General features: G+C 42.0%; 8 protein-coding genes and 2 long non-coding RNA genes across 29 annotated transcripts; 5 read left to right on the forward strand and 5 right to left on the reverse strand.

Moving 5' to 3' along the window:
- Nucleotides 1-2,060: 2,060 nt before the first annotated feature.
- Nucleotides 2,061-3,451, reverse strand: mzt1 (mitotic spindle organizing protein 1). The gene is made up of 3 exons (XM_023797519.1): nucleotides 3,285-3,451; nucleotides 2,787-2,932; nucleotides 2,061-2,254 (listed from the first exon to the last, which is right to left on the reverse strand). The coding sequence occupies exons 1-3, from the start codon at nucleotides 3,328-3,330 to the stop codon at nucleotides 2,231-2,233; spliced, it is 216 nt and encodes a 71-aa protein (XP_023653287.1). The 5' UTR covers nucleotides 3,331-3,451; the 3' UTR covers nucleotides 2,061-2,230.
- An 80-nt stretch (nucleotides 3,452-3,531) lies between these two features.
- Nucleotides 3,532-8,352, forward strand: bora (bora aurora kinase A activator). 3 transcript variants are annotated; one of them, XM_023821756.2, is made up of 12 exons: nucleotides 3,532-3,624; nucleotides 3,835-4,009; nucleotides 4,372-4,478; nucleotides 4,767-4,812; nucleotides 5,189-5,270; nucleotides 5,515-5,568; nucleotides 5,730-5,786; nucleotides 5,953-6,182; nucleotides 6,319-6,472; nucleotides 6,607-7,166; nucleotides 7,432-7,566; nucleotides 7,714-8,352. In XM_023821756.2, the coding sequence occupies exons 2-12, from the start codon at nucleotides 3,857-3,859 to the stop codon at nucleotides 7,732-7,734; spliced, it is 1,599 nt and encodes a 532-aa protein (XP_023677524.1). In that variant the 5' UTR covers nucleotides 3,532-3,624; nucleotides 3,835-3,856; the 3' UTR covers nucleotides 7,735-8,352. The 3 variants fall into 3 exon arrangements, with proteins under 3 accessions (XP_023677524.1, XP_023677354.1, XP_023677438.1); XM_023821586.2 differs by having other exon boundaries at nucleotides 7,432-8,352; XM_023821670.2 differs by having other exon boundaries at nucleotides 3,539-3,624; nucleotides 3,838-4,009; nucleotides 7,432-8,352.
- A 322-nt stretch (nucleotides 8,353-8,674) lies between these two features.
- Nucleotides 8,675-24,066, forward strand: pibf1 (progesterone immunomodulatory binding factor 1). Of its 2 annotated transcripts, XM_023811598.2 has the most exons (17): nucleotides 8,675-9,610; nucleotides 10,024-10,124; nucleotides 10,279-10,477; nucleotides 11,445-11,564; nucleotides 11,866-11,999; nucleotides 12,132-12,240; nucleotides 13,028-13,209; nucleotides 13,711-13,836; nucleotides 14,053-14,151; nucleotides 15,289-15,454; nucleotides 15,787-15,937; nucleotides 17,264-17,354; nucleotides 17,488-17,590; nucleotides 19,157-19,287; nucleotides 19,722-19,806; nucleotides 22,863-23,036; nucleotides 23,622-24,066. In XM_023811598.2, the coding sequence occupies exons 1-17, from the start codon at nucleotides 9,362-9,364 to the stop codon at nucleotides 23,673-23,675; spliced, it is 2,274 nt and encodes a 757-aa protein (XP_023667366.2). In that variant the 5' UTR covers nucleotides 8,675-9,361; the 3' UTR covers nucleotides 23,676-24,066. The 2 variants fall into 2 exon arrangements, with proteins under 2 accessions (XP_023667366.2, XP_023668188.2); XM_023812420.2 differs by lacking the exons at nucleotides 22,863-23,036; nucleotides 23,622-24,066 and having other exon boundaries at nucleotides 19,689-19,789.
- A 430-nt stretch (nucleotides 24,067-24,496) lies between these two features.
- Nucleotides 24,497-33,261, forward strand: klf5a (Kruppel like factor 5a). Its single transcript, XM_023801346.2, has 4 exons — nucleotides 24,497-25,018; nucleotides 26,643-27,474; nucleotides 27,898-27,957; nucleotides 31,015-33,261. The coding sequence occupies exons 1-4, from the start codon at nucleotides 24,842-24,844 to the stop codon at nucleotides 31,191-31,193; spliced, it is 1,248 nt and encodes a 415-aa protein (XP_023657114.1). The 5' UTR covers nucleotides 24,497-24,841; the 3' UTR covers nucleotides 31,194-33,261.
- A 12,333-nt stretch (nucleotides 33,262-45,594) lies between these two features.
- Nucleotides 45,595-95,405, reverse strand: klf12b (Kruppel like factor 12b). Of its 2 annotated transcripts, none has more exons than XM_023845097.2 (6): nucleotides 95,067-95,405; nucleotides 67,445-67,527; nucleotides 57,762-58,305; nucleotides 53,389-53,524; nucleotides 47,773-47,930; nucleotides 45,595-46,252 (listed from the first exon to the last, which is right to left on the reverse strand). In XM_023845097.2, the coding sequence occupies exons 2-6, from the start codon at nucleotides 67,508-67,510 to the stop codon at nucleotides 46,071-46,073; spliced, it is 1,086 nt and encodes a 361-aa protein (XP_023700865.1). In that variant the 5' UTR covers nucleotides 67,511-67,527; nucleotides 95,067-95,405; the 3' UTR covers nucleotides 45,595-46,070. The 2 variants fall into 2 exon arrangements, with proteins under 2 accessions (XP_023700865.1, XP_023700782.1); XM_023845014.2 differs by lacking the exon at nucleotides 95,067-95,405 and adding an exon at nucleotides 84,873-85,078.
- Nucleotides 95,406-96,138: 733 nt separating this feature from the next.
- On the forward strand, nucleotides 96,139-98,449 carry LOC111848577 (uncharacterized). The gene is made up of 3 exons (XR_002839347.2): nucleotides 96,139-96,343; nucleotides 96,985-97,110; nucleotides 98,198-98,449. It is a non-coding gene; the product is annotated as an uncharacterized lncRNA (long non-coding RNA).
- A 15,191-nt stretch (nucleotides 98,450-113,640) lies between these two features.
- On the reverse strand, nucleotides 113,641-151,899 carry tbc1d4 (TBC1 domain family, member 4). Of its 4 annotated transcripts, none has more exons than XM_023813355.2 (20): nucleotides 150,860-151,899; nucleotides 137,572-138,156; nucleotides 134,607-134,696; nucleotides 134,008-134,112; nucleotides 132,068-132,200; nucleotides 131,889-131,980; nucleotides 131,690-131,800; nucleotides 131,157-131,276; nucleotides 130,730-130,780; nucleotides 129,033-129,250; nucleotides 128,275-128,415; nucleotides 123,595-123,755; nucleotides 122,808-123,017; nucleotides 121,958-122,119; nucleotides 121,698-121,856; nucleotides 119,927-120,171; nucleotides 118,552-118,711; nucleotides 118,057-118,226; nucleotides 117,171-117,347; nucleotides 113,641-116,660 (listed from the first exon to the last, which is right to left on the reverse strand). In XM_023813355.2, the coding sequence occupies exons 1-20, from the start codon at nucleotides 151,256-151,258 to the stop codon at nucleotides 116,442-116,444; spliced, it is 3,708 nt and encodes a 1,235-aa protein (XP_023669123.1). In that variant the 5' UTR covers nucleotides 151,259-151,899; the 3' UTR covers nucleotides 113,641-116,441. The 4 variants fall into 4 exon arrangements, with proteins under 4 accessions (XP_023669123.1, XP_023669040.1, XP_023669294.1 ...); XM_023813272.2 differs by having other exon boundaries at nucleotides 129,033-129,253; XM_023813526.2 differs by lacking the exon at nucleotides 150,860-151,899 and adding an exon at nucleotides 138,335-138,461 and having other exon boundaries at nucleotides 129,033-129,253.
- Nucleotides 151,900-152,739: 840 nt separating this feature from the next.
- Nucleotides 152,740-155,028, reverse strand: commd6 (COMM domain containing 6). Its single transcript, XM_023813648.2, has 7 exons — nucleotides 154,913-155,028; nucleotides 154,569-154,627; nucleotides 153,950-154,015; nucleotides 153,788-153,864; nucleotides 153,480-153,648; nucleotides 153,233-153,385; nucleotides 152,740-153,074 (listed from the first exon to the last, which is right to left on the reverse strand). Exons 1-7 carry the CDS (start codon nucleotides 154,932-154,934, stop codon nucleotides 153,024-153,026), a joined length of 597 nt encoding a protein of 198 aa, XP_023669416.1. The 5' UTR covers nucleotides 154,935-155,028; the 3' UTR covers nucleotides 152,740-153,023.
- An 8,504-nt stretch (nucleotides 155,029-163,532) lies between these two features.
- Nucleotides 163,533-209,558, forward strand: lmo7a (LIM domain 7a). Of its 13 annotated transcripts, none has more exons than XM_072697716.1 (35): nucleotides 163,533-163,811; nucleotides 164,082-164,207; nucleotides 171,413-171,483; nucleotides 172,883-172,952; nucleotides 177,963-178,069; nucleotides 184,917-184,947; nucleotides 185,645-185,758; nucleotides 186,761-186,956; nucleotides 187,801-188,050; nucleotides 188,325-188,597; nucleotides 188,950-189,246; nucleotides 189,551-189,712; nucleotides 190,088-190,807; nucleotides 192,202-192,231; nucleotides 193,208-193,322; nucleotides 194,078-194,220; nucleotides 194,698-195,211; nucleotides 195,564-195,821; nucleotides 196,291-196,405; nucleotides 197,504-197,665; nucleotides 198,573-198,751; nucleotides 199,428-199,491; nucleotides 199,827-199,886; nucleotides 200,029-200,070; nucleotides 201,255-201,280; nucleotides 201,493-201,600; nucleotides 202,261-202,350; nucleotides 203,454-203,809; nucleotides 204,039-204,095; nucleotides 204,833-204,888; nucleotides 206,248-206,455; nucleotides 207,000-207,263; nucleotides 207,774-207,882; nucleotides 208,630-208,732; nucleotides 208,941-209,558. In XM_072697716.1, exons 2-35 carry the CDS (start codon nucleotides 164,139-164,141, stop codon nucleotides 208,961-208,963), a joined length of 5,442 nt encoding a protein of 1,813 aa, XP_072553817.1. In that variant the 5' UTR covers nucleotides 163,533-163,811; nucleotides 164,082-164,138; the 3' UTR covers nucleotides 208,964-209,558. The 13 variants fall into 13 exon arrangements, with proteins under 13 accessions (XP_072553817.1, XP_072553820.1, XP_072553818.1 ...); XM_072697719.1 differs by having other exon boundaries at nucleotides 188,953-189,246; XM_072697717.1 differs by having other exon boundaries at nucleotides 164,085-164,207.
- LOC111860500 (uncharacterized) lies at nucleotides 169,626-173,442 on the reverse strand. The gene is made up of 3 exons (XR_002842045.2): nucleotides 172,704-173,442; nucleotides 172,135-172,230; nucleotides 169,626-172,000 (listed from the first exon to the last, which is right to left on the reverse strand). It is a non-coding gene; the product is annotated as an uncharacterized lncRNA (long non-coding RNA).
- Nucleotides 209,559-244,251: the final 34,693 nt, after the last annotated feature.

A 244,251-nucleotide genomic window follows, 5' to 3' on the forward strand; every position in this document is an offset into this window, starting at 1 on the left:
GGAGTACCCGGAGCAAATCCGGGAAGAGAACAAACTCTGTTCTGGTCAATCGTTACTGTAAATTAAAACTATAAAAACCTTATAATTATAATTTAATGGCACAGCAGACGTAGCAAGGCTAGAACTACTCCAAAAGTACCCGATTTTATTATTCAGGAATTGAAGACTACGGTTCGTGTGCCACCTAGAGTCTATGTCAGGCAACTACTTCAAAAACAATTTTTACCTGCTCCTCCGTTATCATCTGGCATATATTCAGACATAGGCGATCGCCTAGGGCGCCATTTCCTTCTGGGGCGCAAAAGAGCGAACGAAAGAAAGTCAGAAGAAATAGCTCTGGCTGCATTTCGTGACATTACAGTTATTTACATTAGTTTTGACTTTTCTTCTGAAACAGAGACAGATACCCTGTGCTACTGAAAAGTCTTTAATATAAATGAATTGGACAATTATTTTTTTTCTGCTGCTCTGGCGGGTGAGAGCACTGAGCAAAATCTTACCTGGGGGCGCCAGGACACCTAGGGCCAGCCCTGCCTCTGTTCACTATTCAAAGACGTGATTATTTCACATTATTGTTACTCTGAAGTGTTATATGTCAGTAAGTGACACTGTTGTTTGATGGTTTGCTAAGTGCTTTTGGGCAGTTGGAAAAGGCAGCCCAGACCAGATTGGCAGACCTGGCCAAAATCCCACCCCTGGGGACCTGTTTTTACTGGCCCCCACGATAATTAGAATGAACAAAAGTGTATAGTTTTATGTTCAAGTCCAATGAACAATCACAAATACACCTGCTACATCCATACTGGCACACAAGGATGAGTATCTGAAGAAAAAAAAAACGTCTTCAATTTTAGTTTCCATGGGATATGAAAATAATCATTAAAAACGGTCCCCTGTTGATATGGCGAAGCTGAGATTTGGCCATCCATGGAAAACAAAGGCTGTTCTCTATTGAAGTAACCAAGCCTGAATTGCATTTCTTTGTCAGGGGGTGAAAAGATGGTTTCACATAGAAAATATTAATGGTAGTTTGAGGGCAAATACCCAGAATAAAACCAAGGTACATAGCAGAAATGTACACCTAAATAGCAGGAATCTAATCTACACCTTACTGAGCCTCCCGATTTCAGGAGAGGTGGGATGTCTGACAGTAGTTAAGGGAGCAATGCAAGAATCTATAGAATATTAAATTAATTAAAGGTGTATAAAGCCATATCATTTTAAAATGAAAAAAAATATATTTTTTTTAAAATAGTTTTCCTTTGTGGAAATTGTTATTCCATTTTTTAATAATCTGACAGCTCAATTAATGCATAACTGGCAACCCAATCTGAAGGAGTCTGTGTCAGACATCCCATCCTGACAGTATCAGGTCACTGCGTTTTCGAAAAACTGAATCATTACGTATGTTCATCCAACCTGTCAATTCTGCGACTTGACCCTACGATCAATTCTGATTTTGTTTGCAAATCATAAGTAATAAAGTTGAAATAACATTAACTTAGCATTAAGCAGATATATATCACACTAAATATCTTATACCCCGCGTATACCAAGGTACCATACTTATTTAGTAATTCACTAGATTTGAATTGTCAAATGCATGTAAATCATTGAAATTTTAATTGCTATTAAAATCTAGTCAAGTAGTTCTGCATAGCCCAATAACATTCCATACCACAGTCAACATTACTAGGCTTCAATATACAGTAGTTTTCAAAAATGTATAAGCAGTTAATGTCTTTTTCAGTCTCAACAAGTTAAGTCTGAGATTTCACATTAACTTGTGTACAGGGTACAAGAATAGCTATATAGTAGACATGCAGGCCAGCAACCACAAACTGATCATTATAAAGATAATTAAGAGAATCTACTAGACCTCCATGTAATTAACCTGCGGTCAGAAACCACACAGCTATAGAAGAAAAACATTCAGCGTGTCAAACCCACCAACAGTGCTGAATCACCACGCCACTCTGGAATGATATATATCGGTGCACAGCACAACAGCCACACCAATACAATAACAGAAACACAAGTGAACACTGCAGTACACCAGCTGGTTATTAACTAGTCCTTGCGGTTTTATTTATCATGTTTGCATAAAAATGCATCTATACATACAAGAATCTTCTTGGCATGTAAAATACATCACAACATTGCACATCATTATTTAGAAGGTATAACCAGGGTCAGTTTAACAAAAACAAAAAAAGACATTTCCGCCTCTTCAGGTTGTACTGTTTTCAGAAACCTAAATGGAATACAAAAAAAAACTAAAATCATTTCCTTGTGTACATATGCAGGCAAAAGTAGGCTCACACCAGCTTGTCCAGCATTTCATTTCAAAATTAAGGGCATTAATAAGAAGCTGCTCTTCCCTTTATTGTAGTGAAACCTATATTATTCTGGGAAGATTTTCCAATACATGTTGCAACGTCGACATTGACTTTATTTAGCAACGTACTTTTAGACATATAATGTATAGCATTTATTAAAAAATATTTTTAAAAGAATAATGCTCAGGGCACGAGGCAGGGAACAGCCTAGATGGGATGCCAGCTCTTCACAGGACACGCACTCGTTACGCCACACCCACCAACACACCCATCCATCCTCTGTTGGGGGGGGGGACCTATCCCAAAGTCTACGGGCGCAAGGCAGGGAATAACCTACAACGTGGTGGCAAACCATCGCAGGGCACACTCACACACCAGTGCATAAAATGTAGGCCATCATCACGGTGTCTGATCACGGTGCAAACTAAAACATCTAATTTCCTTTACCTTTAAAGAATCGGATGCTTTGCGCAGCTCCTTAATCACTGAAGAGAGGGCTTCAGGGTTGATGCCTTGCTCACAGAGACGAACGCATATTGAAAGAGATTCCATATCCAGGCCTGTATTCAGAAGCTTTGATATCTCTAGCAGAACTAGAAAAACAATGAAGTAAATACAATCATCGTCTTTTTCAGGGTGTTTAGCATGTGCTAACATTGTTGTAAACATAAGTCAACACAAGCCATTTCTAATGTCAAATTTAAAAAGACTGGTGCAATGGAATTTTTTTTAAAAAGACTTGTGTTATAGATTTTTTTAGATGCTTTGTAATGTAAGCTAACGTTATAGAAAAAGCTTTTGCCTTCCACCTGGTAAAGAGATGCGCCATACAAAGGATTTACAAGTAACGGATGCACTTCAGTACTTAGCAACATTAATGGGAGTCGTTCGTATTTGTTCAAGCAGTCTAACCATCGTGTATCACATAAAAAATGTCAACCTTACCGTCCATTGTTTCCCGAACTGCATTAAGATTTGCAGCGCTTGCCATGTTAACTTTATTGTATGTATACAAAAGTCTATATTCTATTTACACACATCGCACAGCAAACACAACAACGTATCCTACAGGCAGAGAGCCACACCGCCTGTCATTTCACTGGAAAAATAAAGTTACCGCATTTCAAAAAGGAAATGACGTCAAAACGCATAGTTTCGAAAGATGAATGTGATTGGCCATTGCGCATTTCCGCGTGATTACTATTGGTCAGCTGACACTGAGGGAAAATTAAAACGGACGTTAAGACACTCTCAGGGCAACATTTGTTTTTTCATTGCTGCTATTGTAAGTACTTAAAAACGATTAACAATTTATACGTAAAATTGTGTTTACTTTTGGTGTTATTTCTAAAATTAAATTTGTCGAATTTGAAGAGTGTAGTTTTTTCCCCTTAGTATACAGATCTTTAAATGCCGTTGTATTCAGTAAAAGTTGACCTGCGCGATATACGTCTCATTAAAAGTGTTGTTTTCCTCCCTCTCTTGTTCTTCAAAGTAGGTTCCACGGTTGAGGGGAGATGGGAGATGTACCTGAGGTTCAAGTCACACCCGAAACACCCGGACGACCAGTAATTCACAACCCTTTTGAAAGCCCTAATGATTACCATCGTCTGCTTGAGCCCGTTGTTGCCAGTCCCTCAATGTTTAAGTCTTCGAAATGTCCATCAGCCGTAAGTGTGTGTGTCTGTTTGTGTTTTGGGAGTGGGGAATTTACTGTATTTTGACGTTAAATTCGCCCGATTGCTACTGTTTGGTCATCATAACTGAAACAGATTGTTGACACAAATTTAGATGCTACCATCATAAAGGTTAAACTCCTTGCAGGGCGATATAATCTTGTGTGAGTGGTTAGAATTTTGCACATAAACCATTCATCCATATTTGTTCTTGTTGCATAATGTAATTACTTCTCTTATTTGACACATGTTAAATTCCATTCCACAATCTATTCTATTAATGAAATATTTGAATCAAAACTGACCAAATGGGAGAATGGACCTTTAGAAATCTGTTAAATACTGTTTTATTTCAGACACCTGCCAAGTTTAAATGGTCCATAGATGAAATGGCAAGTTTGCTGCCTGTTGAAATTGATCCTGAAGACATTCAACGTCAATCCCTGTTCTTAAGTCGAACCAGGTAAATTCTCAGATTAAAATGACAAAGGAGTATCTATTTAGCCTTTTTGATACTTTGTATTTTTCTATAAGTTTCCTGTACTGACATATTGAAACAAACTGCTTTATTAAAAGTGAATAGTCATGTGCTGCAGTCCAACAATTCAGCAACACAACTCCTGGTCGTTCTGTTACAGCATGTATTCTGAAACATGCAGATGTTTTAGTTAAAGCAGCAAGACCTGCTGCAGAAAGGTCCATGTTATGCACATTATTGGTAACGTTTTCCCTTCTTTTTGCTTATGTATAGGACTGATAAAGTGATTGAGGAAAAAAGACAATATGCGATCGAGCAGGTAAAGTTCATTCTGCTTACGTCACAAGTGTGCTTTCAAGATATACTTTAATGATCCCAGGGGGAAATTTGCTTGGATACAGCACTGAGGTACTTAAAGTGCACAGGTGAAAATACATATTGCATAAACTCGCGACAAACTGCAAAGACAGTTCACATAGTGCAGGAAATATTCATGATGAATGAATAACAAGTTTATTGTGTTGTTTTACATATATTTTACATAGTAAAAGCCCAGTGCCATCTGTTTTGTAAAAATGGGCTGTTGTCCTCGTGTGTGATGGCTGGCACATTGGGAATTGAAGTAGTTTTTCTTGTTAATGCATTACTGGTTTCCTTTAAGCTGTGATTTGATGCATTAGTTTATTTCAATCCAGTTTTTCACAAAGAAAACAATCGTTCCCTCACCTTGGAGTGAAGTAGAAGATAAGGGGCCATCACAGATGCAGTATGAAATCAGTAGGTCTAAATTTCATTCTCAATTACAGGCTCTACCAGAATTGTCTACATCTGACTTTTTATGAGTTTTTCTTAAAGTAATGCAGCATTAATGAAAGTCAGATTCCAGCTTTTCATGCTTTAAGTGGTTCAGTAGAGAATCATTGGAGTAAAAGGGTATTTGAAGGGTAACACAAAAGGAATTAAATGGCTGAAATTGTATAATAATTCTATAATTCTAACATGCATTAATTCCACTTTCTAGATTCAATTTCCCCAAGGATTTCTGAAGAAAATTGTCCTGAGGGGAAATGCAATGGTTTGTACTATAACGTTTTTTGTAAAATGATTACTGATTTGTTATATTGGCATCTGACTGGGCTATGTAAATAATTTTGTGATTCTGAGTGATCTCATAAAATTGCCCACAAATGTATAATTATTGTCCTTTTTTGTTTGTTTTTTTTCCCCCATTCGCAGCTACCTGCCAAACTGTACTATCTTTACCTGTTGATTTCAATCTTCAAAGAATATTAGGTAAATATAAACATGCACTTTAAAAAGCAGAGAAGCAAATGTTCATAACCTCTTAATGTTTCAGCATCGTGGTATGTGTGATGTGTAAATATTCTAGAATCTTGTCTTCACCTGTTTCCGGTTGTGATTTTAATAACATGAATGTCTCCCTCCCTTATGTCAATAGGAGATCACTACAAAATGGAAGAGGTTTCAGAGCAAGCTCAGGAGAGCTTAAGTTCTTCTTCCCTGCGACGAAAGCTCTTTCTTGATGGGAATGGGAGTGGATCAGAGTCATCTGCACCCTCCAGTCCAGAGCAAAGCCCCCAAAACAGATTTCATGGAAAAAGTGGCCCATTGGGTTCTGTTAATGTCTCGCCGCTGCACTGTGGAGTCGCAGCCTTAACACCATCATCTGTGAGTGTATTTTACATGGTTGTGTTAAGAGCATATTTTAAAATTTTCCAAACTAAGTACTTTCGAAAAAGTATATGTACGCTTAATTGTTTGCTTTCATAGAAATTTGATCTGGTGCCATTTTTTTTTTTTAAAGGGGCAGTTCTCATCAAGTCCAATCAAAGGCAGGTGCAGAAATTACAGCTTGGGCAGTGTGACCAGTCCTACGCTTCCTGAAAATTCATCCCCTAGTTTTAAGTCTCCCATGTTGTCCCCCATTGTTCTCCAGTATGTGAAAACTCCATTGTCGGGTAAGTTGTGGGAAGGAATATCTGATTCTAGCCATGCATTTCTAAGATTTTCAGTCTGCGGGTTTATGACGATGCATGTTTAGAGAAACTGTCAGACTGGTGATTTCATTGTAGATTGAACTCATGTTTTGCAGGTGAGAGGAAGAAGTTAAGCTTCACAACCCCAGACAGAATTGCTCTGGGAAGCCCCAACACTAATAATTGTACCGTGAGTCCTTTTGTTGAGGGATGCTCTCCCATTAAAAGCTGTTCTCCAGTTCAACGCCGAGGCGGTGCCTGGGTGCGGCCTCAATACAGGACCTCCCCATTACAGATGTCACCTACTGTTGATAAGGAATGCATTCACCCTGACTGCACTTTGCCCACAACTGAGCTAGATCTGAGCTCAGCCCCTATGCCCTCCCACTCAGGAAGATATAAAGCAGCCTTGCATGACATAATTGAACTTGATGACAGTAATGTGGCAGTCCCAAAACTAATGCAAGTGGAAAAAGGGGATAATAACTCAGTGAATATGGAGGGACCTGCTGAAAATCAGGAAGATTATAGCGCCTGGTCAAGGGACGAGGTGGACAGCAGCCCTATGCGGTTAACCAGCTCTAGGACGGGAAGCATGACTAACATGGAGAACTCTAATATGTTTGTCTCCATGTTGGCTGAAGGGAGCACCATGCCCTATGACAGCAGTATTCAGGTTTGTATACAGCTTTAGTGCTGGGGTTTGCTTGGCTGACACTGCCTAATTCAGCAGAGGTGCTTGATATTACAGTTGAATGATGAAAATTTCAGCATTGCTGGTGAATAGAATAGTAATACATTTTAATCCCTTTGGGAAGATAGTGTGTGTGTGTGTATGTATGCATGTGTATATATATTACTCATTGCAGTGCTGCTGTCTTCATTGTCAAGCCTGCTGCCTGTTGATTTTGATGTTTAGTATTTCTCTCCACTCTCTCTAGGTGGACAGCGGTTACAATACATATTCAGTTGCTCCAAACAGCATAACGGATGGGGGTAGTTCTGACAGTCAGACAAAGGAATCACCCGATGCACATGTATCAGAAGAAGCTGTTTTATTCACTAAAAAGTCAAAGGTAATGAGCTGCCATTTCATGCAGTTTGATCTTTCTCATAATGCATCATCACACTGAGGTGCCATTCGATGTATGTGCCACAGCCATTAAACTTAAATCTTCCATTGAAACCACAAATTCACAATTGTGGTATCTTTATTTTGACAGATGTTTAATGTGCACCACTGATAATGAAGTCGAAGCTGCCCACATCACGTCCGGGTTGTTGCTCGACATGAAATCACAGACTGACTTTAATGACACTCATGCAAATGTGAATTACTATGACTTGTATAGTGTTCCTTATTTGCACAAGCTTGTTCTCCCTCCAAACTTACTGGTAGTGGTGGGAAAATGAGATTTGGTCCCTTGAATAGTCACTAGCCCACCTCCCAGTACCTGCTTGATTGTGATTGCCAAGAATCTCACCCAATGTTTGTTTCAATTATTCCATCTGTATGGATGTGATTTAAAGATTTTTTTTATTTTTAATTATGAACCTGTTGTTCAATGAAATTACGATTCAGTTAAAAACTTGAATTCTTTACTAAGAATCTAATTTGTACATTTTTAAATGCTCCTGTTCTTGGACCACTAATTACAACATATATATTTTAATCAGTGTCATTTTATTAAATCGAATGAAATAAAGCATTCTGACACTGGAGAAACACTGTGAAACGTCACTTTTGTCCTCCCCTTTTGGTAAAAATCTTTTCAACAGTTTGGTATCACATTCGAAATGTATTCAGTATGTACATTTGTTACTGCTACACTTACCGCTATCGAATAAATGTTTTACGGTTATATGCTTCCGTCATTGGCAATCGAGATTAATTTTCTCAGGTTATTTCTTTAGACGAATTTGCACATCTAATATTTTACTGATTCAACAATTATAGCCGTGTATAGTTGCAGATATTCAGGTATTTCGGATCTTTAGTATATCAAAAGCGTTTGGACAACTAAAATTTAATCAGTGTGCATATCAAACTAAACACCCAACACCGAACAAATTTCTATATGAATGCGACAAAATGACTATTTTGGAATATTTGAAAGTTATCACTTCCGGGCAAAGGTGGTGAAAAATTTTACTCTCATAGCGCCCCTTGTGGTTCGGCGTACATTTCGTCGCATGCAAAACACTTAAATTCGTTAGTATTTTTTTTTTCGTTTTTCTCATGAATATCTAAATCAGCACAGAGAATCTTCGTATATTTTGCGTCCATGAAGGTATTGGTGCTATCGAATAAGTGTTATGTTTTTAGTAGGTCTGGGTGTTGATTGAAAGGTCAGCTCGCTGTTTCCAGTCCCCTGAAGCGGGATTATTGAAAAGCGAACTGCTGTTCCGGCGCTAGCTGGGCTGCTAAGGTAGCCGGACTGCTTAGCAACGTGGCCGTTAAAAGGACGCTAAGCTAAAAAGACGCCGACTAATCTAACTACGCGTGGTTTCCAAAGTAACGATGAGATAGTGTGGTAGCTTTACGAAAAGTGCGCCCTGTCGTCTTTTCGGGGTTGTTTTCCCTAGGACTATAAATGGACATTGTCCTTAATTTAATGCAGTTTTAATGTAATTGAAATTTAGCAGTTTTTTTTTTTTTTTAGAATTTTACTCTCTAAGGCACCGGTCTTGTTGGTTATATATTTCATTGTGTAATAACGTTTGAAACTAACAAATCTACAGACTATCACCATCTACAGATAACCACTTTGAAAATACGGATACCCGAAAATAACAAGCTGGCCATTAAGTGTTTTCCTTAGTTTATTATTTACCAGTTTGTGCTGCCGCCAGAGCAGCCCATTGCTAAAAATGCCACCCAAAAAACATAAAGATGCAAAGGTAAACGTGTCGAGCTCGCTGGAGTCCGAAGACTTTAGTTTGGAAACGACGGTTCCGACCGAAGACATTTCATCCTCGGAGGAGAGAGAAGGAGCGCAGAAGGTCACCAGGCAGCTGATCGAGAGGAAGGAGCTGCTCCACAACCTGCAGCTGCTGAAAATCGAGCTGTCACAGAAAAACCTTGTGATTGATAACCTCAAGGTAGATCACCTCACCAAGGTAAGACAAAGGGCCGGCGTTTGAGGCACCAGCCTTGGCGGCTGATCATGTCATTCAAACAGTCCCCAGTACTAAATGCACGAAAAGGGCACCGGTTAAATCTGAAAGCCAGGTTTTGTTTTGGTCTATCTATTTGTTTTTGTTTGTTTATTTATTTCATTGAAGGTACTAATTCGGTGTCTGCATTTTTTTTTACTTGTGTCCATATCTAGATTTTACTGTTTTATGTCAATCTTTTTAATATCCAAGACACTTATATTCTGTTTGCAGTAAGGAACGGAATTTCATCTCCGTATATCACCCATGCATCACAGAGCTGAGATGACAATAAACCAATGTTGAGGACTGCATTGCGGTGTATTATGTAAACTTGTATGTATTGTATGTGATTGACATTGAGATGATTTGCACAGATTGAAGAGTTAGAAGAGCAGCTGAATGATACCCTTCATCAGAAACAGCTTCTCACACTGCAACTTGACAGCCAACTTAAACTTCAACAAGAAGAAACCAGGTTAGAAAGACTCTTAATTTTCAATTGTGTGGGTGTTTTACCGATTTGGAGTTGGTGCTCCAATAAATCAGAGAGAGATGCGTTGATTATCCAAATAACCAAGGTCTTTTCCAATATCTTCTCCTGTTTGGCTGTGATGCTTATTTCTAAACAGAAAACAGCAAGCTTTAAGGAAACAGGAGATGGACACTATTCTGTTGCGACAAAAGCAGCTGGAGGAGACCAACAGACAGCTTAGTGAAAAAGCGGGAGATATTCGGCGAAGTTTGAGAGAATTGGAACTCACCGAGGAAAAGTACAATGAACTCAAGGAGCTTCCGGAGGAGAAGCTGTCCATTTCGGAATATGTATCTGTGAGAATTTTGTTTGTTTTGTTATTTGTTCATTCATGCATATACACAGACGTATCCAGCCACAGTACTTTGTAAAATTCATAGGCTGATATCTTCACCACTAGTCGACTTAATTGTTTAATTAGTTGGGGGGGGGGGGGGGGGGTTTATATATTAAAAAAAAAAAAAAATCATTGAAGTATTGTTCAGCCAATGGTTGAGTCAAAAAAATTCATGGGTGTTTTGAATGGTTGCTGCTAACACTGGTGTGATTTTAGGAGAAATTATGCTGACACACCATGACAGACATAATATGATTTTACACCAACACAAAGATCATTTAAACATAATTTTCTTTTACTGCCTAAGACTTTTGCAAAGTACCTTGGCAGATAAAAAAAATTGGGAAAGACTGCACTAAAGCAGGGGTGACCAGCTTGGTGCCTGCGGGCACCAGGATGCCCCCAATGAGCACATGAGTCGCCCGCGGGCACCAGGATGCCCCCAATGAGCACATGAGTCGCCCGCGGGCACCAGGATGCCCCCAATGAGCACATGAGTCGCCCGCGGACCTGTTCTAAAAATTGGGACATCAGCAATGCTGTGCAGTGAGCAGCGTCTAAAATTGAATTTTATCCTGCTGCTGTTCTACTTTAATCACGTTTGAAATGATATGGATTTGAAAATGACAATATCTAAAAAAAAAAAACAAAAACAAAAAACGTTTATTATACATGAAGTTCAGATAAGTTTAGGAGGGCGTTTCGAACTGGTAGCCCTTCGTATGGCTCAGTACCCGTGAAGTAGCTCTCAGTTTCAAAAAGGTTGGTGACCCCTGGTCTAAAGTACAAGCAAGGGAAGTAGAAGTTGGTCCTGCAGTATAATATTGGTATACAGGCTGGTAGGTTGAGAATCTCTTCACAACTATCATGTGAAAGCATGTTGTGAGGAGAAAGGAGACTCTGAATTCTTCCCATGTGGAATACAGGTACGGTTCTATGAAGTTGTGACCCCATTGAGGGCTCAAATAAAGGAGCTTCATCTCAGAAAGAATGGCCTGTCGGAAGACCTGGATGTCCATAGAGCTCAGCTGAAGTCCCTAATGGAGGTATGAATTGAGACTGTAAACAGTTCTGATACCTTAGCCCTTGCGTATTACTGTATAGTGCTTATTGAAGTATTGCTTAAATTAAATGTTCAATTTAACACTTACAGAATGTACTTTAAAAAGAATATATACACTAAAAATGTGTAATACCATTTTTCTGTTTTGCATGATTTTATTTTTAGGAGAAATTAAAAAAATAAGATGTTAGATTTCGAATAAGGCCAGCTTAATTCATTTTTATTGGATGAATAGTTTACTCTTATAGATGTGAAATTTAAATGTCATTATGTGTTTTTTTAAGAGCTATGAAGAAGAAAGGAGAATTCGTTCGGACCTGGAGATCAGGTGTCAGCGACTCACCTTGGAGCTGGCAGATACCAGGCAGCTGATTCACGAAGGGGACTTCAAGCGCGAGAACTACAGCAAAGTCAAACGGTGATACACCACAGCATGTCCTGGTGCCCAGTAAATGTTTGGGATTGCATGGGTGGGTTATGAAACACAACAGTAGAATAATACCAGGACTAAACGTGAACAGAGTACATGTTTGTGTTTTTACACCTGTAGTGAAAGGGATGCCTTTGAGACTGAAATTACTGAACTCAGAAGGCGACTGGAAACGCTTGAAGTGGTACATAGTGCTCAGACTAAGGAAAGGGATCACCTACACAAAGAGGTAAAATGGTATGCTTTCATAATAATTTTGGTTTCCCTGTTTGTACTTTTATATATTTACTGTGTTGTCTGTAGCTGCAAAGGTACATTTAGTTCGGCCCTGGTATAGACAAGCTCTGCACCTGCTCTGAGTTGTACTTGGTGAGAACCGTTCCAAAAAAAATGTACGAAAGTAGGCGATTAAGCTTAAGTGCACTTTGTTTCGAAGTGGGATAGGATGCTGTGCTAGTGATCGGAAGGTCGCTGGTTCAAATCTCATTCTCAGCAAAGTCCAGGGACGGCTGACTCTGCTTTCTGAGTTGTATGTGCTTTGGATGAAACAGCTGCTACATAAATGTAAAAAATATATATATATATATATATATATATATATATATATATATATATATATATATATATTTTCCCCACAAAAATGTCTTCCCGATCTCAGCACTGTTACAATTGTCTGTGTCAATTGAGCACTTAAATTTTTTAATGTTACACTCCCCTGGAAGCTGGTAATTGTGCATTTATTTGTGGATATGTTTGTTTTATTTTATGTTGTTTAGCCTGTATTGTGTAATTAAATTTATGGTAACCGACAAACAATGGTCAAATTTGTTCCGTGATTCTTGTGTAATATTTTATTTTGTTATATATGAACTATGTAACCGAAACAAGAAAAAAACATTTACTATTGCCATGATCACAATTACTAAATAGTAGTATATTGGGTACTGTTGCTTTAACTGTTTATTATGAATGATATTGCTGTCTGGCTCACTGAGTGCACTTCCAAACTCTATCAGGTGGCTAATCTGCAGCAGTCAGTCACCCTTCTACAGAAAGACAAGGAATACCTGAACCGTCAGAACACGGAGCTGAGCGTCCGCTGTGCGCACGAGGAGGACCGTCTGGAAAGGCTTCAGACCCAGCTGGAGGAGAGCAAGAAGGGCCGGGAGGAGACCTATGAGAAATATGTGGCATCGAGGTGGGCAGCAGGGTGCAGCAGAGCTTTAAGAAGCTGCGTATTACCGGGGGGGGGGGGGGCGGGGTGTGGGGAGGGGGTGTGCTGTCGCATCGCAACAGGGCCATTTCATTCATTGTATTTGTTCCCAGTGCTTTTCTTGTACATGTAGAAGTGTTTAAAGCAATAAGACATTTTTGGAAGAAAGCTCCTTCATCTTCCCCCTTTTTTTTTTTTTTTAAGACCCGTGCTTTACATGGGTGTGTCGTGGTACATTACTACATCATTTATACAGACTAATACAAAAATGGAATAGGAAAGACAAAGAGAGAATGAAAGACAGACCCCCAAATCACAACGAAAGAGAGGAAGCAAAAACTCCAAAAGAATAACCTTTGGGGGTCTAAGGTCAACTGGCTGCCTGTAATGTGTGATTGAATAGTTGATGTCACATAATCACATAAACTGCATTAGGAATTATGTTTGTGTTTTTTTTTTTTTGTTTTTTTTCTTCCTTCCACGTAGAGATCATTACAAAACCGAGTATGAGAACAAGCTCCGCGCTGAGCTAGAACAGATTCGACTAAGAACCAATCAGGAAATCGACAGTCTCCAAATAACATCAAGAGAGATATACGAGCGTGAAAACAGGTGAAGAGAAACAAATTACTGAATATTTTAAATTATCAATCCAGTGAGCTTTTTTTTGGCCAGTAACATGTTTCTCCTTGCTACCTGTTGATTTTAAGTGAATGGAAACTTGTATCAAGTAAATAAGCAGATCTTCAAAAATAATTTATTTCAGCTAAGAACACAGTTTACAGGATAATACTTACTACTTGTTTTTAATGTACTTTTACTAATCAGAAACCTGCGTGAGGCAAGAGACAATGCAACAGTGGAAAAAGGCAGAGCTGTTGCAGCTGAAAGAGAAGCCTTAGATAAATATGACAAGATCTTGGAACAGTAAGTGTTATCCTTCTGTTTAGTGACATGTATTTAAAGGCTGTCTTATGTACATGTTATAAATTATTTTATTGTACATGTGGGAGGGAGAGAGAGAGAAATTCTCAATATTGTGACACTAACGTTAAACCCCTCGGCCTGAATGTTCGATAACGGTACCTCGTTTTATTTTGCATTACATTTTTCTGTCGTTTGAACACTATCAGCTATAAGGTTAGTTTTAAAGAAGTTACTTTTGAAGTTATTACTTTATGTAGGAAAGACACTTTTTCAGGTTCACGGCTTTATTTTCTCGACTGAGTAATGTTTGTGTGTGGTTAAAATTGTGTGTACCTGCAGAAAGTTAATGAAGAGTGCAGATTTCAGTTTGCTTCTCATGTCTTATTTCCTGATGTCAGAGAAGAGCGTCTCTGCTGCTGCTCTGCATGCTTGAGATTCTTGCTGCTCCTCAGAGCAGTTGTTGAGCATTCTCTGAGTTTTTATGCGGGTGGTGGTGTCAGTGGATTGGGGGCAGGACGTCCGGAGTCACATGGTTTGCACTCTGAGCCAGGAATGGCAGATGCACCACTGCAGCTGAGATGTTTGAAGAGTTAAGCTTGTACGTTTCTATTTTAAGAAAACCACGGAAAATAAGAATTTGATGGTGTCACATCTAAAACAGACCTGCTTTAAAGATGTAATTAGAAGGAATTTTGGAACTTCTGCAGCTGACACTGGCTGCTTGTGAGATAGTGTGCCAGTTTTCCTACAATGAGATTTCTCCTTGAAGCAACAAAAAAAAAAATCTTGAAATATGTGCATGCAAAATTTGTTTAGTAAATAGAACTATACAGTTGGTGCTTCAACAATTTCTACAGTTTCACAGTTATAAGCTGTTATAAGCTGTCTGATTTTGTATAATTCAAATGTGATTATGTGTTCATAGTAATACATATTTTTGGGGGGGAAAAAAATTTATTTTTTTTTGTCTTGAATAAGGTAATGGGGGTAGGATGAAAACGCCTTTTGTTGTGCCGTTTACTGTAATGAAGAGCGAGTAAAAAATGAAAGCGCACTGTATTTGGCGGGGTTTATGCATTCACTTGCCCCATGACCCATCAGTCTCTAGCCTGGCTGCCAGCTGTCCTGCCTTTCCAGGTTCAGACAGCTTCAGCTCGGCACAGACAGCAGGGTGGCTGAGTTGCTCAGTCAAGTGAAACTGAAGTCCTTTGAAGTGGAGCGCACTCAGATGGTGCAGGAGGAAACGGCCAAGAATCTCAGTCAGTGCCAAATGGAATGTGAGAAGCAGCAGAAGAAGCTGGAGGCAAGTCGCCTAATGTGGACATGGATCGTCACATACATCGTATTTAATCATTTCGGCCAAAGTGTAGTTTGCTCTGTGTCTGGCTATATATCAGGTTATAATGTATAAGTACACTCAAAACTGTATATTACCGCTGCCACATTTATACACGGACTGCCGTTTCATTGCCTACTAATTGTTGGTGGTACTCCATTGTCTTCCACACTGATGCGTATTACACTTGTTAAATAGGCTTAATTAATAGACTTACAATAGATTGTTTGTTTGTTTTTTTTTTTTTTGTGGTTTTTTTTTTTGTATTTTTGGTCTAAAATCAGTATGTTCTTCACCAGGTCTTGACTAAAGAATTTTACCACGTTCAGATGTCCTCAGAGAAACGGATTACAGAGCTACAGGCTCAAATCTCGGAACATCAGGCACGCCTAGAAACGTACGAAAAGCTAGAGAAGGAGCTTGATGATGTCACCATGCAGGCGGCTGAAAGTGGGTTAGCTGATATGTTTGTTTTTTTGTGTGTGTGTTTGTGCGTACACATGTGACGTGTGTGTGTTTGTGCGTGCGCATGTGACGTGTGTGTGTGTGTGTGTGTGTGTGTGTGCGTTAAACTTGGTTATTTGAGTTTCTCATGTAGTCCTTTTAAATCTCTAATTTTGTTATATTGATTTCTATTTATACTATTTGGAAATAAATCCCCATGTTTCCAGTATTCCTGCTCAGCTTAACACCTGAAATTCCCATTCCCTATTTGGTACTTATTTCAATCATTATTTTAGTCATTTTAACACTGTAGACAATGATGAGATTTTGCATCTTACGTATTAACTAGAGAAAAAAGTGATCTGGTGTGATGCCCACATGTTCGATTTATTTGGTAAATAAGGGTATTTCTGTATAGCCTTCGCTATGCTATATTTGGTGATTTTTTTTTTTTCGTCTCAACAAAGTTGCCATGAATTTTGTAGCCATACGCCATGCCTTCTCCATGGATAAAAGTCCTTCTGTTCTTTTAATAATGGTTGCTGTAGAATGTGGTTAACACCAGGAAGTATTTACTTAAACTGTCTATGACTTCTCAATGGAAGGACTGTAGTAGAGGAAATGTTCTACGGCACCTGTGAAAAACCAAAGATAAGCTTCTGTTTTTACTCTTCATCTGATGGAATGAAAGAATGAACGAAAATACTTATTCTGATGCATTTAATAGGAGTTTTTAAGTGCCTTTGTGACACTGGGAGTGTGAAAGATTGAATGCCCCACTCTTGCGATGACATTAGTGTGGTGAAGGCCTTCTATGTCCGAGGTTGCTCAACTGTTGTAGATTTATAGAAACGGAGGGAATAAAGAGGCTGTGGAAGAACATACATTTTCAATAGGCCCATCTAAATGAGGAGGAAATCAAAGCGTATAGTTTAAGTCCACTTCACAGCTGCTGGTGTTTTGGCTCAGTCTGATGTATAGCGAGAGTCTATACAGACACCAGGCTGCTATTGATGTTTTCTGTGTAGACCGCAATTTTGTGGGCGGCATTACCCGTACGTGCCAACATATATCAAGACATCTCCTTTCCCATTTCAGCAAGGTAAACAAATGAAGCGGGGGGGGGAAGCCACATTTACTTCTCCTGCCTAGTCAAAAAATGCTTGGGGGAGTTATCCATTTAATAGTATATTAACTGTATATGTACAAACCCATTTCGTCAAAATTTAGCCCCATAGTTGCTGACATTTTCACGCCAGCCTTTCGCAGCCGAGCATTTTTTGTTGTTTATTTGTGCATGTTTTCTGACATATTTGTTTGTTTTGTAAACAGTGGAAAATGAAGATGAAGCAGAACGAGTTCTTTTTTCGTATGGTTATGGTGCAAATGTGCCAACAACAGCCAAAAGGCGATTAAAGCAGTGGTAAGCACTCCATTTTTATAGAGGGGGGAGGAAACTGACTTGTTTCCAAGTTTCAACCACCTCCCAGGCCCAATCTATACACGCTACATCAACTACTACAGTGTGTGTGGCTGACATTTTGTTGTGTTCCCAGTGTTCACCTGGCAAGGAGGTTGCTGCAACTAGAGAAACAGAACACCTTGCTGAGAAGGGATCTGGAGAGACAGTCTGCTCATGTTGGCCAGATGGCTGAAGAGGTATTTTACCTAATAGTGTGACTCTAAGCACTGCTATTGGATTTAGCAGTTCAGTTTTATTAAGCATCTTTTGCTTGCAGTTTATATAAACTCTCCCTTATCACCTGAATGAATGCTTCCGTAATTCTCTGCTGCTGCATTTAATCACCATCACCGTGCTTCAAAATTTTCACGTCTTACAACAACAAAAATTGCTATTATTTGTAGATCAGTCCACGTTTCCTTTTTTTGTTCGTTTTTGCTGTAGTTTGGATATTCACAAATTTGCCAAAGTTACTATGTCACCATCATCATTTTAAGAGTAACATAGCTATAACATGTTGGTGCTATTTTGTAGAACAAGACCTTTTGAGAGGAGATGACTTTGAAATCCAAGGAAAAAGAGCCATGATCTCTGGCATCAGAGATGTAATTGTAAGGGTTGGGAAAATTTAATCTCCATAGTAAAGGATTTTCTATTAACCAGGTGGATCTTTTGAAAAATCAGGTGTCACCTGATGATAAAAACATGGTCAGGTCATTCGTCTTCGATTATATTTTCTTGAACATTTAAGTGGATACTGTGTTTGACAGCCATGCCTGCTGGTACTGAAACGACGGCCATAACGTTTTCTTGTGTGCAACAGAGAGTCTCTCCCTTTATGCTTGATGTTCTCGTGCTGCCACATGTATATGAAAGAGAAACCTTCACAGCACATGGGAACTCCACACGCTGCCAGTGATCCCAGGAGTGGTTCACACCAAGAGTAAACAGTTCATTCAGCTCTGCCGTGTGATTGATTGTGCGTCTCTCTGCCATGCATCAGAAAGGCGTTGTTTTCTTTTTGCGATTCCAGCTGACCTCTAACCATGGCCATGGAGTTTGAGTTAACACAAGGAACTGAAGTTGACATCTCCTGTGTTTTATTTTTTTCTTTTGGTTTTGTATGCAAAGGTGAATGTGTATTTAGGCTGAATGCCTTTAGATTACATGTCTAAAAGCCACACATATCTCATGGCTAAGACAAATGATTTGTAGGTTCATAGGTCATGTTTAGATTTTGCTGTTCACCTAACAAGATATGGATTTTATGATGAAGATCCATCCAACACAGGGCACAATGAGCACTTTGAAGATGTCATTCATAATTGCATGTCTTTGGACTGCAAGAGAAACCTGGAGTCCCAGGATGAAACCTGGACACCAGAACATTGCAACACATGGCCAGCAAACTGCCCCGGTTACTATTATTTTCAGTTACGCAAAACTTGCTGTTTTCAACCAATTAAAAGTCTCCTGTAATAAATCATGATATATTGATCAGCAGGTAGCAGCTTGGTAGTCGGCACCGTTTGGCTCACACCTCCAGTACTGCGGGTTCGAATCCCACTTCTGCTATTTTCTGTGATGTTTTTATCTCCTAACTGACTTCCCCACACTGGCTGTGGTGTGTGCATGTGTGAACCTGTAATAGACTGGATGTTCCCCACCACTGTATCCTGTGCTGCTTGGCATAGGCCCCAGACCCCCCTGCAACAAAAGTTAAGTGCATATAAGGTTGGTTAATCACTGTTTCTGTGTTTCAGGTTGAAGCAGCCAATCAGCTCCTCCAGAAAGCTCAGCAGCCTCAAAGCTACCTAATTGATGCAATTCGTCAGAGAGATGCCCAGATCATCGCACAGAAAGAGTGTATATCCGAGTTGGAGGACACTGTCAGGTATGGGCTGGGCGTATCCCCCTTTGTTAGCTCAGTGCATCTTTTTCTGGCAACAATTTCATTTGGATTACCGGCATTGATTACCAAATAAAGAATCTGCAACACAAAATAAAAAATAAAAAAAACACAGTTTGAATCTGTTTTATCTGGTAAAAGCTCTCTTCCGTAATTAACCTGTAAGAAAGTCACTAATTAGCTAACAATCAGTCTCAGTTAACGAACCAATTAACAGTCAATAAACACATTTGCACTGTCTGTGTTAATGAAAAGAGGAAGTTACATTATGCCTGGCTTTAAATGAGTTTAAAATGATGACTAATCTAGCTTAGTTATATTTTGAAAGTGATGGCTGTTGGGTTGTATTCCCTATGTATGACAAAGCATCTCTCTTCTGTAATCAGAATGTGATGCCGTTGTCATTGTATTCTTCCCAGAACACTGAGAAAAGAGAAATCAGCCCTGCTGCAGGTAAAGAACAACATGGCTGCAGATCTCGAAAGGCTTCTGAGTCACAGAGAGGTAACTCGCGATCGTAGTGCTTTTCCTGCTGGAAATGTTTCATGACATTAGAGTTTAGTAATAATAGATATTTTTGTTCTTTTGAATAAACATGGAAAGGGTAATCTTTTGCCGATTTAGACTTTTGAAGTGCCAGTCACTTGCCATCAGGGAATTCTTAAGATGCCACACTGACATGTTTCTTAGCTTTTCACAGGCAAAAAAAATCCTGTTGTGTCAGTTTTGAAGTATATAAGGTATTACTTCAGGAGGAAGTGAAAGAAGGCAATCGTATCATTTTATGATTCCCAGACTCAGTCAGTATGGCGTATAATCTATGGACAATTGACTGAGAAAATCATATTGCAGTGTGCCTGTAGAGCAATAGATGGCAGCATGTGTATGATTTGTACAGGTTCTGTTAAATTGCAGCGCTAATTCCTCTATTGATGTAATCCTTTTGGCCTTTTTGATTTGTTATACATTGTATTCATCTGTAGTAACCAGTGTATTTCCATTCAATGAATTTAACCAACATTTATTTTTAAGGTGTGTGTAGTACACAGGACAATAGCTATTGTAGAGGACATCAACACGTAAAACCAAAGCAGGAAAAATCAGATTTACTAGTGTAACTGTAAACACGTTTTGAATTTTTCTGCAACTTTCCAGTGAAACAATATGTCATAAGTATGATCAATGTAATGGTTGGTGAGCGTCACAGTAATGGTGAATTACCCTGTAGGATTTCTCTGGAATCTTTGTCATATCTACATATTCAACCGATCCCTATGATTAGTAACACGTTTGTAACAATTAGAAAATATGATAATCTGTGTACTTGAAAATGATGAATAATAATAATAATAATAATAATAAGACAAATAAAAGGACTAATTCTAATTAAGAAAAATCATTAAAAACCATAACCTGTGTTTTATGCTCAATTACTTTAGTTTCTGTAGTTATATTTATACCAAAATATTGAAAGATTCAGAGACTGAAAATGCACATGTTTATAGTCCACGGTGTAATTACTCCTTGTATTCACATGTCCGTAGTCTTATTTTGCCTGCAAGATACGGTATGGTTTGTTTAAAGGGTGTTTCTCCCAGATAGCAAGTGTAGAGACGGCTGGTTTTCGCCTGTTAGCTTTGTCGCATCATCACATCTCACCTGCTGTATAAACACACAAGCCCATAGCAGCAGTTTCTTGTTTGAACAAGTTACATTTTACAGAATACTAGTTCACAGGATGTTATCAATGTGTGTTTCTAGCATAAAATGTGAACGTTCTTAGTTCAGGTAGCTTTAAACATCCAAATACACTGGAGTTTGCATGCCTTGTACTTATACAGGCAGGAATTAAATGGGAATATTGTGCGACTAGAGTTGTCAACTGACATCCCACACTATTGATATATGAGAGTTGATACATTTTGTTCAGCCTGTGCAGTAATGTGGAATTGCGTGCATTCTCAATTTTTAATGATTTTTAAAGACATAAAATATATTCACTTTTATTCATTTAATTTCAAGATTTTATTTTTTTTGACACATCTTTCCACCAATAAACTATAACAATAGAATATCTGTGGAAAAACTTCTTCATATGAAAGGAAGTGCAGCTGATAATGCATTTATACTATATCTGTTTTCCCCTGGCATAATTTTTGCCGAGTTTACAACTTCCAGTGGCATGTTGGCATAAAGTATGCAATCCACACAGACAGCTGCAGTGAGCTTTTTTACATGCCAGCGCATATGGTCCGGCAGCGATAAATAGAAATATTAAATGACTCGGAGACTGGTCTCAACCTAGAAGAGGCACAGAATTGATAGAGAAAATGATTACGCATTCAAGGCAATTATTCTAATGGACATTAAGTACAGAATGCATTTGATTATCTGTCAGTTCACAGATGGCCTTTTCTTGAAACTCTTACATGGCATGTTATTTATTGTAGCCATTTGTATATTATTACATATGTCAACAGTATTTTATGGATATTTTTAACAGTCTGTTTTTATCAAAGTAGGTCTAATGGTTAAATATGTTAACGTTAATATTAAAATTATATGTGTATAATCAATCCTACTTGATGCCTTTGCTGCATTGTGAAGTGATCAGTCCAGTTCTGCCACTCGCTTTGCAAAGCATTTGTGTTTATCCTGCATCACTACGAACTCTGTGGTGACAATACATGTATTTTTAGTCCCCACCCAAGCAGCTTTGTCTCCTCTTCTTTTGAAAATCTCTCTCCATCAGTGTCTGTAGATCAAATGGATTCATCAGAAAGCTTGAAAATGAGGATTGGTAGTATCGTACAGAAAGACTGAACACATCTTTATGCATTATTTTTTTTAATTATGTAATGTTTTTATCACTTGAATGATTCAACTAGCATTCAATGATTATATATAATATATTTGTTTAACTCAAGAAAAGGAAAAAAATAATACTGGGTAAATACTAGGTCCCTGAAACCTACTATAATCACATAGGGGGTTATTATATTTTACATAATATGCATTATTTTATAATTTGGGAACACCTATAAGATGGGCTGTAATACCCATGTAAGGCACTAGTACCAGGTTTTTAAGTGGCTTTTGAGGGCCAACGTGCAGCAGCATGATATGGACAACTGCTGGTCGGTATAACTCAAAAGAATGAAGTTTGTGGCCAAACCACTGACATGATTGTGGGATTCAGTAATAGCATGGATTGAACATAGGGCCACACTTTGCTAAGGGGAATGAATTAAGGAGAGCCACATATGCCTTATGTGAGATGTCTGTATTGGCAAGTGCCAGTTCAATAATTCATTGAACGTAATCCACATTGCATTAAATTTAATGTCTCTACTGCCACATGTAGATGTTGTCTCACGGCCCATCTGCAAAAGCAATTATTCTTTTAACAAAAGTCAACTTTGGGAACAGCAACCGTAATAGTGTTTGCAGCGGATTAGTCTGTGGTCTTTGTGTGGATACAGTGATATGTTTTCAGAGGTAATCTTTTCCAGGCTGTACCTCTCCAACTGATTTCATCTTATGTCATCTCCACTTTCCAGGAATTGTCTGTCATGAAGCAGGTTCTTATCCGGATGCATTCGAGGCAGACTGGTAATATCTTGCCACCTCAGCTTAACGTCACACCTGGATCTTCAGCTTATAAGTCTAAAGGGCCGATGAAAAGTGCGGAGGATGAGGTTTCTGATGAACCCAAACCAAAACCAACAGTGTTTGTGAGTAAACGTTTTACCCTTATATATTGTTTGTTTTCTGTAATGTTGTGGACTTGCATTTCAATGTTTAGGCTGACATCACATCAACAGTAGTGAGCATAACAACCTACTATCCAGATACCCTAAACAAACAAGCCCAGAGCAAAACATTTTAACACGCTTTTGCTGTGTGTGTCGTTGACTTGTATAGAACAAACCACTATATAGACACAGGTTTGTCAAAACATATTCCAGAGTAGTTGGGTTATTTAAAGTAAAAATTAAAAACAATTTATGCAGGTTTTAAAATGGCATTTATGATCATACATTTTCTCTTCTTTTGCATGTCAAAGCTATAGGATTAACTCTTTCCTGAGTAGGCACCTAGATAATTATTTTAACTGTTTTTAAACTCGAATTGTTATTTTGTAATATGTAATTTAGTTGGTTTAATAAACATTCGTTGGGTTATACTGAAAATCTTAAATACCGTTCTGTTATTTGAATGTAACTTAAGGAATGCATAGAAGACATTTTGTGCAATTTAGTGCTTCAATTGATTTGTTGTAATAATTAAATGTGTCACTTTCACATTTTTTTCCCCAGACAAAGAAAGAACCCCCCGAATGGTACAGAAAACTGAAGCACCAGTCTAAATGACAGACTAACTTCATTCTACAGGATTAGATAATTTTCCTAATTCGTATGAATCAAAGTACATTTGGGGATGATTTTTCTTTTTTAATTAACTTGCTCTAATTTCATTTCTTGCTGTATTTTGCACATTATCTTAAGTTATGTTGTAAGGCTAATATACTCCCCCAGTTATATGATGTGAGCATTATTTTGGTTTATGGACTAGCGATTTCTTGATCAACTCAACCTGTTTAACCTGTTATTTCTATTAAAGCCATTCACATGGCTATGGGAAATGATACTTTTTCAGAACCCCAGAGCTGTCTTACTGCTATGTCACACTGTACATTGCCCTTTATTAAAATAGTTTATACATGACATTGTCTTTGAATAAAATAGCTTTTAAATGGCATAATGGTTCGGGTACTGTGTTCTAACGTCAAACACTGCTCTTAAGATTACATGTTTAAATATGGAAATTGTCCTTTAGGGGTTAGCATTTGCGTTTTTACTTGACCGAAGTTATCTAAATACCTGTAATGTTACTAACTTGAGTTGAAGATTAAGAAACAAGTGAGACGTTTTACGTTGGAATACATTTCAACGAGGATTTATTTGCCCCGATTTCTTGTTTGTTCCACTAATTTCTTCACAATGCGCAAAGCAAAGAAGCATCGCAGGAGTAATTGTCAATATTTGGGGACATACGCATGAAAACCATATTCAACATCCGGGCGTGTTCTGAAATTACTAGTAAATCGCCGTTTAATTTCTAATGGTCGAGTTCGCGTGACAAACAGTGATGCGGCCCGGAAAACTTGTTTTTCGTGTCCGCTCGTTCTGAGGCTCGCGGGTCACGGCAGCGCGCGATCGTGACGCCTCGAAAAACATTGTTTTGAAGTCAGTGGGGAATGCGCGCGGTTCAAAGGCTCGCGGTGAAAGGCGTATCGCTACAATTGAAAGAATGCGCGGCCCCGCCCCTTCTGGAAGCATAGAAAACTAACTGATACGTAATTTGACAAGTAAAGCTCCGCGTTGGTCAAGGGAAAGCGTACGGTCTCTCATTAACTGTCTGCAAGCTGTTTGAATATTTGCTCCTCTGTAGACACGGCGTATTTCGAAACACGTTTCTGAAATTTAAGTCTTTTATGTTAGGGGCAATTCTTATATAAGCCCGTTTATTTTTTTGTATGGCCACTTCTGTTCTACCGATGACTGCTGCCTTGTCTCCGGGGCAAGAAGAGGCGTTTTACACACAAGTGAAACCTGCGCCGTCTGACGGTTTCCAGGGGGAAGACTCGACGTTGTTTGCTGTGGATACAAATAGCCGAATGAGCGGGATTGCTTTATCTAACGACTACGTGCAGGTAAACTGTATTCTGATATTTACAAAAAAAAGGTGGGGGGACGGGAAACGTACGGGAGAAATGCAAGTTTTAAAAATAGAAATGTGAAGCACAATTGTCTGGGTAAGCATCTGCGCCTCATTCGGAGGTGTGATTCATGAGTATAGTGTATTTACAGAAATGAAATACGTGCGAGTCCACGCAGCGTGGGTTGTGCTCGTCTTCATGTTTTGGTTAGAGAAATCCTCAATAATGACACGCTTAAGCCTACGGTTAGCCCTCGGAGTATTGCTGGGGATAGGCGGCTCGCTGAAATTCCCCGCCTGCCAGGCACTGACTGCCCGCTGGTCACTTGACTGCCATTCCGTCAACAACCGACTCCGCTGGCCCGCACATTAGGACCCGCAGGCTGAGGTGAAACCTCCCAGCAGCGCCGACCTTAATCAGAAAACTTGTGAAAGAGATACGTGTCCAACGAACAGCTGGAAGATCTAAATTCAGAATGGATTTCCATAGCTCGCAGAGATAACTTCCAATAGCGCAGTTGCTTCGGTAGAAATGTTTTATGTTTTTTTTCTTTTCTGTTTCGTTTTATGTCCCGCACGTTGTTCAGTTTCCTCGTTAAACGTCTGATCGCGGCTGGCCTTAATCATATTTTTAATATCTCTGTGTGCTACAGTTGCGTGTGTACATGAGCGTGGAGGGGAGTGACATTATTAATAAACCTTTGAAATAAATGCTTCTGTATATATGTTTCATTGGTCACAAGAATCTGATGTCAGATTTGCTATGTAGAGCGCTGTTTTTTTTTGCAACAGACGGGGGAATGTAACGCCAATTGAAGAGTACTTCATAAATGTTTTACGGATGACTAGTAACGTATCAGGGCGTCTTCCACCTACATGCGTTTCTGCAGGATGATATGTCTGTTTGGAGATCAGCATGTCAAGTCTAGTGTTACACTCGCATAGTTTGTCAAGCTGCCCGCATTTATTTCGCGGCAAATGACATTTATCCGCAATAGAAAAATCGTCTAAATTACAATTAACTGCTAGTTGATCTTTCTGCTTTTATCTCCCCCCCACCTTGGCGGTGAAATACGCCCGTGCTTGTTTAGAAGTGCGCGGTGTGCCGTTCGTGTTATCGCTGCTTACTGAGAAGTGGCTAGGAAAAACAGAAGTGTGAGTGATGGATAGTTTGCAGAGCAATTTTTAGACCGACTTTATGAATAGGAGTCATAACAAATGAGTAGGCCTGTGTGTTGTTACAGTTAAACTCCCCTGGGTAATAACAGGCTTTGTAAATATTGCAGTACGCCAGTGTGTTGTTTTTACATATTTTTAATGATGCAATATTCATTAGTCCTGATGCGATTATCACTAACGTTTTAAGACGCCACATTTTACGTTTAATACGAAATGGCTTACATCAGCTCATGCAGGAATCTTTCTGTGTTTTATTAGAGATGCAATTTTTAAAACATCTCATCCTGCAAACAATGATTATATGCATTTTTTTGGTTTGTTTGCTTAAATATTTCTTTTGTAGTATTACCCTTTATGAAAATCACAGCATTGCATAATTCCACGTAAAACACTATATATCTAATACCTGGTTTTATATTATGATTCTGTTTTCTTTTCAGGCAAATCTGGAGATGGACAGATATCTGGCAGCTCAATCCCATGTTATGCCAGAAGACAAGAAGTTGCTCAGAGAAAGTACGTCAATGATGGACCAATTCTTCACTGAAGAGTCAGGCTCCCCCTACAGCATCAACATGAACGTTTTCCTCCCTGACATCACTTACCTGCGGACTGGTTTATGCAGGCCCCTGCGGACCACCGTGAAGGCCGAGCCCATGCCATCCTTCATGCGGCCCAGTTGCTCCCACGGCAACGCCACATCCGCACTTCCCGAGTTCACCAGTATCTTCAGTCCGCCCCCCGCGGGGGACTTCGATAGCGTCTTCGTCAAGCAGGAGATGCCGTCTCTTGACATCAACCAAGATGGCCCCTTGTTCCAGCTCCTGAATTCTGAGATGGACGTCCCTGTTCCTGGGAGCCACGCGTGTCCGGACATTCACCGCAGCAATCCCATGGACTCTCCCGTTTCCACCATGAGCGACCTGCACTTGCCTGGTGAGCAGAGCACCATGAAACGCTTCTGCGGCGTCCGTGGCGGCACCTTCCCGCTGCCTGCTCCGTTCGTCCAGCAACAGCAGCACCAGAAACCTGCCTACTTTCCACCCTCTCCTCCCAACTCTGAGCCTGGCAGCCCAGACAGGCAAAAAGAGCTCATGCAGAATCTCTCACCACCCCCCTCATACGCTGCCAGCATTGCCTCCAAACTGGTGGTCAACACTCCGGGCGTTTCACCATCCCTGTCCGCACCCCCACCATCCCTGCCCGGCAAGTACAATCGTCGGACGAACCCAGACCTGGAGAAAAGGAGGATACACCACTGTGACTTTCCAGGTAAAGAACAGATGCATTTCATTTCATTTTCTTTTCTACTTCTGCGCTGCTTGTGGTCACAAAAGTATTTTCATCAGTTTGTACTGTGAAGGAAATGCTGTTAACCCATCTGCCAAGACAACCTGATGCTGAATTATTAATATGTAGCTAAGGCTTTTTACCAACCAAAAAAATGACAGGAAATGGCCTTCAAACAGCTACTGAATCCCACTGCATCATTATGATCAGACAGAACACTTATTTTAAATATCTGTCTATAAACAAGGCACTGCAGTGATGCATTTTATACATAAAAGTGCAATAATGGCATGTAGCGTGATGTAATTTATTAACATGAAATTGCTTTGGTCTCTTATTTGTGACTGTGATTTACATTGCTTTAACGAAAGAGGAATAATGGCATTTTACTGTCTTTTACACCAGGATGCAAGAAGGTTTACACCAAGTCCTCTCATCTGAAAGCCCATTTAAGGACTCACACAGGTAAGGTTCTTTTCTCCCTTCCGTAATTTAATTACACACACCAGACACTTGTGATTTATGTTCATCTGTGTCTCGATTCTAGGCAGAAGTTGACTTTTGGCATCGGCACACTACTTAAACCTTAATATAGTTAATCAATATAAGAGTGCTAATAAATTGCGTATTAGTGATACTGCCCCCTTCTGAAGCCATTAATCAAATTTATTTCCTCTTTCTATAGTTCATTCTTAGAGATTTTTATTCTTTTTAACTCAAATATATCTTTTGCTTGCTTTACACACTATAAAAAAACATTTTTTTCCCCCCACAATGGTTTGCCTTTTCATAAAAAAACAAATTCTTTAATGCATGATGCTATTACAATTTATAATAAGCTGTGTATTTCCCAGTTATTGCTCTCCTAGCACTTAACATTGTCAATTTAGCAAATGGAATTGCCCCGTGTTTTATCTGAAGGGAAGAGTGGTTAGTTTAGGGTAATCTGCTTCACCTCAGAGCGCTGAAGGCATTATTGTTGTTGGGATTAGAATTGGGCGTGATACTTGATATGCAGACTTTGAGTTTGCGTGCACATTGCAGTGGTGTAATTGCAAATACGCACAAAGGAAGCCGAAGCACACGGCTTAATGGGTGACATTTTGATCCTCAGATGAGATCTTTGTCAGTTCCCGGGGTATGAGGTTTTATAACCCAGTATTCAGTTTCTTTCAATAAGAAATCATTTTTGCCGAATGCAAGCAACCAGCATAGTGTAACTCATACCTATACAATACCTGCAAGTCTTGTTGTTTTTCAAAACAAAAAAACCCATGAAGAGTTGTTTAAGCATGAAGGACAGGAATCCGCAAATATTTTCAAAATATTCTAAATTTGGGCACATCTCAAGTTTAAATAAGCACCTTCTTTGAAAGTTTTAGCATTAACCTTGTAGCTTATTGTATAGTTAGTTTTAATAGTTTTTAAAATTATATATATGTGTGTGCGTGCATGCGTGTGTGTGTATGTATGTATGGAATCTGAAATATGTTTATATAAAAACCTAAATTTTTCATTCTGTATTTTATATGGTTAGTGATTTTCTAAAAGGAATTATGCAGCTGCTTGAAATACCAGTGGCGTGCATGTAAAGGGTAGCATTTATTTATTGAGTCATCTAAGGATTAGGTGTATTGTTAGCCATTAATTATAACTTTTAAAATGGCAATGGGGATTGTTAGTGACATAGTCCTTATAAATTCCATTGATATTAGCAAGTAGAAAGTTACTGTGGGATGTGCCATAGAGAAGTTTAGAAATGTTACACGCTGTTTTAAAATAGATAAAAACTCCTGCTACATTAAACAAACCATGAGAATGTAGTCAAGACGTATGGCAGCTGAGAGACTTTCTTGAGTTCTTCATCCCCACAGTTTCTCCCCAAGCAGCATGCTGGGAGATTCTGTAGCTGCTCTATCAACAGTCATTATCTGAAATATTTTGAGAGGTGGCTTATGCCAATTTGAAAAGGTCTTCACAATGGCTTGATAATCACCTCTGATAAAGAGAGCTGTGTCTGTCTTCTGCAGTGGAAAGTGCTTCAGGCAGTTTGTCTTCCATTTATAGTCCAAACAAGTTAATGCATGTCGCCTTTAATAGTCTCTATTTAGAATACCTGTATTTCTGTCCTTCTGATGTCAAACAATTAGTTTGTCATTACCTAACTGAATTTACTTTGCGGAAGCTAAGTATCTGCATCATATTGACACCTTTCGTTGTACTGCATAAGGTTGAAAGACCTTTTGAAAGATGCACTAGGATAACGTTGCTCAGTATTATTAACTTAAAAATAAAAGCCCCATTCAAGAACAGCAGTGGTTTCGTGTCAACTAGCAGTCGCATGATTTAAATTGGCCGTGTGAGCTGTTTTCGTCAAGCCTCTTCGTCATGTCCTTTAGCGACGCTTCGAAGCGATTTATACCCTTGGCAAATTTGCTTTAATATTTTCTGGTAGTTACAGTATGTTGCGTATTTCCAGTTTGACAATCAGTTCTGTTTGGTTTGGATTCTATTTTAAGATGGGATTACTCTTGACCTGACTCAGTGGAAGGAAAACAGCAGCAGGTTTTGTGTGGTTGTGACTTATGTCGGCACGCTTCCATAAAAGCATTCATAGTTTTGTCTCTTCATGTTCAACAGGCTTTAAGGTGTTTTGGTTTTGCCTTGGGAAAGCCAAATACTGTTTGGTTCCACCAGAGCACTCCCTGCGTACCTTCTCATTAAACTCCATTATGACTCGCGAAAGCATGTGCTATGTTGCTGGAATATTGGCACGAGTAGAGTAAATATTATTGAAAATGTGAAAGCAGCGTTAAATTACAGTATTTAATCTCCAGTTTCAAATGTTTATTGTGAAACCATAGATACGTTATTTATTATTAGTATTATTATTTTGAAAATGACTAGGTCAGTGGAGGAAAAGGGGTCACCTGCGCACGGTTCATATTTAAAATAAATAACTTAGGTAAAATAATTTTTGTGTGTGCGCTTTAGCATTAAGCAACTATTATCAAGCAAAGGCATTTTTCTGAAAAGTAAAAAGACAAAAACCGTGAACGTATGTTAACATTCGTTATGGGAAAAATGGGGACTTTTTAAAATCTCACTTTCCTTGAGGCCTTTGAGCCAACATCGATGTGACGTCGGTATCTAAGATGGGAAAACCTGAAGTACCATTGCCCTTACGTTATATTTTTGCTTTGCTCTTTGGTCCAAAGAACCTCGCGTCTGTCTATTTTATTTATCTGTTTATTATATTATTTCAGTTTTAGCACTTTAATACAGTGACTCAGTGGTTTAGAATTAATTCTGTCCTAATTTGGACTTGCAACATAGTGGTAAGAATTCCCTGTCCATAAACACTCCATTAAACACTGCCTGCCGGCTTTTCATTTATTTTATTTGTTTAGTTTGACCCCGCAACCCTGGCCAGGATATGCGGTCGGAAGATAGATAGATGGATGGGTTCGCTTCGATGGATTGTGGTGATGATCTCACGTTTTGGATCCGTTGCCGTTTCAGGAGAAAAGCCCTACAAGTGCACGTGGGCAGGTTGCGACTGGCGCTTCGCCCGCTCCGACGAGCTAACTCGCCACTTCCGGAAACACACTGGAGCCAAGCCCTTCCAGTGCGCCGTATGCAGCCGCAGCTTCTCACGTTCCGACCACCTGGCCCTCCACATGAAGAGGCACCAGAACTAGGACGCCACCACCCAGCCGCCTTCCCTCAAGCCTTGCCTGTTGTTATCACTGTTTTGGGGGGAGGCTCGACTTTGTTGATGTTGGTCTCTTATAACGTGCTTTTGTTTCTGTTTTGGAAATGGGAAATTGATCTCTTTCGGAGTTGCAGATGAGTAGCCTTCAAGCAGCTGTGTCAACCGACTTTCACCACATCTCGTTCTGCGATATGGGCGGTAACGGTGGCTCAGTGGGTCGCGCTGTTGCTTCGCACCTCCAGGGTTGAGGGTTCAAATCCTGCCTCTGCTCTGTTCTGTGGAGTTTGCATGTTCTCTACATGTTCTGCAGCGTTCCCCTGCCCTCTTTGTTTCCCATCTGCAATCCAAAGACATAGGTTTAGGGGAACTAGCGTTTCTGTACTGCACTTATTATGTGATTGTGAGTTTCTGTCCTGCCATGGACTGGTCTGTCTGGTCCGGCCTGTCCAAGGTACCTTGTGCTTCCTGGAATAGGCCCAGGCACAACCAGCCTTTGTGCTTTCCTGGGTACGTGGTTAGCAGACGTTTTTATGGATATTTCACAAAACTGTTAAACCTATTACTGTTTTCAGTGAGAGAATTCAATGGCAGACCCTGTCCTGTATAATTGTATACTGTACTTGTGTTTCTTTTTAGTTACATACCTCACGGCCTCGCTACTCCCTTTCTCAAATTAAAATGAATTTCACGTGAAAAATAAGTTCATATAAGAATAAACGATGCACCACTTTTTTTGTCATGCTAATTATGTTGCCCTGTTTTTTCTCTACTTACTTTTAGGATAGAGAACTCTTAAATATTTGTGAGAAAGTGGTAGATTGAGCTTTTATGTGTAAAGACAACAAACAATCAAGGGAGTTAACTATTTATTTCACATGGACACCTGCAATTAGACCTTGACCTGATTATAGAAATAGTAGTGAAATGTTTGACCAGTGCTACTTCAGATCAAGGTTAGAAGTTTTGACTGAAATGGCATTTTGTGAGTTATGCTATTCTTTTTTTTTTTATTTTAAATAAGAGTTTAGAGATTCTTGCAGTATACCGACATCGTGAAGCCCACAAACTGTACCCCACTGAAAACCAAAGAGCATTGCTGGCCTTGTAACACTAAATTTGCTTTTAAAATGTAGCGAAGTGTAAGACTGCGGATTTGATCTGATATTTAAATTTTAGAAGTGGCAAACATGAGCAGTGTTCTTAGGTCATTACGCTTTAAACAACCTAACTAGTCTTCTGTAAATACTGTATGCTTGACTGCCTCTTCTTCACTCTAGTAAACTGGAAAACAATCTTTTATCACACTGGAGAAATGTTTTTCTTACGGCACGTGAAATGTTGTCTTTTCTGGTTTTCAGCAGCATAGTACAGCAGTGTATTTGAAAGTCATATTCAGAAGGGATTGTGACAAACTGATAACCAGTGTGTAATTTGTACAGATCTCTGTAAATGCATGCTATTTAAGCATTACTTTAGACGTTATGAAGCCAAATGATTGTAGAATGCCACATTAACAGTTAATTGTGATATGCATTCTGAAAATACATTTCTTCCTAAGTGCCTTCTTGCATAACAAGAGTTTCATACAGGCTACTTTGGAAATTTGCTTTAAAATGCTTTCTGTTGGGGTGGTCATAATAAGCTGTCATTGGTTCGGGATTTCATCTGTTTTTAGCTTTGACATATGAAACAATGTATCCTTCACTGTAAAGCTGCCATTGTCCTTATTTATTACATAGCTTAGGTAATTGGACAAGTAAGAATAAATCATGTTATTTGAATACAATGCCTTAATGTAAATACTTGATATGCAGTGTAAATACTGTTTTTCAGAAGTGTTGGTTGCTCTCCATTAACTGAAACAAATGGGCAAATATTTCCACTGCCCTGCTCCCATTTTGTTTTTTAATTGATTTCTTTTATTTTTTTTTTCCATTTTATTCTTTTAGAAATATTGGTGTAAACGTGCGAGGAAATGGCTGTCTCGTGCATCCATTACTGTTTGAAACTGAACAAAAAAAAAAAGCCCAATAAAATCAATTTTTTAGTTTTCAGTCGTGTTCAGTTATTGTTTCCTTTTCATTATGAATATTGAGCCATGGTATTGACTTCTTTTAATTTTTAGTTATAGTATTAATAAACTTTAATATGATTCAGGAGCCAAATTAACTGAGAGCTTGTACACTTAACGATTAAAGTATGACGTGCTGTAAATGCAGAAAAGGGGGCATTTTTATTTAAAATGAAGTTACTATCTTGTGAAGTCTTGTGTAGGTTCCATACATTCTTAAAGCATACATTTCAAAGTAAATAAGTATTGCACTACTATTCTGGAAATGACCTAATCTTGTATTGTCATTTCTGAATGTGTTCTTGTGCCAATTGTTTGAGACAATGAGAACAAGAAAAGTGTTCTTATCTTCCTAACTAGCAATTGCACCAAAAAGGCATTTAGAATTGCTGCTCTTCAAGGGTGGATTCAAAACTGATACAACCCCGCTGTGAAGTGATTTTAGTGAATGATGGATATTTGAGTGCAAATCCATGTTTGTGCTTTGCTGCTAGCCAGTGTAGAACAAGCTATCAGTCTTATCAGACGTTGCTGATTAATGAGTACACACAATAGTAGGTGGTTAAGGGTCTCAAAGTCTTGAAGTAATACATTACTCAAGTTTTATTGGTATACATCAAACAATAAAAAAAAATCTTGAAGATAAACCTGTCCAAGGTAATGCATATGTGTCTGAAACTGCTTAAACTGAAAGAAAAATACCGATTCTTAAACAGTACTAGTTCTGTTGGAGTTCAATGCCTTGCTAAGGGCTTAGTCGTTTTAATTATGATGATATGTTTATTTGGGACAACTTCCATTAAATAAATCATTCACACCTGGGATTTTAATATAACAAAATGACGGTGCTTGGCTTGTTTTTACTGGATGCATTCAGCGTTTGTGAACCCGGCCCGCAGTCCCGTGGTGCCTCAAACAATATGCGAAACAAATGTTGAATCATCTGCTTAATAGTACGTTAATATGAGTCAAGTGCTGCACGATGATGCCGTTTGTTTTTAAATGAAATGTTCAGAAGGTATACTCACCACCAGAAAACTGTATTCCAATTATTTTAGTAGAAAAATTTAATTAAATGAATAGGCAAAAACTACAGTGTTAGAATATGTTGGGACAACCACACAAATCACGCACTAGGCGCTTCTGTCGTCTGGCCTGCTCTAGGTGAGAAGCCGCTTCCGCAAGTTTAAAAATAAAACTTACAGATTGTTATATTCTTGGTATTTTGAGCACTCTGCCTTTTTTTGCACACGGAAAATGTACAGCTTTATGGTTAAAGCGGGGACTTTTCAGCTACACATATGTTCTTGGCTGATTCACAGAAATAACCCCAGAACATAACATAATGTGCATCAGATGTCAAAGACAAACAAACTAGTGTTTATAGATTCAGTCTAACAGCGCAGATCTTTCCTCCGGAGGTTTCCTCCTACAGCCCTTTTCCTTCTCTTTCCTTCCACTTTCCCCTACATCAGAGCTTCTCAGCGTGAACGTTATTCTTCCCAAACTCCATACCTCCTCCTCCTTCTGGGCAAGGGTGGAGGGATTCTCGTAACCTGTTCAGGAGCTTAATGGCCCCTGAGCTCAAGTAAAACAAAAGAAGGCATCTGTAAGCTAACACTAGGAAGGAAGTCTGTTTTTTTTCAAATATAATCATCTTATAATTATCAGTATTAACGCAGCCCAACAAAGTGACAATGTGCAAAATATGCTGTTTTTTATATTGCTCTCAAGGATAAAATACTTACTCCTCCTACAAAATAGCCTTGAAGCATGAGTAAACTTACGGAGATCACTTACAGCTGTTTAAGCACTGCAGGTTGACAATACACTTTTGCAACTGATTTGCAAAGGACATGGTTTATTTTGACTTTGGGGCTTTATGTATTTTGTTTAAATAAATAAATATAACATAGTGCTTAGTTACGGATCGTCTGACAATCATACGCCTTTATAGTAATGCCAATGATAACCAAAAATGAAATTCTATAAATAAATAGTGGGAATATGGTTGCCCACTGCTCTGTTATTGATCCCATAATACCATCTGATTCCCTGAGGTTTCTCATCAAGTCACTGAGTACAAGTTGTGTAGAGAAAACACGCCGGACCAGGCATGGAACATGACAAAAAAGGGAAAGCCTGGTGTCATGGAACAAGATCGTCTGACCACTGGTCCTAGATAGGGGTGGGGTGGGGGGGTTCTGGGGCCTACCCCAGGCATGGGACACAAGGCAGGTGTCTGCCACAGAGCACATATATACACTAGGGCCAATCTGCAGGCACCAATTAGCCTAACTGCATGTCTTGGGGTTGCTGAAGGTAAGACTAAAGCGGTGGGTAGGGGTTAAGGTTGTCATATTGAGGTTAGAGTTTTCCCCATAGAAATGAACGGAGAGTCCCCACAAAGATATATTTACAAACCTGTCTGTGTGTGTGTGTGTGTGTGTGTGCGCACACCCTGTGATGGATTGGTGCCCAATTCTAGGTTATTCCCTGTTTTCTGCCCATAGCTTCCGGAATCCCCACAACACTGTATAGGACAAGCAGGTATGGAAAATTTATATGATGTGATGTGATGTGATACATGATACAGTTTACACACAGCCACATCTCTTCTGGAAGTTCCGTGTGATAACGATGCCTTATTTTCCTCCCAGCCCTTTCTGTTTCCTCCAGTGAAGGATCTGCTATGTACCTATATCTTCACAAACCCCAGCTTCCATTCACGGATCCCCATTGATTAATCATACTGTCGAACCTGTCACTGCTAAATGTGAAAACTGAACAGTAAGGGTGGAATGATTTATGCTGAAGAAACTAGTATCATTTCAGCATCTTAATACTCATGATAGTTACACTTTTAGAGAATAGCTGTTCCCTTTGGGTTTTATGGAGACTATTCTCAAAATGTAATACAACGTATAAAAAGGTAAGAGTATACTAGTATCAGAGTTTCAGATCGTATGGTACATTGACATATGTGTGCTATACTGCATGATTATATTTAGTTTGAACTTGAATTATGGGTTGATATATTAAGTGGATTATAATTAGATAATAGAAATGGTGCTTGGTTAATATTACATTATCTAAATACAGTCTCTTGCAATCCACTTAAGTATCACACTTGCAGTATCCCACCCTACAAAGCCAACACCACTTATGCAAGACTTATTGTTTGTGAATCATTATTATTGTGTTGCACACCCAATAATACCTCTTTCACCCCTGTACTGTTTAGACTGGTTAACTAATCCTTGCAGAACTGAGTTTCACACTGTCCAGAAGGTTTTCTTTATAGGAAACTATATACTGCAGCTTTTGCAAGTAAATGCACACGTTATTGTGTACTATTTGCACATTGATTTCAGTGAAAATTAAGCAAAAAGTAGATTCATACTTTTCTCTAGTGTCAGACGTATCTATAAACATCTACTATCTGTCTGTTTGTGTTTGCATATGTGAAATATTTAGATTTAGAACATTTATTACTTTTTGCCAATAAATCAGATTTCCACAAACATTTTATCACAGCATGTCACCCTATTTGCCCAGTCTCTTGTGCTGATTCTGGAGTAATCAAACAGCCCCTTTGGTAAACAGTGATTAAATATTTTAGCCCACTCAAGGGCTAGATTTATGGCTGTGATTTAGATATTTAATGTCAAAGTCAGTCAGCACAGAGGTTAAATGTTTTTTTCCCACTCTATGCGATATTAGTTGTTAACAAGATAATCTATTTTAAATGTATTTAAATGTATTTTCGTAAAATTTGCGTTCTTAGTATGTGTGTATATCTGGATAAAAATCTGCACAGTATAGCACTGTAATCAACTTTTTGAGTTTTTGAAGTTCTCATACAGACAAATCTGAATTTGTAATCCAAAGCAAAAGAGAATGGAAAACTATTATGCTAAAATTGCTTCAGTTTGGTGTCAGAATTATTTTATTTCAGCACTGTTAATCAATCTGAGTTATATGATAAAGAGGATATCATTCACATGATATTGAGTAGAAATAACTAATTAATTAAAATAAAATAGAGATAATTTAGAGATGTGAAAATTGTCTTTTCACATATGCTACCTTGCTCTCCACGAGACAGGTGAGAGCAGGCTTGCGGGGTCACAGTGCTGGGTCAGCATGCAGCGGCCCTGGATAACCAGAGGCTAAGGGCCTTGCTTAGAAGCCTAGTAACAGCATCAGTCTGCCAGCCCTGGGATTCAAACCGGTGACCTTCCAATCACAGAGTCCTAACCCACTCGCACATGGCCCCGGAAAACAAACAAAAAATAAACAATCCCATCCAGCGTGTACCCCAGTGTACCCAGTATACCCAGTGTGCTCCACACTGTCTTGCTCAGAGATTCTTGATGCAATTTAAAGGTAGAAAAAAATAACATATTTTTTACTTTTTTAGCAGATACTTGTATTCACAGCGATGTGCGTTTTTGTGAAAGCAGGTTCAGACCGTCCCTGGAGCGACTGGGGATTAAGGGTCTTGCTCAAGAGTCCATCAGTGAGATCACTTTACTGACCCAGGGATTTGACCCAGTGACCTTCTGATCACAGACACAGCATTCTCACCTACTGAGCCGCACACCATCCCCGTGGTTTAAATGTTACATTTATTGTTTAAAAAATGTTAACACTTTACACAAAGGAATTGTGTGCATTCTTATCACGGTAAAAATCTTTAAAAACTGGCCATTGCCAGTTTGTAGGAAGGTTGTAGGAAGACTGGAGCCCATCCCAGGAAGTTACAGTGCGTGAGGCAAGAAACACTGCGAATTGCAGGACACCCACTCACTATGGGAAATTTTAAGACACCAATCTAGCTACCCATATGTCTTTGGGAAGAAACCATAGTACTCAGAGGAAACATATGTGAAGCTGGAGAAAACATGCAAACTCCATGGAGACAGAGAGCCAGAAATCAAACCCACAACTCTGGAGGTGTGAGGCTGCAGTGCCACTCCCTAAGCCAGAAACATTATGCATGAAACTGCTGTTTCAATAGAATTCCTACTTATAAAGTTTGGAATTAAACGTCATTGGAAACTTAATAACTACTAACTTATAAAACAAACAAACAAAAACACAAACAAATACATAAATAAATATGACAAAAATACCGTTAATCTCATTTTGTTCCTTAGTTTAAAACCATTATTTCTCAATTCTAGCTTCTTGACTATATGTGCATGACACTGTAACTTCAACAAGATACTTTATCTTTTCGCATGTTAGTTTCATGCGAGATGATAAAAGTCTTGTAACATGGCCAATGGATCAATTCTTTATAAAAATAAAAGAAAAAACCATGCATGGAAATTTAACATGCCTAAAAGAGTCAGGTTAAAAGCGGAGCTCGTTTATTTAGTTAAACTGGTGAAGCAGTGGAAACAAGCCTGTTTTTAAAAGAGGCATGCATTTAGTGTCTCTAGCTCCCACTTCAACAAACAAGCAGAATGTTCAGGATCAGGGTCTCGGTGATCATGTGCTAAGCTTTGGATGGACAACAACACCAGATTTTTATAAAGCTGTGTCTTCCCCCTCATTCCCTGTGGTTCTCAATATGATTTCTCTGCCCCGGATTTCCCAGGAAAAAGCCATGACTTTTTCTATTGTTTTTTTTTTCCACTGAGGTGGTCTTCTGGTCAAATTGATGGATCTAAAAATTCAACAATGGCTCTGTTCTGCAGCTGTTGGCTCCTTCCAGGCACCCTTTATGAAAAAGTCATTCAGAAATACATCCTGATTATTCATCAGAGATATAGCCCATAATAATACGAAACATAGTTGGTATTATTTAGTTCTCCCTCTGTATTGCACTCAGTGGATTGTGTGGGTTGAAGATCCCCTCCTGGTTATTAAAGAAATATTACAGATGTTCCTAAATGTTTGTGAAAAATTTAGATTGGGGCCTGTCCGGTACTTTCTAAACCCACTTTTCTTATGCTTTGTGTTCCCAGTTATAAGACAGGTAGAGTTAAACACTGATTGTGCCTACTTATGTTTGGCAAATAAACCTGATTCTGAATCTGTTTCTGATTAATTTCTTTTGCTGCCCTGGGTGAGGACTGTTGTGTCCTCCTGGAAGACAGAGGGCTGAAATTCTTACTACTTTAAGCACAGTCGAAAAAGCGACAATGAATTGAATTCGGTGAGTCACGGAAGCCATATAGGAAATAGCCAGCAGGAAGATGTGTTCACTCTGGGCAGGTGTTAGAACATGTTCAACAGAGAGACACGTGATTTTGTTCAACCGCCTTACATTCACAAATAAGCCCTCTGTGACTAAGCTGTCGAACCTGAATAACATCATTATAGAGCTTATGTTAGAGGCTTGCTATCCTTTCAGAATGCCCTTTAAGATATTTTTAATTAAAGAAAACGCCCTGCAAAGGCATTCACGTGTCATTTCACATCCCATTTGTTGTTTCACAAGCATTTTCTCAATATTAGATGCAACAGTTGTTCCTTGCCTTCAGAGCTGGTATTCTGCAACACATTTCAGGGAAGACGGAACAGCAGTCAGTGTTTTTGAAGTGTTTTCAAAGAGAATTGCACAAGGAACATCACACATAGCAGGAACATATTGGGGTCAATTCGCTTTAAATCCGTCTGCAGGTTTATGTTAAATTTATGCACTTAAAAAAACATGCACTTAAAAAAACATATTTGCTGAAATAAGTAGAATGGGATGAAATTAGGTTTTTTTCCATATATTTTCTTCTTATAAACACACTAAGTAACAAATTTAGGAACCAATGTAATAGAGGTCATATTCACAGCTATCCACAGCAAGAACAACATCCACAAAACCAAGCAGAAATTAATGCAGTTTTAGAAATGTCGTCTGTTTGGTCAAATTGATAGTTTATAATAAGGAAGGCTAGAGGTAGGGTATTATACCAAATGCAATGACTCACATGTGGTGATAAAAAGTACACTTAGGAAATAATCAATGGACTTTAAAGTAACAAATATAATTAGTGGTATAAGTCCGTACTATAATTGTGCATTTATTGTACCCACAATGGCTCACTTAGGTCAGACATTCCGGAGTCTGTCATTAAAATATGTATAATGCTAAATCCATTTCTGGTACAACCTAAAAGCCCTCAGTGAATTCTCTCTCTCTCTCTCTCTCTCTCTCTCTCACTTCAGTGCAGAACACTATATTAAACTGTGATGTACATAACTTGGTCTGCTGAGTTACTATGCTGTGATAACTTTTATATATGACATGCAACGGGTTCTATCGTAACCATTCAATGCACTAAAAGAAAGTATTTAAATAGATTTTTTTATGACAAACATATGTCTTGACTAAGATATGGCAGTATTATTGACAGCTGTCTTTGGACCCGAAATGATAATCTTTTCTTTAATTGTTCTAATAGAGTGGAAGAGAATTATTTTAATATGACTCGGGTATACAGGGAGGAGGGAAGAAACGACTGAGGTTTAGCAAATGGCGCCCTCTGCAGGAAGAAAGAATTAGTTCCATTCATAGTGAGGGTACCAAACCACTTTGCTGTACAACCTTTTAATGTAAATATAACTAGTTTTAACCACTAGCTAAAATATTTGGCAATGTTTTTGAAATTATTGTTTAAAAAGCTCTTGACGATAAATATAAAATTTGTAACATTTCAGAACATGGGTTATACAATTTTAGGCCAAATTAGGATGCATTATAAATATGATGTATTTTCATGTATTTAATCACATGTATAAAATTTAAAAACGTACTTGCCCTTCCAACTTATTTGCATATGATTGTGTGGAAAGATAAGAATATGTCGCTAGGAACCTTGATTAACCGTCTTTTGATACGACGAACAAAATACTCTCCTTCGGCTGCACGATTTGTCTTGTTACATACAAAATGCAATTTTATTAACCTTCATGCCTCAATTCTGATTATTATACATATATTTGTTTAAACTCAGTTCACAGCTCAAAGTATCTGCAAAACGGAATACAGAGAAAAAGCAAAGTACTGACAGAAATGTTTAGACACCATTTTTTTAAAAAAGAAAATACTCGTTATTGTCGTCCTTTCTGAGGAGCCTGGGACTGCCTCTAATAGTCTTTGATGAACAGGGACTCCCTTTAATCATTGTAGGTTGATAACAAAATGTTACAGTAAGATGAAAAGTTCTGAATATATTTACAATACATTCACTAGACGTACATACAAGAACAACACTTATATAATATCAGTAAAATTGTAACATAAGCATCAGCTAAACTACTATCAAATGCAAAGAAAATAATGAGAATTGGTCTGAAATGAAAAAAAAAAAAATAGATTATATATATATATATATATAATACAAACACATTACTGACCCCAGGTCGCTTTCACGGAAACAGAATTCTAAAGACTGGTATCTTGGGTTTCACACATACAGTAGAGGTTTCGCCCTGGGAACTGTACTACAACACTGCATGACTTAACTGACAGTTGTGATTCCTGGAAATTAAATCGGACACACACAAAAAAAGTGAAAGTATATATGTATGTGCAATCTGGAGAGGTAAAAAAACTTGAATGGCCCTTTAGATCAAAACTGAGGTTATACGGTAAATGCATCCATACAAATCAAATGTCACTTCCACACACGCATACACGTCATATATTCAAAACTGGTGTTAGGGACTATTCACAACTGTCTCCGTAGCTGTCCGTAAGGCTCAGTGCATTGATAGTAAAAGTAAATTGTAAAAGTCGGGATGTTTGTTCAATATGATCTTTGCATATTGATCGAAGAGCGATTGTGCTTTTATTTTTACTCTGTATAATTGTCTGCAAGTTCACCATCATATTACTGGTAACTATCAATGTTCAAATGTTTCAATGTAACATCTGACCACATGCGCACTGTAATATGAGACTTGGGAGGCACTGTTTGTTATTGCATAACTTTAACCCTGCTCACCGTTACAAATTATGCCATAAAATATAAGACTTCTCCTACAAGTAAGCCTATCATGGCAGTAACATGCTGATGCATGCCAATGTATAAAAGTAACTGCACAAGTTTTTAGTAATTCCTTAAATTAAAACAATAGCATTGGTTTGTTGACGGTGCCACAAAATAGATAAATGAAAAGTTTTTTTTTGTTCAAACTGGAACAATGGTTGCCTTTTCATTTAACAATTTATGTATATTGAGACCATTTGTAAGAAACCTAATTACACATGCAAAATACTAGCAACAGTGTGCAGGTTCTGGCAGAAAGTTCAACTTGCCTGAAAAATGGTGTTTCAAAAAAAAAATGTGATGACGTGCAACTAACATCAATAGTGATTTAGAATAAAACACTGCATGCTTAAATAAAGAATGCATTTTAGACATTTTTTTACACAGGTGTTCTATAATTGTTCTTTTAAATGTACATTTACATAAACAGTTTTTACTACCTGCATTGCTGTAATTTTCACATTTGTTTTAGTGACAACCAAACAATTTAATTCAAAAGTGATTGATACATAATCTCTGGTCATATTTCTGTATTTGTTTATGAGGACAATCATTTTAAGCAAGGCCCTTCCACAAGTACTCTGTAAAAATGTATTAAACGTAATTTGTATTAAAAATTGAAAGCCTCTCCACTAAATAGTATGTACAGCCTAAGTAAAACAGTTTCAAAATATTTTTGCACTATCACATATATTACATTATCTTAAAACACCTTTTATACAGAAAATATTTATATGCAATGATGAAGTGCCCTTCATTTCAGAAAAGTATAAAAAGTACACATTATGAAAATATGTTGATGACTATTACTGTGTAATTAAACTTTAAACAGAACTTTGCTTTAATTACTCTTTGTAACATACAAGGTGCTGATGATATGTCTGATCCCATAAAAGGCCATCAAACTTTGATTATTAGACAAATAAAATGATATTTTTATGTCTACACAAATAGGATGCATAACAACATAAGAGAAACGTATTCATAATAGAACGGAGAAACACATTGGTCTGAAGTTGTTCTGAATATATTCCACAAAGAGCAAAAAAGTAGGCAAATGTATTCTTCTGACATATTACCATATTCCTTCACAAAAGTATTCATCATCAGACAATTAGCCCACTTTCGATATTATAATAGGTTATTTCTATATCCAACCATAAACTGCACAATTTCTGTCTTGGCACTCTATGAAGCAGATTGGGCATCTATTAATGCCAATTTAACACTAGATGTCAGTGGTCACACCGGGCTTCACACCTTCAGGAAGAAGGTGCTGATGACAGCAACTGACATGCATGCATGAGAGCATAGCTACAGCTCATTCTGGAGGTGCTGGAATTGATATTGCGACTGGTATTTTTGCTGCAATGTTGCTGTCCCTGCAGATAGAAACAGCTCACCACTAACACAGCCAGTCTCTCACCTGTTCGCCAAACATATCAGGGGGAGATTTAAAAAGTGAATTATTTATGTACTGTCATGCTAATCAGCCCACAGGACGCATAAAGAGAATTGTAAGACAGGGCTAGAACTCCACCAATGCATTAGGCTAAGAACAAATTTATGAATTAATCATACATAAGGGTGCTTGTGCAATCAGATACCAAAATATATCATATTGCTTATTTTAGCAAGAAAGCTATCGGGTAGTTGAGTGAAAAGGCGTGACAGTGGTGTGTTCTCTTCTCAAGTTAAGCAGATTGTCCGACACATCGTTAATAAGCACGAGCTGCGCAATTTTCCAAAATTAAAACGTAGCTAATGCTACCATCTTATTGTCACTTCAATTATTAAGGAGGGCTGTTGCACTGAATCAGGTCCAGTTCTTTGCTAAATATGATTGAATGCATTGCGTCTATTAAAGACATAAATGCATGCGATGGATTATGCCAAACAGCAGGATTCAGGAAACACAGTCATGAGTGTCCGTATGGAGGGGACACAGAGCATGTTCAAACACTCCGTTTAAATTCATGGTTACTACAGGCGAAAATCTGATTTCTTTTTATTCGTTATTTATGCAGAAATCCTAATTCTACTGCCTCAGAGCATCTGTAGTGGTATCAGTGGATTAGATAGCTGAACCATAAATGGAAAATCAAACAGCTGCAAAACAGGGATATAAGTTTGTTTGCGTTATGAACATCCCTTTATTGCTATTGTAATAGTTTTCTTTTAATATATAGCTTTTTTTTTGTTTTACAAACAGAGACAATTTCTAAGTGTATTAAACAAAAACACTGAACAAATATGTTCAATATTTTTTTTTAAATACCCATGGACATTAAACATGCTAACAGTTACCCTTAATCAGATGATCAAAATTATTACCTTGCATTATTATGTCTATAAAGAACATACCAATGTCAAACTGAGTGTTCTAGAAGGTCACAGATACAAATCTAATATAAATATAGAGGAATCTGCTGTATAGAAAAAACATGGTACACTGGTAGAAAACCAAGTCTGATCAGCTTCAGTCACAGCTGTTGAGTACAGGGAGGCTGATGTGTGGGGGCTCCACAGTCTGCAGAGGGTGCACTGAATTCCTGCTAGACATCCACGGAAATTTCGACAGCACTTGTTTTCTCTTTAAAATAAACGAAAATGAATCTTATTCTGGAAAAAAATAGGCAATGGTCACAAGGTCACATTTACTTTAAATGTAAGGTGCTCAAGAAAGTCTTAAATGATACATAATGAATATTATGAAAATGTTATGTTTAGTAAGGGACTTTTTATATGGTATCAAAGCAGGCAGCTTAAGATATAAAAAAAACAAAGGAAAACAACAAAAAGGTTTTATATAACTATATTTACTTAATGAGATTGCACTTTACCGATCGCTAATCACAGCACAGAATGCACCCATAACATTTTTCTAGACAAAAACTGTATAATAAGAACTCTCAGGAATAAAGCATCACCATCATGAAAAGCCATAAACATACAGAAGTAAAGGATGTACATTTCGTAAGATCATGTGCTTGTGTTCAAAAAATCCACTGTATGGAAACCAACACTGAATAAAACATATTCGTAATATGTGCGGATGGGTGTGAAAATATGCTCCTTGATACCTTGCCATTTGGGAGTATAATCTCATTCACCGGATTTGTTTTGAGTGGGTGAAGATCTGTGTCGATCTGCTCTAAACCTCCTGGGCCCTGCGATTCTTCATTTTCTCGGAGTACTGTCTCTCAAAGATGGGTCCCGATGGAACCATCCAGAAAGAGGACGATTTCCTGCGAGGTGGAGGCCGGAGGGCGTGTGGAGCTGGGGGGAGGGGGGGGGGTGTTTGGTGTTTGGGGGGGGGGGGGGCTGCAAGATCTTGTGCAACGATCCTCTCCAAAAGAGGAAGCTGCTTGTGTTTCACTCTGCTCCGCCCTCGGGGCCCCCCTGCGGGACCCCCGCACAGACACAATTGCTGTGTTTGCAGTGTTCTTTCACATTATAGATGCAGAAAAGCAGCCATCTGACCAACAACCAGCCGAAATAAAAATTCCGTTTAAAAACTGAATACTTTGTTGCTTTAGGGGCGTGACACAGGAACGTTTTTATCTGTCACTCCACATCGTTTTCTTGTCCCGATGAAATACTTTCAATGTTCGAAGAAATAGGTAATACAGTGCTCCGTGACACGATTCCAAAACGGAAAGGACCTTATCTTCAGACCCCCCCAACCTGGGTGGAGGGGGAAGGGGGGTGCGTTCAGGCCAGCTGAACACGTGCAGTGGATGGGGTCCTGCCCCTCCATGCAGCCCCCCCCCCGCCCCCCTGCAGCACCTCACACCAGCATGTGTCTTCTGCGATGCAGCGCCAGGTGGTCTGATCGTGAGAAGCTGCGATCACAGTCGGCACACTTGAAGGGCTTCACCCCCGTGTGCTTGCGATAGTGCCTCGTCAGCTCGTCCGACCTGGCGAACTTCCACGTGCATCCATCCCAGGTGCATTTGTATGGCTTCTCACCTGCGGAGCATGCAGGACAAAAGACGCAATGAGACAGTGGCACTGGAGCTGAGGCAGCCGTGACGAGGTGAAACTGCAAGCTGCTACGACTTAAGATCCAAAGCGATGGAGTCAACTATTGACTCCCTGCGGTGATAAAAGATCCCTGGGTGGTACCCTAACGTCCTGGCTAAAACTGACCTGCTAATCATCTCCTACATCTAAACTGCTGAATTCTCTCCTGCCCCTTCACCACCTTAGCTACTGTGTGGTGAGCGTACTGGTGCAGAATGGCTGTCATTACATCATCCAGGTGGGAGCTACACGGTGCTGGTGGTTGAAGTGGCTCCCGATTGGTTCTGTACAGCATTTTGGGCGTCTTGAAAAGCGTTAAATAAACGTGACTTTCATCCATTCATTCATATTCACAAACATCAAGAGGAGCACGAAAGTTACACTATTAGTATCGCATATTTATTTTTTCCATTGTAAAGCCGTTTTAAAGACTCAGACAAATGTTTAATTGCACGCTTGCATAATTTGAAATGACAATAAAGTTTGGCTTGACTTGAATTTTCTTCTTCGGCTGCCACTGATTCATTCAGGCTGCCAGTGACCTCCAGTGGCTCAGGGAGGGCGTCGCGATGCTGTGTTCGAATACAGCAGGAAACTGACATGTACACAGGGAGAGCCCCAAACTCACAGCGCTGGGGGTGTGTGCTGACAACGCTCCCTGCTGAGGTGCTGTGCTGCCAATATTTTGTCAGAGGAATATATATTTTGTCAGCTGGTAGCAGGCCCAGCAATGACAAGGGGCTCGTCATAGAGCCTTTATGTTCCCATGGCAACCAACCACTGGACCTCACCTACGGACGCTTCTGCCAATTAAATTTATATATTATAATCTAAGGAGCTATTTAGCATGGATTGGTGAGATCGTGGTGTGACTGTACAGTTCACTTCTGAAGTACATTTTTAAATAGCAGGGAATCTCAAGGAAATTGAGTAACGGGGACAGTTCAGAGTTAGTAAGTCACAAGTTAACCAGGCTAGACAGAAAACGACAAGAGTCAAAAAAGATTCAGGAATGAGAAGTTTTAAAAAACACGCTTCACATTCAGATTTGTGACAGGACCAGAGGGAGAAATCGTAAATTGAGTGCTTTACAGGTACATGAGGCTGCATGAAATCATTCAGGAACTGAGACAGATTCATTTAGGAAAACCAGAGATAAGCCGTGCTCAACATGACAGGACTGAATGGCTGACAAGCAGTCATGACTGCTCTCCTCTTATTCTCAGCTGTACATATAGTCATTTTTTTTGTTTTGTTCTGTAATATTTTTGCCTTTTTCTTTGCATTATTTTGTTCATAAAACAGCATTACTAAAATCAACGTCATCCAACTTACGATTCTTATTTGGTTCTCATATCGTTCTAGGATGTCTTGTACATACTGCCTCACAACTTCAGTATAACGATAAATAATCGGAAGTTGTCTATGAGGAAATGCAACGCTGGCGGTGACGTAGGTAAGCTCACCCGTGTGCGTCCTCCGGTGGGCTTTGAGGTGCGAGCTCTTGGTGTACACCTTATTGCAGCCCTCGAAATCACATCTGTGGATGCGCCTCTTCTTGGAGTCAGGCGATTCGGACCTCCGCGTGCGTCTCACGGCCTCAATACTGAACGGCGACATGGAACTGAGAAAAAAGCACCATTCATCAGAAAAGTCTGCCAGAACTATATAAACTGGGGTGATTTTTTTAGCTTGGGGCACATAAGAGAGGTCATAATTCATACAGATGGGTCAGCCTTATCTTTATCCAATAGTATGTTCGGAATCGGTGAGTGATAGGGGTGGGGACATGGTGGGAGCCAATCAGCTTCCAGCTATGGCCAGTGCCCCTAGGGCCCCGCCCCTGTACACAGCAAAAAAATTCAACTATATCAATATGGAGTGGATGGGCCCAATAAATCAGGATCACTATAGGCCCTTTTTGGTTATGACTGACTAATGAGCCCACATGGGGATTTGAATTAAGCCAGCCGGGTTTTTCAGTCACCAATTTCGCATTTAACTCTCCAATAATCTATCCTATGTCTTTGCGATGCTTATTCTTGAACTATATGCCATTTAATGTACCCTTATAAGTACTGCTGCTATTTCCCTGTCCTTGACTGGCACTAAATTAGAGGCAGTTTCATCGCCATCTACAGGAGAGTAACAGAAAGTGCATGCTCCAGTGTCACACCACCACCTCTGCTGACGCCATCTGTGTGGTTTGTAATAACTTCCCACATACGATGTCCAGAACATAACATGAACTATATTAAGTAATCATGTGACCACAGTGTAACAGTGACATCAGGAAAGTAACATCACACACACAGACACACACACACACACCAAACCGTCCATTCATTTTAATCCCAAGACTGACAACCCTAACCTCTACACAGCCCTAATCTTAACCACGAGTTAACAAAATAAAAGACTTTTGGCTATTTTAGTTTTTTGATTGCATTCACAGATTTGGATACAACTGAATTTCTCTTACTGGTTTTATGGGCTTTGCCCACAGCCAGCCCCATGGTAGAAGCAGATGACAGACATTGTAACTATTACTTGAAGGCTATAATGCACATCCAAAACTTACCGTGTTTATTATACCGTGATTTGGGCTCGTATATGGTTAGGTATGCAGTCTACAGCGCTTTCCAGCAAAGCTTATGAAATGAAAGACATCAGCACTTCGACTAAAACAGTAAATGAGAATATTCGAATGTCAAAACATCTGTATTTTGAATGAAATGAAGACAAAACCATGCAAAATAATGACTCATAAGTGCAATCCTCTTCTTTATGCACGGACACCGTGGTTGCCCACTTATTTTTACCAGTTGTTATTTTTTTATGCTTTTGTGGCCTGCTAATCTGACAGGAATATTCATTAAGCATAAATTTCTGCTGAGGTCAATGACAGATCGCTTATAGTGGATTATTCCCCAAATGATTAATGTTCACAGATATGTTCTCTAATTTAAATACCATCATCTCCTAAAGGAACAAATTGTACAAGTGTGCGTGCCTGTTCCTACATTACACAATAGCTCTATAATGAACTCTACCTGGCTTCAATACAAAACTGAGCGAAGAAGAGGATCTTACGTTTTTAATTATTAGGAAGGTTCAGAGCCAGTACAGTGCTATTGGTATTCTTAGTAACGACCACTAGATGGCAGCAAACTACCTTATAAAAAGACTCAACATTTTTTAGAATGCACAATTGTCTTTACCTTTTTGTATGCCAACACGTAAGACCCATGAAAATATCTTTCTTAAACATAACGTCTGTTATAATGCATGCATTTTTATAAATAATCTTCCATAAATTAGCGAGGCTGTCTATTAATCCATTCAATATTCAAGTCAACAAGTCTCAGTAAAAATAGTGAGAGCCTTAGTCATGAAACGTTTAAGTGTCAGGGCAATATTAACGGCAGTGTGCGCTGTGTCTCAACGCCAGTGGCAGGCGTCCGGGCTCTGAGCAGAGACAAGGGCAGTTTGGTAAACCGAATCTCAAAGCACACTGGCTGACAGGGATCACATGGCAACTGGGGGGGGGGGGGGTGACCACGTCAGCTCATACCCCCTCTTGGGATCACGCTGTCAGCATCCAAGTACGTGAAGCCGAAGGATCAACAACCACAAGTGCAGTGTGCCAGCTTGACCCCCTCCCCTCACCGGACCCCCCCCCTGGTGTTCATATCACTCCCACACGTCTGACAGACCAAGCCCCAATTTTTCCACTCCAGGAGAAGCCCCCCCCCCCCCCCCCCAGACTGGCATGTTGTAAGAAGAGCAGCAGGCAAGAGAGAGTGTGGGGGGTGGAGTGGATGCAGGACTGGGGGGGGGGGAGTCTTCTGAGCAGTAACTGGGGTGGGGCTTGCAGGGGGTTGGGTGGCCAGACAGCCCCTCTGGTCAACAGTCTCCAGCACACACAGCCCGCTTCCTGTATCCACCCCCCATCTAGCCCGGCACAGGGATCACCTGTTGCTCTTGGCGAGCGGCCATGCTGGGGCCCAGCGGAAATGACCAAATCTGTCAGAAATGAGCCTGAACTCTCGCTCCCCTCTCCCACAGCGCAGAGGAAACGCTGGAACAAAGTCGAGGCGAAAAACAGCCCAGAGAGGGACGCCTCGGCCCTGCACAGACATCTGGAGACAGGCCGTCTCTACTGGGACCCAGTGCAACCTCCATGTTTCTGTCACTCGGACCGGGAGATTTCCATTTGCGGAACCGTCGCATTTCTTTTGATTATTTAAAAGCCAATAATAATAACATACAGTGCAAGATTATATCCCAAAGCCATTTGAGCAGTTGTTGAACTAATCACAACAACTTAATCACAATAATTAATAATATTACAGTGAGAAACTTAATCATAAAGTAAGTTTAATGTAAATAAATTGAGAGCTTCATTTCTAAGGATCACTATAATGTGAGTGACGGTTGTGGTTGCCCTTCTTAGAAAGGGCAACCACGGGTTTATAACTGTGACAAGCAAAGGTATTCTACTGAATGCCATTAAAATAACCATCATGTTAAAGTCACTCCTTGTATATCATTTTTTATTAATTGTTATTAATAATAACAATACTTGCAATAATAACCAGTGCCTGTCGTTTAATGAACCTACGTTTTAGCGTAATCAAATAGCTGCTGTGAACCTTGAATAACCCTGCCATTTAGGCTAGGTGAATTTCCTTGTTTGTTGCTATCAAATATGAGGAAAGAGGAAGTACAGTCTAAGCTGGATTCTAAAAGGATTCTTTTTTGTTTCTTTATTGTTCCTTGTTTGTTCTTTTCCCATAGCTTCACCTACCAAGGGAGTTGTGTTAGTTTCATACAGTGAGTATGTTACATCACAGTGAGCCTTCAGAAGCGTTCCCCTGTACCTCAATCCACAATTCTGACAAAGTCTTTTGTCATTTAACACTCGGGGGACGATATTGCAATTTCAGAGTGTGTGACAAGAAAAAGATTTTGAGTTTTTTATTTTCCATATAGGAAAAAAAAATAGAGACCTCCAATATAGGATTGTCCTCAGAGGAACACACAAGCAAACAGACAAAGACACGAAATATACACGTGCACCAATGCACAAGTACAAACCACACCTATGACCGGAGGAACAGACTGCGGCAATCTAGCACACGAAGGCTGCAGTGTGGTTATAAATAAATGGATGAACTTACAGAGGTAAAGTGACTGACAGCACTAGCTACCTTGAAAACTTAAAGCCATACTGCAGGAATACGGGAACAGAACCCCGCCTGTTCCGGTTAGTAGCCCCGGGCCCCAGGGCGCCCGCCCAGGCACAGCCTGCACCTCCCTAACAATAGGCTGACCTGTCTCCAGGGCTTCATGAATATGGAGAGTGGCAGGACAGGAGCTGGTGTCACACACATACCCAGAAGAAGCCCTTTACTTATTAATGTGCTTACCTTGGACAGCAACATGGACACTGGCTTCTCTGAGCCCCAGCGTGACTGAGGCACTCTGTGATGCACAACTTTGCCGAGCGGCTCATTCTGGCTTAGCACTGCTTTACAGTGCGTACAGTGCGATGGAAACATGATGACAGATTATCCCAACAAATGTTGTTAAACATCCTCAGGAAAAAAAGTGTTTAATTTGCCAAAAATTCCTTAAAACAGAAATAGCTCAAGTAATAGCTCAAATAATTTATTTAAAACAAGAAATGCATCATTGCATTTACTGAATAAAAGAGTCCTTTCTCTGTTTTTTTTTACTTACAATTACCAGTTAGCATGTTTACCTTTAAATTTGAAATAATTCATTGTCAATGGGTTAAGCAACTACCTAATCAGAATGTTATAAAAATTAAATTGTTTATCCACAAAATAACTGTGTAAAATTAATTCAATATCTGTCACACAAAAATGCTTTTCCTTTAAGTGCCAAAAGCATAACCTAATGTGATCAGCAAACATAACAAGGCTCCATTCAAATTATACATTTTGCCTCATCTCACCAGCAATACAGGCCAGTTTTAGTGAAAATGTAGTGATCAAAACTGATAAGCAAAAGTAATATGTTGCTAATTACATCATGCCATTGCCTATAAGCAGCTTATTAATGAGGGAGCCGTTTAATTCAGCCCACACTGTCATACTTCCTCAATCCAATTAGTGTATCTTTCACGGATGTAAACAAGTCCGGAAAAGGTGAGGATTCCCCAGCCCTTCCGCCTCCCGTGTTCGCCTTCATGCACTGACTGACGTGTGCTGAGGGGCAGTTTTCTACCCAGGTGGCTCCAGACCAAATGGGTCTCTCAGAGATCCACCCCCCCCCCCAGTCCCTTTCAGAACACTGGACAGGATTCGGATTCCACGCCATCTGCATGCCTCATCTTTCACCCATGAACTCCGCACTAACACAGCGATCAGAGGTGGAATTTCACACACACACACATGCACACACACACACACACATGCACACACACACAGAGGGAGAGAGAGATTTGTAATTGTAAATTTGTGGGGACTCTCCATTCATTTCTCTGGGCAAAACCCTAATCCCAGCAATGACAACCTTAACCCCCACCCAGCCCTAACCTTTACCATAAGCAACCAAAGTAACCCCATCCTAGGTTATTGGTGCCTTGCACCTATAGCTTCCAGGAATGGCTCAGGACCCTGAATAGGATAAGCAGATACAGAAGATGGATTGATGCTATTGAAGGGCCCCTGTAAAGTGCTGGGGCCCCTGAATCTGCTGGGGTATCCATGCCTCTACTGGCCCCAAGCACAGAGGACAAAAACACCAAAGTACAAACACAGATCTTGCCATCAGATAAAACTGATAATAAGTCTCAAGTTCAAAATGTTAGCTGCAGTCTTTTCTAAACATCTCATCAGAGTTGGATAATTCAGGTCCAGAGAGTACAAGTCCAGACCAAGATTTTGATTCAAGCAACCAGTTGAGCATAGAGAGTCACAGTCAAAGAGCACTCAACTGGTTGGTTGAAACAAAATCCCGGTCTGGATTTTTACTCTCTGGACTGAAATTACCCAACTCTGCATCTCACATACTACAAGGATTGGAGGAGAAAAGTAAACATTGCTACTCACTCCTGTACAGCTCTCGCTATAGAAAGGGCTGTAGATCCCGTTTCATTAACACTGTCTAAGGTCACATTTGGCAGGTCATCATCGCTGTCGCTTTTTATTTGCCTCGGCGACAAGCTGTTCGTGTCGGTTTGCACTCCTGAAAAACAAAAAACAACGAAAAGGGAAGTCAGTCAGTTAATTGTAACGCTTAACTTGCAAAAAAGCTGATAAGGCTTTTCACACTTGAAATACTTCTTAGTGAGGAAAGTTTCTCCAAACATCAAGGTCCTTTCATTTACAGGCAAAATGGGAGGAAGACATTAAAACACTGAGAGGTAGTTTTGTCTAATCGAGAAAAACAGGAGGGACTTGAGTTTAATTCTGATACATTAGTACTATTAAAACAGGAAAAAAAATTTAAACGGCAAACACAGTACTGTAAGTCATATAAACATTCAAAATGGTTTTTTGAACAGCAATAAAACAAAGCTGTCATCACTTAACCAACCGACAGGCTCTGTTGCCGTAGATTACACATGTAGCACAAATGCAAGCCTTCCACAGATTGCTACCTAATGTTTCTCCTGAGGTCAGTGTAAGCTTGCGCGCTCCCAGATTGGACTTCTGGCGGGCAGTATTTCACGTCGCACCCCCCAGGCCCTCCTTCTGTCAGGACTCGTCACCCCCCCCCCCCATCCCATTATCAGCTTTGGGGCAGACAGGCCCGCCAGTCTGCCATGATAGAGAACCATTTCCTGCCGTGAGGGACTTCGGCACCATCGAGAACTGTCCCCACCCACTACCTAAAAAAACAGCACGCGAGCCACACACCATGCACGGCCGTATCCCTGGGCTAGGAACCATGGCAGCTGAAAAATTTTGGTTCGCGTGCTGTAAAAATATTAAGGCTGTGAAAAGGATGGCCAGTAGACTTAGGTGCCTCATTCTCAAAGGTGTTTTCCCATATTTCCTTATCATACTACATGTAATTGACTTTCTGATGTTTGTTACAACGTTTCAGAAACATAAAAACATCACCAAAAACCCCAGTATTCCCAGTCTGCTCCGCAGTCGTAATATTCACACTACACAATGAATGGGATGTTCTATTTGACTGTTACATAACGAATGAACCTCGAAAATTAAGTCCTACGATTCCCAGAGAACCCCAAGGATCCCACCAACTTGTGTGTCGTGACTGGCGTCAGAACAGAAACCACGTACAGAAATCGCTATTCCATCGGGCAGTGATATTGTACCTAATAATATTCCTTAACAAATAAGCCACAAATAAGAAAAATATGGGATAGACTGTTGAAAAATACTGAGAATAGGTCTATTTAAATCCAGGCTGGATTAAGTCAACAGCCCAATACTAAGTAGTAATGCATTGTATTGACCTAGAAATTAATGCGACAAATTGACCAGTGTCCAGACAATGACCTATTGGACGGACAGATCCATTATAAATTACCTATATACATTTTTTTCTACAGCAAGTTATTAATCAGGTACAATAACATCCAGCCATAAGGATTTTGGAAAAACGTATAGAAAGATGAAAACCTTCAAATATTCAGTATGCGATATAAAAATCACAATTAGATTACGCTATTTTTGTTGTAGGTATAATTCTTAAATGAAATAGTTTTTCATATTACAATTTATTTTTTTTTATCTCCAGAGCTGCACCTGCATTGATAGGCATATAAAGGGTCACAGATACTTTGGAGTAGAAGATACCGTATGGAAAACTTCCCGGAATCTGTGGAGGAAGTGGATTCAATCTCCGAACCTTGATGTCCGTTGGTACTTGTCATAACACATAGGGTGCAGAATGTGGGCACTGTCTGCATTTGGCAGCACCATGTTTCAGCTTCCCGAGTCACTCAGCTAAAAATCCTCACTATTCACTTCATTTTCCATGGCATTTTTACGCTAAACTCGCATGCAATTTCCTTGCTATCTACATGCTAACGACTGTTGTTCACTCTGTTACTGCAGTATATATAAAAAAACATTTTGAGTAACAGTATTACTACAGAACAAAAATAATTTGCATAAATAATCAATGCATCAAATTTTAACACTATTATGCTTAGGTCAAGGTTTGTTAAATAATTTGCCTAAAGTACAATTTTGATGATCAAATAAGCAATTTATTCTCTACTAGATAAATGATACAGAAAATTGATAGACCGGCTGAGTTGCAAGTTATTAGGTCACAAAAGTCACTATTCAAATTTCTAACATCAGATTATATACATCAGCTGTAGTAAGAAGACCTGATAGACTCATTATTTGACTAGAGTATTTCTGTAATATTGTGCCACTGGAGTCCTCTTGCAGACATGGTTGATAACACTTTTATGTCAAATAAACTGGTGATATCATGTGAAAACTGTCTTGTTAACTAAAGGCATAGTGAACTATGGAACCGGAACACTGAATAGCATCGAACCAGGAATGCCAATAGGTCATTAATGCCAAAATGCTCTTTGTATGATGCAGTCAAAATTTATATAGTTGCATTTTTTTTGCATACAAGTTAATGTTTAGAGAAGGGATAAAAGGCATGCTTAAAAATTAAAAGGGATATGTGAGTCTCATTGTATCTTGTTCCTGTTGTTTCAAATCTAGGTTTGTTTCCATGGTAACCATCCAGACATTGAGCTGATGAGAGGGGTGCAAGGCTTCTGGAGGAAGATGGCCAGTCTGTACCTTTGGAGCACAGACAGAGTGCAGAGGAGGCCCTGGGACACCCCCGGGGGGGACTGAAATATGGCTATCCCCACAATTAAGAACTCTTGCTTCATAATAACAATTATTCTATGAAATTCAGCCCTTAAAATACACAGCAACTTTTCAAATACATATCCAAGGATTTGTCTATATGCATCAGATCCACAAAAATTCTTTCTTCAAACAAAAAACATGTAATGTAAGCCTTACACCATGCATCAGCGTACTTCAAAATTTTGGTCAGCAGTACACATAAGCAAAATATATTCTGTTTTTGCACAAATATGCTTCCAAATACACTATTTGACTGCAAGTACAATACCATTAATTTTATGGGAAAATGTAATCTTTAAAAACTAACAAGCATAAACAAAGCAACAAAACGTAGTGAATTAAGAATTTTACTAGGGGGCGATTTCTGAGAGAAAATTCTCTGCGGTAAACGTGCGGTATACATAAAATATTCTGTTCCAATATCAACTTCTGGCCAGACCAAAACACCCTTTTTCCACGATGTTGTTACAAAGTCAGGGTGGGATGGTTGTTTCTGTGTACCTAAGTACTTAGGGCACCACCCATATTTAATATCATCTCCACCCTATTACATAAGCTGAATCTCAGTTCTGCCTTATTCTGTGGTGGATGAACAGCGTTTAAAAGCCTCTCTCAAAGGATTCTGGCCTACCAGAGTGGGGAGGGGACGGAAATCCCAGATAAACAACAATTACACAACAGACAGCTCCCTTGTGTTCTGCTTCAGCCTCAGCAAGATTTGAGAGAAACACCCATGGTTTCTACGGAGCTTTCGAGAAACGGCTGCAGAAGCCGCACCTCCAGGAAAGCAGCTCCAGAAGAACACATCACGAGAGGAGCAAGCTAGGTCTGAAGCCTCAAGCCTTAGCAGTGAGTCAGGAGTAACACAAGATGTGTGGTTCTGATTAAAGTAATAGAACAGCCCAACTGGCCTGCATTACCTGGATTTTGGGGCAAAAGAAGAGAAAAGCTTTACTTCACAAGGTCCCTTTATCTTTTAAGTATCTTCTCTTTGAACCAGTACGGCACTTATGCCTTTGGATGTTCTCTCTATTATCTCTACAGTGTACACAAAAACATATATATATATATATTTTTTTGTCTTTTCTCTATTCTTGCTTTACCTCAAGAAGAAGTGAGGAGACAAAAGACGCGGCATGAACACACAGCGAAAAGACCAAAACCTTCTTGTAATAGAAGGGGGGGGGGGGTTTGTATTAAACTAACGTCTTGGAGTGGTACCTTTAAAAGCCTGGGAATAGCAGCTGTACTGTTGGATTCTGTGACATCATCCCTCTCCCCTCAGCAGCCCCCGGGACACGCTGCTCTTAGTCAGCCACTGTAATTGCGACCAGCTACCAAGTTTCTCCTTTGTGCCTCCAACATGCCAGCCAGTGGATCGCGAGCCCGGGCATTGCGGGAGGATGCACGCTCAGGTGCCGCGTGGAAATTCCGTCATTCACAATGGAAATGACTCGTGCGTTTGGGTAACAATTCATAGCTAGTAATTCACATTCTGGAAAAAATAGATTTTTCCACTAGTGAAGTGAAAAAAAATAAAAGAACATTGCATAACTCTGAGAAGAGCGAATTATATGGGAATGGAGAGTGATTCTTACCTTTGCCCTGATTCCTTGCCTCGTCCAGCAGAGGTAGCATGATGGTGGAGTTCAGGTTCCCCGGCGAACGCACGGCGGTGTACATCAGGGGCAGTGACTGCACCACCACGGGGATCCGGTGCACGTGGCTGGGCAGCTTGTTGGACTGAAGGTTAATGGGACTGGAAGGCGGGACTGGGTGGATGATGTGCAAAAACGGCTGGCCCCTGACTCCGGAGGGAGGGGGGGCCGCCAGGGGCCCCTGCCCCAGCATGGTGGGCACACCCGTCGAGGAGGCCGAGGACACGGAGGTGATGACCGTGGGGGACGAGGACGCGGACGACGACGAGCGGCACGGCGAGAGAGCGGACGTCACGGGCGACGACTGGGCCGACAACGGGCCCGAGTGGGGAGAGGTCCTGGCTTTGTTTATGGACAAGTCCACGGGCTCGGTCTGCGTCTGGAACGGATCAGAGGAGAGGAAGTCCTCCGGCGGCTCGGCTTTGACTTTGCTCAGAAGGAGGGGCACCGCTTCCATACCAGGGTAGCTGTGCACTTTGGGCGACTGCGGATGGGAGAAAAAGACATGAAAGGTAGATTTTTCAAAAGACCTTCCAGCACAGCCGGTGACAGTGACGCTGGGAGAGCGCTACACCGGCATCCATACACAGGATGGTATAAATATGTGCTACACGCCGGCTGACACGCTCACAAACTATGAGCTTCTGAAGACACCACGTACACGCGTGTTTTTGGACCGTGGCTCCAAGCAGGAGTACCAGGAGCGAACTCACACAAATACAAGGAGAACGTGCAAAGTCTACACGCACCAAAAAGGGGTGGAAATCAAGCCTATGGCTTTGGAGGTGTGAAACGACCACTGAACCACTCTGTCACCTATTACGCAACAACTTTTATTTAGACATGAATGGAATATTGAGGGAATTGTCAAAAATAAAAGAAAACATCTATTTTCTATTTTTGTCATTTTAACGGAAACTAAATCAACCAGTGTTGCTGCCAATAACATTACTGCACTGCCTATGTTCCTTTCCTAGAATGTCTTTTGTGTTGTATAGATTACCCTATTAAGCATACTACTTATCATGAAGAATTTGGCAGTCGGCAGAAGAAGGACAAGCCCACTCAGACAAAATCACTGGACCACATAGTTTCTCAAAACACATATTTCCTCCGTGTGCCACAGGCCAACGCAGGACATGGTCGAGATTTTCCACTTACCTCACCAGTTTGCTATAGGAATGTTAACACCAAGTTCTACACCACATCATTCATGGTGAGCTGAGGTCCAAATGTGTCCAAAGAGAATAATGATTTTCAATGGACCAACGACGCATCTCATAATCTCTAAGCAGTGCAAGTATTAAACAGTATCGTTACACAGTGGCTAATTGTGGAACGCTATTTGTTCTTGTACTAGGATACTGGGAGGAGAGGAACTTAACACAGATGTCAATGGTGTCTACGCTCTGGTTTTCATCACACACACGTGGACACATCACTATCGGCTCCAGTAATATCTCTAGTCAATCACCTCTATGATTCTGGAAATATATCATATGGCCCTAATTTCTTGTTCATGTGAAGCTCTTCTACAAATGTTTTCTTTTGCAACATCATCGCATCTAAATAGTATCACTTTAATTATAGACTCGGGAAGATAGTCAACGCCACAGTATTCCCATCGTAAAAAAAAAATATCTGTGATTTGCCTGGATAGCTCAAGTGGTAGTAATGTTGATTAAACATAAACTTTAAAACATTCTCTTTTTTAAAACAAAAATAGTGAATTATAGCCCTAATTTCATTGAGTTCTATGTTCCAGCATCAACAAAAAGTTACAATGTTACAATGTAGGTCAGCTTTAATGTAATACAGTGTATGTCACCAAGATAAAACTAACATGCAAGTATTTGTTGACTAAGAGATAGAAATTACAGTTTTGAGTCATCAAGGAATGGTCCTTGTCTTTGGACAAGACATCATTAAGTTGATGAAAAAGTTCTTGTATTTCAGCAACAGATGTTCTTGTGGTAAAGTGACGTTATTTTGTTTTAAAACCAGCATTTCTTTCTGTGCCTGTAATTCTGGCTGTGGAGAGGTTTGTAAGAAAATGGCCTTGATTTTAAATCCAGATTTTTCCTGGCAGTTCAAATGTTTCAGTCCAATGGTAATTCTATTTGGTAATGTGTTAAATATAAATGATAATATTTTTGAGTGTCTGGTATAAGGATTGGGGCTTGGCAGAGATAAAAATTTCAGCTTGGCTGATGAACTCAATTAGTCAAATAAATACATAACACTAGCAAATGGATACGTTTTGCCGGCATTGTCAAGAGGCTGACCTTTTCTGGACTGGAGATGTGGTTTTTTATCTTATCTGATATATCTCCTCAAGTTTGCCTTCAAATGTCATCAAGCAGAGAAAGTGATTCTCAAGCTTTATATGACAATGAAGCGGCAGAGAATATTTTTTTTCTATGAACACAAGTATTTCCTCTTCATGACCCTGAATAACGTATCTCCACCTCATCACTTTACACAATGCTCCTTAATTCTACGCAAGTCAATTGACTGTAGCTATTTCACAAACACAATAACGAATTTTTTAAGGGGTGGTGGGAGGGGGTGATGGATTTGTGACTGAACCCTGTATTGGACCTCTAGGATTTTCCATTAAGCATTCTAAAGAATGACCAAATCAAGCCATTTAAATGTTTCTGCATAACTAAGGGAGGAAATACAGGATGTTGCTAAAGAAAATAACCTTTATCTGGTTTAGCTTATCTTACTTTCCCTAGGAGTGACATAATGTAACCCTTATGTGGTTCCACGCATGGTTACTCCCCAACAGCATCTTAAGTGCTATGACACCTCTTTTGTGCCGTTCTCGTGCTCTTGAACATTTGCCTTATTCACACTGGCTGCCATTCTGCTGCATGAGTTGGAAAATTGCAATTGTATTCAGTTACCTCCCTTTGCCTCCCTTTCCAGATAACTGAGTATATTTTTCAATCAACCAGCATATCTGTATAACATATAAAGGGCATAAATTAATGATAAGAAGATTTTATTTAAAAAAACAAGAACTGGCACTACACCAGTCATAAATGCCGCTACTTCGTAATGACTGATGTAAAGCACATCGGTAAAAATGTAAATATTGTAAATGGCCACAAAAAATCTATAAATCATGCAGATTAATTTAAAAACAAAATTCAAGTAAACAGCACACAGATAAATATTAGGCAATCGGTTTTGTATGTATTCTTTGTTTGTTTGCAATATGATTACCATTAGTTACCTTTGATCCTGGTTTTCACTTCTAATTAACTACAGCATCATAGTAGCATCATGCTCTAATGGATAAACTAGACTGAAATTAAATAAATTAAAATAAATTGTTTTGCTTGTAAAAGGAAGTCAGAGAAGGCTTTCAAAATGTATGACTGTAACACCACAATTCAAAAGTTTGGAAAAACAAGAGAAATACACAGAAACACAAGTTGTACAAAATGTCAACCTACTTCCAAGTGCCTGGATGCTAATTTGACATTTTTTAGTTCTCAGTTATTTTGCACTCTTAATTGTTTGGTGAAATCTCAGTTCTGCCTCTCCACCAGATATACTGATATATTTTATGAATAACTTGAATGAATTGCTTGTTATAAACGACAATGGCTTTTTAAAAGAAGGTTCTGCTCTTAGGTAAAATTACTCCATCATTTAGACCAGCTTGAGCACTGCCCACCTCCTTGATATTCATCTGTGATACTCCTCCACCAAACCCACACGTAGGGATGTAGACGGGAGGGACACGTTGGGGGGTTTCCAATACCCCACTCTGTGTGTGTGCAGTGGCCTGTCTTTTATGGGACTCCTCAACCAAAAGCAGCTTCTCCAAATTGCCAGCGGTTCGTGAATTTGCATACATCCCACCTGAGATCTCCAGGCCCAGCATGGCCGTGTACTGGGCAGGTAGCTGGAAGCTGGTCAGATAATCTACCAGTAAGTCACAAAATAGTTGTGAAGGAACCACTGCAATTGATTATATATATAAAATACCAATAATCTCACAATATTCTATTGGCACACACACACACACACACACACACACACACATATATATTTCTTTATGCAATAAGTTGGGTCTGAATGTTAAAAATTCAGGTTCTGACTTAATGGCCAAGGAAATATGCAGGTTCTGAGGCTCCAGCAAACCCAGCGCTACAGACACACCGGCAGATATTTAGCTGTATCCCAAAGCAGCCTAAAGAAACACTTGAATCTTCAGTTACATTTGCTCATGATCACTGAACAGCAAGCCCAGCATAGATGTTTATGACTGCAGAAAGCTGTGTTTCATTAATAACATAGTTAATAACAAATCTCAAGAATAACATTTCAACATGGAACACACCCAGTCACCCACTGTCCATAGTCACTTATCCATTAAAAACTCATGGCTTTGCTGGGGTCATCGTAAACAGCCTGTCAGTCCATTGCACTCCAAACCACCATTGTCAATGTTTGGGCGCAAACCCAGGCAGACACTGGGAGAACACGCAAGTGCCACAGACACACAGAAGGGGATGGGATCTGAACCCCAACTTGTGCAATCCTTTATAAGACATCGATCTGCTTCCCAGTTGTAAACGGGCTTCCATTCTAGCCCAGGGTAGACATCTCTCTTTGTTTGCAATGCCGTCCATCCTTCTAAACAGACTTCCCAAGCCAAAATAAGCTATGACAATTGTTTTTATCCAGCATAAAAATCACTTTCCATTAAACTTAAAAAAAAAAAAGTCAAGCCGTCCACACCCACGTTTATCATGGAAACACATGTTGATCTATCCTACACCTTCGCTTTCAGGCTTCCCCATTAAACCCCTTAAAGTGTCTCACTACTCGTGATTCACCTCGCATAGATTTCTGTAGAAAGATGACAAAAAAAAAAAATTCTTCCAGGTACACTCCTCATTGTTTTTGCTCCTGGCTATCAGCCAAATGAAAACCACCACCACGAATATTCCCACAGATCTAACTGGAGCCCACGACACCCGACGAGCCTCTCAACACAACACACTATGCAATTTATAAATTATACAGATGTTTCATTTCAACAGCTACACAACCGTTATCATCAGCAGGCCGGAAGACCCTGGCTTTTCATACCAGAAGACCAACAGAATTCTTGTATAGATGTTTCTGTGTACCACTGTATTATTAATGATCCTCGGTCCCAACCAAAGAGACCAAGGCATGAGCTGGTTCTCTTCCTTATGCTCTTCTTGCCACATTTGGAGAAACGTTGTGGTTTGGGGTCTTTTCTGTGCCCCGGAACCAAAAATAAATGCAAATATAAAGCGAAGACTCATTCGCTTAGCATATCAAGAACACATAAATGTTATGTAGGCCTCTTGCTATGTGTGCATGCTATTTGAGGATAGAACATGAAGAGAGTGTACATTCTTCAGTTACCATTTTGCTTCACCCTGGGGGTCTATTCCTCATAATGGCACTCGTTAACAAAAGCCGGCGTGAAGCATTTCATTTTACAAGAATCATTCTTAATTATAGCACTCTGCAAACTTGGCCCAAATGGTGTCACTGTGCCAAACTGTGGTAGAAGTTCAGGGGTTTCTATTGAGATTTTGCTCAGGAGCACCTGAGTTTTCTTTGATTTAACTCACCATTTTTTATTATTATAAAAATTTTTTACAGTACATGAACACGTTAACAAATTTATACTTGATTTTTTTAAAGAATTGTTGAATCCAAGGGGCCAGTGCTGGCATTCGATTTGCACTCTCGGAGATTACATTCTTGTTTGTCTTCTCACTCTGCCAACCGCTGTATATATAGAATAAATGCACTCTACGCAGCCATTCCCCAAGACAAAAGCGGTAGCCTTAGGTTGTGGGATCCGGTCCAAGTCGCATGTCTTGTTGCATCACTGCAATCTTGCCGTCACCGCTTTTGTTCTTCAACCTTCGCTATCTGTTCATTACGCCGCTGTCATTGTGCTGTAAGGAGCAGCTGCGGCACTTGAGCGGTCGCCATGGGCGAGGCTGACGGATGCTCGCGGCACTGAATGGACGTGCGGCGGCTCTGTCATGATTTGGAAGCCCGAAGAGAGGGGGGTGAGAAGGGAAGATCGGCATCACCACTGAAAGCCACCATACAGAATCAGCCCTATTTCCATTAGACGACACTGAATTTGGCTATTGATTCTGGAACTCTCTGACACTTCTGACAATCCACAGTTGTACCACTGAATATGATGCAAGCTATACTACTGACATGCAGAGAGGAAGGTAAAGTAATTGCAATCGGCTATTTTTGAGATTTTTATATATCGCTCTTACTGGGAAATATTGAAAACTGTGTTGCTTGGAAGAGGGACATAGATAAAGTGAAAAGCTGACAGGCAATCATTCTAACATGAATAGTTGTGCCATTTTTACCTTTCACCATAGAGCCCTGAGCATCACAATCATGGCAGGACCAGCCAGAATAGAAAACACATAACACCAACACTGTGTCAACATGTCACCAGCGCAAAAGATCCACTAATGTGAAGGACCGCATACGTGACTGCATCAACCTGTTTTGTGTGTCTTCGCCTTTTCGCGTACTGAGGACTCCGCTTCCACACTCAGATCTCATTTGCATAAGCTGTAGCACTAATCAGCTCTAAAGAGCGAGCGAGAGAGGGTGAAAGCAGAAGAGAGAGAACGAGGGAGAGAGGCAGGGAGAAAGAGAGAGTTTTTTTTTTTTTTACATTGTATCTTGGCGCCTGTCGCGATTCTGAGACATTAGCGAAAAAAGGCTACAATCTCCATATTTTTCAAGCAAAATGTTTACAAAAGCATACCTTTAACAGGAGCAACAATATTCAGAAGAACCTTGCTGCCGTGTCACATAACATGCTCCCTACAAACGTTTTTAGATAATGTAAGTTAGGGTAGCGTGAGAAGTGCTCATTCACAGCTAGAGGAGTAACAAGAAGCATCATCGCTCAATCCAGGCAAAAAAACTAAAGTGGCGAGTTTGCTAAACACGGCGATAAGTCCGAAGGAGATTCTGCTAATTTGACACTGTTAAACTGTACATATCTGTGGGCCCTAAATTGTAATCAATCAATAGGAGGACAAATGGCAGAACGAATGGAAAATGCTACTGATGCTGACGGCTGACAAAATAGGGCAATAGTAGGTTTAACATTATTTGGTTTTTCAAAACAGACTTTAAGTGCGAAACTTTGCCCTCTTTTGGTGTTTCTTTGTAACCGTTTCATAGATCATCCACAGAGCTTGCAATGTCTAGGATTCTTTTAGAACAGCGTGTGGTCATTTGCTGAAAAGAAATCCATGTGCGACTCATATGTGACAGCGATGTACTGTGGTATATTTGGGGAGGGGGGGGGGAGGGAGGGCAAAGTTTTTGATTGTCCTGTTTCTTGTTTTTAATGTGTGACATCTTATCCTCTGTTACAGTGGCATAAGTATGACAAACATACCCTCCACACAACTGAAATATACCAACTGATGAACCGTGAGGTGATCTTCATGATTTTTTAAGAGATGGTGACCTTCATGATTTCTTCGCACGTTCTCCTATCACTGACAATTTTAAAAAAAAATAATATTCCGTGGCCTAAATGTCATTTTTGCATACCGGTTGAAGTTTCACTTGACTCATATCAAGACAAATGGAAAAAACAACAACAAAAAAAAAAACTTTCAAGCCTCACCCACTGTAACTCTCACTCCTTCACCTTCACTTTCTCTCTTAAACTAGCTACTTCTGTCTCAACAAATGGCCTCGTTGTATGGAACCGTGGGTATAACGTGAATCATCTTCCAGTCCAATGTTTTAGGGGGTTGACCATATGCAGATCTGACCCCCCCCCCCCCCAAAGGACCATGTGACTGCACCCGTGCTGTCAGGCCGGCCGAAACATGCTTTAATGAGCCTGATGCACTTCAAACAGGCCTTCTGTAGTTTGCACACATCCTGCTGCCTAACAACACGACTGGCCTACATCTCTTTAATGAAAGCCATTATGAAGATAAAACCTTGTCAATGTACATTCAGTACGTTAATTTTGTCTAATTTTTGTTAGGTATCTATCCCATGATTAATAGCAGGCTTCCTCCATTTAACTTTCAGTTACTTGTAATAATAACAACAATAATAATAATAATAACTACTCCGTCTTGCTCTCCCAGACACAGAGATGTGAGATCAAGCTTGGCAGTGATGGGCAGCCGGCTGCAGCAGCGATGGAGCCGGGGGTTAAGGGCCCTGCTTAAGGGCTCACGGACACGGTGCTATTCTGCCAGGGTGGGGCTCAAACCAGCGACCTTCAGATCACAGGCACAGAGGCTCAGGCCAATCAGCCACACATCTTTTAAGTTTATTTACCTACTACCAGCACTCATTAGTACATTCATTGACACTGGTCATAGCTGGGAGTACAAGGGCGGCGGGAGCTTGCAAGACCTCAACAGTGCAAACACTTACACACAGAACAACGAAACACTGAGGTCCACGAGTAGCAGGGCAACTGGCCGCTCAAATGCTTGTTAAGTTTCATCACCTTTGGCTGACACTTACACAATTACAGCAGCAACAAATGTACAAATAACCTATAAGGTCTAGTCATTTCCATCAACAGACGAGCATCAATGTCCGAATGGTATGAATAGAGATTCTGGATTGAATTATCACTAAGTATCAGACTGTTTGTCACAAATGCACCATTACCAGAAATTATAATGCACAAAAGAAGAGGAAGTGTATTCCACAGCTGTATCATCAAGGCAAAGCTTGTGTTGCCTGGTAACGGTTTCAGAGCGCTTGATTTTAATAATGGTCCAAAATGTACAGCTGGTTAATTTTCTCAAAATACCAGGTTAGGGGCCAGGGAAAAAAAAAAAAACGATCTGCTCTGATTTAAAAAATTTTGCACTTTAAATACTAAGATTTTGTTTGAATAGTGTCACTTTTTCCAATGGTTATAAAGACTCGAGAGGTTCAGCCACAACATTTGAAGAAAAAACACAAATTCTCCGCCTTAGCCCGTCTGTTCCCTTGAAGAAAAAAAAAAATGAGACCAGATTCATAGAAGATGCGTTTCCTTTGCCTCGATGTTCACGCCAAAATATTACACAGTACGCTGTGAAATGCAGGGAAGACGAGTGGACAGCCAGCAAGGAGCTTAATAAAACCACACACCTACATTTTATATATACTGGGATCCTAAATAATCCCCAAACCACAAAACGAGCCGATATTGGTATGTGTGGACGCTTTGTCGTTTTGACATGTTTCTTTGCTCCCTTCGCAGACCTACGCCGAAACGGGTCACGTTTAACGGCTGCATGGCAGCCGGAGAGTGAAAGGCATTTCAGGATGAAGGTGGCCCAGTGTGTCACTCCACTTCCGCGGTGTCGCCGCTCTAATGGCGGAGAGATGGCCGCGTTGGCCTCCAGAGCCTCGCTCGCTCGGGCTAATGGGGGTGGGAGTTTGTGGGAGATCCATGCACGCATTCCTGGTCCAGCTGCGGCACTGAGCCCCGTCACGACTGGTATGCACGCCGGCCAGGCCTGGGAGTAATTACGACTGTGCGCTGCTATGACGGGAGGGAAGAGTCAGAAAAACAACGGCTCGCTTACCCCTTGTTCAGACTCCAGGGGTTCTGCTTTGACTCTGACAGTAGGCATTCCGTCAAGCATTAGCATCCTGTTCTTAATGGAGCCTGCAATGGAAGGACAGAGCAGTGTGAAAAGCCCACCTCACACAGTGAGAATTACACAGCATGACCTAGAGCGGGAGCAAAGAGGGGCAACCGGGGTGCGTCTTCAGAGTATGACATGTCCTCCGGCCTCAAAGCGAGAACCGAAAATCACTAGTGACGTTGACTGCGAGGTGCTGTCACTGCTCTGCATTGTCGCCGTGTAAAATCTGGGATCTGGTGATTCACCTGTCAGATTTTAGAGACAATGTACAGAAGAGATCAACACATACAACAGGTAACGTTAAGTCTAACAACTGCTACAAATGTGCATTGTTCGCTTAGCAAGTGCCTAGAAAGATTTTATTTGTAAAGCAGGCCTTTTCTGGGACTAATGACTAGTCAAGCAAACTATGATGCATTTTACTCAATGAAATCAAGTAAAAATACACAGATATTACAAATACCACATTAATATTTTGGCCTAATAATACGATAAATTCAGCTGTCGATTTTTGTTTGGGATAAGAAACATTCACAGGAAAATAATGAACATTAATTTCTTAGAAATGAGTTATATTCAGTACGTACAATCCTGTGACAGATATACTTAGATAAAGGAATATTTACGCCCTACATTTCCCTACATGTCTTTGCCTATGCAAGCTAATTTCATAGCAATTCTATAGGAGATGTTGGCTTTGTTTTTGGACTTGGCTGCATGCGTGTTGGGGTGGGACGGGGGGGGACCAACACGAAGCTTGGCGTTCGTTCTCAATTCAGCCCCCCCTGACATCTAGGAATGACGAAGCGTGTGTTCACTCTGTCACACTCGCTCATAGTATGTATAAGAGATGTTTTTTCGTTTCTGATTTATTTCTGTGTTAAAAACCACCCTTTTGCGCTGCTTTGACTATGGACAATGGGGAATGACCCACGATGGCCTTGCAGCTGATGTGAGAGGGAGACTAGGAGAGAGAAGGAGAGAGAGGGAGGGACAGTGCTTTTAGTGCAGCACAAAGAAGGACTCACAGCAGATGGGTTTAACAAACTGTCAGAATCTGATTGCTGGCCGTTACAGGTTTGGGAGCATGGCAGGTATCTCATGCAGGGGATATGTCTCTCTGAGACTGGTCAGCAAGTCAGCTTCTTCGCCTCTTCAGTTTCCCACTTCCTAAATACCTCCAGCCTTAACAGTAGTCGGGATTTAAATTTGATGAAAGATATTTTGACATGTATTTCTCACTGGGACATACTCTATTTTAGGTCTCATAACTCAAGATGGAAAAAGTTAAAAAAAATGTTACATTTCCTATCCTCAGAATTTACAAATTAGCGATGCCCATTCTGCAGTCCCATTTGGATCGATCTGAGGTACACGATTACAATAATCAATGCTATATGAAATGGCTGCATTCAGGTTGCTTTTCTGGTACATAAAATATAAGGATGAGATGCTTATTTTGATTTAAAACTATATGCCAAGGGGTTCTGCATCATACAGATCCCCTGCGTAGTACTGGAAGACAATAACTTTCATGCCTGATGGTAGTCAGCCTCACTTTTTAGAAAATCCATTTGAGAAGAAACAAAGCATCCTTCAGCTGGAGTTGTCCTAAAGTAAACCAAGCATCCGCTATTTCAGCATCAGCTCATGGAGCAATGCAACCCAGTCAGATATATTCTAAGATGCTTTCTTACACTACACATTGGTCAGCTAGTCCAGGAGACAGTCTCCAGGGTATCGTGCAGTTGAGAAAATCCCAGCACAATAAATAAAGACTTTTTGCAAAACACATCTGAAATTAGGTCGTATAAAGTGTATAAAGTGGATATCTAAGAACGTTGTGTTTTTAAAGACTTCCTTGCACACATAACATGCCAAGGCTTCCACACGGTAACTCAGCTAATGTGTTCTCTGCTGGAATTGTTATGTGGGGGTGTCGCATTAATTTCCGGTCTGTAGTAGGTCAGTGGGGTGTCCTGGTTTTCCTCAAAACTACAGCGGGACTCATTCCGGGCAGCAGAGGGAAGCGGCAAACAGGAAGCAGGCTGCACTCGGTCCCCCAATACTGTCACAGATGTCAAGTAACTCTGAGCAGTTATGATGATGATATGAAGTGTTGAGAGCATATCCAATTCGGTAGCAGTGATTTGCAGAAACATCACCTCTTGATTCACCCGACACTTGGCTGACTCACAGACTCAATATACAAATGAGTTGCAACAGAGGCTAATAATATATGTGCCATGAATTATAAACCATTTACAGTTTATGCAGCAAATCATAAATGAGATACGAGGCCTTTGAATCTGTTGGTTCTTGCAACACCCCCTATTTCATGCAATTTATCTGACTTTATGATTTTTTAATTTTTTTTTTTACATTTTAATTTATTGTGTCCATATGGCCACACCTTTTATGATGAGGCACAAGTAACTGATTAATGGAACAACTGTCCATTGGTTTTATGGGATAAAATATAATTTTATGCACAAGAAAATCCACTAATTAAAATTCGAATAGCAGAATAAAGACTAACCTGCAGGACCCTGTTAAGCAATGTAACGACAATTAATTTACAACTCAAAATTAATACAAAAACAAAGTGCATTAGGTATAATGCAGGCAAAGTCACAGGTTAATGTTTCCTTCTTGAGAAGTAAGAAAAATAAAATCCTTGCTATTGAAGAAACTGTAAAACGCAGACAGAGTCTGGTGCATAGTGACAGCATGTAAAATAAGGGACAGCGCTGTAGAGTCTACACAGAACAGGGGACAAAAAAATCCAGATCAGATTGCTATCTGAGATGTTTGCACCGGCCCACCCTTAAAAGGTCTCTAGAGATCACAGAATGCTCAGGAAATTGATTGATGAGGAAAATAAATCTGACATTTGCCAGAATCATTTCCTTATTTGTAAGATCAAGTCTTCTCTGACAGCATTGTGAAGGATGGCTTAGGGCCTGTCAAGCGAATTATGCCACATTTTGCTTAATAAAATCTTCGAACAGTGTTTCCTGAATAATTAATTTATAAATTATTTATAAACTTTACACAGGGAGAGATGTTAACCTCTCTGCTCTCCATATTCTGTCATAACCTACTTTCTTAGATGGCATTGTTAACTTAGAAATAAATTTATTGCGGGTCATTATAGTAGCTCTTCACAAAGCTAATGCTAACCCTAGCAACCATCCAACCATCTATCCATCCATCCATCCATCCATCATCCAACCATTCGTCCAGTACAGGGTCATGGAGATTTGCTGATGTAATGTCACCACAGGGTAGACACACACACACACACACACAAACACACACTTACACATATAATCACAAGCTAAGGCCAATATAGTGATGCTAATTCCCCAACTTTACGTCTTTGAACTGTAGTGGCTCTTTGTTTTTGCCCGAAAAAAACACATGGCATATTAATTAGTCCAGACCTATTATGAGTAATCATTTAAACATTATTTTTCAGTCAAGGGTTTAATATTGATTTAGCATTTCATTACCCATTAAAATATAGCACAGCAGAATCAGTCAAGAAACAGAAAAAAGGGTGAGTTAAATAAAGCACAATTAAGCGTATGGATGAATATCTATGGCATGTTAAACTGTCGCTAACACTCCTGCGATTTCACTGATGGCCAGTGACCACTGCCTCACAACTTTGTTGGCCAAGATCTTAGTAACCATGGCAACGGAGAGTGGCGCTTTTGACCAGCTCAGGAGAGAAAGAAGTAGCTTTCTCCGCTAACACAAACACATAACCACCCAAAGATCAGACACAGGGCCACGTCTGTAGCCTAGGCCACAGACCAAGAACGCTGGATGTGACTGTTTCCAAGAACGTAGAAACACTGCAGTGTCAGGACAGCGAAACTCATATTACTATGATGGGCAGAACAAAAGAGAACAACAGGATTGGTAACAGGACTGAAGAAAAGGCAGGACGGATAGAACGAAACAGCTGCACTGACAACAGAACAGAGCAGAGCAGAACAGCAGGACTGACAGAGCGGTACAACTGACATTAAGACTGACAGCAGGACTGACAGAACAGAACAGCAGGACTGAGAGGACGTAAGAGAACAGCAATACTGAGAAAGGACAACAGAGGAGCTGCAGAACTGACAGGAAGACTGACAAAACAGCAGGACTGACTGCAAGACTGAAAGAACAGAATCCTTTGTTTATTGCGGTTTATCATTGGTGTGGGAACTCAAGAAGGTGTAAAAATTCTACTGCTAGAACTTATTTCCTGGATAATAATTCTCCATAACAGCATTGCTTGAAAACTTAGCCCTTATCTATTACACGTAGATTGCAAATTACTAAGCGAAATCAAATAAATTGATTTTGCAGTACTGATGTGTTAATGAAAATGCAAAGTTTGCCTTAAGGTCCCTCGTATTTTTTTTAACCTATAAATATTTTGGGACGAACCTACAGATTTTGATGAATCTACAGATAAACTGCAGGTCAATTTTTCTTTAGGGGAAGCAACATAGCTATGATAATGATGGAAACGTTAAATGGCGTCGACCCCGAGCAGAGCATGTGGGTGGAGGGGAAATGTTAACGCAAATAAGGGACCCAAAATATCCAGATACCATCCATCAGCATCCCAGGCCTCAGCAGCCACCTGCCCGTTTAAGGTCTGATGTGAAACTGACTGATTCAGAATACAAATCTGTAGCAGAATCAGCTTCGAAATGAAATGCGTGTCCATCAAAGTAACAGATTAGGATCGCTTTTTCATTTGCTGGCATCTGAAACGAGGCGGAGGACTCAGGTGTGCGAAAGGGTAACTAAGTATACAGGCATCTCGCCTCCCTGCTCTATCGGGGCTCTTCCTCCAAGAGGAGGGTCCCACAGGGGAATGAGGGCAACACAGCAGGGCTGGGGGGAGGGGGACTGAGGTGTTTATGATAGGGGAGGGGGGAAATCTGGGTCCGGTCACAGATTTAATTCTGATCAAGGAGTCACTTGGCACTGGTGGCCCCCTGTATAGCTGGAGAATCCTCGATGGCTATCAGCACAGATGGAGGAAATGAGGGCCGCGGCGGTACCAGGCCGGCGGATCGATACGAGGTGACAGGTCTGTGAAGCAGAACCTGACCTGCTGCGACCCCGAGCAGACCTGGCGGTACGCTGATTTAAAGGTTATTCACTAGGCTGTCAATATCGCGTCCCGAGGTCTATTGTGCAACTTTTTCGTTCGCATCCCTGCTGACCTTGCTTTTTACGGTACTGTCATGAAAACTTTTCATTTTCATTTTCAATTCATTTTTCATGAAAAAATCTGTGCTACAAATCAAGTTTATTTAGAGATTAATATATATATATATATATTAATCGATATATATACAAAAAAAAAAATGAATTAATATAGTAAACGCCAGGCCAATAAAAAGACTTCAATCCAGAATAATATTTCATTATAACTACAGCTTTAATAAGTGAGAGTGTATTTATCAGGGAGATTTGGGCATCTTTGTGGACCTTCCCACATGCTACCCATAATGCTTTGCTTCCGTGTTGAAAGCCTGGAGCACTATGTGCATCTGTGAATGGAGGACAGCCCTGCTGCTGCCGTCTAGGGGGAAAACAGATAGGAGCAGTTGGATGGAACCGATGTGGGACGAGGTCCAAGGCAGTGCAGGTCATGGAGAAATGGCTGCAGTCTCACCATGTACACATAACAAGAATAAGATTAAAGAGATGAAATATTTGCATTGATTAATAGCATAGTTAAATTCATCTTTAATTCTGAGATAAGAGTGTGACAAACATATATATGTAAATGTACAAAAATATACATTATATATACATTTACATATATGGTGCATTATTCATTCAGTACATATATTTATATATACACACACACACACACACACACACATACGCAAACAATACTGTGCAAGTCTTAGGCATTTAAGGAAAATGTAAAAAAATAACATTATAACATACGCTACAGCAGTAAAACAATAACAAATAAACAAGAATTTTGTCTGTTTTCCAGAAAGAACTGATATCTTGTTGGAGAGCTACTTAAACTGCACTTTGGTTCCCAAACCTCTCTTTAGGGGCATCTCAGCCATTAAATTCATTTGATACATTTATCCACCTGCTCAATAAATTAACTTGATCTGTTAATAACTCAATGTGGTATAGATTAGCCAAACAAGGTGGGGAAGTGGTCACGGTGTGCTGGACGGATGCTGCGAATACTGTTGTGGTTTTAGAGGTTCTGAAATGGCTAAGCTGACACACTTTCACAGGCAACAAGAAGATCATTTAAACATGACTTTCTGCGACTGCCTAAGACAGTTGCACGGTGTTTATCTATAGTGAATCACCAATGCATTCGATTTTGATTGTAAAGAAAATTTTATTGCACTTTGCAATCAGTGAAAACCCGTTACTGTAGAACGATGCAAAATGATGTTTTATCTCGTCTTTAAATTCAGAGTGCAGCCCTAAAGGGAAGAAAGCACTTCCTTCGTCCCTGTTGTCCCTTTTCTCTGGCTGCTATGCTTTTTTTCACTTCCCCTTTCCTCTGCCCCTGGACACCAGAATATGTCAAGTCAGCCAAAAGCGAAGCTCCGCACGGCGCACCGAGGGCCCTGCTTGTGTTGCTTTCCCACATGCGGTGTAGGAGGCCCTGTGTTTCTTTATTCACAGTGCAACAAACATGGGTGACATGCTATTCTGTCCACAAAAGCCTGTGTAAGTATTACTAAAAACTGAAGGATGATTTGAATATGAAACGTGTTTTCTCTGATCAACAAGAAACCTAAGGGAAGACTTTGATTGTCAATAAACGGATCTTATTCACCTGACAAACCCTGAGAGTCTGACTAATTTTGTTGTGCCGTGTCCCCAGAGCAGCCCTACCCACACACCCACCCTGCCACTTCCTCTACAGACAGCCCTTCAGCTGTGTCCGTTTCACAGCTACCTCTGAACACACCGCAGGGGTTCACTACGAGCGTCTGTCTGTGTGGATGAGATCTTCCGAGGCCTCTGAAACGGCAACGAAAGCGACACCCATTCACTCTTCGAACTCTCCGTGGACTTTTACTCCAGTGCTAGACGTACCTTGGATAAAGCCTTTGTTGAACCTCTTTGGCTCTCACTGAATGACTTCAGACTTTCCATTTCATAAAGCGCATTTTCCTTGGCAGGCGAGGCAGCTGAACACTTTGGATGCGATCGAGACATATTTTGAACTAGACACAGAAGCAATGTGCTGTAGCAGTACCACCACGGGCTGCACCCCCCTCCCCCCTCCCCCCCCGGCATCAATCAGGCATCAAAAGCAGCAAAGCTAGCAACAAAAAAATTACTGATGTCATAAATACAGTCCCAAGATTCCCATTTCTCGTAGTGTATATGATTTCCTACAGCTTGACATGGATGGAATCTTTATATATACACTCATAAGAAGGATCTCCAAAGGTAATTCAGATTTTGTATTTCTATTATCACCTTGTATTAATCCTACAAATTAAGGTGAAATTCTACCTTTTCTGGTTGTTACTGTTATACACTGACTTGACTGACAGAAGCAAAAACTAATTATCTCAGCCTAAAACAAAAAAAATGAAAACATCATAATCTGCTTCAATATTGTTAGACCGTTTAAGAAAGAAGCGCCTTTCATTTCAGAGCCTCCTCATCTATTCATATTCTGCAGAGAATTTCCTAGGGCTCCTCTCACTGACACAGATGCACATCTGCAACCCATTTGACCCCCCCCCCCAAAGGCAATAAAGACTGGAACAACTTGGGCAGAAGCACCATTCATCAGATCGCAGCCGTACTTGCATTTCTGCAAGAACTCTGTACTTGTGGAAACAGCCGTTGTTTGACATGTTGCTGATTGGCATTAATTCCAAGGGTGTTAAAACTGAAGAAGCAGGTATGTGGTATCTGTTATGGACGGGTCGCGACATCGGTCACCCAGAAAACACTTATGGATTTATGTACAAACTTGTGGCCATTCCTCCATAAACATGAAATACAGCTCAGATCTGTCTGTAGAATTTGCTACAGTTGGATGCAGTTGCTATGCTATGCAGTTGACTGTGCAATTCCCAACTTTCCATGCGACCAAAATAAAATTCAGTGGAAAATTACTGCGTCATTGTTAGGCACACATAGGTTTATGGGTCTGATGAGACTATATGATTATTTGTTTTCACTTTGATCATTCTAATTAAAGAGTGCATTATTCATCCCAAAAGGGGTCATGCTCATTGGGAGATTCTTTTCAATTTTAATTTGATGCTCAGAGCATAAATAATTCAATGGTCATGAGCACTGATATCCTCTTACATCACAGTGTCAGCCTCTACGGTCATAAGCTGACGTTTCTCTCCCCCTGCCAAAAGTAGTGTAAGTAGTACATGAGTAGAGTACATATCCTTTCAGAATGCACCCAACACCTGATCTGCATCCTGCCTTTCAGTCTGATTGTCTTAGCATTTTCATTACAAGACTTTTGTTTATTTTCAGTGACAAAAATCTTTCGCGCTGCACTCTCTTGTGTGCTTCTTAGCAACGGCGACGCCTCTCCGGTTACCCGTAACGACAAAGATGATTACTTCTTAATTATGAAAATGGAAATAATTACAAATTGCCATAACTTTCCCCTGGAATATGAGACACACAAAAAAACCACTTAACACTCCTGAGGCCTGTATTATGAAGTGAGATTTGTTGGTTAGCTAGATAACTTGTTGGATTTAAGGTACCCCAGTTTAAATGGACTTTATCGATATTCACTTACATTTACCCCAGACTACTGCAAATTATCTCGCTAACTCAAAAATGCAGCTTTGTGATACAAGCCTCTTATTAAGCCTCAACACGTGAACAGGGAAGCGAGAATGTTGACATCGACACAAATAGCAGTCTAGTCCTTGTAAAAAACCAGGAGATCTGAAGTAGTTTTGTGCACTAGGAATCTGTTGTGGTCACGTGCTCAGAAAGATGCTTTTCCATTTGGCACAGGTAGGAAGTTCTCAGACTTAGCCACAACATGCTATGCTCACATGCTAAAAGGCAGCCTCTGAGAGGTAGGTCTGCCTTAATCCATGCACGCCTCTGAGAGGTAGGTCTGCCTTAATCCATGCACGCCTCTGAGAGGTAGGCCTGCCTTAATCCACGCACGCCTCTGAGAGGTAGGTCTGCCTTAATCCATGCACGCCTCTGAGAGGTAGGTCTTCCTTAATCCACGCACGCCTCTGAGAGGTAGGCCTGCCTTAATCCACGCACGCCTCTGAGAGGTAGGCCTGCCTTAATTCAAGATCTCCACTCTTCGTTTCTGGAGGCGAGCTGGACAACGAACTAAGATGTTTGCCACACTGGAACAGCAAAGACTACATAATCACACAAAAATGTGTGAGCCCTTAATCCCAATATGTACTAAATCATTCTAGGTCCTTTTTGAAATAATTCTTGGAGTTATTCAAACGACAATAAACAGGCACTTTGTTTTAATATTCCACTAGCTGTTTAAAAACTAAAGCAAAATATATTATGTAAGATACAGTGTAAGACCAGCGCTACGCCCTCAGTGAACGTACTACAGGAAACAAACTGTTAGTTAAAATCTTCCAGCCATTTTTAGTCACTATAATACTATAATGCAACAATATCGATCTTTGTTTTGGATTCTCCAAAAGCCACCTTCTTGTTATCTCATCCAAGTATTACTCAAGTTAAGACAAAATGCCCAGGCCAGCAAGTTGCATGCCCTGCACTGAACTCCTCTCTTTAAAAACCAGGCATATTCAAAGTGAAACTGCTGGTGGAACCTTCCTGCTCAGCAGAGCCTTAGACAAACCCACTTCTCATAAACAAGTTCTACTTCCTGTGCCTCAGTCACATTGCTAAATCTGTCTGTGTTACAACAGCGTGACCTCTGACTGCACTCGCGATTCCACCGCCACTAAATCCCTTCTGCAGAATCCCTCCTTTGTTTGTTTGTTGACTGTGCACACAAATTGTTGTCCTGAATACGGGGAGCACTGGAGTCGCGCATCAGGTTACCCATGTTTGCTTGGAAATGAAGCAGAATAAGGTACGGGTGCTGTGAGAGGATTCTGCATTACCTCTGGCATTCACCGTGCTGCTCTGTGCAAACATCTATAAATAGCATATCCAAACGGAGCATTTACACTGAATTCTTTTGTTTGTTTACATGAGAAAACCTATGCACTCGTTAAACGGCCCTCTGTTAAACCCCACCAAATACAGTCTCCCCCCACTACAGAACCTGCAGTCAAATTGGCAACGCTTTAAAATAGCCCTGACACAAAAACCTCAATCACACCATGTAAAAGCAGAGCCGTGTGAAAAATTGATCATGGAGGCCCAATCTCTTCACAGAAGTCTTCCATATGAGCAAGTGCTCACGGATCAGGATAGCATGTGTCCTTATGTCACTTTGCGGATGGTAATCATCAGCTTCGTCAAGTGACCTGTAACCTTTCATGGACCCATCACATACACAATATACCAAATTGAGTGGAAGCACTATTGGAAATAGTTCGATTTTTAAAGACACTGGTGCAATAACGAGTGCACGTCTAACACGAAGCAGTGCCCATTTTATTTAAATTCCTTCTAACATTCACTGTCTACAAACGCGAGTGTAAGAAAAAAAATGATAAAAAATGATAGCAGAACATGCTGTCATATTTCCAGGTTTTAACATAAGGCCACCTTCTCTCAGATGATCTGTCTCGTGGCTGTTTCTCCTTTTCTGAGCCTTCAGCTTCAGTGGGCTACAGTTCTCCATCAGTACTATAAAACTGGACACCAGCCATGTGTTTTACGTACAACATTAAACATCCGAGGAGAACAGCAATGTTGCAACACTGGATAGTATGAACACACAAACAAAACCCTAGAATGCTTCCTATAAATAAAAAACAGCAGTAACACTATTATTATTCTTATTATTATTATTAATAGTAGTAGTAGTAGTAATGAACTATTACTGTTAATTATAAATTAAAGCAACAAATCAAGTGAAAAAATGTTGTAAATAACAACAATATAAATGCACCACAGGCTGATGTTATTGGTCTATTTTAGAAATCATTATCCAGTCTCTAAACCCAAGTGTGTTGCACAACATTTGACTATTGTGCAATATTGCTGAAATTCCAATCTACTAAAAAATAAGTACAAATCTGTAAACTCCATCAAAGAACAGCACACCTCCCAATTAGGACTATTCTGTAACCATGTAAAATATAGTGATATGATGGATACTTCATCTAATAACTAGACGCCATGTTCACTAATAATAATAATACAAATAATAATAATTAAAGGCATGTTGTGTATTTACAGTATCAAGTTTTACAAAAGGTCATTGCCAACACAATGTTCTTTCATTTTTCTAGATATAATACACTAAGGCAATCTTCAAAGGTGAACATCTTAGTATTAAGGACATGAATTCATATAAAACACCAACAGATTTGCTTTCATACTTTTGCCCACAATTCTTCCTGCCAATACAAATATACTCTTTCCCTTCCATTCTCCAGTAAACATGACCAATAATTTGTGTATTCAGTGCTTTTTATTTTGCCTTTTGACCGATATATGAACAATGTTGCATATTTTAACTGAGCTGTTAAAGCAAAAGTTAGCTTTCCCGCTAACAATATTACATATTTTTGCCAAAATGGTTGGTGACCAGCATTGTCTCCATGGGTGAATCACGAGCAAACTGATACACGTTTGCTATTTTGGATACAAAACCCCTTCTCTTTACGTGTATTGCAGATTCACTACTTTCTGTAGCACGATCTTAGAAAGAAATGAAGCAGAAGTCTAGCAAAAAAAAAAATGTTGGCGTTAATTTAGCATTACTATTTACACGTGTGATACATATCACAATGCAGGTATTTAGTCTAAATGAGTGTAATTCACATCCGAAATAAAGCTTCGTTTATAAGAGAATCTCCACATCCATAAGACCAGCAAATGAATCCGTTATATTTTGCCAGCTGTATTTGGCTTTGCAGGGAAGCCAGATTTGTTTAGAGGGAGGCCGATCGTGAACTATTGAACGAAATGTTGTGTGGTCATAACCATCAACACTAGCATACGTAACCACAAATACAGGAAAACTCAAGTAAATTGTAAAAAAAAACAAAAAAACAATTCTGGGAAAAACTAAAGTGCATGCAGTGTATAAAGTGACTAAAGTTACAAAAGTAACGCCAGACTAAGACCTACGCTGGGGCACAGAAGAAACATTCTGCTCCATCCTGCATTTGTTTAGTGTCCAAATTCCCTTAGTGTTGTTTTGTCTTACTGTAAACACAAGTAGATTAAATACATTTACCCTTTAAATAAGTACACAACATGCATAATGACAGCATTAAGCCAGCAATATGCAACACTTTAATTAGGACTCTAAAGTATAACAAATGGAAATAGGGATCCCATTTAGGACACTGCAGTTGTACCCTTCAACCAGTCTCATGTGTTCTCAGCTAGACTATGACAACATCACACACGGGCCCAACAACTTAAATATTTTAACAAGTAATTTAATATTTGGTACAGGGGCGCTACTCAAGATTTTGGGCTCCTTGAGAGCATATCATTTTGTGCCCCCAAACTCAGATCAATTCAATTATGTTCCAAATTTTTTTAGGACCCCTGTCACTCAGGGGCCCTTGGAATTGTCTTTCTTTCTCTCTTTCTCCCCCTTTTTTTTCCTCCCCTGACTTGGTGCGCTGCTTTTAAAAGCTGATATTTTTATGTAAATTCGGAATGATATCCTACACGTGTTTATTGGAGATTCTGAGGTTGCATTAAGGCATAATGTGAAGTTCTTTCCGCTGTGATAATAGCTGACAGCACCAGTGTGGAGCGATGCTGAGGGTCAGGACTTGTGGAGGAGTGCAGATTGGTCAGTACATTAACCTACTCCTCTGTCCCTGGAGGCCAGCTGCACCCCCTCAGCTCTAATGACCATATTCTTAGAGCAGGCTGTCTTCATCTCCTCCAGGTCTCTTACTTCCCAGTACATAGGTGGTGGAAGGTGGAACAAAGACACCCCCACACAGCCCAAATCATTTCCAGCTCACAAACGTTCAAGCATCAATGTATAGGGACGCCAATGAACACACCTACAGTCAACTGAAAATACACACAGACATGCTTCATTTACCTCGACCGGCTCTACCTATCTGATAATTAAACATCGCCACACTGACTGACAAAAAATACCCTATCGGACTTATTCTTAGGAGAGAGAGTGATTTATCTGTTGTCCTTTACAGTAACCCCATGATTAAACCTGACAAGCATGCGATTTTCCTTCATAGGTTAAGCAACTGTACTGATTTGCAAGCCCTCTAGGAGAGCCACAATATAGGCAGTATATTTGGAGGAGCTATCAAGCTGGAGAAGTTACAAGCCGTAAGTTGAACATATATTAACACACGGCCACCACTGATAGTTTTTTTCCCTTCAGTTTAACGTTTGGTTCAAATTGATTCCACATGCTGTTTGCATAATATCCCCCAACATTTGACCTACAAGGAGAGACAAAGTTCATGCTGGTCCAGCAGCAGCATGACACAGGCACGCTACTAAAACGGGCCGATGTGTTGGACTTGGGGTGAAAAAGGGAAGGGCATAAACTTAAAGTATGAATGCACCTGGGCAACGCTGGGTTTTTTTGCCGCTGGTCCCTCAGTGACGCCTCTGAGAATGCTTCAAGTCAAGCAGTTCGTACAGTTAACTTTAGCTGATTTGGTTTTAACGACCTGCAACTGAATCTGTGCTACTTGGCACAAATTATTTATCGGTATTGTTTACTCTGGCAAAAGCATGTAAGTTTTGATATGTGGAAACACTAAATGGAGAGTAAATACCGAACGACAATGAATATGAATTGTCATCGTGCACGTCATACTGTTTTATTTTCTTGACATTTTGTGACATCACTGTTTTCCCAGCTCTCTTATTAGTCCTGTTGGTAATAAATGCATCATTTGCACCCAGGGTGGACGATTATTAAATTACCAAAGTTACCAAATGAAAAACAAGCAAAAATAATAAATAAATCAGCCACAACAGATGTTTCGGCTTTTTTGCTCTTAATCTGCCTCTTTGTCTATAAATTGGGGCAGCTGCTAGTACAGTAATTATGGACTTGGACTTATTACTAAAAGATCTGAAGTAAAAGCCCCAGGAGATGCACCTCCTGCTGCAACCTTCATGAGATACTTCTATCAATTGTTTACATCGGGAAAGTGAGGGATTAAGTGAGGACAGGTGATGAAATCCAGTGATCACCAACCAGTAATAATCATCTAAAACGTGTCCAAAAATGACGTAACAAATAATTTCTGTCTTCAGGATTATCATCACTGGCTTTAAATCCAATGAAATGACACCCATATCATGGTGAACGAAAGGTAAATAATTACAAATTTCATCTATATGGCTTTAGTCACTTTATACACTGCATGCACAAACATTTCATGGTGCAAAATCGCATCAGAATGCTTTGTCACCTGAACATCAAGCACTGCACTTGGTATGTGTTGCCTATTTAGTAGATATTTTTACATGTTTACTACATTCACAGAAGCTGTGCAACTTGAGTTAAGAAGAATAGGGTTTAACCATTTAATATAATATGCCTCTGAACCTTTAGGACTTAAAATTAAGTGTTTTTTAAGACCAAGCTGGGTTATAATTTATACTTATTAAAAAGTGCAAAATAAACATAATTCCCTATCGTCTCACTCTTTGATCCCTGGAGAGAGACACGTGTTTGCTTGTCCCCAGCGGATCCTATCGCATAGCTGGAGTTGACGGCGTTAGAGACGCAGCTCTGTCCTTGCGTCCAATGACTATGGGCAGCTCAGATGGACAGACTCCAAATCCATCCCATAATGCTCCTCTGGCTAGCTGCAGCTCTGCCCTATGGCCGTACTGCACAGTGGGGTGACGGGGTATCTCGTTCACTGCCTGCAAAAGGCTGCTTCTTGGTCTCCAGCATCTGATTCAGTCGATAATGTATAAATTCAAGGACGATTACAATTTGAAGTGCTGATATAGGATTCTCCAAATCGGCACATATTACATCAGAGGTATATCTTAAAAACTGACCCTCTAGTTGAATCTGTCTTCTGTGATACATTGAAAATTGGATTGAATGAAAAAATACAGCAACTGATGCAACTGAATGATTGTAATTCGACTGAACAGAATCTGACTGTATGATTGAAACATAGTCTCATTAGAAATGGGCTTCTTATGGACTCAGAGGAGTAGTGACTAACAAATAGGCATACCATATAGATTTCTAGTTCCAGTATGGAACAGATCACTTACACAATTATCAAGTGATCAATCATGTGGAAAAAAGTATGAGAAAGAATGAGATTTTTAAGGGAAAGAGAAGAGAGCAAGACAGATCTGCTTGTGGCCTGGTCCTTACAGACTTGCTGAAGCTTGTGACTTTTTTTAATTATTAATTCAATGCATTTACAAGAAAAAGAAAATAAATTAATTCCCTGTGCAGTCCCCTGTTTTCTACTTCCCCTCCCTTCATAGATGCTGTTAGTTCACACCCTGTCAAGATAGGCAACCCCACACCACTTCAAACAATTCAGTCTTGAGAATTTCTCAGGTGTTATAATTGAGCTCTAGACGGTACTTGGTTTCACAGCAGCAATGTACCAATTGCTATCGTGGGAGTGAAGAACTATATTTCTCAACTAATAGCTGTCAGCTGAAAGAGATAACATCACTAACAACAGCTAAGACAAAAACAAAAGCAACCATGAACAAACAATCCCAAAATATCCAGAAAATGAATAACTTCCCATGTTTAAAATTGCAGTGCTTTAATGAAATGATGTGTGAAGCATTTCTTTGAATATTTATGTAAACATAGACTACAGACCCCCACGAGAGAAGCGGGAAGATGAATTGATGGACTTATTTTATAACTGGTTTTGTAATAAATAAGATCGTTTGAGCTCAACAGTGACTAAATAAGGTTTGTAAGCCTTTCATAATAGAGTTCACATGTGTTTAAATGTTACTTATTATTTTTGTTCTGAAATGACACATTTTCATAATCATTACAACATTAGATATAAAGTAAAATAAGCAGGACTGTTTGAAATATTTCCATGTAAAAGTTGTGAAGGTCATTCGAAGACTTTGAGAAAACTAAACAGACTCTTGGTTATTCTAGAGTTAAATGCCAAGTTCCTGCTTTAGCAGAGAGTAAGGTCACAAAGGTCAGGTCTCCACAGCTCATGGGGTGAGAGTCTCACTGGCCCAGAAACTGCTGCCCTCCAATACAGCTCCAGCCCCCCCCCCCACCACCACTCTGCGCTTATAAATGTCTTAGCTGTCAGCTCAGCCCAAATGCACTCTAATTGAAAATAGCAGCCATGGGCCAGTCCTCACAGAGTCTGCACTGTTAAGGGCGACAACTAGCCATCAATACCGGTGGCTCTTACACTGGAAGTGAGAGCAGGGCAGATGACACGTAAGACACCTCCCCTGCAACCGCCCCCCCCCCCCCCCCAAATCCCCCGCCTCCCCCCCCCCCCCCCCCAATACGTCCCACCCCCCAGTGTCCTTCTATCAGTTCCCAAGCCTCAACATATTTAACCCATTACTAACAGCCGACTCCAGGCAGTCCCATGCATCCGGCAGCAGTGAGAGGAACACGGGCTTTTCCCACAAGCCACCCCCGTGGAAACGGTGAAAGTTTTGCGAAGAGCAAGGGGCGTGCAATTTCGCCGAAAACCCACCCTCTTCGATCCAAAACACACCTTTCATACGGTATGCCGATCTTTCTACCAGAAAAAAAAATATATCCTACAAAAGAAGTCCTAAAATGTACAGAAGTACTGTCCTTTTTTCTGAGTAAAGGCTATGACTGGAGCTTTGCGTATTGTCTTTACTACGAATATTAAAAGTCTGCAACTCCAAGCATTAAAATCAACAGAAGTCAGAACTGTCACGATGCGAGTAATGACTGCCGCTGCGATAAATGTGCAGTGACAGTTAAAGTGTCACACTGTCCCCCGCAACACGCATGCAAGTCCGGCAGAAAAGGGGATGCTGCGTTATCGCTGACTACTTGCCCAATGATGATGTTTTCTCACTGCAACACAATGAATGGACAACAATGTGGGTTTTTTTAAAAAAAATAAGGACTTGTCCACTGGTATGACACCGCAATGACAGCAGACAGGGCGCGCGGCACTGTGGCACGATCAAACAGACAGGTAAAAGCAGACAGACACAGGAGGGAAACGAGGAGCGAAAAGGCACAGACCTTGTCAGAAGCTGCAGAACGGTGAAAACTGTTTTCCTTATAGAGTCCTCTCCCCCTCTCTGTGACTCTCTCTCTCTCTCTCTCTCTCTCTCTCTCTATCTCTCTCTCTCTCTCTCTGTGACTCCCTCCCTTTCAGCCTCTCAGCTGCTCTGCGCACTTCTCAGGAAATGAATGGGGGCTCACAGAGAACTGTTGTACTTGCAAATGACTTACCACGGTCACATGATCCGCTAAATGTAGGGTGGGCCGGTGGGTGGAGGCTACACAAGCAAGGGAAGACAATATACTCTAAGCTTTAACAGCATGCATTGAATTACACGGGGCCCCTCGCGGGAGGTTTCCGACCGGGCCGGTCACTCCGCGCCGCTGAGCGCCGTGCTGTTGATGGTAGAGTGCCTCCCCAGCAAAATGGAGAGAGAAACAAACCGATGGGGGGACACAGGAAAACAGCAGTCTTGCTTCTTTCTTCAGAAAAAGTCTCTTCACCTACGTGAGGTAGCACGCATTGCGACGCTTGTCGTTAGATGTACGGTGAAAGAACCACTGAGTACGAGAAACACCCACAGCCTTCTCTGTTTCTCGTATGTTGTCATATATTTCTATATTTTTGTTTCCTAAAACGCCGACTCGGTGTTGTATCACTACTGAGAAGCCTAAATGATGATTATTTTCTCAAGGCAGAGCTGGGAAAACAGAGGTGATGGTATTCATGATTCAGAGGAGCTCCTCTGGGATCCTAATTAATGTAAAGGAAGCCGAGCTAATTTGCATCCCTGATAGACCCAGCTACGCCAAGACAGAAAAGTTACCTTCAGGCTGCGTATCAGAAGAATACTTTGCAGTGAATGATGATAACATGCAGTATTCAAGTTTGTTTTATCCACCCAATATTTTTCCCCATTTTAAAAAGTTAATGTCTCTATTTGATTTCTCAATATTTTTTACACTGCAAACCCCTTAAAAATGATATATATAGAAAACATGCCTAGGGATCTGTGAACATTTTTACAACATACTGCCCAGCAGAACAATGATGTGTGCAGGTAAGGCTACCACACTGACTTGTTTTACAGTCAGCGCTGTGTATATTTCTCAGTTTGTAAGGTATTAATACCCGCTAATAGGGGGTCCAAAACGACAGGCTTCATTCTCAAGGAGATTGTTGACCATATAAATGCAAATACGAATGAAATCACAGTTTGGGAATTAATTTAATTCTGAATAACTAATATCATTGACTGCTTTAAACTAGTATTTTATTGCAATAAAAAAAAGTGAGAATGAGGAAATTTATTTTAAATTAAAACTAAATTTTGTTTGCAGAAGTCTGTTAATTAAAAATATAATGACTAATAAAGATACCATTAGGGGAATGGAATGGAATGTGTTATTTGCTCAGGTGGCAAAGGTTCTTGTCTTTTCTTTTAAAATGAAAAGCTGCTTGGAGCCTCAGAGATGGGTAGTGAGAGCTTCAAGGCTCTCGGCTGGCACTGGCTTCTCTGCCGGGTGCCCGTGGGTAGGGTGGGTAGGGTGGGTAGGCTCAGGTGGCTTTAACACGTTCCCCGGATGGCTCCCTGAGCTCATGGCCAGGCAAGATGGAAAAGATGCAGGGGCGGCTGACTTTCCCCACCCCTCATAGCCCCCCCCCCGCCCCCCCGGCCTCCTTTGGGAGACACCTGATAGGGCAGCGGCTGAAGAAGCTCCCTACTAGTGGAGGTGGCCCTGGCCAGATCCAGCCTACAGCTCGGAATACATCATGTGTTGGCTGTAGGAAGCATCGTGGTGCTTTGAAACTGCCTTCGACATGCTGAGCCGTGATTGTCACAGTTTAATAGCTTCACCGACTGTCATACATACACAAGTGTTTCAGTTTTCTTACGTATAAATATTTTTTTGGTGCAGTATTAGGCAATTATAGTTATTCATTTGAAAGTGGCATCAAAATATATGACATACACATAGTATTAGATAAAAGTTATGGCACGCAGGTACTTATGCAAATGAGTGTGTCAGGAAAAAATATTTATTGAAATGTATTGTTTATTTGTCCAAGATAAATGATGCAACTTATAAATGATATTAGGTACTGATATTTCAGCAGTATTGTTTCCTCTGGTTAAATGCTTTATTATGTATGTCCATTATGAGTAAAAGAAATGCAAAATAAAACATACATTTTTACTCACAGCCTCAACCAATTTTGTAGCATATCTGTTTTTTATTGCAACCTTGAATATTTCCACATTCTCTCTCTACTTGATCTTCATATTTCCATGTCTACCGGCTTTCATATGTCTGGTAATTCAGGAACAGTGCTCTCAGCTCTCTATGAAAAGCCATAAAATCATTTAATAAAAAAATATTTTGTTTTTTTTCCTTGTAGGTGCTGAAATAAGTCACTTGCATTGAGATGCAAGCCATGATTTTAAAATAATTCTGACTGCCTCAAAAATTCCTGTATCCTCTTTGTTGCTGAATCTGAGCCTGCATCCTGTTCTTCCAAGCAAGACCTTGCTCCCAACGGAGGAATGCAGACCTCAGGCATGGGTGAAGGAGGAGATGCATGGGGGAGATGCAGCCTTTCAGCAAAGATGCAGCCAAGGAGAAGCTGCCTTCCAAGACCTGACTGCAGCAGGTTCGAGTTTAGAGTATAAGACTCTTGAAGGAACACTGGTGTTGCATCATCTCTGGTTCAGCTCAAGCCCTGCAGTTCAGCAATTGACAGGAACTTTGAAAGACATGGACTAATGAGTGTGTTGAGAAAAGAGGGTAGGAAGAAGACAACCTGTAACCTAATCCCTGCAGTGAGAGAGAGAGAACGAGAGAGACAGGCATGATGGAATTACCTTAACAGAGGATTAGCAAAGAAACACTTCCTCACTGTACAAAAGACCCAGTGCTGATGCAATGAATATCTCCCCTGCTGAGACAGTTACCAGTTTACAATGGCGGTATTTGTTCTGCCTGTCAATCAAGCAATTTAAAGTTATAAGATGGGACAGGAGACAGCGGTAAGGTCTAACATATTTTATATTATGATCATTTCAAGAGCTGATAATTTACCAGAAAGCAAAGTTTCAATGCAGTCTGCTTACACTCTCTATGAAGTGAGTGAATTAAAGTATATGCAAATATAAAAATTAATATAAACTTCCAGGTATAAATTAAAGTCTTTTGTTAAAAGACGGAAATAGACAGGTCGATGGCTTCACAAACATTCAGTTTATTGCCTAAAGCATAAACAAACTAACAAGCTGTCTGTCAGCAATCCACGGGAAAAATAAACTTGAATAATTTGTTCACTGAAAGACAAAAGCTCAGAGAAAATTCCATTCCAAAAAAATGTTCAGTAGAAATTTAAGCTAAATTTTTAAACTGTTAGCTGAACTAGTCGATTGTTGTGGGTTGAAAACAACTGTACCTGCAGCTGTTTTAGCAGATCTGATTATACAGACTTAAGAATGCAGTACACTTCATATAACTTGAGACCAGTTGATAAGGTAAAATGGTTATAAACTGGCTTAAACTGGAATGTTCACAGGGAAAAGAATTAACCTGGAGGGACAAAAGTTTTATATCAATTATTCCTGAATTGGGTGTCAGAAGGGTCACACATCTCAATAAGCTATTTAAAAATCTTTTGACATACCAATTACAAAAAAAAATATTACAATCCGTACTTTTGTGCATATTTTACGTGACACTGATACTTGGAACTGATTCCAAGCAAAATGGAAAAGAAGTAACTCAACTCAACCATTGCTGAGATGTTTAGCAAAAGAAATTAGATTTTATTCATAAGAGAAAATAATAAATCAATTTAATCTACGAAAAACAGGAGTTCGGTTACGATGAGATGGCTGTACAGAGTTAAACGTTGTAATAAATCGTTTCTGATGGAAAGCTTGTGCCAAATTATTTTGATAATTAAACTACAGTAATATTATGGGTTAGAATATACAGTACTTAAGGTATCCAGCACATCTGTATCATCAAAGTTTTTACTTTCTGGCATGAATTGATTGTGTCTAAGTGTCTACCTTTAAAACACATGACAAGGTCAAGAGGATCTTTATGAAGCTTCTGTTGGTTGAGTGTCTTCATTACTGAAACACCCATGCATGTTGCACGTGTGATTTTCAGCGTTACGTGAAACGTTGCCGAGCTACTTGTCCGGGAGAGAGCGGCAAACCTGTCTGATGCACGTATCTCCAGACGGCCGCCAACCCCAGTCGCGTGTTAGGTCAGCCGTTCCTGAATAACTGTTCCCAATGTCCAGTGGTGCATCCATTGTGTGGAGGAATGGAGAAGGACACATCATCGGCCAGCCCAAGAGTCACCCCCCCCCCCCCACCCCCCTCTCCTGGGGGCCCGTGTTTGCACTGGCTCTGCTGCACCTGCTCAAGCACAAAACTCGCAGGGCACACTGACAGTACAAACTCCAGGCTAGCAGTCTTGCTGGCCGAGCCAAGGTCAGCTAGTCTCCGTGGGGGGAGGGTGGCCTGGGGGGGTGGGGCAGAGCTTGCAACATGACCGGTGTGCGTCTGTGCTCACTAGCAACTGTCTTCCCCTGCATAGCCCTGCAACCGTGCTTCCTGCTGCCTGCCTCGTCTCCCCAACACAAAGAGGATCACTGAGAAAATAAAATTTAATTATCAGGCATACACACCTGCTATTTCTCTATCTGCATCCACACTGCACCTACATTGCGGTTTAGAATAATATCGATTGCAACAAGAAGACTTATGTGTTGCAGAAATGTCGGCCCCGTATCGCGTACTGCTCCGAAGTACCCATTACCTGCATCGCCTTTCCTTTCCGATGGAATCCAAAAAAAGTAACTAGCGCATTTCTTCATGCACCTTTTGTGATCGGGAAATGCGAAATGCTCTTAACGATATCAATTTTGCAGACATGATCTCCATGCGATCTCAGCACATTTCGCGTAAAATGTTACATGGAAAAACTGCAGAATGATTTACTGTTGTAGTCTTATATAACCTATAAAATGGTAAATAATACAGAAAATCTAGTTGCACCCGCAGGACGCGAAGTACAACTGATTACATATTAACACTTTCTGTGCAGACATGAGAGGGGGCCCTAATCAATCAATGAGCGCACCAAAACGCTCCTGTGTAAAGTCCATGTGTGCAGATAACATTGAGTTTCTGTTTTGTTTTCTGTTTGTCTTTTACCAGCCAGCAGCCTTGGCTTCATCTCTTGGGTGGTAGAGAGACCTTTCCTTGTTTCCTAGCAGCCCCGCCCCCTCCCACCCAGGCTTGGGTAGGGAACAGCCAGTGCCGTTCATTGTGGGGGCTTTCAATACACCGAGGAGGCTGCCAGCAGGTAGCCATGGCAACAGCATTGCTTTCTCTAGCTACTTTTCTGATTTTAAAGGGACTATGGAGAAGTGAAGGGGCCCTCATCATAGTCCAGATTAAAGGGGTCACAGTAATTTGCTGGTACCGGTTGAAATTATTGTAGCAACGGATGTGTGGTGGAATTTAACAATGGGAAAGGTGGCAGTAAATTATCTACTCAAGAACATTCCATATTTGTCGGTGAGTTGTTTTAATAGCAATTAGATCAGGGCTACTAAATCCATATTTCCCAGAACAATATTTGTGAAAATATTTGTCATATCAACAAAAAGCGACAAAATTTTGCAACCTATGGGATGCAAATTTGTGTGAAGTGAAGAAATGGAACATGTCCTCTTTGCATGTATCCTGCGATTAAAGATTAAAAATCGAAGTCTCAGACTATTCAAGGTTGGTTGAAATCTTTAAATTCATGCAAGCATTTCTGATGTATGTGACTCAAAAGAAGGTAGGATGAAGAACATCATGAGAACTAGTTTAGTACCATTGTAATGACAATAGTGAAAATGTTACAGTCCCTTGTTATAAAAAGATTAATAATAAATTCAGCAATATAGGTTTATATTTGCCAGATTCAAATAAAATTCAGGAATATGTTGTTAGCCTGGGGGTAGCCTTCAACCTGTTAAGATACTAGTGTGAAAGCTAATGTGAATTGCCTAAAGCAACGCTTCACTCACAAGAGACAGACATCTGCATCATCATGTCCGCACCTATCTTCACTTCGTCAAGTTTCCACCGCATTCCGTGTTGAGTCACTTTAAAAGCCTTTGGCCAGTTTCACCAGAATTGGGATCACACGTGCCAGAAAACCAGACAGAATTATGGATCAACGATGGGCCAAAAATGTATTAAAACATAATAAACACACACTTTGCATTGTCAATTTTCACCTGTTTCTACTCTGTAAAACCGTGCGAGTCTCCAGCAATGACTGCAGCCATCTCTGGAGATGCCGCAGCCTCCGGACTCGCATATAAAAACCATCGTGATCCTTGCACCTCTCCATGACAAACATCTAACCGCCCATCTGTTGCCATATTGCACGGCCGCGGTGTTCTTCAAGCGCTAGTCACACGACGTAGACTTCTGACCGCTGAACAATACCGCTCACCATGGCCCAGCATACCGCGGTGGAGGAGCCTGAAGGAGCACAAGTGACAGGTCTATGAGGGGGGCATGGGCTGGGGGGGTTCAGGTGTGGCTCTGAGCCTGTGGGGTACTCTAAAGACTGAGCTGCCAGCCCTGTGCTCGACTTCCCAGCATTTACACCAGATGGCCCTTAACATCAAGCCTGACTGAGGAATTCATCTGGCAGGGCTTCACAACCAGGGTGTCCCTCCTATACAACGCTGACCTATTTGTATTCTCTGCACAACAGATGAGGCACCAAGCCTTCTTCCTGCTGGGCAGCCATCGTTTGCATTCGGAAGATTAATTTAGCGTTCGTGGCTGGAGAGGAGACCAATGCAATGCGGCTCGAACAGAAACCCGCGCGTTTTCCTCTGTGCGCTTGTGCTTTTGTTATGACACATTCACTGACCAAATGAACATTATCATATGAATAACATTTCATAAATCACACTTCCTGTCATTCAGATCCTTTAATGTTTAATTAGTCCATAAATCAGGGTTAAGCCAGTTGAGTGTTTGTGCTTCAAAAGAACTGGATTCCAGCTCTTTATTTGGTTAAAATCCACAGCGTTATAAGTTATACATCCCTTACTTTAATGAAACAAAGGACAATGCATTTGTTTGATACAGTCAGTCTGTTATAACTTGCAAATATATGACAACCAAATTAATGATTAGTATTTAGACTCCCTCAGGTTTTTTCTTCTCATTTAGTTTACTTTCTCATTCTCTCATTTTTCCAGTCTCAGTCTCAGTCACAGTGTGTGACTCTACTACTAGGGAAGTTCGATTGAAATCAGTCGGGCATCTCCAACGGACTGCCATCTATCCCCCACCCCCCCCTCCCGACCCCCACCTCCCCACAGCTCAGCCTTTACCTCCCATCTAAAGAGGGCTTCTCTCCCAGGCGACAAGAGCTCGGGGAGAAGAGGCCAGGTTACCGTGGACATGACGGAATGCAGGGTGGGATAATCACAGCATCATCAACTCGGTTGCCTGCACTAGCAAGCCAATAATGCCCCTCTAATTGAATAACTTATCCACAGCTATTTCCCCCGGGGTAGCCCGAGGCGGAGTTACAGGGAGGAGGCAGATGGTGGAGCTGCATCTTCAACACCACAGAACAAAAGTGTCCCTGTACACGGTTACCGCCTAGTATGGCGGGGCTGCCTGATTTTTTTTTTTTTTTTTTTAACAAGACACGTACAGCAGTTCCGCAGATTTGGCCGGAGACATCGGTCGCTTTTTCCCATTTCCTTTCTTCATTTTTTTCCACAACAACGCCTCCTGTTTCCGGAAGTCTGGCAAGCCAGCTCAAATCAGTGGCCTTGGCAGGGGATAATTCCAGTTAAGACCCGTCCTCTAGGTCTGTGCTCATCCACCCATGGGCTTGTCACGTAGGAGGTGATAAACCCAGACTGCCTCTTCTCCTCCAGCTAGCTCCGACAGGGGTCTACCGAGAGACCCTCAAGCAGCAACAGAACAACCGTAACCCAGGACTCATACTCTTAACACAACCTAAGTGTACAAACAGGTCATGTTTTTTTTAATCTCGAGTGAATGATTCCCAGTGAATGATTTTTTGGCATTACAACATCCGTATTATTAAGCCGCCTTTCCTGTACGTTTATACAGATATGGGACTGTCAATCCAGTGTTGATTCAGCACTTAAACCTATTTTAAATCTCATTTTATTATTGCTATCAAATCACCAAATACAAGGGAAAGTTAAAACATATATACTGCAAGGCAAATGGGGTATGCCACTTGCAAAATAATTGCATCAATGTCAGTATTAATGCACCTTTAAAAGAGAAAATCTCCACCCTAAAAAAAAGAAACAAGCAGGTGTTAATGATGCCAATTCTCATTTAATAAAGAAATTGATACCGGTAGTCACTGGCATTTATCTTAGGCCGAACAGACTGACTTGTTAGAGGAGAAGAAAGAGTGGAGATGTAATGAATTGATTCACCCTTCATACTTGGTTGCACTACATTTACTCGGTACGGTGCTTAAATTAGTGCCCTCTAGGTTTTTCCCAATTAGCTCTAAAAGGAGTGCGGTGCGCGGCAAGTCAAAGGCTTCATTACCTCATTTTTCCATTGTTCCATATGTGCACTCAGGACCTAATACAGCTAGCCTGGGTTCAGCGAGGTTTTGCATAGCACCAAACAATATGAACCTGATTAATGACGGCTCCGCTTTCGGTGACAATTATCTAAGTGCTAGAAAGGGCCGAATAATCGTGCTCACTCGCGAGGTTAGGAGATGGGGGGTTTATCTGCGCGCATCTTTGCACCTGAGTTAGCAGGACGTTACCACGCGCACAGGACAAGCAGCTGCTGTTTCCATGCAGGGCATCACATCTGCCGCTGACCTGCTACCCTTACAGCCACTATTAACATAATATTAAACAGAGTATTCAGACGTGAAATGCTCACTTCCCTGTCCCTATTATTAAACACCAACTACCAACCATACCACTTCAAATATCATTAACATTTAATTTTTCTTAAGCGTAAACACTGTCAGGGTGAATAATTATGTGTGTGTTTGCCCTGCAGTGGACAGGCATCACATCTCCATAGTGCGTCCAAGTTTTGGTGACCTCAAGTATATGCTTAGCCATCTTCTATGCCAGCAAACATGTAATGTTGATGTGGAAATTGCTCAATTAGACAGATTCATAGAAGAGACTGCTTATGACACTGACAGTTTTAAAGCAACGAATCCACGCCTGAGATCTCAAAACCAAAAAGGGGAGTTTTAAAGGCTTCCTGTGATGCGGAGTTGGCAGAGGTGATCACCGACGGGTAATGGCGCGGGGGTTGCTTCGCTCCGAGCTGGAGTAACATCCACTGAAGGTCCTCGCAGAGAGCGATACCTGCTGGGAGCTCTGTCAGCGCCCAAGGCTGCCCACACCCTGCGGAGTGGCACAGCGCTGAGTGGCTGCGAGCAGCCAGGTGGAGCCGGGAGAGCCGGGAACCTGCAGGGGACGAAGCGAAAGCTTCCCAGCTGCATCGCCCTTAAAGAGACAGTCCCCGTTTCTCCAAATCAATGACCTCAACTGCTAGCTGAGCCTGTCCAACGTCTACTGTGATACAATATATTGTTTTCTTCAATACTTATACAGTTCTTGGGTTTCTGGTATAATCTATCCAAAACACCAGGTAGGCACATTTATATATATTCGAAAATCTAACATATTAAAGTATCTACAGAAGACAGGGAAATATATGAGTGTTTTATATAGACTGGCAGGAGCGTAGGAGCCCCCCAATATTTAATGTGGCTTAATTCACCCCCTCAGTAAAAATACCTTCGTATTTAAATTATTGTGCTGTACCCCCCCAATATCCAACTCGCCCCTGCACCCTATATCGAAAAGCAGACTTGAATAATGAAGTGGAATAGGTGGATAATATACAAAACAAACAGACTAATATTTTCCGAGAAACTAATTACAAACGCGGCTAAAGCGTGTGAAATGCACTTACGCACACGTGTATGCACATACACACCGATTCCGTCCAGGATCCAGATTCCAGGCCAGCCTGAAACAGCACAGATGTAATGGCTGCCTGCCCTGAACTTCTGCGCGCACACACACACACACACACACACACACGAGCGCGCGTGCACGCACACACACACACACACACACACACGCACCTGCCCTGTGGGGGCCATGCTCCGCTGATCCACCCCCACCTTCTCCAGTTGCCCTTCGGTGGGATGCAGCTTTGGCTGGCTCTCAAGCCCCACGGTCTCGCTCGTTTCTGGGATGCCAGCACAGCGCTCCGCTCTCCTGTCCACCAGGCTGCCTCATGTGCCTCATTCCTACTTTTAGAAGCAGCTTCTACCGCCCATCTCGCTATTGTCTGATCGTTGCGTTCACATCTCGCCCTCTGCAGTCGCCGGGCCGGGCCTTAAACTTTGGCAAAGCTCCTCAGCCGCAGGAATTAATCTTTAAAATTATTGTGATTTACGATCACTCATTTGCATGTCCATTTACAGAAATTATGGGTCAATTATGATGTCGAGAGAAAAAAAACGTGTGGCATCTTACGGAAGGGGGAGGGACAGGCTGATGTATTTATTATTCAGATTGCGATGTTAATTTTCTCCCCTCGCCGACTGCACGGGGATTTAAAATATACCGTTCGACTGGTTGCCCGCAGTCAGTTTTACACTCCGCCGCATGTGGTCCTCGCCTTGAGCGAGGCGAACGTTTTCTCTTGCTCCCTAGCAACGCAGACCATGCCTGTCTCAGTTTGTCAGGGCGAATTTCAACAAAAATCACTCACTGCAAATATAAAAAAAAAAACAAAATCTACCCCATTTGACTCCAGATGTTTCATATTGATTATCTCTGTGCTCGGCCAGACAGTTTGCGTGTATAAATTTTTATATATATATAAAACCTTGTGTGTATATATATACAGACACAGGAGTCGGAAGAGCAATTGAGCTTTTGTTTCTGCCAGTGCCCAAAGCCTGGATTTGGGTGTAGGGTTTCATCCAGCAGTTTGGCTGCTGCATTCACTTGGTTCTTCCTCCTTAATAATGCAGAGCATCACTGTCTAAAGTCTGCCTTTGGTGCCAGGGCCGCGGTCACCGTTCAAAGCTATTGGAGGGGAAGCGGCGCGCGGGCCCACAAGGACCAGGTAGCCTGGCCGCTGCAGCTACTTCCCGGAATAACTCGGCGCGTGTTTGTCAGAAGGCGCGCGCCGACCGTAGTAACGCGGACGCGAGACCGTCAGCAAGCTGGAAAAAGTTAGCCACAGTGAATGGAATGTTTTGCCCGCTAGAGAACGTTTAATTGATATTGTTTAGGAACAGTAAGGTCGTTTACCTATTAGAGTGCAGTTTTGGACACTGCGGCAACGAAAGGCTGAGAAAAGGCTGCGAGAAAGAACGCGCTACAAATCTCGAAAGGAACAGAAAAGGTCTGAGAAACCACAATGTGCTATTATTGGATTCTCACATAAGTACGATAATGGACCATTTCGCTTTCGCAAAAATTCTTTGTGCAATATGCAAATATATGCAATAACATGATAAACTCACTTGTCACTAAAGCACTATGTAATGCTAGTTCACAGGGTCTCTGTTTCTTTAATAAGTTGCATATTGTTTACTTTTATATATGCAAGTTACTTCTTTTGTACATCGCTTACCTCTTGTACATATTGTTTGGTTCACATTTTGATTGGGCTTTGGAAGTCACTAGTGTAATCTGTAATATGTGTGTAACCCTATGACAATAAAACGTTAGAATAGTCAATACTGAATCTTGGAAGCTTATGCATGGTGCAGTGGTTAAGTCAGATGCTCTGAACAGTCAATGAGTAATTGAATACGATCAGCACTAAGTATATGCGGAGTAAACCGTATATGCATAGTGTTTAGCAGACCTAAGCTGGGACTCTATGATTATTATAATGCGGCTCATTGCTATGCACCGTCAGGCAGTACGAGATGATTAATTAACCAATGGCAGTGAAGTGTGTGCCGAGCAAAACGGCGAGGCCGTCCTCGAAAGCCACTCCCGCATACTCCCACACCAAATGTGATTTTCTTTATCTAGCCGAGCGCAGCACAGCACATAATCTGGGTGCTCCCATGTGGGGTGGGGGCGTGGGCGAAGGTGTGCAGCATCTGGTTCGCTTCTCAGCCTTGCAAGAACCGCCGGGCCGTTTTCCTTACACTTCAGGTAAATACCGTTATCACAAGCAGGCCTAATGGACAGACACGTATCAGCTGCATGTCTCTCATTGATGCCTAAACCTTATTAATCGAAATCAAACAGACGACGTTCCTGTGGCGTATTTCAAAATGTTAACTCCCGAAGATGCCAACAGATGAGGTTCATTTTCTTAAGAAATGGAATGTATTATATAATTAGTGAATTAAGATTCTTTGCTTTTTTGGAAATTTAAATTATGTTTTATTATTGGTATTTTTTATGATAATTAAAATGATCAAAGCTTAGATTCGGTTCTTTTCGCAAAATATATATGGACGACAGCTGTCTTGACCTGCTTATATGAATTGGGGGTATCTGTGTAACCAAATATGTATATACTACCATCCACTTCATCCACTATATATATATACGAGAGAGAGAGAGAGTATTTTTAAACCAGTTCAATCGCAAAGGAAGTTTTCCATACTTACTCTTTCATATCTTATTTATCTACATAATCCCCTGAAAAAGTAGGTTTTCCTTAAAGCATAAAACATTTTACATTGTCATTAAAAATTACCATCTAAAAAGAAAGCAAAAGATAATTGAAAAATGGGATTCCAGCGAGGAATTACATATTGGATATCAATCGTCATACTCATCTTTTTCATATAAGACCATTATAAAAGTTCACTTGCATTGTAAGTAAAATTAAATGTACTGAGTTAGGCCTAAGTTGTTTTGTAGTATATACAATTTATGGTAAGTTACATCATTAATATTTATCCTGTTTACATTTCTAAAAATATACCTGAAAACTAAATATTACGTAAAGATTATTCTGTTCAATGAAATTGAGTAAAATGTGAAATCAATTAACTTAACATTATAGAAAAATTTGCCTGTTTCTGTCTTAAGCTGAGATGTTCACATGGGCAGCGCTGTTACAGGAGAAGGCATATGATCTTATCTCTGGCGTCATACTGTGTGTGTTGGGTGAACTGTGCATCTCAGGGTTAAGAAAACCCCAAAACACAGTTGTGGTGTGTTTTTGTAAGACATGGAGGTTCTTCCCTGGGGAACAACATTCCACATTTTTATTTTTTTTTCACAGACTCCGGTCATGTGCTGCCAGAACAATCCCATAAACCTTCAGGATGCTGGCATGTAGGTTTCTGAGGGAGGTCCTCTATAACCGTCAGCATGGACAGACATGGCTTCACTTTTACCGTGCACCACGTCCAAATAAAACAGCACATAAAACAACACATTTCTGGCTAACTGTTTATATGTTTATTATTTTATCTTATCATACATACATATTTTCATACGGGGTGCCCTAAAGGAGGGCGGGGGGGTAGGATGATTCCAAGGGCCCCTGATTGACAGGGGCCCTAAAACATTTAGAATGTGTTGTAATTGGACCGAGCTACATTGGGGGCCCAATATGTTCTGCTCTTATGGGGCCCAAAATCTGTAGCGGTGCACCTACATACATACGTACATACATGCATACGTACATACATGCATACGTACATACATGCATTCGTATGTACATTCATACATACAACACCTAATTCAATCAGCTATACTTAACAGAACTCTTGTGCTTTTACTGAAATATCCTGACATATTAATGCATTGTGTCTTAAAACATAATTTGATGAAAACTGATGACATAATGAAAATTTCTCACTTTTTAGATTAGGCAGGGGGCTTGTCATGCAACTTCCAATGGAGAGATGAAGTTTCATATAGACAATTCATGCCTTTTTAGTGGATGCGATAAGATTAATATTCCAATACAAACTAATACAAGAATAATAGATGCTGGGGACTTCATTCTACAGGCCATAATACTCTATATATCGATGGATAAACACAAGTAATATGAATTTCTGATACAGATTATTGATTTGTAATGACAACTCTGAAAGCACTGATTAACAGTGTATTCTCTATTGTGTCCTCGCCAGAAGTCTAGAGAAAGGCTTTCAAGGTCACTGTCCAGGTCTCTGATACTCTTAGACAATTGTTACAATAATTTATTTTTTAGCATCTTATTTTGTCACAAACACAAATGTAAACATATCATGTGTTCAACATAACAAAATTATGTGTTTTAAAATTGTCAAATGAGATACATTGCATTATTCTCAGGCAGACTTAGACAGATATCCATCCAGACAACTGAAATTCAAAGCAAAAAATGAATACTTGGTTAAAGCTCCTGGGGGCCGGAGGGAGAGCAGCTCCTGGGGGCCGGAGATAGAGCAGCTCCTGGGGGCCGGAGATAGAGCAGCTCCTGGGGGCCGGAGCCAGAACAGCTCCTGGGGGCCGGAGGCAAAACAGCTCCTGGGGGCCGGAGGCAGAGCAGCTCCTGGGGGCCGGAGCCAGAACAGCTCCTGGGGGCCGGAGGCAAAACAGCTCCTGGGGACCCGAGGCAGAACAGCTCCTGGGGGCCGGAGGCAGAGCAGCTCCTGGGGGCCGGAGACAGAGCAGCTCCTGGGGGCCGGAGATAGAGCAGCTCCTGGGGGCCGGAGATAGAGCAGCTCCTGGGGGCCGGAGCCAGAACAGCTCCTGGGGGCCGGAGGCAAAACAGCTCCTGGGGGCCGGAGGCAGAGCAGCTCCTGGGGGCCCGAGGCAGAACAGCTCCTGGGGGCCGGAGGCAGAGCAGCTCCTGGAGGCCGGAGGCAGGGCAGCTCCTGGGGGCCGGAGGCAAAACAGCTCCTGGGGACCCGAGGCAGAACAGCTCCTGGGGGCGGGAGGCAGAGCAGCTCCTGGTGGCCGGAGGCAAAACAGCTCCTGGGGGCCGGAGGCAAAACAGCTCGTGGGGGCCGGAGACAGCAGCTCCTGGGGGCCGGAGGCAGAACAGCTCCTGGGGGCCGGAGGCAGCGCAGCTCCTGGGGGCTCGAGGCAGAACAGCTCCTGGGGGCCGGAGGCAGAGCAGCTCCTGGGGGCCAGAGGCAGAGCAGCTCCTGGGGGCCGGAAGCAGAGCAGCTCCTGGGGGCCGGAAGCAGAGCAGATATAATATCAACAAACAGAATTATAAACAAAAGCCCTTCATTTTCACTTTTACAAAAATGTACAATACAATTTAACAATGTAAACAATGTAATTCCCTCCCCCCGGGGTCCCTCCCAGCTCAGGTCCCCAGGCAGTTGCTCGCCTTGCCTCTTCTGCACCCATGAGTACATGGAGAGCATGCAAACTCCACAGCATAGGTAGTATTCGAACCACCGACCCTTAGATGCACTGTACAACATAGCATCAGTGATTACCGGCATGATAAACCAACACTGACTGCTGAAGACCTTTCACTGTACGCTGAAGACCTTTCAGAAGTATGATGAAGGAGTATGCACAAAACCTGCAGTAGTAATTAAACTGTATGTACACAGCCTCTTTAAATGTATATTAATAAACCATATAGAGGCAGATGTTTTAGGGAAATGTAAGAGTGTTTGACTGTGGTAATCACTGAAAATGTATTTTAAAAATGCTAATTTGATCTTGAATGCTTAGGTACGCTCTTATGTACGAATTAACTGGAAAAGCAGCCCTGAACACAGTATAACTAACCAAAATGATACTCAAGGGAAGCATACATTGATTAATGGGTACTTCCCTGGGGGGCACTGGTTTGACTGCAAGACTTGTTTATAAAATATGTGCAGTCTGGGTGTAGACCCTGAGTACTCCACAGACCATAGAGCAGACTAGTAAATGGCGATGAAATTAAAGCCATTTCATTGTGGTTTTTTAAATGCTTGGACAATGAGAGCATGCAGTGGCAAAGAGTCAAGGAAGCCCGGCCAGCTGGTGAAAACCTGAAGCCAGTAATGTGAGGGAGTTGCTGGGGTTATGGAAGCTTGCATAGTACCTTACAAACCAGTGCCATGTTTCCACTGGCTTCGGTCTGCGCTGGACTGCGTCGGGTTACTTTGACGCTCTGTGCCTGAAGATGGCTTTAAGCATTTCAGCCGTCCTTTTTCAAATCTATCGCCGAGCTCCAGTCCAACTCCACAGAAGGTTTGTATTTCCGGTGACAGTCAATGTCCTTTTTTACAGATGCTAAAAGCATCATATCACTGGGAAAAAATATATACTTTTAAATACACAAATAATAAAATACAATTAAAAAAACATAAACACTGATTAAATAATTATTACTAAATAATAATCTAAAATAAATAAGGTAATTAACACTTTATTCTGTGAATATTTTTAAATAAATTTTATTTAAAAGTTTACATTTTACTTTTTTTCCCTGATGATTCATCTTGTTTGAAACTGAAATCAGGCTAAAAAACAAACTGAAAAAGATTTGGAGCATGAATTAATGCGTGTTTGTATGTGCAATATTGCAATCCTTGTGTCATGCATGCTGTCCTACAAAGTTAACGTTGACTCAAGCTTGATTTATGCTTATTCATCCTTTTTTGACAAAAACTGCAGGTCTGTGACAATTTATAAAGGCTTTTTAAGCTGAAATATTGCAGCAACCTATGAAGTCTGACGAATTACATAACACTTTGGCTGCGCACTTGGTTAAGGAGCAATGGGAGATGCCTTGTAAATGCCCCTCGCTCTCTGATTGGCCGGCTCTGACCTCAAGCACAAGCAAGAATCTTGAAACAGCCAATTCTGTTTGAGCAGTTTGTGTTCTCTGTGTCTTCTTCCTCGCAAAACCCATTCCAATGTTAATATTCCAGCATGCATAGCGGCTATTGGGGCAAACCCAATTCTCTGTTTTGTCCATTACTAGGTCTTTGGCAAGCTTAGGCACATCTTGCGGTCATGTTTTTCTCTCTGTCGTCTTCGCTATTGCTTCTGTCTGGTCAGTAAAAATCTACAGTTTTGCCTTTTGGTGAGACAAGACTCACTTAGAAGCAAGTCAGCAGTTATGTGAAAAAAAGACGGTCTCCCATATTTCAAGGGCACGTTGGCCAAGTGCAAACAGTGGTAGATTTTGTCATTGCTGTAGCCAAGTTCCTTACTGCCAATGGGGGGGTTAGCTTTACTGAAAGGTAGGATTTCAGTCGGAGCATAAGCCAAGATATGTGCTCTGCTAGGACAACAGAAAAAAACAGGATAACTGTTGGCGCAGAATCAAGAGGATGTGTTCTGGAACAAAAACGCAAGCCACTTAGCACTGCTCTAAAATTAAGGCAATGCTAAGGTAGACATCTAGAACATCATCATTAATGCTGCGTGTTTGTGGAGATGCACTTGCAAGTGATACCATTCAGTAATGCAAGCTCTGTTTTCTAGCATACACAGAAGGTCAGGAGTGACACTTTGTTTAAGCAGATTCTATTCCTTTTTGACTGCCAATAATTCCTCTGGACATTAAGAACTTCTGGTGTTTAGTCCTTAGTATTATCTTTATTTAATCTAGCACCACAATACACAGCACTGATGCAAGATATATAATAAAGACAACAGCTATTAAATTCATCGTTTGCATCTTGAATTTCAGGTTATTTATGAAATTTCCCAGCTGCACTGTCATTGCAATCTATGCTGGATTCATTTACAAGCATAACCTACTGCAAGCACCGTCCAACTCAAATAAATCTCAACCAGAGTCGTGGGGACCCACTGTGTACCATATGTTGGGTATCGTTCCAAGCAGTCATTTTGTCTGCTTCAAAATAATGCTGTAGGTGACTGAGCATAACAGGTTCCAGGCAAAGGTCCCAGAGAGGTCCATGCTCTTGTATCTTTGTGCAAAGTAGTTAAAATAGCTTTGAAGTAATGCATTTCCACATACAAAGCTGAAACTGCATGACGTGTAAGTCACTTTGGGTAAAAGTTCTCAATAAGCAAATTAAACAGCATCTACCTAATTAATATGTATTGTTTGCACATAATTATAAGTGCTTTATGGCTATTGAAACAATAAATGAGAAATCTGATTTCTTTAACTTTTGCTACTGGAAAAGTACAGTCTTCTGCATCACCTTTTCTGAATTAAGTAACTGTTTAGCGGCCAGGAACGGCTAAGAAAGCATTAATTAATGAAGTAGTTTAGAAGTGCTAGATAAGGGTAAATAAATATACATCAGAAATTATGAGTAGCCTATACTTGAAAAAGGTATTATTTTTAAGAAGTAGAAATATGTCTTCCCTACATTTCAAAAATGTTCTTTATAAATGTCAGCTGTCATAGTTAGCTTTCAGTAAGCATTCAGTTCATCCATCCAGCTTCCAAGCACTAATCCTAGAAATGGGTGGGGTACTGGAGACTGTCCCAGTCAGCACTGGGCACAAGGTAGGATCCACCATGGGTGGCATGCCAGTCCATCGCAGGGTACATACACACACTCTGGGCCATTTAGGGCTATTAATTAGCCTAACTGCATGCCCTTGGACAGTAAGAGCTTGCCTACCTGGGGAGAAAATGCAAACTCCACCTAGAGCAGAGGTGGGATTCAAACCGCAGCATAGGAGAGCCGCCGCCACAGAGACGCCCTGCCACCCACATCCAATTCAGCTCCAATGAATCAGAAGCCAAGAACCAATGCAGCGTTGGATTCGTAATTCTTATATTACGTCTCCATTTGCATATGAGCAAAATAGTGTCTTCCGATCATGCAATTTTCAAGCACATTACGACCGTATATTAATGAATGTAGAAAAGGGTACATTGAACTTCTTAATATCTTATCTTCAGCTGACTATGCATGTGCCAACTGAACTTCCATCATACCAGAACCAGAAATCTACAGTCTCCTATGGCGAAGCCAAACTAACTGCATGTTCACAAAATTTATCATAATATAAAGAGCAATTTCCAGCTCAATTGAGAGTGACTAGACATGCTTCACCATTTTAAGGGCTTTCTGGTGATGCAATTCAGTATTTAAATTTCTGTTTAGAACAAACAGGAAACTGGCAAAAATGAAATGCTGTTATTTTCATTGCATTTCTCCTGCAAGTACTTCCTTGGAGCGAAAATGACTCAGATCTCATTCCCGCAGTCCTCTTGTCATGTACATTTAAGTGGACCAATTGTTGACATTCTCAAGTCTGGTATTATGGCCGAGCATTTTTTGAAAGGGGAGAATTCAGTGGCTTTTATCTGGGGGCAATTGTTGGTGCTGCCAAGTGTCTCAGTGACAAAGGCTGCAGAAACTGCTTTCATGTCACATTCAAGGGCATTGTAATCTTGGGAAAAAGAAGGAGAAATGTCCCTATAGAACAGCAACAGTGGGTGGAGGTGTCAAACTGAAAAGCATGATGGTTTGGACCGCAAGGAAATGGCAGAGCCATGGGTGACTGATTACAGACATCAGCGTGGGTCTGAAGGTCCTTTGTCAGCAGAAACCGTCAGAGGGGAACCTCACGCAGTGGCCTGCCATGGCTAGGTTGCTATAAACAAGCTGCTTGTAACACATGCCAACATCATGTGTGTGGTGGGTACAAGCAGTGGGCAGAAGTTTTTCTTCTAGACAGTGGAAGACAGGATGAACGGTGAGCATAGAACCACGACTTTCTTAAGCATGATACCGGTAGTGTGACCTTTTGGTGTCTCCCAAAGCCTTAAGAAGTCTTCACAGGGAATGTGTTTTAATTTAGCTCAGGGAGTTTTACTTGCGCAAAATGTTCTAAGGGCAGAAGGTAAAATTGTTAACCAATCAGATTGTAGAGGAGGTGGGTCCAAGCAATTAGAGGAGGCAGGACCAAGATATCTGATTGGTTGGTCCCTTCTCCTCTAGTTGCTTGGACTCACCTCATCTACAGTCTGATTGGCTATCTCTCTAAACCAATCATTTTTCATCAGAACATTTTTGTGTAAGTAAAACTCCCATGAGCTTTAATTTATTGTGCAGGTATCTATGGTATCCATCCATCATCCAACTGCTTATCCTGAAGGGGGGGGGGTCTATCCCAGGAAAAATAGGGCACAAAGCTGGGATATACCCTGGATGGGATCAATCTCAGAGTACACACATTCACACAATCACACACAGTGGGTAATTTACAGATGCCAAATAGATTAACTCCACATTTTCAGACTGTGGGAGATAACACACATGACACAGGGAGAACATGCAAACTCCACACAAAATGCTAATGCTACCCACTGCATCATCTTGTCACCCCCCTCATATGGTATGCTTTGGTATCTCCCAAAGCTGTAATATGCCATAATATTAATGATGCACCAGTTTGAATTGGTGAATTTGTTTGTTGATAAGTAGTTTGAGGACCAAGAAGTTTAATATACTTGCTTTCCTCACCTCTCATAAACAACAGAGCTGAAGTATGTAAAGCATTTGTGGAATGTGTGGAATTGTCTGAAGAGATCTCTTTGCCGGTGGTTTCCATAGAGGTTAGACAATGAGGTACTGGACAACATCCTCTCAGAAGAATGGGATATTCTTGTTGAGTTTTTCTTGACCCTTGCTGCTTCCCTGTAATGTGGCCTTTGTCTGAATTTGATATTTAAAAACCCTACTTCTGCATTATTTTGTTTGCCTGTTCCTTTTCCCTCTCACAGACATGGCAGTAGGAAGCAGAGAGCATTCATAACCTGTAGCCAGCATATCAGACTCTTGACAGAATTGGGTCTACGTTTCAGAGAATTTCTGGAGAAGCTGATTTTATAATATTACAATTTGGTCTAAAAAGAACAAATAAAAAATATTTGAAATCGGATGAACTCGAAACCAAATCCTCACTCTGCCAATATTAAAGTTTAAAATTGTGAAAACAATGTTTTTTTTCTCCCACATGTGTTCCCAGCTTTGCAAAAAAATACAGTCTGAAGAGCAAGGTGTTTCTGTGGGCGTTCAGATAAATGAAAGGCTGGTAACACAGATGCAATTAGCCTGTTTCCCCTGTGATAAGTGCTCCTATCTTCCATGCAACCGCTGATGTAAAGAAGCGGGGAGGAGGAGGCCCCCTTTATCGTTTCACCACGGCAACGTCTGTGACCTCTAGTGTCCGCGAACGTTGCCGCCACACCTCCGGCACTGTGATCATATATCGCCTTGAACAGGCCAGGTTGCCAGAGCTACACAACTCCCACCCATTAGCTGCAGGAGTCCGGGATAACCATGGCAACCGGTCTCTCACCCCCAGGGAGACGAGCGGCAGAACTGAAAGGCCCCATTCAATTTCCACATCCACAGCCCACTGAGCCGACAGTCTCGCAGTTTCTCTTGTTCCAGTGGGCTGGGATACGCACTCATTAAAAAAAGCCAACACACACACTACCTCATCTCCGGAGCTGATCTTTCCTCTCTCTTTTTGATGCACATAAATTACATCTACCCACTTAGAGATCCATGCCAGACATTTACTCATTTAAACTACAGTGTTTATAATTTCTAGATCAGGGTTTTTATACAGGCAAAGCAGTCATCGGTTTTCCATTAATTAGTGGTGCTTGTTGATTCTTGCAGGCAATTTCTTTTTCTGAATTGCGAGAAAAGCATTATATGGTTTGAACTCTTGTTTCCTCTGGACTGATAGTTGTACCTGACCTTTAATCATGATTATGAGATTTCCACGCGGACTCTTATTGTGTTCTGCTAGAACTCGGGACCCACCCAAGAGCTAAAAATGTACGCAAATCATAAGTTTTATCAAAGAGTGATGGGGTATAGTATTTTTGGTGATGTACATACTTCATGTAAGCAGTTTGTATAAACATGTGCAATAAGAATAACACTAGAACTCCACATGAAAGGTAGTCACATTTATGAGGAACGTTCATGAAACGCAAAATAATTTTGTCAGTAAAATGTAAATTACACTGCATTGTATTTAATGTGTTTTCTACGGTCTATGGAAACTAAAAGTATCAATGAAGAGTGAATGAACTGAAAAGTCAAGCATAGTCCAAAGTCTTTTTTTTCATCCGCACACTAATTACCAAAATCAAGTTATTTTCTCGTATGAAAATCGACACTTTTCATAATCCCAACACTGACGCAAACAAAGTCAACGTTGTCAACATTTTGATAATGTAAAAGCAATATGATTCAATCAATAAATTAAGGTTTTAAATGCAATGAAAAGGAAGTAGTTTGCTTTTTGGATCATAGAGACTGACTGCTGCCTACGCAGTGGTTCACAATGAAACAGCAAAGGCCTGCAGGATCTCTCAAAAGCAGGAGATACAACAGGAGGCTAAAAGTCCCCAAAAAAATCCCCCAGTGTTCTGAAGAATCCATCGAGGGGCAGCTGGCTGCCTGGTGGTTGCAGAGTCAGACTAAAGAGGTCGCCAGTTTGAATTTCAGAATTACTGTTCAAATTTCAGGGCTGTGGTTGGTAGGTACTTAACGCGGAATCCGTCCCTCCACCTTCATTCTTTTACTAATGAGGGTCTGAACAGGAACTGATTGAACTGGAAGTCTTACTTTAGATGATTAACATTCATAAAACAGTGATAAAATCTAGTCCTTTAACATAATTTCCCCCAAGAGAGTCAAGATTTCATTTGTGATACGCACAGATATACTGGTACGACTTGCAGTGAAATGAAAGCCTGGCTGGCTTCTATGACTGGGCCAAAGAGAGCGTATGGATTAATTAAATAGAGTGAGTAAAAATGTGTGTGGGGGGGGGGGGAGTAGAATAAAAACAATAGATAAGGAGAATATAAGTTAAAGGCTGAAGTATTCTTTCAGTGAAATGAAGGAGGGGACATGACAGAATTAAGGACGTTCACCAGTACCTTGTACCATCATCAACTGAAGTTCATATGTGTTGGGTGATAAGCCAGTGAAATTCTTTCCTTCCTCTCCCATAGGATTACATCATCAGCAGATCCCAAAAAGACCTTCGCTCCTTACTGGCCTCCTGTCGGGCTTCTGCAGTCCTCTGTGCATTTTGTTGTATCCATGCCTGTGAAAAGAGGCCGGAGAGAGGAGAGGGCAGCAGGGGGATTGGGGAGGGGCTGTTTTCCATTAATAGAGGGTGTGGTGTCAAGAGTTAGATGAGTAGGGTGCCACGTGTGCGGGTGCATGTGTGTTCGGGGGGCGGGGGGGCTGATCTGTTTGCCAGGGGCTTGAGGGTGTGCCTGAGGCTAACTCAGCACAGCTGGCTGCCACCTCCCTGTGCTCAGCACAATGCAGCCCTGTGTGCAGCTCTGGGGAGCGGCAGCTGGACTGCGCAGACGACAGGGCCAGCCAATCAGCAAGCATCTCTGTGCCACGCCCAAGCGAAAACAGGCCAAAGCACCTCGACATGCTAACCAATAGGGGCACAGAATCACAAGGTCACTAAGCGGGACAAGCTACTAATAATGTACAATAAATTAGGCAAACAGCTATAGCTGCAATGCAATTCATCATGGTTATAATGATTATGAGCTATATTTTTATTGTTGTTGTTGTTGAGGATGTTGATAGAATAATAATAATAATAATAAAAATAAAATAATAATAATAATGTTATTTGCTAAGTATACACTTTCATGAAAAGCTTACAGTGCTGTAGTTCCTTGACCCTTGTTGCTGATATCAATGAAGCAGATCACGTTACAGAGGGCTGGTCACAGCCTTTGGTCATGAATCCAGATGGAGGTTAGCCCCGCATGGTGAAATCTACCATGAACAACCTACTTGATCCCATAAACTCACTGGCAGTCCCTGGTGACCATTTGCTCTGCTTGCCCACACATGACCACCACGCTCACCTCTGATATCGTTCCAGATACAGTGATTTGATTAAAATTGTCACTTATTTTGGCAGGAGAAGAAGACTCACGTTGCCACTAACCTTGCAGTATCTTAATGGACTCATAATAAACTTCATCATAACGCATTTTCTTTGATATGAGTTGGATGTGTTGCATTTACACATGAGAATCTCTATGACTGATATTATCCATTTAGATTTGTCAAGACAGCATTCAGCAATTTCCCTACAGAGAACAGAAGTAATAGAGTGCGGAGAAAACTCTAGGGCTGCATAGGTCTTATTCAGTCGTATTCGGCTGGTTCCGAATTACACATGGGGGCTAAACAGCAGAAACCTGCAGGGTGAGAAACAAAAAGCGGCCATTTTGAAATTGCCGATGACTCCCTGGGAAGGTCACAGGCTGCCACCTGAGACTAAACGAGTGGTGGCAAGAGCAGAAGTTAGTGTGACAGAGAGAGCATCCCGAGCTCTCCGTGTTTGTTTCTCTCTTACAGGGGATGTGGGCCACTTAGAAACAGATCAGGTGGGCTTGGTATACAGTCAGTCTTGGGGGAATATGGCCTGAGTTCCAGGCTCCAAGGGGGGTTGAGCTAAGAATCCAGATTGCAGGCAGCCTACAGGCAAAAAGGTCTGGGCTTGCATGGTGTGCGTGCGTATGTTTGGATGGAATAATCGCATTAATGGGCAGTGAGGTAGTGGCTCAGGAACAACCAAGAAAAATTTAAATTGTATGTTTTAATCTCAGGGGTGTTTCCAAAGTGCTTTAGATGAATCCAGTACTAAAATAAGGATATCCAGTAGTGGTCAAAATTGTGGAAACGCTTCCAATTTTTAGAGATTGCCGAACTTTAATCGACTGTTGCCCCAGTTACTTATTTAGCTGTCCAAAGTATGATATTTGTAACATTCTATGATTGTTTATAAACATTACTGCCAATATTCATGTAGTAACTTAACGTAATGCCAAAAATGTTAGGTGTTTTTGCTGTTTTGGCCAGTAGTATCCATCTGTTATGTCCATTTGGATAAAAGCATTTGCAACTAATGTACTATGCCCTTCTATTCAGTTGTGTTCAGTATTTCAAGGTTAGAATGACAAAGCTCATTGAGTAACCCTATATAACTGTTACTGTGTTGGACAATATCGCTGAAACTGACAAATATCGGTCGGTAAAGCCAAGGGTGCAGTCCCCTGCAGACCAGGAGCCCCTGAGGAAGGTCACGGCGGGGGTGTCGGAATCAGCTGTGAGAGCATGCGTTTCCATAAGCTAAACATTCCTTAAGCTGCAGGTGGCTACAGCTTCATTGCGAACAGCAGAGAACATCGTGGATCAGAGGGCCCTGGAGCAGTCCATCTTCAGGCTTCCGACGGCGATTCTGGATTGGCTCCAGGTTCCACCAATCGCTCACTGGTTCGCAGCCATCCTTTTAGCTAAACACAAGCTGGCTGTCTGCCCTTATACACGAAAGCCTTCCAAACCCCAACACAGTGCCCACCCTCCCTACCCCAAAGCCTCCGTCATATCCCCTGCTATCCATCCAGCTCCATTAAGTCCCCGTTTGTGGTCCTTGTGCTTGTATTAAACCTCCCCTTGCCCGATCCCTTTGATCCCTGAAGTTTCTTGACAATAACCTACCAGATATCAACAAGACAATTAATGGATGCAATTTGGGCTGTTATTTCCAGGGGTCGCAATCTCTCATCCATCAAAACCGCATTTGCATTGGTGTTAGGGTTAGTGTGGTTTAGTGTTTCCCAACCCAGTATGGAGCTAAGAGGGAGCAAGAACGTGCACTGTCTGGTAGGGAGCAAAAACATGCACTGTCTGGCAGGGAGCAAAAACATGCACTGTCTGGCAGGGAGCAAAAACATGCACTGTCTGGCAGGGAGCTGGGAGGGAGCAAAAACATGCACTGTCTGGCAGGGAGCAAAAACATGGACTGACTGTGGGTCCAAAGGACCTGATTGGGAAACACTGGTATGTTTGGTATGGGGATCTTTAGACTTCCAATAAAATAAATATGATTTATTTACAGCAATCTAAAACCATAGTGTCATGGCAGCAACGAGCTTGCATTTTCTTAATAATATTAATCGAAAATAACGGATAATGACCCCACAGCCAAAATTCAGAAACTAGAAATCGGTCCAAACCGGAAGCGTTAAGGTTCAATTGCGGCTGCAGTAGTTGTCTGTTCATTGTTCCTAATTGAATAACTCTGCCCTGCTCTGTCATAGACCTCAAGGAAAAGGCAGTCCCGCATCTGGTTTGTATAAGGTGCCATTCAATTTGATTAGATTTGATTATATTAGATTGGATTAGATTAGCAGATCTTTATTGATCCCAGAGGGAAATTCAGGGGGTTGAGCAATGATGTAGGTCTTCATTTTCCATAAGTTTTTGATAAAAGTGCTGTGTTCTATAGGGGATTGTTCCGCAGTTAAATGGGTGGTCTTAAGCCTCCGAAATTACCTCTTAAATTGGTTCTTAACCCTTTATTCAGAGCCGTCCGTGGTAGTGGAGGAATGTGACTGGGAAGGATGGGGTGTGGCCTTGGCCATCTCAAGGGAGATGGTCAGCTGAGCAAGGTTAGTAGTCCTTTGTTCTCTTGCAACAAACACTCATGAAAATGAGATCACAATACTCTCCTAAGGAGAGTTCAGTCCCCAATCAGCATGTTGTGAATTTCCATCCATCCATCCATCCATCCATCCAAATCCTCAAGTACCATTATAAATTTCCATTCATTCATCCATCCATCATCCATCCATCCATCTTCCTGGTTTAGTCCCCAACTACCCAGTTAAGAGTTTCCATCCATCCATCCATCCATCCATCCATCCATCCATCCATGTTAAGTCCTCACGTACTGTTATAATCTATACTGTGAATCTATGCTTCACTCTCTTGTGTATGAAACAAAGTTGGCATATGTGAAAACCAAAGAATTCCTTTATTCTTGTAAAAACTGCAATTAAAAAAAGTTTCATAATTTATCACCCACATATTCATAACTCATTTAATAATTCATTAATACATCCAAAATACCTCAAAATTAAAAAGATATATTCCTTATTAGAACGCATTCGAGGTCATTTCATGCTTTATGTTTTTAAGCTTAAATTTATTTGCTTATTTTTACATTCTCATTACGTCTTTCTACACTTTGTTTAATCTGTACCTTAGTCGTGTATTTTATACATCTTTTCCATCTATGTTTCTTTTTTAATCCCATATGTAAAGGACTGAGCTGGATTTCATGTATAAAAAGTGCTGCATAAATAACTATTATTATTATAAGTCATATAATAGAAATTTAGATGTGTAACGGTACAGTGCCTGAATAGTTAGTACAAAAGCAAAAAAATAAGTTCTGGCATTATACTTCCAATGGGATGTGGAGGAAACGGCAGCCGCAGATTAAAGGTGGGCTGTCAGAGTCCTCCGACGCCCCACAACCCCACTGATCTTGTGTCATGAAGGAATTCCACCTCCATGTCTCCCTACTGCCCCATGACCTTCTTCAGGCATTCATCTCATCCAGGAGCGAGTAACCTGGTCATGCGAATGACTCACATTCATTGCCAGCACTTTACCCATAATGTGTGACTGCATCTGGCCAACGCGCACCGAGACGCACAGCACTTACATAGCCATTATTTACGTCCTTACAGTATATTATTCATACTTCTGCGTTGTCATGACGTAGTCTTCCCGACCCAGTCACGGCTTTCGATTTCAAAAATCCATAAAAAGGAATAAATTCTATATATCCCAACAACTAACTTCCACTTATTTCACAACTGAACACTGGCAGCCATTTCGGCTACAGGAATGTTCACAGGAGGGGAAACAGGGATCATACGCTATGTTGTATGTGCATAACTAATCTAAACCCAATGAAACTGAAATAAATACCTGATCATTTGTCTTTTTTATGTTTTAAAAAGGAAATTTAAAAATCACAACTGTACACTTTAATTTTACGGGCCGGTCATTCTATCCCCTCTTCCTCTGTAGGCCTGGAAGCCGACGCCTAGCTTATTCCACAGCGTCCGCTTCCAGTCCTCAGATACCAGCACGCTCCGTGCAGTGGGAATCACCTTATAAGGCGGGAGGAACTCTCCGTCGCTCACTCCCCCCCCATCCCATCCCACCCCCCCACCCATGGAACGGCCCCTCTAGGCGCAGGGCCTGCCGGCTCCCATGTCCCCCCCCCTTCCAGTGGCAGCAGCCCCCCGCAGCCACACAACCAACACTTACGCAAGCAGCCCGATTTCAGGAGGATGGGCCAGGAGTTAAAGGGAAAGGCTGAGCGAAAAGCAGGCAGGCTGATGAAGAAGGGCTTGTTGGTGTCCCCCCAGCCCCAATACTGTCCCCTGCCTCCCACCCTCAGCAGTGATCTCTCAGACCTGAAGTCTGCCTTTCTCTGCAGCCCACGTTCCACATGTCCCAAACGAGCGCCCCCTACCACTTCGAGCGCATTAGCAAGCCAAACAGCAATGGCCCCCCAGCCTCATGTCCCATCGTCTGAGCAATCTGGCTCATTCACAGGCTCCTCCCAACACCTGACTTGGGGACTCGGCACCATAAAGGTCAAACTGGATGCAGAGTCTGAAACTATATGTCTGAGGTCACTGGAAATTTCTGACTTTTGAATTTAACATATGCAAGTGTGCTCACCAGATACATGCAGCAGTGTTATTGTGGTCTGTGGTAAACCGTGTCACTTGCCGAAATCAGTAATTTAACAGGTGACCTGATTGCACTCAACGAATAGCATGAAACTAGACAAGTTTCCGATTTGACTGATTGTGATTCAGTGTTACCTTACAGACCTTGGATTTAACAAGGGTTTAAGCATGGAGTTAGCACGAAAAATAAGACAATCAAATCAGAGGCAGTAAATTTCAGTTTTATTTGTTGTCTGACAACTTTGACTGGTGAGTCTTCCTGTACATAACACACTGACAAAACCGTAGCACCAGTGACTCACCATTCCTCTCATTAAACTCCAGTTTGTTGCACTACATAATGCACAGGAACAGACTACCAGCAGAAATCAAAACTTCAAGCAGCAGGTTGGATGAATGAGCTCCAATACTTTGGCGCTGTCTTTCAACGGTATCACAGCGGAAACGTCTTTGAGGATGCGGACTTTGGCACTTTATGTCAAAATCAAACATTGAGAGGGGAACTAAATGAGCGAACAAGCCTATGCAATTAATCAAACAGAGAACGGCGACTGCACCTCATGGAAGAAAGGTCTAGCCAAGAACTTTCTGCTCCAATTAAAGCAGACAGTAATCTAAAGTTTGTGACAAAGTGTGTCTTTAAAACAGAAAAAAATATTGCTGTGACGCAAATAAAGAAAACTGATGAATGAGCCAGTCTTGCAGCAGTGAAGGGTCAACATATGGCAGAATAGCTTTGAAATGAAAAAATATGTCTATATACTATTATTTGTTCGAGTGCAATGTCCAAGAATTCAGGTGGCATGATCAAATTCATATGACGATTCAGTTTGGTCAGTTGCTACTTTGGAAATATCGCAAGGGCAAAACTTAACATTTTATGAAATAGATTTAACAATTTCATTTCTCCTCCAAGCACTCGTCCACCCACCTATCAGATCATGCTGATCCAGAATCTATCAAGGGAATCGGAAAGGGGCGGAGCAGAGTGTTCGACCTGGACTGGATGCCAGTCCATCATAAGGCACTGCGCAGGATGGACACACAAGGACACATGTTCAGTAATTCACTGAGCAAAAGCCGGACTGTTGGAGGGAAATTGAAATACCTGCAGGAAACACACTTGAGCACAAGGGGAACGGCACACACAGATAGCTGAGGCCAAGTCTTAACCAACACCCCTGGAGCTGTGAGTCACCATGACGCACTGCATTCTCCCTGCAACACGTAAAATATCATTTAACTCAGGCGAATATGATCAACAAACCTGCCTATTCTATTACTGGTGCAGAATACACAAGATATCCCTGCAAATCAGCTATTATTCAAATGGCATTTCTAAGTATTTTCCTTTATTTTCTTTGAGTTTACGAAGACAGCTTGTAACTCTAATGTTACAGTGTTCCAATTGTATGTTTCAAAGTGAAATAAAACAAGCTTGTGTTCTGGAGTAAAAATAATTGCTGTATTTTTTTTTTTTTTTTTACAGTTGTGTAATGTCCTTGGGCAAAAATTGATCAATATTACCGAATATTACTCCAGTATTACTAGAGCAGGTAAACAAGCCAAAACCTCACAAATGCAAGGAGTTATCATCCTCTGTAGGTGCAGCACAGCCCTTTCATTTCGACCAAGCTTTATCTAAATCATTACACCACTGACACCATTTTGCAAAAACAATCTCGAGCCCCATTATCGGAAGAAAAAAAAGTTCTTGAAAAAACACCAGGATGAAAATCCCACCCGCGCACATTATTTACAAACACAACATTTCTAAATTCAGAAAATACACCTTAGATATGACAGCATAGGAAAATATATGTAAAAGGATTTATTGTAGAGACACAGCACACCTCATTTGTGGGGTGGTAAGCCTTAAACTGTTTTATACTGTTTGTAAGTGGGCAGACAATCAGACTCGTATCAGCCATTTCCACATGCGGAACTGGGCCCCTCCTTTACCCGAGCCAGACTGCCGACACGGTCCGTCTCCCCACCCTACTTCCTGTGTGTCTTTTCTCACGAACGCACTTGAAATGCTGACTGAGGGGACAGAAGAACACCAGACTGAAAATAAAGATAATGATGAGAAATATCATTGGTATCAGGCAGCGAGCTCTTCACTCCTCGGCATGGGGATTTACGTAAGGAAAGGGGAATGGGAATAAGAGCCACATCGGCGCCGAGAGAACAGCTTGAGAGTAACAAGTGAAAGGATGACTAGCAGTCTGCCGACCTCGTTGGCATCTCGGTCAATTGCACAGGAAACCAACTGGCAGACAGGCTCACATCCTGCAAAAAATCTGGGTGAAGCACATCCTGTGAATTGAAGAACTGGTAAATATTTGGTTCTCTCACCGAACAAGTCAGATTTGTCATGGCTTGTAATTTAAGGCACCCAAACGTGCAAAGTCTAGAGAAAAAGGCGAAGGTGGGCCACACAACAAGCTGTAGATGTTGTGTCCTTCAGAAAGAGCGTACATTCATCTAATTTTCAAGTATTTTCAACGTAATGCACACAGAACTATATATTCTTATTGCAGTAAAGCCAATAGAATGAGCACGCAGTTATTGGTGTCCCTGATTACTACCGTTACGAGGGGTAGGATAACTGTAAAGGTACCGGAATCATGGCCTGAGCAAAGCACACAAAGAAAGACACGGACGTCCCCAGTAGAGGAGCCCTAGCGACAGGGAACCCTCCTCTGTCGCGGAACACATCGCCACACCAGAGGGCAGAAGGGCCTCCCCCAATCCCAGATGCATTGCAGAAGACAGATCTTGGGCTCCATCGCTTTAATAACGCACAGTCTTACTGCCAAAACCGTAGCGCGGATCCAACGTGGGCCGGTAAAATTGTGCTTCTCAAAATGTCCCAAGGCTCAAGCTATTAACATCACCATTAGTAAACCCCCCACCCCAATATTCCCGTTTGGTAAATCTCTTTAGGACATTGGTGTATCCAGCTAGGAGAGCAACAATGGATGGCTGCTCCAAGGCATCATGGCTTTTTGGTTTTGCTGTTGAGGCCAGGCTTGATTTGGACCAGCTCCACATCCGACAGCACGTCTGGGGGCAGCGCGCCGCGCATGCGCTCGATGGTCCTTTGGTACGACGCCTTCTCCTGCTCCAGAGAGCGAATCAGGTGCTTCATCTTGCTCTCCCGCAACATGAAGTTCTCCACATTCACCTCTAAACTCTGAATCTTGACACGAGCAGCCTGTAGGAGACAAACCACACACCCTCCGCCCTCAGAGCCCATTTCTAAAATGCAAATTACACACCTTCACAACATCTGCCCTAGCAGGAATGTCAGTTGACTAAGGGGTGCAATAAAGAACACATGCAATGTTCTGTGTTCGCCTACCTTTCACGTCACTGATAAATGGAAACAGCTCTATAAATAATTTGTATAATGTGTTTTATATCATTGCAATTCATCAGAAGACCAAGGGTGCTGATCCCTGGAGACTGCTGAGGCAAATTGCTTCAGAGGGTCTTAGATGCATCTTGGCAATTTGCAAATTTGATGTCCTAACACTATATCAGCCTTGAACTATACTCTGGCCTCATCTATACTAGTCCATTTGTGATAAAGCAAAAGTAATTTTTCTCTTTGTCTCTTTGCATGTGCAGTGGGTCTAAGCTCTGGCTCCACCTGCTGGTAGGTTACAGTACAGGCGGCACACAAAACAATGAAGAGGCATGAATGCATCAGCTTCTACCATACCTGGAGCTTCTCCAGCAGATCCATGTTCTGCTTCTTCAGCTGGGCATTGGTCTTCTCTAACTTGTCCAGGCGGTCCATGTCGTCGGGCAGGGTTGTGGAGTCCAGCATTTCATCCTGTAGCACAAGGTACTCTACCTCGTAGGCATGGAGCTGCTTGGAGATGTCCATCTCTAGCACCTAGAGGATCACAGAATTGTTTTCTTGTGCCTCATAACCTTCTAGGCAGTCAGGCTTCAGAAAAAAAAATACTATTGGGAATATAATACTGTAGAAATACACAATGCTTTAAAGCAGTGTTTCTCCGTCCGGTCCTCAGGGACCCAGAGTCGGTCCATGTTTTTACTGACTCCGAGCTCCCTACCAGACAGTCCACATTTTTGCTCCCTCCAAGCTCCTGGTAGGAGCACAAACATGGACTGTCTGTAGGTCCCCATGGATCAGACTGGAAAACACTGCATTAAAGTATGACAATTTAGCACCATCACACAACCACACTATTTCAAAAATATTACAAAATTTGCATTTTGCATAATTATGAGTATTTAAAAAAAAATAAAAATTAAAGGGTTAACTATTGCCCACTTTCTTGATGTCATCACACCGACACAAGATGATATGGGACTTATTTCACTGTGACTCAAGGTCACTTGCAAACATATGGCACTTATTTGGCAAATACAGGCAGTTCCTAAAGACAATCCTGAGCTATACTCAAGGATACTCTTCCAAACAATACTATTAATTAATCATAGAAGATTTAGGATGTGTTATATATACCCTGAAATAATGCTGAGTGTCACTTAAAAAATGAGTGGTTTACAGTATACACACATACCCATTGAGGCTGGGATCAGTAAAGCCAGCCTGTAAAAAAAGCCTCACACACCTGCTTCATTGTCTGCTCCATCTGGTCCTGAGTCAGGTTGGGGATGGTAGTTTTAAGGTAGTCCACAATACCCTCAAAGCTGTCGCATTCCATTATTTCCCCTTCATGGCTGCTCAGCAAACACAGGGCTACCTTAAAGACCACTTCCGTCCCTTGGATAAACAGGAAGTCTGCAAAAACACAAAAAGCCACATGTGAATCCAACACACGTTACCTGCAGAAACCTCACCTCTTTCCCTGCTGTATATCCACTGACAATCTTGCAAGAAGATTACATCTGAACCTTTCCTAAACATTTCTCACTGTCTTTTCACGATTTTTACACTAAGTGGAATAGAATCGCAATTACATCTTCATACCCTGGCCAAAGTTTTGCTGCTATATATATAAGTCTTATGAATGTAAAAAAAAAACTGGAAAGCTACATAGAAAAAGCGACAATCTAACAGAACAAAACAGAAAAAAAAAATCACAAGTGTTTAGGGTGGTATGTACCAAAGACTCGAGCCACAAAGCCCAGTGGAAACTGGGATGTGAAAAGAGTGAGGAACCAGGGTGCAGCATACAGACTGGGGCAGATCTCATGCTCCTCCAGGTGATTGTACAGCTCCCGGTGATAGTCATGCAGGAGTCGAGACAGCTGGTACATCTGTATCTGTAGCGAAAGACGTCAAATCAATCCCATCCCAAGATCCAAGATACCATCTTCCCATCACCGCATCCTGGACTACGAATATGCTGCACTCAATTACGAAACAAACCGTCATCATCTGTTGCTTATTGTTCATTACAGCTAAAAAGATGAAAGATTCTTTGTACGTGACTAAATTATATTTACTTGGCGGACGGCCCATTTGGCAGGTGGTCGTTTAGCTTTTGGTCCAAAGCGACATACAAGTGAGGACAGAGAACAGGGACCAGTGCCTCTGTAGTAGCTGGGATCAAGGGCCCAACAGGATATGATTACTCCGCCGACCACAGGATTTGAACTCGAACTTCTGGACACGAGCACAGATCCCAAACCTGCCCAAGTCATCCATGTGTTTTTTCTGATTCAATCATAACTCAACAATCAGACTGTCAGCAGCTATATGAACTGCAGTTCAGACTAGGTAACCAATCTCTCTGAAGCTGAGCGGGTTTGAGCCTGGCCAGTACTTGGAGGGAAACCAACTAGGAAAGCGGAGTTTCTCTTGGAGGAGGTATTGTGTGGCCTATTCCTGTGGATCCCAGCACTCCAGTGCAGTGACGGGGACCTAAAACAATGCCGTCTTACAGATGAGCTGTAAAACTGAGGTCCTGACAGAGGCATCTTTCAAAAGAATAGGGGTGGTACCCCATTGTCCTGGCTAAATTGCCCACTATGGCACTTTCAAATCTGGCCTCCTAATCATGCCCTATATCTAACTGGTGAATTTTCTCCTGCCCCTTCACCACCTTAGCTATTACGTGATGAGTGTACTGGCGGAGAATAGCTGCCATCGCATCATCCAGGTGGGGGCTACACAGTGGTGGTTGAAGTGGCTTCTGATTGGTTCTGTAAAGCCCTTTGGGTGTCTTGAAAAGTGCCATATAAATGTAACATTCACTCATTCATTCATTCATTCAACCACATCATCTTAAGAGAGGATTTTTAAATTTTGCAAAATATAACAGCTGTGAATGGCCTGGGGCTGGTATCTGCAAACTATTCAGTTCAGCAAAATTTGCCATTGGCAACAGAGAGAGTCTAAAACTGCCACTTGGTGATTGGGTGGGGGGATCAGACAGTTAATCACTACCTGGCTTAGGCCTAGAGGAACACACCATTTAACTCAAGGCTTGTGGTTAAAGTAGGTAGCAAGTGGGGGAAAAAAAGCCTTGAACGGACCTGTAGGGAGATCATGTCGGGCCGGTACTGCCTGCGGAAGCCCACGTCGTACATGAGGAACTTGAGCATGTCGAAGGCCTGCTCCTCGCTCATGTGCAGCAGCAGCAGGCCAGCCACGAAGCTGATGCCTTGGCAGTAGCCCACCTCCGTGTCCAGCAGAGAGTAGGCCTTCAGCAGGTTGTAGAGGGAGAGTTGCCCCGCCCCCAGCTGGGCAGAGAAATATGGGTGGGTGGGGAATGTCCGACCTGTGGCGGCACAGGGAGGAGGGGCTACAACCTCAAAACAATCGACAGCAGAATAAAATCGATTTTAATCAAGCCAGGTGAGCTGTACTTGAAACTTGGGTGATTGCAATATTCTACTTTACCATACTTGTGTTCTCATGTACCTGTTTTACGTCATTTTCCATTGCCCAAGACCAGTTCTAATACTAATAGCACAAGTACAGAGGATGGTAAAAATCTCCGGATGTTGGTCTTGTTCTGCCCCAAATATCAAGGATACATGAGTTGTTTCCTCGTGGAACGAGACCAGTCCCATGATTCATTGCAGCCCAAGTTCATTCTTGGGAGTCAAGTTCCTAAGACTGGTCTTGGCAAGACCACAAGTGCGGCCTTTGTGTTCTTGATATTGAGATTCACCCTTTGTACTTTACACTCTACTTCGAGTATTCTGAATGCACAGTAAAAGTGCACTTACTTCACACATCACAGCAGGAACTTCCAAAAGGTTAGTTTTTCTCTGCTAACCAGAATAGCCTTGATTTCCACCACAAAGTGAGTCAACGGCAATGCCTGTTCCCATTCTCTCCAGGAGCACACTTTCTCGTATATGTACTGGCCAACATCTCTAACTTATTTCATATTTATATTATGTATTACGTTTACATTCATTTAGCAGATGCTTTTACCCAAAGCCATGCAGAGTTGATAAAACAGGGTTAGCCAGTGTTAAGGAAGGGCTCTCCCAAACATGGGATTAGAACTGGCAACCTACAGATCAGAGGCACAAACCCTTTCCCATTGAGCCCCACACCACCCCAGCTACTTGATCCTATTCTTATCCAAAAGGAACTATGCGTCAGTGGTAATCACAACCGCAAGTTAATTCAACTGGATTCACCGAGAGATTAATGCTGCCTTCATGTGTTAGTCGGAAGGACCTACTTCCCATTTGTGAAGTCGGAATTACGAGGATGTCATACCCATGTGCTTTGTCATCGAAGTGAAATGAAAACATGAAGATCCTATTTTGATTCCATACCACACATAGATAGAATGACAAATAGCACTGACCTATATCAAGTAAAGTGTACACAGATTATAGATGTACACAAGCAATAGCTATCGATAGCTATATTGCTAAAAATAATCAATTACGTACCACCCACAATGGAATGAGAGGTTGAAGGTCATCCCAACTCAGGCACCATAAAAATCCCAGAATTTCCCACTCAAGACTATGAATCTTGTTCAACTTCCAAGTCTGCATATTTACCATAATTCCGATAGCATGTGAAGACAGCAGAGCCTCCATTCTTTGAGACCCCTCAGGGTACCCCCATCCCAAAAATTCACCCCCCTGAGTTACCCCCCAAAACTCCACCCCCATTTGCCAGCACATACAATATACAGCACATAAAATATGTCTGTTATTGTGTGTCATCTGTTGTGTCAAATGTTACAACTGTTATGTGTGTGCGCTGCTCTTCTATGCCTTTTAAATTGCCCCTCGGGGACAAATAAAGTTTTTTGAATTTGAATTTGAATACCCAGGTCCACAAGGATGGCATGCTGCTGTGCAGTCAGTTGCTTGAGGAGGTCCTGGTAGGAGATGTCAGGAGGCTGCTGCCTGCAGGGCAGCCGATGGCGCAGGCGATGCTGCTGGGAGAGCAGGTGCCACACCTCTCCACGCCGGCTTTTGGGCACGCCTACAAACAGAGGACACTCAATGGTCAGGTGGCTCGAAGAGGACAGGAAGAAAGAGAGAGCGAGATCACTGGGCTTCAGGGCCATCGTGGGCCGCTCTCACCCTGGCAAAGGGTGTTATAGATTTCCTCCTTGTCCCACTGGATCTGGGATCTGCCGGGGATGCTGAGCTTCTTCTCCCACACAGCCTGGACCTCCTTGGAGCACTGGCCCACCTCCTGGTAGTCAAGTTTCATCTTTCTGATGTGTAGTTCATCTCTGCTGGCTGTCAGGGCAAAGAAAGCAGCCGTGGTAAGACAATGCGGCAGTGAAATGATCTACAGCCGACATCCTGACCAGGGAACAACAAACAGACAAGTAATATCATACTGCATAGATATTCCGTACATATTTTCCATAGTCACTTATCCAATACAGACACATGGACAAGAGAGATATATAATCACAACAAATCAAAAATATCAATAAACAAAGCAGGCATAAGCAAAGATCTACTTTGTCTTCTTACAGCAAATATTCTGATTAATCAATAGTAATGAGAAACAGGGAAAATGTACTGTCTGAAATAAGGGTAACTACATATCTTTCTGGGGTAAAAAGTCTTTATTTGTCCTCTAGAGGGCAATAACCTCCTAATTACTGCCAAACAATGCAAGACTCCTCCACTTTTACTAGTATCAGGGGAGTTAACATCAATACAGAAATTGGCTTTTTATGCAGTTACATCATCAGCCTGATTTATTATTTAATGCACATTTATTAGAGAGCACCCAGAAGAACAAGAATATAGTGTCTGTAACAGAAAGAGATACTTCAGCTCAGGAAACAAATGGGTTTAATAATAATCAGATGAGTTTTCATATGTCTCCATGCATCTTGCACATGAACTCCAGCTTCAGCGAATGACCGTTAGAGGCAGAGAAAGGGGGCGGGACCAGGGGGCCGAATCCCACCTTCCAGGCGCTGGTTCTCCTTCTCCATGCGCAGCAGCAGTATCTGCTGATGGATGGCCTTCTTCCACAGGGCCCTGTAGTCAGCGGACGTGCGCCGGCAGCCCTCCCCGGGGCCAGACGGACCACGGGGCAGCAAGCTCGCCAGGGGTTCCCTATCGTGTGTGGAGGTTCGTGGGGAAAGAGGCAGGAGCTCGCTTCCATCCAGACCATCTGCTCCAACACCCACCAGCAGAGAAACAAGTTGGGGTGAGATCTGAGAGGCACAGCCTCAGTAAGTCGAATCTTTCCGTTACCCATTCAACAAATCACATGACTGAAGCAACAGCTGCAACCAAGAGCGATTCTAGGATCTGACCCTTGGGTTGGGGGGGCTAAGCCTAACCCTAACCCTAACCCTAACCCTAACCCTCACCTTAACCCACCCATGATGAGATTTGCCAGGAGGACGGGGAATCTCATGATCAAGTATGCCAAGTGGGACAACCAAAAGTATACGAAGATATGGCACAAATCCCTAAGTGGCTTTAGAAAAACATTTAAAGTTGTAGAACTGCCTAAGACTGCAGCCAATAAAAGCTAAATGTCTCGGAAATTGACTTTAAACAAATAGGTGCAGTATTTCCGTATTATTTCTGCACTATATTAAAGACACAGGTCTTCTTCAAAGGTACATTGGCAGTGGACCTAGGAGATGTAAGGTTACCAGCGTTTAGACATCAGAAGTGTTAAAAAAAAAAACCGGCTCCCCCAGTACTGCGCACTGGTAGGACAGGCGTTCGACACGGACCTGGATCCTGCATGGAGCCGGCAGGCTTGCTCATGGGGGAGGCCACACGGAGGAAGATCTTCTGGCGCCAGGAGACACGGCGCGGGGTGCTGAGAGGAGCTAAGGAGCTCAGGGAGTCACTGCTGCAGCCAGACGAGGCCCCCTTCCTGCCGTCATCGTTACTGCGCCGGAAGCAGGGCCAAGAAATCAGTCAGGGGGGGAACACAAGCCCTGCTCTGCATAGCATATGTCACATCACAACGCAAACACGTAATCTATGCACGCGTGCCAGATCTCCCTATATGTCACAATACAAGTCAAATGATAAAAGCAGGTCCTCATAATAAATCGAATAATAGCTAATTACTCTCAGTGGCCACTTTATTAGGCATAGCTACCTGGTGCTGGGCCTGGCCTACTTCTGCAAATACAAGCAGTTCAGCATTTGATGCATTGTTCATTCAGGTACCTTTCTGCATATGAATGTTGTTGTTTTTTTCATTCGCGGCATTTCTAAATTGCTTCCATGAGCTGGCCATTCCCCTCTGACGACAGAGGGAATGCACAAAAGCCCACTGTCTGCATCAGGTTCATGCACAGCCAAGTCCCCTCTTCATGTCCCTTTCATAAGTTGTACAGTATGTAGCATATCATCCAGTCACTGTGTAAATGTAGTATGTGAAACATATCATCTAGTCACTGTGTAAATGTAGTATGTGAAGCATATCATCCGGTCACCGTGTAAATGTAGTATGTGAAGCATATCATCCGGTCACTGTGTAAATGTAGTATGTGAAACATATCATCCGGTCACTGTGTAAATGTAGTATGTGAAGCATATCATCTGGTCACTGTGTTAATGTAGTATGTGAAGCATATCATCTAGTCACTGTGTAAATGTAGTATGTGAAGCATATCATCTGGTCACTGTGTTAATGTAGTATGTGAAGCATATCATCTAGTCACTGTGTAAATGTAGTATGTGAAGCATATCATCTGGTCACCATGTTAATGTAGTATGTGAAGCATATCATCTAGTCACTGTGTAAATGTAGTATGTGAAGCATATCATCTGGTCACTGTGTTAATGTAGTATGTGAAGCATATCATCTAGTCACTGTGTAAATGTAGTATGTGAAGCATATCATCTAGTCACTGTGTAAATGTAGTATGTGAAGCATATCATCTGGTCACCATGTTAATGTAGTATGTGAAGCATATCATCCGGTCACTGTGTAAATGTAGTATGTGAAGCATATCATCTGGTCACTGTGTTAATGTAGTATGTGAAGCATATCATCTAGTCACTGTGTAAATGTAGTATGTGAAGCATATCATCTGGTCACCATGTTAATGTAGTATATGAAGCATACAAGCATTCATCATGTCCCATTTTGGACATCATTTTCAGTCTGATATGCAAAATGAGACAAAAGAATACTTTTACTGACATGGGCAGAACCTGAATTCACAAGTAGATGTTCAAATGGAAAACATTAAGTTAAGTTAATTGTGGGTGTGAGTTGGTTGCAGATAATGCTGGTAGCCAGTCAGCCAAAATTGGTGAATTGGGAACATTTTGATTTCCCAATGAAATTCACCAACACCGGAGAGAGAGTCGCTGATAAGACCAAGACTGCCTGTCGGCTCTGTTGCTGGAAATGATCATCCAAGTGTGTGTAGGACTGGAGTAAGGCAGAAACTGCCTCTGCATGTTAGTCTCCGCGTGGCATCTAATGTGCTTTTGCCAGGAAACTCAGACTGGGCTAAAAAAATAACTACGGCTGTAGGGGAGGTTATCGCCACAGATATGCAGTCATACTCAGTAGTAGAGAACATGGGGTTTACAGTAGACAGAATTCAGCTCATTATGATTGTTATGATGTTATATTTTTGATTATTTTATTTTACATATTCATGTTTATGATATGCAAATAAGCATCTGTTAGGTTTCGTTATAGATACTTCACAGACACAATGCCTTCGGTTTACAACTGTTTTGTTTATCACACCATTCTCTGTAAATTTAAGACACTGTAACATGCAAAAATCCCAGGAGGGTGTTTCTTTCTGAGATACTGGAACCACATTTGGTGCCAGCAATCATGCCACAATGAAAGTTACTTAGATCGCACCTGTTGCGCATCGTGATGCTTTGTCAAACTGTGATTGGACCCTGGCATCTGACCGTTTTATTTCCTTAGTTTTAGCCACGCGATTCGCTGTTTAAAGCCACACATGCTTTAATGTACCTAATAAAGTGACCACTGAGTATAGATTTAATCATCAGCAATCCACTAAACAGAAAACCATAACGACTGTTAGGATACCCATGTGACACTACCAACATCTGCTCATTATCTGGTGGAAGAATACAACAGTTTAAAGCCAGGGGGGGAAAAATGTTAGTTTAGGGGTTACTGCAGAAAAGCTGTTAGTGTTAAACATACCAGCAGACATATAAATTCATGACACTCAACACACATGGTCCTAACATTGCACAGATGTCCCTCACATATGTTGCCAAGCCAAAATTTTAATTTGCGAATTTTCAGAGAACACCAAATTCTTACAATATAAACAAAAGCATTTTCTCAAATTTAGTTCTCTCACACCTCAAACATAATTTTTCTCCTAAATAAAAAAAATATGAAGTTACACTAACGGTCAAAAGTTTTTGCACATCACAGTATTTCTTTTACCACTTTTCCATTTATTTCATAAACAGCTGATGTTTAAATTTCTGTTAAGCATTGGAGAGTTGAGTGAACTATAAATTAAAAGTCGAATAAAACAAGTTTCCTTGGAAAGAGTATGTAATGCATTTCTGACATCGTATTAACTGGTTGTGTGGTGAAGGCATAGTCAGATTCTAGGCTGTCCATTAACGTTAAATATACTAGTTAATATTGTCATCCCATGAAACAGAGTAATTAATGCCCCTGGTAGAAAGAATGCCTCAAATTTTCTCTGCTGTTATAACTGCTAGAGGAGGTTACTTTGATGAATCAAAGATATGTCATTTTCTTGCTAATAAAGTTACTCAAATGGTGAACATACTGAAAATCGATTTGCTAGCAAAGAATACTGAATGTATTTTTAGTAAGCGTTACACGAGTAACATGCAAATGTAGAAAATCTCAGTGTGTGCAAAAATGTTTGACTGGCAGTGTATTTCGAGTGAGCTAAAATGAGATTTTACCAACTTTAAAAGGCCAAAAACAGAACTTTTGTTATAGAAAGATGGGCAGACATTCAGCACCATTACCAAACAACAGCCAAACGATTCCACAGGGCAGAGCCTGATACTGGAGCCAACTGGCCACTGGGTGTCTCCCATTAATTACCTTTCGTCTGCAACTGACCTCAATTAGCTCCTGTGTGCAGCAGAAATAAAGGCCATAGTGCCCGTAAACTCAGCGAAGCCTCCTGCAAGGCTGACAGCGCATTTATGGTGCAAAGGTCCTGATGAGATTAATTAGTAAGATTACGCCGACTATAACCCGGAATATACTTAAATCAACAGAAAATAAAACAAAAGGAGAAAACAAAAATAAAAACAAGTTTGGGAAGACCTAACTAGAACAGAAAATACCTGTCAGTAACTAAAAGAGACGGACTCCACCGCTGCAATTCTAAATGCACAACATTCAAGCCTCCCTTTCAGCTTTCCAAGTCCGCATAAATTATTCTGCGAGCTAAAAATAACCCACAGGGAGCCCCCTTGTGTGTTTAGACGTACGGCACGGGCATATTGACGTTCTGTGAATCTGAACAACATGACCGTGGACAGACACCTTCTTTACTGGGTGGCTAAACAGCCAGCGGGTCAGTGCCACACTGAGCAGGGAACGAAAGCAGCATTTGGAATATAGATTCATGCATGTTTATGACACAGACAAACAGCGTTTTAAAGATTCTAAGCAGTTCATATGAAGACAGAAAGTTAATCTGTTTTCATGACAAGATATTTATCCAGCTAGTACTTCAATCTACTTTATACCTAGTTTATATATTCAAAAAAAAAATTTTATAGCACAAGAGACACATTGGCATGCGGGAGCTGGTTAGAGCTGTTTTTGGTCTACTCTCGGATCATCCAAAGCTTGCCACTTCCCCTCCATGTGGATTATTTTAAACTTCAAGGCACTGGGGCCATAAGGCTTCTGACAAGCTCTGTTTGACAAAATGCCATAGAACACAAGTACTTATTTTTTACAGAATTTTGTGATATAATTCACGACAGCTCTATCGGTCAATGGTCAACGAATTATCAGCCTGAACAAATAAACCAAAAAGGGATTAAAAAAAAAATACTCTACTGCATCATAACAGGTCAAATTTTGCCGGAAGCGAAAAAAAAAGTTAGTCCATTCATTTAGGCTGCCACTGACACGCAAAGCACACTGCACAGGAGAATGATAAAATACTGCCTTGGGTCCTTCAAGATTATTAGACAAGCTACATGCAGACACAAACACAAGCCGTCCACCAGAACAAGCAGAGATGATCCAGCAAGAACAAAAAGCAGGTTCATTGTCTTCTGTTACAGTAAAGTTTGCAGCATTAGAATGGATGCATGGTAAGGAAGGAAAAAAAAACAACTGGACAATTAAAGCCCACTGCCATCATCTCACTGCAACCAGCACAGTCGACAGAGACATAGATGTTGTGCGGGGCGAGTCTGGAAGACCTTCTCACCTCTTGAAGGGCCCACCTTCGGTAGGGGAACCTAGAGAACCCTGGTAAAAGTTTTTCAGGAAATTGGGAGCCGAGAAAGACGAGGGCAGGCTGAAGGACTCGCTTTCAGAAACGCTGCGTTTTCTCGCGATGCTCACGGGGCTGGGTGGTGGCGACGCAAGACACACACAGACACGCACGCACACGCGTGTGCGCGCACACACAAATTTCACAACAAGTAAGTACAACGCATGGCAAAGACACCAGAATGCAACGCTACATCAGACAACTAGTAGAGTACAACCAGACACCTAAGGACGGCAAAAATCCAAAACTGAATAATGACCAAACGATGAAGAGCAGTGATGTGTGCATGGAATAACGTTATAGACCACTGTCCCCTCAAAAAATCAGCTTAAGGAATATCTCTGCAGAGGAAAACTGTTTCTAGATGTGTTCCCTATGTTCATTAGTACAGAGCATGGCATGGCTTTCATTAACAAACCTAGTTGTGGTGTTAAAAGCCTTTTTCACAAATGCATCTCTAACATCATTTAACGCACAACTGCATGCAATAAACATTGTTAAAACTTTATGTAAAAAAAAAAAAGTGCATTAATGACAACAACAGCAGCGACATCTATAGTTTGAGTATTGAGAATGACTAGAAGGACAGCTAGTGTGAGAGGTTTCCGTAACCCGAGGATCAGTGTCAGGTGTGCTTGTCGATGCACGTGATGAGGTCATAGCGAGGTCGAGACGGGGTGGGGACACCATACCTGCTCTGTAGCAGCTCAGGGGCCACGGACTGCTGCCGTAGGAGGGGGGCCTTGGACACGGGGGCCTGAGGCTCGCTGAAGGAGATCCTCTTCTTCACGGGCGGGTGACTGAAGGTGTGGGCACGGCGCCGGAATTGCGGGGCGGCGGGGTCGTCCTCGGGGAAACACGGCGAGGAGCCGGGGGGGGTTCCCGGAGGGGAGTCCCCAGGGGTCTCGTCCTGCTGGGGGCACGATCACGGGTCAGATGGATTCCACTCGCGAGTATGTGCTACATGCCAGTCACCACTCCCAAACTCATTCACTCCAGAATCGACATGTGTCTACTTGCCATGTAAACCACATAGACCCTCCCCCCAAGCTTCAGAGAAAGACGACACCTCCCCCACAAGGCACTCACGTTAACGTTGGGAGTCACCAGCAATCAGCTTTCATTCACAAATGCTCCAGGACAGGTTTCCCTCCAAAACCGACCTCGACACCTGTGCAACAACCAACTCCAAAACTGCCCTAGAACTCTGTCTACACTAAACCCAGCCAACAGACAATAACCTAAGTCGTACCACAGTTCCTCTATCTGAGCCCCAGGATCTATTGTATGCCAATGAGCTACATCCTGTGTCTCACAAAAACAGGCGCTGCGGGGAGGCAGGCGCTGCTGAAGTCGACCTTGTTTACTGAGCTGGGTATCGGAAGGACCGGTCCGTGCTGCTCTTCCTCTTTTGGCCATACTCAACCCATTTCCTGTCTTGTGCACCATATCCTGAAACAGCAGAATCATTACTCAGCTTAAATACTGCTGAGAAGGACTCCCAAACTGCAAAAAATTCCAGGGAATAAAGAAAATCAGCTTAAAAAAAAAAACAAAATATATACTTCTGGACTGAAAAGATGAAAGGAGCCAAAAGTGAAAAGCTATTAAACAGGGAATTGGTCATTTTAATATCTTAAATACATGAAACATAAAAATATATTGCACTAACTCATTGAGAGCTACTCAAGTGAGGGCTATTTCAGCTTACTATGTCACCGTTACCAATATATATTGTTGCAATAATTATATTAAGAACGTATTTAACTGACACCATGTTTTACAGGGAAGATTACATATCAGAGGTGGCAGACGCACTGAACGGAAGCCCAGGAAGATGTCGAGGGGAAATTTGTCAATCAACGTATGATTTTACGTATTCAAGGGCTGCTCTAAAGCTCTGGGCCCCCTGAATCTGCCAGCGTATCACTGCCCCTCTGATGCCTCTTCTGGCTCATGGGAAGGAGGGGTGGATTCTTGGCACAACACTGCACCACTGCAGTTAAAACAGGCACCAATCACACCAACAGGCGACCGCCTTCATAAATGCCCACAAATATGCCAACACAAAACTCGTCACCCACACGAAGGCAACATTCTACTCAAATCTGACGCACCACGGACGCTCTTGATAAACATGACGCCAAACCTGCCTATATGCTCTTAGATCTGGGACATAATGCATGGGCGGGTCACAGCTGAGAGCTGATTGGTCCCCAGAGTTCCCCTTCCCCTGTCAGTCACTGATTAACAACACATCATTGGCTAATGATAAAGATGTCCCCACTGCATGAATCATGATCCCTCACATGTTCCCTAACCTGAAATAAAAACAAAAACAAAAAGTCCTACAGCCTCCCTTGCAGAAACTCCAGGGAATCATACTCACGCGTTCAAAGCTGCCCATGCTTCCAAGACGACCACGCATCCGGTTGGCACCCTGGGGATGACGCCAATATATACTCAGTCTCCAACTGAATGCATTGCATTCACATTGTAATGCATGCATTCATTCTAATGCATGCTCTAATGCACTTTCATCATCATTTTGGAGATAAATATTTGCAAAAAAATGGATTGTGGGTTGTCCCACCACTGCTGGAAGTTCATATCAAAGTGTCACACAAACACACATAAAAAATACTTTACTTGGCAAATTACTCTCTGGAAAACACTTTACTGTAAAACTATTTATTTATCTATAACATTACGTTTGTGAGCATGTAAATAAATGGCTGGGGGTGTCAAAAAACAGATAAGGGCACCCGTACGAGGTTAACATACATGTAAATACACACACAGAGATACACTCATACCCTTGAAAAAATATTCTCCAGGGAGCTTGTCAGAGAGGTGCGGGCTTTGTTTTTCAGAATGTCCAGCTTGAAGCGCCCCCCAGTGGTGGAGTTGTCTGGCACCACGTTGTTAGGGACAGTCTGCCAAGTATAACGTGGTGGGAAGTGGAAGAGAATGAGCCGCAATAAAAAAAAAATATGATAAACATTAAATCTTGTATAAACACTCAGGATAAATATTACTTTAACTGAGCAGCTGTCACCAAAGACACCGTTTCTATGGGCACATTGGCTCCAGGTATCAGCGTTACCAGTGACAGCTGGGAGCCACAAATAAGCTTTTTGCTGCTTCTCTGTTTTTCCAGGTTCTTCTGGACTTGGAGATAGCATGACTAGCAAAACACTTCAGAAGACAAATATGCTTTTCCATAATTTATAAAGGACAACTAGAATAGGTCCCGTATGCCAACAACCAATGTGACATTCAAGGGTGACGGCATAGAAGGAATCATATGGGTCACATGACAACTGATAGTGGAGAAGACATGTCATACCTGAGGAACCTGTCCTATGTGGAGGTGGGTCTTCTGTTTGGCTTCACACAGCTGCCTCAACTGCAGAATCACCAACTCGTTCTCTTCCTGATCATTGCTAGGCTTCATCTTCTGCACAGGAGAAACACAAACCGACTGTCACATATTAGAAACCTGTGCTGTCTGTGTCCTGTCATCTAACTGGTGGAGGAGCTCTGACCTGGACGCGCTCAAAGATGTCCGCTTGCTCATTATCCTTCAGCTGAGAGACGTAGGTTTGGATGGCCAGCTTGGCCCTGGGTGGATAAAGACCTGGGCAAAGATAAAAGGCCCAGTTAACTCATGGACCCTCCCCGTACTCCTGTAAAGAGCGACACGGTCCTTCAACGGGCTGGCAACCTTCTATCCTCTCGCAGAGCTTGTGCAGGTCGTGCATGGGGCAGGCCTCGCACAGCTGCACTTGCGTCTTGGTGCTCTGCAGGGCTGCCGCTGTGCTGAAGGCCTGCTTCAGCGTCAGCATCACCTCATCGACCTGCGGCCGCAGAAGAAACACACGCACAAAATCCGCATGACGCTATCCTAGAGTTTCCCAATTAGGGTTGGCCAATATTACATCAATATTATATCGCGTGTGCACAATAATTACCAGGGCTTCAGATTACGGGCAAAACATTTGGCCAGGCACCAGCTTTTCGGTACTATATGGACGGATGCCCACAATTTGGTAAGCAGATTAGTAATACGGCTAAAATGTTGGTGAGATGCGTTTTGTGACACCCAAAACTTAGCAATCTGCATAGACTTGGCGTATCTTTAAGTTTATTATTCGGTTAGCAATGCACCCCACATAATACTGTTTTGGTATACTATGGTTTGGTATACTTCAGTGCGATATACATTGTAGCGGAGCACCCCACATAATACTGTTTTGGTATACTATGGTTTGGTATACTTCAGTGCGATATACATTGTAGCGGAGCACCCCACATAATACTGTTTTGGTATACTATGGTTTGGTATACTTCAGTGCGATATACATTGTAGCGGAGCACCCCACATAATACTGTTTTGGTATACTATGGTTTGGTATACTTCAGTGCGATATACACTGTAGCGGAGCACCCCACATAATACTGTTTTGGTATACTATGGTTTGGTATACTTCAGTGCGATATACATTGTAGCGGAGCACCCCACATAATCCTGTTTTGGTATACTATGGTTTGGTATACTTCAGTGTGATATACACTGTAGCGGAGCACACCACATAATACTGTTTTGGTATACTATGGTTTGGTATACTTCAGGGCGATATGCACTGAAGTGTCAGTGAAGAAAGGAACAGCTCAGCAGCCAACGACATCATTTAAAAGAGGAGATTTTGTCGATAAACAAGGTAAAAAGACAATCTGTGGTGTGGTGGTACTTTTTATAGTTTAAAGTCCGACACATTTATTAAACATAAGGATATGCAAAATTTAAATTTATTTTTTGGTATCATAAAATGCCTTATTAGTATTTTAGGTGCACTACTAATCTGCTTAACTAACTGTGGGCGTAAAAAAACGTCGGCGTAATACCGAAAAGCTGGTGTCCGGCCAGATGTTTTGTCCGTCATCTGAAGCCCTGGTGAGTATTGCGCATGCGTGATGTAACATCGACGTGATATCGCCCAGCCCTATTCCCAATCCTCAAGGGCCGGTAGACAGTCCACATTTTCCATCCCTCCCAGCCCCCGGTAGCTGGCTCCAGGTGGATTTGTGGGAGGGAGCAAAAATGTGCACTGTCTGGCAGGGAACTGGAATTGAGCAAAAACATGGACCGACTGCGAGTCCCCGAGGACTGGGTTTGGAAATACTATGCTTTCAGACGGTCCAACTCCTGTCTGGCAGAGGAAATAAGCCCATAAATCTTGAAACATATTCACTGACTAAACAATCCAGTATAAAGAATATGAATATTTTTCAACTTAAAAAACTGGTCTGGGTTTTCTCACAACAAAGCAGTCAATATTTTAAAGATCTAGACCAGCGTTTCTCAACCAATCATCAGGGAGCCCCAAACCATCCACATTTTGCTCCCTCCCAGCTCCCAACAGACTTACACCAGTTATTTGGGGTTTCTTGATTGTTTAGTCCGGATGTACAGGAAGCAGGGAGGAAGCAAAAATATGGACTGTCTGTGGATCCCTGAGGACCGGGTTGACAAATATTGCTCTAGACACTGACCATCTAGATCACTTGACAGTTCTTCATAAATCCAAGACACGACATATCAATTTCATTTTAACATTGTTTATTCATTAGCAGCAGTGATGAGTCTGGGAAGTCACTACTGACCAGAGATTCACTGGCGCACTGGAACACATAAACGACATACTGACTCAGGCCGGATTCGCCCTGGTCCCGGCAGATGAAACCAAAGTGATCAGTTTGTTTAATGCCCTGGACAGGAAAAGAAAACACAGCACAATAGCACACAACGAAAGCATATTAAACAAAAGCAAATTACCAACAAAAAAAAAACACAAACAGTTTCTGGTAATTAGAAGTGCCTATTTATAGAACCTGTGCAGGTATTACGGACAGAAAACCCAACACAGGCTGTTTAAAGTTTAACGATTAGGGCTGACATATCTTAGCAATGGAGCTACATATATTCATACAGGGATTTGAAGAAAAACTACAAAGGTTACCAACCAATCGCTGTGCTGTAAATACACTTTACATTTACGCATCTCATTGCATAAGACAGTGTCCGTTCTTTGTTTTATTTTTTTGAAAGTATTTGTTAAACGGGGCAAATCAAGAGGTTAAACAGGAATGAGGAGAAATACATGTCAAAATGAACGGTTATTAAATGTCAACAGGTGAAACAATGTTGAAAGTGGAACAAAGGAAGGTTATTTTTACAGTGTCGTGGAAAATAAAAGACATACCTGAGAACAAGAAGAAATGTCTTTAAAATTCTTTTCAAGGACTACAGTTTTGCTGTCGGGGCTAATGAGATTGACTTCAAACCGCCCAACCTATGGAGCAAATGAAGATCATTAAGAATTGCACCCTCACAGTTTTGGTTCGAGAGCATGAGGCAGTAGGAGGAATCACAGCCATGTCGTGAGCAGATCTCCAAGGTGCGTAGCTTAGCAGATAGATATTACGCTAGATACATGACAGACAGACACACAGGGGGCTGCAGGCTTTTCTGCATTAGAAAGAACAATTTTCACGCAAAGAGTCTTGAACACTTGAAAACACATCAATGGAAGACCAGCAAAGCTGAGATGAAGGACAGTCGAATCAAGTAACCACAGACGACAGGAAAACGGTGTGTAATGAATCACCTTGATCTAAACGGCAGAATAAATATGCATACATTAAAATGGAAGATTACATCACATCTTACATATGACTATGACTCAACATGAAAAAATATCTAACTTGACAAAGCACTGGTTGTGTAGATAACACAGGTGCAAGTTATGAAATTACAAAAGGGGCCAGTATATTTAGGAAATATAGGGAACGTAAGATGGTTCAGAGTTAAAAGACCTGCCTTGAACAGTGCTGAACATATCGAGAAGAACTGTACGGTTCATGAGTGACTGATACCAAAGCAAAGGTAGAAGGTGAGTGAGTGAGAAGTGAATGACCAGGCAGGCAGAAGAGATGGGAGTCACCAGTGAATCCCGGTACGATATTATCACGATACCTAGGTGCTAATTCAGTATGTATAGCGATTCTGTAAGTATTGTGATTCTGTAAGTATAGTGATTCTGTAAGTATTGTGATTCTGTAAGTATAGCGATTCTGTAAGTATTGTGATTCTGTAAGTATAGTGATTCTGTAAGTATTGTGATTCTGTAAGTATTGTGATTCTATGAATATCCGGATTCGATACTACAATTTTTTTTCTTTTAGAATTTAAAAACCTTGAACCTCCTCCTCAAAAACCCAAAAGCAGCATTTAAACAATGTGAAATAAACTTTATACTGGTTGTATTTGAAGTTAACTTAGAATTAGAAGTAAAAAAAAACTACACTGAGCTTCTGTGCTTCTCTGCTGCCTTGTCTATCTCAGCATGATGTCTAGCAATATGTGCCCGTATGTCCTTTTGCAGGACAGAGTTTGCATACAGCATGGCTCATATGTCCAAATCCCCTTTACCATTTCAATTTTGAAAGCCAAAGTTTCTCCATACATTAGACAGAAGGTGTGCAGGAGCAGCACGAATCTCTGCCATGTCGTCCTCCATTCCCTGTTACTACTAAACAAAGCTAGGAAATAACTGGGTCCTACTACACAGGATGCTGTGCTGCCTGTCAATGTGGGAACAGTTTAGGGCGAGCCACCTGGAGGATTATAGAGGAACTACAACATTTCTCCACCTTGAATCCAAACATACACTCACCTAAAGGATTATTAGGAACACCATACTAATACGGTGTTTGACCCCATTTCGCCTTCAGAACTGCCTTAATTCTACGTGGCATTGATTCAACAAGGTGCTGAAAGCATTCTTTAGAAATGTTGGCCCATATTGATAGGATAGCATCTTGCAGTTGATGGAGATTTGTGGGATGCATATCCAGGGCACGAAGCTCCCGTTCCACCACATCCCAAAGATGCTCTATTGGGTTGAGATCTGGTGACTGTGGGGGCCATTGTAGTACAGTGAACTCATTGTCACGTTCAAGAAACCAATTTGAAATGATTTGAGCTTTGTGACATGGTGCATTATCCTGCTGGAAGTAGCCATCAGAGGATGGGTACATGGTGGTCATAAAGGGATGGACATGGTCAGAAACAATGCTCAGGTAGGCCGTGGCATTTAAACGATGCCCAATTGGCACTAAGGGGCCTAAAGTGTGCCAAGAAAACATCCCCCACGCCATTACACCACCACCACGAGCCTGCACAGTGGTAACAAGGCATGATAGATCCATGTTCTCATTCTGTTTACGCCAAATTCTGACTCTACCATTTGAATGTCTCAACAGAAATCGAGACTCATCAGACCAGGCAACATTTTTCCAGTCTTCAACTGTCCAATTTTGGTGAGCTCGTGCAAATTGTAGCCTCTTTTTCCTATTTGTAGTGGAGATGAGTGGTACCTGATGGGGTCTTCTGCTGTTGTAGCCCATCTGCCTCAAGGTTGTGCGTGTTGTGGCTTCACAAATGCTTTGCCGCATACCTCGGTTGTAACGAGTGGTTATTTCAGTCAAAGTTGCTCTTCTATCAGCTTGAATCAGTCGGCCCATTCTCCTCTGACCTCTAGCATCAACAAGGCATTTTCGCCCACAGGACTGCCGCATACTGGATGTTTTTCCCTTTGCACACCATTCTTTGTAAACCCTAGAAATGGTTGTGTGTGAAAATCCCAGTAACTGAGCAGATTGTGAAATACTCAGACCAGCCCGTCTGGCACCAACAAGCATGCCACACTCAAAATTGCTTAAATCACCTTTCTTTCCCATTATGACATTCAGTTTGAAGTTCAGGAGATTGTCTTGACCAGGACCACACCCCTAAATGCATTGAAGCAACTGCCATGTGATTGGTTGATTAGATAATTGCATTAATGAGAAATTGAACAGGTGTTCCTAATAATCCTTTAGGTGAGTGTATATAAATTATAAATGAATTTTAAAAAATCAATTTGAGTTACATGAATTGGCGCACAAAAGAATCATGATACATAACTGAATTGATTTTTTCCCCCAACTCTAATAGATAGATAGATAGATAGATAGATAGAGGAGTACAGTCAGACAGACAGAGACAGACAGTCAGAGACAGACAGACATATACTTCAGTAGACAGTCAGACAGACACATTCAGGAGTAGATGGACAGACAGAGACAGACAGAATAGTTCCGCGGTGATGTGTCCGGAGAAGTTACCTGGAAGAGCATGGTGCGGTTTGTCTTGGCATTGGACGGCTGCACATGGCTGGGGGCACTGGCATGCCGGCGCCGCGCTGGCACCTTCCCCCCAACCTCACGGGGCCTGTGCTGTAGCCCCGCCGCCAGGCTGTTGCAGCGAGTACGCACTTCCTGCTCCTCAAAGCCCGAGTCCTCCAGGATGCACTCCGGCAGACCCACCCGACCCAGTTTCCCTAAGTCATTCACCCCCTCGCTCCCCTCCTCTTCCCTGAAGCTCTCGAGATCCACCTTCTCGTCACCGGCGGGTGACATCAGGGGGTCCCCCTCATCCTCGAGAAGCTCCAAGTGGGTGTCGGTGTGGCAACGTTGCCCGTTGGTCGGACGGAGACGCTTGCGTTCGGCTTCGTGCTGCTGGAACTTCTCGATGCAGTCGTCGATCAGGGTGGAGGGCACCTTCTTGTGGGCGACCGTCACCTTGCCGCAGTAGAGCACCTCAAACTTCTGAGAGTTGTAAAACGACTCATCCGCCTCCGGTTTGGGTTTGGTGTCCTCCTTCAAGGCGGCTTTGGACATCTGGCGGATGGTGTTGATGACTTCTGGGACCTGAAGGCGAAAAACAAACTTCAAAAGATGCCCAACACAAATCACCTGCAGAAGGTCCCATAGGTTCCAGTCACACACATTACAATATATTTATACATTTAAATCATATTTTTAAATATGCTATTGATATTCATTTAAAAATATGCAATGAAATGTACAGGAATCAAAACCTAAGTACCTTCAAGATCCACAAATATGGAGGCATAGTTTACAGGTGCAGTGCAGGAGATTCGACTGAATGTGAGGAAAGTGTTGCAATGTTGTTCAGCAAAGGCTATGAGTTTGAAAACTAACATCCTGAAGCTCTATTTTCCCCAGAGTGACACAAGATCCCTGGGAAATTTGGTATGATGTCAGCGGCCAGATCGTTACCTCAGGAAACACATTTCTTTTGGGTGGAGTTGACAACTGATGGAGTGAATAGCCACAAACTAACATTTAGAGCAACTGTGTGACGTAGAGAGCAGCACAGAATTCCAACTGAATTCTGTCTGAGGCTGAGGGAGGTACGACATGCTACGGAAAACTTCCATCAATCTTCCAACCACTCATCCTGGACAGAGTAGGTTCCTGGAGCTTTTCCCAGGCAGAATAGGGCATAAGGCAAAGGAACAGCTCAGACAGGATGCCACTGCATTGCAGGAAACGTACATAAACACACTCACACTCACACACACTACAGGCAATTCAGAGAAGCCTTTCAGCCCAACTGAACGTTTTTAGACTATAGTAGGAAACCCAAAGGAAACACATGTTCTGGGGAGAACATGCAAACCCGAACCCAAACCCAAACCCTGGAGATGTGGAACAACAGTGCCAGACACTGAGACACCCGCAAAAAACCTGAAGCGAAATCTATACTCAGTTGATACAATAAACGGCGGAAAACGGAGGTAACTTGAGACTAGCTCCGGCTACCTCTGCATTAAGTACATGGTCTTTAACCAGTGCAAGGGCAGCCATTCAGATATGGTTCATTTATATTGCATGTGGCTTTGAAGTACTGAACAAAGGCATGTCTCACTGCAAAAATGCATATACAGCTTGGTTGAGAGAACTGGATTAAGCATCAGAAACCATCGGAAGTATAGGGAATGATGACAAGCTTATCCGTGGGACTGGCAAGAAAGACTTCAGCAAAAGCACCAGACATTTTTATCATCTGTTAAATGTGCTCCATGGACTGGCAGACCCTGTTTTCTCAAAAACAAACAAACAAATAAATAAATAAATAGTAATTATAAGTTGCTTTGGATCTGCTAAGTAAATAAAATGCTAGGGTGGTTGTGTGTGTGTGTGTGTGTGTGTGTGTGTGTGTGTGTTGGAGGTTATAAACAAATCCCTCTACTGGTAAAATCGTGCTGGACGTGACACAAACTGGCTGGCTCTCTCCACTCAAGGACAAGGTCAGAAACAGACGCCCAAATAAGGCCTGAAGGCCTGGAGAAGCGCCTGATTGGACAGAGCCGATAAAACTAGTGGATAACATTACTATACAGAAACAGTAACATTAACATCATGTTATTGTTTTGATACAAGATACATGCAATACAATAAGCCAAAGTCAAAGCAGAACCAGTAAGATTTTTTTGTTTTTTAAAAAAAGTGTTTTTGGCGTCACTTCAAACTAGTAAAAAGGACACTGTGAATACGTCATGATTAGCTAACTATGAAAGCTGTCATTGAACTTGTCGTCAATAGCAACCGATACTTCACTATTCATCACCGGAAATGCTCAGTAGTGTTGCAGAAAAACGCTACTGTAAACTGGCATACAAGAAAGTGCTTGATACAGTAGTTATTAAAAAGTGTTCAAGCCCCTGTAAAAATGCCAGGCTTTCATGATGTAAAAAATGAGACTTTTCCCACCTTTAATGTGACCTGTAACCTGTACAATTAAACTGAAGAAGAACAACCAAATCTTAGGGGAAAAATATTAAAAAAATAAAAGAAACGTACAATAAACTGGTTGCACACCTTTGCACACCTTTAATGTAATACTTTGTGTAAGCAACTTTTGATTTAATTACAGCATTCAGTTTTTCTGGATACACACCTGCCATCAATTAAAGTGACTGATTAACCCCAAACAAAGGACAGCTGTCCTAGTAGGATTTTCCTGACATTTACCTGCATCCTACGGCAAAAGCCAAGGTTTGCAGAGAGCTTACAAAGCATCAAAGGGATCTCAATGTTGAAATGTATCATTCAGGAGAAGGGTACAAAAAAAATCCCACTGCGTTAGATACACCATGGAACACAGTGAAGATAGTCACCAAGAAGTGGAGAAAATATGGGACAACAGTGATGCTACTGAGAACTGGACGTCCTTCCAAAATTGATTGGTTGTTTTTCTTCAGCTGGAAAGGGGCTTTAGTCAAGGTTGAGGGAATTATGGACAGTCCAAAACCTTCAAGTGTCTGCTAGAAAGTTGAAGTTGAAGAGGAACTTCACCATCCAGTACAACAATGATCCCAAGCATACATCCGAAATCAACAAACCGATGGCTTCACCAGAAGAAAATGAAAGCTTTGGAATGGCCCAGCCAAAGCCCAGACCTAAATCCAACTGAGAATCTGTGGGGCGACCTAAAGAGGGCTGTACAAGAAGAGTGGGCAAGCTGATAGAGTCCTACCCAAAAAGACTGGATGCTGTAATTAAATCAAAAGGTGCTTCAACAAAGTAATAATTTAAGGGTGTGCACACTTATGCAACCAGTTTATTCTACATGTTTTATTGTTTATATTTTTCCTCCCTAACAAATTTGTTTTTCAATTAAATTGTAGAGGTTATAGGTCACATTAAAGGTGGGGGAAAAATTCATTTCATGGTCTCATTTTTTTTGCATCACAAAAACCTGCCATTTTAAGAGGGGCGTGTAGACTTTTTATAGCCACTGTACGTCAGATTTCATAAGACCAAGACATGGAATAAACAGCATTTTTTTCATGTCTCATTAGTCCAAATGTAACTTGACTACAAGAGACTGAACTGCAAACAGTTAATTATGAAGATGAACGCAGGGACCTGCAGCATGGTTCAGTTCACACAGGGGTCGGCTTACATTTATTGCAACTAAATTTGATCTACAAAACAAAAATCACTGGAGCAGATATGGATAATCAAACAACCTCTATTCTGCTCGCTTCGTTTGAAAAAATAGCAAAATGAGCAGCAGTCTGGTCTGATCTGTGCTGCATCTCACACAAATCCACCGGAGACCCCAGAAGATGCAGTCGGTGTGGAAAAAGTGCCCAATCGATGCATCTTCCAGTAAACAGAAAAGATAATTGCTATTAAAAAAAAGAAAATGGAAAGCCCAAGGTCAAACTTCGCCATTAGTCAAGTTGTTCCAATAAATAAAAATAAAACTGCACACTGCACCCGGCAGCAATAATTATGTACAAACAGCTAAAGGTCAGCTGCCTAGTAAAGCATTTGGATCAAAACAGCCCAATTACTGCAGTGACCTAAGAAACTATATTTAGTTAAGAGAGGAAAGACGTCAAGCACTTTCTCCCAGTGGCGAGTGCTTATGGGAGCTAGCAGACTTTATAAATCTTCAGTAACTACCATCTGGGGATGAAATATGAACGTCTGCGAGAAAAATACTACTTTTTTTAAACCTCCATATAAATGCAAACACCATATCCAGCAACATATTCCCTTTCAAACTTGCACAAAGGAATGAGTTGTGTAAAAAACGTGGAGAGGGCGTGGATTCTGGGTTGTTACCGACAGCTGGCCTAGTTCCCAGGAATACTTGAGATCTCAAGTAAATATCAGGATCTGCCAAACGCAACTTGTTCATATTTCTACCATGGATACATTCTGCCTTCCGATAATAAAATCTTCTTAGCTTGCTCTTAAAACAAACATCTATATTTTTTGGAATATTTTTCCTGTAAGGTTAAAAAAACTGATTCATTTAAAAACTGCTATGTATCCATATTAACTAATTTAAATAGCTGTGACTGGTAAAACACAAGCGTGATTGACCAGCCTAAGAGCCTGAGTTACTACGTAACTCTTCAATAGTGCATGCAGTAATTTCAAATACATTGAAAATGTAACAAAATGCCTTTGGCTCTTCGGGTAATCATACGTCACGTGATCGAACAACGTGTTTACGGAGGGATCCAGTCTGTAAAGGTCATCTTCAGGAGATTAGACTGCGTCATGCAGCACAAGGTCTTAGGCCTCTGCTTTGTGACTCGCAGAGCTAGGAATTAACAGCGCCGTTATAGACCGGGGTCTCCGTCCAGCCGCCTTCACCCGTCAGCATATAAGCACCGTTATCAGCCACTGCAAGCTGTGAGGGCTGGCGGTGAGAGATGAGCCGGGCGGTCAATGCCCTGTCTCTAGCAGGGAGCCTTATCGCTCCCTATGTGAATAAGATACGGAAAGTGGGCCGGTCTGGGGATAAGTTAGCATTCGGTTAGCATTCCGCTAACCGAATGGTACCGACCCCGCACACTCTAAGCCAATGGTTCTCAACCTTTTTTGCACAGCGACCCAATCTTTTCCATGCCAACTCAGTCGCGACCCTATATCAAGTACAGATTTAATTTAACGCTATGATCGAGCGCGCAGCTTGCACTGCAATTTACGCCAATCAATGCGTATCGCACAAATCTGATTGGATGTTCCAGTGAATTTTAAATTAAGCATCTGTGGTTTGGCTTCGTGGATTGGTTGAATGTTCACTAGTTGTGCGCTAAGCATTTGAAGACCCAAGACCCGTTTATATAGGTTAATTCTAAGATTTGGGCTGGGAAATGAAAATGCTTACATTTCCAACGCTGTCTCGCGACCCTTTCAGAACTAGCTGTGACCCAAATTTGGGTCGCGACCCATGGGTTGAGAATTGCTGTCCTAGGCTGCCTCAAGTTTCTGCAAAAGTTTTAGAGAAAAAAATTAACCTTGGAATAAAAAGTTGTTCTTTTTTCCGCGAATAAACTTTCCAGTTTAACAGGTATTATCTTAAAACCATAACTTACAGTTCTTTAACTTGTAGACTTTGTTATTATTTTTGCTGTTTTTCCTAATAAAAATGACTATTACTTATGTATTGCCTATTATTGTGTAATGGTAACAATTTATATTAAAAGATATGCTATTCTGTGACCTCTGCTGCCCACACCAAGGAAACTGAATATTTTTTGTGAACCGTTTCTTAAAATAATATACATAATCCTCAAAGCAGCGGCGTAGCGAGAAAATTAAATTTGGGTGTGCCATGGGAAAACAAAGCACAATGAAGCAATGTGTACCTATAATGACCACGGATTTCATTGTAGTCAGGGCTGCCACTTTCAATCTGGCGAAAAAAAATTGCCACAGTGGGTGGGTCACAATGAAAAAAATTTCCATCACATAGATTAAACTGAATTTCTGTCCAATGTGGGATGGAGACTGCCTTTGTGCAAATGAAAAAAGACAGAAAAAAAGTGATTTAATTTGGTTGAGCAAGCTGGTGTTCTGGGTGGCATGCGGACTCCTTGCCAGAATATGGCTGACCTAAGTATTATTGCATACAATGGCATAGAATGGCATGCCATCTAATAAATTCAGGACCTACATGTAGGACATTCTGTCCCCACAATGTTGTAAATACAAACCCCCTCCACACAGAAAATGGGGGCAGAATTTCATCCCCCTAGTCTTTTTGTGAGGTAACCATGCTACTCACTGACTTTCTTTGTTAATTACGGAAAAAATATGTGGAAAATAACACTTTATTCATGGATGTATTATGCAAGAGCTTTAGTCTGATGAAAGAGTTCAGTCTGATAAAGCACAAAAATCAGCACACAGAGCATTTTTGCACTGAGTGGCCACCTACTGAAGTATTTGTACGGTTAGAATGTTTCCTTATCTATTCAAGTCACTTCTACAGTTGACCAAACCCTCAGGGCAAACAGCGCAGCATTGACGTGTCAGACGTGCAGACCAGCAAAAGAACGGCCAGCCTACTGCAACGCAACTAAGTGCCCCGTGATTTTCTGCTTGCCCTAAGGTCACATTCCAAATGAGAAACTGATGGAACTGCGAGCACAAAGCTGGAATGGTAAATACCACAATCAAAGGAGGAGCAGGAGATGAAACAGAGAACTAACATTCAGTACCAGCCAAAGGTCTGGACATACCTACCGAAAATCATTTGGTTTTCAACAAGATAACCTCAAGTTGCACTTAAAGTCGTTATGTGGCAAGTATTATCTTGTGAACAAGACATGGAGTGTTGCAACAGATGACTTGGCCCCCACCATCCCAATGCGATGAGTTGGACTGAAGAGTAAGAGCAAGGTAGCCAACTTGTGCCCAGAACTTGTGGAAACTCCTTCAGGACTGTTGGAGAAGCGTTCCAGGTGGCTACATATGGAAGCTGGTTGAATGAAGGCGAAGAGTCTGCAATGCTGTCATCAAAGCAAAAAGGGGCCGTTTTGAGGAATCTAAAGTTTGAGAAACATTTGAGATGTTTAACACTTCCCTGGGTCACTGTAATATTTGATATGTATTACTTCCTGTACTGTAATTCTTGGGGAATAACACAGGCAAAAGATACAAATGCATTAAAAGCAGGTGCATCCAGACTTTCAACAGGTACTGTAAAGGAAAGCTATTAGTCTGAGGAATCAGAGCAGATTGGCCTTAGGGTCCCAGTGACTCATTAAAAGCCAATCAATTAAAAACAGACTGCCATGAAGAACAAGATTAAAAATGCAGTCTTGACAAGTTTCCCCTCCAGTTTTCAAGGACAGTGAACCTATCCATCTCTGAGACATGGGTGATTTTTTTAGGCTTGGACTGAAAGAATACATTACATTCTAGATGTTTTGCAATAATCATGATTTAGTGAAACAAATGCACATTATTCATACTAAAGAAGAAAGCCGGGACATTCAAATAAGCTCAAAAGAGGTACACTGGGTGTGGATGATGGCTGGTATGAATACGGCATGATAGAACATAAAAACAGATGTTTTGAAAAACAAAGATGGTGAAAAAAAACTAAACAAGTGAGAATAAATCAGTTCGAAACCACAAATCTGTAAATGTGTGAAAATGTTGCCGCAGAGAATTAACTCACAGGGCTTAAAGGACACAGACAACTGCAGATGTGCTCTAGCATCTTAAAATTAAATATGGCCGTGGAACATAATTGTTCAGTCAAATAGTCCTGATTTCTAGTTGCTGACCCCACTACAGATTCCAAACTATGGTTAATGACAGGAAAATTAAACACAGATTGAAAAACCCATAGTGGGTGCAATTACTGTGCTTCTTTTCAATCAGTATTTGATTCAAACCCACACAGTAAAAAATATGAAATGGATTAAATCTACCAGTGATTGATGTACAATAATCCCACATGAAATCTTTTCAAAGGCTGGTGCACTTTTGCCTTCACTGAAAACGGACTACCCCGCTATCTTCCGATTACTCTGTTTTGACGTCGTGCCACTTTATTTTTACTCCTCTCAACCAGCATTCCGTGATAGGGTACTAATCGTCATGTTTAGTATCAACTGCATTTTATATTTTCACTTTTCCACTTCCTTTATGTCATTGAAAGTTTACAATGGCAATGTGACAAAGTGTGAGTTCAGAAGTTAGAAATGAGGGCACTGTCGTCCCATCCAGGGGGTGCTCATGGCCTGTATCCTATGCTGCCTTGGATAGGCTCCAAACCCTACCCATAATCCTGTTCAGGATGAGCAGTTGAAAGATGGGCTGATGGGTGATGTGTAGGCCAGACAACAAAACCCGAATATTTTGTATATAACCAACCAAAGAAAATATTGTGTAAACATAAACCCACATCAATCTTCTTCAGTACATTCACGCACTCGAAAATACACACAATCACATAGAGTACCAGCTCAAAGTTTGGACACATCTACTAAATATAATTTGTTTTTCAACAAGAAAACCCTATAGAGCTGGTTTGGGATCAGTTGGACCGAAGAGTAACAGCAAGGTAGCCAACATTCACTCAATACTGGAGAGGCGTACCAGGTGGCTACATCTGGAAGCGGGTGGAGAGGATGCCAAGGGTCTGCAGAGCTGTCACTGAAGCGGAGGGTGCTGTGGAGATCAGGGGGCTAAGCCTCTGTGCCTTAAACCCCCAGATCCAACTGAACCATTGGTAGCTGACCAATAAAATATCATTCCTCTTCAATCGGGGGCTATAGTTTAAAATTTGAGGAAATTGAGAGATGCCGAGTACTTCTCTTGGAGAAGCAAAATTTGATATGTATTACTTCATTGCCTCAAGGCCTTTTACTATAAGATTAATGACATAGCTAAAGCAGAGATAAATGCATTAAAAGCAGATGTGTCCAGACTTTTGACTGATACTGTAGATATAGGGCACAGTCCGTTAAGCAGCATATTAGGTGCTGTGTTCATTTTTATAATGAGGAAAGCAGTGTTATGCAATACAACCCATCAATCTATTTGCCATAAGACTGTCCAATATAGTAGGGAAAAGGGGTGGAACATTTCCAGGAACTTTCCATTCCATGGGAAGTTAAGCTGGGGAATTCTGGAACTATTCCAAGCTGGAAAGTTTCCATGGGAATTAATGGGAAAATTTTGCAGTGAACCTGAAGCCAATCCCTGGAAGCAGAGAGCAGGAGGCAGGGTGAGCCACCCAAGTGAAAACCATCAAAATTATTAAAGGCTATAATATGTTCTCAACACACAAATATCACAAACACAAAATGCATGAATACAGCCTTCTGCAAAACTGCAACTATTGAGAAGTTTCAATTCACAGAGTGAAAAGTATTACTAGGCCAGGATTCCTTTTGAATTATTTACTCTCAGATTCAGGCACGAATACACAAAAACACACAAGAGAAGTGCTGGCATGTATTCCATTCAACACTGATAGACTGCAACGCTAGACCCTTTGCTCCTACTAACTCCTTGCCTAGCTTGGGTAACACATGGCGCAGTCTGGGATTCATGTCAAAGGTCGCACACCCAAATGTGAACAAACTGCCGCACAGCGGGAGTGAGTCACTGTCTATTCGAGCACAGGGAACAACGCGACATCCTTCAACGCCAACCTGCTGTCGAAGTCCACAATAAAGAAAGCACCGCGAAGCGTGGTATGCGGCTCCTTTACCTTTAACTCAAAGGAGTATGTGCAGAGTAATGCGAGTCAAACAAAGGGAGGCAGAGCAACAAAATGCCACGCTTGCACATGCTAAATACACACGAGGAGAATTTTTTTTCAGGTCTGACACAATATTTAAAAAGTACTAAAGTCTAAACAGTGCTGATGATAAACGAGACTCCTTTTCTGGAGGGATTCCATAAATAGAGGTGATTAAAAATGCATGTTTCATCCCTTAAATCATTCAGTTGAAGCTTCATGGGTGTTGTACATGGAAAATGGAGTTCAATGTAAGTGCCTGAAGGTGAATTAGGTCTCGGTATCCTAGTTTACCTTTTAACAGTATAAAAAAAAACAAGTACAAAAAAAACAAGTAGTGCTTCTTTTTTGTTCAAAGACTCACCAAACAAACACTTAAAACAAAAGTGTTGATGCTGGAAATTGAGCAGAAATTAAATAGACACATGCGGGCTAATCTTTGCATCTTGTAAATGGAAAACTCCACCGGGCGTGTTGCAATTCCAACCTGTTTTTCTCGTACGGCAGCAATGCAGATGAAGTGGCACTAGAGTACCCCTATTTTGTTCTGCATGCCTAAACACTACTACTCAGTACAACTCAGTAACAGGTTTATGCACCTCTTCTAATCGCTCGTAGTGTTGCGCCAATTACGCGATGTTCCCTCACTCCTTCCTAATCAGTACAAAATGCCAGAATATGCTAAACAACCATGGGAAGGCGATGTGTTCGCAAGGAGAGACCTATTTATTAACCAAGTGACTTTTAAATGTCCCTGAATAGTTAATTATGAATAGCAAGTCAAAAACTTGACTTTTGGCCAGGCTATGCTGGTGATCTGTTGATAAAAAATCTAATTGAAATAAAACAGAGAAACATATTAAATAATATTCTAAATTTCTGTTAAAAAAAAAAACTGCAGTTACTTGTCACATAGTCATCAACAATCAAGATCTGATGAGTTAAGCCTCAGCAACACGCTCCATTTATGAAGTACAACTTACACCCAATGCTTTTGTGTTTCATGACCGAGTCACTGACATCTCCCAATGCACACAATGAAACAGAAACATCCTCTCTATTGCTTTACTACCTCTGCAAGCCATCCTGCAGATGGTACCAGATAACGTAATGTTTGACATTGGGACTTGGCAAATTTTTCACATAATACATTTATAATTTCCCGTTTGGCTGTGAAAACATACAAGCTTAATTTTAACTCTGTTTGTTTCATAACAATCAGGAAACCCTGAGAAATAGTGTTATTTTATGAACAAGTGCAGGCTTGTGCTTTTGCGCTCGAGCTTCACTGTGTTGACTGTGAAAACATGATCTTCCTAAGGCAGAGCAAAGCATTTCTGGGGATGACAGAAGACAGAGTGTCTGAACTTTGTTCCAAGGTGTAATTTTGAAGGAAACCGGAAAAAAATATATTTCCAATATGAAACCTTTAAAAACATTAATTTGTTTAAAACACACTTAATTACATAAATTACAGAATGATTGCATAATTGCTGAAAAATAAAAATGCTTCAACAGCATTTTTGTCATTTACGAAATAATCAAGTTTGTAATGACTTGGGATTAATTAACATGATTACTTAATTGCTCAAGGTTTAACAGGGACAAAACAGAAAATAAAAGAAAAAAATATAAGAAGTACTTAATTAACTTTTCAAATTGCATTTAAATCCTGGCCTTCTTTAAAATATTGCACAATCAACGCTAATTATCTGAACTCAAGTGTCAAACGAAGGTGACCCTGTCAAACTGTGAGCTGCCAAACCTGGAAGGAGACCTTAAATTTTAACTCTAGCGTTATGAATTTTGGACATACCAGCTAATTAACTGATGATTGTTCAAAAAAGTCCATCCACCCGTTATCTATAATTACATATCGAAGTGCAGGGTGACATAGTGTCTGCAGCCTATTCCAGGAAGCACGTGGCAAGGATAGGATGCCAGTGCATCAGGGGGCATGTACAACACTACGAGAAATTCAGAGATACAAAATCAACTAAAAATGCCTTTGGACCATGGAAGGAAACAGAGGTACTTTAAGCAAATGCATACAAGCACAAGAACATTAAAACTATTGTACACATGCAGAGCCATCCAGATCATAGACGTAAACATAAAAATATTCCTTATGTACACTGAAAATAAAATAAAAAAAAAGATATTTGAAATCATGATACTTGTGCCTTAGGGTCCCGTTTCACCATAAAAATGTTATCAGTAAACTAAAACGCAGTTTAGCAAGTAAAGCCTATACTGAACATACTTAGATATGCAGCATTTTATGGGATTTGATCTAACAGCACGGTAAGTGGATATAGATCACTTTTCTCCCAGTAAACTAAGCAATCGTACTGCACAGAGTATTGATTAATTGTATATTCTGCCATCTCTTAAAACCTCGTAAAAGCAAACACTGATTAAACGTCATATTTTGCTAACTTCAGCATAATGGGCTTCAGAACTGCTGTAAGTGAAACTGAAAGTGGACCAATGGCAACAGAGCAGAGGGTAGCATGGTAAATAATCTAGTAAACCAAAACATGGCAATGACGTCAAACTAAAGAAACAAATGAAGCCTTTGTCAATGCAATACGCAGAGGTAACTTAGTTCTTCATTTGCGGATTTCTTAAGTGGAAATACTAATACTAAACTCATTTAACATATTATTTTTTTTAAAAAAAAAAGGTCTAAACTTTCCACTTGTGCATTCTTAGTAATGTGGTCTGCATTCGCATGTGAAACTGAGCAACGATGATGTCCCCAATGTCTTTGAGTACCAGCGTCACGGAACTGCCATAGGAGAGCAAACCACACCACATTTACAAAAGTGTCATGGATTTAAGATTTTAAATGCTAAATACTGCTGAAAATTATATGCAATATATGCAACAAAAGCTAATACAGAAATATTTACCTATAACAAAAACATTATATATGTATGTATGTATACAAATAATCCTCCACTAAATATACCGTGCCATCTGATCATGTCATTTTATTTATAGGATATCGTACCTTGAACTACCACATCACACAGCAAGTGTCAAATGTAGGACAGCAAGGCCTATCCAGGGACTTGAAACAGCGACATTTTCCAAAAAAATACCCTTTTATAAATATTGAAAAAGTATGAACTGTTAGGTCATTTATTCACTGACTCTGCCACACGTAACGCGCTTAGTAACGCATTATGGCTTGTGACGTCATGTTCAGTAGCTCACGCGAATCGAGAACAGCGTGGTTTGCCTTTGTTCAAACGCAAAGCCAAATCTCCTGCCAGCTGAAGTATAGAGTAGCACCTGGGTACAGATGTTGTTCGTACCTTAATGCTTGAAAAGAAAGTGCTTTAAAACAGATGAAGTTACTTCACGTCCATTTATATGTCTCCTGCGTGCATGTGGCTATTGCTGTGTTTATACTGGTGATAAAAATAAAAAATGGATTATAGTGTTCAGTGCAATAAGTCTATAACTGTGTATTGAACAAAGTAACTGCAGGCAGTGACCCCGATGGGAGGTTGTTGCACTGCTTACCTGGTTGGGGTCGCTTGCCTTAAAAACGTGGCATGCCATCTCTGATTCAGGGTCCTCCGGCTGGCTTCTAATAAGGTAGGCAAAGTATTTAAGGTCATGACTGTTATGGATGAATCGTGATATGCACTGAGCCTTGTGTTCGAATATAAAAATGGACGAGTTGTTGTTATTTGCTGGGACGCAGCGGATTATAGGAGGCGTGATGATCAGGTCGACTTCCCTGGCCTGGACCGGACCGAGCTCATTCTTTTCGCTTTTCCTGCGAATCTCTGCCACAAGCCACGGCAACATCGGCAGTGTAGTCCGCCTGTCCAAAGACGACCATCCCATGTACCAGAGTGAAAAATTCTTATCTGGTTTCGAGGAGTGATTCCCATCTTGACCGTTCGGGAAATCCATCTTTTTACAATTAAGATTTTATTGTAGGAGTTTCTGCTGACTTTGGCTGAAGAATCCTTGTTTCTAAATAAAACGGCTGCTTAAAATATTATACACCGTAACTTGATTTGCGAATCAAAAACTTCCTTCCTAGTAGAAAAAAGTTACTGCATCGACTGAGTTTAACAATGTGTTCATGGCGCAGCAGCTGAAAGACCTCAGTGCACAACCTTACTCTGAGAGCTGCATCTGTTTTCTTCCGCTGAAGCTATCAAATTGATAGCTGGATGGTGTCCTTGCAAATAATCGCTCTCGTTGAACTAGTTGCATGGTATGTTTAACTCCTGCAACGGTGATCGCCGTCTAAAACCGTGGCTTTTCCGACTGCTGGCGCGTGGAAACGGTAAGTCGAAGGAAAGCGAAACATCTACCAGCTCGTGACTTTAATCTGTTGCAGAAAATTTAATGCACAGATCGCTTGGCGCATTCTTTGCTTCTGGGATCCTATCCTTTGCCATGTGTATGGATGCGTCTGCCTGCGCTTTGTTACGCTGGGAAGTGCCCCGTCAGCCATGCAGCACTGCTGAGTAACAGGAGATCTACCCGTGCATGGCAGTAGGAGGAGACGAGGAGACACGTTTTAAGCCTGTCCCACACTATAACCTAACTACGCCCAGCAGTCCAGGAGGCTGGATGTTTGAAAGGCAGACGCCGAGTAGGCAAGTCCGCCCGCTCGGTGTGCAACAGTGCAAACCTTGCAAAGATTGTTCCGTCTCCTCACAAGGCGAGGCACTGGTCGAGAAAATCTGATGAATTAGTGCGATTTTCTGCAACTCTTCATCTTAAAATCTGAACATCTGCGATATGCCCCTGATTGTGCATGGACTGCAAGGTTACACTATAAAAAATGCGTATAGTCAAAATAGTTGAATGTGAATGAACAACAAGCGTGTTATATTTTCACTAGCAAATGTAATCTGTTCGTGACAAAAGGCAGACCGTATAACACTAATGCATGCAGGGCGGCAAGCAACGTTTCGCTTTAGCTGGTGTATATCATTTGTAATAAATATACGTCTTATGTAAACTGTTGTGCATTACACATGTATACATTTCGAATAGCTGCAAGAAGTCTACACCAAAATATTTTAATTTTCAACACATAACAGAAACCATTTTGAAGCTAAATGTAACAAGAGAAAAAAGTTTTATCTTTGAATAATTTGAATGATAACTAGTCACAGTGCCTTTTTGATATGTTTAACTTATTACCCAGTACTAAATTGTGCAGCTGGGATGATAGCTCTGTGACACTTGTAACAAGATGCCAGAGCATGGAACCAGCTCCCCGAAATAGATAAAATATGCAGCACGTGTAACTCCATCAGAGTTGATCTCTGAGTACACAGCCTCCTTTAGTTCAACAGAGCAGTGTCATGGTGAAAAGATTCTGGGAGACTCCCACATAACAGGCTGATTAAATATCACAAGAAAGCCAAAAATGATACACAATCATGTTTAATGTTATACTAATTTGAGGAAAGAACGTCTCCACAGTACTGAAGGTTTTGGTATTTAACAGGACTGCTTTCTCAGTAAACATTTCTTTGTTTACAGTTATGTGGGAAATATTCAAAAATATATTTTTTAAATGTTGCCGAAAAGCTTGTGAATTATAGGATCATTTATGAATTTATAGGGGTAAGTGAAGTGAAATAAATGCCCAAATCTCATTTACATTTGTAGGTATAACAATGTCAGAAATAATCAATCATTCTTTTCAGCTTCACACAGTTTCTAAAACTGTTGCTATTTCCTTAAATTGTCTGAAGAAGTTCTGGAAAAGATGACAAAAGGGAAAAATCAGTGACAATTTATCGTTATCTTAAAACAAAAGCTGAAAAAAAAAATATTAAACAGATAACATACTTTAATTTTTGAAAAGACAAGCTTGGAACAAAACATGAAAAAATAAACAGATAATGACAGACAAACCTGGAACTGTGGAACTGTCATTTCAAAAGATTTGTGGGTTATCTGCCCTGACGTGTCAGCGACTTTCAACAACAGCGACACGTACGGAGAGTTGAGGGAGCGGCAGTTATCTGAACTGACTGCCATCCCCAGCTTCCATTTCACGTCCACCAGCTGAAAAGAGGCAGAAGTGTAAACTGCTTGTCATCACTGTCTCTCAGTAAGATTACAAATGAGACGGGATCTTAGTGACGAGCAGGCGTCCTACCTGGCCCACGCTCATCATGACCTGGGGCCCTTGATGGGTCCGGATGACAGCCCCCTGTTCGCTCCACATCTTATGTACAGTCTGCAGGGCACATTTCGGCCAGCCACTGCTACTCTGATCAAGCTTCGTGACCAACTGCTCTGCAGTCAGATTGTTCTTTGCTGCTAATCTGCAGTTGAAATGTAATGATATTAAAAATGACATTTCCCACTAGCAGATTGTTCCTCCATGTGTTAAGCCATCTATTCACTCAAGCACATCTTAATTGCTTTTTCATAATAAATTTTATGCCATTAGAATTTTTATACCTGAAATTAAATGAGAGCAGTTTAATAATGTCCTCAGCATCTTCCAGGTCCAATATAACTCCAGCTTTTTGAAATCTCTGCATTAAGAAAAAGTAGAAATTGTTGTAACCAGCTACCCAATATGCTCAAGTTATCAGATACAAAAAAAAAAAAAAAACTCACGTCACTGATTTCAGCCCCATCGACTCCTTGGGCCCGTCCCTGAAGCGGATTTAAAATCTGCTGACACTGGAAGCACAACACAGTTGCAGTTATGACATCTCTAACTTAAACATAGCGTGCCATACCTGCTAGCAGTGCATTTCTCACATATTTTGGAAGGCAGGACAGTGATGCAATTAATCTTATTAATTAAAACTTGCATATGTGAATCACCAGATACCTACTGTCATTATCTATCAAAGCTCCCCCCCCTTCGTCTGAAACTTAAAATGTTACAGTGCAACATCAAAGGCTTAGAACTTTATAGTAATTTTTGAATGTTTTCCCGTTTTACAAAATGACAGAAAGTCCATCAAGAAAGGTTTCTATAAAAGAAAGGTCTATAAATGTATGATCTATAATTTCCACATTTTTTTCTTGTAAGATGCTACACAATTTCTACACAATGCGTGTAAAATTTCCGTCTAGTAAACCTATATTCAGACACAAGGCAGAATCCTGAGAGGTTTTAGGAACCAACTGAACACGTGACTTGAAACATAAAGTCTCTCTCTCTTTATAAAAGTGCACATATATAAGCAAAAACTGTATACATGATTGGACTTTTAAAAATCCTTACTGTTTCTGCGAACAAGTCTGGGGGCAACCTTCCGATGTTTTCGACAATTTTGTCAACACCTATAACACAATATAATGTCTAAACATCTCGAGCAGTGAATGCTCAATTGTATGCAAATATCTCATATATATATATATATATATATATTACAAGGAATTACAAGTTTTACTAAACTAAGCACTAAACACAGAAACGAATCAGTGACTTCTGTGAAAGTTACAAATCAGCATAATGCTTCTTGCGGGGAAAGACAGTGTGTGACATTAAGTAAGCATATAGGCGTCACAGACAATGCATAACTAACAAAAAGCGTTCTGTTATCATTTTTACAAAGAACATCTCACCAGGCGCTACCACTCCCCGCATCTCGGATTTTCACCTTCAGCTTCCGGGTTAGGCTTCCTTCTCGCTGCTTATTGGTCGATGCCTGGGTCCTTGGCACACTATTGGTCAAAGCTCCTGCGTGGATTTTCACGTGACCAAAGTCTAGCATTACAACATAAACCTTCAGCTGTGACTGTAACAATATTGTGAAGTAGCTTTTTAAATCTTATGTACGTAGAGTGAATATTAAAATTGTTTGATTTGCAGAACAATGTCTTCATGGGATAAATTATTCAGTAACGAAATTATACATGTTATGAATCCTGTTTAACGAGTAATCCTGGACTATTCATGATGGTCAACCGAACGTATGTCGGCTGGCGTGGCACGTTCTACGCACTGCTACTGCATTTTCATTTTTTTTTTTTGGTGTTTTTTTTAATTTTTATTTGTATTTTTTTGGTGTTGTGTATAATACGCATGTCATTCTGAAACTATTCACTTTTCGGAACACTCCTTCAACAAAAATTCATTTAACTTAATTATTGCCACAGTATTGTTGCGTCCCCTAGCGATAGTTTAACGACATTACGTGTATCGTTTTTCTCTGGCTACAAAAAAGTGCGGTGGACGGATATATTTCTATTTCCTTAGTATATAAGTCACTAACTTTATGGTCAAACGTCTACCGTAGTAGTAGTGGTAGTAATAACAATAATAATAATAATGAATAACACCAAAAATACACAAGAATCACTAATTTTATTCACCATGTTCAAAAAGTACAAGGAATTTGTTTTGATGATAACAGTTTAGAATGTAACAATAATGTCGAGACAGAAATACACAAAACAATACATAGAATAACTCTTAAAAAGTGCTAGAACATAAAATGTCTTATTAACAAACAAAGAAATAAGCATTTTCATGTAGGCATGTAAATGATGGTGAAATGACAAGATGTGGGGTACAAACAGTTTGCGGTACAGTATGTGCAAATAAGATTATAGTCAATAGGAGTTAAAAGAATCCTAGTAATTTCTATAAAAATATGGGATGGACTGTCTCACTGCAAAGAACCACTCCTTCTCCAAAATAGTTGCTATTGTAACACTACAAATTCAAAGTAAGAACAGTGAAATGTGATGTTCATAATTTTTTAAATTATTTTATATATAATTATAAGTCAAGTCAAGTAAATGATTGGTTTTAAATATGAATGACCCAGGAACATTATTCATTCTTTGTAATACAAATAAAACATAAAATTCAGGTCTGATGCTAAGGATATAGAATAATTATTCCCCCCCCCCCCCCCCACCCAAAAAAAAAAAAATGTGAATTCACTACGGATTTATTAAACCAGCTAAAGGATCTCTGATATTTTTGCACAGACATGAACTTTAATGGCTAATTTGCAGGGCAGATTAACTGATCTGGGGGCCCTAGGTTGACTACGGCATGGACTTAGGTGTTGCTGATTTAACTAGATTCCATTTTTCCCGCAGTGGGGGTCTGACATTTGCCGGGACTCTAGGCTATAGCCTAGGATGGCTTAGGCATTAGTCTGCCCCTTGTGGTTAGTGCTGCAGCCTCATACCTATAGGGTTGGGGTTCGATTCCTGCTTCTAGCTCTATTTACCTGAAATTTGCATGCTCTCCTGTTTCCAATCAAAAAGCATGTGGTTCAGTGTATTGGTGCCTATGTGAGTTCATGCTTAGAGATGGACAGACATGCAGTCCAAGGTGACCCCTGCCTTGTGGCCTATGTTTCCAGGGAACGACCCTGTCCTAGATAAGAGGATGGGTAGAAGGATGAATGGAAGGGTGAAAAATCTAAACTAAGCAATAATTCATTATATGTCCTATATCAAATATTTATCATATAAAGAAAATGTCTACTTGAACCACACAGGAACATCCAGGGTGTACCCCAGCTTTATGGCCTGGGGGGGGGGGTCTGCTATAGGCTCCAGCCCCCCTCACAAACCTGACCAGAAAAAGCTTTGGGAAGATGGATGCATATATTTCTTGATCAATTTTTAAAATGGTCTAATACTTTGATTAATCTTGAGTGATTTTTGAGGAAGTCAAGACAAACTAGTTGATGGTATTAAAAGGTTTAACTTTAACAGATTAATGCAGTTCAACTTCACAATCAAATCGGTGCTAATGGACTATCTAGAATATACTAACATCAATATTTAGCATTAATAATTATTATTAATAATACTATAAATAAAATTTGACCATATTTATTGTCTTTTCCAGGAAAAACACCTTTGTTTTCCATCATATCACTATTAAATAATGTAGCAGCAAATACTGAAGTGTTAATCAGAGGTTTTTATTCATATATATGAATTAAATTATTATATTCTTAGAAATGACGTTTCATACTGGCCTGAGCTCAGAGGATCACTGTTCCATTCAGGATAACAGGGATTTTCCATTACAACATATGTTCATGGCATGTTTAAAATTTATTTTACTTTATTATTATGCTATTCTTAAGTCTTTGTTAAGCACAGCTGGACATCCATAGTGAGAAGGGTGTATTCAAAATAATTTTTCTAGAAAACATTTGTTGTTGGTGCAATTACCTTGAAAGTTCCTCATAAATCATTGCTTTTTTATTTTTGTTTTGTTTTGTGGCCTAAATGGTGACATTTGGGGTCCTTGACTTCATCATCAATCAGTGCAGCAGGTGTGGAAGTTGCTGCTCTAGGTTTTGGGGACGTTAAGAAGGATCTAAAAATAAACATTGTAAAGGAAAATCAAATGATTAGTTGGTGTTTCATGTAGCAATGAAGCATTACACTAAACATTTGTTAGTGATTCTGTTCTGTAAAAGACAACCCCCCTACATATTTCTCCCCAGCAATTTTTCAAATTCACTGTAGTTCTTGGAGCATTTTCCATTTTATTTTTTTGTTTCATAGAGCCACAATATATAATCTGTGACATATAGCAAAGCGGTTCCAAGGTTTTTGCGATTTTGGTCCAACGTAAAAATGCACATGGTGAATCTTATACCCATTAATTTTTTGGAGTGGTGACTCTGAGGTTTGGGATCTATACTAGCAATTGGAAGGTTGCTAGTTCAAATCCCGTGAATGCCCAGAGTAATTCTACTCCATTGGACCCTTGAGCATAGCCCTTAACCTGCAATTGCTTTGTCCTGGGTATGATGTTAATCTACATCCAGCCCTATAAGGAAGTCCTCCAACTTACAGGGAAAAACTTGGTGGTTGGTGGCAGGAATGACACTGGACTAGTGTGGTGCTGAGGTATCACCTGCCACTTGGCTGCACTCAGGTTCTCACCCATGAGGTGGTTTGTCATGTGATGGGTTAGGGTTAGGGTTAGGGTAGTCAGGTAGAGCTGTAATCAGTGCATGCTCCTTACCTACTTCAGGAATCTAAAATGCAAACTTTTCTCTTTCTGTGGCCACAGACTCTAACTTCTGGGGGGTCCCCAAACATTCCCAAACCACCTTGGAGTTATATTCCCCGCAGCATGTCCTAGGCCTGCTCCAAGCCCCCTCCCCAGGGGGAAGTGGCCGGAAAAGCTCCCTTGGGAATCTAACGTTTCCTTATAAGATGCCTCAGCTGACTCTTCTTGATCTGATGCAGCAGTGGCTTAATTTGGGTGCCCATCCATCCATCCATCCATCTTCCATAACCATGCCCATGCAAGGTCACATTAAACCTGGAGTCTATCCCACAAAATATAAGGCATCTGACAGCCCCCCCCCTTTTGGAAAATCTGGTGATGGGAAGTCCCTGGTTTGCAAAATATACAGCAGCTCCCCATATTATTTTCTTTGTAAAAGTAGAATTCATCAAAATAAAGGTGGGAGGCCACTGATCTATAGCATGATGCTGTTGTGTGACTCTGTCGGTTTGGGGTCTGTGTCCATATCGCTCTGAATCCTGCAGGGTTATCATATCACTCTTGGGTCTGTGAGAACCACAAAAACTGCACCAGGGCTGCTGGATAAATGACTGAACTTGAGCTCTGACCCCTTTGCTCTCACATATAGAGTCTATATGCGTCGTGTAGAAAACAAGAAGGGATATGTGGAAAAACAGAGAATTTCCACGTAGCTGCACTCCGACTTTCGTAAGTAGCTAATTAATGTTCCATTGTGTCATAGAGTTTGGGCAATTTAAGGAAGCCAATTCACCAAATCGGTTGGAAACATGTGCAAACACTATAAATAATGGATAACAGGTTCTTTTTTGTTTTCCCTTTAGGTCAGGAACATATTGAGTCTTTACTCCAAACTTCCTCTGGCATTAACCCCAGCACAAAAACTGCATACTGGGAGCTTCATGGAATGGGCTTCCGTGGCCGAGCTGCTGCATGCAAGACTCACATCACCGAGCACAATGCCAAGTGTCGAATGCAGTGGTGTAAAGCACGCCGCCACTGGACACTGGCGTTGCCTGCCTGACTGCATTGTGCCAACTGTAATGTTTGGTGGAGGACGGATAATGGTACGGGGTTGTTTTTCAGGGGTCGGGCTAGACCCCTTAGTTCCAGTGAAGGGAGCTCTTAATGTTTCAGCATGCCATGACATTTTGGACAATTCTATGCTTCCAACTTCATGGGAACAGTTTGGGGAAGGCCTTTTTCAGTTCCAGCATGACTGTGTCCCAGTGCACAAAGCAAGGTCCATACAGACAAGGTTGGGCGAGGACTACCTGCACAGAGCCCTGATCTCAACCCCATCAAACACCTTTTGGATGAATTAGAATGGAGATTGTGAGCCAGGCCTTCATGTCCAACATCAGTGCCTGACCTCACAAAACGCTCCTCTGGATGAATGGGCAAAAATTCCCACAGACACGCTCCAAAATCTTGTGGAAAACCTCCCCAGAAGAGTGGCAGCTGTTATAACTGCAAAGTGGGGACCAACTCCATATTGACATTGAATGTTTCATAGGTAAATTAAATGTTACGTAATTGTTAATTTGCAATTATTTCAATTAATCACATTTGGGAAATTTTACATTGGGTGTGAAAAAGTTCAGGCAATTTTCTGACTTAGGGGAGTGATTTAAATGTTAAATTGTGTTGTGCCCTTTTATAGAAATATCACAGACATTAATTTACTGAAATTGTTGTGACTGGATGTTAAAATGGCCTTGTTTAGTGATTCATTACAGAGAATGAATGTGACAGTCTAGTGGACTATACAGGAAGCACAGACATTTTTACCTCTTTTCAAGGATATGCAATTGAGGGTGCAATTGTAATTGTAATTGTTTCAGGCATCAGTAGTGCCTGAGCCTAAAGCATTAGTTAAAGCACAATTGAATTGTTTTACTTTACCAGATAATCATTTCAGGTGTACAAATGTAGCAGACGATAGGCTCATATGTTCCCACGAGGCAGATATCTGCTAATGAACGCTCCTTCGATGACTGTGAAACTCAGCTCTGCCTTTGATACTGCAGATGAACCGGCACCATGTGGGAAGAGTGGGCAGTGCAGCCATCACCAATGGGAGACAGTAATTCATGACCCACAGCTGTTTACTGAGGGCATCTGTAGAACAAAGCCCAGACATGTGACTTCCTCCCCTATGCAAAACCTGCGGGAGTTCCTAGTCACTTTCACCTTGGAAACAGGAATACATAGATGGATGAATTTCTTTGTGCATCGAATGGCCCTTAAATAACTGATCCACTCAGGACCACAAACCACTCTTTAGTTAGTTCATTTAGGTTATTGAAGAAAATGACTCACAGCCTGAACTCCAGGACATTACAGCTTTTATTCTGTTGGCAGCATCCTCTGGTATGACAATGTATGCTACTGTTCAGTCTGTGACTTTTGCCCCTCAGGCCCAGAGGCACATTAACAGAGGTATTTGGGTTGTTAGATACTATTTGCTATGATGGTATAGTTAGGTGTTTCCCAATCCAGGCCATGGGGCCCTGCAGGCAAATCAAGCCAATCCCAAATCCAGGCCTTGTCTTCAGTTTTCCCAGGAAGTTATTTTAATAATCACTGATACCGATTGGCCACAGAGGCATCACACCTGGCTCATGGGTAAGGGAAGGCTGGGAAATCAGCAGAGCTCGGGCCTTGAGGACCAGGATTTCAATAGCCCTGTGTTAGACTGTCTAGCAGGGATCGGGGAAGGAGCAAAAACATGGACCGAGTCCTCGAGGACTGGCTTGGGAAACACTGGTAGTTTTAGACCAGGGGTGTCCAGTCTTATCCGCAAAGGGCCGGTGTGCATGCAGGTTTTTGGGATAACTTGTAGGTCAGCTGTTCAAACCCAGGTGTGAGGACTCTTCAGCCAATCAGTCCTCTAATTAGTAATCTAATTAGGGAGTTGCAGCAAAAACCCGCATACACAACGGCCCTTTGCGGATAAGACTGGACACCCCTGTTTTAGACCAATGACTTTAAAAGGTCTGAATTAAAATGTATAGGACAAATTGTGTGGGACACAGGATTTCATTTCTCACAATGGGACAACCCCATAAAATACAGGGCATGTGGCAATTCTAGATTTAAAATGTTATTAAACAGGGTTATTTGATGCTGCTTATTAGCAGAGGCCCCTGGGCTTCGGCCTGGGTAAACCTGTATATTAGAGCACCCCTAATCAGGCCCCAAGTTAGAAGAAGGCATATTCAAAAAGGTATATTTGCATTTGCATTGCTAGGGCATCCTTGTATGAATTTGAAAGATCTAACTTTATTGATTCCGGTTGTTTTTCAGTGAAGGGGTAGAAAATTGTTCCAAGAAGAAGAAGACTTGTTAAAAAGTTAAAAATAATCTGAAGCAATCTGAAGTAATAATATATGATTTTCTTGCAAATAACCCAGCCCAGCGTAAACTCCACACCATCAAAAAATAATTTCCATAGCAGAGATTAATCCACATATTAACCTACAGGTTTGCCCAGCCAGCTAGCTAACGCTAACCTTACATTAAGTTAACGTCTGTTGATACATAACTGTTGCCAGTAGTCAGACCATAGTTATAACTATGAAAAATAAACATTTGACTTGGATAATACTGAAAGGCATTTCAAGTATGCCACAGTAATGGTCTCTTTCCAGATCTCTTGACTGTTTTCTGTTTTCTGTATGTAAAATGTAATGTAATAATAATGAGTAATTCATCTCTCTGTACATAATTGTTTTGCTTTAGTGCTTGCAAAGTATTTCCTGCTGTCCATGAGAGTCTACATGCATTTAATGTAGTTCATAACCTCATTCAGCATTGTCTTCTCATGACAAGCCCACATGCGCACGTCTAAGTCCACCCATTCCTGTATCGCATTCTCTGTATCTACCTTGTGTGATCTACCTACATTGTAAAATTCAAATGCACGGTAAATTTGACTGCCTTTGTAGCTATCGGAATTACCGTTGAAACTGTTATCCGCAGATTTGCTTATATAGATACGGGGTGTTTCTCATGACCAAGAATGCAAAGATGATACTTGTGGTCTTGGCAAGAACGGTCTTGCTAACCGGCCTCCCAAGAGTGAACTTGGGGAGCAATGAATCATGGGATTGGTCTTGTTTGGCGAGGATGCAACCGACGTATCCTTGATATTTGAGGTGGGGCAAAAATGATATGCAGGGATCTTTACCATCTTCTGTGCTTCATTTCTTAGTACTAGAACTAGCCTTTGGCAATGGAAGGTGACGAAAAACAAGTACACCAGAACACAAGTATGGTCAAGTACTGTATGCATATTGAGAAACGCCCACAGTCTTGGTACAACATTGTTTTCTTTGAAATATTGACAGTAATGGATTGCACAGGACATCTTACAGGTCTAAGGCCCAGGACCCTGTAGAGCTGCGCTGACTAATCAGATAAATAGACACCAGTTTGAATCCCACGGCCAGCAGACTGATGCTGTTGTTAGGCCCCTGAACAAGGCCCTCACCCCCGGCTGCAGATGCGCTGCACGCTGACTGACCCTGTGCTATGACCCCCCCCCCAGCTGTGTTTGTGTGCATCATGCAAAGAAAGATGGTATATGGAAAAAAAAAATTATCACTATTCTACCTTTTTTAAAGCCTTTATCATTTGCAGCACACATGAATTACACAAACAGAATATGTTGGCATTAAATAGTGTACCATTTTGCACGAAGACAATGTCACTATTTAATTCTAAATCATACAGCCAGCATATTGAAGGTTTTACTGACTATCCTCACGACGCATCAGCTTGGTTATATTTCAAATTTAGTCTAATTATAAATGTAATTTGAGTTTTTTTGAATGCATTGTTTTTAACAAATCTTCAGAAAAAGCAATAAAAACAAACACATTTAAGAATGTAATTTTGCGTGTTATAAAATCAGTTGCATGTGATTTTAACACTATATGACCTACCTCGTGCCCAGTGCTTCCTAAACAGACTTGCTTGTGCCTCAAATCCAAACAATCTGTTATATATATATATTAAGTGGTATACATAGCGCTATGAAGTTAACGAAATAAATGTTGTTATATTTTCTCAGTGACCGAGTTTCTCATTAATGGCATTTGCTCCCTTGCGCCTCTTGGCTTTCAAATGCCGCTTTAATCCGCTAGGGGGCACAACAGGCGGGACTTTTTAGCCTTTGCAAGTGGTTTCCTGAGAAATGTTCTTACTTCTACCGTGCAGTTTCCAGTGCGAAACCAAGTTGCATGTGTAACTGTGCTTCGTAAATCTCTCTTGCAGCGTAAATGGTTATAGTGGCGGCTCCATAATTACCTAAGAGTGTAGTAAATGTACAAAACGTGTGGATATTGACCAGCAGAAGTCGGAGATTGACGGTGTGATTGCTTTTTGCAAAGGTGAGAGAGGAGGAGGAAGGAAAGGTGTTGGGTCGCGAAAACACATAACGGGCATCACCCGTATGTCGGACAACGACTTTGCCAACAGGTTGGTCATTTATTCCTGCTGCAGTTTTTCCACAATTGAGAAACATAAAAAATAGAGTTAAAATTCTACCTTAATGCAACACATTTTAAAGAGATGTGCGATTATTGCTGTCAGCTTGGGATAAATTTTAAAAAGCAGGTTTAAACGCTGCCGCTACAGCTGGTGTGTTGCTCTCATTCATGTTTGCCGTAAGATATTAGCGGGTGACTGCGTTTTTGAGCGGTATTGAATGCCTTTGAATGCACATATATTTTTTTGTTTGTTTTGAAGCAGGTGTTACTATTTGTTAATTGCGATAAAGGAGCCGGTGCTGCGAATTGGGCCGACATGGAGTGGAGGGAGCAGTCCACGGTCAGCTGCGAAGTCGCCTTCAGGGAAGCCCAAAGATGGGTCGAAGTAAGTTTTGAAATCTGTTAGAAATAAACCGGATTTATTTTGAATCCATTTACTTATTGGGTTTTTTTTTCCTTGTTTTAAGACCAGTACAACACACGTGTTTTCCTGCCTTCAGTATCATTGCGTCCTGACACTGGCGTGTTCGCAAAACCTTGATGTATTTTTAAGTCTGTGATGAAGACCGTATAAAACTTATTTATTTGAAATCTGCTGACAATCAATGGCTCATAAATTAGAACTGAAGGATGCAATGGACCGCTTCAGTCACTTTAGCATGTTAGATCCTGCAGGGCTTTAAGTACAGAAGAATGTCTTTAAACGTTGAGTAACGCTTTATAATTTCATTTTTTTTAAAGGGATAAGGATTAACTTTTTGTTGGGCTGCTTAGACCTTACCTTTTTAAAACTCTATGCTTTAAGCCTGATCCTTTAGAAAGCCCTGATCTGTGGGGTCATGTCTGGACCTGCTGGCTATACTCAAATGGCTTTTTGGGGAGCAGGGGTGAACACATGTTCTTCTTTTGCATGGTTGTGAGCAGGTTTGCATTCAGACCCAAAGGCAAGAAAAAGATCTGTTGTTGTGGATCTTGTATCAGGCTTTCATGGGCTTGACAGTTATTGACAGACATTATCTATGGTCATCAGCATTTAAGTATATTGGTTCTTGGTCTAATTTCACCTGGTTTCCTATTTAATATGTGCATGGTTTATAAAGCAAGAATTTATCCTTTTGGTTCCTTTATTTTCATACAGGCCTATAAAAACTGATCGAAGCATTGCATGACAAAACAGCAGTGCAGTAATTAGCGTAAAGGCTGTATTGTTCGCTTCATTCATTGCTTAAATACATTAAGTCGTGTTGGCTCTTTGTATACTAAGCTTATAAATGGTCGCTCTCATGACATGAACAGATAAGGGTTTCTTAATCCGGTTGAAATGCCTGGTGTTAAATGCTTGTTCACACTATGGGTTAGGAGGAACTTACTAGTTGGTGTGGTTTGTACCCTGGTACACACACTGATATTGTCTTTGTGTATAAAAATATTTTCATATTGATCCTGTGTGCATTCACTCAACAGTGATCTTTAAGCCGTATTATGGTTGTCTTAAGCAGACTAGTTTGTTGTTGGTTGCGTTTTCCGTTTTCAGTTTCTCTATCATTCTGGGGGTTTCCTGTTGTTTTACAGCTGCTCTTAGTGTTGGTGATTTTAATCCTGAAGTACTCTTGTGCTCTATCCAGTCACTTACGCGTTTGTTAGTTGCAGATTGTAAGGAGCTGAATCTCATTTGAATCTGCGCTTGTTACAATGTGTCTTTGCTGTTGCATCTGTATAAGCGGTGAGCTCGGTGTAGAGTGTTAATGAAACTTAAAGGTATCGTCTTGCACATCGTAAGGAAACCTGTGCTCTTGGTTTGTTTAATCTGTAGTCATGGTGTATGGGACTGAGAATTCTGTGCTCGCATTGCATTCCTATGTCCCGGTACACTAATGAGAAATTGGCAAGCGTTAGAAAACCATAATCTGCAAACCTCAGTCCTTTTTTTTAAATCCTTTTCTGACTTTGGGGGAGAGCTATTTCAGGAAAATCTCCCGTGCCAAGAACAGTAATTCCTTACAAAAGAGTACACTCTTGTATAGCAAATTTGGTTATTACTTAAGGATTCAGTCAAATAAGTTGATAGATCACCTTCTACTGAGCTTTCCTATGAACATTAACCATATCCTCTATGCCTGTTGCGTGCCAAGATGTTCAAATTGAGCTCTGCTTTTTCATGATACCTTAAATGTTTGCCGTTTTTGTTAATCTTCCGGCTTAAGCTTAATGTTACGGTTAATATTGTTACCACAAGAGGGTGTTGGTGTTAGAAACTGATGTCCCCTAGCGTAGTGTATAAGGAACTTGTGATGAGTCTGAATCTTAAGGTATTCTTTCCCCTTGATAAAGGTACTTAAACTAAATCCCTTCAGTCAAAATATCCCGCGGCATGAATGGCTGAAATACAAAATGCAAGCCCTGTAGTTCACGCTCTGTAACTAAAACGTGCACAGCTCGTAGACGAAAACAAATCGGCCTGATAAGGTCTCACGTACTGTGCAGATTAATATAGATAATTCAAATGATTTCGTAACCCTGGCTGAACATTGATTAACATTTTCTCCTGCTTTTTTTTTTAAATCCAGGCACAACAGTATGTGTTGCCAATTTGATACTCAATACTCATCTTTACCTGACAAAATGATGAGAATTTTCCTGTCCTGCTCATAGAATTGTCAGTGGTGCAGAACGTCCAAGCAGTGGCTGGAACTAAACAAATATTGTCTCTATTTCATGAATCCGAATGCCTTCCCCGTGACATCAGTCCGCTGTCGATGCACACTAGGCTATTGTCGTGTCCGGCGGACCTCGATTGGGAGCATTTCTCCAGCTCTGCGTGAGGGGTGCTGGGTAGCCACTGGTTGCCCTGGCAAATGATTAATTTATTCTCCAGCCTGGGGGGCACGTTTGCGCTGAGGTGGTAGCATTCTGGGGGGGCTGAGTTGTTGGAGCAGGGAAAACGGGTCTGGAATGCGTCACACGGAAACATTCCTCAGTTTGGTTTTATCGTTGTGAGCCTTGGACCCCCCCCCCCCCCCAAGTAGCACTGCATTACCCCCTGAGGATCTGACGGCTCTTGGGGCGAACTTCATGCCGGGTCAGACACAGTAGCAACAGGGGCAAGTAATGAGAATCATTACTTGCTGTAAGAAACCTTAAGATTTATGGGCTGCGATCTGTCAGTTCAGCGTCTCCCATTGCCTGAAATTGGGAATGATTTAACTGCTCGTAGAGATTTTATTTTATTTTTTTCTGTTTTCCCCTGGGTGTATCTGGTCTGTGGCAGGTACTGGTTATCATCTGTATGAGATCATCTTCTAAAGCTCTCGCATGAAGTGCTGTTTTGGATGTTTTGCTGCATCCACTGTTGAGAAATAATCGGCTTTTTGTGGTGTGACGGAACACAAATCTGTGCTCCTAATAATAATCATTTGACCTAGATGAAGAACTTGAATTTGTCAAATTCACAAATCTTTGGTGCTTTCTTTTTTTCTTAAACAAATAAGAGCATAACCCTGTGCCTGAAACCATTCGTTAAAGCTACCAGTATATAAAGTCTTAGTTACTGTAGCTTTTATGAAAAGCCATTTAGTTTTACCAGGAATTTGAAAGCTGCCAGGTTAATTAGCTGGTCAGAGGTCGCTTTCACCTGTTGCCTGGTCTGCTGTGTATTTTCCATTAACCTGTTAACAGTGAATGTTTCTGCTACTCGGAGGAACTTTCCCTTTGTGCTTGGTGGCTTGTGGAGGCTGCGGAAATAATTCTGAAACTGTGAAATTTTCTGGACATTTGACGCAAAGGTATGATGCAAGCTGTCTTTTCAGAACGGTTCAAAATTCAGCCTGGACAGTTGTAATTTGCTTTCAGTACAGTAAATGGATTCCTAGATTATATGTTGAACATTAAATTTTGATCAGTGAATTTTTGTTTGTATGCAGTGTTTTACATTTGCTTTCCTTTCGTTGACAAAGCAGAGTCATATTGTCTTTTTAAAGACCGTACTGGCATGTACGTCAGGTGTACCAAATACCAGCAAAGTAGCTTTCAGTAGTATTTTATTTCCGTACTTAATTAGTGTTTCTCTTTGCTACATAAGTGCTCGTTGGACAGCAAATAGCTAAATTACACTGGACATTGTGAATCTATTCATATTTGGTCCTGTTTTTTTTATTTTAGTTTGGCCGGTTGCAGTTAAAACAGATGTCGCCTCACCAAAAATTCTTCCACCCTTCCCTGCCTCAGTCTAACTCGGTGTTTCCCAATCCGGTCCCCAGGGACCCAGTTGGTCCTCATTTTCGCTCCCTCCCAGCTCCCTGCCAGACAGTCCACATTTTTGCTCCCGGTAAGGTGCTGGGTGGGAGCTAAAACGTGGGCTGTCTGTGTGTCCCCAAGGACTGGATTGGGAAACACTGGTCTATCTTAAAATGTGACATCATGCTGAAAATTCATGGGTTTTGTCTGCAACACGTTCCTGATACTTGTCTGGCAAACCTGCTGCCGCCCGGTGAATTGGTCACTTATAACATTATGGAGAGTAGGATGCACTATAATAAAACTGACCAAACCATAATCACGTTCTTGAGGAACCTCGCCTGTTTTTCTTTCTTCGCCTTTATTCTATTTAAGACTAGTAGTTTTTTTTACTTTTAAATTGTATTTGTCCACATACTGTAGGACTCGCCGTGGTTCGTATTTTTGATGCAGATTAGCGATCTGCGCGTTCCTGTTTTTCTCCAAGTGGCCCATTGTCTTTGCATGAGTGAACAATGGCCTTGGTTGTAGTTTTAACTAGTGTGCGTTCAGGCTTTGAGCAGATGGAGGAAAAACATTCCATTTATTCCCATATGAATGCCAAAGTGTTGTTGGTTTACTTCATAGCTTAAGTTTTTAACATGCATGCGACGTGTCGCTGCTGTAATTAAGAGACTTTATTTTCTCGTATTGTGTGGAATCTTGATCGTGCCGCCCTACGATTAAAAGCTTATTTTATTTCCCGAAACCAGGAATGCAGTAGCGTCTTTTGAATAGAGGCTAATAGTTCATCTATTGTCACGCAAGCAGGTATGTGAATCCTTTCCCCCCCCTTTTTTAGCGTTACAAAGCACTTCAGTATTCTGTGGAATCCAGTAACGCTAGTAGAAATTGTTGTTGGGTGTTATATCTATGAAGAGAATTATAAATTAATTCAGTCACATGTGTATGACTTGTGGGTGTTTAGTGTATGTAACTTTTTTTTCCTTAAAGATTGTACGTGTAATTTTCCTGTTGACAACCATTTATTGTTTTGTCTTTGAATGTAATAGTTTGAGAACCACTATAATGGATTTTAAGGTAATTTTTGATATGCCTGTTAAGGCGAAACTTTTTTTTCTGAGTATTGTTTTATTGGCAGAGTTGTTTTATAAACCTAGTGTTTGTGATTTGCCCCAAACCTGTTGCCACAACTACCTGAAAAGAGTGTTGTACTTTACAGATCCATTTAAAAGACTTGGCGTGTGTGTCTAGCAGTCAGCTCTTCAGCTGCCGGTCACATGATGCTCCGCCTGAACGCAAACCCTTAATTAGGCAGATTCACATCAGTATGTGGAATTAGACCTCCTGACCTCGCTGGTCTGACGTTTCTCAGGCAACCTGGGTGCTTGAGCTTGGAAGCCATGCGCATTACCTAGGATTAGAGCAAACGGAACGAGACACGTCGCAAAGTTATGTGTGAATCACAGCTTGAGACTGTTAGGGAAGACCAGCACCTAATGATGTTGCATGCTTGGGCAATGAATACAGTAACCAAAGTTAGGGAAGAAAATTTTGAATAAAACAATAATTCCAGTTCTCTTGAGTAATTGTTCAAATACAGTTTGAAATGAATGACATTGTGATAAGCGGTTGACACTTATAATGAAAGCTCTTATTTGTGAATTTGAAAATCAATACCGATTCTGATAATGGCATGCCAAGGATGACTTAGAGCTGCCTTTCATTGCACTTTTGCAATGATTTACAAAAATATTCTTTGCTCAGATCATGTTTGTACAGATTCACAAATTTTTACACACAAACCCAAACGGTTTCCTATGAAAAACATGCTTGAACCTTTTTATAGAATCCACTGTCCCCTATGGCTTTTCCCATTCTACTAACAAATGGATTTTTGAGTAAAAATGTTCTTGTAATATTTAGTTTATTTTTTATGTAACTTGCAGTACAATAATTTTTAGCTGTACTCTGCTAGTTTGAGTTTCAACCATGTTTTAATTATTAAACATAAAACAAAGTTCCATTTCGGAAAAGTTCATCCTTTTTCGTGAAAATTTGCTGCTTGGAGCTTTTTTTTATGTTTGGCAAAATGCTGTCCTGAAGCTGCCTGCCGTCTCAGCTGCGGTTCCCCTGTTCCGGCAGGTTCCGTCTGACTGCAGGGTCACGTTCGAATCCTTCTCTGATATAACAGCAGGGGTCAGGATTTCATACGGCAGAGCGGGTTCATATGCCAGCTGTCACACACGTACAGCAGTGTTAATTTTCCTGCCACCTTTAAAGCGTGCATCCCGTGCCCTGGCATCATGCTAAATAACCTTCACAGCAGGACAACCCAGTTTCTGCTGCTTTTCCCTATGAAGAGCCGTTATATATGTGTCCATATGCATTTATGTAACTTTAATCTTATTGGTGACACTGTCTAGGTTTCAGACAAATAGCTACAGTAAAAAGAGGTCGTATGGTTTTGCTTGCAGGAAAGTGTCTGGCAGACTGGCTCATTTTTATCCCATATCCCACGTTTTTTTTTTTTTTGGGGGGGGGTTTGCCAGATGAGTTGTGTGTCCTTCGGACGCTGCACTTTAAATGGGTCCTGAAGGATAACGTGCCCTTACAGCCTCAGCCCAACTGTTTCCTATTATGGCTCCATCCTGGGCTTCGGAAGATTCCCTGGGCATGTCGAGGATGGACTCTGCTGCCGTCTGTGTGTGTTAATTGTGTGAAATTGCAGCCGCCTAGATCAAGTGAAATTGGAGAGACGTTGGTTGCCCGAGTGAGCCAAGTGTATTTGGTCAGGTGGTGACCTCTGCAAGGGCATGTCACAGCTGCACAGGTTTCTCTGTGATGTGAAGTAGCCTTTCACCTCCTGTTAAAATCGTTCAGAGGGATACAGGCTGTGTTACTTTGGCTGTATTTGGGACAGACAAGTGATGTCCTTTGTCCAATCTTTACACTAAATGTCATCCTGATTGTTGGCTTGATTCGGCATCGATGGTAGGGTTTCTTGCGGGCTCTCATTTGTGCTCGTCGTCGCCGAAAATAACGTTGCGACAATGCAGTGTCTCTTCTCGGCGTCCCCTGCCGACGGGTGGAGATGATTGAAAAGGCATGAGGCCTACACGTTGGCGTATTCTGACGTTTCCCCAGATGGTCTTGGCCTCTGTGGTTTGCAGATCATCTCCAGCAGTGTGTTCAGAAGAACAGCACTCAGAGTTGCGACAGAAGGAAGCTCCAAACAAGGACTCCCTGATTAATGGCATTAATCTATGGTTTCGGTCCTCTGAACTCTGCAGGAAACAGTGGATGCTTTGAACCTCTGCACTCTTCTCTGATGGTTCTTCTCTCTGTTTCACATAGGAGGTATCCAAGAAGAAATTCGGGCACCGGGACTTTCGATCGGCACTGGAGAATGGAGTCCTGTTGTGCGAGTAAGTCCGGCACGAGCTTGGGTGCATGGTTAACGTCAGCGTGAACTAACCTACATTTTCAGTCTCTCCCTCATAGCTTAACATATTACAGGTGTTTCTCAGAACGGCCCTTTCTGAAAGGAAACCTTTAATTAACACTCCAGTCTAAGTATTTAGCTACATTGTCATTGTTAACAAGCGACTGTCTCGCTTACACCTTTGTATTTTTGCGTGAGAACTTCCAAACGTCTGTTAGGAAGTGCCGGTGTAGGGCTACACTAAGCTAGGATTTGTGACACTGGAAACCAGGAAGCCACGGCCTGCGTCTTTCCGTATTGTAAGCGATTTAACCTTCATTACGTTCCACTGGCTTTAAGCTTTAATGAAGACCAACCTGGCTGTAGCATGTGGAAAGGCAGCTGTGTTCGGTGTAGGACCCTTGCCAGGAACGGACACCTGACACTCGCCTCTAGCTCTTCAGGGAAATTGTTTCCATCTCCTCTCATGGTTCTGCCCGACCTGGATCGCTGCTGGCCGGCTGTGGTTTGGGGAAGGAATGGCAGATTCCGGTAAACGTGCTGCTAACGGGGACGGTTCCTACAACTCGTTCTGAACCTTTTACCAATGTGCGTAGGCTGTGCATTTTGGACCGGAACAACGGGGCAATTTTACCAGTCATGCAGTTACCCTCCCACGGCTGGGCTGTATTGGCCCTGCTCCTTTCTTTAGGGGGGTGGCTTCCTGAACAGCTCCCATCTGAGGCCGCTCCTAACAGCATGGTATACTTAGTTCAGGAGGGCTGGTCCCACAAAGCTGCCTTTCTCACATAGCACTTCAACATTACCTAAAATTATTGCATACAGGAATAGGCACAATAGAGTGACTCATTACCACATTTAACTGTATAACACTCCCCATTCTCTCCTGCACTCTAATTGCCATTTGTTTCTCAATTTTTATATATTAAACCTAACAAAAGTCATTTAAGGTCTGAGGTGTTGTGCTGAACTGTTTGGTGCCCACTAGGAATCCCATTTGCTTCCCTCTCAACATTTAATTACGCTGTTTTGTGCCTTTATCGGCCAGCATCAGCATTAGTCTGATTTTAGATTAATTTTGGCGTTTCCAGTGACACTTTATAACGCTGTGGGAACAGGCAGGGCAGGATTTTAACAGGCAGGCAATTTTAAAGAATATAATAAGCACAGATGTGAGGTGGATTTCAGTTAGCGGTGCCTTACCCGTGATCCAGCTGAAATGTCACACTGCTCCAGACGTGTGACACCGGTGTCAGTCTGTCCGTGACTCATATTTCTTTGTTCTTCCCTGGGTTCTCGCGGAGCCGTATAGGAGGCCGCTACGGGCCCCAAGCCCTCGCTGTTGGCCCTCAGCTTCACGTCGCTGCTCTTTATCTTTTCAGTCTGATCAACCGAATAAAACCAGGCATCATCAAGCGAGTCAACAGGCTGTCCACGCCGATCGCCGGCTTGGTAAGTGCAAGACGTGATCCTGTTAGGCTCCTGTTGCCATATTCCTGCCATAACAGAACAGAAATACTGAGAACTGAAAGCAATACCACAAATGCCGGTTAGCAGTTAGTCCGTTTGGGAGGGGGGTTTGGAGAAGGCAACAGTGGAAAAACTCTTCTAGACAGTGACAAAATATCTTTTCCCCTCTCCCCCATATTATCTGTTGTAAACATTTCTTCTTATGCTTGATGTTAAAAATAAGAATCGAACCCCCAACCAGCTGCAGTGAAGTCCGCAGTGTGTCGCAGGTATTAATTCCATTGTACCCTTCAACATGCTGGGAAGACAGATTTAATGGGTTTTGCTGGGTGCATTTCCGTCTGCCCTGCTATTAAACAATTTAAGGTAAAGCTATGGTAAGACATCCCTGTGTGTTTACGGGGTGTTTAGCAGGCTGAGTGAAGGCTGTGATTTCATTGCCAGTTGGTTTGGCTCCCAGACCATCAGGCAGGCAGGATTTAATTGCGTGCAGCTGTTTGTAGAGGGAAAGACGTGTGTTGAGAAGCTTAACTTAAGTAGAGGAGTAGGAGGGTAATGCAGACTCTGCATTGGGGGTCATGAGGACAGAGTTGACCTCAGAAGATGCGTAAGTATGCATGTTTGACTTCAGATGAGACTGTAGGGGGTTAATTGGCGGGTTGCTTTTATGTTCTAGGGCTGGTCTTTAATTAAAATATACTTTGATTTGCAAGTTGATGTCTGGAGATTCCTGTAGCATCAGAGAATTAAATCATTGTTTGCATTCATGTACATCTTGAAGTAAAAGATGAATTAAGGAGTGTGTAGTTGTTTGTCATCTGTGGCTCTTGGTAAAAGAGAAGAACCTGCAAATGAAAAGTCAGATGGTTCTTGAATGTCATAAATCAGGGGCTGGGTCATTGTCTGTAGCTTCAGAACGGCCGGCTGTTTAGAACACGGTATTGGGGGGGATTACTGAAGGCACCAATGAAATGAATCATTGAAAAGCAATCCTTGGCCCTTGGGCTAACCTTAGAAGTTGTGGCCAATGTGGGGGGGGAGGGGAGTGGTAGTGTTTATCTCAATGGTCAAAGTTTTTTTTATTTAAAACCTGATCGTCTTCGCCTGGAAGCTGTCACACGTCAAAATCTGCTGATATTTTTTTTCTAGGTGAGGTGAATGTGGTTTCTTTAAAATGAAAGTCTCTATAGCTATAGCTTTAGTCTTTCTAGCTGTCATATTAAAATCTGGCCGTATTCATCTTTTGGTGCTTTGCTGCAGAACATCTAGCAGAATAAAAACAGTATGTCAGAATCATCTGAGCTTGAAGATGTCTCATTAGCAAGAGGGAGGAAATGTCTGGTTTAGTGAATTTCTTGGCGAGATGGATTTAGGGCAGCCCGGTACCTTTCTACCATTGCCAGCCTCAACTGATCCACGTCTTCTGCTTTCCATGCCAGTGGGTCTCGATGTTCCATGAAGGCTCTACTGTGGCTGCATGGTGAAATTCCCTGGATAGTTGGACCTGCTTTTTGCACTGTGGCTATGAGACTCTTGCCCTTGTGAGGTGGTTGGTCTTCCCACATAAGAAACGCGCATGACTGAGTAGTGTGCCGCAGAGGAACTCATGATTACTTCATGGGGTTCAGCCCTCCATAAACCAGCTATAATTGACCCGAGTTGGGTAATTCAGAAAATGTCCTTTTTATATGCAACCTTCAATTACGTACGTTGCTGGATGTAAAATGAACTCATCTGACAGGGTTGTTATCCAGTTTAACGAAGATCTGTTCGGTGAGGTTGAATACCTTCAGTTTTGTTGTCAGTAATAGGTCAGCATCTCCTTGGCATCTGTTTTGTGTTTTATTTTACCTTACTTTCACAAACCATTTTAAATGCCTAATTATTGGATGTTTAAACTTGTCCCTTATGGCTATATTTAAGATCAAGTTAAACTGAGGACAGAGAACTTTGATTCAGGTCTTAAGTAGCTGACACATTTTGATGCACTGCACTTTTTCTTTTTTTTAACATGGATTATATTAAGACTTCAAGTAAATTTACATTTTTGATTGGCTTTTCATATTTTGCCTTGTGGTCTAATGTTTGGTAAGTTTCCAGAGACCACTGGTTCTGAAAATGGTCTTTAATTTTGGCTCCTTTTGAAGTCTAAGGGAGCTTTTCATTTCCACCGAACTCCTCTTGTGACTTTATGTAAAGACTTGCATTAAGCCGATTTTACAGTATTGTTTTGAAACTGAGAATGTTCTGTCATTCCCTTCCAAAGCGAGAAAATTAAGAAATTATGCCTAGAATTTGTGCAGGTTATGCTTTTGTGATATTAGTCTGTTGGAATATCGCTGTTTTTTTGTTATAAGATTCTTTACTTCCTTTTGAAGCAATTTTAGTTCATTCTGTAGTTTTCTGTCATCTGGGTTTTAACGCTAAAGTTTACTATTACCCTTAAATTGCATTATTTAAAAGTGAAATCTGTTACTAAGGGTGAGGTTTGCTTGTCTCACTGTAGCAGATGATATCAGATTTGCAGCTTAACTGCTGTTTTTTCGTCAGGAAGGTGTAACAATAGGAACTCTGAATCTGCAGGATGCACGTTGCCGTGTCTCCCCAGCGTAGCCTGAAGCACTAAAGAGCACTTGACTTCCTCTCCAGGGTCAATTATCTGCTCTGTCCACTATGAATCACCATCGTAAAAATGCTGGAGGCATTGGTAACATTTCACACAGACTGTGAGCTCAATCTGTTCTCATGTGGTGCTCATATGGTTAGCGAACGTACGGAATGTTAGGTACTGTTAATGGACAGTGTGCTGGAATGTCGTTTTACAGGTAGACATAAGTACTGAAACTGTGATACTTTTAGATCTTGTTGCAGATGCTGAGAAGTTTGTCTGCTATGTAATACACTGGAAACCTCCAACGCTGGATTACGTTGCTTTTGTTTTAGCAAAATGATGAGAAAGTGAGAGCCGCATATAATACTCCCAAAGCAGGTGCGTAAATGGCATGCAGTGTGTAGAATCATGCCTGAGCTTTCATTTAGGGGGCAGTTTCCAGGTATTTAACATGTTCAGCTGTGAGCAGCCATTTCTTGTGAGATTCCAAGCTTGTCTGTAACAATCAATATTATTTACTTGGTCATATCAAATATCATTCATAATTTTTCATCAATAGTCTTGGTCATACTCGTGCCTTAAATTTATGATCTGATTGAGAACAATGCATAATTGTTTTCCCTTTGAGATTTGTGTCACTTGTTTCTTTCTTGGGAGGCTCATTTGCTTGAAATTGTAATTTTTATCTTAAAATTTAAAAAGCTGTGTGTGTGTGAGATGGTTTTTTGGTTGTTATTCTTATCCACCCATATCTTTGTTTGTTTTGCACTGCTGTATCCATTATTAAAGTGAGCTCAGTCTTGTGATCTACAGCATTTAAGTAAATGCACTAAGCAAATGGCTCTCAAGCTGAGGCTTGCCGTTAACCATAAATCGTATATGAATAAGTACTGACAATTACTTTGTTGCAGTAATGGTTTGTGATTAGCAAGTATTTGAAGGTTTGTTTATTCTTTAAGCAGCTAAACAGGGAATATCTCCTTTGGTCCAATGAGTATAAAGTATGGGGGGAAAAATCTTCACGAATTAAATGGCAGGAATATGATTATAATGGGGAAATATTAAATATACTGCCTCTTAATGAGCCAGTCCCCCAATACACTATCATGGTAGTCTAAGTGTATACATGCATAGCAAAATCACATGCAGTAAATGAAAAATATTTTAGTACGTCTATCAAAAGACAGCCTTCAGTCTCATGTAGTAATTGTATTGCATGCACAACATAGACCTAATGGCTGTAAATGATGTGTTTTCTGAATGTCATCCTACCAAAGGGCTTTTTCTCGGTGTCTGAGGCCCCCCCACCTCGCACCCCTGTTCCTGGTGGGGTGGGGGTGGCATTTTAGGGCGAAGGAGCTGAGCTGTGGATGTCGTCTGCTAATGAACATGTGTGCATATATATATATACACACACACACACACACCAAGAAACCTATAATTATTACTGACCTACGTAATGATAGGATGGAGATGTACTAGGTTGTGCCGCTGTTGCATACATGTGTTTTATGTCTTGAAAGTGCATCAGCCAAGTCTTGCTGCAGGATTCACTGTCTCTCTTGTACAGTATGTGGAGCCTATTGTATATTTTATATGAAGCCGGCAATGTTTCACATGTTTAGAACTGGACTAGCCTCTGAATAGCATTAATTCATTGAATCCTGAGGTTTGGGCAAAGGAAACGTAGGAGAACGTCGCGGTTTTGAGAAATGACAGCTATAAACACACACAGCTGCTGTCGACGCTGATGCTGCGGCTTTTGCTCGTCTCAGACCTACATGAGAGTCGTATAGGAGATACATGTGAAATTTTCGTGACTTTTTCTCAAGCTGATCCTAAGGTAGCAGCACATATAAATCTACATACTGTAGATGAGTCTTACTGGGGAAGGTTTTCTAAAGGTTTCTCTCCAAATAGCCTCTATAGTGTTACTTTCTCTGCCCAGTTTTGTACTTGTATATACATTTTTCAGTTATTCAGGCAAAGGTGCATGGACTAGCATCTGGTTTCTGGGTGTGTGTGTGTGTGTGTGTGTGTGTGTGTGTGTGTGTGTGTGTGTGTGTGTGTGTCCACCCATTCTGCACTTTGCATGGCTTACTGGGAGTGGCCTTGTGGCACTGACGTTTGTTTGCTAGGTCACTGCCCCTGGTCTGTAGCAGGTAGTGCTGGAAGATTATGTGACAGTTTGTCACGGCGGCCGGCCTGCATGACAGCAGTGCCTGTTTATTTTCTGGATACCCCCCGGCCGCCCTCTTATCCGCTTAGCGCACAGGCTGAGCTTTGTGGGCGCAGACTTGCCGACATCGTCGTCGGTGAATTCTGCAGGTTTTCATCCCGTTGACGCTCAGTGTGGGGAATCCCTTCTGCCTCTTTAACAGGACAACGTGAATGTCTTCTTGAAGGCTTGTGGCAAGCTGGGACTAAAAGAAGCACAGCTGTTTGATCCGGGAGACCTGCAAGATCTGTCCACCAGAGTGACTGTAAAGTAAGTAGCTTCCTTCAGGTTGCCAGCGGTTGTTAATTTCACAGGAGGCAATAAATCTTTTGATTTATTTAATATATATAATATATGAGAGAGATGTGTATACACTTAATTTGTATTTTCTATATATAACTATATAACTTCTGGATCAGTTGCTTGTCATAGACACTGTCTGCTTTTAACGATCACTTTTTCCAACAGATTTATTCATTGTCCCTTAAAATAGGACATTTTATCATTGTAACTTCACTACAGACAATACATCACACACCCTAACTCCAGATACTATATTTGGCCTGATAGGTGCCATGTTAACCTGACAATTCTGGGGATTCACAGTGTTCACAAACATCAGTCCTGGCCTGTGTCACTAATGGCTGAAAATATGAACTGTTAGAATGTCGGATTGGCATTCATTTGGGTTTACTGTCTGTATCTGGCCAAGACCGTAATTGCCGTATACTTCTTGTGTTGTTGCTAAGTTTGTGTTGGGGAGGGAAAGTAAGGTTCTGGAATAATGAGGGTGAACCTAAAATTCAGGATGGATGAACTTTCAGATTATAAATCTGATCTTTTTGTAGTTAATGAGTAGTGTGATGGGTGTATCCTAAGTTGCTGTGAAGCTTTTGTTTGTTTTGTATGTCTGGTGGCACAAGCTAATGTGACCTCAAGAAGAGATGTGGATCCCAGCTGTATATGGGACTGCCTGTCCCAAATCTTCTGATTCATTTGCCACATTTTCTTTAGGTGGCTTACTTGGTGACTTGGTGATTCAGGTCATCGGGTGATCTGCTGTTGTCCTTCAGTGTAGACCTGCATGACTTTTGTTTAATGTAAATATAATGTATCTGTGTGTATGGTGTGTTCATATATATATGGGTATGTGAAGATCCCCAAAAAAAGCTCCTATCAAGCATGGGGGGGGAAAAAAAAAATCTTGGTGGGGGAAATATTTGGTCAGTGCTCGTTCCTCTTTTAGCACAGTGACATGTTATTTGGCTTCCGCTGTGCAGGTGGGAGGCAGAGGTACTTGGGAGCCCTTAGGTCACATGCAGAGGTCGATGGGGGCTGGGGGCCGGCCCCCTGGTGGCAGGGGGCAGGGCCTTGAGGCCGGGGTTTCCCCTCGACTTTTCCCGTGCCGTCGCCGTTTGAGTGAGCTCTCCTCTCTGCTTGGCTGGCATTGTATAAAGCCCTCACTGCTTCTGGACAGTAATACACCACGCCCTTCCTTCCTTAGCAACTAGACCTTGCTGTTTCTCTGGGCGGCAAACAAGCAGTTTCCAGGCTGTAAACGCCAACCTCCCTGGCCGTAACGCCAGCATTCACATGGGGCTTCAGTGCAGGGGCTCAGTCCTGCTAATTATAGAGCCAGAAAGTCCTATTTGTGACATTGGTTTCTGCGAATCTGAAGCATAGCCTTTTAATCTACTGAGAGCATTTGTCTCTTGTATCTGTACAGCCCCCCAGTATGTTTGTGTGTTTAAGTCCTTGTTTGCCTTTTGCTTTGGCAGTCAGAGATCTGTGCAAATTTAGTTTGAAATTTGAACCCCTGAGTCCCTGCAGCTGTCAGCCCGCTCAGCGTTTATGTTAATGTGAGTCCCACAACGTGAACGCATGTCGTCTTCAGTGAGGTGGCAGTGAGCCATGAGGCCAGTCACCTCCTGTTATTGGGAGTTCAGAACATTTTTATGTAACATTTACAGAACGTGCTGGCTTTTTTTTGTCAGAATGCTCGGACATTAAGTCGCCACTGCATTATTCTGCACACGAAAGGAAATTGCAGTTCTGCAGAGCATCAAATGGCTGGAACAAAGAACACTGAACAATGAACACTGAACACTAAATGCTGTTTAAAAAAAAAAAAAGAAAGCAATACACAACAATTCAAGGTCCTTGTCTCCAGGAGACTGAGTAGAGCCGATTTTTGCCTGAAGGTTACTATGAATATTCTTGAATGACTATTGTAATTTTGAGGTTCTCTTCACTTTTGTCGTACGGTAATTAAAATCTTTTGTGTGTATGAGGACCGAAGATCCTTTTGTTAGATAACCAGTTCAGAGACACTTGTACTGTACATAGCTTGCACCGGGAGGTATTTATGGTTTTTCCCACTAAGCATCAGGGTCAGCGTTTCCCTTTGAAGTTCTTCTGACATGTGGTTCATGTGCTGAGGGCCAAACGTTGCACAAGTGGCACTCGGCGGTGGCAGCTCACTGGATTGGAGATGTCCATGAGAATGCAGCTGAAAATCCTGAGTCACTCGTATATCATTTTAAGGTCAAAGGAAGTATTGCACAGGCAGAGTCCTTAATGGGCAATAGCCAATCTATGATGAGTTCTTTGTTGTCGTCCTGCATATTTCAAGGCCTTTGATACTCTATATTGTGACTCCCCATGTCGTGTTGGAGGAGGACACAGACGTCAGCCGCAGAGGAATGCGTCTGGGTGTTCTGCGCAGATCACTATCACGTTGGGATTAGCAATGACCGTGCTCTCCTCGAGTCATCAGACCGTTAGGGACAGGGTGAGCATCTCAGTCCCAAGCACCTCTGTCCTCACATCTATTTCTGGTGCTGACTTCATGTCCGGCCTTCACCTACGCTGGGCGTGTGTATTCATTTCCTGTTCCAGCCGCGTTTCACGGTTCTGAGGTGTAATGACTATATTTTAGGTATTTTACCTACGGGTGAGCAGTTGCTCCGGGCTTTAATTTATTCATGGTCATCGGTGACGCTGTCTGATGCAGATACTGAGTGTAGTTCTTTGTATAGTCTACGTCTCTAGACATAATACATATAATCATAACCCTTGCGCGGTATGACAAACTTTGTGGTATAACGTGTAATAGCCAAAAAATATTTTATATATTGTATTATACATAGACATGTCTTGCTGACTGTATAAAGATCTTGTCATTATACCACATGATTCCTTCTCTCAATCTTCAGCCAGTTAGTCCTCTAATTTGTAATCTAATTAGGCAGTTGCAGCGAAAACCCGCACACACACCGACCCTTTGCGGATAAGATTGGCCACCCCTGCTGTAGAACCCATTCAAAGTCCTGATTTGTTGTCAAACTCATAAGCATACTATTTAAGTTGTTTTCTGTTTGTCATTGCTAGAGTCTCTCTATGGAACGTGCTACTATATCTTGTGTTTTTATTCTGGACAAATAATACAGGTGGCCTGCCTTGTTTGCTCTGTGGGCGTGTGGTATTGTTTGTCTACGTATTCTACAATGACGGCATGATATGCTTGACGGTGCTTTATCACGATGCGTATCTTATGCAGTTTACCATACAAGGCAACGCTAACCTTGGGCTTCCGCCCTGGTACCAGCTGGTCTGAACGCTGGAAGGCCAAGACTCGCCCTATTTGCCTGCTAACAGGAGTCGGTGTGAGATAGGAGCTGATGTCATTGCTGTTGTATCCGTTTAATCATGTATTTGCATGTCAAGGCTATCCCCCCCCCCCCCCCACCCCCCCTTAAAATAACGCTTGCGTCTGAATTCATTGTCCTACAGAGATTGAAACATTACTGATAGTATATGAATTGCTGCAGATAATAAAAATAAGCATTGTTATTTAAAAGAAATAATAATTTCTCTTGCTGTTTACTCACATAGCTGCAGTTTAACATAGTCAGCTCTGTGATCCAGATATCTTTGCTCCTTACTGCGGGCAGTGCTCACCAGTTCCACCAGTTCTTGTATTGTCACCCCAGCAGGTGTGTAATGTGCGCGTGTGTTTTTTGATGCGGCCGCCAGCACCGCTTATATAGCTAATCAATACCTCACTGACTCCTTAAACTATGAGTTAAACTGCACAAACTAATTAATTAAGGAGAGCATGGAATTTGAACCCTGCCCTTTGAAAGGAGTTTTGGGAACTGAAGTGGTGTTCATCTGACTCTGACAAGATATCAGTGACTTTTGGAGGGCAGAAGACATTCTTGTTCGTTTCTATTTTTGCTCTTAATTTGCGCATATTCTAATCTATTTTTGTAATGAGCACATAGAGTAAACAGCCTTTTCCTTTGACTGCCTTCTGCACTGTACTGTTTTTTTAAAATGTTTAGATATTACCAGCCTGTTAAAGTTACATGACATAACTATAGTATGAAATTATGACCATTTTTCATACTGTACTTGCTTACTAATTTATACTTCTTGGTTACTCATAGGTTGAGATGTAGAAATGGATGTGAGACGGTATAGAATTTTTTATTTTTTTTTTAAACTCTGGAGGTGCTGCAGGTGGTTTTATTTTCTAGAGGGACACGTATAGGGACAGCGTACGCCGTGGGTCATGAACGCCAGCCCCGTTTGGCGGGTGTGTTGTGGTCAAAGGTTTGCTTGGTTGTCACCTCGAGCTTTGCTGAAAAACAAACTAGATTTTCGGTGCTTTTAAAGGTCAGAGGCTTTTTTTAGATTTTGCCATTTCTGTGAACATGGTGTGCCAGACAGAATGGGTGTCTTGGACGGAAGTTGGAATGCCCGGAATCTTCTGGAATTATTTCCCCTCCGAGTTGTGGGAAGATGACCACCAACTCTTCAGCGAACTCGAAGTCTGGCTTTCCAGCTACTCCCTGTACTCAGGAGGATAAAGCAATGTGTGGCAGCACTCTGTATCTCTGTCCTCAGATTGGTATTATTTGGGGAGGTCTGGAAGCCAGCAATATGCACACGCTACTTAGCATTTTGTTCCAAACCTGAGTGCTCAGGCTTAGATACTTTCAGGTTTTGCTGACATGCACTGTAATTTAAGATATTCTATAACTAAAAAAACAATACTTTTCCACAAGAATTTGGAGTCATAACCCTGAACCCGACGTCTTGGTTGTAGTACGTTTTGGCAGCTGTCACAAGCCAGGCCTTTCTGGGTAAGTGTGCTAAGTTTTGTACAGCAGCCTGCTGTGGTTCTGATGTTTGTGTTTTTGCAGGGAGGTTCTCTCAGGTTGGTAGGGCTTGGCGTCCCAGCTAAGGCAGCATGACCAGGATCGTATGACTTAGCTAGTGTCATCCCAGGTGTCACAAAAGAGAGCTTCTTAGTACACAGATGCATTTCCCCAGAAAGAATTGGAGATTTTGTTCGGACACAAGGAAAAAACAAAATCCCTCAGCAGAGTGTACGCTCTCAAAAAAAGGGTAAAAATTTGTACCTTTGCTTGTTCCTGGGCCTGTACCCTCAAGAGTCTGCCAATTATACCCTTACCTGTAAGTAATTGTACCTTTTTAAGGTACAAATATGGACTCTGTGGAACATGTCTGGACTATTAATGGTACATTAATGCTGTTTGTACCTTTAGGATGTTCCATTTCTGTACCTTTAAAAGGTACAATTACAAGGGTACAGCTGCAGTGACAAGCGAAGGTATAAATATTTACCTTTTTGAGGCAAATTCTGGACTTACTGAAACAAAGAATCTGGTTCAAATGATTCGATAAAATATCACCCCCCCCCCCCCATTGGTTCTTATGAAGTTATAGCACAGGTCTTTTATAATGTTGATTATAAAAATCTTTTGCAACCCTATATGGGCCAAACGTTACTTGGGAAATGATACCTGCCAAAATATTTGCCATTAACTAACTAGCCACCTGTGGGAGATTATTAATAGTGCTCTCTTTCCAGCCAGAATGCTAATATAATCTCTGTTGTGACATCGGAAGGATTTGTTTTTGCACAGATACCTGTAAGAGCTGGCCGCTAATGAAAACTGGTATCCCGGAATGCAAATGTGAAACCCAGTCAGAGTATCTGATGCAGATTAATTTAGGTGTTTCAGCGCTGGTGGTGTTACTCGGACTTCCTATAGCCAGATGTGTTTAGTTGTGGGGCAGTAATGAGGAGGTCCACTTTTAGCGGATTGAAACCCATCTGTGGGTCAGAGGCAAAACTGAAACTCAGGTGTCAGAAGAGAATGTTCTCCTTATCCCTGGCAGGTGCTGCCGTCTTTGGCACGGAATACCACTCCGAGCACGGAACGTAGGAGGGGGTGGCAAGGAGGCACCCGAGTTCACTGGGGTAGAACCACGTGACACCATTTCCCAAACCCCACTGCTGTCGTTCTCCTCGAGACAATGCGTTGCGTAGAGATGGACGGTGGAATCTTTGGGCCCCCTTGGGTCTCACATTCTTCACAGTTGTGAGGACGGGCGCATGCCCATTGAGTTTGGGCACATAGTGTTTGCAGGTAGCCAGGCTAGCAGGCTAACAGCGGCACAGTCGATTGCGAACACCATCTTTTGGCACCGTTCCACCCGGCGTTACTGAGGGACAGTCCTTAAGCTACTGCAGAAAATTCCTACCTTCAGTTGTTACTGGATAGCGTGGCGTTTAGTAGCTGTTTTGTGAGGTTTAGCGTAAATTTTATACTTTTTAAGCTTATTGACAGTTATCTAACCTGACCCTGTGACTGAGCAAAAAGTATGCACAAATTAGTTAAATGGTTTTTAGTTTTGTGGCAAGTACATCATAAGAGTGAAATTTTCTCATCAAAACCTTTTCTTTTTGTATATGGCAAACTCTCTTCCACAGGCTCATTACCTTGGTCCTTGTTCATTATGCACCTCGTTAGGTCACCGTCATTATAGGGTCCTGCCAGCAGGGGGCAGTCCCTGTAACTGCACGCTCTCCTTTGAGGGGACAGACATGGTCAGTGTGTGAAGCTTCACAGCAGGGCTGTTTGTGCTGGGATGTTGTGTGGGGGGGGGGGGGGGGGTCAGGCAGCAGTGGCTGTACTTTTTACTTTCTAGTGCAGTCGGTATAGAGCACGGGGTCGGACATTTGGTTATTGTCTTTTTCCCACTTTGGACAATCTAACCACTTGTATCTTTTCCCTTTCAGAAAGGAGGAAACTAAGAGACGGCTCACAAATGTAAGTGGTCAATCCAAAACGATCTAAAACAGCCTCATTGCATGCCTTTCCAAAATACAGTGTAGTGCTTTTCTACTGATCCTTCAGGCCCATGATATTGGTACAAAGCTTTTGAGAAATGTGTTTTTGTGGCAAAAGTCGGTTTACATCCAATGTTTACATCCAGTGCTTGTACAGTAGGAGGCGAGGGGTGATACTGTAGCATAGCAGTGTCCCAAAATGAGCTAGATGTGGATCTTTCCCCTCTTTCGCTATGGTTTTTGGCTTTCAGCAGTATACTGTTTTGTGTGTGGTCAGCATGCTGCATAGAGGTGGGGGGTTTTCTGGATAAACCTATTAAAGAACACAAAGGCCTGTTGCATGTGAACTGAGACCCCCGTGTCACAGCGTTGGCTACACTATCGCCCCGCAGACCTTTGCTGGAAAACCATTCATAGCTGTCCAGATATAAAACGGCTAAATATACAGTGTCACACGCAAATGTGCGTCTCCCTGCTGGGCTTGAGTGAGCCAGAATCTGGTGATGCATGTGCAGATGAGGTTGTTGGATATCGCTGATATTTTATTCGGTCTTGTAGTCCAGCGCAGGCAAAGGCCATCGTAAATGTACTGAGAAATGCGTGCCGGCAAGCTGAATTTGCACCTACCGCGTCGTAAAACACAATGGAAAAAACAAGTCGTGTTCCTTTTCTTGTAGGTTTTAATCACCATTTACTGGTTGGGAAGAAAAGCACAAGCTGACCCCTTCTATAATGGACCTCACCTGAACCTGAAAGCCTTTGAGGGATTGTTGGGCATTGCATTGTCTAAGGTAATATTTTTTGAAACTGCTCTTTGACGATATTGATATTGATACACAAGTCCTCAGAGTAGTCTAGTCTTTTTTTTTTCTGAGTTTCAGTTCACATTCCGATAGATTCTATTCTTCGTTACACACTTCTGTTAAGAACAATGTTTATCTTCTACCTGGCTTATAAAAATGAACGAGCACTGTGTTGCAATGAATTTTCCACACAGGTATTTCAATGGCGTTATCTTTACATTTCAGATCACATTTTATACTGAAAAGCTTTGGATTCTGCATACTTGGGGAATTAACAGACTTTGGCTTTAGGTTCTATTTTTACCGTAAAATGAAGTTCTGTGAGCTGTGCTGGATTCTCTTGTCTTGTTGGGGAGTTAAGACTATAGAACCGTACATTCCTCTCGGAATGTTTCTAGCTAAAGCAAATAGTTAAACATCTTACATGAAAATGAATGATATGGCAGGAAATACGGTAAAATATGTAACAACCCTAGTCCCCTAGGTGGGTATATTACTAGCTGTTCTGTTTATGCAAAGAACCGGATCACTTTACTTTTTTAGGCATTATGAAATTAATTACTTAAGAACTAGTGTAATTAATAATTGATAGTGGAAGTATAGCTCAGCAGAACTCTCATCCTTTAATATGTTTGACCTAAATTAGAGAAGGTAAACAAGTTTATATTACGTGTTTATTATAAATATCTACATGCACAAAAAGTTAACCACTATTTGTTGTTGCCCCTTTTTGGCTTTTGTGTGAAAATGTTTGTCCTTTGTATTTTAAGCTGGACCACAAATATTTCTACTCAACTTTTTTTTTTTTTTAATGATTTCTTACATGTACTGAAAACCGATACATGATGTGTGCGATATTCGGTAGTTCGGCTTCAGCGCTGAAGGAACAATAGTTTAATCTGGAGTATATCTGACCAGATCGGGGCAAAGAGTGAACCGCACCTCTTTTGAAAGGCCTTCACAAATACGAGGTTGAATGTCACGTTCCAGGCACTCGAGGATTCCGCAGGGCAGAAAGGCAGCATCCGGGACAGCGGCTTCGGCGACGGCTGGTACGTGGAGAAAGACGAGCTCTTCTCCTTGCCGTCTGGTTACAGGAGGGAAGATTCCCTGGATAGCCTGGACTCCGTGGAGTCCAGACCTCTGAGCATCTTGTCTGACGCCACTCTCAAAGGCAGCAGCGAAGGTATGGGGACTCCCCAATGGACATTATTCCCCTTTAGCAGTGGGGGGTGGTGGTGTTGGTGTGTTTTTTTTTACTTTTATTTTTTGTAAAATCAGTAGAGAACTGACATAGGAGGGCATATTAATTAGTGTGTGCATGTATAAAATGATTATTCTTAAATGTGCCAACAGATATTGTTCCCTCTTCATGCCATTTGATTTTTACATTACCACATAATATTGAAAGTAGTACTCCCCCTAGTGGCTAGTTGCTGCTTTTAGCAAAAGCATCAAACAAAGTAGAACTCTTGCTGCTGGAATTCCTTGGTGATAAACTTGCAAACTTGAGTAATAAACCACTCGATGCCCCGTAATACTACTATTGTAGAATTATTTTGTTTTAGTTTGAAACCAGAATGAGTTTTGTTTGAACTTTTGAAGTTAAGGATGTGAAGTTTTTCAGAAACTTGAGTTTTTGAAGTATTATCTTTTTAGACTTTCCATGCAAATCAGATCAGGAATGTCTCTGATTTTAAATTTCAAATTCATTATCTTGCGATCCAGAGAGCCAGTTATGCTATGCTAAATTACCACAATGGCTCGACCTTTGCAAATGGGGATTCTTACGTTTTGATAAGACTGAAAAATTTGCTGTGAGCTGGTATGAACTTTTCCCTCCTCGTGAATCTATGTGAGAAATTCCTCCTCACTTTCATACCATAGTGCTAATGACTACTCACTGGCTCGCCATACTTTTAATCATTGTTTATGTGCTGTTCCAGCCAATGGTGGGGCGCGAATGTCCGCTCATCACCCCGCTTCTGCTCTCTGCCGACACCCCCCTCGCCCCCCCCCCACCCACTCAGGCTGCAGCAGCGACGTAGAGCCAGACCTTGGCTTCAGGATGGCTGACAGCAAGGAGACTCTCCAGTATCGCCGCTCTCTGGTTATTGAACCCAGGAGCACCACACAGTTCAATCAGTTCCTCCCCAGCAAGGACAAGCAGGCAGGTTATTTCCCAGCACCTCTGCGGAAGAAGCGGGCCGAACGGCACGAGGACAACAGGCGGAGCTGGGCCAGTCCGATGTACACCGAGGAGGATGGCACCTTCACTAGGTAATGAATCCCTTATCTTCTGTGTTACTTTTCCTGGAAGTAGCTTGGGAACATCTGTAGATGTAGTATAGGCAGTACATACTAGTGTGTGTGTCTTGAGGGAGAGCGTCTTCTTTCCACATCTGGAGAAAGGTTCTTTTGTTTGTAACGCACTCATATTGAGCTTGTGTTTTTGACCAGTTTATGCAGATGTTTGACAGTCCATTTGCTTCACCCACCGCTATTTGTTGGTTTTTTTTGTATGGGTATGACTGCTACTGCCGGCCATTCTCAGCAAGGATAGCTCTAGTACGGGTTCCGCCCACCAGAATGGGTATGCTTCGTTGGCCAGCCCAGTGGATTGGGCGTATGATAGCGAGAGCGACTCGGACGCTGGCCGGCCGGAGCCAGACGTGGTGCTGGATGACCTGGCCAGTCGGAGGTTCCGCAGCCCATCCCCTGTGTCTCCGGCCAACTATGCTGTGCCCATGAGTCCACGGCTGCTGGGCGCCTCGCCTCTCTTCTCCAGTGCTCCTAATACCCTGCAAAAGACCGTGGCCTTCCTCAGGTCAGAAACCTGCAAGAGAGCTGTGCTCGTTTTCACCTTGCTCCTACTAAGAGACTGCCATTCCTGTGACCTCTAACTCCCGTGCCGTCACTAACGGATTGGTTGAGTTGCTAACTTTCCCGTTCGGTGTTTCCAGTGCGCCAGCAGAGTGTTTTTGGATATTTTATTTTACTGACAGTTTTCCCTCCTCCTTATCCAATCTGTGGACCCTGAGCTTGTTCTCCACTAACCCCGGCATGCTGGCCTGGAGGCAGTGTGTACGGAAAGCGTGAGTGGGCCTGGCTGCCGTATATACTGTGTACCATGCAGAGGATAGCCTCCCCTTAGCTGACACGCTTGGCTGTGTCTCAAGCAGCGGCGCCTCTTCGTCGCCCCCACCTGGCAAGACACGGGCACATGTCGGTGACATCCCCTTCAGTGACTTGTACTATGACTCGGAAGATGAAGATGAGGATGAGATGGGCCATGCTGATCCCGTTCAGGATGACCTCTATACGCGCAAGATAGGCCTGCTGTTGCAATCCTCCGTCAATGAATCATACAATAAGTTCCTGCCCAAGTTCTGGACACCGGAGGAGGACGCACACGTGAGGAGAATCAAGCTGGGGTCACAGAGCCGTCCGTGGTACAGGAAGATGCAGGGATTCAGGTGTGTCTGGGGTTGTAGCCCTTCTGCCAATTTCCCCCTCACTTTGCTTAGTTCATTTTGTGTTTATACATTTTAATTGGTGGTAGTGGTATAGGGGGCATTGTGGGTACACTTTTCTATCAGTGTTTGTTGCATGGAATGGGGTTCTTTCATCTTGCAGTTTCCTAGTGCACCTTCTGTTTTGCTCTTTCATTTCCCGTTTTACTTTTGCATTGTGTTGGGCTGTATCTTCTCCACTGTGCTCTGGTGTGCTTCTGACTTTCTCTATCTCTCTCGTCTGCACCCTCCTTTCTTCTGGCTGTAGTAAAACGACGTCCAGTTCGTCGTCAGAGGATTCGGACTGTGATGTCAGTCCATGGCATGCAGCGCCCCCGTCTGACCGGCCGCAGTCTGACACGCCCCCCAGTCATCCACATGTTCTCGGAAGCTCTCCCCACCCTCACCTCCACCATCTCACGGCTGAAAGGTCACTGCATGATTGCCAAAGGAAAGACACTCACTCATAATAACAGTCACTGTCAATATAGCCTTTTCCTGGGTGATTTTCTGGAATTAAGTTTAATAGACAATTATGGTCGACTTAATGTCACGTAATTGTGTAGCTTTTCTGAAAGTTTGATTTTCCCCTATATCTCAGTACATAAGTATTAAAGGCACTGTGTGTGCTAGGCCAGAGTATTTTAAAAGTATTTTAAAGGTACAGTAAGAGTAATAAGACAGGAAGTACCTCCCCCTCCATCCACCCTCCACTTACCTCTGACTCTTGGCTTTGCTTTCGTATTTAGTTCTCCTAGATTTAAAACTTCTCCTTTCTGCTTCTCTCTTCTTGCCCACAATGCAGTTCTCACACGCTACCTCACATAGTCTCACAGCCCCCCACAAGCCACACGGCCCCCCCTCAGACAGGCTCTCCCAGGCCAGACCCCTCCTGCAGCCCCCGGCTAGTTAAATGTACGAAGGGCCCCACCCTGGAGACCCTCTACCCCTCTGAGGCTTATGGTGCTGTGGCAGACGACCTCCCAGATTGGGAGAACGATGACATGTTCGCCCGTCGCACCAATAACTTCCTCAAGGGGACCAGCCTAGCGAGTCGGAAGTTTCAGAGCAGAATGAGTGTTGGCTCCCCCTCATGGCCAGAAGTCGCCATAGTCACCCAGCCCCGGAGAGGTGCATCTGTGACCCCAGACATAGAACGGGATGACCTGGTCTTCCGCAAATTAAACCTCCACAAGGCAGAGCACCCTCAATCTGGTACCCCTGACTCCTTCCATGCCTTGCCCCTCCCAAAGCCCCATGAGCTGCCGGGCAAGCTTCAGTCACGTCTCCTCTGCATCCCCTGCCCCCCCGAATCCAAGGATGAGGCCCAGGGCAGCCAGGAAGAGCAGGTGCTCGCCGAGAGCGACGACATGCTCTTCAGGAGGCTGGCAGCCGGGAACCCATCCACCACCTGTCGAGCGACTCCTGTCGCGCCTCTGACCTGCAGCGACAAGGACCTGGACAAGTGGCTGGCCATCCGAGAGGCCAGCCGCCTGCGCTATAAGAAGAAGCTGATGGTGGAGAGGTTAGGCTTTTGCAACCCTAAGGAATGACTGCCACCACCCCCCCACTCACTCAGCATCACCATCATGCATCCATCCCTTTTTGTGCTTATTGTCAGAGAGCCCTAACCTCGGTCGTTCTAAGCTTTTCCGGCTCGCATGTGAATGTTTAAAATGGAATGGCGTTACACACTACATTTGGGGACTGTTGAGGGCAAAGCTGCTTAATTGATGACTCCTCCAAAGCAACGAAGTGTTTAGATCATGCCTTGCGTCTTAAGGGTGACATCAACCAAAGGCGGTTCAGTACTGAAATGCTTACTAGTACTTAAATGTATTCTGATCTTACTATACGATATACATATGAAGCCCTAGCCCCATTCATGAGTGGGGGGAAATGGGTTGCAATTCTGTTGATGAATATCAGGGTATTAATATTTATTAAAATTAGGAACCAAATGCTTCTATCCTGCAATTACTGGCATGGCCAAAGAAGAGAAATGCAGGTTACTGCATCTGGTGTTTTTGTGGCATTGTACAAGGTTGACATTTGTCTGACTGTACTTATGACCAATAAAGACAACGCAGTGTGAAGCATGTGTAATTGGTGCATTATGGGACCCTCGCTTTCAAATCACTGACGAAGGGGAAGGGGGTATGCTCTTGGGCCAGCTTAAAGACTTCGCACGGAGCTAATGGCTGCAATGAACGGAGAAACGAGGAGTGTTTTGACCATTGTGTAAGATCCAAATATAAGACGAGGAGGTAACACGTTTGCACTGAGATGGTGCGAATTAGCGTTGGCTAATGCTGCTCTTCTGCTGAAATTTCTCATCCCTGTATTACCACATCAACCAGACTGTGTGTCTAGGACCAATTTGAACTCATTCAAACAGTGCTTTTAAAATATAATTTTTTCCCCTAATGCACTACAGAGAAGCATCTTTTAAAAAAAAAAAAAAAAAAAAAAAAACACTGAAAATGTCTACTGTAAATGCTTAATTTTAGATGTAGACACACAACCAAGTCCTTTTACTTTTATGTGGGAAATTACCTAAGCATTTCCAATGATGTCATCTTCCTTGCCGGCCTGTCTCCATCTAAAAAAAGTGAGTTGTTAAATATATAGTGTCTGTGGTTTTTTTTGCCCACCTTGGAGACTGACTCCATTGTGTTACACGCAAATTCTGTCCCTCGTGATTCAAAGCAAAGCGGAAAAGGGAAAAGCCATGTTTGTGTTTTTCCTGGACTGATCTTAGACTTTTTTTGTGTAGTATTAACAGTCATAAGACTGCCTTGACTGTGTCATGCACGTGTGTGTGTGTGTGTGTGTGTGTGTGTGTGTGTGACCAGTGATGAAACTGGGTGACTGGTGCTCTGGTGTGACCCAGTCTGTGGTTCTCTCTTGGTCTCCTAGACTGCTCCAAAAGGGCTCTGGTTTTAATGGGTGAGTCAGTTGCTGCATTGAGGCATGCCTCGCCTGTGCTCCCATAATGCTTTGTGCTCATCCCCCACCATTGATGTTACTCTGCATGTTGCTAAGTTTGCATTGTGCTGCTTTGAATCCTATTCCATACATTTATATTGTGGTGGGATTTTATGTCTATTAATAACAGGCGGATAAGTCAAAATCATTGTCATTGAAGTGTGATTGGTGTTCTTGTGCTTTTGAGAGCTTTGGATTGTGATAATTCCTCTTTGTATCTATAATAAGTAAGTTGGCTGTATAAAGATTCAGTGTCAAGGGCAGGATTGCTTGAAAACTGTTTCATACCTGCTTAGTATCATACTGCTGTTTAACTTGTCATGTGCACGTGCTTGCAAATTGCCTGTTATGTGACAATTTCCTTTATTCTGAGGCTCTTGAGTCTCAGGGTTCATATTCTTGTGCATTTGCTGTTATCAAGATGGAAATTTCGTTTCGTCAGTGCCTTTTGAATCCCGTGCTCTGCTCGTCCAATCTTTTCGTATGCCCAAAGGAATCCTGTTTGTGGGAGAGGAGGGGCTGTGGTGAGGGGGGGGGGGGGGAATATCTCCGGAATGATTACACTAGAAATTCTTCTTTGTAGGTGATGAAATTGTAGGTAAATTAGAAATGCCTCAATACTGGCAAGTATCAAGAATGTGATTGTGTGACTGCAGAGGTAATTTTGAAAAGCTTATGTAAGTGTTTGAGGGCTGCTCGATGAAAATTTATCACGCTGGTAGAGTTGCCTTGTCAGGGTTTTTGTGTAACATTCTCTCTCTGTCCCAAAGAATCTCATATCCTCCAGTACTTAGTTAAATTGTCGATAGTTTAGCATGGTCAGGTCCTTGTGGAAGGACTATAGCTCCTGCTTTTCTCCCTAAACAAGCAAGGAGAAAGCGAGAGAGAAGGCTGTGCGCATTAGCTTTGACGTCCTGTTGTTCCGTGGCCAAAACAGGAGCAAATCTGTGAGCGAGATCCCAGAAGAGCCGACGGTGCTGCGGCAGGTCCACTACGAAGATCTGCAGAAGATCCGAGCCCAGGTGAAGGAGTGTGAGGACAAGTGGCAGGAAGTGAGTATGCGTGCTGTCAGGGGCACTCTGCCACAGGGGGAGGGTGGGGGGCCGTGGGGTGGGGGATGATCTCAGAACTTCAGGCAGAACAGGGTGCTGTACAGAAACGAACATCAGCCTGTAAAAAGATTAAACTGTAAAAAAACTAAATTCCAAATTCCTCCAGAACTCTGTAAATAGAATAGCTTTATATAGATAGATATATAATTTTTGAACGTTTTTTTTTTACTTTTTCTCTTCTCTCCTTTTTGGTATTGCTTTTTTAGTGCCGCAAAGTCAAAAAAGCCGGTTATTTTTGGGTAACGTCCAAAACCTGTCTGTGTTTGCTCACAGAAAGGAGGTTCTTTGTTTGCCTGATGGCAATGCAAAGAGCTAAAGATAAACGGCCACTGGAGATACTGACCCCCAGTGTGTCCTCTGTGAATGAGTCGCCGGCACAGCCGTATTCCTCATGCTTCTCCTCTGCCGAGACTTAGCTTGGCTCTCGGTGTTCAGTGATGTGGAGCAGCCAGATATGTGTTAGTGTGGATCTCCGTGTGCTCAGCCGTCCTGCTACATGTAGGTCACGCCGATGGCCCGATGCACGTGGGACGGCAGGCGGGTGGAGTTAGACGCAGAAGTAGGCCACCTGAAAATGTAGCACTCTCTCCTTTGCCACCTCCCACTCACTCTCCACCCCACCCTGTGGCCACATGTCTCTCCCCATGGAAGGGTGAGCTCTCCCGCAGTCTCTCACCCACCCCTCTTCTGGCCAGGACCTGACCAAGTGGAAGAACCGGCGCAGGAGTATAAACTTCGACATCGTGAAGAAAAAGGAGGAGCGTGAGCAGATAGAGCAAATTGATAGTGGGAGAAGCACCAGGGGGTACAAGACCTTCAGGGAGATGCAGGAGGACAGGTATGGGAGTATGGCGACTGAGACCCGGCGACTGAAACCCGGAGACGGTCCTCATTGGGTCCGAAACGGCAGCTTTGCAGTTCTCTGCTGAAATGATTTGCGTATCTCTCTGCCCTGGTTTGGGAATCAGTTTCAAGATGTAAATTTTGTCAGCCGACGTGTATAAATATTCCCAAAAGCTTGTTATCTAGTGGCAACTGACTGTAATGTAGCATTGTGCGGATTAGCTAATCTACTGGGCTCCAATTTGAATAGGTGAAGGTCTGCACGTCAGATTGATATACCACTGAGGATTTTTATTGCTGATTTTCTTGCTAGGTGTTTTACATCGTGTGGTAGTTGCATCGTGTGGATGTGGTCATACAGCGAAGAGGGCTGCCTCTTTCTGAGTGTATGTTTATCCTCTGGGATAGTGTAATAGTGTAAGCCAATAGCGTCTCACTCGTCATTGGCACCTCTCTTCCTTTCTCCTGGCAGGGAAAGCGGAGAGCAGGTCGCACCCAGCATAGAGGCAGGTAGCCTATATTCAGCCTCGGAAAGAAAACCCCCAACCAGGAGCCTGCCGGGGCAGAGCAGTGCTAGCGATACCCTCTGCGCACCAGCTGACAGAGCCACCGTCCCACCTACAGTCCCCTCACAAGAGAAGAACCGGCAGGTTCACTCGTTATTTCCTGACGGTCCAGCCGACGTCAGTCAGGATATCCCAGGTCATACCAACCCGATCCGACCTGCTCTCTGCAACCAGGCCGGTATACCGCAGGAGAGCTCTGCCGTCTCATCCAACAGCAAGCCTGAAGAGCTTCAGCCCTACAGCTCCGGCCCTTTGTACACCAGCCATTCAATGGATACAAAACCTGGGATGGCTCGAGTTTCCATGTCCCTGCCCAGGAGTTACCGTCGGTCAGACAGCTCGCGCCTCACCTCTGTGGTCACGCCCCGACCTTTCGGGACCCAGTCCACCAAGGTCTCCTCCCTGCCACGGACCTTCATCGTGAGTCACTCTACCTTTCTTACTGTGTGTTCTTTTCTTTCCTTCTTTCCCCCGTGATCTGGAAAGCAATCACTAAGGGGCAAAAGGACGGGGACGACGATGTGTGCGCTGTTCTCCTGGGGAAGCCTTATGTTACCTGTTGCTACCAGATCTCTTTACAGTTCTGCTGAATAATGAAAAGACCTTAAGCTTAATCTCTTCTACTTGCTTTGCAATGAAAAACATCTTTAAAAACTATTTTAAAGCAAATGTACAAAAAAAAATGTGCAATTCAACAATCGATGGTAAGCCTGCGAGTCGTGTAGTTTATGAAATAATCAGTTAAATAGTAGTAGATGATTGTTTCTTCCAGATGGAGGACTCGCACAAGCGCTTCAACGGTGAGATGGAGAGACACAAACCCTCCGTTCCCAGCCGCTACAGCCAGTTCATAACATCTGAAGACGAAACTCGCTCGCAGTCCAGCTCCGTGCAGAGTAGCAATGAAGATGAGGATGAGGAAGAGCGCCAGGTGGACCAGAGGAACTCCTCTTCTGCGCCCCAAACAGGTCGGAATGCCCTGCAGCCAGATTCGACGCCCAAGCTGAACTCTGAGAGTAATGCTGTACAGGTGAGATTTCCCACAATTCCACTTCACACTCAGCACGCATTTTAACTAATTTATGCTCAGAAATGCATTATTCAGCATTCCTGCTGTTTGAGAACAGTCTGGTTTAGCACAAACAAATGGATTAGGTTTATCATATATAAAAAATTCTAGGCATTAAATCCAGTCGAGCCTGCTTTATTTAATGTGCTGGGTTGTCAGGCTGTCTGAAGGCTTAACCAGTCGTTCAATCTGAAACAGAATTCAATTTCCTCTGGATTGCAGACAGCTATTTGCAGTGGTCTTTGCATAGTACCTTTTCATGTAACTTAATCTACTATTGCTAAGTGTGCCTCTTCTCACTGGGAGCAGTGCATGGGCGGGTGTTTGCACTAATCTCACCGTAGCTGGTTCCGCGCGCGAGGCCCGGGGGATCGGTTTCCCGTGGAAATGCGTGACACTGGATCCGCAGGTGTCGCCTTCTGTGTTTCAGGAGCATTACAGCGACATGAGAGTCAGCCTGAACCAGAAACCCAACAGCAGTCAGGACTTCGGCTTCCAGACCGACTGGGATTCTACCGGAGCCCACGTCAAGTCCATTCGGCAAGGTAAAGCGAACTCTGCTTTTCCCAAACTGGGCCAATTAAGTTAAAACATCGTCTGGCACAGGCAGGAAAGGGAGATGCTAAGACCATACATGTATACAGTTCTCTACTAGTTTATTTCTGCTAGACAGTATAATGGGTTTTTTTGACAGCCCTAGATCCATGAGAATGTGATAAAATGTTTCAGAACTGTATGTGCATAAGTTGAGTCTACAGAGTATTGTTAGACAAAAACATCACAAATCATCAATTTATTCAATCATGCTGTGCATCCTTAATTTGACTTTCAAAACTCTGTGTTCTTGAGTGTCTGCGTAGAAGCTGAATTGGGAAAAGATTGCAGTCTGTCTGGCTTTTTTGCTGTTAGAATGGTGTTGTGACGTGTGCGGGGAGCAGTTGTTGTGCCTGTTTGGTGATACGGCCATGAATGATTCATTTAAAGAGAGGTTTTCCTTGCGCCTGGAGCTAACAAGCCGATTGTCTGGATTCTACTGAATGAATGTGACTTAATTACCACAGGGTTTGTAGGTAGAATGGGTTTCGTTTTGCTCTTTCTACAGTAGCATACAAAATGGGGGAGAATTTAGACGGTCTTCAGCCTGCCAGCTAGTGACTGATCATTTTCACAGCACATGCCAAGGTTATATAGGACGTATCTTTTCTAGGTCATATCTGTTCAGCACAATAGCTTTGGAGAGACATTGCTGGAACACATGCAGTTAAATGTTGGACACCTGCCTAGCGCTTAAAGTAATGTTTCTGGGTTGGATCTGAATTTGATGAGAATGTTGCTGTCAAACTCAAGTCTGTAAAGCATCTGTGAGCAATCTGTGGGAGGGGTTGGGGTTGAGTGGGTGGGACTGAGCCTTATTGACTGGAGCGATGGGTTCAATAGTGGGAGGGGCCTAGCTGAATGAGTGGAAGTGATTGGTGAGTGGGTGGGGTGGGTCTGAAGTGGGAGGGGCCTGAGTGAATGGGAGGTGTCAGAATTCATAAGTGGGTCAGGCCAGGCCGGGTGAATGGGGCCCGCTGCTCTGGATTAGTGGGGTCTGTGCTCTGGAGAAGCACCACGTTGAACGCCAGCTGGCGTTGTCATTGCAGGCAGCCCTTCAGAGCTTTGTCAGCTGCAGGTCGGCGATGAGATCCTGGCAGTAGGTGGCAGGCTTGTATCAAAGATGAGCTATGAAGAGTGGAAAGGCGGCTTGGACGCCGCGCTGCAGCAGGGCAGCCTTGTGATGGACGTCCGTCGTCATGGGAAGAACAGTAAGTTGGCCGGGCCTCCGGGCCTCACCCCTCTGCCTCTCCGCTCGGTAGCCCCCAGGTAAAGCTCCCACCCCATTAGGAAACTCGATCCATAGAGCCGCTCCCCCATGCTGTGACTACGGAGTTGTCTCCTTGGTGATCATCTAGCCGAAATGCATTTTGGGTCTTTGTGGCATCAGTAAACTTCGAGTAGCTCAGTGAATCTTGAACCACAGTTGCATCCTAAGGGCCTCTCACGATGTATTGGTTTTATGTTTTCCTTTCTAAAAGTTTTCCTACTCCATAAGCTGTTAAGGCCTGCCTGCCTTTTTATATAGGTGTTTGCCAGTTACTAATCCACTGTAACGTCAATCTCCTTTGATAAAGGCGATCCATGGCTTATAGCAGATATCGATTTTAGATGTACAACAGTCTGCATTTAAAGCAATTGCCAACAATCTTACAAATACAGCTGAACACCTAAATAAAATTTACCTGATGATGACTAATAGTGGAAATAGTTTAGCATACAGGAACTGGAAATGACACATTGAACAGAATCCATTCAAGACTGTAATCCTGTTAAAGCAGTTGTCCTAAGCTCAGTTGTAGACTGCATGACTGGGGAAGGTGGTCTGCCTGTTATGTCCACTCAAACGTCTCTAACAGCAGCTGCAATACATCTCTTTACCTACCCCTTGTGATGGGGTGGAGGAATGATGTTCTGAAATCTGGAGTGGGTGGAGTTTTCCTGTCAGTTCATGGTTTAGTGCATTGGGAACCAATGAAATCTTCACCAGAAATTGGGTTAACCTATTAATTGGTCATCGACAGACTCCTCCCACTGTGGATCTCACTAGCTGTCACTTCTATGGCAATGTGTCAAACGCTTTGCTAATGTTGTGTTTTCAATTGGACAACCATTCAGACTGGGACAAAGATCTACCTTCCCTACCATATAAAAGCCATAAAACCATCAATCTGACCAGTATGGATACAACGCTTGTAGGTGGCCCAGAAAAATATGTCAGCTCCAGCGGGAAGTTTGCTTCCATTCCACCAACGGAGACAGTAACCATCACAGAGGTCAGCAGCCGACCGGTCAAAGTGAGTATCCAGTACAAAGGGGAAATGTATGATGTGTTCCAGTTGCCTCGGAAGTCGGAGCTGCGAATGACGCCACACTCAAGTTATGTGTGTTTCAGTACAAGTCAGAAAGCCATTTTGCAGTATCAGTTCTAGCCAGGTTCATTGTTAGCGATGAGTTTATAACGCATAATTATATGGCATTTTGCACATACACCATAGCAACGTATGCATAGATGGAAGTTGGACAATACCGTGTGTGCAACCAATAGAATGACACACAAATAAGACGTAAGTGTTAATAAACAGTAAATGACTGTCGCTTACACTTCTGATGATGTAGGGTGCAGCCATCTTGGATTCTGAGGTCGGGATTGTAGAGGCTCCTCTGACTTTCCAGTTGGTAATTTGACTTCAGGGGGCATTCTAGTTAAAATGTCCACCTTTGAACTCTGAAATTCCGACTTCCCAGTTCAAATGGAGCGCACCATTATTTCCGTTCAGAGGCATGCTGTGTTAATGTAGTGAACCTTTCAGCAAAGGTCGATTTTAATGGAAGGATTTGTTCTGTATTTGTTCTGTTCTGAAATAGTATGTAATATTTTCCTTTCGAACATCAAAGCTTATAAAATATCAAAGGTAACTTGAAATATTGGGCTAAATAAAATGAATGTCTATGTATGGCTTCCCCCTGTAGGATCAGGCATCTAAAGGAATTAACGGTGGTTTCCGTGATGAACCAATGGCCATGAGAAACCAAGGTAAGGAGCATATGGGTCTGCTGTTTTAACTGGCATATATCCGTATGAAATGACATCGTGTCTTTTCTCTGTTTAATTATAACCTTGTCTAACACTGGCAAGTTTGTGATTTGAATCTGATCAGCACTTTGCTTTTGCATCATGTAATAAGAGAGTTTACCTGCAGGTGATGTAGCATATGTTGGAAGAAAGCTTCCACCACAGTGAATAAATCGTATTGGTCATTTCCAGTGCTCACTGCAACTGTAATCTAGGTTTTTATGTTGAATCAAGTGGAAGCTCCTTGTTGTCCACCTATATCTTACCTTTTCTATTCCCATGTTTTTCCTGTTTAGAATTTGAACCCATAGCTTTGCGAAACTTTAAACGGAGATCAGAGTTTTTTGAGCAACAAGGTAAACGCTTTGCAGATGGTTATTACTCGTCGCGAGCTTTGGGCTGAGGGGAGCTTTGGTCGCCGGGTGCTCTGATCCTAGGCCTTCATCTCTGCCATCCTCTCATGTAACTGCGTCATAACACCCCCTGTTCTTCCTTCAGCCTCTTCAGATTCTGCGTCCAGCTCGCTGGTCTACCTCTGTGGTAAATTGGAAGTTGTGTGTGCAGTGTGCCAATCTCCCCCCTTCACATTACTGACATTTAAACATCGGTTTCAGATGTAAATCCAGCTATGCATTTTAGGGCAGTGTTTGCCAATCCGGTGTTCTGGGATCCACAGACAGTCAATATTTTTGCTCCCACGTTTTGGACTATCTGGTAGGGAGCTTAGAGGGAGCAAAAACATAGACTGACTGTCGGATTGGCAAACACAGTTTTAGCTCTTTTTGAAGCATTATACAGTACAGCATTCAATGGTTACACTCTGCTGTATTTGCACCTCGTACTAAGCAGCTGTGTGTGGTACATAATGCACACCAATGAGGCTGTATGTATTAACTTGAGTTAGCAAGATATCTACTGTAACGAAGCACGTGCAGCGTAATGATGGTGGCTGCATTGCCTGAGATGGTGCCGGCATCACTGATCCAGGCACGTTTGCTGAAAAGTTGTTGGCTTCCGTGGAAGTGGACTGCTGCTCTTTGTGTAACAGTATGTAGTCATGCAGATGTCAAAGGCAATAGAGAAAGAACTAATACTCAGAAAACTGTACAGTGATGCCCAAAAGTAAATGCCATGAGCCAGCAGTGAAGTCGGTCAGTTTGATAAAACCGGGATTACTTTGTACCGTGACAGACGACGAAACTGGTCACCAATTGCCTGACATGTAGCCCTTGATAATTTCAGTTAGACTGAGTTGTTTCTAATTGAATCCAAAGATGTTGCTTTTTATTTAGTCATGTGGGGTGCGAATACTTACATTTGCGTTTTTTTTTTTTTATCAATCTCTTTCTGAAAAATTAAAGGGGAAAAACAAAAAACTCAAGTTAAACTTTTATCCCAGGGAATGACCCCCTTTCATAACCATTCTGAGTGGTGGCTTGTGGCTTGGTTTGGCGTCTGGATTTGCGAAGTGCTCTACATCTTGCATGCTCTGCCTGCTGTTATTGTGGTGATCATGTTCTCACTAATGGCCAGTGCTTCTGTGTGGAGACCAAATTTTGGGTACGATTTTTTATTTTTTTTTCACTAAGACGTTCATTGTCTTATGCAGCCAGTTCTAACATCTAGGTAACAAAAACATTGTGAAATCTGGATATATATTCGAACTTGAATTGTGTGATATTTCTCAGCAGTATTCCAATGAAAACCTGTCTGTTTCCCCACAGGTGGCTCAGACTCTGCAATATCTGATGTAAGTCCTTCATAATCTCTTAATTCTTGGATCATTAGTTTCTTATTGGTGATTTTTGAAGCAATGGATTCTAAAGACATGGGGTCAGAATTTGATTTGCGTGTTATGACGTCCAGCCATTGCAAACCATTACTTTTTGGTGAGTTTTTATTGGTGAATGCGAAGTGCTTGTCACAACTGGTGATTTTGTTGTTTGGTCTCTTCCCGCTCAGCTTCCGGTTCCTTCTATCAGCATGCCCTCCAACCGCTGGTCCTGGGACCCCGAGGAGGAGCGTCGCCGACAGGAGAAGTGGCAGAAGGAGCAGGAGCGACAGCTGCAGGTTCTCAAGGCAGCTCCTCAGTCTTTCTGCTATTGTACCAGTCTGAAGACGTCCCTCGTACCCTAAGTGGCGTCATGTTCACGTTCGCTTGAGAGTTTCCAGCAGTTCGGCTTCCCGGGAAATCTAGTTAAGGGTGGAATGGAGATTGTCAGTCCGCAAATTGAGTTTTGTCAGTTTAAATCTCAAAAGTGTGAAAAAAAATAAAAATAATAATAATAAAATTAAAAAAAAATGCTAAACAGTACCTATCGAACTTCGGTATTGTAATTCAGTTATCGGTCTTGATTTATTATGGATACCTGCTTTTCATTAGAATGAAAATCACAAGTGCTGCTCTGATGTGAATACGAGTGCCCCGTGTTTGATATTTCCGAACGAGGCTGCTTGAGGCGTGTAACCCATCCGGGGTGTGAAACACGATTCCTCTGCAGAGTTTGGCACCACATGCTGCCAGCAGAGGTGGAAAGTCCAGGTCCAGAAAGTACAAATCCAGCCCAAGGTTTCGTTTCGACCAATCACGGCCGATTGAGTACTCTGACTGTGACTCTGTATACGCAGCTGGTTGGTTAAAACACAACCTTGGTCTGGATTTGTACTTTCTGGACCTGAACTTTCCACCTTTGGCTGCCAGGGCTTTTATACCCACGCTGTTGTGTGCAGGAGAAATACAAACGGGACCAGGAGAGGCTGGAGGAAACGTGGCGCCGTGCCCAGCTGGATGCCATGAAGAATAACGCCATCCGTAATGAGGTGGGGGCCGCTGTCACGCTTCTATTGTCACCCCCTCATAGCTGCCACTTCATACTGCTCATATTTAGCTACTAGTTCCATGTTACTTTCCAGCAGTATAACACGGTTGTTTATGCAGAATATAGGGGTTCATCTTGATTTTGTTCTGCTGAGTTTCTAGAATTTCACTTTTCATCTTGATGATCCTGGGTGAGAGCGTCAGCCCATCTGATTTCTGTAACTTTATCCAAGCTGGACTAGTGAATCTCTTGAGCTTCTGCCAGACTGCACCAGACACCGTGGATGGGGGTGCAAGTCATCCGTCACACAAACAAGGACACGCGTGACTAATTTAGACACCTAAAGCCACATAAAGGCCATACCCAGAGGTGTAATGCCATATAAATATGGATTTATTTTTCTTTGTGCTAGTTTGATATGTACTCCTTAAATGAGGTATGGGTAATACTGTATGGCTGGTATGAATAGAGGCAGTAGAGACTGTGACATATCGTTTACGAATATTCTGCACATCTGTATTAATTTCATTGACAATCTCGTGTACTACAATTTTAATTAATATATTAATTTAAATATTGAGCTGCAATAAATGATTATAGTCCTTAGGGCAGGGGTCTCCAACTCCGGTCCTGGAGAACTACTAATCCAGTCGGTTTTCAATCTTACCCGGCTTCTGATGAGCCACAGCTGTTCTCAGGTAAATACCAGGAGCAGGTGTGGCTCATCAGAGGCCAAGTAGGATAGAAAACCTACTGGAGAGTTGGAGACTCCTGTCTTAGGGAGAACTATCGTTGTTGTTTAGTATCTGGGAACCGCACAGTGCAGCCCAGAACCAAAGCGACTGGCTGTCTGCGATGACTTTGTGGCACTAACTAGCTAACAGCTGTGGAACATTTTTGCATATTCATATATTCGTTCACTGTGCTGGACAGCAGTATCCTGATTTGATTTAGAACATGTTCTGATCACTTGCCAGTAAGTTGTTTTACTCATTCTGCTTTTGTGCCATAATACTTATTTATATTCTTATTAATACATATTTATCATCTCTCTCATCATCTCTGGAATGTTGTGTGGAGTCACTCTTTTGTTTCTCCTGATAGGAGCAGGTGATTTCTGAGGAGGAGGCCAGGAGCGTCGTGACTCTCTGCAGCCCCCTGGGTCCTCCAAGCGAGCACGTCCTCCCTCCTCTCGAGAAGGACGGGCAAGAGGCAGCAGGGCCCCAGGAGGACGAGGAGGAGGAGGAGAAGAGGCTTCAGAGGGAGGAACGTCAGCAAGAGGCGGCGTGGCTGCCGGAGCAGCAGAGGAAGCAAGAGAAGCAGCAGGAGGAGGAGGAGGAGAGACGTCAACAGGAGGAGGAGGAGCAGCAAAGACAACAGAAAGTCAACGAGTGGCCGAAGAACCAGGAGGTGGATGAGGAGCAGATCAAGGAGAGCAGGAGGCTACAGGAGGAGCAGTGGTAAGGCAGATAGATGGGGAGCACAGTCACTGCACAGTCACTGCAATCCATCCCATGAGGCTTTGCATACGACTGGGCACAATACTGCTTCCCCCAGAGAAAGCCCCGCCTCCGATTGTGCCCGCAGCTTTATGCGGTGGCTGACCGTCTGCCTGGCCTCCTTCCTGTCATGTCTGCCTGCTCTAAAGCGCTGCTTCCCTGTGCTGTTCTCTCTGCTGCTGTGACGCAGGTCAGGGCCTTCCTATGGGTTCACCAAAGTGCTTCCTGAGATTTCCATATCAGACAGGTCAGTAGGTGCTTGTCTGTCTCCATGTCCATAATCAGCTCCATCTCCAGTCAAACTTTTCTTCATACAGAGAAGCAATTTTCAGTGCTTTATAGCCCTGGTATTCCTCTTCTTGGCGCTTCACTTCGTGTGTTCTGTGCATTGCCAGCTGAGCCACTTAGTAATTTACGTTAAGTAATATTGTAAACAAAGCAGATCACATTAAATACACCCCTGCATCAAAGACTCAGTAATTTTTGAACTGGTTTAAACTTAATTTCATTTGGTTTGGAAATAACATGCATAAATATCAGGATTATTTTTTTTCCCCCCTTAAGCAGTTGCATTTTATTTCAGGTAATTCTCTAATTGCTTAAGATTTGGTCAACAAAATGCTGTTCCTTCCATTTGTTATTGGTATTGAACATTCAGAATGGCTGTAGAGTAGTCCTTGCCATTTGGTTTGGTGAAATATGAATAATGAGACTTTATTAATATCTCAGTGAATCACAATTAAGAGTACAGCTGCAGCTGAAGCCATCATTCACCGTGTAATAATGTGGCTTGTCAGGGGTGAAATGCTGATTTACAGCAGCATGAAAGCACATGAATAATTTTTCAGCCTTTCAGAACTGTAGACTAGGCCCTTTATTTCAATGCTATTGTCCATTTGATGCAAAGGTCTGCGTTCCTCCGCATATTTCTTCTTAACCGAATCCAGGTGCTTACTCATAATCCGTCGTTTTTCTGGTTTACAGGACAAAATCCAAATCCACTTCAGAGCTTGATGATGTGGACAAACCCAGGGCAAAAGGTGAGTTTTGCCGAACATCTACAAGTGGGCAAGTTAAATCCTAGGGCAGCGCGATTAATCGTTTTTTGATTCGCGACCTCGATTCGTATGCAGTGCATGATTCGTATGCAGTGCATGCTGTCTCATGTTTCGCTGAAACATTGGAAACAAAACTCAGAAAGCTTTGCCGTTTTAGGATTGTTCCTTTTGAAGATTATCGAATACTGTATATGTTAGTTTAGTTACCACTATTACTAGATGAGTTCTGCATGTTCCTTCCAAGCCAATTATAATGATTTTCATCTTTGCTGTTAAAATCACTCATAGATGGGTTTTGAGAAATACATTTACAATTTCTTTTTAACTATCACAAAAACTCATCACTATTTCAGATTTTTCTAATATGGTGCAGCCGTACTATTAAGAACGAAATACTAACTACGAGATCTAACAACATTCAACATGAGGTAGAGTGATAAGTGGCGGGCAGAGTGACAGAGAGGGTACAAATTTGAGAATACTGCAGCAGTTATACAGAATTAGCAAGCATTTGTCACACTGCTCTCTGCTAGACATAACTTGTAATCCACCAGATTTACATAAACTACACATACAAATATGAGCAGCAACACCACCTGCGTAGACTTTTTGCTCTGGTACTGATAACTTTAAAAATTTTGATGAAGTTTGAATATCAACCGGCAGATTGACTCATCGGACAGTTAATTACTGTAAGCCTCTAGGTGTGGAGCAAATCCAACATTATGCAATAGTATGCGTGGTACCTAATGACAGAGCGGGAAAACCGTTCAAACTAATATAGAGATGCGAAGGGTGGGCATGACACTCAACACTTTGCAAGGTCAGTCTCAGGCTCTGTCAAACTCAGGCTTTGCTGCACTATGAGTCACTCACTAATGCAGACGCTCCTCTACTTACTAATGAGTTGCGTTCCGAACGGCCGTTCATAACTGGAAATGTTCGTAAGTTGTTATTCAACATCATTTTAAGGGTATACGCAAGTACAAAGAACTAGGATGCTGGGAGTATGCACGCTACGCTACTGTACGGTGGGAGTAGCGGGCAGAAGTCGTATTAGGCGGAATTGGCGCGCAGGAAAAAAAACTTGTTTGTTTTGCAGACAGGAGCCCAATTAACACAATTTGGACTTACAGTCCTCTTCGTTCATATGTCTGAAAGTTCATAAGTAGAGGAGCGTCTGTACCATGTAATTAAGCAGCTGAAGATGGATGAATTACTACATATGTATGGTTTATCCAGCTATAAATGTCTAGTTTTGCCGAGTACCTCTGTTATCAGCAGTCGTCGTATGGTGGCACCGGCTGACGGTGACCGTTTGTTGCTGTCAATCGTTCCCAGTGGCGAGTGCCGGCATGGGTGAGACCCTCTGGAGCAGGGACAGCCAGAGGAGGAGGGGCCCGAGTTTGTCTCCGGCTGAGCAGGAACGCCAGCAGATCCTGCAGGAGATGAGAAAGAAGACCCAGCTACTGACGGACAGCAGCTGGATCCGCCAGCGCAGCACTAGCATTAACAAGGAGCCTGCGGCCCTCGTGGGGCCCATCCGGAGGTCAGGTCCCCCGGGGGCCGGTTCTCACTGACATCACGTGCTGTCATAGTTAGCATTTAGAGCATAGATCTATGGCTTTCTGATGTCTAGAATCAGCTGTGTAAGTCACCATGGAGGCATCTGCTAGGTGCAATCCTCATCCTGGAGTGTCGGTATCCAGCAGCTTTTCCATCCTACTTAGTGTCTGAGGAACCACACCTGATCTCAGAGAGATAGTAACTCACCAGGCAGGATAGAAAACCTGCTGCATACCGGCACTGCAGGATCAGGGTTGCCTACCCCTGTGCTAGGTGTAGTATAGTGAAATTGTACTGTCTTGTACCCAGTCTGTGACGTTAAACTTTGACTTCCATTGCAACAAAGCTCCAGTCATCGGTGTCTGAGTAAAGGTCTTCCAGAGTAGCAGGATCTTGAGCCTACAAATATTGGTTATACCAAAATGGATATTGGTAATAGTAACAAAATAGTAATAGTAACAAACCTGGACTGTTAGATCAGAGACTTTAAATCTGCTTGAATCGATTGTGCTTCTTCCTGTCTGTAGAGGGGAGTCTCTGGATAACCTCGATTCCGCTCGACCCTGGAGACCCTCTTCCTGGACGTCAGGACCAGCCAGCTACGGTCGGCCGCAGTCCTCCTTTTCCAGCTCCAGTTACAGCCGCTTCGGTGCCTCCACTCTGCCCACCTCGCTCTCCACCGGCTCCCTGAGGCAAAATCCCTGGCCTCCTGCCTCTTCCCCATCCCCACCTACAGGTGGCGCCAGCGATGAGTCACTTTATAAAAATCATCCCTCTTCACAGAAAAACAGGTATGAACACAGGCTTATCGACATACCGCCCCCAATGTATGTGTTTGCTCTACACTAGTATTTTATCACAGCCCAATGAGTTTTGCATATGCAACAAACTCTGCTTGTTAGGAGAGACTGGGGACAATTGTTGAACACTTTTAACATACTTCAGCAACTAACCCTTCCTATGCAGCTCGACGTCTTCTAGCTTAAGGCTCTAGGAAGTCCTGACACTCATGAAACACGTCATACTAAAAGTACGCAGATTAACAAGCGAAGGGATCCATCCATCTGTTCTGTACCTACATGTCCAATGCAGGGTCATGAGCCCATCCCATAATAGATACCAGATTCGATTCAGCAATTGTTCTTTCTCCTGCTTTTCTGTACCTGTAACTGGTTTTAATAGTGTCACTGTGTTGTTTGTGTAACCCCGGTCTGCATAAGGTGGGTTTCCTGACCTTTAGCAATTAATGGAATCCCTCCTCTTACTCTTGCGTCATGCTCTGCCTGTAATCTGTGACCCAGGTCAGTCAGTGGGAGGAAAATGTGTACGCTCTGTGACCTTCCACTGGGCAAAGGAGCCGCCATGGTCATCGAGTCCCTTGGGCTCTGTTATCATTTGAGTTGTTTCAAGGTGAGCGTGAGGTTCACGACCAGCTTGTTCGCAGTACTTACAAATTCTCCTCACCTTTCCCGCATTAACACTAACCTGATCTGTGCGCCGTCTTCTGAACCCAAGCAGCTCTGGAAGACGCTCAAGGAAACGTGGTCTCCGCAAGAACCTTTTACCCGTAAACTCAGACACATTATTATGGTATTTCAGGATGCATTGAGACCAGCGGAGCCACAGCTGATCGACAGGCCTGTCACCACCTACCGGTCTAATTTTAAACCTGTAGATGTCACTCAGTTCGAGATGAATGCCAGGGCTTTTAGCAGAACCACATGATTTATCACAAACTTTAAAGTTACATTCCATACCTTAAGCTTGACAGCTTCTGTGGAGTAGCAGATGAGTTTCCAAGGTCTTCATGAGTTGCCTGTAGTCTGTCGTTTTCACTTCCGAATGCATTAGTGCCAGAATCTTCTCCCCAGAATGATCTCTGCACTGGCTGTGCCGCCGTACCCTGCTTGTGCCCCATCTGGCTGTCCGTCACGGGGCTGCTGTCACTGCTGGGTTACCTTCACAGGGTGATACTGTTTTTCCATGTGGCTGTGAATCATGGTGGTGATCTTCTCCTGCACTGTCTAACCTCCCCGGCCTGTGGGCAGCCTGAATGCCCTCCTGCCTCCACACTGCTGCTGGTGTAGTACCTCCACAGGTTATTTTCTGGCGCAATTGGCATGGCATCAATCTTACCGTTATACCCCCCCACCCCAGTGCAACAGCTGCAAGTGTGACCTCGGCGGGTCCGAATCCGGAGCAGAGGTCCGAATACGGAATGGACAGCTCTACTGCAATGATTGCTACGTCAGATTCAAAAGTGAGTTTGTCTCTCATACAGACTTTTTTTTTTTTTTTGGTTTCGTTTAAGCTTTTGTGTCGGAGCTTAAACTTTAATTAGTTTTCTCCTCATAGGTGCTTGGTTATACCAAAATCTCAGCTGCCAAATGTGCTTTCTCTTATGGAGATCGGAAGCTGGACAATGCACTGTTTAAATCTATTTATCATCTTTTAAATTTCCTATTTAGCTGGACAACCCACCTCCATGTGACCTGACTACATTACAGCAGATTGAAGAGGAAACCGCTTAAGAAGAGATTTAAACGCGTTTCAATAAGCGCTTCAAATATTGCAATATGAGTTTACCTTATACTCATTCTACAGGCCCTGATTATATGATGGATGTATTGGTGTCTTGTTTGTAAGCCAAGTGGGAATATCAGAGATATGAGACTGTGGTGAATGTGTTGTACAGTGAATAACGGACGTGCATGTTCCTGTGTATATATAGGATGCTTTATTAGAAACATACAAGTTACATGTTCTGTCTATCGATAAGTGATTTCTGCTGGTTTGACTGATTTCAGAGTAGCACTGTTAAATTGTTTATATTAAAGTATTTGAAACTTGCTATTTTAGTGCTTCCTCTAGTCCCACAGTATTTTCTTCCTTTTGTTTCATCCTTCCAAGGTTTGTTTCATTAGACATGTATTTGTTTATGTGCCTTTTCTTTGTGACGGTGAAACACTACAGTAAAGCATTTACATTTAAAACCAGCATGGATGGTGACTTGCGTCATATATGGAGTTGAACACAAACTAATCTTGTTCGGTAATGTTTGTAAATAAAATGATCAGATCGCCGTTTCTGAAGGTTCTGAGTGTGTGGTTTTGGGGTGAATTTTGAGAATGAATTTTTTTTCTTCGCATTTTTCATTTGGTTATTGTAGCTGAAAACAAATGACCATTCTTATTTACAGTGTGGGCTTTAACTGCTTGTTTATGATGTAATTTGTTGACGTATACCAGTCAGCCTTAACATTAAATCCACTGACCGATAAAGTGAATAACATTGATTTTCTAGTTACAGTGGCACCTATGTAATTATATATTAGGCAAGTGAACTGTCAGTTCTTGAAGTTTATGTGTTGGAAACAGGAAAAACAGACAAACGTAAGGATCTGAGCGACTTTGCCAAGGGCCAAAGTGTGATGGCTAGACAAGTGGGTCAGAGCATCTCCAAACAGCAGGTCTTGTGGGGTGTTCCTGGTATGCAGTGGTCAGTATCTACCAAAAGTGGTCCAAGGAAGGCCAACCTGTGATCCGGTGATGGGGTCATGGGCAGCCAAGGCTCATTGGTGTATGTGGGGTGCTAAGGCTAGCCCGTCTGGTCCGATCCTACAGGAGAGCTACTGTAGAGCTAACTGCTGAAAAGATTAATGCTGGCTATGGTAAAGGTGTCAACACACAGTGCATCACAGCTTGCTATGTAACCACAGACCGGTCAGAGTGCCCATGCTGACCCCTGTCCACTGCCGAAAGTGGGCAATGGGCACATGAGTGTCAGCACTGGACCATGGAGTAATGGAAGGAGGTGGTCTGGTCTGATGAGTCTCGTTTTCTGTTGCATCACGTGGATAACCCGGTGGGGGGGTGTTAACCTGGGGAAGAGATGGCACCAGGGTGCATTCTGGGAAGAACGCAAGTGGGTGGAAGCAGTACGATGCTCTGGGCAATGTTCTGCTGGGAAATTCTGCTGGCATTCAGGTGGATGTTACTGCTACTTGTAACACCTACCTTAACATTGTTGCAGCCACAGTACACCCCTTCATGGCCACAGTATTCCCCAATGGCAGTGGCCTCTTTCAGAAAAGTCATGCACCCTGCAACACTGCAAACATTGTTCAGTAATGGTTTGAGGAACATGAGAGTTCGAGGTGTTGACTTGACCTCCAAATTCCCTAGATCTCAGTCCAACTAAGTATCTAAATGATGTGCTGGACAGGCAGGTCTGATCCATGGAGACCCCACGTCTCAACTTACTGAACTTAAAGGATCTGCTGCTAACATCTTAGCGCCTGATACCACAGGACACCTAGAGGTCTTGTGGAGTCCATTCCTCAATGGGTCAGATCGTTTTGGAGACACAAGCGGGGACCTGCACAGTGTTAGGCAGGTGGTTTTAATGTTACGGCTGATCGGCGTATGATGCAGAAATGGTAACTTCACCTCCCCCCTGCAATCCTGTTCCTCTTTCCTCCCCAGAAATACCTGCGAAAATCTGCTGCAATGCGGGAAACACGGTGACCTGCAACTTGGCGGTCAATGACGTTACATAGCAGTTGGGAAAACAATGAATCTACCTTTGCAGCTGTTGCTTGGGAACACGGTGACAGGTTTGATTTAAGATGGAGAAAAAGAAAAGTCAGCTTTAGTGTTATTTGAGAAACTTGGATGCAAGAAATGTTTTATAAGCATCTATTCTGTTCCGTGAAGTTTGGGGTTATGTAGGCAATAAGTCGATACTGGTGATGGATAGCAAGCTTATTTTTTGGAAGGATGTGAGATCATGGATCTGCTCGCTGTATTTATAACATAGATATCCAAGTGTGACGGGTTTTATGGAAGCTTTTAGCTGCATTACTTGGAATATAAATTGAAATATATGCATTACCATAAATATGATGCCTATGATGGAACACTCGTACAAGAGAGGGAGACCATATATTTGCCAGAAGGGTCAATGGAAAATATTAGTGACTGACTGACTGTTTCTGAGTTCTGGATTTAATTTTTTTTCCCCCACAGAGTGGCGCTGGATGTTGCCTTACCTTCGATGTTTCCTGTGCCTCTGTACTATGCTATATATGTACTATATGAACTATGCTATATATACACATTCTCTGGTGTTATGTGTTTGGTGCAGTGTTTTTTGTGTGTTTTTTTGTTAACTTTAATTTGGTGAACAGTGAGAAATGGTCAAAGATGCATAAAGCGTGGCATTGTTCCGTATGACAAAGCTACGGTGTCGGAGAAGCATCAACGTGCTGCAGGTTCTGAAAACACACGCAAAACCAATAACGCTGCATATGTGTGTTGTGCACGACACAGCGGAAGGTCAGGTGTCCAGGGGATAATGAAGTCAGACGGACCATTAGGGCCGGATGGTGTGTTGAATGTTTACCCTTTATCATTTTATTTTCAAAACAAGGTCTGTCTTTTCAAAGATGCATACTAAACTGCTAGTATGTACTGATTTGGATCAAAAAGTAGCATGCAGTATGCAAAAAATCTGAAATTTGTAGTGCATAGATACTTAATGGCCATGATAATAGGTGACTGTACAAAGCTCATTCTGGGTAGCATAGGGGAAAAAAGCAGACTAATAACTTGGAAGGGATGCCAATCCATCACAGGGCACACAATACACTGTGACGTGTGTGTGTGTGTGTGTGTGTGTGTGTGTGTGTGTGTGTGTTGGTCACAGGTCTGGTTTATGACAGCAATGATTTTCCCATGTTATAAAAAGTAAATTTTGGCTTGGAACGTGCAAACCCATGTGAACACTAGGTGGCAGTATTAAGTCAGCTCATTCACAGGACATTACATTTTCTGGAGCTCTGACAGAAATGAGCTCATTCTACACTCCAGACTCTCTCTGCAGCTCCAATTTACAGTGACTGGTCAATTTGAAATGAAAGTGAGGACCCACAGACTGGTGTCCTGTCTCTTAAAATTCTCTGGAAAGGTGGAATGGTCGCTCAATGGTTAGCGTCCCACTCTGCGTGTGGAGTTTGCCTTTCCCCCCCGTGTCATGTGGGGGTCTCCCCCCATACTATGATGTTATGCTTTTAGGCTAATTGCTGATTCTACATTGCACATAGTGAATGATTGTGTATGTATATAGGTGTCCTATGATGGACAGGCATCTAATTGAGTTTGTACCCCTGTCAAGTGCCCTATGCTGTCAGGGTTAGTTTCCAAGCCATTCCTGTTACCCTCACCAGGATGAGTGATTAAACGATGGATGGATGGATGGATGGATGGATGGTGTGGTTGCTCTGTAGGCAGCACCAAGGTTTGATCCCGACTCTCAGCTCTGTATGTATGGAGTCTGCATATTCTCCCCACTTTTATATCGGTGTCATTAAGCAATTATGGACGATGGACATAACTAGTTTAAGAAATGGTATTTCCCCATCAAATGCAATAATAATGAACCCAGAAGCCATTCATTTTTAATATCCCCCGACCATTCATCCAGTACAGGGTCATGGGGGGAGCTGAAGTCTACCCCAGGCAGCTTAGAGCACATGGCAGAACAACAGCCTATGAGATTTCAGTCTGGCACACGGCATTATGGGTAATTTAATTGTACCAATTAGCTTACCTGCATGTCTTTTCACCATGGGAGGAAACCAGAGTAGCTGGAAAAAACCTGTACAACACAGGAATAATATGCAAATTGCACACCCACTGAGGTATGAACCAACTGAACCACCATGCAACCACCAAGTCACTCTCACTATGAAATCCATAATGTAATTTTGTTATGCAAATGGTCAGCATGTTACTATTGGCTTGTGTGGAAAACATGCTTGTTTTGAAGAATTGAATTTACAGGGTGTTATAATTTTTTGCATAGGATCATGTCCTGTTGTATCAGCAAGGAGCATTTTGATAACTTGATAGATAATTTGTGCGTGAATCGATTTGTTAATTTTACTCTTGGGGATGGTTACCAACAAAGTCTCCTGTTTGGACAAATGTAGGTGTTGAACCTAGAGTTAAACTAAATATTTGAATATATTTAAATGTATTTGAATTTGTAGTCATGAGTGATGATTTAGAAGGTGTCAACATTGAACACAGGGGAAAAAAATCGGGCAGTTCTTTTTCAGAGCAAGTCTTGCATAAACAGACATTTGTTGAATTGCCTATTGTTTACTGCTTATTATTTAGTGAACTGTTCTTTTTGTCTCTGCCCAAACAGGGTGTCGTTTTTCCCAGCCACAATCTGACTTTCAATTAAGTGTTTTAGAACATTCTGTCTCCTGAACCTTTTAAGGAAAGCAGGAACGAGCCTATTCAAATACAGTTTTCCTGCTGTGCGTTTGACATGAAGTAAAAAGCCAAACAAACATTATAAGGCTTTGCCAGGGATCTTGCTTTGTTTTCGTTTTCAACAAAATCATTCACATCATCATCGACTCTGTTTTGTTTGCTCTCTCTCTGTCCTCCTCTTGTTGACTGGCCAGTCCTTTTCACTCCTCACTGTTTTCAGTTAGAGTTCGTTTAAATACTCCATTTCTGTGTCTAAAAAGGTTCCGCGGAATTTAGGACCAAGAACCTGAAATATAAACCCTCAGGCCGGTTGCTCTCATTCTCTGCTTCCTTAAATATAATTAAGGTCTACAATACATATCTCCCAGTTAATTAATTTGACATTTAGCCTAGTTGTTTGGAATGACCAACATTATAAGGACTGTGGTCAAGTGAGCTGAGTTGCTAATCAGGATTTTCAAAGAAAAGTTGTCCGTAAACAAAAAAAAACCCCTTTTTTCTTATTCAACGGCCAGCTGGCTTATCTTGGAGAAAGAAAGAACACACACAGTCTAGCTGCTGTTTCACTTGTGTGGGGCTCCTCCGCTGTTCCTAAGCCAATGGATACAAAATAATCATTTTTTAAATTATGTAAAGCAATATTTTCAGCTGAAAGTCTCCTACGTACCGAAGCAGTAGGGACTGCAGAGTGTGCTGGCTGTAACATATGCAGGGGGACATGCCAGCGTGGGGTCAAATTAGGTGCTAAGGATCTTCATTTACCTCACCTCTGCATCACGGACATTTTTTTTCTGGCACCCAGCCCCTCTAAGAATTTTTTTAAAAATTACTAGTATGTTGGGTGTTATAAAATGGTATTTAATACTATATATATATAATACACACACACACACACACACACACATTACTGCAAAACTTATCTGGGTACTAAGTCTATAGAAAAAAGCATTAACACATTATTAAAGGGGACCTGTTATGCTCATTTTCACTGTTCATAATTTTATTTTTGGGATCTACTAGAATAGATTTACATCTCTATTCACCCTCTGTCTGAAACACCCTGTTATAGCTTTAAGTCTAAATTCCTCATACATGCAAATGTACCTGGCAATAATAAAACTGATCTGATTCGGGAATTATTTTGATTTATCTAACAAACGGCACACCCAACATTTCAATTTATACTTACATTTACATAAATGCAGAGATTAATGAATATAATCATGCATGAGTAGTGTTCCCAGGGGTACTGCTATAATGTTACAAATTTTTCATTTGCGAATTATATATATTCGCTGGTATTTCCTGAGATGTCACATGGTCTTGTCTGAATCAGCCTTTGGAAGGTATTATACCCAACAGTGCAAAAGTCTACGGCACAGAAAATGATGCTTAGATGATCTACATGTTGGTGTAAAACTAAAATATGTTCTCTGTCAAAATGTGTCAGCTTAGCCATTTTGAAACCTCTCCTAAAATCACCCCAATGCACCCATATATTTTTTGACTCAATCACAGCCCCACCGTGTTTGAATAATCACTACCTGAATGAGTAATTTGTTAATTGAGCTGGTGGTGAAAATATATGAATACTTGGAATGGCTGGGTTGCCCTTGAGGAAAGGTTAGGAAGATATCAGTAACTTTTTGGAGAACAGAAGAAATTCTTTTGTTTTTTTTGCATATTTTCTCATTTCAAATAGTTTTTTTTCTGAGCAAATACACACTACTGAGATAAATAGCCTTACACACTTTCTTTGACTGCCTAAGATCTTCACACAGTACTGAACATGCATCCACCATGCATGGCTGTTTATCTGCTGCATGGTCACAATGAAGCTGGCACCTATCCCAGGATGCACTGGGACGGGGAGCCCTTGAATGGCATACCATTGCATCGCATTGTTAATCACACACAATGGGAGATCCAGTAAAGATGCCAGTTTACCTAACGAGGGGGGTGGGGGCAGGAACTCACTGTCCTTAAGGTTTGAGGCCAAAGTGCCACCTACTCAACCAGTTATTGCAGATCCATTCGTCTTCCATACCGTTTATCCACTGTAGGCTAACAGTTAGCCTGGAGCTTATCCCAATCACCCTGGAGATGGGATGTCAGTACATCGCTGACACACATTCACACACTCTGGGTCATTTAGAGACGCCAATTCACCGAACCGCATGTTTTTGGACTGGGGGCAACAGACTACCAAACTGTGCACAGAATCCTGGCTCGGGCATTTGGATGGCTACTCAGCTAGCCACTGTGCCACACGGGCTCTTTTATATGCATGGCTGGGCTTATTAGGAGCATATGTTGACGATACATGATAAAAATAAATGTTGCTATACTAGCAGGTAAGATATTTCATTCTGTTTTCTCTATTAAGCTGTAAGTAAATGTCAAAATGATTCAGTTAGGTTGGTGATCTTGTAATTCGAAATTTGGCCTCCGTAATGAATATTTTACAATAAATAGGGCTCTTTGGAATGGCCAACAGCAGCTCATAAAATTCGGTGTGAAACTCAGTAAGATATCCGGCTGAAATCCGAAACTGACCAGAAGCCATCCGAAGTAAATAAAACTAAACAAAGCCCAATCCCGACCAGACAACCAGACAGGAAGACTGGTCACCCTTCTATGAATGTTTATACATCACAATGGCATACTTTTAAACATGTATAAAGGTCACATTTGTAAAAAACCTTTTAAAGTTATATTTTACAGGTCAGTGTGGCTTTTCAGATGGCAGCTATGTAAAGTTATATTATTACACCATAAGAGGCATCTGTGGGATTTAAGATCAACTCTCTACCAGAAATTACACTGGGGATGTCACTACACTCATTTCAGAAATAAATGTTTTATTCCTACCTACATGTGTCCCATTCCTTTTACTAGGATGTTATACAGTAATATCTTGTCCTGTGGATGTTTAAATATTTAATACCCTATATATACTGAGAATTGCGTTTACATTTTTGGGTGCCCTTGGGTGAAACAGACAAACTGTCTCTCAAACGAAAATAAATATTAATATTCAAACTGAACTGATTTGATTTTCAAACACCCCAGGATTTGAACCTGCAACCTTAATAATATAATAAAATAATTACCTTAATAATGATCTTTTTGTTGAATATTTTTTTGCCAGTGCGTATTCTATATATGTTATTTGATAGTTTTGATGACTTTATGCTAAAATATTGACAACAGTACAAATAAACCGTTCTATGGGTAGGTGTGTCCTGGTTTTGACCAGTACTGTGATATAGTTACGATATGATAACGTTCAGATTATAGTACCTTTGTGTCTTTAAACTGCAGGTGAAAACCTCCGCAAAACACAGAGAACATACACACTCCACTCACTGTTCATTTCCATATTACAGCGGTCATGTGAGCACTGCGATCGATGGTTATCTCAAAAACTCAACAGTATGATGCTCAGTCTGCTTTTTGAGATGCATTAAAACAAAACAACCGAGACTGCAGCCGGGATGACACTGTTTTGATGATTATAGTTGAACCTTAATAGCAGTGGTCCTTTGATATTGGTGTTTGTTTGAAGTGAAAAGTCATTAGCATTTGAATAGATGATCGAAGTCAACGTGAATATATTCTTACAGCTCTCATCTTGAACATATAGCAAAGGTTAATAACAATAATAATAATAATAGATGCATGTGCCTGCAATATTTGAATAGTGCATATGAGTGACCTATGTTGTCATACAGGGACACTGTAAATTGTCTTGTGTCCAGCTGTCCCAATGACATTTCTTTGTAGCAGTCAGTAAGGCTTTAAAGTACGGCGGTTACACCACTGAGAAATATTACTAATTCATCAGGAGATGAATTTTAACATCCATTGATTTTTTTTTTTTTTGTTCCTGTGGAAGTGATTTTGGAAGAAGCGGCAGGCATCAGGTGATTGTGCTCGACCAGCGGTGGGCGCCTTCCAGGTTCCGCTTATCGTCAAGCTGACAGGCAGCATCCAGTGCCTGATTTATGCCTGTTTTACGTTTTGTACCTTAAAAATTATATTTGGCACTGATTCATTAATACTAAAATGTTCCTGAGGATTTTCAGAACGCCTATTATTTTTCCAACAGTTTGCCAGTTCCGCTGTAGATGCTGCATAAATCTGTCCACAACATGAATTCTGTTTTTCTTCTCTTCTGAAGGTATGCCAAGAAAGACAGATGATAATTTCTGAACATGGCTACGCCTTCGTCGGGCCCTGCTAACTTCGTTCCTAGTGCTACTAACTAGGTCACCGTGTATATCTTCACAATTCTGGGGGGAGGAGGGGTAACGGCGGATGAAATCATTATAAAAGTGTATTTTAAGTCCTGCCAGGAGAGCAAATTGACAAAACCCAGGAAACGCGGAAACACAGGCTACAAATGAAGCGTTTGTGCTCCATCTTCTGTCTGCATTAACAGTGGACTTTGTCATTTGCAGGAAATCTCTCTGGGTCTAATAGAAGAACGTAGATAACGATTTCCCCTGCACTCGCAGCCACGCACTTGATTTAAATTGCTGTGGCTGACCATAATACTGCTTGGGAGGAATAATATGGGGCATTCGTTGGACACCAGGGTTTTTCAGTATTCACTGCACTGTTCTGGTCAGTCGTCTTACTGCATCGGGCCGATCGCGTGTTGTTTTTGGATAGACGACAATAACAGTGATTAAAGGGTGGAAGAGGAAAGAGGAAGGACGATGATGAACGGAGAAACAGGACATAACAGTGAGGGAACAACACTTTTTAGGACTCCCCAGAATTTCTAATCAATGCAATTTCTGTATTGATTGAACCGCTGCTCAGATACGGATTCACCACATTAATATTTCAACAAGTTGGTCCTAAATTTTTCTGTTGTCCAAATTCTGTTGTTCAAGTTGTCAAGAATTATATGAATTTCCCGATGTCTTGATTTTAATATTTTCATGCAGTTTACTTTCTCTGTGGCAATGGGAATGCAGGTATAGTGTGAACGCCCTTCCATAATGCTGTGAGTCTTTAATGCTTGATGACTTAGGACTCATATAATGTGGTGGTCTGGTGACTCAGTGGGCATCTCGATTACCTCATACTTCCAGGGTTGGAGGATTTAATCCTGACTTTGCTCTGTGACTGTGCAGATTTGTTCATTCTCCCCATGTGATGAGGATTTTCCTCCTGCAGTCCATAGCTGTTTAGTAATCATGGGCAAATGAAGCTTCATGAACCATTTGCTGTATTTTTTGACACCACTAGATGGCGCTCTTGATTTGCTATGGGGCATGTTTTGAGTCCTTTTTTTCTAATAGAGAGCACCCCCTAGCAGGCCTGGGATAGGCTCCAGGCCCTGCTAACCCTAATAAGTGCCTTGAAAATGAAGGCAATCTTTTTTTTCCTCATTCCTTCACAAAAATATCGACACGTTTTGTTACAGAGCTCTTCGATACTAAGCAGGATTCATTCTTTCTATGAAAGTCTTCATGGAGTAACGAGTCGGTAGTTCACAAAGGTTTACAGAATTAACATGATGTGTAACAAATATAGTAACTGCTTGGGATAAAAGATGTATGACAGTTCATTTATGATGAACAAACATGACATCAGTTTGTAACTAATACTTACTTTGTGGTTAATTAATACAGAAGTCATAGCATATAATACTACATTATTTGTGTCCCCTCAAGTGAAGTGTTTCCATATAAAAATAATTATTTGTTTTCCAGATATGTCCTCTGTGTTATGTTATGATATGATGTTCTTCAACGTCACTTTTGTATTGAATACAAACTTGTATTGAGTAGTGTGAGCAAAATCAGGTCAACTTCCATTATGATCTGATACAAACCAATTAATATATTTCATGTAAAACATTCAACAGGATGCAAGTACATTCTGCGGTATTTCATATCAGTTGAATACTAAAATACGACCAAAAGGAGTGAAGACTAGAATTTACAGTGTGGAGTTCTTTCATGTTAGACTGAAGCTGTCCATCCCAGAGGCTGTATAAAATATGAGGCATCACAGCTACTGTAAAGTCAGTACAGTATCTCTGAACAGGTCGGCAGTCGCTATTTAAACAGATAATCAGGAGAATGGAGGTGAACCAGTGAATGACTTTTGTGCATTTTTACATTTCCCTGATTTTAGAGTCTAAGCAAAATGGATTTTTGTTTTCTGCATGCAGCTGATATGAAAAGCACTATTGTTTCATGTGGCCTCCTTTAGATGTCAAAAACCTTGCTGGGTGAAGCGAGGATTATCTTGAAATGAATTGAAATTATTTTTTTTCCGGATTAATGTATTTCGTTCGTACAATTGTTCAAGATGTTCAAGAAAATATACCAGCTATATAAACATAGAATTTTAGTCTATGATTCTACATTCAGTAATATGAAAGATGTATGTTTTCACTAGTATATAATTAAAGAAATGTGATTCTAATTGATAAGAGAACATGAGATGACATTACCAGAGTAATGTGCTGTTTCAGGATACCTATCAGAATCTTTGTTTGTTTTGTTTTTTTTTTACCTTCATATGACATTTTCAAAATTTAATTACATCCCTTTGCCTCATTTTTCAATAATACGAACAGTGTGTCTCCACACCATCAATTATAATTGCCCTGGTGAGTGTAAACATGTTGACTTCTTGCTGTAATTAGTTTTTTTCCTGCCTTTTAATAATATTTGAGTGCAACATTGACATTAATAATAAATTCAAGGGTTTAGACATGTCACTTCTGGCAGGGCTAGTAAAAGCACCAGATGTTATAAAACGTGTGTTTCAATATTAATCAGTGGAAAACATTCAAAGAAAAAACGGTCAAAGGGCAGAAATGTAAGTGTATGCTCAGCTGTTCTCTCACTCCTGCTAATGCAAACAGGAAGGGAAGCAAAATGTATTTTTTAAACGAGAACGCCAAGTAGATCAATGGGTAGGACTATGGGCTCATGGTCCTAGGTTAAAGTTCCCCCTTCAGTATTTGTGCATTTTATTTTATTTTTTGGTTTTCCTTCACATAGCCCAAAAACATACACCTAGTGAATTTGGTGCCTCTTAATTGGTTGCTGTGCATGGCCTGTAATGGACTGGCATCCAATCCAGAGTCTCTCCACATGGCCTATAATGGACTGGCATCCAATCCAGTCTCTCCACACGGCCTGTAATTGACTGGCATCCAATCCAGAGTCTCTCCACATAGCCTGTGCTTCTCAGAATAGGCTTTGGGTTCACTGTAACCTGGGACCAGATAAGAAAGATGGATTGATTTTTGAAAGAGAAAACATTTAAATATATTAAATAATGTTTTAATAATTTTCCATATAGTGTTTAGCTGTGCTTTATAGGAAGTAAAATATTAATTGTATTACAAATAAATTAATATAATTCATAATATTGCAGCACGCATTTTAATATGATTCACAAAATGAATAGGCTTCCTCAAAGGGACAGGGATAATGTATTGCAGATCCATTTGACAGAGTGGATCAACTAGTATTTTTAAAAGCATCCATCAGGATATGCTATAGAACAGCGATTCTCAACCCGTTTGAAATGACCCAGATTTGGGTTACAGCAAGTTCTGAAAGGGTTGCAAGACGGAGTTGGAAATGTAAGCATTTTAAAACCAACAAGTTCCTATGCTGCTCCACGATCATATTTCCCAGGCCCAGTCCTAGAATTAACCTATATAAACGGGTCTTAGGTCTGCAAATGCTTAGCGCACAGCTAGTGAACACTCAACCAATCCAAGAAGCCAATTTAAAATTCACTGGCACATCCAATCAAATTTGTGCGGTAGGCATTGATTGGCGTAAATTTCAGATTGAACTGCACTCTCGATCATAACGTTAATTTAGACCTATACTTGATACAGGGTCACAACTGAGCTGGCATGGTAAACATTGGGCCGTGGTGCAAAAAAGGTTCAGAACCACTGGTATTTATTTGCATCCATGTGCTACCATTGAAATTAAAATGTGTCTTATTCTCTTAAAATAAATTATGATTTAGAAAAAAATAACTGTATATTTAAAGTTAAAATAAATTTCATATATATATTTTCTGGTCAATTATTCTATACCTTTTTCATTGTACATATTATCTTACATTACTGACATCATTATTGTTAAAAGATAAAAAATAAAACTGAAAGCTCTTTGTATGCCTCTGTGTCTTTAAAACTTCTTATAGCAAAAATAGCCTATTACAAATGTCAAATGAGTCATTTTAATCTCTCACATTGTACTGTTGTATCCAGAGAAAAAAATTAACACGTACGGAATATGCTCACTGATTGGTCTGTTGCAACTCTACACAATGCATATTCCTCAATGTATCAAAAATCTGGAAAACCAGGATTCTTTCATCAGAGACACATTGTTGGACCAGAAATTAAAAGTTCTCCTATGATTGTGACAAAACTCCCCCAGGTGCTACGTTTTATTCTGTTACTGAATGGAAGTTAATGGTGATCAATAGTACAGCTTTATTTTAAATTCCAAGGATTTCCTGCTGATGATGTAGAACCCCAGCTGCCGCCCTCCACGTTCAAACTGAGGCACCTGCTAGCTTTTTAGGGGAGAGTAATAGGTCAAAATCCCACTAATCCGCAATTAGACTGTTGCCAACTGATTCAGCATCTGTAACTGAATCATGCCAATCCTATGTAATGCCACATCCTGGCTCTCTGAGGAAGAGAGGCGTAATCAATAGCGAGGGGTGAACTGGCCTTTAATGTCATCCAGATGAGCTACCTGTTGCCTGTAAGCAATCACTGCATCATCTGCTCGACGTCGCAATTCCAGCAGCAGCCTTATTTCAGTAAATAGTAGGTCAGTGAAGGAGCTCCTGCATGTGCTTTAACTAGGCAGATCCGTGCTGCTCTGGAAAATGGAGAACTCCTTGTCTAGAGAAATGTTCTCCTCAGTCCAAGCAGCTCCTTCAAGATGTAGGGAAACATCTGATGAAAGTATGCAGTTTGACCTCAGTGGATATGAAAATAACTTGCCACTAAGAAAGGAGATGACAGACTTTACTGTGTATGGATGTCAGATTTTGGAAAACAAAGAAATCTTATTTTAAAAGCAATAAAATTCTTTCCAGCTATAGACTGTACCTTTGAGTCTGTATATTGCCTTAAGCATTACTCTCATTTGTAGTTGTAGTTGAGCACAATAGCCTTATTCCAATGAACTTGTGACTTCAAAACAAGGCACAAACCATTCATTCACAATTCATTCATATTTCTTTTTTAAAAACAACTATTCTGTTTGTTTAGTGCAAACTCAAATCATTACTACTAGTCTGCACCACTCTATGTGTCCCTTGCCAGTCACTAATGTTCCCTGAATGCGCTTAGTGTTGCATTTTGTTTTTGCTTGAACAATCCCATTAGCTTGTTGTGATGTTTGAAATTACTGTATAGCTCTTGTTCTATTAATACTTGTCAGTCAAGTTTGTAATGCACTATTAACCTAAACTGTAAAAAAAAGCATCTGCTAAATAAATAAATGTATTTGAATTTATAAGTGACATGATCATTGTAAAAGGAAAGAAATAATTGCATTTAGAAAATGTTACTATTCTTTTTGGCCAAAAATTCTAAGAAATGTCCCACATCACTGAGAATGCACGGCAATATTTAGAATTTATTGCTGCCAGAAAATTTGCTTGACAAAAACAAAAATATTAGTGCACCTTAAGGGTAAAATAATAAATCTGAAGAGACATATTGTCAGCTTCGGGATGGAACGCGAGCACGGAAGCAGGCGAATGAAGCCAGAAGGTCCAGTGCAGGGTTTATTATAGGTAAAAGGACAGGTGCAGACAACGACGGACCATACAACGATGACAGATCTGGGGAATACAGACTGAGACTCGGACTAAATACACAAGACTAGGTAACAGAACGAGCTACAGGTGGGAACAATTAGGGCGAAACAGAAGGTAATGAGGTGGGCGTGGCACACATCGGGAGCGGACGGAGCGGGGCGTGACATAACCCCCCCCCAAAGGCGCGCACACCGGGCGCGCCAGGGAGGAGGCGACGGACGGGACGAGGGAACAGGACCTGAAAGACAAAACAGAACGTCAACCAAACCCAGGGAACAGGACGGAGACGCAAAAGACGAACAGGGACGAAACGAAGGACAGGACCTGACAGAGAACAGGGAAGGCGGAGAGACAGACCCAGAAGGGAGACACAGGGGGAACACCCACAGGCGACACGAAAGGGCCAGGGGTGCCAAAAGGAGGGACAAAGGGACCAGAAGGAGAAACAGGCGGGACGAACGGAAAGGGAGGAGGAACAAGGGGAGCACGAAAAGGCCCAGGCGGGCGACGGGCAGCGGCCGGAGGGGCCGCAGGGGAGAGGGAGAAGGGAGCAGGAGGGGACCACCCAGGGACCAAGGGGACGGGACGAGGGAGTGACGGAGGGGACCAGGAGGGAGCAGGAGGGAACACCAGGGAAGGCAGGCAGGAGGGGGAAGCCGCGGCAGGCGGAGGCGCAGCCGCAGCCGGCGAAGGCGCCGTCCGACGCCAAGCCGGAGCAGGGGGGCCCGGAGGCGGCCGACCGGGAGCCGGAGGCGGGACCGAGGACCGGCACCCAGGGACCAGGGGGGGGCCCGGCGGCGACCGCCGACCCCGAGGTGCAGGACCCGCAGGCAGCCACCGAGCCAGAGCTAGGGGCCGAACGGGCGAGCCAGGGGGCATGGCGGGCGGGACCCAGGCCCGACGCCTGTGTCCCCGTCCCTTACGGGACACTGACAGGCGGGGTCCTGGGCGGTGCTGGTCTGGCCGGGGTAAGGGCGAGGGAGTCTCAAGGGAGGTCAGGTCTGGACAAACAAGTGTCTTGGCCTCTAAGGAGGCAACAGGCGGGGCAGCCGGAGCCTCAGGTGTGGCCGCAGGCAGAGCGGCGGCCTCAGGCGGGGCCACGGGCAGGACCGGAACGGCGGCCTCAGGCGGGGCCGCGGGCAGGACTGGAACGAAGGCCGGCTGGACAGGCGAGCAGGGCTGGGCCGGCTGGACAGGCGAGACGAGCAGGTCAGGTGAGTCGGGCTCGGGTGTGCGGCCCGCAGGGGGCGCTTCATTGCGCGCCACCAGCACACGGGCAGCAGGGGGCGTAACCGCGGCAACCTGAGGCAGTTCAGGTGCCGGTAGGACAGGTAGGTCAGATGCCGGCAGGACAGGCAGTTCAGGTGCCGGCAGGACAAACAGTTCAGATGCCGGCAGGACAGGCAATTCCGATGCTGGCAGGTTGGGCGCTGCCCTCCCGCGGCCAGCAGGGGGCGCTGCCGCGGGGCAGAACCCCCCCCCAAAGGCGCGCACTCCGGGCGCGCCAGAGAGGGACACCCCGGCGGGCGCCACCAGCACGCGGCCAGCGGGGCCCGTCTCGGCGGGCGCAGCCTCCACGCGGCCAGCAGGGGGCGCCTTGGCGGACGCCACCGGCACGCGGCCAGCAGGGGGCGCCTCGGCGGGCGCAGCCTCCACGCGGCCAGCAGGGGGCGCCTCGGCGGACGCCACCGGCACGCGGCCAGCAGGGGGCGTCTCGGCGGGCGCAGCCTCCACGCGGCCAGCAGGGGGCGCCTCGGCGGGCGCTGTCACCCCGTGGCTAGCCACCGGGACTGTAGGCAAGCCAGGCAGGGCAAGTGGGTCCAATGGGACAGACGGGTCAGGCAGGTCAGGAGGAGCCGCTGACAAGGCGGCGGAAGCTGCAGCAGGCGGTGCCGCAGGTAAAGCGGTGGCAGCTGCAGCAGGGAAGACAGGCAGGACGGGCGGTGCCGCTGACGAAGCGGCGGAAGCTGCAACAGGCGGTGCCGCAGGCAGAGCGGCGGCAGCTGCAGCAGGGAAGACAGGCAGGACTGGCGGGTCGAGCGGTGCTGCCGGCATCGCGGCGGCTGCAGCAGGCGGGGCTGTAGGCAGCTCAGCCGCGGGCAGATCGGCGGCGGCAGCAGGCAGCGCAGCCGCGGGCGGATCGGCGGCGGCAGCAGGCAGCGCAGCCGCGGGCGGATCGGCGGCGGCAGCAGGCAGCGCAGCCGCGGGCGGATCGGCGGCGGCAGCAGGTAGCGCAGCCGCAGGCAGATCGGCGGCGGCAGCAGGCAGCGCAGCCGCGGGCGGATCGGCGGAGGCAGCAGGCAGCGCAGCCGCAGGCGGATCGGCGGAGGCAGCAGGCAGCGCAGCCGCAGGCGGATCGACGGAGGCAGCAGACCGGAGAGGTTGTGCTGCTGGCTGATCGGCGGAAGCTGCAGCAAGCGGTGCCGCAGGCAGGGCGGCGGCAGCTGCAGCAGGCGACGTCGCTGGCAGAGAGGAGACGTCAGCAGCCGGCGGTGCCGCGGGCAGAGCGGCGGCATCAACCGCCGGCAGGTCCGGACCGAACCGGTCCGGTGCAGGAAGGAGGGGTGCTGAGCGCGTATGCGCCCTCCCTTTTCGCGCTTTAGGGACCCGGGGACTGGCGTCTCCAACAGCGCTGTTCCCTCTCCCAGGACAGCGCTCTGGCCAGGCATCCCCAGTCTCCAAAGCAGGCAGGTCCTCCGCGTCTTGGGGCCCACCTATCACCCAGGCGTCCTCCCAGGCGGGGCGAAGGGAGCACGCTCCCAAGAAGAGAGTTGGGGCGGCTTCTTCAGCCTTTCCCTTTCGCCTCTTCTTTCTCCTTCTGGATCCGGAAGGCAGCAGTGGGGTCGCATCAGCGGGTGGTGAGCGGTACATCAGCCCGCTGTCCCGCTCCACCTGCCTTTGCAGGGCTGCAGCCGCTACCTCCCGAAGCTGCTGGAGGCTTTCGCGCACCACGTCCGCGTGGTGCGCGTCGCCGGGGACAGATATCCTCTCCAGGATATCCCGGCTTCGGTGAGCTAACCGGAGTGCTGCGGGATCCTCTCGGATCTCGGGTTGGGCCAGCCAGTATAGGACCTCGTCTACCAAGCCGAGGTACTCTTCCTCGGCTAGGGGGGATCCTTTCTTGCGGAGATCTGTCATTCTGTCAGCTTCGGGATGGAACGCGAGCACGGAAGCAGGCGAATGAAGCCAGAAGGTCCAGTGCAGGGTTTATTATAGGTAAAAGGACAGGTGCAGACAACGACGGACCATACAACGATGACAGATCTGGGGAATACAGACTGAGACTCGGACTAAATACACAAGACTAGGTAACAGAACGAGCTACAGGTGGGAACAATTAGGGCGAAACAGAAGGTAATGAGGTGGGCGTGGCACACATCGGGAGCGGACGGAGCGGGGCGTGACACATATATTTCTAAAAATGGCAAATGACTTAATACAGGATTTTTGTGTCTGATTTTTCAGACAAGGGACACCATTTTTACAAGCTATTTCTTGTCTGTGGTTAACTTAGTCTTTATCTTCTGGTGATTAGACATCACATAAGCAGAAAAATGTTAATGGAGCCCACTCTATGATTGGCCCGATGAATTAATCATAAAATAATTGGCAATGGGGAATGAAAAAAGATTATAATAACTAGGGCAGGTTCTGTCTACATTTGGCTCCTCTTATAAAATTACAAAAAAGCCCACAACGAAATTCTTAATGGAAGTGTTCTTTATTGTACAGTAACTGAAACAGCATTTGTTGAAAACACAATGCTACATTTATGATTCACTTTCAAAGAGGTGCTATATTTACAAAAGCGTTAGATATCCATGCATTTTCAATTAACATTCATATAAGCCTGGTCATGATGCTTCAGAGCATTTTGCAGACATGGCATGAGTTGGACAGAACAACAAACTGCCACAGAGCAATTTGGTTTCCATGCACAAAGAGCAAATGAGAATCTGAGCAGCATGTCTTAAGACTGTGATGAAGCTTCCACCCATTTTCTGAAAGCACTTTTCCTGTTCAGGCTCATTGGGGTGGGCTCTGTAGCCTATGGACACAAGGCTGGGTACAATGCATTATGGGGCACCAACCCATCATAGGCCACATTCACATCTGCGGGCCTCAGCATGCTTTTGGACTATGTGGGGCTGGGGGACCAGAGTACCCAGAGGAAAGCCAACAATGACACAGTGAGAACATACAAACTCCACACTAGGAACCGTGGCAGAGACTCAAAGCCAGGTCCCAGAGGTATGGCACAACATTGCTAACCACTGCCCCACTGTACTACTTCTGCTCTGGAGCTATAGTACCATTTAATAGATCATTGTAATGCACTAAAATGTAATTGTACACACTGTTAATTCCACCACAGATTGAATGATGGCAATATTAAACTATAGCTTACATGTATTTCAGATGCGAAACCATGATCACTCAACATTAATTGTCAGGGTCGGGGTCCATTCGACCTTCTCCTATAGTCCCGTTTTGGCCAGCAGGTGTCACTGGTCACCCTAATGCCCCTCGTCTGTTTTGTAGCTCTTCAGCTCCAAGTGTGTTTCCTAGTTTCTAAGGCTGCTGTGTAGCTCAGTGGGTTGAGGGAATGGCTCCCCAGCTGCACTCCACTGGTCTTGAGGTCAATGCTAGCCAGAGGCTGCTCTCACCTTTTACTTCCCCTGTGTTGTTAAGGTTTCTTTGCCCATTAATTGTAAGTTACTCCCCCTGTTGCTTGCTATCCTATGCCTTTGCTGAATGGTCATATTCCACACTTAGCCCTGTTGTCTGTGAAGATTTTAAGTGCTTGCCTTCATTATGTTCTTTTACCATGTGTTAGTGACTGTGCTTGTTTCCTAGTCCTGCTCCCTGTTATGCTCTGTTACCTAGCTGTGTTTCTTTGACATTACTTTTAGTTTAGTTCTTATTTTTCCTCTTTTGTTTCCAGTCCTCATGGTCCCTTTCTTTTCCAGTTCCCCATTTTTGTGGGAGCGGTTCTGTGCATCGTCCCTCTTTTTTCCACTTGCCACAACATTATTAACTTATTGCTTTGTATAATGAAGTTTTCTTAATAACGTCTTTTCTCAGCAATGCTAATCCTCTCTTGGTTCCTTTTGAAAGGTTATCTGTGCAATTTCTGCACTCCAGAAGACCACAGTTGGCAAACAGAACACATGATTTGTATGAGAAATGGTCCCATGTGTAATGACTCAACAGGGAGCGGATCCAAGTGTGGGAGCAATGTTTTTTTCCGGAATAGTGGTCTATAAACGGGCAATGAGTCAAAAACCAGTGAGGGGCAAACACGGACCAACAAATCCAAACTGTGATCCAAAACCACAGTCAAAACACAGGCAGAAGCTCAAAAGTTTGATATGGGGTGTTTAAGGCAAATAATCAAATCCAAATCTCAAGACAAGGAGCAAAAAAAAACAAAAAAACGGGAAAAGCGAACTAGACAGAGAAACCACATCGTGAAACAGTCACTCACTAAGGTATTGTGCCTCAACATGGTCCTCGGAGACCCCCCATACAGTCCACATTTTTGCTCCGGGAGCTGGGAGGGAGCAAAAATGTGTACTGGCTGGGGATCCCTGAGAACAACACTGACGTGAAACACTCATCAGGAGATAAGTGACATCAAGATCCTTTTATACAATGATAATAAATCAGGTTGACAAGCTATTGGAATTCTGGTCAGGTAGGTGAGGGGCAGCTTGGGAGTGGCTGAAGGGATGCTTGGCTTGATGTGGTAAAAACATGGTAGGTTTTAATTATGTTAAAGTCAGGAAAATGTGAAAAACAACCTTTTGAACAATGTCACAGCAAGAGGCTGTTCTGAGGTGAAGCAATTAAACTGCTGGATTGTGGACAACACTTAAATTGGCAACTGGTCTGCAGAAAATTCAGCTGAATATTTGTTCACCTCAAAGAACAAAGAACCTTGGCATTGACTGCCATAAAATATGTGCAAAGTTCTGGTTTGTTTTTTACCTAAATGCACAGAAAAACAAGAATTTCATATTAGTAAGGGGCAAGAGGAGATTGTATAACAAGGAGCTTTAGTCTAAATCCTATAAAAATGTTGTTATGGTACATGTCCGTGATGGGTCTGCTGTCTGGAACACCAATGAACACCAATACGGTATGATTAAAATCAGATGACTTCTGTAGTGTTGCCCTTCCTTGCTTTTGGAAGATCAATGCAAAGCCTTTAGGAATTTTGGGAACTGTTTATAATTATTAGGTACAATCAAGTTAATGTTGATTGCTAACAACCACATAGACAGCATTTCTCCAGAATATCCTGTCTTTTGTGTACTTCTTCATGTTTCCCGGTTCTATGTGCATTGTTATGACGAGTCCATCCATTTTGTTGCTGGCCATTAGACTGAAATGGCTTTTATGTCATCTAGGACAGACTCCAGGTCTACAAGCCACCTCATGCCAGAACATGTTCTTAGAAGATGGAAGACTTTCATGTTTGACTTTTCCAAGAATTAAGGTCCATGGTGCAGTTTTTCTCATAATAATTCTCATAATTTTTCTCAAAATAAGATTTAGCAGTCTTTAGTAAGCTTTGATCAAGAATCTACTCATTTGCTTTCTTTGCGGTCTGCAGTTTTCTTAAAAGTCAACACCAAAGTTCCTGTTTCTCCATTATCCAGCTTTCACATCCAAAAAGTCACAAGAAATTACAATACTGAAAAACCTTCAATCTTAGAAATATGTCAGTACTTTTGATTTTTTTTCTAGGTCCCTCAGTTCAGCTCTGCAAAGTGCTAATTAGTGAGATTTATTTTTTGACTGCTGTTGTTCATGATTGTTCCATGGAGACAAAAACTGTCAGTGTTTTATCGGTTATTTTCATCACATTTAGCCATAGTCTGTCACGAATCGAGCGGGTGCGGACCAGGGAAGCAAGAACAGGACTCAAGGTGTCGGGAGAATACAGGGTTTAATTAGGGAGACATAACGGACTAATGTTAATGACCGGACTGGGGAAACCAACTTAAAACGCAGACTTAAATACACAAGACATATGACAGAAACTCGAAACAGCTGATCACACAGGGATTTCACACGAGGTAACGAGGGGGCGTGGCACACGGGAGGATCAGACAAGCAGGGCATGACAAGTCTCATTTTGTCTCTGTTCCTAAACTTTCTTTACACGCTTCTTCAGATCTTATTTTCTGCTATAAGTATGATGTCATCAGAATACTGAATTTTATTGATCTTTCTTCCACCAATCAGAAGTCAAAATATCATAGTCTTTTACTACCCAGGTTTTTCATTTTCAAACAGCAAAACTGAGGCAAAAAGTTACTAAAGAGGGAAGATCAGTATCTCCATTACCCATGCTAGAACTACAATTGCCGCAAGGAATTTATTTACAAAAAAGTAAAATCTAACTGGTAATGTGATATATGAACCATAAAATAATCAGTCTTATAGCATAATTCACAGATGTTAATCAAAAGACAGCACCAAACAGCACTGCAAATTCCCTTTCACCCGTCTTCTGGAGCCACTTCTCCTGTTCAGGGTCATGGGGGTAAGAGGCATACAGTAGGACTGGGCACAACCCAAGGAGGGATGCCAGCCCATCACAGGGCACATTCACACACCATTCATACCTATGAGCAGTTTGGCAACTCCAATCAGCCTCCAAAAAACCCCATGACAACACAGGGAGATCATGTAAACTCCACCCACATGGAAAACTAGCAGAGACTAAAACCCTGGTCCCAGAGGTGTCAGGCGACAGGGCTAACCATTGCAGCACCACATCCCCCCTTAAATTCCCTTTGGCTGTGATGTAAAAGAATAGGTCTCAGTAGGCCATTTCAACACTTTCAAAGTCAATTACGATGAAATTAAATATAGAGTAATCTAGCATTTCATCTTATTCCATCCTACCTTCTTAATTTCCCATTAAACTATTCCCAGAGAGTATTACCGCATTACAAATGACTTCCTTTTTATTCATATAAAAATGTCTCACAAAGTTAGGCACTTCTTTAGTATGTCTTACATACATTTTGATTTGTTTTTGATTTGATTTTATGTGTTTGTTTCTTTTAATTGCTGTAATTGATTCTCTTTAGATCTTATGATAACACCTCCTTGTTCTGCAATAAATTTTGAAATATCTTTCTTCTTTCTTCTGCCCTAACACACTTTTGCCACGTGCCAAAAAGTTGCCAAGTTTTTATGATTTTTTTTATGTGGGTCATTTTGAACAGTAAGTGGTCCACACGTTCCACAGCAAACTACTAGTGTCTAGACTTTTGCAGGTATGACTGCAGCACCTATCAGATAAGTTTGTGTCATGACAGCCTTGTGGAGGTGAATAACATGGCCCCAGGAATTTCTTAATATCCCATAAACTCTTCATTAATTTCTGATCGATTGAGAAGGTGACATTGTGCAGGTAGCACCAGTGTTGTGCTCAGGAACTAGATGCATGTATGTAATTTCTCCATCACTCAGTAGGCAATAGCCAATGCTCTACCCCAAATGCAAATGTGACATTCTGCAGGCGATAACTTACTAAGGCATGGCATCAGTTCTGTTTCCGTTCTGTGTTTGTTTGCCTGTTTTTCCTTACGCTTGGCGAATACCATGATTATGTAGTATACGCTCCCACGCAATTGCTCATGACTAATTATGCCGATCCCTCTAAATTTCCCCTCTGATCTTGCCTAAGAAACATCTGCTCAGTGATCTATCTTGGTCATAGTTTCTTTAAGTTCACGAAAGACTCCCTTTGCAGGCATGCTAGCCACAATTACAGAGAGGCAGACCACGAGCATGCTGGCAAGTTCTGCTAGTGGTATAACTGAAGGTCTTGCTGGACCTCTGTCCATTCAAGCTGTTTTGTTCAAATAAGCGTATTTAATCAATGCTGAGTTCAGGTCATTAATATATTCTACTGCTCTGTAAATATATTTTCTTTATTCTCAAAATAAAATATTGGGTATTTTATAATACATTTTATTACCAACAATGAACATAAAGCAGTAAAACAGAATTACTATTTTGTATTTTATATACTGTATGTAGATTACAGATTTTCTAGCCAGTGAAGCTGTTTGGTTATGTAGTAGTGATGTTTACAATAAAGTTTACATTTTATAAGATGTTTTGGCTTGAGGTTCTTCGTAGGCCTGGAGCCTTTTAGAGTAAGGACAGGACAGCAGTGTACCACTAATCAAACCCCATCAGACAAACTCGAAGGCAGTCACCCATTTACAAGGCCTCGAAAATGTGGGATCAGCAAACTTAGCCCAACAAGTCCCATCACTCAGGAGACCAAAGCAGTATATTACTTCTGCATTATTTGCCTCACATGTCCATCCATTTTCTGTACCTGCTTGTCCTACTGAGGGGTCACAGTGAGTCTGGATGCAAAGCCATCACAGGGCACCGTCATACACGCACACCCACAGACCATTTGGTAACTCCAGTTAGCCTCAGCAAGTTGTGGGCTTTGTGTGTGTGTGTGGTGGGGGGGGCACTGCAGCACAAGGAGGGGATGCAGACTCCACACACATGGAACTCAAGCTGAGACTCGAACCCACATCCCAGAGGTATGAGGCACCAATGCTAAACACTCTGCCCCCCACTCCATTACACCTCAGTACGTAATTTTGGCCATTTATGAACAATTGGGTCACAGATGAAATATATATTTAAGAATTATTTCTTTGCTATGCTGTTCCATCCATGGTATCATCATCCCTGGCCTGATGCCTTTGGTTTCCTAGATACAGGCTTCATGCTTATCAACACTCCATTTTTCTTCCCTTTTAAGTAACTGTTCAGTAACCATCCTTTACTGATGTGACATTGGGGCTTAAAGACCGTAAAATTAGTTCAAATCTTTAATATCTGAGGAAAGCGTTCGAGAAATGCTTTTGGCTATTTTGTCAAGGAAACTTCTTTTATGGTTAAGGTTTCTTTATGGGCTCACTTAAATACGAACGCCATTACCGAGAAAGGATGTTAATAAATTTATGGGACGAAAATAGGTTGACAATGATGCTTTAAATGCTTCACCTACAAATAAGGGGCTGTGACCAGGTGCAGCAGCGCAAGGAGGTATTATACAAACAAATGCCACAGAGCTGCGCGACTGCCTTCATGCTGCTGCAATATTAATGGAGCGGAATGAAATTCTGTGTGTTGATTACCAATGTTTATGTGAACCTGCTGTTTCCTGTCCTTTATATACAAGGGAGCTTTTGAAAAGAATTGGTGTTTATCCCAGTTGGTTGTCAGGATGTCGCATCTCCATCAAGGACCTGCTCTTTGTTCGTGCAGCTGATTAATGCATATGATCTTTTAAGGGTGAGATCACTTCCTGAAATGCACAGGCAGGACCGAGAGGACAGCACTGGCCTCTGCTGCTCCGTGGAAACCAGCACGAGACACAAGGGGGAGCACAGAGGCCTGTAGCATGGTGATAGATCAATATTGAAAGAGATGCAATTCACCCCTTTAATAAAACAAAATATGGTGCAGTGTATGTACTGCACTTTTATAAAATATTGGTTTAGATGTGTTGATTTTTCTGCAGTCACTATCCTTCGCTATTTTGGACGGGGTCTTCAGGTGAAATGCAGACATTGCCTAATTTATTCAGTGATAATTATTACTACTAGTAATATTATTAATAGTATTAGTAATAACAGTAAAAATGCAGAAATGATTACAAAAAAAATATGAATATGGGTGTAAAGCAATTTAAGGATGATATCAACATCCATGTTCATATTACCACTTTAATGCTTCCCTAATGTCTTAAATGTGTGTATATTAAATATCTATTTTCTCCCCCATGTAAGACAGCAAAGCTGTTTTTCCTGCAATATGGTTGCTTCTCGGAAAGAAAGAGTAATATCTTTCTGCAACTGCATCCTGCTTGCAGTGTCTTTGAGAGGTTGTAGCTAGAACGACAAAGCATGACAAGAGTTCAAAGAATACCTACATGCATTCATTGTTTGACTTGCTTGTTGTGCCAGAGGATAAGTAATTTAACAGCAATCAGTTGCTGTCACGTCCTTATTTTCCAGTTGTGTTCATTAAATACTTATAGACATCCAGATTCTCTGTCTATTCATAACGGTTTCCTTACATCACAGTCTTGAGTACAGATTCTGACATCCTGCCATGACACAACCCTCAAAATACTTGGCTGATGTCATCTTCCATCACCAAATTGCTACAGTCAAACAAAACAATACATTTTTATACATACAACGAATTGCAGTTTACTGCCGTTTCCTTTCCCACACATCTGCAAATGTCGCCTTTGAAAAACACAATATAAACATATTTGCTTCTCCATTCTGTGTGGCCATATTTCTTGCCAGCTTCTCTTAAAACAAACCACAGAGAACCAGAATAGAGGAACGGAGGCCACTCAGCCTTTTTCTGTACATCTGTTATGCAGTAATGGCAAATTAAAATCAGATTACTCCTTGTCTCTGACTGGGAAGAGATGATAACTTTCCGGGACACATCTGCCCAGCAAGTCTGGGAGGACAGTCACAATTTTAGTGCATTTATTATTTATTTAGTTATTTATCTAGTTATTTATTTATTTATAAGACCCAAAACACACTTTTTATTATTATTTTGTATGTACAGATCTGCACTTATGTTAGTTAAAACCGCGTCAGCGATTCCTTCAAGGCTTTGGGGAGTTTTTTGTAAATAAACATTTCTGCTGGCTTTTCATCACACCCCACAGATATACAGTGGGTCTGTTTGGAGGCCTGTTGACTTCCCTCTGTGATGTTAGAAAGAGTCATTGTGCATCACAGTCGTGGTGAGGATGGCCGGGCCTGGGAAATGCTTTCAGCCAATATCACTGGCTTCAGCTGAACTGAAGAGACCCTGAACAGGCCCTGACTGTGCTTGGGAGCATGTGAGGTACTGCACATTCAGCCCTTTGCTGAAGTGAGACGTCTCCTTTCGAATACTGACAGAGACACGGCCATAGCATTTTTGCCAATTTTCTTTAAACGGAATTTAAATAGTAAATAGAGTTCTTTTCAGAATGCTTTCTCACATCAAATTCCCTGACATTATTCAAGGGCTATTAATAGAATTTCATTTTTTTTAAGCGTCCAGAAATATGAACAATTTCTCACATTATTAAATTATGTAACGGCACACAAAAATTAGGAGATTTTCTTCAATTTGTGTGAGGATTGCATGGGATGTGGATTAATGACAGCATATAAATAACCATATATGCCAGGAAACCTGATTTACAAACTTAAAAAGGTACATGTCCCTTTTGCAGTGAAAGCTATACTGTAATTCCAGTGCTTGAAGTGTTCTGGTGGGGAAGCAGCCCGTGCTTAGATTTCAGGTGTAGTCTGCCAAGCTGAAGATGGAGAATGAAGGACAGGTGGAACAAATCAATATGGATAATCCTAGTCACATGACCGTCCCTCCTGAGAATAGCCAATGGTTGTCAATATGCTTATCACCATGGCAAATGTCAGTCATTCAGTGGAAAAGCTGAGCAAACCATCTGCAACGCTTTTTCATTGACTATTACAATCATGCAATGATCATACAAAATTTTCATTTTCAAGATGGAGACAGGGCAAAACCTTTTACAGCATTTGCAACTAGACTAATTACAGATATTTGCCGTCAAAATGAGAATGCTCTTCAATATATAATTTCCTGAAACCCTCTCACTCAAATTTAGTTGTTCGACTATGACTGTGCTGTCTGTAGCATACTCACCAAAGCCATTCTGAAAGCAGCCAGGGGCCACATTGTGACGATGTCGTGTTCCAGTTCTGCTATCTGGCTCAGCCATCTCCTCAATTCCCACAAGAGAAAGGGACAGAAAGCCTCTTCCACATCAGAGTAAGGGGGGGGGGGGGGGGGGGGGGGAGAGAGACAGGTGGGATCATCTACACCAGTGTTTCCCAACTCAGTCCTCAGGGACCCCAGACGGATGTGGACTGCCTGGCAGGAAGCTGGGGGGGAGCAGAAACGTAGACTGTCTGGCAGGAAGCTGGGGGGGAGCAGAAACGTAGACTGTCTGGCAGGAAGCTGGGGGGGAGCAGAAATGTAGACTGCCTGGCAGGAAGCTGGGGGGGAGCAGAAACGTAGACTGCCAGGCAGGAAGCTGGGGGGGGAGCAGAAACGTAGACTGCCAGGCAGGAAGCTGGGGGGGGAGCAGAAACGTAGACTGCCAGGCAGGAAGCTGGGGGAGAGCAGAAACGTAGACTGCCAGGCAGGAAGCTGGGGGGGAGCAGAAATGTAGACTGCCTGGCAGGAAGCTGGGGGGGAGCAGAAACGTAGACTGCCAGGCAGGAAGTTGGGGGGGAGCAGAAACGTAGACTGTCTGGGGTCCCCGTTTGCCGGGTTTGGAAACGCTGTCCTACACTGATCGGCTACAATTTACTTGATGGGGCAAAAATAATGTAGTATTATGCTTTTACTTATGTATGAATTACCCGCAAACTAAATCTTAGTTACATACTGCTCTGTAAGCCTTTCTGAACTACTGAAGGAACTACAAACAAATAATGAGTAACACATGTAAAGTACTGATCTTATTTTTGATCATTAATGAATCATGACGCATCATGTATGCCAAGCAGATACTCTGTTTGTTATTCTGTCTGTTAATTCTGTGAACCTTTGTGGAACTACTGAAGGAAATACTGATGAATAACACAAATGGATTACTGATCATGTTTGTTCACTATTAATGGATTATGATGCATCTTTTACTTTAATTTGCTACTGTGTTTGTACATGATTTGTACTTCAGTAGTAACTGAGTTACTACTAAGCATTTGTGGCCCCTCAAGTAAAGTGTTACCCACTTATCTCTAACTTTTGGAAGAAGAAATTACACATGGGAGTAGGGCTGCAAATCACAGTTTCATGTAGGAAGGAATTATCCTTAAATGTTGTCAGTAAAGGTTTATGTCATGGGCACCTCATGAGAAGGCAGGTAAGTGAAGACACCTGTTCCACTCTCTACTTAACCCTGCTCCACCTCGTATTCAGTGAGAACGACGTGTTGCTGATCGCATGTGACACTCATCAAGAATTCTTTTCCCTTCCTCCATTTAGCCCTGATGTTCTCCTGCCTGCTTTCCCTGCTCCGGTTCCATCCCGGACATGTTCCCCTCGTACCTTCCCCGTGCGCCTGCCTCCGGTCTCGTGTGTTCAGCGTAGGACTGACCCCCCCCCAGCTTCTGACTCCCTTTGCACATGCCCCCGTCTCTGGTCCTGCCCTGTTCTGTCCGCTTGTGCCCCCGACTTTCTGAGTTTCTGGGTTTCTTTAAAAAGTTTAACGCAAACACAAAATGCATACAGAGCATAAATAACAGCAGGTGAGAAAAATATGTGGAATGGAGATTCGTTATTCATCCCTGGGGAAATAATGTCCATCCATCCCATCCTGCTCTCCATGAGACAAACGAGAGCTAATTTCGGGGGGGGGGGGGGGGGGGTCACAGTACAGGGCCAGCCTACATCCAGCCCCCCTGGAGGCAGTGGGGTTAAGGACTTTGCTCAAAGGCCCAACAGTACCAAAACTCTGCCAGGGGATTTAAACCAGCAACCTTCCAACTATGGTCCTAACCCACAGAGCCACACAATACCCCCATAGAAAAACTGGCAAAGGAAAAAGTGACATCATCCTCATTACTCTCAGAAAACCAGCTTCCTGTATTCAGTGTACAAAAATACATTTTTCTGAATATGTAGAACTACTAATTAACAAAATGTACTTTTTAAAATAACATTTCCCATTTAATATTCGATAAGTGTTACACCATGTGTGCTTGGGATTTGTTTTTTTCTCCAGACATAAATGAGGAATGCTGCTTTTCTTTTTTTTGCTTTCACATTCTTTCATGCAGTATTGTAATATGACTGGTCTAGCTCATTATCACTTTACAACTGGCTTCAGCCATTTTCAAAGTAGATATCCAGAAATTCTTGTCCTATTAAACAAAGGCTTGTTGTCCTATAAAACAAAGGTTTACTGTGCAGAGTTGTGTGCTGGTAGAATTTAACCGGTTTTTGATATATGCGAGTACTCCTTTGGTTTAGCCTTTCCCATGTCCTCAACATCTCTGACAGACACAGTTAAGACTTGATCCTTAGACAATCTTCTGTAAAACTAGCAAACTTTCCCTTAGGTAATGGTTCTGACCATTTTCATCCATCAATCCATTCATCTTCCAGTTTATCCAGTACAGAGTGCTGGAGGTGCAGGAGCCTGTCCCAAGCAGGACTGGGTACAGGGTATTCCCTGGGCAGGATTTCAGTCTATTCCAGTCCCATGGAGGGGTGACATCATGGGTGTGACTTACGAAATGTAACACCAGCCGGCGTGGAGGCCTGACTCATTGATGGACTTTGGATTTGACCTTGATCACAGTTTGCACCTTGCTTTTAGAGGGCAGGCCTGCTCTTTCTTCTCCTACAATGTCAGCACACCCAGGTAGGGTTGGGCAGCCAATTGACTTCGGACCCCAGAGGTTTTTTTTCCCTACTTGGGACTTTTTGGTTCCTCTTCCTCTTCCTCTTCTGGGGCTCTCTCTTTCATTTTTTTGTCTTCCCTTTTCCCTGTTTTTGAATTATTCTGTATAAATGATGCAAGAATGTATCACAACACACCCATGTAAAGCATCTCGGGGCAACACTGTTGTGAAAGGCGCTATATAAAATTACATTGAATTGAATTTAATTGAATTGAATTGAATTTATTTGAATTGCATTGAATTAATGGGTGTAGATTTGGGTATGAACAGTAGGCACATGTCCCTACCAATATCGTGAGAGTTCCGTGTGTACTTAGGGCGATGGGGAGTTCAGGGCTGATTTGATTCCTACCAATTTTGAAACCAAACCAACACCCTTGAGTCCATTCCAATGCATACACCCACAATCTGTGCAAATTATAAACACAAGTTCACCAAATTGCATGTCTTTGGACTGTGGGAATGAACCAGAGAAGCCAATGAAACCCTAAACAACATGGGGGGAACCAACTGTACGCAGCAGGGGCAGAATTCGACGTGAGGTAACAATACTACTCAGTGACCCCCCCCCACCCCCACCCTCACGTGACACGCCACCCCAGATCTGTACTCACCTGAAGAGGTTGTCTACTTCTACTACTCACACAATTAAGCCATAAACTGTAATTACTAAGGTCACCATGGAGACAGCCTTTCAAGAATTTTAATACTGGCAGATGTCCATCTGAACAAAACATATGTTTCCTTAAGAAAATAACCTGAACATTTGTCAGGACTAATAATTCTTTCCTAGACGTTGCTGGCCAGGCTGACATTTCTAGGGAAGATAATGCATTATATACGAGACTACCCAAACAAGAAGACTCTTAACTAATGGGGTAATTAAGTGATTAAAGGACCATTAAAAATGACGTGCTGACCCTGTTGTCCATTATTTTGGCTACCATGGCTACAAAATATCACAGTGAATTTGCAAGAGGGGTGATTGCTATAGCGTGTCTCTGACAAACACAAACCCTTTACTTAGCCTTGTGCAAAATAACATGGCGACTTTAGATAAAGAACACATACATTCTGATTGAACCTCAGGCTATGTTCACATTACCTCATTGTCCATTTCCCATTTTTTGGTCAGATTGGATTTGCATATCTTGATGGTTCACATTCATACCTGGACCCTGCATCTGTCCTTTGAAAGACATGCTCAGCGCATGCATATAAGCAAAAAAAAAAAAAACACGTGAGATTCGGGTGATCTTACTGTTCACATTCATGTTGCATGACCACAAATCAGATACATATCCAATCTAGGACCAAATATGAAAGCGACTTGAATCTGATTTGAAAAGATCAAATTTCTGTGTCTACACAGCCCTTAAAAAGTCAGATCTGAGTCACATTCAGGCAAAAAACTGGATTTGAGTCACTAGGCCTTGGTAATGTGAAGTTAGCCTTAATGTTTATGTGTTATCTTGCAGTGAGAAACAGACGAGAGAGTCAGACTCCGCTAACTGTGGATTCAAAAGTGTTTCTGCTGGCCGGACTGCTAAGTCCTCTTTCCTTCTTTTCTCACTAGTGATCAGTAGCACAGACCATAGAGACGCCGATGATGAGAGATACACCCAAATATGCACTTTTATGGCCAAACTGGTACAAATAATATAGGCTATGAACAGTAAATACATAATTTGTAGCGTTAAAAGCAAACTTCAGTATCCAGGAACACATTTCTTTGCTATAGAAAACTCATGATAACTATATTTCAAGGATTTATAAGTTAGATATTCTCTGCCAACATATAATTCTGAAAAACATGTCTTAGTATGTTTCCAACAGTAAAGAAAAATAAATCTCTCCAGAGTAACACAGTATTCATTCAGGCCTGTAGTTATTCCATTTTAAACTACCAACCAACCAAATAAATATTCCCTCAGGAGGGAGATGCACGCAGCAGGAATCGTTCTCATCAGATCAATACCATCTGCTGTATAATTTGTGCTGATGTCTCCATCCGGTGTGGTGTATTTACTCATGCTGTGGAGAGAATATTATCCCACACATATTTCATGCATGCGGGCAGGACTGAAACAATAACCTTTAACAGAAAAAGCAATGGAGTTGTAAAGCACATACCCCAATACTAGGCACCGCAGAAAATTCCGAATATCCACTTTTTATTCGGCTATATGAATCTACAGCTATTTGTGGGTGTAACAAAACAAAGTACTAAGTCATTTGTTTGCATTGAAAAATATTGCGTGGCATTCCTGTTGTAACTCATCACAGTCCTGCCAGCAAAAATGATATTTTTGATAAATTATTAATAAGGGATTTTGGTGGACAGGAAGCTGCCATTGTATAATAGAAAATGCATAAAAATCTACAGTGAAAACAGAAGTCTACAGAGAACGAGACACTGTTCTATTTGAGTCTTAAAGTCTTAATGCTATATGAAGAACAGGCATATTACACCAGACTGGAGTTCAGGGGTGTGGAATGCAACTCCTGGTAGAGACATTTCAGGATCTTCTCACACCTCAATCTAAATTAATTTAACAAACTATTTTGAGATTTTTTTTTTTTTTTTACAAGGGGACTGAAGAATGACTTGAGATTGACCCTGCAGGACTGCAATGTTTAAGGTTCCTCAGATAAGAAGTATTCATTTCATCCTGTAAATTCACCTCAGTTGACTCCTTATTTACACTTGTATTAGCCTTTGAGCAAGAACTTATGCCTGGGAGCAAAGGAAATGAACGGCCGGCAAGAGAAAGAACTTCCGTGCAGCACGCAAAGTGTTTGAATCTGCCCCAACCATGTGTTCCGTTTTCTTTCCACAAAATGTTTCTCCATTTCAGGAGCATGTTCAGTCCAGGGCCTGTGCAAGGAAACTAAGGGTGCAAAGCAGATACACCCAAACAGAAGCCACTCGATTGCTATTTACACATGAATGGACTAAAGATTTCCTTAACCAGATCTCACAGAAAATAATTTGCAAGCTATAATATATATTTTCATATATTGGGGGCTTGGGGGCTTGGGGGGGGGCAGTAGTTAGCCCTTTTGCCTCATACCTCAGGGACCAGGGTTCGAGTCTCTGCTATGGCTCGGTGTGTAAAGTTTGCATGTTCTCCCTGAGTCATGCTAAGGTGAATTGAAGTCACCACACTGCCCATGGGTGTATTGTGTCAGGGTGTCCTGCAATGGGTTGGCGCCCCATCCATGGGTTATTCCCTGCCTTGCACCCAGAGCTTCCAGGATAGGGTCCGGACCCTAGTTTCTACCTGACTGTTGAAGAACAGCATTTGGCCCAAAACAATGCAGAGTTGTAATGACATATTAACTGTTTTGCTCTGACCCTCTGCTTATATTAAAATGGAATGATAAAAAAGCAGTATTAAGTATGCACATATATTTTGAAATAACACTTAATCAGCTGACCTTGTTATGGACTGACTATCGATAATGACGAGGTAGTTACCGAATAAAAAATGAAGGCAACACAGGCTGTTTTTAGAGGCAACTAAATGGAGTTTTTAAAGGGGAATAATATCTGGTTGTGAAGTCGCAGCAGAATATCCATCCATCAATCTTCCATAATTGTTTATCCAGAAGAGGGTGAGTCTGCCTATTTCAGGAAGCAGGGGTAAAAACGAGGGCATGTCAATCCATCACAGTACAGGCAATCAGGCGTTAAGGGCAGTTCAGAGACGGTCTTTCACCTCACTGTCTTTTCTGGACTGCTGGAAGAAATGTTCAAACTGCAGATCCGGGAAGTGTGAGTCCGTCATGCCAACCACTAAGCCAAAGTGCACAGCAGAATGTCACACTTCATTTAACTCAGCTGTTTATCAACATTTAACAAAACTGTGAATATCTTGGATGTGCTTTAGGTGTAATCCAAAATGCATAAATACACAGTGAGCAGTTTCAAGTGGGGCAAAGGCAGTGCTGAGGACAATGGACAGTTTGGACAGTTCCAGTTAATGCAATCTATTTTGGGTTGAAATGTATAATAAAAATGTTTGATTGTGAATTCTTCCGAAAAACTTTTATTTATATAAGATATTGATTTACATTTTGGACAAATTACATTAGTTCTTTTACATATGTGTGAGCTCACAATGCATGAATTTTAGTTTATATTTTATGATAGTTATTAATGTTAAAGTGCATAATATTTTGCACACTTTGCTCAGCATTAGCTGTTTTTAAACGTGCTTTATAAATTGATTTGATTTGAATATTGTGATAATGTATTGTGACTGAGTCAACTATATGTATTTCTGCTTTCTTGAGTAATACCCAATTTCCTGTGAATTCCTGACATTATATAAAAAGGTCAAGTATTGTCTTGGTGATTCTATTAGATATCCCCAGTTTATTACTTACAGGAAACCATATTTGAAATGAGTTTGAGTTTTACTGGATCAGAGCACTGAAAGCAAAAATGACAATCATTCAAAGCTAATTCACATTCCTAGTTGAGAATTTGAGAGTAAAACCAAATGAAATTCCTTTCTGTCCCGGTAGAACAGCATTGAACAAACACATACAAAAAGTCAAAATAAATTATGCTTTTACCTTAATTGGTGCTGTAAACTGAAGTTATGGTCGTCATACTCTTTCCATTTAAATATAATAGGCTGAACTGCATAAAAACATTAGCTTCACAATCAGGGTCAGCTGTGAAGATGGCTCTTTCAGACTCTGAGAACTCTTCTGGTGAACCAGATATTACTTGTTGCAAGGCCAGATTTCACCTTGTCTTTCAATGAATCATAATAATACAAGCCTAGCATAGCATGTGAAATATATATTTCACAAATAACATCACCTTTCTAAACATGGTCCACACCATTGCACTTTACTGTAAATTACAAAGGTACTGGCCATAAATAATGATATCCTTGTACTTCTGGTCAGATGCTAAGCGCATTTTGTTGCCATTGTACTTGAACTCTGCATGATGGCAATAAAGCTGGATCTGATCTGATCTTGTAGAGCAAGTTTAGGAAAATGCTGTTTGCTACTGGAAATGCTGTATTCTGCTAATGATGTATGATTGTATAGCATAATGTCGTGTCTTGTAACAAAACCTTAGGAAA

The sequence above is a fragment of the Paramormyrops kingsleyae genome, chromosome 1, assembly GCF_048594095.1.
Source record: "Paramormyrops kingsleyae isolate MSU_618 chromosome 1, PKINGS_0.4, whole genome shotgun sequence".
Classification (NCBI taxonomy): Eukaryota; Metazoa; Chordata; class Actinopteri; order Osteoglossiformes; family Mormyridae; genus Paramormyrops; species Paramormyrops kingsleyae.

Coding starts and splice junctions, on each gene's coding strand:
- lmo7a (XM_072697716.1), top strand. CDS start 164,139: ATGGAGTGGAGGGAGCAGTCCACGGTCAGCTGCGAAGTCGCCTTCAGG. Junction 201,601..202,260: donor AGCAGGAGCGACAGCTGCAG/GTTCTCAAGGCA, acceptor TGTTGTGTGCAG/GAGAAATACAAACGGGACCA. Junction 204,096..204,832: donor GAGATTTCCATATCAGACAG/GTCAGTAGGTGC, acceptor TCTGGTTTACAG/GACAAAATCCAAATCCACTT.
- commd6 (XM_023813648.2), bottom strand. CDS start 154,934: ATGCGGGGAGTGGTAGCGCCTG. Junction 153,386..153,479: donor TCATGATGAGCGTGGGCCAG/GTAGGACGCCTG, acceptor GCCTCTTTTCAG/CTGGTGGACGTGAAATGGAA. Junction 153,075..153,232: donor TGACAGTTCCACAGTTCCAG/GTTTGTCTGTCA, acceptor CATCTTTTCCAG/AACTTCTTCAGACAATTTAA.
- klf5a (XM_023801346.2), top strand. CDS start 24,842: ATGGCCACTTCTGTTCTACCGATGACTGCTGCCTTGTCTCCGGGGCAA. Junction 25,019..26,642: donor TATCTAACGACTACGTGCAG/GTAAACTGTATT, acceptor TTTTCTTTTCAG/GCAAATCTGGAGATGGACAG. Junction 27,475..27,897: donor ACACCACTGTGACTTTCCAG/GTAAAGAACAGA, acceptor CTTTTACACCAG/GATGCAAGAAGGTTTACACC.
- bora (XM_023821586.2), top strand. CDS start 3,857: ATGGGAGATGTACCTGAGGTTCAAGTCACACCCGAAACACCCGGACGA. Junction 4,010..4,371: donor CTTCGAAATGTCCATCAGCC/GTAAGTGTGTGT, acceptor GTTTTATTTCAG/ACACCTGCCAAGTTTAAATG. Junction 5,271..5,514: donor ACAGATGCAGTATGAAATCA/GTAGGTCTAAAT, acceptor TCCACTTTCTAG/ATTCAATTTCCCCAAGGATT.
- mzt1 (XM_023797519.1), bottom strand. CDS start 3,330: ATGGCAAGCGCTGCAAATCTTAATGCAGTTCGGGAAACAATGGACG. Junction 2,933..3,284: donor AGTTCGGGAAACAATGGACG/GTAAGGTTGACA, acceptor TTGTTTTTCTAG/TTCTGCTAGAGATATCAAAG. Junction 2,255..2,786: donor AAGCATCCGATTCTTTAAAG/GTAAAGGAAATT, acceptor TATTCCATTTAG/GTTTCTGAAAACAGTACAAC.
- klf12b (XM_023845097.2), bottom strand. CDS start 67,510: ATGCTAATGCTTGACGGAATGCCTACTGTCAGAGTCAAAGCAGAACCC. Junction 47,931..53,388: donor ATAGCGAGAGCTGTACAGGA/GTGAGTAGCAAT, acceptor CTTTTTTCTCAG/TTCCATGTCGCCGTTCAGTA. Junction 46,253..47,772: donor CCACCGGAGGACGCACACGG/GTGAGCTTACCT, acceptor CATGCTCCGCAG/GTGAGAAGCCATACAAATGC.
- pibf1 (XM_023811598.2), top strand. CDS start 9,362: ATGCCACCCAAAAAACATAAAGATGCAAAGGTAAACGTGTCGAGCTCG. Junction 9,611..10,023: donor AGGTAGATCACCTCACCAAG/GTAAGACAAAGG, acceptor TGATTTGCACAG/ATTGAAGAGTTAGAAGAGCA. Junction 11,565..11,865: donor AGCTGAAGTCCCTAATGGAG/GTATGAATTGAG, acceptor TGTTTTTTTAAG/AGCTATGAAGAAGAAAGGAG.
- tbc1d4 (XM_023813272.2), bottom strand. CDS start 151,258: ATGGATTTCCCGAACGGTCAAGATGGGAATCACTCCTCGAAACCAGAT. Junction 134,113..134,606: donor ACATTTCTTCTTGTTCTCAG/GTATGTCTTTTA, acceptor TTTCCTGTCCAG/GGCATTAAACAAACTGATCA. Junction 131,981..132,067: donor GCTCTGCGAGAGGATAGAAG/GTTGCCAGCCCG, acceptor ATCTTTGCCCAG/GTCTTTATCCACCCAGGGCC.